General features: G+C 38.5%; 2 protein-coding genes and 1 pseudogene across 3 annotated transcripts; 2 read left to right on the forward strand and 1 right to left on the reverse strand.

Annotated features, from left to right (window-relative positions):
* Positions 1 to 48004: 48004 nt before the first annotated feature.
* Positions 48005 to 63322, forward strand: LOC110213552 (proliferation marker protein Ki-67-like). The gene is given in 14 exon segments (XM_078155668.1): positions 48005 to 48096; positions 50024 to 50108; positions 50188 to 50303; positions 51716 to 51785; positions 52325 to 52367; positions 53343 to 54284; positions 54899 to 55077; positions 56330 to 56651; positions 57349 to 57395; positions 57398 to 57469; positions 57670 to 57841; positions 58575 to 58691; positions 59297 to 59355; positions 59615 to 63322. Coding segments are annotated over 14 exon segments (3828 nt in total). The 3' UTR covers positions 61127 to 63322.
* A 17763-nt stretch (positions 63323 to 81085) lies between these two features.
* On the forward strand, positions 81086 to 205311 carry CYP39A1 (cytochrome P450 family 39 subfamily A member 1). 2 transcript variants are annotated; one of them, XM_020993943.2, is made up of 12 exons: positions 81088 to 81527; positions 92743 to 92878; positions 98414 to 98588; positions 104508 to 104657; positions 109082 to 109169; positions 119705 to 119812; positions 127276 to 127366; positions 164372 to 164505; positions 180379 to 180474; positions 181440 to 181528; positions 200902 to 200989; positions 204941 to 205311. In XM_020993943.2, exons 1-12 carry the CDS (start codon positions 81351 to 81353, stop codon positions 205010 to 205012), a joined length of 1404 nt encoding a protein of 467 aa, XP_020849602.1. In that variant the 5' UTR covers positions 81088 to 81350; the 3' UTR covers positions 205013 to 205311. The 2 variants fall into 2 exon arrangements, with proteins under 2 accessions (XP_078011458.1, XP_020849602.1); XM_078155332.1 differs by lacking the exon at positions 119705 to 119812 and having other exon boundaries at positions 81086 to 81527.
* A 25026-nt stretch (positions 205312 to 230337) lies between these two features.
* On the reverse strand, positions 230338 to 230637 carry LOC110213553 (thioredoxin pseudogene; annotated as a pseudogene).
* Between the last annotated feature and the right edge of the window lie 650 nt (positions 230638 to 231287).

Genomic DNA, 231287 nt, shown 5'->3' on the forward strand with positions numbered 1-231287 from the left:
CCCCCCCCTCCCCAATACTTATTTTACTTCTAGAAGTATGATCAAGTGAGGATTTTTAATGGATAATGTAAATTGCAAAAGAGGAGAGATTGTAGAGAGATGAGCGCAGAACATGAGTCTGAAGTGGCAGTGGGGAGTGACAAATACGTTGATCCCTCAGCCTGGACCTGTAAGTTGGGAGAAGTGGGAAGAAGAGACTTCTACTAGAGGGAGTTTCAAAGGTAGTCTTAGGAGTTGAGAAACAGTGGCAAGCAGGTACAAGGAGCTCTCATGAGAAAGGTGAAGGACGTAAGGGAGTTTGTTCACAATGGAAAGTAGAGGAGTGAGGGGGAAATGGAATGAGTCTGGGGAGAGTTAGCTGATCTGGACAGGGATGAGGTGGAAGCACTTAGAGGGATCTAGTGAATGAGAGATTTGTGCCTAGATGGCTGTTTGTGAATAACAACTTAATGTTTGATGGATAGATGGGTGGATGGACGGATGATGGATGGATGGATGGATGGATGGATGGATGGATGAACTGAATGAATGACAAGAGGCAAGATATTGAGAAATACACTTGAGGAAAAGGGGTGGGTAATGGATAAGTGGGATGGGATAAAAGAAAGTAAAAGAATTATTGAATGCATTTAATTTTATCATTGGAAGAGTTTGCAGAACTAACAAATCTTATAGTTCCAACTGGAACGTTGGTTTAATTCCTCTTTATGTTTCGTACTCAGAACAAAGAGGTAGAGAGAAATACACACATATACACACAGTTGCTCCTAAAATATATTATTGCTGTTAATAATAGAATGAACTAACACTTTGTAGTTGTTTCGTAATAATTAGGAGGTACAGTAGATTGAGTGCTGGGCTTCAGCAATTAGTACAGTGCTTGGCACATAGTAGATAGTAGGTGCTTAATAAATTTTTATTGAATTGAATCAGGAAGACCTGAGTTCAAATTATGCCTAAGATTGGTTGTTGTCTTTCTTACTCAAAGAAGAGACCAAAATGATATCATTCTGTGGGGATCAAGGTGCAGCGTTCCGACTGTAGCTGACCAGACGAGCTTGGAAGGCTCTACCACACGTTGGGCACAAATAGTCCACATGAATATTTGGAGTAGAGATGTCTCTAAATTTATGCATCTCACATTTCTTTTGAGCTACTGAAATTCTACTTTGCTCAAAGAGCACAAGGCCTTCTTTTATGCAGGTAGGTCATGCTGGGTGGTCCTGTATCAGTGTCTCCCATGTCTCACAATCAATTCCAAAGTTCTTCAGAGAGACCTTGAGAGTGTCCTTGTATTGCTTCTTCTGACCTCAATGTGAGCAGCTGCCTCGTATGAGTTCTCCATAAAACAGTGTTTTAGGCAAACATACTTTTGGCATTCGAACAAAGAGACTGGAAGGGACCTCAAAGGCCATTTGAGTCATTTTACAGATGAGGAAACTGAGTCTGAGAAGAGTTGTTACATGACACCCAGGGCCAACAACTAGCAAGTGTCTAAGGCAGGATTTGAGCCTAGGTTTTCCTGACTCCAAGTCCAGTGCCCTATCCACTATGTCACACTGCTCTCACCCTCCATTTCCATATCTGTAATACAAGACTGAGGCTGGATTTGAGCTCAAACCTTCTGACTCCAGGCCTAACATTGGGCCATTTAGCTGCCCACACTTACTAGCTGTGTGACCTTGGGCAAGTCACTTAGCCTGTTTGCCTAGGAGGTAGCAGGGGTTCAGTGGATAGAGCACTGGGTCTGAAGCCAGGAAGATGAGTTCATATCCGGCCTCAGACACTTACTAGCTGTATGACCCTGAGCAAATCACTTAACCTCTTTTCACCTTAATCCATTGGAGAAGGAAATAGCAAACCACTTCAGTATCTTTGCCAAGAAAACACCATGGACAGTATGGTCCAAAGGGTCACAAAGAGTCAGACATGACTAAACAGAGCAAATACAGAACTAATACTTCACCCTTACCTCTCAAGGTTGTTGTGAGGATCAAATAAGACTGTATATCAAGTGAGATGTTTGCCTTGCAAATCCTAAAAGTCTTTGAAAATGCCAGCTATAATTGTTTCATATCTTCCATAGCTAACAAGTTCATCAGTTAGTTTCCAGCTTTCTAGAGATGACTTCCTATACTTAACTGGGTTAATCCTCAGGTAAACCCACATCATATCATAGTGTTGTGGTTTCAAGGTGTGTGTTGTAGGGTCATCTTGAAAGAATTCACAGACTCAAGCCATCTCCAACCCAAGCAAAGACATTTATTGAAAATTACACTCCCAACAAGAGAGCTAGGTTCCTTAAAGGAACCAGAAGCTTAGCAAAGCAAGACAGGATTTTTATAGAGCAAAAGATGCAATAATATCATTACAGAATATATGGATATTAAGATATAGAAGGGGTTCATTGATGGGGGGGGTCCTAGTCTTGGTCCTAGCCTTGGTAGAGCTGAGCATGCAGTTACTCTGAATGCATACAGAAAAGCCCACTTTGGGGGTATTAATGTATGATAATGATATTGTAATAAGCCTCTCTATATCATAAGTTCACTTTAGGACAGTTCCTTGCTATTACTGTGCAGGTGTCCACTTAGGCTGTGATTTAATGGTCAAGCATCCTGCTTAGTATCCTGTTGGTGCTGCTTTCTGATTGGCTGGCTATTGTGGCCCTATCTGAGACTGGATGGATGTGGTCAGGTCATGCCTGCTGCTCAGTGGGGCATATGAGGAAGTTGAAATATCGAGTCTAGGAGCAGTGGCTAGGATTCCATCCACAGGAGCATAGTTTTAAAAATGGAAGGGAACTTCAAGGTCATCTAATCCAGCCCCTTCATTTTATTATTGAAAAAACAGAGAAGAAAAAGGACTTGCTTAAGGTCGCCCAGGAAGAAAGTAAAGAGAGCCATATTTTGAACCCAGGTCCTCTGACTCCAAATGCAGTACTCTGTGTACAACAACACAGTCTCTGGACTCAGAAGTGTGTAATTTAAGACTCTACTAGAGCTTGGCCATTGATAGCATAGCTTTAAAATGCCACCATAAGGCATCATGGTAGAATGAATGAAAGAGCAAGCTGCTATATAATGTATGTTATTTTTACTATATAGTGTTAGTCTAAAAAAAGAAAGCAGAGGACATTGATTTTTCACACTGAACATCAAAAAAACCTGAGTTTTACGTAAGTAGAACAGAAAAAACAAGAACAGTATAGAGGTAGATAAAAGATGTAGAATAGGTAAACGAGAAGAATAAGTTACAGGTAAATCCTGAAGTTTAAATCTTGGCCCTACAAGTCACTTTAGATGACATTGGATAACATTGTCTCTTATCCCATTCTTGGAGAGGGATTGCTGATGATGCCATATGGATGAAATAAAAGGTCAAGGTATCTTCTTGAATCTGATGAGGCTTTTGCTATTGGACAACACTTCCCCTATCAGGTCCTCTGCACACCTTCCCAAGGGAACTTCTAAAAAAGTCTTGATTGATAAGAACAGTTGAACCAGTATTTCCTTTTCCTATCGCTCAACAATGTACTGTAAAACCAAGCCTTTACAGTGACCCTTACTGTTGATCTGCTGATCTGCTAATGTGTATGTATAAAGTAATAATGAGAGTGAGAGCCTGACAGAGAGAGAGGCTCATTGTTTAAAACTGGGGGAGGAAAGGAAAGACAGAAAGGAAAACAGGCAATAAGTACTGAATTTATTATAACCACAAAGTATGGAGACACTTTTCATACAAAATCTGAAGGGCAAAACCTTTCAGGCATATAATTACTATATGATTCTCAAGTATATAATTACTAATTAGGTTAAATATATCAAACATTACACATTTTAATTTAGTTATTATTTAAAACAAGCAGAAAAATAAAAGTATCAATCTCGGAGCATGGGTATGTTAACTGCTAAACTCCAGGCTCCATTAAAATAACACACTGTGTCATTGATTAACATCATAAAAGCATGATTAAAATCATAAAAACCATTATACTTAAAGAGAGAAAATGAACCTTGAACACAAAAGAAAAACATCCAGCATTCTAATTGTATACATAAGGCACCTTAACCAATTGAAACATTTGATCTGTGTATACACATACACACACACACACACATATAATATATGCATATATATACATACATAATGTGTATAATATCTTTATCAGCTGATCACTTTCCTCATATCATGAAATGAATCAGAAAAAATTAATCTTAAGTCCCAAGAAAGGAAAAAAGAAGAAATAGCCAATATCTATTATGTCACTATGAAGTGCCTTTCAGTTGTAACAAATCCAGATTCCTAAAGGAGCATAAAAGATTGAAAATTCAGCTTTCTAATATCTCCCTACAAGCAAATAATGGCAATACCTGATGAATTTATGATAAATTTGAATTATGCCACAGTTTTCTAAAGTTTTTTTTTTCAATCTCAGATCCATGAAGTAACTAGGCGACTTGTTTAGGAAGAGTTCCTAGGGATTGGATACATGTTAAGAGTTGGTAATTTGCCTCTTAGCTATAAATGGATGCATCTTGAAAGTGTTTGAAAATTTTAATATTTTTTCAGTAGTTGAAACATTTCCTTTGTATCTTATTTTGGATTTGCTTAGCTATTTTTATTCTTCACAAGTTCTACACAATTTGACTGCTCTACTTTTCAGCCCAGTTAGAATTGTCACAAATTCTTGAATTAGGAAACATTAATTAAATGAATTTTAACTAATTAGTCAATAATATCTGCTGAATACTTCCAACTGCAGAACTATTTGGAAGTTATGATGAGGGTAAGATGCAGATATTAAAAACAAAAACAAATAACAGAGGGCCAGTTCCCAACCTCAAGGAGCTTATAATTAACTGGAGGGACAGAGTACAAGCATATCAAATACCTAAAGAAGGTAAAAACTTTATCTTACCAATAGGAAGATTTAAGAAATCTAATTAGTTTATTTGACTGTTGGGAGCTGCAAAAGTGAATACATGTTAAAAGAGAACTGTATTTAAGAGAAAATTCATTAAAATTTGCCAAGGTGGAGAAGAAATTACAATAGATTAAAAAAATAAAAATATAAAGGATAGTAACTATGATGAACATTCACTATTGTATAATACAGTAGTAAAAATGTGTAAGGAATAAGGGAACCTGAACTTGGTTATGTTTAAATGAATGTGAGCAAGACAATAAAAAGAATGGACATTTTGATTTACTATTAATCATCTATATGTTAGAGATAGACACTAACCATCACTGTTAATTCTTGATAATAACCAAAGAATAAAGCTGACTAAAATTTTCAGTCCTCATTCAGTAATGCTTGGGATTAAACTAGCAAAATTTCTGTGGTTTTGACTTAAAAAGTCACAACAAGTTAAAATGCCCCAACTATTCAAGCTCAGACACTAAGGAATTTACATGCCCATTCTGTTAAATGTTTTAACCTAATTTGTTTGAACCAATTGTGACAAAAGCCATGTAAATTTAGGTCATCTAAAAGTCTGAAGAAAGAAAAGTGCCCATCCTGCAACTGATGAACTAAGCTGGTGAGAAAAGTATCTTTGACTATATACTTCTATGCTCATATACTTTTATGCCCAAGGGGCATAAATTTGGAGACCATAGACAATAGGAAGGACTCCCATTAAAAAGCAATGATCACTTATAAATGCTATCATTACAATATTGGTAAATTTTTTAGTGTTTAACTGATCCTATGATCCTAAATGTGGTCAGTTCATACAAGCTTATCATCATTATAGCTGGTTAGCTCAGCTGTTTACAAAGCCATCATAACAAGGGCAGAGTTGTGACTTGGGTCTTGTTTTAGGCTTTTTTTTTTTGGTTCCATGGTTAAGGCATTATTACATAAGGCACAATGGGTAAAAGAGCATTATGTAGGTTGGCACAAATCCACTGAAAAAGCGTGTGCCGTTGTGGATTGTTAGCCATCTATAAAGGCATTTGCAAAATAGGGATGATAATAGTGCTTATCCAACAGGGTTGTTGTGAGGATCAAATGAGATAATATTTCTAAAGCACTATGTCAATACTAGCTATCCATAATCTAATCTGTCTCTCCAGCAGATAGGTGCAGCTTCATAAAACACAGTTCTGCCATTATCACTTTCACCCCTGTCATCTATCAAAGATTAAATAAGTTCTTAGTCTGGCATTCAGGATTTTCCATAATGTAGCTACAACCTGTTTTCCACTATGATAAAAGAAAATTACAGATCCTAACCCCAGCTACATGTTTCCTCCAACATCCCACCACATTTGTCTCCTCTCCAATCACATGGCTATTACTCTAGGTCTGTCCCTCATCAGTGCTCAGCCAAAGGACAGGAATATTATCATTTTCCAGTCTCTCCTCTCTGTAATCCATCCATCTTCCACAGAATTCCAAAATAATTGTTCAGGTATGACCATGTGACTAATCTATTCAAATATCTGCAGTGGTTCCCTAAGCACTTCTAGGATAAAATGCAAATTCTTAAGCTTTGCTATTGGAGCTTTTCACAATGTGGCTCCAACCACCTTTCCAGAGTGACATTACTTCTCTTCTAGACAAATGGAGCCTATTAGATACTCTCTGTATCTACTATTCCATATTACTTTCCTATGCTTTCATACAGGCTGTCTTCTATGCCAGCTGGTAACTCCTTTGGGAAGCTTTCCTTGATACACCAGCTCCCCAGTTGCTAGTGTACCTTCACACTTCAAATTACCTTCTTTTAACTTATCTATGTTCATAGTTGATCTTGCCCCATCCCTACCTCCTCATGGAATAGAAGCTGTTGGAAGGCAAGGACTGTTTGACTTTTGTCTTTGTATCTCTAGCACTTAGCATGGGGCTTTTTCATTAGTAATATTTTTATTATTTATTTATTTGTTTGTTTTTCATTTTCAACATTCACTTCTATAAGGTTTTGAGTTCTAAATTTCCTCCCCTTCTCTTCACTCTCCCCTCTCCAAGATGGTGTGCAATCTGATATAGGCTATACATGTATAATCATATTAAACATATTTCTACATTAGTCATGTTGTAAAGAAGAATTAGAACCAAAGGGAAAAACCATGAGAAAGAAGAAACAAAAAAGGAGAAAATATTATACTTCAATCTGCATTCAGACTCCATAGTTCTTTCTCTGGATGTGGATAGCATTTTCCATCATGAGTCTTTTGGAATTGTCTTAGATCATTGCATTGCTGAGAAGAGCTAAATTGATCAAAGTTGGTCATTACACAAAGTTGCTGTTACTGTATACATGTTCTCCTGGTTCTGCTCACTTCACTCAGCATCAGTGCATTTAGGTCTTTCCAGGTTTTCTGAAGTGTACCTGTTCTTCATTTCTTATGGAACAATAGTTTTCCATTATATTCATATACCACAACTTGTTCAGCCATTCCTCAAGTGACGGGCGTCCTCTCAATTTCCAATTCTTAGGCACTACAAAAAGAGCTGCTATAAATATTTTTTTTACATGTGGGTCCTTTTCCCATTTTTATTATCTCTTTGGGATACAGACCTAGAAGTGGTATTGCTGGGTCAGAGGATATGCACAATTTTATAGCCCTTTGGGCATAGTCATGAGGAAATATTTGATAAATGTTTGTTGAACTAAATTGAATTCTAAAATCCTGGTTATTTATTCACTGATTGATTTATTAAGTACATGCTAGGCCATGGAGATACAAATACAAAAACAAGTCCCTGAGGCCCATGACACATGAAGGCTGTGCTACCCTAGGTAAGTCACTTATCTTCTCAGTGTCCCAAACAATTCTCACAGAAAATATTGCTAATCTAGGAGTATTTCATTAAGAGCTTCCCAAAACAATGAAACTGAAAGTCTGCTTTTTAAAACATGGAAGAAAAGTTAATAGGAAGTAGTATGAGAATCAGACTTAAATAATTACCTTCCTACACCTTGAGGCAGAATATTGCCTTCAAGTGATGCGTTCAGTGGTAACAAGTATTGCACTGTATCATATGTGGCTAAATCTGGAAGCGCATCAAGATAAAAAGTAAAAATGAGACTTAAGAAATTAGGAAAACTTTTACATTTGTGTTTTTAAGCCATAAGGTTTTGACAACGAGCTTATTTTCTCCCAAGCCAAGATAACAAAAATTTAATAAGCGCCATTTTTGTTACAGTATGCCAGGCATTGTGCTAAGCACTGGGGATATAAAAAAAGACAGAAGACCCTCCCTGCCCGCAAGGACCTCACACTCTAATGGACAGAAAGAAAAAAAAAAACAGCCTCCACTCTCAGTTTAATAGGGGAGACACCACACAAACAACTAACATAAACAAGAAATGTACAGGATAAACTGCAGATTATCAATAAAAAGGAAGGCACTTAAATTAAAGGAGAAAGAGAAAGGTTTTGTGTAGAAGGTATGATTTTAGCTGGGATAGCCAGAGAAAATGAAATCAATTTCTCCATGACTCCACTTACCATTGCTAGACACTTCTTAACTGGACAGGCTTCTCTTATATGTGATGCCTTCTCCTACTAGAAGGTAATCTTCTTGAGGGAAGGGATGGTTTTTGCTTTGCTGTGTTTGTATCTGAAGCTGTTAGCACAATGCCTAGCCCAAAGTAATAACTTCACAAATGTTTTATCATTTATTTTATTTATTTGTGTACCCATCCATCCACTAAAAAAAGCAAGTAATAGCACTTGCTTAAAAATCTTTTAAATAAAATTATTTTGAAGCAGCTATGCCATGAAGGTGGGCAAATAATACCTTGAAGAATACTCCTAAGTAGAGTAACAAGAGATCTGAGAAAAATGAGGGACTCCTGTATTCCCTTTATTCAATATCAAGAAACAACCATCACTGAGCTCCAAAACTCTAGAAAATAGCCACTGTGACTATAATCCTTTAGAAACTTAAGGTTTTTAATAAATTTCTTCAGAAAGCAAAGAGTATATAACATTTTGGGATTTGAGGGGTCAGTTTTATTCTTTTTCAAAATGGCTACAGGCCCATCAATTCAATGACCAATCATGATTCAAAGAACCAATGATGAATCAGGCTACCCATCACTTCACTGAGAGGCACAGAATGAGACATACTTCCAGATATAGTCAATATGAGATTTTTGCTTGCTTGACAATATATCTGTAATAAAGGTTGAGTTTTTTTTTAACTTTCTTTTTTTGTCAGTGAGGGCAGGGGTAAGAGAAAGAGAAGGGAGCTAGAAATAGGGAAGCCCAAAAAAGGATCATTGGAATAAGTTTTTGAAATGGCCAAAAAAGAACAGAAGGAAGACCAAGAATAAAGCAAGATAGCTTTGAAAGTTATGTGTTGAATTTATTATGTACTTAAAAAGAAATGCAAGCTGTACATGTAGGGATTTACAGTTTAATGTGCAAGCCTATCTTTCTGTTCTACTGGTATAGATGGGGTTACTTAATTTAATTGACGTTTATGTTCAAAATTGAAAAAAATAAAAATAAATTGCTAAAGAAAAAAGAAAATTTGTCTTATAAACTCATCTTTTTTTCCCTCTCAAATGGGGTCATTCCATCCTAAACTCTCTTCACATTCCACCTCATATTTTTCCAGGTTATTTATGCAAACATCTTACTTTCTAAGAAGGGTGTGACCACAACGAGCCTAATGAAGACTGATGAAGTTTAGAGAAGAGGTCAATGTTGAAGACATCTTCCCTGCACAAAATGTAACCATCACTATTTATACAACATTGAATATAGCCATATAGATTATAGAGAGTACAGAACAGGACAGGATGAGATGAGTTGCCCAGCTAGAACTGGCCAGCTAAGTTCCCATTCAGGCAGCTCAGACTACTCACAGATTGTGGTTTGTCCTTCATTCTTAAAGAGGACCATGACATCAGGGACACCATTCACCCAATTTCCCACACTCAAAACTTTGGTGATATTTCTCATTCTTTCCTCTTACTCACCACTCATAACCAGCCCTTAAATTTTATCAATCTTCCTGCTTTTATCCATCTCTTCATTTTTATTCCCACTCAACCACTTTAGTATGAGCTCTCATTGCCACTCGGCAGTAGCCTTCCAACTCTGTTAGTGGGCATCATAGTTGACCTCACTGACATTTAAATTGTAATGACGCTTATGGTGAGTTCCTCCATACATGTTCATAAAGCGCTGCAACTTAGTTTACCCGCTTTACAGGGTACGGTAAGTCAGTTTATGCTGTGTTAGGGGAAAAACAGTAAAAGTTCCTTGTATTGTCTTGTTCTAGCTGTTCTATGCAAGGGTCTCAGTTCTCTTATAAGTTTATAGTACAGTAAGATTTAGAACACGAAAGGATCATGGGAGATTCCTTAGTCCCAAAGGCTTCTTTTACAGCTGAGGACCATAGAGGGCCATAGACTAATAGAGCTAGAAGTGATTATAGTAACTGCCTCATTTAATCTCATTTTAACATGAGGAAACTGAAGTCTAGAGGAATCAAGTCAATTGCCCAGGGTAACACAACTTCAAAGAGGTAGTGACTCAATCCCACAACTTCAGACTTCAGAGTTAATGTTCTTTCCACTAATCCATTTTTCCTCTTTCCTGATACTTAGTGTTCAGAATGATAATCCTGAGCCACTGCAAAAATGTGAATTAAATACTTCCATAAAATCCTTATGCTAATGCCTTATCTTGGTTTAGAAGTGACTCCATGGTTCCTGAAGACCGTGCCAGTGAGATCCAAGCTCTGGCAGTGTACTGCCATGTTGAAAAGCTTTGTATACAAGCCTAGCAGAAGGCTGTGTCTGCTTTTCCTGGGCCCAGTCTAGGTGAAGCACAGAAAGTCTCAACACCACTAGACCAACTCTACTGGTCACTAGATGAGGAATTAGTTGGTCATGGTAACTTATACAAAGTGGCTGTCTATCCTGTGTTGACCCTTTTCACAATTCTAGTGGCACTGGCAAGGTGACAAAAAGGGAAAGGAGAGGGAAGATGATGCTAAGAATCACAGTAATTTTCATACTACCTATAAATATTATTTTATGTGTGTTTGCACTCTAAAAGTGAGATCTTTGTCTAATAACCAATAGGTTAATCTACTATTGGAGAAAACGAATCAGGATTCATACTTGAACTACAACTCAAACCAGAAGACAAAAGGAAGTTGGAGCTGAATTGAAAGGATGGCTTGAAAGGTCTGCTTAGTGTGACAAATAAAGGAGTTGGAAGAGTTGGTTATGTTGTGCATCTAAAGGCAACAAGAAACATTATTCCACAGGTTATTCAGTTGTCTGGCATTTCACTATATATGCTATGCATAAGCAAAAATGCCACCATGAAGATAACTTTATCTTATGTGCCAACATCCCCTGGAAGGAAATGAGGAGACAGAAAAATTCTAACAACTTGATAAAGACATCCAAATGAAATCAATATGTATTGTAATACTCAGTGACTTGTATGTAGAAGTGGAAAACAGAGAAAGATGGTGAGAAATAAGTTGGAAACTATGATTCAGAATGAAGAAACAAGAGCTCAAAGGCTTATAGATTACAGAGAATAATAGAATTTGAAGGTTGGAGGAACCTCCCTGGTCATCTAGTCTAAGCCATAACACAAAAGAATTTCTACTCTAACATTTGTTAGTGATTATCCAGCCTTCCCCTAGAGGGGGCACTCATCAACTTTCTGGATAGGTAGACTCCCAGTCTGTGACAGAATTGTTATCTAGGATTGCCAGGCATCATTGCCAGCATTGTCCCCCACTTCAAGCTTCTTCGTCTTGTCAAAGGGTTGAGACAGTTAACGTTTCCATATTTGAACCTGGTCAGAGATGGCTCATTATAATTGGTAATGCCTGACATGTGTCTGCTCCTCCCCTCTGGCTCAACCAGACACTAACATGTCCTGTGGTTGTTTTGTTTCATTTTTCCTTTCTAAAGAAATGAGTTTTTGTTTAAAACTTAGCCATCAACAAAAAATAAAGAGAAAATTACACGTAAAATCATAAACTCCTAAGTGTTCATTTTTTTTCTCCTAGAATAAAAGCATCAGCATTAACAAAACAATATATATTATCTTGTTTGCTTCCCTGTTCCCTTAAAATATGTTTATTCTGTATTAGTTCATATCTTCCCATTCCCCCAGATGAAAGTTGTCCCAATAGTTCCAACTACTCCTCTCTTAAGGTAGGACAAAAAGTATTTTCAAGAACCAAATTTCCCAGAGCAAGGTATCCTTCTCACTATACAGAACATCTCTCTTTACTCATAAAAGCATTCATCAGTGGAGCTCCTCCTGCCACCAAAACAAGCCTCCCCTCTTTCTATCCCTGTTTTCAAACTTTTCTCCCTATTCCTCACTCACTGCCCTGAAGGCTCTTCCCTTCTTCAGAACACAGGGGTCACCTTCCTTTCATCGCTAGCTGTTGATTTAACCTAGGCACATCCCCTCTATCTCCTTGCCCCTCTCTCCCTTTTCATGTTCCTTCTCATTTTGTAATGTAGTCTCCCCCAAAAAAAAACCAACCTTGATTCACCTGTTGCCAGATTTTGTCCCTAATGCCCCAGGTCCACCTCTTCCATGTCACCTCCATTGGACTTCTGCCTTTACCACTGTGTCTTTGTATACATTCAGAAAGAAATCTCTTCCTAGTTTCTCTGCTCTTGCTCTGGTTTTCATTAGTTGTTGCATATATTCAATCCTCCTATATTTCTGTTGTCTAGAGTGTTCAAGAAGTAAATAATCTCTTCAGGTTTGGCTTTCTTTCTAAGAAGTTTTTAAGCATCTCTTTATTGTTGAATGTCCATCATTTTTCTTTTCTAATTAAGCTCAGAATTTCAGGGTAGGTCACCCTGGGCTGCATATTGAACTGAACTACACTTCAGAACAGATTATTCCATTCCTTCCTCTGTTTTCTGGTGACTTCAGAAGGGTTTTATGCTATCTGGATTTCCTTTCTTTTATATCTGAAGGTCTTTTTCTTGATTGCTTGCAGAACTAGCTGTTTCTTGTTTGAATTGTTAAATTTTACCACTATGTGTCTTGGAGTTTGTACCCTTGAGCTTTTTTCTGGAGGCAATCTGAATTCTTTCAATTGAAATTTTTATTTTCTGTATTCAAAAATTCTGGACAATTCTCTTGTGCCATTTCATGCATTATGGTATTCATAGTTTTTGTTCTGTCATGTTCATCTGGGAGACTTATGGTCCTTAGGTTGTTTCTCAGCATCCTATCTTGGATTTCAGTATGTTTTCTTCTAATGTTACTGTTTTTTCTGCTTCTCATGTAGATTGTCTTTCACTTCTGCATATTTACCTTCCTATTCTATTGCTCCCTCTTTTGTTTCTTTGGGAAGAGTTTCCCTTGCAAATTTAAGTTTTTATATTCTACCCCTCCCCCTTTTTTTGCCCTGTTGCCCATAAAGTCTGTTTGCATAATTCTCATTTCACTTTTCAACTACTCAGGAACAGAATTTTGTGGTTCCATGTCTTCTTCACATTCCACAAGGCCTTTGTCTCACCAAGAGTTGGTTTTCCTTTGTTTGTTTTTATTCATACCAACATGAACTTGTTTACTAGATCTGGAGGCTATATGTTCTTTTATTGTTAATGTTTTCCCTGTTGATGTATTTGCTTCTTATGTTCAAGGTATTTATATTTTCTTCCTGAAATTTTTGGTAATTTCAGTTTTTCCCCTATAGTTTTCCACTATTGCTAACTTTCTGACTCCCTTCCTTCTGATGAATGGTGGTTTCCTTGGGGGTTGGACCTCAAAGCATCTTAGCCCCTTTCCATGCTGGGCACTTCATGGTCTACCAACCTCAGACTCTTCCCTGATGACTTTTGAGGGGATAAAATTAGCCCCAGGTAGAGCCTGAGCTTTTTCCTTCAGGTTTAGTGGAGTGGACTCTCCCATCCCGTGTCTTGTCCTGGTAACTTGTCCCATTCCCTGTGTTCCTCAGTTCTTGGCCAAGTACCAGTAATTTAGAGAGCTACCACATTGGTGTTATGTGTTTGATTTCTGTAGTTTGAGTCTCTGAAGCTCTGGGAGGAGGGAGAAGATATAGGGTTGAGCTTTACTTCAAGCCCCCTTCCTTCCTTTCTTCTATTATCTTGCAGAGATCTTCTGCAGGACAGACCATTGCCTATTATAGCATTGGCTATCTATTGCAGCCATAGCAAACTTCTGTCTCTGAAGCACTGTCACAGCACTAGCTGATTGTCAGGGCCTGAGCAAATTTCCACAGCCTGGAGCCAGCATCTATAAGGCAATGGAAAGGGGTGGGGTTGGATTTTGTTGAAAGCCCATGGGTTGGTTCACAAATCTTCTACTACAGCCTTGTTATATGGTAGGGGAAAGGGTGCTGAGTGAGCTCCAGATGGGTGTCAGTTCATGGTTTTTTTCTCCTATATTCTTCTGGATTCTGGGTGTCCTAGACTGTAGAGAAAGCTGAAGTTCCTTTATCTTTGGTGCATAATTTCTGTTTCAGAGAGTTCTGAGAAGCTGTAGCAATCAGAGAATATATCTAGTCCTCCACCTTCTTGGTTTCATGATCCAGAAATCTTTTGACAGCTTCTTAATTGCCTTTTTTGTTAGCAAAAACATGCATGATTTCCTCCAATGATTCAGTATCTTCCCTTTTCATGTTTCTTGAGAATTTACTCCTCCATGTCCTTAAAATTATGTTGCTTCTAGTATGGACTTCTTATTACATGTGCATATACAGAATGACTGGGAAAGAAACATGCATGTAGGAGCAGCTAGGTGGCACAGTGGGTAGAGCAGCGACCCTGGAGTCAGGAGGACTTGAGTTCAAATCTGGCCTCAGACACAGAACACTCACTAGCTGTGTGACTCTGGGCAAGTCACTTAACCCCAATTGCCTTACCAAAAAAACAACAACATGCATCTCATTGCTAAATAAAGAAAAAAGGCAGTGAAGAGGATAGAGAACCTTCTTGCTACAAATTAGAAGTGAATAGGAACCTTGTATAGTAAACCACTTCTCCATAATCTCACAGTTGTCTGAAAGCTGGAGAGAATCTAAAATCCCAGTGTGCCTGTTGTATGTGGCCTACAAAAAGTACCTAATTTGGTAGAACAAAATGCAACTTCAGAAGAATTCATGACCAAACAAGAGATAGAGAACATTTGATATGCAAAATGGATGATTTTGATTACATTAACTTAAAAAGTTTTTGCACAAATGAAACCAATGCAATCAAGATTAGAAAAAAATCAGAAAGCTGGGAAACAATTTTTATAGCCAATGTTTCTGATAAAGGCCTCATCTCTCAAATATATAGAGAACTGAGTTGAATTTATAAGAATATAAGTCATTCCCTAATTGATAAATGGTCAAATGATATGAACAGGCAGTTTTCAAGTGAAGAAATTAAAGCTCTCTATAGCCATATGAAAACATGCTCTAGATCACTATTGATTAGAGAAATGCAAATTAAAACAACTCTAAGGTACCACGTTACAGATTGGCTAATATGACAGAAAAGGAAAATGATAAATGTTGGAGAAGATGTGGAAAAGTAGGAACACTAATGCATTATTGCTAGAGTTGTGAACTAATCTAACCATTCTAGAGAGCAATTTGGAACTATGCTTAAAGTTTATAAAACCAGGTATACCCTTTGGTCCAGCAATACTACTACTAGGTCTGTATCCCAAAGAGATCATAAAAAAGGGAAAAGGACTCATGTGTATACAATATTTATAGCAATCCTTTTTGTGGTAGCAAAATAGTGGAAAACTGAGGGGATGCCCATCAATTGGGAAATGGCTTGAACAAGTTGTGGTATATGAATGTAATGGAATACTACTGTGCTATGAGAAATGATGAGTAGGCAGATTTCAGAAAAACCTGGAAAGACTTATATACACTGATGCTGACTGATGTTGAAGGCTGGCTCTAAAGAGTCCGATCTGGGTTTAAGATCCAGGACAGAGTTTGACTCTTGCCCAGGCTTAACCCACAGGGCTCAATCGTTTAGGAAGCAGGGCTCTCCAAATGTCCCCCTGCAAGGGAGGCTCCTGAGACATTCCTTCTCACCCTTTGAACCTTAGATTTACACATTCACTCCTCTATGCAGGTGGCTCCAAGGTGCCTGGGAAAGCCTTGGAAAATACAACCCAATCTAGGAACCCTGATAACGAGGAAATGTATGTTGTCACATCCTCAGCAAATGTTTTAGGGAGTATCTCACAGGGACGACTCTTTGAAGTTAGGCTAGATTTTTTCTATATATCCTGTACCCTCAGATGAATACACTGAGGCAGTCTTTACTGCTCCGCCTGGCTCATGTCTCACGTTTATTTCGCACCTTCCCGTTCGGTGCACTATCTGATTGCTGGCGACAGACTGAAGTGAGCAGAACCAGGAGAACGTTGTTCCCACTGACAGCAACACTGTACAATGATCACCTATGATAGACTTGGCTCTTCTCAGTAATACAATCCAAGATAATTCCAAAAGACTTGTGATGGAAAATGCTGTCCTCATCCAGAGAAAGAACTATGGCATCTGCATGCAGATCAAAGCATACTATTTTCACTTGTTTTTTCCTTTTTTTTCTTCCATTTTTTTCCCTTTCATTCTGGTTCTTCTTTCACAACATGACTAACATGATTGTACATGTATAACCTATATCAGATTACTTGCTTTCTTGGGGATGGGGTAGAGAAGGGAAGGAGGGAGAAAAAATTGGAACTCAAAATCTTACAAAAAAGAATGTTGAAAACTATTTTACATGTACTTGAAAAAAATATTAAGTATAAAATGTAACTTTAAAGACTGTCTCCTCCAACAAGGCAAAAGATGTTTTAATTGACATAACAGAATATCTTTGTTCAACAATTCTCTGATTATTAATATTAAGTTAGGTACAGACAGGGAGAAACATACTCACCAAAGGTATCTACCACTGTAATGGAAGATAAACAGAACAGAATCCAAATGGAGAGGGAATCCCTATAGATGGTAAGATTTCCCTTGGGAGTTCTTGTGATCCTGTTTATGGATAACTCTGTGCTAATTGCATCAAGCCTGGCACAATGCAGAGCCTCCTAAATGAGATCCATAAAATCTCATAAGTGTTTCACCTAGCTATCCATATAGGAAAAGCCAAGTGGATAAAGAATGCCTATTGCCCAAACTGTGACATGTAAATTGGCTGCATAGCTAATGAAGCTGTACATACTTTGGAACAACATTGCATATAGATAAGAAACTGAGTCCAGAATTGAATCAGACATACACAGTAGACTGGATTTCAATTGTTAAACTGTCCTTTCAATGACACCAAGCTTCTCCCTGAAACAAAGGCCTATCTTTTTAATAGCGATATTCTTCCATTTTTGCTATACAGCTATGAGTAATGGAAAACCAGCTTCTCAAGAGTTAATGGTGGAGGTCATCCAAACGGCAATGGAGAAGTATATGGTAAGCATGAGAAGGCTACAACATATTACCAACAAGAAACTGTACAGTGGCATAAATGAGTTCATCTGAGAGAGGTGATAAGAAAAAAGAGGTGGACAGGTCACATAGGGAGAGTGAGAGGTAAAAGATGATCACCCATGGTGCTGTACTTGTACCCACTCATGTTAAGACACCAAGAGGAGGACCCTCAGAATGTTAGATGGACCACCTGTGGCAATTTTATGGGAGGAAATGCATTTCTGTGGATGGGCTGCACTTTGATGAACTCAAAGGTTTATTGAAGGACTAAGATTATTAAGGCTAGAAAGAAAGATGTTTTTGAAACATTTCCCACAAAGGGTTAAAATGATTAAAACCTTTTCTGAACATTCCGGTTAATGGCAGAATTATAGGTTTTACTATATGTATAAAAAGAGAATAGCATTTCCTTTTCTACTTCTCCATTTTGTCTAGTGGATAGGGTTCTTTGAAAATATTTCACTATGTGGCGTTCTAATAACATTGACTACAGCAAATGATTTGTAACTATGGCATTCCCAAAGGAATGAATTTTACATATTCTAATTATATGATGTTGGACTTTTGGTCTACATTGCTGTCTCAGACAAATAGTTTGTGGTTGTCTTTTTTGTTGTTTTTGGCTAAAGTCTTTATAGACTTCCAAAACAGATAAAAATCTCCTTATAACAAATTCAAAAATATATTTAATTTTACATTTTAAACTGTGCTCAGGGCATGAGATACTGGCATTAGCTGTAACTGTGGACAAGTCATTTATTTTTCAGTGTCCTAGACAACTCTCCAAGACTATATCAATTGTAGATCTGCATTAAAGAGGGAATTTGCTTACCAGGAGATCCCTACCCTGATGAATCAGAGATCCAGACATTCACCCTTTTTCATCTTCTAAAAATCACTTCTTTTAAACTTGTACTAGGAGATGCTTTTATCTCAAAACACCATTTTATATCAATCTAATAGATAAACAAACTTTAAAGGTTTTACAGTGACAAGATTATTCTATACTTACCAAGGAGCAAATTGGTTATTTTCAGGTTTCCCAAAAACAGTCATGATGACATTCATAGGAGACCTTTCAGAACCCAGAATACACTATGAAAAATAGACCATTAAAGATAATCAACTACATAACTTGTACTATATACTATTAATTCATACATTCAGCCTCCTAAACCTTAATAACATCTAATATGCAAGTGCATTGGATAAGTCAGTAAATTAATACATTATCCCATGAATTAATTCATTGTCACCTATATGAAGACAATCAAGTCTACATAGAGTAAATGAGAATCAATACAATAAAATTGTATGTCTCTTTAGAAGGGTATAAAGCTTAGCAAATTGTCAAAAATTGTTCATTCTTATGCTTGAAGATAACCTCTCTCACATTGAACAAATGCTTTGGAGACACTGTATTTCTCGGATTAAAATATTTTTCTGCTTGATGTTCTCGTTTACACCAGAGAAAATATATTCATTAGTCACAGAGAAGACAGGTGCCTTACCCTGTGTGTATGTGTTTGTATGTGTATGCATACATATATGTATGTATATATACATATATACACACATATATTGTGTGTGCGTATGTGTGTGTTTGTGTGTGTGTGTGTGTGTGTGTGTGTGTGTGTGTGTGTAAAAACTTCTTTTTTTTCTTCTGGAGCTAAGTTATCATCTTCCTGCAAGTGGCAACTTCCATAATCAGCAATTCTTTTTTCTTTTCTTTTTTCATTTGTTTGTTCCTTCCTTCCTTCCTTCCTTCCTTCCTTCCTTCCTTCCTTCCTTCCTTCCTCCCTTCCTTCCTTCCTGTGTCTAGGTGGATAGGGACAGTGGATAGTATTGGACTTGGAGTCAGGAAGACCTGAGTTCAAATCCTATCTCAGTCACTTGCTAGCTGAGTGTTCATAGACAACTCACAACCTTTCAACATTGTAGTCCTCATCTATTAATAATACCACCTACTTCACAGAGCTGTTTGTGAGAATCATATGAAATAAGATTTGTAAAGTGCTTGGCAAACCTTAGAGCCTATATAAATGATAGCTAGCTCTTTTAGCTCCTTTGTGTTGCAGAGACTAGAGTGAATCCCATTATATTCCTGGAAAGACCAGAAGCACACACAGCACAGAGCCCAAGGATAGTATATTTGGTCATAGTATTATTCTCTTTCTAGAAAGAAGCACCAGATACTCTTCCTTTAGCACAGGAGAATTTCAGAGAATCATAGTAATTAGTAATTTATTCATAAATATTTACATTTCAAAGAAGCTAGCCAGTGGAAAGAAACTTGGACTTATAGTTCAGAGACTTGGGTTTGAAGCCCAGCTCTAAGCTTCTATGGTTATGTCATTTAATCTTGTTCCCTTACCTATGAAATGAAGATAACAAAAGCTTGTACTATCTACCCATGTAGTTCTTGAGAGGAAAGTTTTTGGGATTGTAAAAGAATTATGTAAACATGAACTAGTGTTATTGTTGTTATAATTATTATTATTATTAATTTTCAGAGAAAATTTAAACCAGGAATTACTTGATTTGTCCATTTCTGAAATAAGAGGAAAATATTACCAATCGCAAGTTGAATGTCAAATGGTTATTCAATTTCTTTTAAGTTACAAAGTATACTTACAAATTAATCATATTGTTAGACAAATTGATTCTATTCAATAGAAATGCACCAGAGAAAAAATATGGAGTATGTGACTAGCAAGAATCAAGATAAATTCCCAGATTCCTGAAGAAGCAGAATTTTTGATACTCAAACTTTTAAATAAGTACAAACTACAAAGCCTTAATACTGTAGATGAAATAACTAGGTCAATAACTTAAGCCACTAGCTAGTAATCACAACATTATTGCTTACATAACAAATGACTAGAACATACTAGAATATCATAATAATAGCATAATATAGCAGATAGCTGTTCTTTTTTTTAATATAAATTTATTTTTAGTTCTCAATATTTACTTCCACAAGTTTTTGAGTTCCAAATTTTCACCCCATCTGACCCCTCCCCTCACCCCAAGATGGCATGCATTCTGAATATCCCTTCCCCTAGTCTGTCCTCTCTTCTATTTCTCCCCCCGACCCTTCTCTTATCCCCTTCCCCTCCTATTTTCCTGTTGGGCAGGTTAGATTTCTGCACCCCATTTCCTGTATTTCTTATTTCCCAGTAGCATGTGAAAACATTTTTTTACACATATGTTTTTAAAACTTTAAGTTTCAGATTTTCTCTCTTCCTCCTTCCCCACCCACCCTCATTGAAAAGGCAAGCAACTCAATATAGGTTGTACATGTGCAGTTATGCAAAACACTTCCATAGTAGATATCTTGTGAAAAACTAACTCTATTTCCCTTAATCCTATCCTGCCCACCCATTTATTCTATTCTTTCTTTTGACCCTGTCCCTCCTCAGAAGTATTGACTTCTGATTACACCCTTTCCCAATCTGCCCTCCTGTCTATCATCCCCCTGCTCTCTTGTCCCCTTCTCCCCCTATTTTCCTGTAGGGTAAGACAGATTTCCATACCCAATTGAATGTGTATGTTATTCCCTCCTTAAGCCAAATCCTATGAGAATAAGATTCACTCATTCCCTCTTACCTTCCCCCCGTTTCCCCTCCACTGTAAGAGCCTTTTCTTTTCTGTTCTTTTTTTTGTGAGATAATTTACCCCATTCTACCTCTCCCTATCTTCTTCTCCGAATATAATCCTCCCTCATCCCTCAATTTTATTCTCCAGATATGACCCCTTAATCTTCAACTCACCCTGTGCCCTCTATCTATCTATCTATCTATCTATCTATCTATACATACATGTAATTTCTTCCCTCCAACTACCCTAATACTGACAAAGATCTCATGAGTTATAAATATCATCTTTCCATGCAGGAATGCAAACAGTTCAATCTTAATAAGTCTTTTATGATTTCTCTTTCCTGTTTACCTCTTCATGTTCCACTTGAGTCCTGTATCTGAAAGTCAAATTTTCTATTCAGCTCTGGTCTTTTCATCAGGAATGCTTCAAAGTCCTCTATTTCAGTGAATAACCATTTTTCCCCCTGAAGGATTATACTCAGTTTTGCTGGGTAGGTGATTCTTGGTTGTAATCCTATCTCCTTTGCCCTCCGGAATATTATATTCCATGCCCTGTGGTCCTTTAATGTAGAAGCTGCTAAATCTTGTGTTATCCTGTGTTTCCACAGTACTTGAATTGTTGCCTTCTGGCAGCTTGTAATATTTTCTCCTTGACCTGGGAACTCTGGACTTTGGCTATAATATTCCTAGGAGTTTTCCTTTGGGGATCTCTTTCAGGAGGACATCTGTAGATTCTTTCCATTTCTATTTTGCACCCCCCCCACACGGTTCTCATATATCAGGGCAGTTTTCCTTGATAATTTCTTGAAAGATGATGTCTACGCTCTTTTTTTGATCATGGCTTTCAGATAGTCCAATAATTTTTAAGTTCTCTCTCCTGGATTTGTTTGCCAGGTCAGTTGTTTTTCCAATGAGCTATTTCACATTGTTTTCTAATTTTTCATTCTTTTGGATTCGTTTTAGAGTCTCTTGATTTCTTATGAAGTCACTAGCTTCCAATTGCTCTATTCTATTTTTTAAGGAAGTATTTTCTTCAGTAATCTTTTGGACTCCCTTTTACATTTGGCCAATTTCTCTTTTTAGGGCATTTTTCTCCTCATTGGCTTTTTGGACCTCTTTTGCCATTTGGGTTAAGCTATTTATTAAGGTGTTATTTTCTTCAGTATTTTTTGGGGTCTCCTTTAGCAAGCTGTTGACTTGTTTTTCATGATTTTCTTGCATCATTCTCATTTCTCTTCCCAGTTTTTCCTCTACTTCCCTTACTTGCTTCTCAAAATCCCTTTTGAGCTCTTCCAAGGCCTGGGACTGATTCATATTTTTCTTGGAGGCTTTGGATGTAGGAGCTTTGACTTTGTTGTCTTCTTCTGGTTGTATATTTTGATCTTTTTCACCAAAGTAAGATAATATAGTCTGACTCTTTTTGCGCTGCTTGCTCATGATCCTGGCGAATTACTTGAGTTTTAAACTCTTTGTTAAGGTATGAATCTGCTTCCAGTGTGGAGAATGTACTGTCCCAAGCTTCAGGGGTATGTACAGCTGTTTTCAGAGATCCTTGTAGGGACCTGTAAATTTTCAGTTCTTCCAAGGTGGCCTGTGACCACAAGTATCCTTTCTGTCCTGTAACTATGAGGAGATGTTCCTCTCAACAGCCACTACAAGCTCCACCACGCCAGTGTTCCTCCTCACCCCAGCACTGCCGCCCAGAACTGTGACCCAGATGCAAACAGGGGCAAAGCAAGAGATTCCTGCCTCAGCACTGGCAAAGAGATCCCTGCAGTCCCTCTCTGATCAGCCACTGGATTCCCCCTCAGTCTGTGGGCCAGAAGCTCGGGAAGCAGCTGCCCCCCCCCAGGGCCATGCTCTTGGGGAATGGAGCTGGGACCCTGCCTTCCTCTCTCAGCACTGACAGAAACAGACTTTTCCCACTGACCTTCTAAGTTGTCTTTGGCATTAGTGGGTTGAGGAGTCTGGAAACCTCCACAGCTTCCTGAGATTCAGTCCTCTGAGGCCTGCTCCAGGTTTGCTGCGGCCTGCGTGCCCATGCCACACTGCGCTGTGCTGCGCTACCAGCCCAGCGCAATGCACCTTTCTGATCAATCATCCAGGTTGTCTTGGGCTGGAAATTTGTTTCACTCTGTCTTTTCGTGGGTTCTGCTGCTTCAGAATTTCTTTAGAGCCATTTTTTATGAGTATTTGGAGGGGTTTGGGGGAGAGCTCAAGCAAGTCACTCCTTGCATTCCACCATCTTGGCTCAGTTCCCCCCGTTGGATATCTGTTCTTAAAGATACATCCTGGCTGTGTGATCCTGGCAAATCATTTAAACCTGTCAGTGTTCTGGGCAACACTCTAAGACTATAAGTTGCAGAGGAGGTGCTGGCTTGAACTGGTAGAGGGATTGCTTTACCTGGGAGCTTCATATAGTAATGAAAATACACATCCCCATTTCTATTACAGCTACGATGACTTTGTTGTAATAATTTTATAATTCTTAGGACTTCTATAATTTGTAGCACATTTATGTCATCCTGAAGTCCTTAAAGGCTGTATTTTACTCATTTTTCATGATTTACCCCTTCAAACATATTTTTAACTTACTTCTGTTTTGGTTAGATAAGTACTGTTCTTGATTTTTACAGTGTAAAATTCCTTTGAATATTCTAGAAGCATTTTGGAAAGATAAAAAGCCCTCAGAACTTTCCTCATTAATTGGGATTTTTGGCTGATAAAGGATAATCTATGCCAACCACTACTCCAAATGATTACACAATAGATGAATAATTATTAAGGAATAATTATTAATCTGTACTAATAAATAGACTTATGTTAGATTTGATCACCAAATACAAAACAAATGTATCTGCTTCCACATGCCTACATGTCTATAAACTGCAGGTATTTCTTGCCAAAACTTTAGAAAGCCTTCCTCCCATATGATGCCAATGGTTGTCTTTAGCATGCCCAGGTAGGGGGCACTTTCTTTTACATAGGGGATAAGTGCAGCTTTTTCTTGCATCTGGAGTCAAGTTTTTGTGACATGAAAAGGAAAGGTTGCTAAAGAAAAATAAAACAAAAGAGAAAGAAATACAGAAGACATTCTGAAATACAAACATAGAAAAGCTAAACTTAAGGGATTTGCATGTTCATACTACATTATCATGCCAGATAATCAGAAAATAAGCAAGTTTTGAATATAGGTGAATCAATCTTGGCATATTTGGAACACCTACATTGAATTATGTAGTTTTTTTTTTATAAGGATGGATCCCAAGCTATTCTCTGGGATCATTACTTGCATAGTAAGTGGTCAGTTGCTGCATAGGAAGTAGGAAGCTCCAAACTGGAGACAGTCTCAGAATCTAGAGGTAAAGTCAGAAAATATCAGCCTTTTGAAACTGTAGCTAAGACAATATAACATAAAATGGATGAAATGAATCAGCTATAGAAACAACACTAAGAAACCTTGTGAATGTGTTGCTGATTAGACTAAGGTATGTCCCAATTCTCCCTCAAGGAAACAAGAATGTTTCCTAAATCTCACTCATTGAAATATCACTAATATAAGAAATTATAATCTTCCATATGGTAACATTTAATAACAAAATGCAAAGACAAGAATAGTAGTCTTTGTGGAGCTGAAGAGGGGAAAAATGGATGAAAAAGTAAGACTTTGTAAGGGACACGATATAATGCCCCCACAATTTAAGATGAAGTTTGACATCTTACAACATCAGCAAAGAATTTGGTATTAGCAAGTTACATTGTTTTAACAAGCTTGCAAAGCCTTGAAAGGGCAAGCCAATGAGAAGGGCCCTAGTCTTTTAATAGACCTCAAAGTTCTAGACAGCAAAACTGGTTTGAATTAGCCCTAAGTAGCACAAAGGGCACGAGCTTTTGTATGATGAGGGATTGGGGGGGGGCGCATATTAAGGGGACATGGCTTGAGGGCTTGGGTAAGATTGTAACCTGGAGTGGAACGACCAATCCAGGCCTGGAAGGGAGGAGTCGCAGGGTGTTCTAATAGTATAAAGCTTTTTCTTGCTTCTGTATTTGGCTCAATCTCTTTTGACAGGTTTGCTGTATTCTCCCAGGCACTGTAAAATAAATGCTAGCACTGTTCAGGGGAAAGGAGGGGTTGATATAGTTCTAATGATGAGTATTAATGAAGATTATCTTAAGCACAGAAGAGCAATTTTTAATGAAAATAAAAATATTCAACTTTCTTTGCTCTAATTTTAGGTTATTAGATAATCCTTATCTTAGTTTTGGCCCTCAATGTGTTAAAATTTTAATTCTCTGAAAAAGAAAATAATTCCAAAGTTTAAATAATGATTTAATAGTAACAATCAACAGGTTAGCATTAAATCGGGTCAACTAATCCCTCAGTAATTAGTGACAAAGGAGTGATTTAAAGAGTTTATTTTTGTAACAGATATGAGGAATAAAAAAATATAGGGAGAAGATTCTGGAAAGATAGAGTAAGATGAGACAGAGCAGACTCTCTAATATTCTCCAACAAACATGATAAAAATATTGCCTTGTAGGGAATTTTGAGCAGCAGAAATAATGACAAGTCAGGTTAAAGCAGTTGTCCTCCTAAGACAGCTTGAGAGGACCTGAGGAAAATCTGACCTCCAGGTGTAGAGAGTTGGCCTGAATGAAATGCAAATACCTCCAGGCAGACTGCTAAATCAACAAACAACCAGCCCAGGGAGCAGGCAGCAGAACTCACCTATCAAGGGACAGCAGAATGGATTAAAACCCAGGATCCAACAATATGTTGTTTACGAGAAACACAATTAGAAATCAAAGATACACACAGAGTTAAAATAAAGGGCTGCAGTAGAATTTATTATGCTTTAGCTGATGGGGGGGGGGGAAGCAGGGGCAGCAATCATGATTTCAGATGAAGTTAAAGCAGATTTAATTAAAAGAGATAAACCGGGAAACTACACATGCATTACCAATATTATTGAATATTATTTTAGAAATGCTAGCAACAGCAGTAAGAGAAGAAAAAGCAAATGATAATCAGAATGGGAAAGGAGGTAATAAACTATCTTTTTTCAGATGATACAATATAGTTAGAAAATCCTAAATTCAAATAAAAATTAGTTAAAACAGTAATTTTAGTAAAGTAGTAGGATGTAAAATAAACCCACATAAATCATCAGCATTTTTATATATTATCGACAAACCCCTGCAAGTAAGATAGGTTGCACAGTGGTTAGAGTATCAGCCCTGGAGTCAGGAGGACCTGAGTTAAAATTTAGTCTCAGACACTTACTAACTGTATGACTCTGGGAAAGTCACTTAACCCTGATGATCATTTAAACTCAATGAGCCCCAATAAGGCCAAAACCCTGAATTAATCTTTTCTTTCTGAGTGAACTAAGAATGCCCCTTCCTGTGTCAACACTAAAGCTGATCAAGAGCATTCTTATGTTTATGACCACTCAGGCACCTTTAACCCAGACACTACCTTGCTGGTGTAAAGGAAACACAGATATCCTGGATCTGACATTTGCCTATCTTATTTAAATTTCCTTTCCCATACTCTGGTGAAACAAATGGAGATCATAAACTGAGTAACACAGACATCCTGAGTCAGGGTTTAAATGTCCTCCAAAAATTGCTGATTCAGTCAGAGTTCAAGCTCTGCCTCCATGTAACATGTTACATGATGCTAATTTAAGGGAATAAAACAATATGAATTTACTTATCACCTAGCTTGTTGTCTCTAACCAACTTTCAGGTCGACAGTAATGGTGCTGTGATTGGGATGGAACCGAGGGAATGGGAGAAAACATCCCATCCCGGCAAAGCTTTAGTGGCTCAGGCGCCTCAGGATCTGTTTTTTCCTGGAGTCCTAACCTTGATGGGGTCGGGTAAGTTTCCCCTATTCCAAGCTTCCATGGACCTCCCACTAATTTGGTTGAAGTCCGAAAGAAAATTCCCTTTAAGCTAGCTCTGGGGTTATTTGGGAAATCAAGTTGAAGTTCAGAAACGCCGCCTACTGTATCAGGTCCCTTCTGGTAAAGATCCATCTAGAGAATTTGGCTATGGGTCAGTCAGAAACTAAAACTAGAAATCTGGCCAATAACACTGCTGCCTCTTCTATGCCAAGCCATTGCCAATCTGGTGATCACAAGCTGTGATGTCAGTTAAGTGAAGATAGCTCCAAATTATGTGGGTCACAATAGGGGTTCTTTGGACCAGTCAAAGTTACTTTATCTTAAAGCCAAATTTAAGTTTAAAGGCCAACAAAACATCTAGCTAGGAGTGGGAATGTTTTCATCACTGGGTTGCTGAGATGGCTGAGGGAGAAGAAAAGGCAGAAGCCTCTTTCCTTAAGGTTCACAAAGCTGCTTCAGCACTTTTTCTCAGGCTCCAAATAATCCCCTTTCCTCTCCCCTTTTCCCTTAAAGGCTATGATGGGGACTCAGATTCTCAAACTTAACTTCATTGGGATTTGCGCCTTTCAGTCTGCAACCTCAGGGGCACTCTAAGGAAGGCTCAAAAGATTCAGTTGCACTATCAGGTCTTGGATCTTTACAAATTTTCCAACCCCCCTTCCTCAGAATAATAATAATAGCCAATTTGTGTTGGGAGTTTTCTAACAAGCCTCTAATTCCCTCTCTCTGTATTAATGGTGCACTCTGTCACTATGTTTGTATTGTATTTGTCCTATCAGTTTGTCTGTGTTTGTACCTCGTAAGATTTAAAATGCAGGTAGCTAGCCAGAGACTTCTAAGGGCTGCAGCTAGGAAAACAACACTTACAGTGAAAAGTTAGATACAACTAAAGACATCTTAGCAGATTTTGGAGGTTTTGAGATTAATCATTAAGAAATTGGGAAACTGATCATTTTGGGACTGTTGGAGAAAACTTCTGAGACTGGGGGTAATTCCAGGAGCTCACCCTCTGCTAAAACACCTCCTCCCAATCCTGATTGCTCAGCATTCCCCACTCCCTCCTCAGAGATAATTATCTAGTATGGGGATTGTAAAAGAAAAGAAAGTGCTGAAGAATCTTGGGGAAAATTTAGATCAGCTTTCCCTATGTGGCAAAAGGAGGGGAGGGGCAGCTATCACGGACTAGCAGTGATAGTCTCCTATCAGCCCTTTGCCCCTGGGCACCTTGCAGCCCATCCTTCTTAGCAAGGCCTGGGAGTAACCAGGTTCAATACATTCTGCCCACCCTGCCCCAGCAGCTGCAAACAGCAAAATTCTGCAGCTGTGGGGAGGGGAGAAGTGGACAGGTCAGACCTACGATGAGATTCCCTAAGCCTTGCCACCAAGAATTATCACCACTGGGAAGGCCCTGGCATCAGCCATCCGAACCCCTGGAAGGCCTGGCAATAGCATTATCAGGTGAGAAGCCAACTTCTGCTCTTGGTAAGCCCCATATTTCTCTGTTCCAGTTGCAGAAATGTGTCAACTTTGCAATTTGTAAGCTATTTTATCTCTATATACCCTGTTTCCAGATTTTAAAGGGAAAAGTAATGATTGTTGTTGTGGGATCAAAATGATATAATGGTTGTAAAGTGCTTAACACAATGGCATATGTTAGACAACATTATTATTACCTCTAATTCAATGTAATTGTTCCAGACCTGACAACTTTGAAGTAGTTTTTAAATACCAAAAGTAATAAGATGAATAATTTCTATATGTGATAATCTGGAAATGCAACTGATGTCATCTGAAGTTTATTGTTTGTGTTGTTACTATGTTTCTAAATTGTATTGTATTTCTAAAACTCTCATTGTAAAATTTGAGAGACCATTGTGAGGTAGAAATGGTGCATATGGATTGGTCTTTTAAAAATATGATAAAAATGAGAATTTGAAAACTGTTAATATTTGATGAGGTATATTTGGTTATAAGCAGGTACTTAATTGGTTCTGTTTCAAGTTTAAAATACATAATAATTGCTTATGGTATGGTTCTATTTCTGAATTTTTATGTTGTGTAATCTGGTAAACAAATTGTAGTCGCTATGTTGTTAAAAAAGCATTTTCTCTTATAATCTAGAGATGTTAGATCAAGAATTGTACCACCCCCCCAAAAAAATTGGAAAGAATGAATGGGTTAGAATAAACTTCCAAGTCTCATTTACATTTAAGAGGAAGTTTTCACCTAAAATTCTTATCAAGTCTGTAAAAGTTTCCTGTGTTGTGGAATTCCTGAGTAAATGAGAATACTGGGGATATGTTAATCTGGAGATACTATGGACTACCATATTCACATCTGTGTGAGATTCCAGGATGTAATCATTTTTCCTAATTTCTAGAGATATACTTAAAGACAAAGTAAAAAAATACTGAATAAATTTTTAAAGGCTTGATAATATATGTTGTTGTGATAAGGCTAATTTAATTGGGTATGTATTTCATGGCTTCTAAAAACTGAATTTCTTCTCCATTACAAACACCTTTTGACTAAGGAACTTTATGATATCTAGGAATTCTGTACTAACTGGGAATTTCATTTGTTATAATACTTTGGGAATTTATTTATGTGACTTAAGGATATTTTATACCAACTTAGTTTTCATGCATTCCAATTTTAAAGGTTTATTTTTGCTTAAATAAAGGTAGAAAAGAGATAAGTTTAGTGATTATACTTCTTAACAACAGGATAAATTTTAATCTGTTTTTAAAGAAGGGAAATACTTTTAGAAGAAATGTCTTGTTGATTTTTTTTGAAGGCCTACTAAATTTTCATTTGCAAGATAATTTCCTGCTAAATTATTGTAATGAGCTGTAAAACATAAGAGATCTTGCTGTTTTGATCTGAATCTGTATTCCTTCCATGGCCTAAGCAAGAGTTAAATTAATGTTTGAACTTATATGTATAAGATTCAAATCCTGAAGTGTCTTATTCTTCCAGAATGAGTATAATTAGAGAAGTCCCCCACCTCTCCCCTGGCAGGGTCGTGATCCCACAGTGGAGCTGAGCCTTGTTCTACAGGCCAGGAGCTGAGGGGAGGGAGGGCAGGGCCTTTGGTCCAAATCCATCAGTCACACAGCATTTTCATTAACATCACCGGAGTTGTTTTATGGGACTGAATGGCCCATACGTGAGTGTATGGACTCAGTCTGCAAGATGGATCACAATGAAAAGTTCTGCAGATGAAGTCTCTCACTTACATCAGTTTGAACCATTTGAGGCCGTTGGTTATGGATTCTGGAAACAAACTCAAAGACGTCAACCTTTTGCTCAGCATGCATCATATCTGTGATGGCATCGATGACAATGAAGGTGCCCATCTGGCCCACAGAGGGAGAGAGGAGAGGGGGAGAAGGAGAGAGGGAGAAATGATGGACATGGAGGAGAAGAGATGAGAGGGGAAGAAGGAGGGAGGGAGAAGGGATGGACATGGAGAAGGAGAGGGAGAAGAGAGGAGAGGGGGAGAAGGGATGGACATGGAGAGGGAGAGGGAGAAAGGGAGAAGTGATGGACATGGAGAAGGAGAGGGAGAAGAGAGGAGAGGGGGAGTAGGAGGGAGGGAGAAGGGATGGACATGGAGGGAGAGAAGGAGAGAGGGAGAAGAGATGGACATGGACAGGGAGAGGGAGAAGAGAGGAGAGGGGGAGAAGGGGGGGAGAAGGGATGGACATGGAGAGGGGGAGAAGGAGAGAGGGAGAAGGGATGGACATGGACAAGGAGAGGGAGAGGAAAGGAGAGGGGGAGAAAAACGGGGAGAAGGAGATGGTTGTAGAAGGGGAGGGGGAGGAGGAGGGAGATGAAGTGGTGGAGAGAGGGGGAAGGACAGGGACGGGGAGGGAGAGGAGAGGAAGAGGGAAATGGGGAAAGGGAGGAAGGAGAGAGAGAAAGAGAGCCATTACATGTCATACTTGTTGGCAGATAAACAGTCTCGGGGGATACGTCAGGAAGCTTCAGCACTTTCTTCCAGGGCTCAGACTCCATGCAGAGATTCCAGTCAAGAATCACTGACTTTAAACTTTGGGCCTGTCCGTGCCAATAAAGGCCTTGGTGTCGATCTGCGGCAATGCCACTAGAGGGAGACCGGCCCTCAAAAATGATCTGCCATGTCTGCAGCCCGAGTTTTCAGGAGAAAGTTTGGGGGACACCTTGGGTTAGTCACCTCAGCTGACCTGGCTCTGGCATGTGGGATAAATTCACTGCAGCCCACTAGGCTGGATTCTGAGCCCCTGGATGAGGACGCCCCCACCCATGACAGAGAAAAAGAGATCCCATTTCTCTCCCTTGTGAGGTTGAACTAATGAAAAGTTACAAGCATTATTATCTCATTTCATCTTCCCAACAACCCTGGGTGCTATTATTATCTCCATTTTACAGATGAGGAAACTGAGTCAGACAAAGGTGACATCACTTGTCCAGAGTCACAGAGCTAGGAAGTGTCTGAGGCACTAATGATGATGATGATAGTAGTATTTGTTGTTGCTGTTGTTACTGTCTTTATGGTTAAAGTGCTCTCCCCACCAAAATTCTAGGAGTCAGATAGTACAAGTTTTATGATACCCATTTTACAGATGAGGAAACTGAGGCTCACAGAACCTACAGTCTCACAGCTGGTAAAGGCTGAAGGCTAGACTCAGAGCCACTACATTGGGCTCCTCTCCAAATCGAGGACCTTTGATCCCCAGAGCAGATTTAGAACAGGAAGGGACCTAAAAAGCCCCATGCAATCCAATGCCTTCCTTATTTTACAGATGAGGAATCTGAAACCCAGGGAGGTTAGCTCACTCACTCAAAGTCACAGAGATAGTAAGTGTCAGGGACATTACTTGAACCCAGGCCCTCTGCCTATAGACCTGTGCTCTTTCCTCAGGGCAGCCATGGCATGGTAAAAACTCAATACATACCTGGTTGGCACCAGGCCTGGCCTGTCTGCTGATTGCATTGATAAAAGCCGCCCCCCACCCTGCAGAATTTCCCCTGCCAAATAGGGAAATATGTAATTTTTTTTCCTTATCATCTCTACCACCTGGTCTGCTTTTGTGAAGGCTGCAAACAGTGTCAAGAGGTCCAGAGGAAGGGTCTGAGGATGGACTGCCTGCAGCGCATTATGGGAGCAGACAAGAACCATGCTCCTGCATGGGCAGGCATGGAGGGGTGGCTCTTGATCAGTGGAGGGCACAGCCATCCCTAACTATGCAAGTATCTAAGCAGACGTTTCAACGCAGAGATGGGCTAGTCCTTAAAAAGAGAGCTCTTCCCATCTTGCCCAACACACCAAACCCCTTGTCCCCTCCGTGGGCTAAAACTGGATCCTTCCTTTTCTAGCTGAATCAGGATCCTGGCTGAGCAGAGGCAGGAGAGGTAGGCTTCCTTAGCGGTGGGTTCATGGTATGAAGGCCCTTCCAGCCTAGACTAGACGGGCTTCGGAGCTCCCAGGGTCCCTGCACCCCATGTGGCACTGACAAACAGAATACTGATGATAAAAAGTTCACAACAGAGGCTCCTGCCCCAAGGCTTCCTGGTGATGGGGAGGGGAGGTGGGGTCCTTGAATGAAGGCTACTGCTAAGGCACACGGCTCTGGAAGGTCCTGCTGCAAGCTCTGACCCTAGGCCAGGTGATGGAGGGTATGGCTGCTGTTTGGGGCCTGGCCTGAGTGTGGAGGGCTCCCCAGAAGAGTGGCCATGCAGGGAGAGTGAGCTGTGGGAAGGGGAGGCTGTGTGAATGAATGTTTTGGCCATGGATACTTTCCAAGGCCATCCCTTAAAGTCTAAGGGGAGGGGGAAGTTAAACTTCAAGTGAAAATATCACAAAAAATACTTATAGAACCTTTGGAGATCTTCGGTTGGAGGATGATACCAAAGTGCTACTAACAACCCCAGGACATGAATTTGGAGAATGAGAGCCACCCTCCAGAATTAGAGACTCTTCTCCTAAGGCCAGTACAGTGTGATCTGCCTTCCAGCTGCATTAACTGGCAAGAGCTGCCTGTTGGGTGTTAGAGGGGCTGCAATCTGCATTACTGGAGGGAGTGGTCCCATGGAAGACATCCCAGGTCCTTGGACTGGACTGGATTGGAAAAATGTCACGCTTTCTTTAGAGAAGGGATTGGAATCAATGCTGATTCCCTCCCCATCAGGAAGAAAGAGAAGATTTAGATCAGGTGCCAAGGTGCTTCCTGGCACACCCGCAGCTCTCCTCCCCATGAACCCAACTCTGGAGCTCAGCTGCTATCGTGGCCTTCTGGAGGAGGTGAGGAGAGCGGACTAGACAGTGCCTCTGTAGCCCTGCCCCTTCTCTGGGTGTTCAGGGGTGGATGAATAATGATAGGCCGGCATTAACGTGGCGCCCAAAGGAGTTCATAGCACATCACAGACACAAGCTGTGATGTAGCTCCTGTGGGTACGACTATACCCATTTTATAGAAGAGGAAATGGAGGCTAAGGAACTTGCCCAGGGTCACATGGCCAGAGTCGAGCCCTGCCCTGGCCTTCATCCTGACACCAAGACCAGCGTTCTTTCCCTGCCAGCCACCTGCACCCCACCTACTATTCTATGGGGAACAAGGAGCAGTAACTGAGCACAGATAAACAAGAGCGTGTGGCCTGGGGGAGCCCAGAATGACCTGGATTGGTTGGAAATAGCAACAACAATCACGAAAGGGTGGGGTTTTTAAGCTCTTTTGGGGGGCAGGAGAACCCAACGTGGATAGGACCCTTGCCTGCATGGATGGTGGGATGACAGCAGACAGCTCGAAGAAGACGAGGCTATTTACCAGCAATATTTGTACGGCGCCATGTATATATGTGCTAGCAAATATAATATTGTAGCTCGTATTTATGTAGCGCTATGTGCTGGGCACTGTGCTAAGCACTTCTTCATTCTTATCTCATCTGCTCCTCACAACCACCCTGGGAGGAAGGGCTATTATTACCCCCATTTTACAGATGAGGAAACTGAGGCAGACAGAGGTGAAGTGACTTGCCCAGGTTCACACAGCTAGTAAGCACCTGAGGCTGAATTTGAACTCATGTCTTCCTGACTCCACAGCATCACCCCGCTGCCTCTTAATGAGAAACAAAAGGCATTGATATTTCCTCAACAGGGAAGACAACAAGCATACCCACATCCATGTGATGCTAAACAAAAACAAAATAAATAGAAGGAGAGATGGCAAGGAAGACCCACAAAGAGGCTGACAATATAGGTGTAGGCCAAGTGGCAGAAGGCTTTGAAGGGCTGTTCCAAGAGGCAACAGATGTTGTGTGTGTGCATCTGTGTCTGCACGCACGTGCATGTGTGTAGTATATCTGTGTATGTGCATTGTGTGATTGTGTGTATATGTGTGTGAGTCTATGCATATGTATATGCATGTGTATATATGCGCACACATGTATGTACATGCATGTATGCGAGCATTTGAGTGAATGTGTATGTGTGTGAGTCTGTATATGTATATGCATGCGCATGTATGCGGACACATGTGTCTGTGTGCGTGTGCACATATGTGCACACATGTACATGCATGTATGTGAGCATTTGAGTGTGTGCTTGTATATATGTGCATGTTGTACATTGTGTGATTATGAGTCTTGTATGTATATGCATGTGTATGTATGCACACACATGTGTGTGCATGTATGTCCCCATGTGTACACCCGTGTATGTGAGCATGTGAGTGCGTGTGTGTATGTGTATATGTGCATGTGCATTCGTGTGTATATGTGTGTATGTATATTGCATGAGTGTATATATGTATGTTTCTGTGTGTATGTGTATATATGTGCACGTGTGTGCAAGTGTGAATGTTTATGTGCACATATGTACATGTGTGTATGCGAGTATGTGAGTGCGTGTGTGTGTGTAAGTGTGTGTGTGTGTGTGTGTGTGTGTGTGTGTGTGTGTGTGTGTGGCAGAGGGAGAGACAGAGAGACACCTGCATTCATCCCCACAGCTAGGAGAGGCTCCCCTGCACTCTCCTCCAGGCTCATCTGAAAGATACCCTAGATACTAACCCAGTCCAACCTCCTTATTTTACAAATGAGGAAACTGAGGCTGAGGGATGTCATGTGACTTGTCCAAGGACACACGTGTAGTATGTGACCTAGCTGGGTGCTCTGACTTTCGTGGTTTGGCCAACAGAGAATCACCCAGCCTCCCCTACCCTCCTATGGCTCTGTGGGCACCTCAGGACAGACTGGGGGAAGAGGCCTTGTTCCTCCTACCTGGGAGGCATTTTGGATTAAGGAAATAAAGATCATTGGACAGTCATGATTTTTCAGGAAATGCAACTTGGCCAGTGAAGGGGTGTCTCGGGGAGCGCTAAGCCCAGGTGCCAAAGAATCTTATTTCACCAAGGTGCCTCCTTTTTTTTGACTGAAGGGACAGGATTTCACAACCTTGGTCCTGGTGGGTGGAGAGCTGAGAGCCCAAAAAAAGCCTCTTCAAATCAGGAAACAGGAACTGCATTGAGGAAGGACTTGGTTAGAAATGATTAATCTCAGTAACAGAGAGAGGGCAGGGAAGGGTGAGTCAGGGCGTGGGCTGGAACAGAGCACTTTGGGAGGAGGGAAGGTCTCCAAAGCCCCCTGGACCCCTTCCTTCTCCCCCAAGGATGGGATGAAAGTGCCCCTGGTCCCATCAGAGTCTACTAGGAAGCTCCAAATCATAAGCTTCTTTCTCTGTAGCGGTAAGGGGGCATGATGGAAGCACAAAGGAGTTAATCAGTGTTTGAGGTCACCTGGGAGTTCTCAGGTGCAGCTCATTGAGGAGGGACCTTAGAAAAGCCCGCTTATGAAATGAGGTGGTCAAGTAAGTGGCCTTGGGTGCTTCGAGCTCTAACTCTGGGTTCTTTTCTAAGCCTCCTTTCTGGCGGGTGCAGCTGGGAATGGCCAGATCCCCTTGGCTCTGAGGCCTTCCCCTCTGCTCATCCCAGGGATCCTTCCTATGCCTTGCTTGGGCCTAGCTGCTAGCCTGTTGTCTTCCCCACTGGACTGGCAGCTCCTCTTTGTATGCCGAATTGCCTAGCACATAGTTAGGCACTTAGTATATGTTAATGACTGACTATGCGCTTCACAAGTGTATTGAGATGTAAGCTTCTTGAGGGCAGCACTGAATGACCAACTGAAGAAACATTTATCAAGGGCTGGGGACTGGGGATATAAGAAGAAAAGAAAAGACTGCCCCAACCTCCAGAAGTTTGTGATAGGGGCGGGGCCCAAGCCAAGATCTTTGCCCTTTGCCCCAAAGGGAATCTGACTCACAGGCCCCAGACCCTCATCTCCCTTGAAAGCCCTAGCTTACCTTTAGATCTTATTCAGATGCACCTTCAACCCTTGCCCTGAATAGAATCTGGCTCCTGTTTGTCTACAGGACTCAGAAAACCCTTAAACCTTCAAATTTCCTAATCAACTACCCTCATCTCCCTTTGAAAGCCTTAGCCTCCCTCTTGTCTATAGGCCCCAGAAAGGCCTTCCTTTATCTCCTTTTGAAAGTCCTAGCCCCACCTTGATTTTGTGCAGATGCCTTTCAAACTTCTGCCTTCCTGTTCCCTCCATTATCTATTCCCATTGTCTATTCAATCTCTCTGACCTCCCCAATTAGAATTCTTACTTAGACCCTTTCCCCAACCCCCTTCTCTGGCCACCCAATGTTAACTTTAGTATTTAAGATCCACCTTGGCCCTCATTCAGATGCTGAGAATCTCAGGCCCACAAGGCTGAGAACCTCTCATGCCCGCTCGTCTTTACGGGCGTCACCTGGTCAATGTGATTTATCACTAATAAACTTTTCCTCTGGCTGAAGATTTGAGTTGAATTCATTCAGCAGGGCCCGGTACCGTGATCTTGGGGTCCCAGCACCCCAGAACCCCTAGACCTCTTCATTTAGAGTCTAACAGGGGGAGACCTCACCCACAAATGGGGGGTGTAGGGAGACATCCTTACAGAAAATCTCTAAGTCCTTATAGACTTAAGGGGTCAGTACATATAGAGGCTTGCCTCGGGATAAATGCTCCCATGACTCTTGCTCCAATTCCACTTGTTACAGTTTGTTGATTCTAAGTTCTCATTCATGACCAGCCTTGAGGCCAGGTGGCTGACTTGGGCAGATAATTGTAAGAACTGGGAAGGGAAACAATAGATATGAATTTTGGCATTAAAACTACTTTCTCATGAGAAAATGAGGATCTTTAGCGGCTTAGCTTGTTTATGTTATTAATTAGCACTTGCAGATCATTTCTCATGGTACAAAGCTGTTTTCTATGGGTATGTAATCATGAAACACCTGAAATAAACTAGTCTTGGGCATTAATCTCAGACTCACCTAGCCCGACTTTTCTTTCTCCATTTCCCCTTCCCCGTTTTTCTTTCACCGCTCTGTCTTGCACCACACCAGCTGCCAGCAGTTGGCGCCCGAGCAGGGACGGCTAGATCCTTAGATGGGAAAACTTTTTACCACGGGGGGATCGAAGAGGTGAATGTGACATAGTGGCACCTTACCGAATCGGAGCTCCACTACAACAAAAGATAGAGGGTAAGGGGATTTTATTCGTGTTGAAAGAAACATGACACTAGGCTTATTCGGGGATTTCTCTGCTCTCCTTTAAAATGGGTCAGACTCAATTTAAACATCGAGAGCAATACCTTCAAGTTTTCTTTCCTCTCATTTGGTTAAAATGTGTTCTTCCTGGAGAAAACTCATTCTCCAAGACCTTAAGGAAAATTTTGCCCGGTTTCCATAACGTCTGGAAAACCATGAAAAGAAAAAATTATTTGATTTGTGCAAGGAATTTCTAACGAACCCCTCTGAGCTTTTCGATTTTCCCTGTCATATTTTGTCTGTATCTGTTCTGGGTTTGTTTCAATGGGTAGAAGGAAAGGCAAGAAAGTTTAAGCATGTAGGAATGAGAGAAGAAGTATGGGTAGAAAGAAAAGCATAATCTGTTTGCATGAACAGTGTGAACAGAGGGTTTGAGAGTAAAAGATCTGGAAACTTTTGGAGAATTGTTAGGAAAAAATTCTCTTTCTCTTTGCATTCTGGACTCTGGCCAAGTTTTGAATGTAGATGGAAAGATAAGAAAGAAAGGTTGTTGGAAAATTTTCTCTTCCTCTCTTCCACATTCAGCTTTGGCTGGGTTGTAGCACCCAACTTGGTCAGGGCTGGGGTTCGGGAGAGAGGAAGAGAAAGAGGAAAGGAGGGTGAATTTTTTCCCCTCAGATGAAAAAGAAAAGTTTTAATGTATTGGAACACAATGAAAAAATAATTTAGTTCATTCTAATTGATAATGTGTTTCTTTCAAGTTTTTAAAATGTAGTATTGTTTGCAATTGGTAAACTTTTGTATTGTTATGTCAAGGAGTTTTTCATAATTTGGATGTTATTAAAATGTGAACTACAAGAAACTAAAGGACAGTGGGAAAATGGTGTAAAACCAGTTAAATTACTTTATCAAGCCCTGCTAATCTTGTCTCATAATGTTTTATAACTGTCAATTAGAAAATCAGGTATTTCCATCTTTACCTGTAATTAAAGAACAGCTTATAGCTAAAACAATTTGACTATCACTTATGAAAATTAGCAGATTGTTAATTAAGTTATTTGGAGTTGCTGTTTTAATGTTAAAACCTAGAATTGTTAATTAATTACTTATGAGTGAAAAGGAAGAGCACAAGGCAATTAATTCCCTTTACTTTGTAAACTTGGGAAGGTTCCTGGAAACCCATCTGTGTGGGCAAGGTCATCTGCCCTGAGAAAAGAACTTGTTTGTGTTATAGAGTTCCTAAACAAGTAATTTGGCTTACTGAGAAGTTGCAACTTTACATACAGTAGATGGAAATGATTTCTAATAATTGGCTTTTACACCAGGACAAGTTTAAATTTGAGAAAAAAGGATGTTAAGTGAAATCTCTTATGTATGTGAATCCTACTAAATCTTTATTGCTTATTGCAACTCCATGAGAATAAAATTAACTGTAGCTGGCTTTAAGCTGTGATTAGTGAAACTTGCTGTTTGAGGTAAAAGACTCTTAGGACTATGACTAATTTTGTTTTGAGTTTGAATTTGGGTATAGTTGTCTCCATTAAATCAGTATCTGAAGTTTCCCTATTGTGTTCCTTTAAGAAGGAATATTTCCCACCATGTGCCAGAATTTTGTTCATAACACTATCAAACTTATTAGACAGAGCTATTCCCACACAAAAATAATTCATTATATGGATGATATACTTCACAGTTGTTCTACTTCTACTGAACTTTCCTTATTAATGCCTGAGCTTTAACAAGTCCTTCAGTCTCATAGACTTATAACTCCCCCTGAAAAGGTACAAAAGAAATCATCCTATTGGCACATTGTTTCACAGTCTCCAATTAGACCAAAAAAAATTACAAATTAGGCAAGATTCCTTAAAAACTCTTAATGATTTTCAAAAACTTCTTAAAGGTATTAATTAGCTTCAGCCTGCCTTGCAGATCACCACTAATCAATTATTTAATCTTTTTACCACCCTCACCAAGAATATTTACACCTTAGACAAAAGAGGAATTTAAAGTAGGAGAATAAAAGATAGCTGAAGGCCCAATCAATCTGTATGAATCCTCACTTTGAAAAGTATCAACGCCTATATTAATCACACCTGTCTCTCCTATTAGGTTCTTATTTCAAACTGCTAGTGTAATTGAGTGGATTTATTTCCCTCACCAATTCCCTAGTTCACTTACTTCCTATACTACCATAGTAGCATCATTAGTTCAATGGCTGTCAAAAAGATATTTACGATTGTCAGGACATTTTCTTCCCGTTATTCAGCCAGCCTTACAATAAACAACAGCTTGATTCCCTAGTAGCCTCCTCTGAAGATTGCCAAGTTGCTCTCTCTCTGTCTATAAGTAAACTTGATAATCATCTTCCTTCACTTAATATATTATCTTTTTTCACTAATTATTTTTAAATTTTCCCAAACGTCATACAATACACCCCGATACCCCAAGTGCTCACTGCTTTTACTGACAGCTCAAGTAGTGGAAAAGCTGGTTATTATATTTCTCAACACCAGCACAAAAAGTAATTCAAACTTGCTTTTCCTCTGCCCAGAAGACAGAACTTTTTGCTTTGATTCTCCTTTTTCAAAAATTTTTCGGAACCTCTTAATGTAATGTCAGACTGTAAATATTCTATGAATGTTTGTCAACATATACAGACAGCAAAATTAAGCCACATATTGTCCCCTGATTTCTATTCTCTTTTTCAACAATTACAAACTCTTATTCAGTCTCATACCAATTCTCTTTATATTACTCACATACAAGCACATTCTAATTTGCCCAGACCTCTTACTAAAGTAATGCCATTATTGATTCTTAACTACAATTCTATCCAACACTTTTTTGTTGTTGTTTTTCTGGTGAGGCAATCAGGGTCACACAGCTAGTAAGTGTCAAGTGTGTGAGGCCGGATTTGAATTCAGATCCTCCTGACTCCAAGGCTGGAGCTTTTATCCACTGCACCATCTAGCTGCCCCTCTATCTAACACTACCATACAACAAGCTATTAATTCTCATTCCCAGTTTCACCAAAATGCTGCCACTTAACTTTTTATTAAGCTTTTATTAGGCCTTTTCTTAACTATATTCTACCAATGCAACAACCTTAATTGTAGAGAGGATAACATTTTGTGCCTATTTTTTAATAAATTCACCCCTACAGTATTAGAAACATAGTATAAAGAATTTTTTTTAAAAGCCTGTTCCAAATGTATCACTTTTATTAACCTTCCTTCTTTTGCTATTAACCCCAGAGGCTTTTCTCCCAAACATATTTAGCAAATGAAGGTAACTTATATGCCTTCTTTTGAAAAGCTTTCTTATGTTCATGTTATAATCGATACCTTTTCTTCTTTCACTTTTACCACTTTACAAACAAGTGAAGCAATTCAACATGTAATCAATCATATTTTACAAGCCTTCGCAGTTATGGGTATACCTTAACAAATTAAAACAGATAATGCTCCTGCTTATGTTACCAAAGCATTTTCTTCCTTTTATGCTTTTTATGACATTTCTCTGATCACAGGCATTCTATATAATCAAAAACAAAGATATTAAAACTATTCTTCTCAAACACAAAAGGGGGTACCTGGGCTATTGGCTATTGCATTATATACCCTTAATTTTTTAAATATTAACAAAGATGGGTACATTCCAGCCGAAAAACGTCTTGAGAAAAATAAACATCCAGAGGCCTGGATGCATTACTAACGTGGGGATGAGGGTATGCTTGTGTTTTTTCAGAAAACTTTGATAACCCTGTCTGGACCACAACTCACAGCTCAAATGCAGGGTATGAGGATTCGGGGAAAGAGAAGAAGGAGTCGATCTGCAGTGCTGAGTCACCTTCCCACATGGGGTCAAGTGAAAGCTCCCTCTCATTGAGCGATGGAAGTATCCTGAACTTGTACTTTTAGCAGTGGTAGCTTTACTTTCTGCTCAAGTGTGTAATGTACAGAGTGCTCAGCGCTGGACTTATTTTCCTTTTCCACCCTGGTTGTGACCCCTCACATATATGGACAAATTGGGAACTATGTATACTAATAACACCTGTATATTCGGAGGCCAAGAATACCCCTTCCTCCAGGACAGAACTAACTTTACAATTACCCTCAGATCTCTAGCATCCAGGACACCTATATGTTTTTCAAAATTTAGCAACAATACTGAACCTTGTCTTTTTCTTGTTGTATCATCTTTTAATACCAGTTCGTCTAATGGATATGTAAATCTTACTCAATCTAATACTACTTTTGAATAGAATGTTATTTGTGTCCGTTGTACTCTCAAACAATGTATTGATAATAATGACCATATTGTACTTTTGTTAGAATAACCATCATTTGCTATTTTCCCTACTAACATCTCACATGCATAGTTCCAGAAATCTGGTGAACATGCTCTTCAGATTATTACTTCCTCCCTAAGTCAATCAGAATGATTTATTAGCCTCATTATTACTGGTTTAATCACTGTTGCTTCTCTTATTGTATCCACTACTGTTTCATCTATTGTGCTACAATCTGAAGTTTAAACTGCACACTTAGTAAATGACTTAGCAAAAAATATAAGTTTAGCACTTTTAAAGCACAAGAAGTTATTGATAGAGATATTACGTATAAGGTTGATCTGCTAGAGCAATCAGTATTGTATTTAGGAGGTGAGTTAGAAACCTTGAAAACAAGGTTGCTTTTGCAATGTGATTACAGATATTCATATATTTGCATTACTCTGCTACCCTATGATGCTTCAGATCCTGATGTCTCATGAGACAAGATACATGCCCGCCTACTGGGGGCCTGGCACGATTCTAACATTACCCTCAATATTAATACCCTCATCAGTGATATTACTTCCAGCTATGAAATCATGACAATGGTCGCTGACTTCTGCTCCTAGACCATTCTCTAGAAGTCATTGACTGTCTCCTGTGTGGGGCCTGCAGATGAGAGAGAGGGCCACACTCAAATAGCCAGCTGCAGGACCTGGCCCCCAGGCAGCCTGAGGCCGTCCACCAGTTGTGTGCTCACCACCAGATCTGAGGAGCAGAGGGAGAGAGCTCTCTTCTGCCAAGCTGGACAACGCGGACCTAACATGTCAAGTTAGGCGGGGTACTAGCATTTATTAAGCCATGAGTATATGGTGGGCACTGTGTTCACGGATTTCAGCCCATTCGTTGACTGAAGCACTCTGCTGGTTAGTTGGACAAATGGACCCTGGGAAAGGACAGAGCCTTGGCTCTGACAGAGCCTTGGTTATCTGGGAGTAAGGTCAGGGAGAAAGGGTCCTAGCCAAGGAAGGGGTGCTGGCTACACATGCTGAACCCACCTGTGCAGAGGGTGGCCCAGGCTGCCATGGAGGACAGAGTTTCCCTGCAGGTTAACAAAACCCTGCTGCTGCCTTCAGTCATCTCCCACACAAATGAGAAGGAAGCAAAGGGGCAGAAATGAGCTGGGTAAAACACTTTACCTTGAGCAGTGATGAACTTATTCTTCTCTTTGTAACCCTGCAGAAGGAAGATGGTATTCGTGATTTCCTGCAGTGGTTTCAGTGACAGTCAGGAAGGGCTTAAGATTGGCCCCGCCTGGTGATTTCATTAGTCCTACAGAGCTCCCAGGTGAAAACAATCCCCTCTCCCAGAGCAGGCCCCAATCATCTCTGCTGTTTATTATTATCCCAGAGACCTGCTTGGGGCCCCTGAGAGACTAAATGATTTGACCCGTGAGTAACCATTTGAACCCAGGTGTCTTCCTGACTCTGAGGCTAAGTCTCTACCCAGTAAGGCACACTGCCAGTCATGATTTACCTAAAAACAGGTATTTTAGTAGCATTGGTTGAGGAGAAAACCCTTGGCTTACGTCTATGTACGAAGCATTGATGTAGTCTGAGCAGGAATTCCATCCACTTGGCTGAGAATCACCCTGGAGTGGTCATCTGGAAGGAAAGAAAGGGGGTGTCAGCAGAAAGGTGTCCCCAAAGGCGTATGGAGCTGGTGTCTGCCCTGCTGCCTCAAGGAACAGCCTGCAGCCCCATTGGAAGACCCATTTGACAGGGCTGGGCCTACCCAGTCATCTCCCTAAAGACGCTTCTCTGTTTCTAGGTGCTGGGCTGGGGTGTCCTGAATCAGAGATTGCTCTGTACTCTTAAAGTCCAGAAAATGATACATTCCCTGGGGGCCACAGGACACTGAAAGGTTCAGGAGATCTAAGAGAAATGGTTTTTTCTCCAAATTAACCCTGAGCCAGTGAGCGCCTCTCACCCCCAACTCTACAAGACGTGGTTTCTGGGTGGACAAAACTTTGGATCTCTCCTTTCTCCCTATTACATTCCACTTTTATTATACTGACAGGTGAACGAATTCGTGCAGGTCTCCCCTCGGACTTTAAACTCCATGAGGGCAGCCCTTTGTTGGGCCCAGAGCCCAAGGCCTTTCACATAGTATATACTCAGTGAGGGTTGGCTTGAAATGCATGAGGCAGCTTATGAGGCCTGAAGGAAGTAGGAAAGGCCAACACATTCATACTCAAAGATTTCTCTTGTTGGTCCAGTGATTTGAACGTGGCAGGCCTTCCCAAGTCCATCCAGGTCAGCCTGTGCTTAAGCACAGATGCCTCAGTGAGCCTCTGGCTGAAGCGTTGAAGACTTCTAGGATGAGAGCTTTGCAACCTGAACTTGCAAATGCCCCAGGGGGGCACATGGGCTCTGGAAGTAGGGGGAGGTGGCTGGGATAGCAGATTCAGCTCCAGCCTTTGACCCAGAGGCCTACAGCTAGCCTCGATCCCCAGGGGAAGCTCTTCCTAGAAGCCCCCCCTTCCCTCCCTCCTGCCCCCATGCTCTGAAAGGAACTGCAGGCACTTGGAAGCTAGAGGGAGGGCAGGACCAGGGGAGGAGAGGCATGTGGCTGGACCCAAGGTGTTGGTGATAGTTCCTTTTTCCTTTCTCCACAGTCCTGGAGACTGTGGATGGCAAGGGCTCGGCTGAGGGGAGGTGCTGCCTTCCCAGATGCCTGGGAAGGGCACCTTTTTGTCCCCAATGATATTTGGTATCTGTCCCAGGACATTTGTGCCATGCCTAGGCTGTGGCAGACACTCGGAATGGGAGAGGAGACCTTGTTGGCCAATTGCAACACTGCCTCCAATGGCAGCCAAAGGGTATGTCTACACCATGATGCCAAGCAGCCAGAAGGCAAATGGAAAAGCTTAGATAGGCATCAAAGCGGCCCTTGAACCCAAGACCTTGAGAATGGCCATCTGTCTCACTGGAAGACAGGGAAGGAGCAGGCTGCCCACAGCCAAGACCCCCCAGGAGATGAACCTGGGGTGACCCTGGAGAATTCTCTGGGATGGGCCTTGGCTTTTACTTCCAAATATCTGGATGTTTGAGTCCAAATAAACAAACCATCCAGATGTTTCCCATAGAAAGCTGTGAGCACATCACAGAGGCTCTGGGGCTTTGGTCAAACTGCACACAGATATAGGATGTCTGCAGTATTCACGGCTGCCCTCTGAAGGCAGCAGCGTGGCCCTGGGCAAATCACTTTCTTCCTGAGCCTTTCTGAGACTCAGTTTCTTCATCTGTAAAGGAGATAATAGTCCTCCCAAAGGTTTTTGTTAGGACCAGAGGAGATAATGTATGTGAAGTATTTTGCCAGCCTCGAAATACTACAGGAATGTTGGTGATCACTGCCTTCATTACTAAAGGTGAATGTACTCCCAGACAGCCTAGTACTCTGGCAGCTCACACAGCATCTGTCCATCCCTGAAACCCTCCCTGGTCTTCCTGAGCCCATTTGAAGTCATTCCCTAAGGGATAAGCCGTCCCTTCCTTCCCTGCCTTGGTGGGGATTCCCGCAGGTGAGGGCTCCTAAGCTGGGGTCCAAGGGCTGGGGACAGATTTCAGGCAGGTCTATCGACTTGGATGGAAAAAAAAAACTGCATGTTGATTTCAACATAATTGCTTTCCTTTGAAATTCTTTGGATTTTGATTTGGGCATTTGAAAAACATCCTCTGGCATGCCCGAGGGTTCCCATCTCTCCTTTGCTGTCCATAACTCTAGGTCAAGAGAGGGCAGAGGCCTTCCTGGCAGGGCTGAGGGCACCCCTGGTCCTCCAGAGGTGCCCTCCTGAAGCTGCCCATGACAAGCTTCCTGGTGTGGATGGCCAGCTGGGTCACCAGGCCAGCAGCAGGGCAGGGGCAGCCCAGAGACCCCCCCCAGCCACAAATGCCTGGAAGACAAGCACCCTCACTGTGGTAACTGTTATCTGTACAGCTCTGTAAAAAGGCAATGTGAGGGCTTTTGTTTTATTTTGGTTTTTGGTTTTTGGTTTTGTTTTTTGCAGTGTGAATTTTTTTTTTCACAAAGAAGAATAGAACTTTTTGTAGAACTGTTTGTAAATTGTTTCTTGTGAAGTCGTGCCCAAAATTAAAATTCTTTTTTATTCTAGTGCGGAAAGTGAATACTTTTGGATATATTATTGTTATTGAAAGGACAGGGACAGATAGTTTTGCGGTATTCCCAGCCCCCGTTGTGATCACTAGGTGGGTCCCCCATTCTGGCGTGTCGCAGCCCCCTTGTGTAACGTCACAGCGCCCCTCCTTAAAACCGGCTCCGGGTCCCGCCCCTGCCATTTCTGCCCGACAGCAGAGTGAGGTAGGGGGAATAAAATGGGGGTGTGGTCAGCAGCAGGGGGGCCCGAGCGTCCTTCGCTTTTGAATTGAGGGAGAGTCTGTGTGTGGTGCGCTGGTCAAGGGTCGGTCTGTCACTCCTCCTGGGAAGGTGTCACTAGGGGAAGTACTCCCGAAGTACCTGAGTCACAGACCCCCACCCACCTCCCTGAAACTGACCAGAGCTACGGAACCCCCCAATCTGATTACTGATCCATCTACCCCGGGCTTGAGGGGGGCTGCCTGCCCAGCTGTCAGGTGTCATGGTGGAGCTGCGGGCTTTGGACGGCACCTCATCACCCGTCCTTTTCGGTGGTGACCAGTGAACGTTTCTTGAGCTTTTTTGCGAATTTCTTGGCAGAGATACTGGGTGGAGAGTGGTTTGCCATTCCCTTCTACATCTTACAGATGAGGAAACTGAGGCAAACAGGTGTATCTGAGGCTGGATTTGAACTCAGGGAGATGAGTTTCATGAGCTCAGGCCTGGCTCTGTCCACTGAGCTGTCTAGCCTGGCTGCCCCCTTGTTCTTCCTATTCTGACATCTAACCTGGGCTAGAGGGTGGGGATAGTCCACTACCACTTTGTCACTCCAGGTGGCTTGGTGACTACTACATCTCTGTATAAAGGCCATTTGAGGTATTTTGTTTTTATTTCCAGTGTGAATCTTTTCCTTTTCCAACAAAAAAGGATAGAAATGTTTGTAGAACTGTTTCTAAATTGTTTCTTCTGAAGTGATGGGTAAAACTAAAATTCTTTTTTTCAGGTTTTTGTTCTATTGCGGAAAGCGAATCCTTTTGGATATATTGTTTTTGTTCCAAGTACAAGGACTGATAACTTCCTGTGTCCCCCACTGCCCCAAATTGTGATCTCGGTGGTCTGCCCCCTGCCAGAGGCCCCTTGTGAGACTTCACAGGGCCTCTCCTTGAGCCCAGTCCTAGTTTGGCCTCATCATCTCCGGCTGACAGGCCCTGGAGCAGTTCCATCTTACTGGCAGAGTAAGGTTCGGGGACTGAAATGGGGGGGAGGTGCTGAGCAGCAGGAGGGCCCCAGGGTCCGCCATTTTGAATTGTGGAAGAGGCAGTGTGTTGAGTATGCTGGCTAAACGTCAGTCTGACACTCTTTCTGGGAAGGTGTCAGTGGGGGAGGTCTCCCCAGGCTGTGCCCTTAATTAGGGAAGGGCCTGGATCACAGGACCCCACCCACCTCCCTGAAACTGACCAGGGCTCCTGACCCCTCCCTTCAATCTGCTAACTGATACACCTGACCCCTGGTCTTGGGGGGCCCTGCCTGCCCAGCTGTCAGGTATTGTGGTGGGGGTGGAGGGCTTTGGACAGCTCCTCCTCATCTGTCCTCTTGTTTGGGGTTCGGTGGTGACCAATGCACTGTTCCTGAGCTTTTTTGGGGTCTTATTGGCAGAGATACTGGGTGGAGAGTGGTTTGCCATTCCCTTCTACATCTTACAGATGAGGAAACTGAGGCAAACAGGTGTATCTGAGGCTGGATTTGAACTCAGGGAGATGATCTTCATGAGCTCAGGCCCAGCTCTGTCCACTGAGACATCTACCTAGCTGCCCCCTTGTTCTTCCTATTCTGACTTCTAACCTGGGGTGGGGTTGCAGACAGCCCACTTGGTCCACCTCGTCACTCCAGGTAGCTTGGTGACTATTACACCTCTGTACAAAGGCAATTTGAGGGCTTTTGGGTTTTTTTTCCAGTGTGAATCTTTGTAGAACTGTTTATAAATTGTTTCTTGTGAAGTAATGGGTAAAATTAATTTTTTTTCCAGGTTTAATTCTAGTGCAGGAAATGAATATTTTTGGATATATTATTTGTATTAAAAAATCTGGTGTTGACGGTTTCTAGTATCCATTAAAGAAAACTACTTGTTATTTTGGAAGGTGAGAGCTACAAATCCTTATTCTTACTTTGATAACTAAGGAGATGTCATAGCAAAACAGGAATGTTGCTGAGGGGCCAGCACTTAGCTTTGCCCCTTCTTTGAAATTTCCTTTTTTATTTCTGCCTTGTTCTTTTTTAGTTCATTCTCTGCCCCCCACCCCCATGGTTGATCCTCTCTTACACTGTAAAGAAGTTTTGACATTAAAAATCTTGACAAAACTATAATTTTTTTTAAACTGAGAAATTAAGCCTAAACTTTCCCTCCTTTGTTGGAAATGTGCCAAACATACACTGGTGTTGGCAGAGACTGAAATATTTGATGCATTTTCTAAACCTTAGTATAATATCCCTAAAGGGAATTAAAAGTGTTTGCATGTGTTCATTAGAATCATGTCCTAAATCTTGAATATGTGCAACTGCCCAGCCTAACTAAGCAACCCTGCGCTTTATTCAATTGAATTCAAGGCCCAGAGAACACTTGTCTGGTGAAAGGAAACCAGAGGACCTGCTTGTCACAAATCCCTCTGCTGTGTGGGAGAGAGGAAGCCCTTCACTGTTTTTTAGTGGAATTTAGTTGGATCAAAATTATTCCCACTTTCAACTAAGGTGACACAATTCTCCATGCAGCCCCCTGGCTTTGGAAAAGACAGGCTAGGGCACCCACGAAGCAATAGGAGTGTGCTTTCTAGTTGGCTATGGAATTTAAAATCAAGAGTAATCATTTTTTGCTAGCTCATCCTTTATTCACAGAATACCACCCTGGTTGCTTTTGCTTTTAATTTTAAGATAGATCAAACTAAGATAATTTCCTGATGTAAGGGAGAAATTTTGTTGCTCAGGGAAGTACTTTGTTTACCCCATGATGACAGGTGGTGGGAATAGCAAACTATGATTTTTTTTTTACTCCATTGACAGAACTTTGATGATAGCTAGCATTTTTATATTACCTATTACAAATCAGGCACCACACAAGATATCTTGCTTGACAGATGTATCATGTATGCCCATTTTATAATTGAGGAAATTTGGAGGCAGAGACAGAAGGGTTAAAGTGACTTAGTGTTTTGAGTCCCTATTAAATTTTGAAGGGTCTTCCTGGCTCCAGGCTAACACTGTTCCACCTAGAGAACCCTAATTCTGAAATCACATTTATGAGATAATTTTGAAAGTACTAGGGAAAGAATTGAACCAATCTTTGACACTGATAGTGATAAAAGTAACTTTATAGCAATCCCTTAAAAGTTGATATTTTATAACCAACTTTATAACATTATAACATATTAGCTTAGACACACACATAAACCCTCTGCCAAGTTTGAGTGAAAAAAACGGGAAGAAACTAGGTTCCCTAAATAAAGGCACTCTGTGGCCTCAAGTTTTCCTAGGCAACTTTGGGGGGAGGACTCCCCTTTAGTAGCAGAGTGTGCCAATATATTAGTGTTTTTTTTTTATTTTGGTGTAGTACTAGTCCCTTGTTTGCCTTAGATATTGCCAGTTTCTTAGCCAACATTTTTATAGCTTTGTAAAAAAAACAAAAATTCTAGTCCTACTTAACTAACCAGTCCATTCTCAAGATCAACAGGGAGTGAGTGTTAAGGAGGCAGAATTCTAATTTCCTGGAATGACAATGAAGGTTGTTTCTCCCAATTTTTAACTGCTTCTGCTTTGAAAGCTTGCTTTGGGGTGCCCAATAGCATTTAGCACAGAGCCTGGCACACAGTAGGTGATAGGCATTTGATAAATAAATGGTGGTTATTTAAATACTACTCACATAAAAGAATGAACGGCTTTTTCATTTTTAAAAGATATTTTCATTCTACCATTTAGTGTGAAGGGATATCAAATAGTAATATCAAAACTTGTGTCAAAATTAGCTTTTTTTCTGAAATTCTTATAAGTAAAACATTCTTTTAAAATTGAATTAAGAGATACTGAATGTGATATTCAGCTTCAGCTTCCAATAGTACCCAAGCAGCAATGCAAGATTGAATTTGATCTACAACTTAAGGAGGCAAGTATGGTTTGACCGGAGTTTCATTTTGCTTCTTATATACATTTTAGCTTTATTTACTAAAATTGTCTCATTTTAGGCCATACTGACTAATTTAAATTCTACAATTCCAATTATGTTAAATGGATCTACCTTTTGTCATCCGATAAATCTTGAACACGGAGATTTAATTACTATAATTGATCGGTCATTCAGGTAGGTGAAATTGGCAAGATCTTTCTCTCTCTCCCTTCTCCCTCTCTTTCTCTCTATCACACACACACACACACACACACACACTACACACAGAGCATCTATCATAGCAGTTATAGTGTTAATTTCATAATTACCTGTTTCAGACATTTTTATTAACTTTGTTACTAAGATAAGGAGAATTATCTATCTAGATGAACATATATTTATTAAATTTTTTAAAGAGACAATAAATAAAGAGTACATTGGAGGGCAAACCAAGCCCCTCATTGACAAGGAGAAACTTTTCTTGAATAGGACCTCAAAGAGAAGAATGTATTCAGATTTGAATCAGAACCTTTTTCAAGGTGGCATGTGTTCATAATGGGTCAGCGAAACTGGTCTCCAATTAATTGGCTTGTGGTTAATCAAAGTTGTATTTCATTTGGCGTCAGTGTTTGTTCTGTAGTTGGTCCAGACTTATGATTTAGCATCATGTTTAGAAACTTCCCTCTTCCAATGCTGGGTGTGCTGCTGCTGTGCAGATCATCTGGTGCAATTACAGTCTAAAGAGATGTACTGATGACACTGAGAAGGAAAGGAATGGGACACACTTAAGTGGGCAAGTAGGGCCCACTCTCAAAACCAGTTTTCCTCCTCTCTTGTCTTAGCTATAGTGACCTATTTTCGCTATCTGTCATGCAAAAGATTTTTAAAGCAGTAATTATTTAATTTACCAATTTGGATTGTGATTTGTTGTGTTACTGACCTGACCTACAAAGAGATCTCTCCTTTCCATTCTTACAAACTAGTTTAAACCTTACATCTTATAAGTTGAAGACCTTTCCTGTCTTTAAATTGCACCATTCCTACCAAACATCCCTCCAAACACACACACACACACACACACACCCCCTGCCATCAAATGATTGTTCTCCTTACTTTGCTGTTCCTTAAACAAGACATACACTTGACTTTTTAAGCATTTATCTTAGCTGTCCTTCTCTCCCTCTGGGCCCCCTCAAATGCCTGGAACACTCCCACTCCCTCCTTCTCATCTTCACCTCCTGGCTTTTCCTCGGCTTTCTTCAGGTCTCAGTTAACATCCCATCTTTGGCAAAGAAGCCTGGCTGCCTCCTTTCTTCACAAAATCAGGGCCATAATCATGAATTCCTTTATTAAATAGGAAATCAAATATATGCCTTTGAATTCTAGAAGGAAAGAAAAAGCCAAGTATAATTAATTATTCTTTTAGTATGAAAACCGGGTGCTAATTTTTAAGCTAATAATTTTATATGCATGTGCCAATATTGGTATAATTATTTTATATTATATATGTACATCATTAGGTAATTAGCTTGGTTGCCAGATATTGAATACAACATTTTAAAATCATTATTTTAAAACCATCTTACCTTACCTTTAACCCTCTTCAGATTTGAATATAAATACGACTTTCAAAGCGAAAGACAGCTAAGAAGGCCTTCAGAAACAAAAAACAAAGAGGTAAGAGTTATGAAAGTATAATATTTTTCTATTTTGACATTGTAGAGGTCTTCCAATAATTCTTCTGGGCTTTTTATGTCTAATTTTGCTCAGTCAGTGATGGGCTTGATAGTTTTAATTCTGTTGCTAACACTTAGAATCAATTCATGATTTTAACACTGACATTTGTAAAAAGATTTAGACATTAATCAGATATTTTCTTGGCCATCTTTTTGAAGCCTTAGGTTGTTTCTTATAAGGTGGACCCTACTTGATCGATGCAAAAATAAGTTGAATAAAAACTCATGTAGACTATGATGCATGTTGTAAGCAATCAGAACAATGTATATGTACCTTGAGATTCAAAGAATTTTACAACAAAGTTGTAACAGTTTACTTATTCATTAAAATAATGGGTGTTTAGCTTTATCATGGGAATTAACTTGATAAGGGGCATGGGTAGGGAGGGGCATGGTATCTTTATAATAATCGTATTCTCCTTATAGTCTACAAAGTACATGTAAACATTAATAAACACCTGTACCTCTACCGATTCATAGGTGATACCAACTCCATCCCGAAGTACCTCAGTTTTGGGCTCTGGTCAGTAACTGTTTCCTTGTTTATGTTTTTTTTTTTTTGGAGGGGGCAACAACAGTAGAACCTTGTTCAGCAGGTTAGAACTGAAAGTAAATGAAGGAAAAAAACAGATTAAATTCCAAATAATACTTAACATTTTGGCCTGGAGCCAGATAATAGGGTTAGGATAGGGGAGGGGATGGGGGTGGTTAGAGGTTAGAGAGAAGAGGTTAGAGAGAGGCTTAGCTAATCTTGTTAGGATCATTTTGTACAAGGATATGAGCTAACATACTTTAGCATATAGAGTATATAGGGAAAGGGGTCGGGGGAGGGACAAGATTTGGTTTGGGAGAGAGGCAATAATTAGGATTTTATAATGGGTTTTGTTTGTTGGTTTTTTAGTGAAGCTGCTTCATTTGCAGCTAGCCTAGTTGTGAAACTATACAGGGTCCTCAACAGTGTTTACATGTTTTTCTCTTGGAAAATGAAACATTTACTGAGAATTCATACTATTTATATAAATGTTGTATGTGCAATTGTGCTAAGAAGTGTATAAGAAGGACCTCCAATATAAACAGAAAATTAATTCTTAACTTAGGCTATTGTTATATAATACAGTCTACATGTTATATATGAACCTGTTTGGGGGAAACAAGACTAAATTTATAGGGGATAGAGAGAGGGAGGGTTTTTTGATTGTTGTTTTTAAAAATTCATTTATAGACAGACTTAAAAAAACAATAATTTGAGGGAGGTTTTTCATTTTACTTTCAAGTATTCAATTACTAATTAATTGTTAATACAATTGACTAATTACTAGTAGTAATATATTTCAAGAAGATATTTTCAAGCCTTCTCGTATGTGTTGTTTTGTTTTTTTTGAATACAGATATAGACCAGGTGTCTTTCAGAAACATTGCTATTAAATGTACTGAAGAAAATAGTGTAAGACCAAATACATCTAAAAAACATGCTGATGTTGGTTTTGATAATCCACAGGGATAATGCTAACTTTAGAAACCAAAGAATTGACAGAAGGTGCCACAGACCTCCTTGAAAAAACTGTCTCCACCCATGTAGCAGCTGAAGGTGGTAGAGGAGATCAGAGTCTTTTTTCGACTCCCAAACATCCCGGGACGAATGAAGACATTTTACCTCCTTTTAGTGAACTTTTGGGCCTGATGCAAGATGCCTCGGATGCCCAGAGCCAACCAACTGTCGATCTGCATGACAGCCATAGAAAACCAGGGCCCTCAAGTAGGAATGATGCAGAGTGGGAAGTACAGCTTTTTCAATTGCCCCACTCCAGCACCTTGTGGGGCAGCACCATAAGGTGTGTCACCGTCTCCAATGGGTCCGACGATAACAGCAGTGATGGTGAAAAAGAAACTGAGGACCCCTTCTGGAGCATCCCTTTGTTACAGTGGGATGAAAATTTCCTTCATAAAGAAGACCAGCAATCACAGCAACTGAACACGCCCTCAAAATGGAAGAAGAGCGAAGAATGACCCACTGAGAATTCAGGGAAATATAGTAAGGGCTGCAGGAAAGAGGACAAAAGGAGGAGGCCAGCCCCTGGGTGGCCCCTGGTGGATGCCCAAAGTCAACCCTCTTTTCACACACTTCGGTCCCAAACCAAGAGGCCCGACATGTGCTTCTTGGGGAGTGGTGGCCATGGCCTACTGCTGCCCAAACTCAAGAGAGAGGATTCACTTGTTGAGAAGCCTGTTCTCAAAGACAGCAGCATTAACTCCTCTACAGATACCACAAAGCAGCCATCAACATTTCTTCCAAAAGTAGCTGATGATGATGAAACCTCTAACAAATCGTTAGATGAGGATGACATTGACGAGATACCTCATTGTGTATCACCTGATATCAGTGAGTTTGATATCAGCGATTTTGTGGATTCTTCTTCTGATTCAGGTACTCACAAACTGGGTAAATCTTCATTTCTAAAGAGATTTTACATTTCTGCCATTTGTGTGTAGTAGTCTGTGTAATCTACATTTAAACATGTTTATAAGATACATTTAGTTTGGGCTCTTATTTTGTAGCCAAAGGGAGTTTTTCTGATGCAAGTTGATCAGCTCACTTCCTTCCCTCTCAAAATTATTGATTGCCTATCTCCTCAACAGATCCAGATAATGAAAAGTTAAATTTTTAGGGTCACTGATAACTGATAACCCATCCAAAGACGCCATCAGGAGGAGGATATTGGAAAGGCAACACTTAATTGTTTTGCTCCCAAAGCCCCCTCGACATATTTTAACAGTGCTTTCCAGGAGTGATTGAGAGTTGGATTCTAGGCAACTCAGAACATCCTCTTGAGAAGTCTTTGTAAAGCTCCTTCACATTCCAATTTGTTTCGAGCTATAATGTGTGTGTATTCATATCTTTTTGTTGTATTCAGCATGTGGAGCTAAGTACATTAAACAAACCTATATATACATACATATATATATACATATATATATATATATACATATATATGTATGTATATATATATATATATATATATATATAGTGTATACAAATATACATATACTTTTTTTTTAAAGATAATGTTACTGAAAATAATGAACCATGTGAAAAAAGGAGGAGAGTTTCTTTTGGAGCCCTTCTGAGACGTGAAATATTTGATGAAAATTTACCTCCCAATGCACCTCTTGAAAAAGGAGGAAGCCCAGAGACGAGAAAAAGCTCATCTGGAACCTGTGTCCGAGAAAGTCAATAATGAAGGTACAATATTTTAGACAAGCATTTAATCTGTCTATAGTTTAAATTATGCATTTCTCTATGATCCATACCCTTACTGCATTTTTAACAAGTAGTGATATATATATATATTATTCTATCTTCAAAAATGATTTCCTATTGAATATCTTTTTAAATGGAGAGAGTTCAGTTATTTATTGTTATATTGGCTTCTCACACACTCGTGACTCAAGGTATTCCAGCATATAAAGGGAGCATCAGGTCTTGATATATAGAACATATGTGAACAGGCCTGAGTGGCCTGAGCTTCTCTAGGTCTGCTACGGTTATTGCAGTGTTTAAAAAAAGGCTGAGTCATAAAATCTCATTTCACATTTGCCATCATACATAGTATGTGATTCACAAAATAAGCAAAACCTTTTTTTGCCCATTATACACTCTGACTTAATCAGACCCTAAACTTGCAAGACCTCGGAGCATCAAAGGGAGGTGACGTGTACCTTGTAGGGCCCTCAGACTCTAAACATATTCAGCTTCTGCTTTGTGCTGCTGCTATTAGTTTTATACTTAAGGGCAAGTAATATAGTCCCTATTTCCTAGGGTCATTGGGAAAAGAGAAAGTTCTTTGCTAACCTGACAAGCGCTGCTAGGTAAATAAATGAATCCTTTGCCAAGCAACGCTCCCAATGGTATGCCCCTGTAATTATGGTTGCTGCCACTGGGTGGTGGTAGACAGTTAATCTGAAGCACTGAGCTCTGGTAATGATGGAAAACTCCATTCCAGCTTTTTCAGCTGACAGCAGGGGTCCCATCTACAGCAAACCAGTGAACTTGCCAGCATTCCTAACAAGTGGCCAGACAGGCTTTGTTCGAGGACCTCGTCTTCCTCCAATTGCCTTGGGGAAGCAATCCTTTCCAACTTTGGGGTATCATAGCTCTCATTGCTAGGAAGGCAAGGCCTAAACTAATGTGCTCCGGACCGATGGTGGCTGCCATCGTTGTGATAAAGAGACATACGTGTGGTTATATACATCTCACTGCTAACTGGCAGCTGGCGGAGACTTTTGTCCCCAAAGCTCACCTGAGCCTCAAGGGGTACCTTTGCAGAGATAGTCTCTGTAGGATTAGCCCTCAAAGGGTTGTTGTCAGACTCCAGTGAAATGTCTGTCACAGGCTTTTGATGCACCTTGGGAAAATTCAGTTATTTATTTAGGGAACCGTATAGCAGATCTTGTCATTTATAAATTGTATAAAAATGTCCATTTCAGCAGACACATTCTAAACCACCAGAAAAAGAGCCTTCTAACAGTTTACTGGAAGGCATACCATGTACAAAAGACCCATCACAAGAGCTTCCAGCCACTCATCATCTTCAGAAGAAGTCTGCTCTGGGCAGGGATAATACAACCCTTTCAAAATTACTCAATGAGAGAGTAACATCTATTCCCGAAATCCAGACCATCCAGCCCCACAAAATCGTGAGCACACCATCGCGCCTGAGGAGATCCTCCTCTGGAAGAAGCCAGTTTGAAATGCTACAGATGATTTACGCCAAGAAGAGAAGCGGTGCATCAAAAGCCAATCTCATGGGTATTTGAGCAAGGAATAATTTTAAGATGGTTTTTACAGGCAGGGGGCAGGCAGTCCCCTGGCTTCAAAGAGCTTAAGAGGTACAGTCTACCAACACAGGGAACAGATGTAGGAGGAACAGTAAGAAGGCCAGTATATGGCTGGATCAGACAGTGCAGAGCTGTTATGCTGGGCTAGAGTTAAAAGGTGTAAATACAACAAGGCTGGAAAAGTTAGTAATCTCATGGGAGTGACAGAAAGCTACTTAGAGTTTGTCAAGAATAGCATGAAGGAGTTGAGACATGATGGGGAAGACTCGTGTGCTGGGTTTAGCAAAAATCACTTTGGCAACTGCTGTAGGAAAGAGAAATTAAAATGAGGGAAAACAGAAATTAGGCACCTGTTACAAATCAGTTTGCAGTGAGAGTGTGGGGCAGGGGGAGCTTTTAGATACAGTCAGTACCTGGAGGTATTTGCGAGTCAAGAGAAAAGAGGAGTTGACTGGATAGATGTGGAGAGAAGAGATAAATGGCAAGATTTGGCTGGATGTATCCAGGTAGAAAGTAGGGGAGAGAATGCCCTGAAGTTAGTTGGGTGACTAGAAATAGGGAAGATATCAGTGTTTAGGGAGGTTTGGTTTTCTCTTTGTTCCAAAACATGTTCATTTATCTTCTGTTTGAATGAATTTTATTTTTATTAATTGTTTGTTACTTAACAGTTGTACACTCTTGGGCAGATGTGGTGAGATTAGGTACTAAAAAAACCCACAAGCACACATTGTTATAAAACATGGTCTTGAGAGAATAATAATAAAACAGCAGAAGAGATTAACCCACAAGGTCAAGGTACATTACAGAAATGTGGAGATCATTTTTACATGTGTGTGTGCGTTATACATATACATAATATATGTGTGTGTATATACATATATATCATATGTATTACACATTTACACTTGTGTACTTATGAATGTCATCTGAGCAAACATTAAGAAATACTGAAATTATTTTTGGAAATGTTTCTTTTTACTTTACAGAAGAAGCCTGCAAACCATGCACAGAATCACTTTAGCACAGGCCACGCCAACTCTTCCTGCACCATAGTGACTGGGAGAGCTCATACTGAAAAAGTGACCGTACCTATATGGCCCTGTAGGATGCTGAACAACTTTGTTAAAAAACCTAAGATAGATGTGAATGAGGATTTAACAGGTGAAAAAGTGTGCACAGAAGGCCATGAGAATGTCATGTAGGCAGGCATATTGAGACTGCCTGCCAAAATGTGTTTGTAAAAGCACAATTTTAAAAGAGCTGATAGAAATGCTCCCCAACTCCTGCAGAAGGGGGAGCACACATTCTTTGGAGGTCCTGGCCAATTGTTGTAATCGGGTCTGGTGGGATAGCTTATCTTTTCAGCTACAAACAAACTAGCCCCATGATAACTCTCAGTTGGCATAGTTACGCCTCTGGGCAGGGCTAGGCTCTATCTTGTGGTTTGTGGTCAGGGGAAGAATAAAGGTGGTTGTGACTCAGTAGAACAAGAGAAGCAGACAGACTGGCCTAAATGCCAGTCAAGAAGAACTGAAAGCCAGTGGAAGGAAGCAGGAAAGGAGAGTTGAGTTTGCAGCCTAGGTTTGGGGCCTTGGACTTTGAAAAGAAATCATTATGCATAATGAGCAGAGGGAGTCTGTTGCATTGTTTGAAGTAGGTATGAGAGTCAAGAGTTTGCATCTAGACTGATTGGGTGCCCTGGACTTTGAGAAGAGATCTCTTTATGAATAGAATGGAAACTCCGTCACATTATTTTCTTGTTGGAAGAGGGTGGAATATGACTTTTTTACATTTTTAAAAAATATATATCTGTAATATATACAGTACATACACATATATTATATTCTATGTGTTTAATATATACATTAATGTTCCTTATTTTCTTCATTAATAGAATTAGTAGACATGTTTGAAACCCCTATCAAACACAAAACTGCAAACATGTCTCCTGAGATTGGTACAACTTCATATAACTCTTCAGGAGATGAAGACTCTTTAGAACATAGATCAGGTAATGACTTTAGTGGTTAGTTTTCCTTTTTTTCTTCTTCTGTGAAACTTTGGAATGGCAAGTTAGGATTTGTATTTGTAGCCCCATGTCAAATATAAGCCCTTGCCACACCAGTAGAGGTTTCATGAGTTGCAAAACTAACCTTCAACCGAAGGGCTGGGCCCTCACTGAATCACAATGACATGACCCATCCCTGTAGGATTTTTACTTTTTGATGAATAAGGAGAGCTAACATCTAAACGTAGTTTAGACATTCTTGTGATACAACAATTTGAAAATTTCTTATAAGTTATATTTAGCAACTATACAAAGAATCTTCGACTCTTCAATCTCACCTCAGTCCTATCTAATCAATTGCAAGTCTTGTCAGTTCTCTCTCCAAGAATAAAAGGGATTTATCCCTCTTTTCCTACTAACATGGCCAACACTCTACTTTCAGGCCCTAGTTGCCTCTAGCCCTTAACTGTTAAAACAGCTTCCTAATTGGCCTCCTCTCCACAATCCTTCCCTTCACACAGTTTTCAAAGTTATTTTCCTAAAGTGCAGATCTAACCCATAGTAATTAGTATGCCCCAGAATCTTTAGTTGGCTTCCTCCTCCTTTAGGATTAAACGCAAACTCCCAAAACCCACTTTATTTCATATTGCTCTCCTTCATGTACTCTGTATTCCAACCAAACTAGCTATACTTAAAGTTACGTATGTCTATGTATTATATTTACATGTAATGCAACAATATATAGATAGATAGATAGATATCTATACCTACATATATTATATATACATACACATATATATATATTTAACCTGGATAGGCATAGATTTGCATCATCTAACTAAATATTATCATTGGCCAGGAAAACACAAGACTACAAAACATAATTGGGGTAGACCTTTAATTCATAAAGAAGAATTAGTCCCTAGATTGGTGAGCGGAGGCATAGTCTTTGTTTCGTAATTATCTTTATTCTGTCATTTATTACAGCAGAGAGATTGATACCTCCTATTCCCAACACAACGAAACAGCTATATGGCCAGAGCATTATATGCAGCCATTCCCCAAGAAATCGGCGGCAATGGGTAGACAGTGATGAAATAATTAAAACCCTAAAGGAGATCTCTGAAATAAGAAGTGATGAAATAACAAAGATTGCACTTCGAGGAGTCAATGTAGACCCCAAAATATTAACACCGAATTCAAAAAAGGTAAAGACCTGTACATCAAAGGAAAATGTATCAACACCATATCTCAGCAGAATTAAAACACCACAAATAGATCAAAATTTTACATATATGGAAGAAAAATTTGAAAGTGGAAATGTAAACGGGGCTAAACCAAAAATAGCTAGGGAATTTGTGAAGCCCAGCACGACAAGTACAGCAGAACATCATCCAGTAATAACATCAGCTACAGCTACACATATAACACCAAATTCACGGGCCAGCACTGTTAACATCAAAGGAGGGGAAAGAGAAAAAGGAAACGCAATAGATATAGACCTAAGGAATCAAAAAACAAAATTGTCAGGTCAGTTAGTCACCAAATCAAATAAAGAGCCACCTGTCACTGACCAGCCAACAAGAATCATAAAGCAATCAAGAATTTCATCAGAAAATGAAGAGTACTCTCCGACAGGAGCCTATAAAAGAAGTCTAAAGCCAAGTATTGTGTCTCTAGATGTGCAGGCTGCCCTAGGAACTGTAACACCAGGAGGCATAAAGAAAGTAATAAGAACCCCGAAGGGAAAAACAAAAACAAAAGACCTAATTGTCATCAGAGTGCCTACGGCAACTACAACAGAACTAAAAGAAGACCAAGAAAACAAAGTGGCAGAGTCTGCTGTGGATGATGCAAATTCAGTTCAGGAAAATCTTGGGACAACCTGAGCTGAAGTCCAAAAGAAGCTGATGAGGACAGTAGAGCAGCAAACTGAGGCAGAGGATCTCCCCGAGCAGGTGATGAAGACTCCTAAACGAAAATATGGCTCCGTCAAGCATCTGACAACAGTGGTCAAGAGACTGATGAGAACTCCTAAGGACAAGGTAGAAGCAGGGGAGGAGGAGGTGGGCGGCAATGAAAGACTGATGACTCCTCCAGAGGAAAAAAGCAACCGAAATATGAAGCCTCTTAAGGAGAAAGGGCCAGAAAGGACGACTATTCCAAAGCAAATTCAATCCAAAAACATGAACAAGTCCCTCCTAATAAAAATAGATGAGAAATATGGATCAGTAGAAGATCTGACTTTGACCAGGAGACTGGACGGCCTAGGCAAACTTAGAAGAAAACCGAAGGAAGCAGAAAAACTTACAGATCTTCCTAAGGAAACATCAAAACTAGTGCAAAACTTAACAAATTTTAGAAGAGTTTTGAAAATGTCAAAAGTAAAACCAGCAGAAGATCTAATGGGAAGCAAACCAACCGATGGAGAGGGCTAGACCGAAAATTGATACTGATGAAAAAACAAAAGTTAGTGGTTCGGTTAGTGAAATAAGATCTGACACAGAACAAAATGAACAAAAGCCCCTGAAGGTCTTAAATGGGTTAAAATTGAAACAAAGAATTGTGAATAAAGGAATGATGGTGTTGTGTTCTAGGAATAAAAATAAAATATTTCCTACTGAATCGGACAAAATATTCCCCAATAGTGAAAAAGTACCTTGGAAAAATTTCCCATGGATTTTAAAAGGTCAAAAGAAAATATTGCATCCTAGAAATAGAAATAAAAGTATTGAGGAATAGCATTTGGGTTTATCCAGTAAAATAGAGGAGTTACACACAGAAAATGACAAAAAATATATCAAGAGTTTTCAGGGGAAGATGACTGTGACTGAAGATGGACTGGCTTCAAGAACAAGAAGCAAAACCAAAATTTTTAAGGAAAGCCAAATTTGAGAAAGAAGTTATGCATAGAGAGTAAGGAAAAGACACCACCTGAGTGTCCACAGTTCATGAAAAGATAGCAGTACAATTAAGTCTGCCAAGGAATCACAAGAGCCTAATTTAGGTTTATCAACTGAATTATGTAAGACAGGGAATGAGGAGAAACTGGAAGATGCAAGTCCCAATACAGGGATGATACTTTCAAAAACTAGAGGCAAAAATAAAATAGATACAGAAAGAAACAGACTGCACAAGAGCTTCCAGAGAAGTTTATGTCATCAAGATCTCCAAGTCAAAACAAAATGGAAACACAAGAGAGTATATGTATGGAGTGTCAAGGGAGGAGTCTCCCAGAGAAGAAAGCAAACCAAAAAGCAGTGAGTCCATGTCACGGGTCTTCATGATCTAGAAGTAGGGGCATAGATTACTCTATGCTGCCAGGGTTGCACCTGAGATAAACCTCAAAAAAGGAAAAAAGCCTGCAATGTCCAGAAGATTGGATTAAGGGCTAGCAGTAAAAATAAAAAGGATACAGGACTGAAAGATCTAATCCTCTATCACCACCCACAAATGATATAGAAAAAGATGACACATGCATGGGTCTTTGCCCGGATATCTTTAAAAGTTCATTGGTACCTGAAGGAATTTTATGTTTAACTAGAAAGAGAAAAAAAGAACCACAAGACATTTATCGGATACCTAGTCCAACAAAGATTGTTGAAAAGCAGCTTCCAAGCCTGGAAAATAAAGCTGAGGATAGAGTGGAAGAATCCTTTAGAATTGGAAGCCTAAATGAAACTGAGGAAAGAACTCTATATTTCTCTTTTGCTTAGGGCGATGGAGATAGCTTGCGCTGAGAACAAAGATGGAGATATGACTGAAGACTGGGTACATTGAAGGTCTAAAGCGAGAAGCAGCAGCAATACAGAATGGATAGGATTTAATCTTTTGTCAAAGGACATCTTAGCTTTGGGTAAGATTAGAAAAGAAAATATTCTTCAGATTTTTCCTGACAAGAAACACAAGACATGAGAAAGGGGGCGATACAGATCTGCAAAGATCTGCTAATCTTAGCAAACATGACCAGTCCACCACAGCAAGAGAATCAACCCCAGAAAAAGTCTCAAATTTGAAGAAAACTTTTTACAGCACTCTTTTGAGAAAGAGAAGAAAATCAAAGACACCTAGTAGCAAACTGTCAGAGCCAACTGATGTTGAAAAGTATAGCCCAGAGAGTCTTCTAAAATCTGTCCCACAGGCAAGTGACAATTTAAAAGTGGTTTTATCTCCTCAAGAAACCCAGTCAGAGCCTTCTTTGCTTAGAGAAGGAAGCAGCAGTGCGATGTTAGAAAATAACAAAAACCAGACTCAAGAAAATAATGCTGCGGAATCCACAAAATTAAGTAATGACCAGGAATTTTGGAACTCAGGGAAAAGAGGAAAACACAACTTAAGGAGAGCAAACCAGCTAACCACAAGTTCAAAATAGGTATGATGTCATATTTTATGATGTTTCTTTTTAATGGGCATATCACATTTTTTGCTAAATTTCTCAAAGGTTTAGGTTCAACTCTCAGTATTATATAAGATAAGCTAAAAACCATTTACATGACTTTGGAATGAGGTAATGTGTGTTTGCTATCTAAGGCAATTTAAATAAAATATCAAGTGAAACCCTTTCTTCTATACCAATCTTTACCTTATTCTGTGCTGGTAACACATATATGGTCCACTTTTCCAGAACAGATGAAACAGGTCTTGTCTGTCTTGGGGCAGAGGAGTGCCTAAGTGTTTGGAATATGTTGAGCTTCCTCCCTAACAAAGCAAAAATTGTAAATGAGCACTGTAGGGCAGGGAAGGTGATAACCAAGTTTGCTTTTAGTTTTGTGATTCTGAAACAAAAGTGAAAAGCAACCATTTGTTATGAATGGTAAAACATCGATTCTTTTAGGTACAGTATAATGCCTTGTTTATCCAAGTAGTATCAGATTTGGATAAATATGAAGCTTGGATAGTGTAAGCTAATTTTATGAATAATTGAACCCTCACTCTGCCCTTTAAGCACTAGCCTTTTTTTTAAAATTTTAACGGCTTTAGATAGAAACCTTCCTAAAATCTATTACACAGTTCTCTGCTTTCTAAAGCCGAGTATTCAAAATGTAATTTAACCTTTTCTTGATGAGTAGTAGTCATCACTATGGACATCAATTACTATGCTGTAATATAATGATATTTGCAGACCCACAATCATCCCAGACTCTTCATTGTCAGCTATACATTTTTCTTACTGTCATTTGCTTTCCTTCTCCCCTTTTCACCCTTCCCCAACCTCCTTGACAGCTATAGAAAACTATATAACTAACCTATTACAATTGTGTGTAAAGTAAGCAAACTATCTGGTCTCTCTCTCTTTAAGGTTGTCACACCTGTTGGAAATAGTTGAACGCCCCAGGTCAATGAGATTTTTTTTTGCCCTAACCTATTTACATTTTAAAGCACCTATCCTGAAAGCCTTAATAAGCATCAATTAACTTTAATTTATATTTACAATTCCCCAGGTATTCAAAAGGAGCTTCCTTACCTTATTATTTAAATATCCCAAGAATCTGTTGTTGTTTTAAGAATAGTTAGGAATTTTCTTGTACTATTCCATAATCTTTCTGTGTGGGTATTTCTTCTACCGATTATATCACAGACACATCAGAACTTAATTGATGGCCTTTGGGCCCTTACTTACCTATAGAGGGAGGGCAGCTTATCTTGTGGTACGATCTTGGCACTTTGTTTGGCTGGTCCACAGGCCACCTCCACACACTGTTAAGTCCTTCACTAGGTCTAGATCCAGAACCTTTGAATTGGGTGAAACCTGGCCCAGTTTTTGGCACGGAGATGACTTTCCAGAGCCCTCTGGTCACTGTAGTAGGATTAAAGCAGAGGGAAACCAGACTCTTCAATTGGCCTAATACTAGCATATAGCACATTTCTCAGAAATAAGAATTCAAATGAATGTTGCATTATCTTGAATTTCATGATGAAAAGTGCAACTTAGGCCTCTCATAATATGAATTTTAACATTCTGTGCATCTTAATTCGTTTCTATATTTTATCCATTTTGACCCAGTGTAGGACTCTTCAGTTGAAAGCCAATGTGTTTTGAATTTAGCATTTCCTTCAGCCATTTCAAAAATGATATGAAGTTATATAAGTCCATATTATCAACAGACTGAGAAGTTTACTCCAGTGTAGCTTGTGATCGATTATGTTAAATAAAATGTTTAAGTTAACTTGTGATTTGTCTTGCAGATCTTTCCTTTTTTATTCATTGATCTGAAAAAGAAAAAAATTAAACCTAAACTGAACAAGTTCTCTTGTAGAATTTTTGCAGAAAAGAAGACTAGCATATGGGATCTAATAGGAAATTGGGTTTCAGGTACTGTGGTTAGATAACGGGATATTGCTCTCATGTTTCTCAATAACTGTGTAACTGGAAATGCCGTTACATGTATCTGCTGTTAATACATATGTATACAAGATAAAATATTTATATATGTCTATCTTGTGTTTTTTGTTCTAAATCCAGGCAACAAAGAAGAAAGTGAAGACGATGGTCATCTTACAAATAGTAAAACATAATTTTAAGGCAATAAGGACAGAACAGATATTTAGTTAAGTGAATATAATATAGTTTGACAGATTGTCACAAAATTTCAAGTTATTTTGTAAATGGGGCAGTGAATGACAATGTTCAAGGCAATGAAGTTTCGTTTTTTGTTTTGGGGTTTTTTTTTTAGCAAATGTAAACTTTTTTTCATTAAATGTTTTTCTTCATAACCTAAAAACTTTTTGCGTGAATTCATTGAATTTACTTGCTCATGGTTTTGTGGTAAATAAATTATACACTGAATGTATAGACATGTATTTTTATGGCAGTCCCAACTTTTCTCCACCCCTTGCAATGATTATTTTATGAAGTGTAATCTCTCTACCACAACTGCAAAAATTGTTGGGGGAAAAAAGAGTTTTTTTCAAACACAGGTTTTTTCTGATTTCACTGTAGTAAGTTTTGTTTAGACAATGTCCAATTTTGAAAATTCTAGAATGGACAACACGTGGGCCTGCCATTTGAAACTCAGAGATTTGAACTTGTTCCAACTCTTTCAAGGCCTAACTTGAAGCCATGATAATTTACAGAGCGATTCATTTGGCTGTTGGATATTTGAAGGCTTAATGTAACAGTATTCATAAGCAAAAACTGCTTTGGGAGGGGAGAAGGGAAGGAGTTTTCATTTGCACAGAAGCCAGACTCTGGCAAGATTCTTATGGTTATAGAGGATTGTATAGGATATGAAATTAAAGGCTTGAATGAAAAAAAGTAGATTACTGGTATCTTGAGCCATCCCAAAGACTGTAACAGGGTTCTTGTGGACGTTGACTGACTGACTGCATTTTTCCAGTGAAAGGTGGGAGTAATAGTGGCTTCTTTCCCTGGAATCAGAATGCTCAATCCTTCATTTTATCATAGAAGTGTATCTTCTTCTCATCAGGCCTTTTGGAACCACAGAGTAACAGAAGAACCCAGATTTATCTTGAGTGTATTATTGAGCATATATAACTAGGGTCAATCAATACACTTGTGCCAGGGATTGCTTAGCCCTGGGAACATAAAATTTGGAGGCCCTGCCTACAAGGAGTTCCCAATCTAAATGACTGGAATTTAGTTGAAGCCTAGGAGGCCAGTAGTGAGAGAGAACATTCCAGGCATGTGGGAGGAGAGGGGAGGAGACAGCAGGCACCCAGAGCTGAGACGGGCATTCAGATAGGAAGGAAGGGTGTCCCCAAAACCCAGAAGAGAATGATCTCTATAGAGTCAACAGCTCCTAAGAAGTCAAGGAGAATGAGGGTTGTGAAAGGTCCAGTTATTCCCCTATCTCTGCATACATACAGAAATATCTTCTCTCTAAAATCGGCAACTTTTCCCCTCCTATGACATTCACAGATGCCTCATCCCTTCCCACATCATTTGAGCAGCGGTCCCAAGATCTATGTTCTAGGGCACTGCCCTATAGGGCACTTGGGATACAAGAAATAATCCCAATATTTGAGGAGCTTACATACTAGTGGGGTATGAGTATGTAAAACTGCACATAGCGTAAATATAAAACTGATGATCACATGGAAATGCATCCAAGGTCGTTTTAGAGGTACCAGCAGCTGGGGACTATCAGGAAAGGCTTCATGCCAAGATGGGAGGAATGAGGATAAGGGAGGTGGTGGGCAGTAAGACACAAGGCACTCTTGTTTGGCTGAATTACCACATGCTGGAGGGTCAGTAATGGCCAATGAGGTGGTGAAGGGTTTTAAAACCTTAAAGAGTTTGTCTTTAATTCTAGATGTTAATAGGTGACCACTGTAGCAGGGGATGTAAAGGAGTCACATCAGATCTGTGCATAAAGAAAAATACTTTTGGAGAAATTTATGCAATGATAACAGAGGAAAACCACTTGAAAAGTCTTTATAACCAGTGATGAACTGAGAGAACAAAGGTAAAACTTGCCACTCACCTGACAGGTGATGAACTTACGGGGTACTAGAGGGCACCATAGTGCACAGTGCAGGGCTTGGAATCAGGAAAACTCCCCTTCCTGAGGTCCAAATCTGGCCTCAGACACCAGCTGTGTGACCCTGGGCACTTAAGTCACTTGACCCTGTTTGCCTCAGTTTCCTCATCTGTAAAATGAACTGGAGAAAGAAATGGCAAACCACTCCAAATGGAATCATGAAGGAGTCAGACACGACTGAACATAATGGGAGGATTTGTTTTGCTTCTGAACTATGTAGCTATGTGACGAGTTTAAGTGGGAAGGGTAGAGGACGGAACAGATTAGTTTTTAAAACACCTGTTGCTTGAAAAATTAAAAAGAAAATTACTTTGGCAGCTGTGTGTAGGATAGGCTGTAGGGGAAAGAGATGAGGCAGGGACACCAAATAGGTGGTAATTATGTAGGAGAATCCAAATGAAAAGAATTGCTTGTGTGAGTGAGTACCAAGGCCATAAGAGGAGAGAGGAGAGGAAGAGAGAGAGGGAGCAGGGAGTACAGAGAGAGAGAGGAGAGAGATAGGAGGAGGGATGAGAAAGATAGAGGAAGAGGGAGGGGGAGAGGATGAGAGAGAGGTGAAGGTAGAAACAGCAAGATTTGCCAACAGCATGTAGGTCCAGAGGGAAAGGCCAGGGTAGTGCTGAGGTTGCAAACCTGGGACATTGGAAGCATGGGGTGCTTCTGACAGAAAAGAAAAGGTCATTGGGAAAAGAAGGTTTAGAGAGACGAGTAATTCAGTTTTAAACATGTTGCGTGTAAGTCTATGTGCTCTAATGTCCAATAGGCAACTGGTGATGTGGGACTGAAGCCCAGCAGTAGAGAGATGATAAATACATGAGAGCTGTTACCCCTCTCACTAAGAGAGGGTAGAGAAGGAGGGCCCAGGAAAGGGCCTTCTGGAATGTTTATCATTCCAAGGCATGAGGTGAATAATGAGGCAGAGAAGGAAAGTCAGAAAGGAGAGGTCAGTTGGGCCAGCCAGCAGAGGGCCGGGTGACAAAAACCCAGAAAGGAGAAAGACTCCAGACACGTGTGGGCACCAATGTCAAATGCAGCAAATAGGGGAAGGCTGAGCACCAAGAAAAAATCGTCAGATTTAGCAATTAAATCATCAGTCACTTTCAAAGAAACCGCTTGACTCAATAGAGGGATGAGGTCAGAAGACAGTGCTAAGGTTTGAGCAGCAAGTGAGACTAAGAAGTAGAGGCAGGGAATGTAAACTTTTCCAGTTTTGCTGAGAAAGGGAAACATATAGGACAAAAGCTTGAGGAGATAGATGATAGGATCTAATGAAGGTTTGGTATTTTGTTTTTTTGTTTTTCCCAAACAGAGGAGATGTGGGCATATTTGGATGTGGTAGGGAAGGAACCGATTGATAATGGCTTTTGACCAGGGGGAATAACTGAAGACACGATCTGCTGGAGAAGACAGGAGGCAGTGGGAGGAAAGAGCAGGAGATTTGAAGGGTTCTTTTTAATTAATTTAGTTTTAGTTTTCAACATTCACTTCCACATGGTTTTGAGTTCCAAATTTTCTCCCCTTCTCGCCCCTCCCCCCACCCCAACATGGCATGCATTCTGAATACCCTTTCCCCTGATCTGCCCTCCCTTCTCTCTGTCTCTGCTTCTCTTATCCCCTTCCCCCTCAATTTTCCTGTAGGGCAGGATAGATTTCTATACCCCATTGCATGTATATCTTACTTCCCAGTTGTATGTGAAAATATGTATTTTTTTAACATTTGTTTTTAAAACTTTAGGTTCCAAATTTTCTCCCTTTCTCCCTCCCCACTCACCCTCATTGAGAAGGCAAGCAACTCGATACAGGTTATACATGTGTAGTCACGCAAAACACTTCCATAGTAGTCATGTTGTGGAAAACTAAGTATGTTTCCCTTCATCCTATCCCCCCCCCATTTATTCTAGTCTCTCTTTTGGACCTGTCCCTCCTTAGAAGTGTTTGCTTCTGATTACCCCCTCCCCCAATCTGCCCTCCCTTCTATCATCCTCCTGCTCTCTTGTCCCCTTCCCCTCCTATTTTCCTATAGGGTAAGATAGATTTCCATACCCAACTGAGTATGTATGTTATTCCCTCTTTAGCCAAATCCTATGACAGTAAGATTCACTCATTCCTTCTCACCTTCTCCCACTTCCCCTCCACTGTAAAAGCCTCCTCTTGTCTGTTTTATGTGAGATAATTTACCCCACTCTACCTCTGCCTTTCTCCTTCTCCCCATATGATCCTCTCTCACCTCTTAATTTTATTCTCCAGATATCACCCCTTTATCTTCAACTCACCCTGTGCTCGCTTTGTGTGTGTGTGTGTGTGTGTGTGTGTGTGTGTGTGTGTGTACATACATATAATTTTTTTCCTCCAACTAGTCTAATACTGACAAAGGATCCATGAGTTACAAATATCATCTTTCTATGCAGAATGTAAACAGTTCAACCTTAATAAGTCTCTTATGATTTCTCTTTCCTGTTCACCTCTTCATGTTTCACTTGAGTCTTTTATCTGAAACTCAAATTTTCTATTTAGCTCTGCTCTTTTCATCAAGAATGCTTGAAATTCCTCTATTTCACTGAATATCCAGTGAAGGATTATACTCACTTTTGCTGGGTAGGTGATTCTTGGTTGTAATCCTATCTCCTTTGCCCTCTGGAACATTCTGTTTCAAGCCTTGAGGTCCCTTAATGTAGAAGCTGTTAATGTTGTGTTATCCTGATTGTGTTTTCACAATGCTTGAATTGTTTCTTTCTGGCTGTTTGTAATATTTTCTCCTTGACCTGGGGACTCTGGAATTTGGCTACAATATTCCTAGTTTTCTTTTGGGATCTCTTTCAGGAGGTGATTGGTGGATTCTTCTTTTTTTTTATTAATTGATTTTGATTTATCAACAATCACTTCCATATGCTTTTGAGTTTAAATTTTTTCTCCCCCTTTATCCCCACCGCCCTTCCCAAGACGGCGCACAATCTGATATAGGCTACAGATATACATTCCTATTAAACATTTTGATATTAGTGATGTTGTAAGTAAGAATTAGAACCAATAGAAGGAACGACCAAAAAGAGGAAACAAAACTCAACAGAGGAGGGAAAAAAATAGCAATTCATATTCCATAGTTCTTTCTGTGGATCTGGCTACCATTTTGCATCATGAGACCTTTGGATCTTAGATCCTTGTATTGCTGGGAAGGGTTAAGTTTATCAATATTAGTCATCGCACAATGTGGCTGTTATTGTATGGAACGTTCTCTTGGTTCTGCTTACTTCACTCAGTATGAGACCAGACAAGTCTTTCCAGATTTTTCTGAAGTCAGCCTCTTCATCATTTCTTACAGGACAATAGTATTCCATTACATTCATATACCACAACTTGCTCAGCCATTCCCCAATTGATGGGCATCCTCTCAATTTCCAATTCTTTGCCACCACAAAAAGAGCTGCTATGAATATTTTTGTACATGTGGGTTTTTCTTTTTCCCTTTGATCTTGCTTTGGGATAAAAAGGGTATGCACATTTTTATAGCCCTTTGGGCATAGTTCCAAATTGCTCTCCAAAATGGATGGATCATTTCACAACTCCACCAACAATGTATTAGTGTTCCAATTTTCCCACATCTTCTCCAACATTTATCATTTTCCTGTTTTGTCATGTTGGCCAATCTGATAGGTGTGCTTGTGGTACCTCCAAGTTGTTTTGATTTGCATTTCTCTAATCAATAATGATTTAGAGCACTTTTTTCATATGACTACAGATGGCTTTAATTTCTTCATCTGAGAACTGTCTGTTCATATCTTTTGACCATTTATCAATTGGGGAATGGCTTGTGTTCTTATAAATTTGTCTTAATTCTCTATATATTTTAGAAATGAGGCCTTTATCAGAGAGACTGGTTGTAAAAATTCTTTCCCAATTTTCTACCTTCCTTCTAATCTTAGTTGCATTGGCTTTGTGCAAAAACTTTTCAATTTAATGTAATCAAAATTATCCATTTTGCTTTTCATAATGTTCTCTATCTCCTGTTTGGTCATGAATTCTTCTGTTCTCCATAGATCTGATAGGTAAACTATTCCTTGTTCTCCCAGGTTACTTATGGTATCAGCCTTTATATCTAAGTCATGAACCCATTTTGACTTTATTTTGGTATATGGTGTGAGATTTGGGTCTATGCCTAGTTTCTGCCATACTCTTTTCCAGTTTTCCCAGCAGTTTTTTTCAAAGAGTGGGTTCTTATCCCAGAAGCTGGGGTCTTTGGGTTTATCAAATAATAGATTACTATAGTCATTGACTACTGTGTCTTGCATATTTAACCTATTCCACTGATCCACCTCCCTATTTCTTAGCCAGTACCAAGCAGTTTTGATGATTGCTGCTTTATAATACAATTTAAGATCTGGAATTGCTAGGCCACCTTCCCCTGCATTTCTTTTCATTAGTTCCTTTGATATTCTGGACCTTTTGTTTTCCAAATGAATCTTGTTATTATTTTTTCTAACTCTATAAAATAATTTTTGGTAGTTTGATTGGTATGGCACTGAATAAGTAAATTAGCTTAGGTAGGATTGTCATTTTTATTATATTAGCTGGCCTACCCATGAGCAACTGATGTTTTTCCAATTATTTAGATCTGATTTTATTTGTGTGAAAAGTGTTTTGTAATTGTGTTCATAGAGTTCCTGGGTTTGTTTGGAGGTAGACTCCTAAATATTTTATAATGTCTACAGTAAGTTTAAATGGGATTTCTCTTTCTATCTCTTGCTGTTGGGCTTTGTTGGTAATATATAGAAATGCTGATGATTTATGTGGGTTTATTTTATAGCCTGCAACTTTGCTAAAGATGTTTATTATTTCAAGTAGTTTTTTACTCACTTCTCTAGGATTCTCTGAGTGTATCATCATGTCATCTGCAAAGAGTGATAGCTTTGTTTCTTCTTTGCCTATTCTAATGCCTTCAATTTCTTTTTCTTCTCTTATTGCTAAAGCTAACGTTTCCAGTACAATATTGAATAACAGTGGTGATAATGGACATCCTTGTTTCACCCCGATCTTATTGGAAATGCTTCTAGCCTGTCCCCATTACATATAATGCTTGCTGAAGGTTTTAGATATATGCTATTTATTATTTTAAGGAAGACTCCATTTATACCTATGCTTTCTAGTGTTTTTAATAGGAATGGGTGTTGTATTTTATCAAAAGCTTTTTCTGCATCTATTGAGATGATCATGTGGTTTCTGTTGGTTTTGGTGTTGATATGCTCAATGATGCTGATAGTTTTCCTAATATTGAACCAACCCTGCATTCCTGGTATAAATCCTACCTGGTCATAGTGTATTATTCTTGTGATAAGTTGCTGTAATCTATTTGCTATATTTTGTTTAAAATTTTGCATCTATATTCATTAGAGAAATTGGTCTATAATTTTCTTTCTCTATTTTGACTCTTCCTGGTTTAGGTATCAACACCATATTTGTATCATAAAAAGAATTTGGTAAGACTCCTTCTTCACCTATTTTCCCAAATAGTCTATATAGTATTGGAATTAATTGTTCTTTAAATGTTTGATAGAATTTGCATGTAATCCATCTGGCCCTGGAGATTTTTTCCTAGGGAGTTCATCAATGGCTTGTTCAATTTCTTTTTCTGAGATGGGGTTATTTAAGTATTTTACTTCCTCTTCGTTAATCTGGGCAATTTATATTTTTGTAAATATGTATCCATTTCACTAAGATTGTCAAATTTGTTGGCATATAGTTGGGCAAAATAATTCCTAATTATTGTTTTAATTTCCTCTTCCTTGGTGGTAGCTTCACCCTTTTCATTCTTGATACTAGTAATTTGGTTTTCTTCTTTCTTTTTTTAATTAAATTAACCAAAGGCTTATCTATTTTATTGTTTTTTCATAAAACCAGCTCTTAGTTTTATTTATTAGTTCAATAGTTTTCTTAATTTCAATTTTTTAATTTTTCCTTTGGTTTTCAATATTTCTAATTTGGTGTTTAGTTGAGGATTTTTAATTTGTTCTTTTTCTAGTTTTTTTAGTTGTATGCCCAATTCATTAATCTCCTCTTTTTCTATTTTATTTATGTAAACATTTAGAGATATAAAACTTCCCCTAAGAACTGCTTTCCTGCATCCCATAGGTTTTGGTATGTTGTCTCATTATTGTCATTCTCTTGAATGAAATTATTGATTGTTTCTATGATTTGTTGTTTGACCCAATCATTTTTTAGGATTAGATTATTTAGTTTCCAATTATTTTTTAGTCTATCTTTCCATGGCCCTTTATTACATATAATTTTTATTGCATCATGATCTGAAAAGGATGCATTTAATATTTCTGCCTTTCTGCATTGGATTGTGAGGTTTTTATGCCCTAGTACATGGTCAATTTTTGTGTATGTGCCATGTACTGTGGAGAAAAAAGTATATTCCTTTCTATCCCCATTCAGTTTTCTCCAGAGGTCTATCATACCTAACTTTTCTAATGTTCTATTCACCTCCTTAACTTCTTTCTTGTTTATTTTGTGGTTAGACTTATCTAGTGCGAGAGGGGGAGGTTCAGGTCCCCACTAGTATAGTTTTGCTGTCTATTTCTTCCTGTAACTCCCTGAACTTCTCCTGTAAGAATTTGGATGCTATACCATTTGGTGCATATATATTTAGTAATGATATTACTTCATTGTCTATGGTGCCTTTTAGCAGGATGTAGTTTCCTTCCTTATCTCTTTTGATTAGATCTATTTTTGCTTTTGCTTTGTCTGAGATCAGGATTGCTACCCCTGCTTTTTTTACTTCAGCTGACATAATATATTCTGCTCCAGCCTTTTACCTTTACCCTGTATGTGTCACTCTTTTTCAAATGTGTTTCCTGTAAACAATATATTGTAGGATTATTGTTTTTAATCCATTCTGCAATCCGTTTCCGTTTTATGGGAGAGTTCATCCCATTCACATTCACAGTTATGATTACTATCTGTGTCTTTTTCTCCATCCTTTTTTCCCCCATTTATGCTTTTCTTTCTCCTTTTTCCTTTCTCCCCTTCACTAGTGTTTTGCTTTTGACCACGCCTCCTTCAGTCCCTTCCCCCTTTTATTATCCCTTTCCCTTTTCTTCCCCTTTAGTCTTACTGCTGCTTCCCTCCCTTCTTCCCCCCTCTTTTTCTTTCCCCCCTCCATTTTCTTTCTCCTTTTCCCTTCTACTGCTGATAGGGCAAGTTAGATTTCTATACCTAACTGATTATATTATGCCCTTCTTGAGCCAAATCTGATGAGAGTAAGGTTCAAACAATGCTCCCCCCCTTCTTTCCCTCTGCTGTAATAGGATTTTGTGTCTTTTCCTGTAATGTAATTTACCCTTGTCTGCCTCCTCCTTTCTCAGTACATTTTCTAAGATCAGATTGATCCACTTATTTGGATCCATTTAACCCACTTGATTAGATTTTTTTTATCATTACATCAAAGTCAACTAATATCCACCCTCTTTATGTATACTCCTTTAACATGTAATAACAATACAGTTCTCAAGGGTTGCAAGTCTCATATTCCCTTGTAGGGGTTTAAACAGCCCCCCCCTTATTAACAACATATTGTATCCTTCTGTCCCATTTACCTTTTTAAGTCCTTCTTGAGTCCTGTACTTGAAGATCAAATTTTTTGTTGAGCTCTGGTCTTTTTATCAGGAAAGTTTGGAAGTCTCCTATTTCATTGAATATCCACCTTCCCTTGAAAAATGATGCTCATTTTTGCTGGGTAATTGATCCTTGGCTGCATTCCAAGCTCCTTTGCCTTAGGAATATCATGTTCCATGCCCTGCGGTCTTTTAATGTAGAAGCTGCAAGGTCCTGTGTAATCCTGACTGTGGTTCCATGATATTTAAATTGTTTCTTTCTGGCTGCTTGCAGCACCTTCTCTTTCATCTGGTAATTTTGGAATTTTGCTATTATATTCTTGGCATTGTCAATTTGGGATCTCTTTCAGGTGGTGATCGGTGGATTCTTTCTATGGTTATTTTCCCTTCTGGTTCTAGGACTTCTGGGCAGTTTTCCTTTATGATTTCCTGAAAGATACTGTCCAGGCTCTTTTTTTCATCATGATTTTCAGGTAGTCCAATAATTTTTAAATTGTCTCTCCTGAGTCGATTTTCCAGGTCGGTTGTTTTACTGATGAGGTATTTTACATTTTCATCTATTTTTTCACTTTTTTGTTTCTGTTTGACTGATTCTTGCTCTCTCATAGAGACATTAGTTTCCATTTGTCCAATTCTAGTTTTTAACAGATTGTTTTCTTCTGTTAGTTTTTGTACTTCCTTCTTCAACTGGCCAATTGTGTTTTTTAGGGACTTGTTTCCTTCAGCATACTCTTCTGTTAGTTTTGTACTTCCTTCTTCAATGGCCAATTGTGTTTTTTAGGGACTTGTTTTCTTCAGTGTACTCTTCTGTTAGTTTTTGTCCTTCCTTCTTCAATTGGCCAATTGTGTTTTTAGGGACTTGTTTTCTTCAGTGTATTTTTTTTCCAATGGCCAATTGTATTTTTGAAGGACTCTTTACCTCTCTCATTTGACTATTAAAATCCTTCTTGAGCTCTTCTAAGAAGGCTTTTTGACCAGTTCATATTCCCTTTTGTTGTTGCAGATGTGGGTTTGTTGACAATGTTGTCCTCTTCAGAATTTCTGTCTTGATCTTCACTCTTCTCATAATATGAATCTATGGTATGTTTCTTTTTACTCATGGTGTTTCTTTATTCCCTGGCCTTTAAAGAGATTGAGCTCTCCTGCTGGGGAACAGAGGGTACTGACCCAAGCTTCTTGTGTTGGGAGCCTAGGTCTTGGTCACTGGCTTTGTGTGCTGGGGCCTCTTATGCTGGCAATTGGAGGCTGTAGGTTTCTGGCAGCTTACCTTGTTGGGCTGGAATCAGCAAGGCTGGAACTTTCAGGCAATTCTAGGTTGCCTGCTTTTCCTTTCCTTTAGCTTTCTTCAGCTCCTTTTAGATGGCTGCTGCAGGATGTTTATCTGCCTGGGGCCCCCTGCAGTGTTGTCTCCCTCGTTTCTGCTAATGCACCGGGAGATTCCTTTGCGTGGATTGCCAGACTCCTGGTGGTTTTCTGAGCTGGTTTCCACCGGTTCCCCGCCCTCACTGAGGCACTGGAGGTCCAGGTGTTGGTGTTTGCCTGCTCTACCACCTGGGCTTCAGGATTCTTCACAATTGGGGCTTCAGGGCTCCTACAGCTCACCTGGTGTTGGGTTGGAATCAGCAAGGTCGGGGCTTTAGGAAGCTTTAGGTTGTTTTCTTCACCTCCTTTCAGATAAATGCCGCAGGGTACTTATCTGCCTGGAGCCCCTTGTTTTTGCTGAGGCACTGGGTGACCTGTTTGCTGGGCTACTGCACTGCTGCTCCTTGTCTTTCTTCTAGTTCAGGTGTTCCAGGGTTTTTTTTTCCTGGGGTGATATTTTCTGGGTTTTCAGAGGTTGATAGGGGAGAGTGAGAGCAACTACCTTTTCACTCTGACATCTTGGCTCCCAGAAGCAGAAGTGGCACATAATGTATGTTAAGGGTGGGGCATATAAGGAAGATTGTAACCAAGAAGGATTAGGACCAATCCTGACCCAGAAGGGAGGAGTTAGACAATTAGTAACTATAAAGCTTGCTCTGGTTTCTTTTATGCACACATTTCTCCCCTTCCAAGGAGGTGTACCCACTTCTCACAAGGATCTAAGGGATGCACTTCAACCTCTTTAATAAAAAGTCTTTGAGACACCAGTCTTTGGAACTGAGTCTGGGGTAATCTTTATAACATATGGTTCTGCACTAGACACATAATAAATGTCTACTCTTATATGGAAGCCAGTCAAGGGAGAGGAAATGTCACTAAAGCTAGCCATAGAATTAGCTCTCAATAAATATTTATTATGGTCTCTCTCAGACAGTCAACAATCTTTTTGTAACTTCTACCCTTACCTGGGGGATTGGTAGGCCAAGTGATGGCCAATTTCACAGTGCTAATATATGCCTGAAGAGAAACTTGAACCCAGGTCTTCCTGATTCTAAAGCCAGCCCTATATCCATTAGACCATGCTACCTCTATTAATAATAAGCTTACATTTAAATAGCATTCTGCATAACAATTCACATTTATATGTCTCATAAAAGTTTACTGAGCTCTTTACTCACAAGGCTATGAGATAGGAGGTACAAGGATTATTATCCTCATTTAACAGATGTGGAAACTGAAACTCACTGTGGAGAAGTTCCTTGCCCAGGAACAGAGCTAGTATTTGAACCTAGATTTTCTGATTCTCAGATTCTCTTTGCGTTTATTAAAGAGGGGCCACAATGAGTATAGCAGGGTCATGTTGTAACAAATTTCAAACTGTAATGATATAAGAAGAGAAAAAGAAGTCTCCTTCCACTACTGACCTCTCTGGCTTCCTTAAATGCCAGCTAAACTCTCACCTTCTACTGGAAGCCTTCTCCAACTCTTCTCAAGTCCCGTGCCTTTCCTTTGTTAATCATTTTCTATTTAACCTGTATATACTTGCTTTGTATGTATTTGTTTGCATGTTATTTCCCCCATTTAAGTTTCTTTTGGGCAGGGACTGTCTTTGCCCCTTTTTTTTGGTATTTAGTGTTTAGCATAGTGCCTGGCACATAGTAGGTGCTTAATACAGGTTTTCCAATTTTTTAAAAAGTACCCACTATGTGCCAGGCACTTTTCAATATTGTCTCATTATTATCTTATATTTGGAGTAGTGCATGAGACTTGGAGTCAAGAAGACCTGAGTTTAATCAAGCCTCAGACACTTCCTAGCTGTGTGATTGTGGGCAAGTTCTATCTGCCTCAGTTTCCTCATCTGTAAAATAGGATTAATAGCAGTTACCTCCTGAGTTGTTATGTTCTGAGGATCAAATGAAAATAATGTTTGCAAAGCTCTTTCTAAATCTTAGAATGCTTTATAAATGCTGGCCACTATTATTATAGTACTGAGAATACTTCCTGGCACATAATAAGTACTCGGCAAATGATTATTAATTGATTGATTGAGATCCCTAATGAATATCAGAACAAAAATATTCTAAAATATACTGCCAAAGTGTCTACAACAATATATTATCATATACTATGGCCAGGAAGGGTTCATAGCAGGAACGCAGGTTGAGTTCAATATTTGGAAAAGTATAAATATAATCAACCATATTAATAACAAGACAATAAAAATCAGATGATTATATCAAAGGTATAAAACACTTTTGATGAAATACCAATTTCTATTTTAAAAGAAACTTGAGGAAGCATAAGAATAAAAGTGTTGTTCCTTAATATGTAAGTAGTATCTATCTAAAACTAAGAGGCAGTATTATTTGTAGGGAAGAAACATTTGGAAATTTTGTAATGAGATTAGTGGTAAGGCAAGGATGATGTCTATTACTGACATAATTATTTGATAGAATACTACAAATTCTAGCTATAGCAATCAGACAAGAAAAAGAAATTGAGAGAATAAGCAAAGGTAAAGCGGAAGTAAAATTATTGTTTTTTCAGATAATATGATGGTTTCCTTAGAGAACCTTAGCAGTTCAACTAGAAATTGACACAACTTCAGCAACATAACATGATGTAAAACAAATCCACAGAAATCATCACCCTCTCTACAGACAAACAGCAAGACCCCACAGAAAAAGATAGAGAAATTCCATTCAAGATATCTTCAGAATATATTAAATACTTGGGAGAAAAACACAAGACATATGTGAATACAACTAAAAACATTATTTACAAAAATAACAATGTACCTAAGTAATTAGAAAGTTATTAAATAGTTATGATTGGCCTATGCCAATATAATACCAATGATTAATATCACCTAAATTTATTTATTTAGTGGTATACCTAACTCTCAAACAAATACTTTATAGAACTAGAAAAAATAATAACAATTCATTTGGAGGAACAAAAGGTGAAGAATATTTTTTTTTTAAGCTAGGCAATGGGGTCAAGTGACTTGCCCAGGATCACACAACTAGTAAGGGGTATGTGTGTGAGGTCGCATTTGAACTCAGGTCCTCCTGAATACAGGGCTGGTGCTCTATCTACTGCACCACCTAGCTGCCCCAAAGGTCAAGAATCTAAAATGAAATAATGGGGTGGGGAGGAAGAATGGGAAAGAAGGAGGCATAGAAATATCAGATCTTAAACTATCCTCCTGAGTAGTAATCCTAGAACTAATTAGTACTGGCAAAAAACAGAAAAGCTGATCAGTGGGGCAGATTAAGAACACATATTTCCAAAGCAAATGAATATAGTAACAGTATTTGATTAACCTCAAAATTTGTCTTTATCGTTTCCACCTTTATTCTTATTTTCTTACCCATTTGTTATTTGATCTAGCCTTTGTAAAGCAGTCAATAAAAACGAATTCACACTAACATGTGTGTGGTTTATTATAAAAATTATTTCTAGTGGATCTAACTTTTAAAGGAAATCATTACCAAAATGGCTATATTGGAATATGGAGATTTTAGGGCTGAAAGGAACCTTAAAGATCAAGTCTGACCCAAGGCCCTCATTGTCATAGGATTCTAGAATCACAGATTTAGAGTTGGAAGGCACTTTAGGATTCATCTTATCTAACCCCCCCCCCTTGACAGATAAGGCAAATGACCTGGGGGGCTAAGTTGTCCAGGGACACACAAATAGTATGCAGAAGACCTGGGTTTTGAACTCAAGTCCTGACTCCAAATCAATGCTCATAAAACGGGTTATGTGCCCACCAGCACATAACTAGTTAGTGACAGAAGCCAAATTCAAACTCAGATCTGACTTCAACCTTAGGGCTCTTTTCCTCTGCCACTACTTGATAACAAAGTGAAATAGAAGTCCCTGACTTCAACACCATCAATTACTAAGGCAACTGAAGACTACAGAGGTGAAGTGATTTGCCCAAAGTGACAGGATAGTATGTAATAGAGTCAATTTCAGAAACAAAGTCCCCTAATTCAAACTCCAATTCTCTTTCCACAGTAAGCAGCTGGGATTTAAAATACAGTCTTCTGATTCCTGGTCTCCCAATCCGAGAGCCAGCAGCCTAGGAAGACTCCTAAGATTTACAGCTGGAAGGGCCCTTCCAAGTCCGGTTAAGAAAAGCCAAGAAAGGTTAACTGATTGGGTCCAGTGCACACCCATGCTGTAGATAAGTGGCTGAGCTGGGATTTGAACTCAAGTCTTTTCTGGCTCCAAAGTCAGAGCTCTTTGTGGCCACACCATGAAGGAGAAATGGTAATGCATCAGGTGGGTGTAGATCTTTTAATCAAGCCCTGCATCCTTTCCCCACAAGACTGGCTGTGCATTCTCTGACCAGCGCCTCCCACCTCTCCCCTCTCTCTCTCTCCAGGGCAGTTCCCACCCCCCAACCCCCTCACCATCCCTGCGCTAGGGATGCCGAGAGAGGAATGGACTTGGAAACTATCTCGGCCACGACAGCTGAGAAGGAGAGTATGAATGTACTCGTTTGGGACACCTCTGAGCGAAGGCCAAAATTCTCTCTTCGTCCACCTGGCGGGACATTCAGACAAGCTTAAACCCTCCCCCCCCACTCCCCGCGCTCCAAGTCCTTCCACCCCCTCCCCCTCCCCTTTCCCCACACCCCGCTCGCTTCCTGCCCTGGGCAGTCCTAAATCAACCAATTCTCGGCCCAGTTGGAACTATCTCCCGCTGAGTTGCACCCAACGACTTCCCCGGGGCAGCCTGCCTACTTGCCTGCCGACCCGCCCACCCCGCCTGCCCTCTCCTCTGGACCAAAGAGCCAGCCCTGGCCCTCCCAGCCCGCAGCGTGACTTAACAAAGCGGAACCAGCAGTGAAAGCGAGGCAAATACAGAAAAGAACACGCGCGGACACTTCTGGGAAATGCAGTCTTCTCAACTCTGCCCGCTAGCCTATCCTTTTCACGTGCCTTTCAAGTCCAGCCTTCTGATTGGTTCGAAAGACAATCGTTTCCCTCCCACTGCGCCCGCCCCTTCCCCTGAGGCTCCCTCAAGCTCCAACTAGCCCGATTTGTGAGTCAATAAGGCAACGTGCTGGGAGAGTGCAGTCAGCAAGTTGGGAGGTGCAAACTCTCTTCCCACCTCCTGTACAACGATCAAGACAGACACGACGACGACAATCCTGCTGGTGGCCGGACAGAAAAATGGAGATACTTTTAATGTCCTTGGCCATAATCCTGGGGTGCACTGTCTTTTATTTATTTCATCAGCAAAGGAATCTGCACAGACCCCCTTGCATAAGTGGCTGGATTCCTTGGATTGGAGCTGGGTTCAGGTTTGGAAAAGCTCCTCTGGAATTTATAGAGCAAGCAAGAATCAAGGTAATGGGGGTGGGGGGGGGAGAAGAAAAACAAGTTTTACTGCCCGAGTTTCTTTTTGTTCTTTTGCATTTTTATCTTCGTAGATGTTTTCCCATCTACCCAGTGACAATGGAAAGTTTGTTGAAAGCAGGAACTTCCATTTTAATGTTTATATCACTGCTCCCTAGCACTAGTTCTTGGCATATAGCAGATTCTCAATAAATGTTTCTAGAGTGGAATTAAATTTATTTTTTCTTCTTTGAGTCCAGGTTAGATGTATGTGCATGTGGCATACTTCATGCCATGCAAGCTATATCTATATATCTATGTATGTATGTATGTATATGTGCATATGTATATCTATGTATGTGTGTATGTGTGTGTGAGTTTGCAGGTGATTTGAGCCATGGCTTGGACTAGAAAAACTAAAAATTCGATGAAGTTGTTCTTGGGAAACTTATCAGTTGTGTGATTATTACTGGTAACAGAATATACTGTTATTATTTCTTAAGCTTAGCTAAAATTGAGATTTCTTTTTTAAGTGTTTGGCTGGGGGTGCTGGTAAATGTTCAACAGCCTGGCTTTCAAAAAAAAACGAGTTTAAAGGACACGCTTTTATGTTTAATTTTAAACTGCATTATTAACATTTTCTTTATCAGTTTCTTAAGGCTACACAATCAACAAAACAAAAAAACAAACAAAAAAGCCCAGATTTGTAGCTTTGCTGCTTAAAGGTGTAAATGCCCACACTGAAATTTTAGCAGTTGGTTCTGAACTATTTCAAGCTGGTTCCAGCACATCATTGTATGATTGTAGAAGATCAGGGAGGAAAAAATATTGTCAAATAGAAGATTTTGTAAGTTTTCAAAGTTTATTATTGCTGCAAAACTTGCTAATTATTTAATCTTTCCAACTTGATCAAATACTTGAGCCATTTTTTTTGTTCTCAAACTAAAATTGCACAAATGAGTCAGTGAATTTCACAAATTTAGTGAATGTTAGACCTCTGAGAACAGAGCTTAGAGAACATTTTACCCAGCCTCCTCTTTAATCTACATATGCTCCAGGTGTCAGAGGTCCCTTCCTGTAATGAAGAGCTAGGGTACACTTAGTGGAATTTCTCTTAAATCACTGTGACTCTTTTGCAAATCGCTCCCCACCATCCCCCACCCAGCTGAAATATGTCTGGCTTATTCCAAAGGTGGCTGTCAGCTGTATCTTTTTAAAACTTGTCCTAATTTTTTTTTTTCAAATTGAAAAAGCTAATGTCCTTCAGTTCTAGTATTCTGGAATTTAGTGAACCTGAAATATATATTCACCCTCTCTATAGGCTCATATTGTCCTTCCATCTTTGCTTTTCTGAGCTTAAACCTTGTTTTCAAAGATTTTTTAATATAAATTTGTTAATTTTTAGTTTTCAACATTCACTTCCACAAGTTTTTGAGTTCCAAATTTTCACCCCATCGCCCCCCTCCCCTCACCCCAAGATGGCATACATTCTGAATATCTCTTCCCCTAGTCTGCCCTCTCTTCTATCTCTCTCCCCTTCTCTTATCCCCTTCCCCTTCTATTTTCCTGTAGGGCAAGACAGACTTCTGTACCGCATTTCCTATATTTCTTATTTCCCAGTAGCATGTGAAAACATTTTTTTTTTTAAAACATATGTTTTTAAAACTTTAGGTTTCAAATTTTCTGTATTCCTCCCTCCCCACCCACCCTCATTGAAAAGGCAAGCAACTCAATATAGGTTGTACATGCAGTTATGCAAACCACTTCCTTAGTAGACATGTTGTGAAAAACTAACTCTATCCTGCCCTCCCATTTATTCTATTCTTTCTTTTGACCCTGTCCGTCCTCAGAAGTTACTTCTGATTACTCCCTTTCCCAGTCTGCCCTCCTCTCTATCATCCCCCTGTTCTCTTGTCCCTTTCTCCCCCTATTTTCCTGTAGGGTAAGACAGATTTCCATACCCAATCGAATGTGTATGTTATTCCCTCCTTAAGCCAAATCCTACCAAGAATAAGATTCACTCATTCCCTCTCACCTTACCCCGTTTCCCCTTCCACTGTAAGAGGCTTTTCTGGTTTTTTTTTGTGAGATAATTTACCCCATTCTACCTCTCCCTTTCTTCTTCTCCGAGTATAATCCTCTCTCATCCATTAATTTTGTTCTCCAGATATGACCCCTTAATCTTCAGCTCACCCTGTGCCCTCTATCTATCTATCATCTACATATACATACATATAATTTTTTTCCTCTAACTACCATGATACTGACAAAGGTCTCATGAGTTATAAATATTATCTTTCCATGCAGGAATGTAAACAGTTCAATCTTAATAAGTCTTTTATGATTTCTCTTTCCTGTTTACCTCTTCGTGTTCCACTTGAGTCCTGTATTTGAAAGTCAAATTTTCTATTCAGCTCTGGTCTTTTCATCAAGAATGCTTGAAAGTCCTCTATTTCACTGAATGACCATTTTTTGCCCTGAAGGATTATACTCAGTTTTGCTGGGTAGGTGATTCTTGTTTGTAATCCTATCTCCTTTGCCCTCCGGAATATTATATTACATGCCCTGTGGTCCTTTAATGTAGAAGCTGCTAAATCTTGTGTTAGCCTGATTGTGTTTCCGCAGTGCTTGAACTGTTTCTTTCTGGCAGTTTGTAATATTTTCTCTTTGACCTGGGAACTCTGGAATTTGGCTGTAATATTCCTAGGAGTTTTTCTTTGGTGATCTCTTTCAGGAGGAGATCTGTGGATTCTTTCAATTTCTCTTTTGCCCTCTGGTTCTAATATATCAGGGCAGTTTTCCTTGATAATGTTTTGAAAGATGATGTCTAGGCTCTTTTTGATCTTGGCTTTCAGATAGTCCAATAATTTTTAAAATCTCTCTCCTGGATCTATTTTCCAGGTCAGTTGTTTTTCCAATGAGATTTCTCACATTGTTTTCTAATTTTTCAGTCTTTTGGATTTGTTCTTCTGTGTCGTGATTTCTCATAAAGTCAGTGTCTTCCAATTGCTATATTCTAATTTTTCAGGAAGTATTTTCTTCAGTAATCTTTTGGATTTCCTTTTCCATTTGGCCAATTTTTCTTTTTAGGGCATTTTTCTCCTCATTAGCTTTTTGGACCTCTTTTGCCATTTGGGTTAGGCTATTTATTAAGGTGTTATTTTCTTCAGTATTATTTTGGGTCTCCTTTAGCAAGCTGTTGACTTGTTTTTCATGATTTTCTTGCGTCACTCTCATTTCTCTTCCCAGTTTTTCCTCTACTTCCCTTACTTGCTTCTTAAAATCCCTTTTGAGCTCTTCCAAGGCCTGGGACTGATTCATATTTTTCCTGGAGGCTTTGGATGTAGGAGCTTTGACTTTGTTATCTTCTTCTGGTTGTATATTTTGGTCTTCTTTTTCTCCAAAGTAAGATAATATAGTCTGACTCTTTTTGCACTGCTTGCTCATGATCCTGGCGAATTACTTGAGTTTTAAACTCTTTGTTAAGGTATGAATCTGCTTCCAGTGTGGAGAATGTACTGTCCCAAGCTTCAGAGGGTTTGTACAGCTCTTTTCAGAGATCCTTGTAGGGACCTGTAAATTTTCAGTTCTTCCAAGCTGAGGCGAGGTGTTTACTCCTTTCCTGGCCTTGGCCTGTGACTACAGGTACTCCCTTCTGTCCTGTAACTGTGAGGAGGGTTTCCTCTCCACAATCACTACAAGCTCCACCAATGGCCGCCCAGAACTGTGGCCCAGATCCAAACATGGGCAAAGCAAGGATTCCTGCCTCAGCACTGGCAAAGAGATCCCTGCAGTCCCTCTCTGATCAGCCACTGGATTCCCCCTCAGTCTGTGGGCTGGGAGCTTGGGAAGCAGCTGCCCCCCCAGGGCCACGCTCTTGGGGAATGGAGCTGAAACCCCGTGTTCCTCTCACAGCACTGAGAGAAACAGACTTTTCCCACTGACCTTCTAAGTTGTCTTTGGCATTCGTGGATTGAGGAGTCTGGAAACCTCTACAGCTGCCCGAGATTCAGTCCTCTGAGGCCTGCTCCAGGTTTGCTGTGGCCTGCGCACCCATGCCGCGCTGAGCTTCCAGCCCAGTGCAATATACCTTTCTGATGAATCATCCAGGTTGTCTTGGGCTGGAAATTTGTTTCACTCTATCTTTTTATGGGTTCTGCTGCTTCAGAATTTGTTTAGAGCCATTTTTTTATGAGTATTTGGAGGAGTTTGGAGGAGAGCTGAAGCAAGTCACTGCTTTCACTCTGCCCTCTTGGCTCCGCCTCAAGCTTAAGCCTTCTTAATTTTATTTAGCCTGTTCTCATCTCTAAATATTTCTTTGCTAATTTAGTGACTCTTATTTGGACTTCTCCCAGCTCCATTGTTTCTTTCTTTAAGGTATGGTGTTCAGAACTAAACTCAGTGCCTACTTAGGTACAGACTCTACTCCCTCAACCCCAATTTTCTGGGTAAAATAACATTTTCTGTTTTGTTTCTGATGTGCTTCATGATGGCTCCAGTTTTTCTTTGGGCTTTTGAGGTATTAGATTCAATAATTTATTCAGGGCTTATATTATTCTAGATATGGGGGTGGGGGGGTTAGAAGGTGATATAAGACACTGATCCTGTCCTCATAGAGACCCCGGTGAGGGAAGTAGTATGAAATGAGTCTGAGATGAGAGGTAGGTAAGTTGCAGGATATAAAGGGTTATAAATTCCAGACTAAAGCGTGGACATTATTGACTAGGTATGAGTGTTGTTGGTTGTTAAAAATCAAATAATTTACAAAAAGAAAAAAAACTAATGGAAAGGAAGTTTGTTTTTTAAATTCAACTACTGTAATTTCTGCATCAAAAAAGAATAGGAACAAATTAGCAACATTTCTTACATATTCCAAATAGTTTATCAAAACTGGTTCACAACTCGCAAAATATAACATTCTGTCAGTGAAGACTTTGACCTTATTTAAGCAGAAAAATAAATATGTATATGTATGTATATATGTGTACATATATATATACACACACACACATATATACATACACTGACATATGTATGCATACACACGTATAGGTACACACACACGTATATAGATCTTTTAAATTATAGAATTGATAGCTAGAAAACATTTTAGAAATAATCTAGTCAGGCCCTCATTTTGCCAGTAAGAAAACTCAAGCCTATTTAAATAACTTTCTAACCAAGATATAATACAGTAGGATGCTAACTCCTTGTTTTTCATCACTATGCCTCCCTTTAATATACCTGAGGTCATATAAGGATTTTTAATGGGTTTTCTTTTTTTGCTGCTCTGTTATACTGGTGAGTCTTATCAACCTTTTAATCTATCACAGTTCCTTAAGCTTTTAAGATGACTTACTATCCAGCCTTAGTTTCTGTCTTCATAAATCAAGAAATGAACAAGTATTTATTAAAACAGCAACTATATGTCAAGCACTGTGCTAGTCAGTGGGGATACAAATATAGCTAATGAAATAATACCTAAGGATATCCAGAATAGGTACAGAGAGAATAAATGCAAATAAACACAAGATGATTAAATATAAAGTAGTTTGAGAGGGGGAGAGATCAGAAAAGGCTTCGTATAGGATTTAGTGAGGAGCACCTACATGGTGCAGTGGATAGACTGCTGGGCCTGGAGTCAGAAAGACCCCTGTTGGTGAGTTCAAATCTGGCCTTAGACACTTCTTAGCTGTGTGACCCTGGGCAAGTCACTTAATCTTATTTGCCTCAGTTTCCTCATCTGTAAAATGAACTGGAGAAGGAAATGGGAAACCACTCCAGTATCTTTGCCAAGAGAACCCCAAATGGAGTCATAGAGAGTTGGACACAGCTGAAAAACAACACAAGCTTGTAGTGATCAAGGTGCATCTTGAAAGAAGAGAGGAGGGGGCGCAGTGGATAGAGCACTGGCCCTGAATTCAGGAGGACCTGAGTTCAAATTGGGCCTCAGACCAAACACTTGACACTTACTAGCTGTGTGACCCTGTGCAAGTCACTTAACCTTTTTTGCCTTAAAAAAAAAAAAGAAGAGAGGGATTCTATGAGGCAGTGGTGAAGTGGGAATACATTCCAGGCCAGTGCTAAGACATAGGGACAGGACATGGATTGTCCTGTGTGAGGAAGAGAGAGAAGGCTAATTTTACTGGACTTCTGAGTAAGGGGATACCAATGAGGCTGGAAAGAGAGGTCGTGAAGGTACGTTAAAAGTAAAACAGAGGAGTCATTTTATTTTAGCGGCAATAGGGAGCCGTGGGAATTTATGTGGGGCTGGCGGAGGGGGGAGGGTAGTGAGATTTGGCAACATCACTTCTGCACTCAAGGAAAATCAGCAGTATGAGCATCATTGTAGAGGATGGTTTGAAGTGGGGAGAGACTTGAGTCAGGGACAGCAATTATGAGGCCCCTGTTTCATTAATCTAGGCAAACAATGATGAAGTCCTGAACTAAAGTGGTCAATGTGAAAATGCACAAGGTATCAGACTGAGGAAATATTGTAAATGTAGCTATAGCAAGTTTTGGCAACTAATTGGATGTGTGGGATAGAGGAGAGTGAGGAGAAGGGTAGTGCAGTGCTAATGTTATGAATCTGAGAGACAGGAAGAATGAAATACTTGTTTACAAATGTCCTTTAGAAAATGTGCCTGGAACTCTTCTTCTTCCCTCCCCCCATCCCAGACACTAGGCTTTTCATTGTAGTCTTGGATCCATGGTCCCTTCAAATTCTAGGTCTAAGGTCCTGTGATTCTGGGTTCACTTTCACTTCCTTAGCTGCCACATCAAAAGTTAACAGACCTTTTTCAGAGAAATTTTGTCTGGCTCCCTAACTGCCAGCTTTTGTTAAGTGTTTTTTTTAACTTATATATAATATTTAATATTTATCCAAATTGCATTTCATTATGTGAGATCCAGCTCTGTGTTCCAGACTGTCAATATCTTTCTGAATCCTAACTGTGTTAGCTAGTGTCTTAATTATTTGTTATAGCTTTGTGTCATCTTTAGATTTGGTAAAGCATGCCATCATTTCTTTATTCAAGTCATTAAGAAAAGTTTAATTTAAGAAAACGTTTAATAAATTACATAGGTCTAGGCACAGATTTGGCAGGTAGGTCGCATGTTGTATGGAGTGCTGAGCCTGGCTTCAGGAAGACTCATTTTTGTGGGTTCAAATCCAGCCTCAGACACTTCCTAGCCTTTTTTCCCTGGGCAAGTCACTTAACCCTGTTTGCCTCAGTTTTCTTGTTTGTAAAGTGAGCCGGAGAAGGAAATGGGAAACCACTCTAGTATCTCTGCCAAGAAGACCCCAAATGGGGTCATGAAGAATCAGATACAAATGAAACAAGTGAAAAAAGGCATAGATTTGTAAGGGACTCTATTGAAGACCTTCCAAGTTGACATTGAATCATTAACTATTTTTTGTATCTAACCATTCAACTGCATTTGATTCTACCTAACTGTACTGTTACCTAGCTCACCATCTCTCTTTCTTTCTACAAGTATAGTATAAGTAACTTTACGAAAGGTAAAGTAATGTATAAATGCTAGGTATTATTATTATTATTATTACTATTACTGTTATTTCTTTCCTGAATTCGAACCCTACATTAAGAACTGCCTATTGGACATGTCTACCTGAATGTCCACTAGCTTTTGCAAAGAGATATTTCTTTCAATGATATAGCAAGAACCAACATACAATTATTTTCCCCAGCACTTTGAGGGAATGATTATATTCTCCTGAGTAAGCTCTGCTCATTTCTTATATAGTATTGCTCCACTAAGTGTACAGGCAGTGGTGGCATCTCTTATCAGATCAGTCAGGTTTCATTAGGCTCCCTTGTCCTCATGGCATAGAGACTGCCCTGGCTGTACTTTAGAGTATTGATCTGCTCATAAGATCAGAGGTTCCAGGCTCTTTCACCTAAAAGGGAAAACAAGAAGTACAGAGGGCAGGGACCAAAACCCTTTCACAGGACTACATGGTTTTAGAGGAGAAGAGGCACCGCAGCTCACTCCTTCATAATATTGCCTCCTCCCAGATGCTGTGGTCAGAGGAGTCATAAACGAGGCAAAAAGCTGGTATCTCAAACTTGTCCACAGTGGAACACAATCTCTCCCTGTCTTTCCTATTTCTGATAAGTTAGCCAGCCAGTCAGTAAATATTTATTAAATGCTTACTGACTGCCTAGCAATGTGCTAAGCACTTAGAGTTAAAAAGAAGGCAAAAACTTCCTAGCTGGTTTAACTGATGTGAATTTTTATGGTGAACTAAAAAAATAGGTGTTTTTTGATGGAAACCCTTAACTATATAGTAGTGCTAAGGGGCACTGCTGTATTATAGCCACCATTGTTAATTTTAAGAGCATCTGGATGAATAAAACAGAAGGCTATTGTGAGGGCATTATTTGAACATCTATTTTGAGGCGATGTTTAAAAAAAGAAATTAACATCAAATCAAATTGTAAATTAATTTAAATATGTTGCCTTAAGGACCTACTAAAGAATGTGCCACCAAATTTTAAGTGACAGTTGCAATATCCTTGTCTAAAAAAAAAATCAATGTCGACTTAAACATTTTCTTTAACAAAAGTTCTCTTGATTTAAAAAGAAACCAGATCTCTTTCCTTCTTTCTCTCTCTTTCTTTTTTTTAAAATATCCTCTGTCCAGTTTTTCATTGAGGAGAACTTTTCCCTACTCAGTGAGAAGTATTGACTTCTGTGGTACACATTCTAAAGCATTTCTGATTTGAATATTTTTGTGCATTTTTATCAATTATTAAACTTCTCTTCTAGCATGAAAAAAAAAAAGGCAAAAGATAGTCCTTACCCTTCAGAACCTGATAATCCATTGGAGGAAAGTAACACATTAAAAGAAACTGAAAAGGGAGCAGCGGGGAGAAAGGATATCACAAGGCTACTAAATTGCTGTTTCTGACTCGTGGGTCTGCCATATCTCTCCATTTTTTCTTAAACTCCTTTAGAAATATTTAAATATTTCACAATCTAGCCCATGTTATCTTTCTAGACTCATTTCAGGTTAGTGTTTGTCACGAACTCTATATTCCAACCAAAATGACATTTTAATTTTTTCCTTGTGTGGTATGTTTCATCTCCTTACTCCTTGTCTTTTCACTGGCCTGGAATGCTTTATTTCCTCTCCTGTTGTTATTCCTACCTCCATTCAGGTTCTGCCTAAATTTATATTTGATAGGAGACATGTCTTGATCCCCGTAATTATTAGTGTTCATTTGCAATTTAATATGTACTTGATTTTAATAACTTACCTAACTCTACATATTGTGTTATTCCCCAGCCCTGCACTAGAATATGAGCTGCTTGTTGACAAGAACTCTTTGCTTTTGTTTTTGTATCCCTTGGTACACAGTAGGCACTTAATAAGTTCTCTTTGCATTAATTTAAAGTTACAGTTTTCTTTATCATAAGATCCTAGACTTAGAAGAGGAAGGAACCTTGGATACTATGTATTTCCTTCCTCTCCTGCCAAATTACAGATGAAAACAAGTGAGGCTCAGAGAGAAGTTAGTGATTTACGTACGTGTCTACTGGTAGCAAATAATAAAGCTTGGTGTTCAACCCAGACCTTCCAGTACCCTTTTCATTACATCTTGCTGGGCTGTTTTTCTGGGTCAGTTCATTCTTTATGTGAAGTGTGTGTGTATGGGTGTATTACTTTTTTGTTTGGTTTTTTTCCATGTTTTACTACAAGAAGGCGTGAGTTGTTTTGCCAGAATGTTTTAATGAGCCCTCGTAGGACTCTCTGTTACAAGGCCCTTGTAAGTATGTTTTTGATAGAGTTGTTAGAAATTATAGGCAGTTTGAGGGTGAAGTATTAGGATTTGGGATTTATAATATAAATATATTTTTCTTTGCTTGAGAATATTGAGTAAAGAAATGGTCAAAAGGAAAGCTATTAATAATCAACCTGAGAATATTAAGCAAATATTATTGAACTCTTACTATTTGGTGACTGGTGAGGAGGTAGATGGCCATATAAAGATGAATATAACACGTCCAGGCCTTCAAAGCAATTATAATCAGTGTATTGAGATAATATATGTATGTGTATGCATAATCTTGTCTGCATGTATATGTATACACGCATATACATAATACATGTATATTCACAATACTGGTTATGTAAACGCATTATATGTAATATATAATACTATAATAATATATCATGTCATTATAGATTATGTATGTGTCGTCCCCCCCCACATACATACATACCTATATATGTTTTGGAATTGATTGTGTTACATGGGAGACACTGGTGAAGGACTACCAAGTATGGCATGCCTGCATCGAAGAAGGCGTTGTGCTCTGCTAGCGAAGCAGAATTACAGTAGTTCAAAAGAAATATGAGATGTGCAAATTTAAAGACATCTCTACTCCACATGTTTATGTGGACTATTTGTGCCTGACCAGTGGTAAAGCTTCTTGAGCTCAAATTAGCCAGATCAGCCACAGTTGGACACACTTACTTGACTCCAACATAATCATGTCATCTTGGTTCTCTTCAAGAATGAAGGACACCAACCAATATGTTAATATATAAGTATATGCACAAATAACTATAATACAAATTAATATTTGATAAATACATAGAAGAAGTTAAAGTAGAGGTGGGAAACCTGTGGCTTTGAGGCCACATGTGGCCTTCTAGGTCCTTAAGTGCAGCCTTTGACTCCCCCAACACACTGGAGCATGCAGGAGCCCTGAACAAGGGGAAAGACCACCCTGAGCTGAAATAATTTGTTGTTTGTACCCCAAGCTGGACTCTGTCTGTACCAGATTGAGAAACTATTTCTGCAACTGGGACCCTTGTAGATAAGCAGACCGTCATCAAAATGCATGATCTAAGAAAGAAGAGGAAAACAGTTCCTTGTGTAATCTGGAGTTGATTATATCTTAATAATGATTAATGGAGACTTAATTTGTTAATTAACTCATACCAAAGTAATTGCCATGCATTAATAAAGTGATTGATGTTTTATAATAAAATTATTACTTGATAAGATCTGCATAATCAGTTTTAAAATTTATTATGAAATGTAAAATAAGCCAGAATTATTATTTTTGTGGAATTGTGCTTTAACATTTAAAGTCTTATGGGACATTTAAAAAAAATGCTTTGCAGAGTAGTTATACTGATAGTAATTTGTCTTTAATAAACTATGTTTATGATACAATTTATTTCTTTCAGCATGGACCAGTATTTACAGTTTTTGCTCTGGGTAAGCGGCTTACATTTGTAACTGAGGAAGAGGGTTTTGATGTATTTTTCAAGTCAAAAGAAATAAATTTTGAACATGCAGTGGAAGACCATATCTATCGAACAGGTAAAGAGTATTTTTTTTTCCTGCATTTTGCTTGAAATAACTATTATATTGTTGGCTGAGTAATGAGTAATAGAGTGATTTAGAGCTACTTTTTTCCTGTGGCTTAATTGAAAGGGACAATAATGAGAATATGTAATAACCTGAATTTAAATAGCATTTAAGGTCTACAAAGTACTTCTCTCGTAATAATCCTGTGAGATAGATAGTACCTTATTTTATAGTTGAGGAAACTCAGATTCAAAGAAATTGCCTAGTACCAAATCTAGTAAGTGTCAGAATCAGAGCTGGGACTTAAACTCAGGTCAGTCAGTCAGTAAACATTGAGTAAGCACTGTCTATGTTGCAAGCGTTTATTAAGTGCCTATGTGCCAAGAACTATGTTAAGTACTGGTAATACAAAGAAAGATCTTTACAAAGACAGTCTTTGTTCTCAAGAAGCTCACAGTCTAATGGAGAGATGATGTGAAAAAACAACTATGTACAAGCAAGTTACATATAGGTGTTGAATTTCTATTTAAAATAGAAAATTTCTGAGATGTATTACTTTGGAGAGAAAATTATTTAATAGCAATGTCATCAAGTTTTCATTAAATCAGGTCAACTAATTCCTCAGTGATTAGTGACAATTTGACAGGTTTACAGAGCTTATCTTTATAACAGAAAAAACGGAACTATTTTCACAAGGCTGATTCATAGGATTTATAGAGAAATAGGTAGATTTGCAATATTCAAATTCTGGGTATATTGAAGTCATAATGGGAAGTTTCAAGAGTGCGATAACTGCTAGGTTCAGTATTTCATTGGTTTAGAACTCATGTCTATCATTTCTGTAAATCTTTTTGAGAAATGTCTTTCAGTGGTGTCTTAAGGATTTCTGCTGTGAGTCTATGTAGCTCCCTGAAAAAAAAGAAGGAGGAACTTATTAAAAGGAGTAAGGTGGTGCACTGAGAGGCAACATCCACCCTTTAGCTGTCTGAAAATGGCAGTTTGACCTTTAGTAAAGAGTCTTGTGGTATCTAAGCTTAATCCTATGATTATTTGATTTTATTTCTATAAAGATATATTTAGGCTGATTCTAACTTATCTACCATTAACTCTTGTTAAAATATTCATTCACTAAATCTATAGGTTATTTAGGCTTAAAGGAATATTTATACTGGCCTAGCTCTTCTTAAGAAAAGGACAGTTAATCCTAAAACAAATCAAAGTAATTACTATTAACTGATTTAGAGACCTCGTTTTTCATAGGATACATTTTTAGATAATAGAGAGAATGTACTGGCATAAGGGGGATCAGGAAAGGCTTCCTTTAGAAGGGGGCATTTTAGCTGGGATTTGAAGGAAACCAGGCAAGCCAGGTCATGGAGATAAGGAAGGAGAGAATGCCAGGCATGGGAAGAGGCACCCAGTGAAAATGCTCAGTCAGGAGATGGAGTATCTTGTTTCAGGAACAACAAGGAAGCCGCTGTCACTAGGTCACAGAATATGTTGGGAGTAAGGAGGTTGGAAAGGTAGCAGGGGACCAGGTTTTGCAGGGTTTTGTGTACCAAACAGAGAATTTTATATTTGATCTTGGAGCTTATATGAAGGGTCTGGTATTCATTGAGTAGGAAGGTTTTCTGATATTGCCCTTGTTGGTAACACCACGTTCCCTTTCAAATGATTCCAGAATTATTTTGAATATAATATTAGTTGATGTAAGGAGGCTATACTGCCAACTAGGCCTAATGTAAGGGGCGTATCTGTTCTACCCTAATTATGCCAATTGTAGGGTGGCATACCCTCTGAGAGACTACTGAGATACCATAGAAAGAGGAGCTCATACCAGCTTGGTTATTAACAGGCTTTATAATATTATATATTTATATACTATATTTATATATATAATTATATATAATATATAATATATATTATATTAGAAACAGAACAAAGAATGCTTAGTGCCAAGGATGGCCCATGGTCATGTGCAAATTTTTCCATGGAATAGTTGGAACTTTTTTTGCTGTTTACATTTACTCAAGGTAGTTCAATTTTCTGTGGGGTCATAGGTCACTTTCCCATTCCATCTGACCCCCGTATATTGGTTTTGTATGTAGTATTTTAGCTTTGCCAGCATTGGACACTGTGTATCTTTAAGCCAGTTGATACAGTGATTGTAGAGCTTTTATTAAATCTGAAAACCAAGGCATAGAAATTGAAAGAGACTTAGAAAATGTATTGTTTGTTTCTCTTAAATCACCATATTTGTTTTGTTTTACAGATGTATACTGTGGAGTTTTTCCTTATAGACCAGCACCAGGAATTATATTTTTAAAAACATTACTCCTATCTCCTTTACATTTTTGTCATTTATCTTTTGAAAAAAAAATGATCAATACAGGCATATCTCAGAGATATTGTGGGTTTGGTTTTAGACCGCCAGAATAAAGCAAATATTATAAAGCAAGTCACATGAATTATTTGGTTTCATGGTACATGTAAAAGTTATGTTTATACTATACTGTAGTCTGTTAAGTGTGTAATAGTATTATGTCTAAAAAACCCTATATACATAACTTTATTGCTAAAAAATGCTAACCATTATCTGAGCCTTCAACGAACCATAATCTTTTTGCTGGTGGGGGGCCGTGCCTTGATGTTGATGGCTGGTGACTGATCAGGGTGGTGGCTGCTGAAGGCTGGGGTGGCTGTGGCAGTTTCTTAAACTAAGACAGCAACGAAGTTGGCTGCGTCAATTAACTCTTCCTTTCATTTAAACACTTAGAGGCCAGTGTAGGGTTATTAATTGGCCTAATTTCAGTATTGTTGGGTCTCAGGGAATAGGAGGCTTGAGGAGAGGGAGAGAGATGGGAGAATGCCTAATAGGTGGAAGAGCCAGAACACACATTTATCAATTAAGTTTGTCACCTTATGTGGATGCAGTTTGCAGCACCCCAAAACAATTACAATTGTAACCTCAATAATCACTGATCACAGATCACCGTGACAGATAGAGTAATGAAAAAAAGTTTGAAATATTGAGAGAATTACCAAAATATGACATAGAGACATTATGTAAGCACTTTCTGTTGGAAAAAATGGTGCTGGTAGACTTGCTTGACGCAGGGTTGCCAGAAATGATCAATTTACAAAAAATACAATATTGATGAAACACAGTAAAAAGTGAAGCTTTTTTTAAAAAACAAAACAAAACGAAACAAGGTATGGCTCTACCTTTTATTTTTTCATCACTCATTTACTCCTTTGTGACATGAAAAAACAATTAGGCAAAACCAACTAATACAGTGATTGTTTCAGTATATGCAACCTTCTTCCTCAGCAGTACCATGTCTCTCTGCCAAGGGGAAGAAAGCACGTTTCATGCTCTCTTCTTCAGGGCTAATAATTAGTCTGAGTTTTACTGCCTTTTAGTGTTATCGTACTATTATATTCATTATCTATATTTTTCTGGTTCTGATTACTTCGTTCTGTATTAATTCCTCTTGTTAAACTTTTCTTGCAGTGCAATAATATTTAATTATATTCACATACTACAGTTTATTCAGCCATTCTCCAAATAAAGGACACTTCCATTTTTCTTTTTTTTTAAATCTATCAGTATATTGGTATATGTAAAGACTTTCTATCTTTTGACCTCTTTGAGATATCTACGCAGTAGTCATCTTGATGTTTTTTTATATCATCCAAAAAAGATAGTTCCAATTTCTGGCCCTCTTCTTTCCTTTCCTCCCCCTAAGAAGGACCAGATGAGAAAATGAGCCCTACCTTTGAAATTAGAGAGCGTGGGTTCATAAACTAGCTTTACTACTTACTATCACATATGACCTTAAATTACTTTTTTTAGGTCTCATTTTTCTCGTCTGTAAACTGAAGGGGTTGGCAAAATCAAAGAATAAGGGATAACTTCTAATGGTCTTTCCACCTCTAAGCTACTCATTGAAAAAAATCAATGACCTTTAGGACAAACTTTAGAATTTAAGTAACTATCCTTATTATTCATTAATAAGTAACTTAAAGCATCAATTATAAAAATTCTTCTCACTCAGTTCAAAGAAGAAAAACCTTATCATATTTCCTTTGCTGATACTCCTTTCAGATCAGAATTATGAAATACTTAAAATTTTATTCTTGTGACTTTACCTCTGCCATCCAGATCATTGCCAATTATATACTCTAATCACCTAAAAGTGTATACTCAAGTAATGTGAACTATATTTTAAAAAATATTTATTTTTATAAGCATTTATCTTCTCTCTCTCCCCTTCAACAGAATAATAATAATAAAGATGATGATGATAATGATGATGAAAAATGAAAAACAAACCCTCATGACAAAGATGTGTTGTCCAGCAAAACAAATTATCACTTTGGCCACGTCCAAAATAGATGTCTCATTTTGCATTTTAGGTCCATTACCTCTCTGGCAGGAGGTAGATAATATGGTTAATACTGTAGACCAGCGCTATACAACCTGCGGCACACCGAAGGATTTGAAGCGACCCGCAAAAAATGTAGAGATAATTTTTCGTGGGCTGCCTGAAATCCTTTGGCAACAAGGGCCGTAAGTGGCCTGTGAGCCACGAATTGTGCAGGCCTACTCTAGACTCATAATTTATCACTTCATTAATTAGTTTCAAAGTTATATTTTTCTATAATGTTATTGACATTGTATAAATTGTTCTGGATCTGCTCACTTCATTTTCTATCAGTTCATAGATCTTCCCAGTTTTCTCTAAAACTGTCCATTTCTTCATTTATTATGGCACAGTAATATTCCATCACATTCATATACCACAATTTATTTAGCCATTCTCCAATAGGTGTGGCACCCCCTTAACGTTTGTAGTTTAGTGCTACTAAGAACTGTTATGAGTATTTTTGTATGTATAGGTCCTTTCCCTCTCTCTTGATCTCTTTGGGTGCATAGGATAGTGGTATCATTAACTCAAAGGGTATGCAGGCTTTAGTTTAATTTTTTTTAGCATAGTTCCATATTACTTTCTAGAACAAAAGGACGAATTCACAGTTTCACCAACAGCACATAAAATGTGCTTGTTTCAACCCCTCCAATATTTGTTATTTTCATCTTTTGTCATCTATGTTTCTCAGATATAGATGCAGTAAAATCTCAGATTTCCTTTAATTTCTCTAATTGTTAGTGATTTGGAGTAGTTTTTTTTCACATGGTTGTTGATAACTTGGGTTTCTTTCTTTGGAAGCTACCTGTTCATATCTTTTGGGGAATACTTTTTAGTGTTATAAATTTGAATATTTAAGTTACTTATGTATTTTGGATAAGATAATTTTATCAGATGCCTACTATATTTAATATTGTCCTAAACAAAGCATGGTTAGGAAGGTAAATCTGATGTAAAAAAGACTATATAATAAATTTCAAACATTTCTTCATTGTTTTGGGGTATCTAAAATACTGCTTTCTTCCTTGCCACGGAAAATCAAATTCTAGCTATAAATCATATATATTTTTATGTTTAAAACAGACATTTGTAATTTAAAATAATTTTCTGTTTATAGTATCAGTTCCAAAGAGCATCTTTTTAACATCCCATGGTCTATTATATGGCGTGATGAAAAACAAAATGAAGATTTCCAATCTATGTCAGTTTAGTGAAAAGCTGGTAGAAGGATTACATGAACAACTGGAAAGTTTGGGCACTGATGGAAGCAAAGATCTCTACAACTTAGTAAGGTAAATAAAGTGTTTAATTTCCAAATTTTCTAGCTAAAAAATAGGCATGTGAGTTTGACATTAAACAAAAACCTTCCTGATTGTAAGAGTTTACATACAGTTATCCCTTCCACATTGCGACTTTCTTTATTGTGGTTTTGATATATTGTGGGTTGGCATAAGAAATTAAATGGGGATTTTGGGGGAATTTAGATGACACAGAAAAAGTTTAGAAACTCAGAAATGCATAAAATATATGTATAGTATTGTATAATATCAACCCAAATTTTATAATAAGATGCTATAAACACCCCATAGTAGAAAAAGAAAAAAAATCAGACTACTTCTCTGTTATGAAGGGAAGGTCAAAAAACTTTACACAGATTTTCCAGATTGTGGGGGCATTGTGCCCCTAACTCCCACAGTGTGGAAGGGATAAAACTATTCTTTTTACACTTCAACAATGTTCTCACCTTATAATATAGTTTAAGGTCTGATACTGCTGAATCTACTGCTTTTATATTTTTTTCCCCTGGTTCCTTTGAAGTTCCTGACCTTTCATTCTTCAAATGAACTGTTATTACTATTTTTCTAATTCAGTAAAGAAGTTTTTAGTATTTCAGTTGGGATGACTGAACAAACAGATTAGTTAGGTAAAACTATCATTTAAAAAATTATATTGATTTTACCTACCCATGAACAATAAGCATTACTTCAGTTATTTCAATCTGAGTTTATCCGTATAAAAAGTGTTTTATGTTTATGTTCATATAGTTCCTATATCTGTTTTGGAAGGTATACGCTTAGGTATTTTATACTATCTAGGGATTTTAAATGGTCTTGTGTTGTTTTTTTTTTTTGTTTTGTTCTTTTGTTTTTGGTGAGGCAGTCAGGGTTAAGTGACTTGCCCAGGGTTACCCAGCTAGTAAGTGTCAAGTGCCTGAGGCCAAATTTGAACTCGGGTCCCCCTGACTCCAAGGCTGGAGCTTTATGCACTGTACCATCTAGCTGCCCCTGGGTTATAGTCTTAATCACCCAGAGGGGAAACGGAAGTAGAAGAGGTTAGGAGTAATAACTCCCCAAATTGTAATTGGAGAAGGGAGATGTGTTTATATCAACTATCTGGCAGCACAAAGACCTGTTAGAAACTCAGCTCCACCTCTAGCACATATAATGTCCTGATGGCTGGAGCTGTGAATTGGTCCAGTCATTCTGTAGGACAATATGACCCCAAAACTTACTAGATGGTATTATGAATGTAATGGAATATTTGTCGTTGTTTGGTCATTTCGATCATGTCCGATTCTTTGTGACCCCACTTTGGGGTGTTCTTGGCAAAGATACTGGAGTGGTTTGCCATTTCCTTCTTCCACTTACCCTACAGATGATGAACTGAGGGCAGATGGAGTTAAATGTCTTGCCTAGGGTCACACAGTAAGCATCTGAGGCTGGATTTGAACTCATGCAGATGAGTTTTCCTGATGCCAAGCCCAGTGCTCCATCCATTGCACCACCTAGCTGTCCAATGGAATGTTATTTTGCCATAGCTCTTCTTGTTGTTTTTGTCCTTTGTTATTGAAAAGGACCATGACATCAAGAAGGTGATGCCATGACTTGCAAGTGAATTGGATTTAAGCGAGGGAGGGTTGTGCAAAGATACCAGCCTCACTTTCTCCTCCAGATACATCTGGGTCCAGTGGCCAGATAGAGATCAGGACAACTGGAGATGCGCCTTAACTAATGTCAGAAGGGATGGTTTTAGATAAACCTGAGGAAACTTAAATGAAGTGATGCAGAATGAAATGAGCAGAACCAGTAGAACAATTTATAGAATAACAACATTGTAAAGGCAAACAGCTTTGAAAGACTTAAGAATCTGATCAATATAATAACCAACCAAAATTACAAGGAATTGATCATGATTCATGTTACTCAACTCTTGACAGAAAGAAGATGGACTCAGGGTACAGAATGAGACATAACTTTTTAAACTCAATTTTGTTTTATTTTCATCTCCAAATTCTCTCCTTCCTACCTTTTCTTTCCTGACATTGAGAAAGTAAGAAAAACAAAATCTATTGTAAACATGTATAGTCAAGCAAAACAGATTGCCACAGTGGCTGAAAACATAATTTTTAGACTTGGCCAATTGTAGAATTTGTTTGCTTTACTATATATATTTATCGCAAGGTTTTTGTTTTTCTTTTTTTCAAAGAATTAATTTTTGTACATTGAGAAATTTAGATTTGAATAAAAAAGGCTCCCTACCCAAGATGGCTTGCAACTTTTCCTTTTATATACTAAAAGACTTCTTTCTCTGACAAATATTAGAAATGTTTCCGTTTTTCAAGTTCCCAAGGATCCCAGGGCAATAATCAGTTGAATTGTATGGTGAGAGTAGGATGGGGGCTTAGCCTTTATGTTTATGCATAGTATATGGAAATCTATCATTTTAAAGAACAGAATGCTACCAAAAAAAAAAACCCAAAACAAAAACTGCTACACTTGTACTGATCTGAGCATTATCACAATTTTGGAGACAGGAAGAGATATTTTCAACCCTTGATTAGGCAAGATAGTGAAATTACATAAGTATGAAGAAAACAAAAATTATAATTTCTATTCTCCATATGAATGGTGATATAGCTAGAGATGGGGATGGTGGGTGGGTGAAGGGGGGAGATAACCTTTCACAAAGATTATAATAAGGAGAAAAAAGGCCTCTATTTAACAATATAGATGTTATATGTTTGTGTGTGTATGTATGTGTTTGTGTGTTCTAGTAAGGGATATCTCTATTTACAACTATGGAAGAAGTTTGGTACTTAAAATGGTAGAAATCTTAAATAGGAAACATTGTATTTAATGTTTACATTATAACATATAATATAGTATATATGTATAGTATATAATATATACTATAGTATATAATGTATACATTATTAACAGGGATATAGAACCACTAAGCCTAGGGGTTATGAAAGGCGTTATAGCAAGTTAAAGTTCCAAACCAGTGATGGAAAGTGACTTGCCCAGTGTCATATAGGTAGTCCTTTTCAGAATCAGGATTTGAATACATATCGTATGACTTTAAAACCAATGCTTTCCCCACTAAATCATATTAAAATATATTTCACTTTACTGTTCTTCAGCTAGAGGTTTCCTGTCATTGAAAGGAGTTGTACCTCTGTCTTTCTTTGTACTGGCATTGAGACTTTTCTCATCATTCACTAAACTCTTAGTATGTATTAGGTGATGTAATCTTATGCCAAGAACTCCAGTCCCCAATGTATTCCTTTGGTTTACTCCCTTCTACCTCTCTCACCCTCCCTTCCTCCTCCCCTCCAAAAAATTATGGGCATCACCATAAAGCTGGGAATCCAACGGATAGCACAGGAATCAAGAAAACACTTCTCATATTCATAGCTAGCTTACTCTGTCCTTTGACTCTCAAGTAGCTGTTAACTATGCAATGCATCAGTTTTAAGGCCTTGAAGCAATGGAACTACCCTAAATTGAATTTATTTGCCTTGATCTTTCCTTTAAAGGAAAGCTGTGTCATTGAATCGTGAACATCTGCAAAATATGGATCAGGCTTATTTATAGGATTCAGCGATTCACTGAGTTATCAGGTAGGGAAGTCAAAAGTTTGTCTTCAGATGTGGTCATTAAGGGATTAGTTGAGTCATTTTAAGTTTATTGAATAATACCATTTTCTAAACCTATATGTGTATATATGTATGTGTATGTATATATGTATGGTTATATATATAATGTATGTATGTGTGTGTGTGTGTCTATATATATATATGTATATATATATATATATATAAAAATAATTCATGACTCTTATTTTGATAGGTGGGAAAAGCCAAATAACCATCTTAGCAATTAAACTTGTTCTCTAGGTAGACCTGACCACATTTTGAAAGTCACATTATTAAGGGGTATAAATGGGAGCTCTCTGAATTGTGAAATTCTGATTGAAAGTGCAAACCAGTTCAAATTAACTAAAATAATATATAAAGACACTGGGGAAAAAAAGAAATAAAAGTAGGTGGTTCATTAAGGAAAATTGTTGTTAGTTAATATACTTCACAAATTTTTTTATTGAAAATAATGAAGTTATCACAAAAGCTAAAGGTGAAGAGTTTCAAGGTTTGGTTTTGTTTGTTTGTTTGTTTGTTTTTACCATATCTGGAGTTGGGATAAAAGGTTAGAACTTAATTGCTTCTTCCCCATTCCCCATCCTCACAGATCAATCAGTCACCAACTCCACCAAGTCAATATTTTGGTTATGGTTTTTTATCCTTGAAAATGTCACTTGCATCTACTCACTCCTTTTTCTTTCTGCTGCCATCACCCTAGTTCAAGCCCCCGTTAACTCAAGAGTATAGGTAGAAGGGATTATCCTTACCAAGGAAAATGTTAGACATACTTTCTCCTTTGGCACAAATGAGAGAGAGAGAAAGAGAACAGATGGTTGATGGTAATGATATTGGATTTTAAAGACTGGGGAGAAGAATATATAGGGATGGCCTAAGTAAGAGTCTAAATCATCTGCTCTAGGATAGCATTGGGGAGCTTGATTAGAAAGAAGAGTTTGAGATGGGAAGCCAAAAATAAGGATTGTGAAGCAGAAATCAGGATAGGGAAGGCAGCATAGTATAATGGTATGAGTTCTGGGTTTAGCGTCAAATTCCTCCCTCTGCCACTTAGTTTGTGTGTTACCATAGGGAATTTGCACAATCTGTCTGGCCCTGGTTTTCTCTATTAAATGAAGGAGTTGGATAAGGTGATTGCTACGATCTCTTCTAGTTTTCCATTTGTGATCCTCAGGGATATATTGTTCAGTTATTTCAGCTGTGTCTGACTCTTCATAACCTCATTTCAGGTTTTCTTGGCAGAGATACTAGAGTGGTTTGCCATTTTGTTCTCCAGCTCATTTTACAGGTGAGGAAACTGAGGCAAAAAAGGGTGAAGTGACTTACCCAGGGACACACAGCTAGTTAGTGTCTGAGGACAGATTTGAACTCGGGAGAATGAGTCTTCCTGACTCTAAGCCTGGCACTCTATCCATTGTGGCATCTAGTTGCCCTAGAAACGTTGTAGATGTAATTCTAGTGTGACACCCATCTTGGAAGCTGGTGAGTGAAGGAGAGATGGAGCAATTTCCCTACATTGATGGGGCACACCTTTTTCCTACTCTTTACAAAGGCAGAAGTCATAGCCTCTCTTAGAGATTGAGTAGACCCTACCTAAGATCACAGATTTTGTTCTTCAGTCATTTGCCAGTTATGTCTGACTCTCCATAAGCCCATTTTGGGGTTTTCTTGGCAAAGATACTGGAGTGATTTGCCATTTCAAAATCTTCTCCAGCTCATTTTACAGATGAGGCACTGGGCAAGTCACTTGCCCAGGGTCACACAGCTACTAAATGTCTGAGAGAGGATTTGAACTCAGGAAAATTAAGTCTTCCTCACTCCAGGCCTGGCACTCTATCCACTGTGCCACCTAGCCACCATTAAAGCCCCTTTTACTTGAGCAACGAAGTGTTAAAGCAACTTGAGGGTGCTTTTCTCTCTCAGTGCAATTTGTTCTAGATTTATCATTATTTAATATAAAGATGAAATTATTATAGCATGCATTCCTTTATACAGAGGTGTGAATATTTTTTTCCTTTGGGCCTAGAATAGCATTTTGTTCTAATAAGGAGCATTTTGCTCCTTCAGAGTAGGGGCCATTCTTTTGTGCCTTCCGCAGTAGCATAATGCCTAGCATATAGGAAGTGCTAAGAGAATAATAAATGCTTATTCAGAAGAAATACTTGTTCATTGACTGCTTTGTTATTTGGCCTTAGAGGTCCCTTCCAATTCTACAACCATGAAACTATGATCCTATGATTGATTTTGTTGTTGTTGTTGTTGTTTTTTCCCCTAGGCATGCCCTGTATCCTGTCACGGTGAATACTATTTTTGGCAAAGGCTTATATCCAACAACCCAGGAGAATATTCAAGAATTCCTCAAACATTTTCAGATTTATGATGATGGTTTTCAAAATGGCGGTCAGATACCAGAATGTTTTTTAAGGTAGAGAGTCATATTATTGAATTCATTGATGGACACAATTCTATTCATTTGGCCATAATAAGGAAGGGATGAATTCAGTGAAGAAAAACTTAGAGGCCATATACTATTTCAGGCAAGATTTTAAGTACGTTGAGAACGAAGATATTTCTCTGTGATTTTTAACTTTAATGTGCAAAGAGGTGGTAAGGGAAGAAAGGAAATGGTATGTTAATATTTTGTTCCCTTTTTCTCCTTCATTCACAGTTCATTATCAGCTTTAGGGATAAAAATTCCTTTATGCCTTAGTTACAGAGACCAACTGTTGAAACAATGAGAACCAGACATTGTTGTCCTTACTATTTTTTGAGAAATAAAGTAAGCTGGCTTAGGTCAGTGGTTCATTTTTCACAAAATAAAATGGATAAAAGAGAAACTAATTTAATATTAATGTTTTGACAGTTTCTGAATTCAGGACTTTCCTCTACCTCTCCTGTTCTCTCCCCCTAAAGAAAGTAAATATATGTTTTCTTCTCCGTTAATTTATACAGTATTCTCTTCCATTCACCTCTACTTAGCAGTAATTGTCTTCTGTGTAATGACACTTATTCTCATATATTTTGCCAAATTATTTTGTGATCTTTCATAAAATCACAGAATTTGAAAGTTGGAAAGCACCTTATTCATCATTAATTTCAACTTCTAATAGAAGTATAGCCAATATACTATATTAGACAAGTGGTTATCCACTCATCAGTGGAAGCTTGAAAACCTCTAAGGAGAAGGAACTTACCACCTCTTGAGGTAGCCCACCTCTTTGAGGTAGAACTCAAAATTATTAGGAAGTCTTTCTTGACATCAAGTCTAAATTGCCTTCTTGGCAAATTCCATCCATTGCTTCTGGTGCCTCCCATATTCTCCTATCACCAGAGCTCACCTGGAGTATTGTATTTGTTCTGGTTACATAATTCAGGGAGACTGACAGGCTGGAGAATGTCCAGAATGGGGCAACCAGAGTGGTAAAGAGTCTTGACTCCCAGTCATTTGAAGATTGGTTGAAGGAACTGGACATGTTTAGCCTGGAGAAGAGAAGACTCAGTGGGGACATAATACCTCTCCAATGATTTGAAGGGATGTCATGTTAAGGAGGAATTAGTCTAGTTTGGTTTGACTTCAGAAGAACAGAACCAGAAGTAGTGGGTCAGGTTTGCAAAGAGGGTAATTTAGGCTTGGTCTAGATCATTTTGGGATCTTTCAGAGGATCACAGAAATTGAAAGTTGGAACAGACTTCATTGGCCATTAATTTCAACCCACGTATCAAAGCTGTCCATAACATGCCACACCCAAAAAGAAGTTATCTGGTTTCTTATTGGTGATTTTCACCTCTCTTTTTCTGGAAACTTTGCCTTTCTTCATGCAGTTCGTTTTCATCAGCTTTTTTTTCTTTCTCTTTCCACACCACTGACTTATATTGAGCTTGCAGGCCACTGAAATAATCATATATTTTTGAGAGCATTATCTATCCATCCATATCTCACCATCTTATACTCATGATGTTGACTTTTGTGCCCAATCCAAAACAGATGGTCAGACTTACAGCCGGGGGGCCAGATAGATTCCTTAAAACGCCTGAATACAGCCTGAACCACCTTACAATGTAATTGAAAAATGTTTAACAAAGTAAATAAAACTACAGTAAAATATAGATGGGCAGCTAGGTGGTATGGTGGGCTAAAGTCAGAAAGACTTAGCTTCTGAGTTCAAATCTAGCTTCAGAGACTTACTAACTGTGTGACCTTGGGCAAATCACTTAACCCTCTTGCCTCAGTTCTTCATCTGTAAAATGAACTGGAAAAGGAAATGGCAAACCATTCTAGTATCTTTCCCAAGAAGACTCCAGATGAGGTCAGAAAGGGTCAGACACGACTGAAACAACCACAAAATGTAGATAGTGCTAATTGGCAGTTTTTTAAAGTCATGTGGCTTCCAGATATCTCTTTTTGCTTGAGTTTAATACAACTGTTTTAGAATATCAAAATCTTTTTAGATCCTGACTCTGTCATGTGGTATATTATCTTATCCTCCCAGATTTATGTCATCTGCAAATTTGATGAATGTGCTTTATACTACATGATTTTATCCAAGTATTTGATAAAAGTGTCAAACAGTACAAGGCCCAAGCACAGATCCCTGGGGTACTCTATTGGAAAACTCTTTCTGTAGTGATATGGCACCGTTAACAACACTGTCCTTTGAGTTTGCACATCCCACCAGGTCTGAATCCATCCAGTTGTATTATCACCTAATCCGTATCTATCCACACAAATAATAAAAGCTATTTTATCAAAAGCTTCAGTAAAATTTATGTAAACTATACAACATTCCTCTCTAGTGGTTTAGTGATTCTTTTGGGGGGAAAAAAAACAAGTGGAGTTAATCTGGCATGATCTGTTCTTGATGAAGTCATTTTGACTCTTTTGTAATCCCTAGGTCCCTTTCTGGATGTCTGCCAGCTATCTCTTTAATGGTCTGTTCTAGCATTTCCCCAGGAATGGAAGTCAAGTTCGTTGACCTACAGATTAAAGACTCAATTATCTTCTCTTTCAAAAAAACATAAGGCAAACCTTTCCCCTTCTCTAATCTCATGGAGCTACTCATGTTTCCCATGATCTTTCAGACATCGCTGCTTGGGGCCCAGCAATCACATTTGCCAGTTCTCTTAAGATCTGAAAGTGTTGTTCATCTGGGCCAGGGAATTTGAATCATCCATGGAAGCAGGTTTTCCTTCCTTATCTGTCATGTCAACTCCCTGTATATCCTTTTTCATTCTGCCATTATCAGTACATGGTTCATTTCTCATTTGCGGAGAAGCGAAGAAAGTAAAAATGGATGTGCTCCTCCTTTTCCCCTCTGTTTTAAGTTATAATTCTATCTACCTAGAGCAAAGGGCTAACCTTTTTTTTGCATCTTCCTTTTTCCTACATAGGTAAAACACCTCTCTCCTTTCACTTGGTCTTAGGTTTCTTCTCTAGCCTCAGTTCATTCTGAATTTTAGTGTTTCTGACATTTTTACAAGATTCCTATTTATCTTGTTACCTATGAGATTCATCTCCATCCTTTTGTTTCCATCTACTGTCCTTTCTTTTAAAAATCTACATTGATTGGTGAGTTCCCTGTGTATCTACTTGAGACTCTTCAGGCAGATCTTATTTTTCCTCCTCATTAAAATTATTTGCTCTTTGTTCTTTCACAATTTAATTCTTTTTTTTTTTTTTGGCAATTGGGGTTAAGTGACTTGCCCAGGGTCACATAGCTAGTAAGTGTCAAGTGTTTGGTCTGAGGCTGGATTTGAACTCAGGTCCTCCTGATTGCTTTATCCACTGAGCCACCTAGCTGCCCCCCCAATTTAATTCTTAAGAATCTGTTATATGTTCTGGGCTGCTTTTCCTTGAAACATTTTAGTCCATGGGATCCTAGCTATCTTTTCTATGAATCCTTTGGAATCTGCTTTCCCCAAGTCTAGGATGTATTCATATTGTTGATTGAATCATTTTCCTTTCTTATCTGCAAATTCCAGGACAGAGTGGTCCCTTTCTTGTAGGGTTCCCATCATTTCCACCCTCATCACCAGTTCTTCCCTGGTATTGAGAATCGGTTCCAAAATGAAATTTCCCTTTGTTGATTCCTCCACCTTTTGAAGGATGAAATTTTTGATAAGGCAAGTCAAGAAGTTATTAACTGTTTTAACTTCAAGAAGTTATTAACTGCTGAAAACTCCAGCAGATGTCTAGATAATTGAAGTTTACCATGACTGTCACATCATGCCTCTGTCCCAGGCTTGTGATTTGTTTTCCAAAATCCTTATCTGTGTTTTCTTTCTGTCCTGATGGTGTACCAGGTGTACTCCATTGACAAAAGTAATGTATTTCTTCCTCCTTCATCCACTCAAATATTTTTATTATACTTTTCCATTCTGGTTCCTGGATTTTCTCATATATGTATACCTTATTAACATACCTGCCTTTTTACCTATCCTGTTTCTTTTGAAAAAGGTCTGCCCATCCATTGTCTAGTCATGGGTTTGTTTCATCTCATCAAGTTTCAGTGGTACTTAGTAGATATAATATAGATTATTTCCCAAAAGTCAATGAATGAACTTGGACAGGACACTTTGTAACAACCTGTTTCCTTCATCAAAGTTAATATTACAAGGATCTAAGTGTTAATTTGCAAAACATGCTAAGACAACATCCTCCCTCCCCCCTTTCCCTTTTTATTTATGAATATTTGTTCAAGTGTATGGAATTCTAGCTTGATCTGAAAAAGGGAGCTCATGGAAGTAACTTTCACAGCAATACAGCACCCTAGTTTATGTTTTTTGATCGTAGTGCTAGCTACGTCAAAAATGCCTTTCAAATGAATTTCTAACTGTTCTTATTACCCATAGAAACTGGTCAAAATCCAAAATGTGGCTTCTAAATCTATTAGAAAAAAGCATTCCTGATCTGGAGAAGAATGAAACTTTAGATGATCTGGTAAGTGTTTTCAGATCTTTGCTAAATATTAAATTGAATTGAAATATGGAATTATTTTGGATTTTTCAATGCAGTATAACAAACAAACACTTCTATGTGCAAAGCATTGTACTAAGAACAATAAATTGTGAAACATAATCACTATGGGAGGGCAGGGAAGAAATATTTACCAATAAGTATGATATAAGACAGAATGTGATAATTCTAAAGGAGATGCCAAAAGAAATTGCTTTGAGAAATTTGTGGAGTAAGAGATCTCTTCAATGTAATGAACTCAGCTAAGATTTCAAGGGAGGGGTTGTCTCACTCTTAAGGATTTCAAGAAATGTTGGGTAAGAATACTGGGCAGGAAAAGAAAGTTCATCCCAGAGAGAAGGAATAATGTGTGAGACAAGGAGATGGGAGAGGGTAAGATGGATGGAGAAGACAATGAGGAGCCCATTTTGGCCTGATCATAGAAGGGAGCAGGGTGAGATAAGGCTAGAACTCTATTATAAAATCACAGTCTCAGAGATAAAAGAGGAACCTTGGACCTATACCTGAAAAGCATCCAGCTATGGCATATCCAAAAACTGATCATCCAGACTTTGCCTGAAGACCAGTAGTAATTGGGAAGCTACCACCTCCCAGGCCAGCCCACTGCCCTTTTCCAGCTGTTAGGAACCTTCTACCTAATTCAAGTCCAGATTTCCTCTTTATGATGTCTACCCTTTTGCCCTACTTCTGCCTTCTGGAGACAAGAAGACCAGGACACACTGGAGCCAGATTATGGAGAGCCTTAAATACACAGCTAATGTCAGGGTAATTTTTTATAGGGAGTCCAAGACCTTTGGAGGTTTTTTGAGCAGGGCAGTGATATGATCAGAACAGCGAATTTGACTGAATTATAAAGGAAAAAGAATAGGTAGATGAAGAAAAGAGAAAAAAAAGTTCTATAAAAGCCAATGTATCACGTCTAGGCTATCATGGTTTTTTCTTCAAACAGAGGATGGCCTCATGGTGTAATGCAAATAACAGTGGAGTGGGAGTGAAGCTGCCTTGGTTCTAGGTTCTAACCAGTGGTATTGCTATGGGAAGTCTTTCCAATTCTCTGGGCTTCATTTTCCTCACATATTTTTATGTGCCGATTAAGTCCTGCAGCTTTCTAAGTTCCACTTTGTAACTATATCCAATCCGGATACCGAAGTATTGAGCATGTGCACAGAGCATGTTGAGATTGTATGTAGGGTTATGGATAGAATCAGGGGAGTAAAAATGGTAAGGAATGGCCTTAATGATTAATTTTATACTTATGTATTATTTTCCCACAGCTCCTCAAAACATACCTGAATGACAAATGCCAATAAACAGATTATTCTTTTCTTATTCAGATTGGAAGAAATCTGCAGAAGTATCATTTTTTTTTAAATGGAAATAAGTCTCCAAATCAAGAAAAGCTACCAGAGTGAAATATAAACATTCTAATTTGACTTTGGCTAATTTTCCTACTTAATTCTCTTAAATAGAAGGCAGTTTGGGTCATCATAACACCTCACATTTAGATAAAATGTTAAGGTTTTCAGAATGTGACATATTATTTCATTCATTCTGAGGCAGGTACTGTTATTATCACAAGATAGCTAGGTGGCACAGTGGATAAAGTGCCAGGCCTAAAGTCAGGAAGACTCTTGTCCTGAGTTCAAATCTATCCTGTGTGACCCTGGACAAGGCACTTAACCCTGTTTGCCTCAGTTTCCTCATCTGTAAGAGGAGCAGGAGAAGGAAATGGCAAACCACTTCAGTATCTTTGCCAAAAAAAACCCAAGTGAGATCTCAAAGAGTTGGACATGACTAAAAAATGGCTGAACAACAATATTCTTGTTATTTCTATTGTTCAGATGGGGTAACTGAGGCTCAGAGAGGTTAAATGACTTACTGAAAAGTACACTTTGAGTACATATGACACTAAATTCAAACCCAAGTCTTTTCTGATTCCCTAGTCCTGTGATCTGTCCACCATTCCACTGTTTCTCATACAGTGTTCTCATTACATTATTATATAAGAAACCTGACCAATCATCACTCTTTATTCCTATGTGAAAACATTCCCTTTGTAACCCATTTGTCTTGAAAGAATGCCGTAAGAACACAGTAAATTGGAAGTATTCAGGCTCCTTTCCCTCTGCTGCCCTTTGTCCCCAAGTTGACTACTTCCTTTCTAGTCATGTAGCATTACACATTCTAAAACTTTTATTTTTTTCTTCATAGTATTACATTTTCTATATACAATTAGTTTAGAGTAGGGATTCTTTTTCAAATAGCTTGTAAGTGATATATCATCAATCAGATTCAAGAAATGATCAGTTGGTTATTAAGTGCCTATTACGTGCCAGGCTCTGTGCTGGATGCTGGTGATAGACAAAATTGAAATAACCCCTGCCCTCAAGAAATTTTTATTCTAATAGAAAGAACATATGCATTTGTATAGGTATATTGAAAATCCATAGAAAGCAGATACAAAATAATCTTGGAGAAAAAGACGCTGTTATTTGAGGAGAACAAGAAAGGCCTCATTTAGAAAGAGACTAGGGCTGGATGTATAGATAATCTCCATGGAGATGTTAATTGAATTCATGGGAGGAGATTAAATTACCAAGTGAAATAGTGTAGAGAGAAGAGACAAAGGGCTCAGGATAGAATCTTAGGGGCCATGGTAACAGGGGACATGAGATGAGTGATGATCCAGCAAAGAGGAGGATAACCAGAAGAGAGCCGTGTCATGTCACAAAAACCTAGAGAGTATCCAGTATGAGAGTATGACTAATAATGTCAAATGCTACAGAGAGGAGAAGCAGGATAAGGATTGAGAAACAATCATTAGATTTAATAATTAAGGAGTTCCTTGATAGCTTTGAAGAAGCCAGTTTCGGTTGAGTGATTAGGTCAGAAGTCATATTGCTGCAAGTTTACAAGAGAGTATGAAAAAAGGAAGTGAAAGCAAAACAGACAGTTTTTTTTCCCCCCAAGGAGTTTGAGAAAGGGATGTAGGATGATAGCTAGGAGGGAACCATAGAATCTAGTGATTTCTTTTTAAATGATGAGATGTCTTGGGTACATTGATAGGCAACAGGGAAAGAGCAAATAGATATAAATAAAATGATTATGAGGCAGAGGAACAAGACAGAGATCCAAAGACAAAAAGAATGAAGATGATGATGATTGTGGGCTGAATTTGCTGGAGAACATGGTTGGGAATGTGATGGAGGTCATGTTGGAAGGATTGTTCTTGATGAGGAACAAGGCCATCTTTTCATCAGAAACTGGAGTAAAAGGGAGAGAATGGGGTTGATGTCAAGGAGTATAGAGATGAGAAAAAGGAGTTAAGTATTTCTAACAAAGTTGTAAGGAATTTGGAATTTTAAATTTGTAGGCTTTATGTACAAGCTCATTTTCTTTTCTGAGGTTTTACTAAAATGTGATAATAGATTTTAGACTGTTAAAACAGACCATAGTTTAAACTCTTATGAGAAACTTACTATTTTTCATCTGGTATTTCTGTTCTTTCTCAATGGGATTTACCAATGGCCTTATTTTGTAGTACCCACTTTTAATGAAGGGATCTATTGTCTTATAAAATGTAGAAGTTAATACTAGCTGATAAATCATCACTGCACATATATAAGGAGCCAGATCTGTTCTGTACTGATTATACCAATTGTAGGGTGGCATATACCCTCTGAGAGAATACTGAGATACCAAAGAAAGAGGGCCCCATACCAGTTTGGTTATTAAATAGGTTTTATTGGGGTTAATAGGGTTAATTGAGGGAGCTTACTCATAAGAAACCAGTTGCCCTGGGTGGCAGCAGGACCAAGTAAAATGGATCCCCGCATCAACCCCAGATCAGTACAGTATTATATAGAAACAGAAGCAGGAAGGTATAGTGCCAGGGATGGCCCAGGGTTACGTAAGTTCTCCCTTGTGATAGTTGGAGCTTCATTTGCTGTTTACATTTACTCAAGGTAGTTTACATTCTCTGTGGAGTGATAGGTCACATTCCCAGGCTCTGGCTGCCATTATGCAACATAGGCTTCATCAAACTAGCTAAGGAGAAATCTGAGAGTGATTTTTAAAGCGGGTTATAGTTATTCTTATTTTTTTGTCTATACATTTGTCATGTATAGATGACAGTGTGGATATGTTAACTGAATAACATTAAAATGCAAATAATCAGTATGAAAACTTTTAAACTTCTGCCTCGACCACTAGGTCAGGGGGTTAGGGCGAGCACTGCCACCTCCAAGAGAGTTGGTTGGGTCTGCATGGGACTGGCTTCAGCAATGGGAGAAGGAAAGAGGAAAGTGGGAAGCATGTTCTAGCACCTACTCAGAAGTCAGGAAGACATTAAACGAAAAAGTAGAGAGCTTTACATCCAGTCAATTTAAATCCTGGCGGAGGGTGTTGATTTAATTATTCCTTGCAGCACTTAAGAGTCTAAAATAGATATGTTCAGATTATGGAATGATCTAGAAAAAAAATGGAAGACATACTGATCATTGAGCTCAACATGATGAGCTCTGAAGAAGAGCCAGTCCCTGGTGTTAGTCATCAGATTTAATCTATTAGTGAATTTTCTTACCACTGCTGTTGCAACATCCTGATGAATCCTACCACCTTGAACTGTGGATATAGTTTCTGTTGACATTGTCTGGCCTTAAGATGGGTATCCTCAAAGAAAACAGAATGCTCTGAGTGCTAGGAGAAGTAGGAAGGTTTGCCTAAGTATTCTGCTCAGAGATGTCACTGAAAAGTTATTTCCTGATGCCATCAAACGGAGATTAGGAGACATTCAGCAAGAACAGCCTTTCAGGGTCATTTTTCCAAGAAAAGAAAGTAATTGTTACACCAGCGTTTAATACTACTGTGGCCTTCCTCTGTTGTCCCTGCATGGGGTTTGGGCAGTTTGTAATACCAGGTCACCAGGTAGTTTTTAGGCATGTCTACATTATTAGTCCATCAGCACAATGTGAAATAATTGTGGTTCCTATTTTTCCTCTATGGGTACTCAAAGATCATCTAATCCAATTCTTTCACTTTACGCATGAGGAAATTGAGGCACATAAAAATTAAGTGACATGTCCAAGATCATTATAATTAGCTGGTAGCAGAGGTGGAGTCAAGATTCTCGACTCCCAAAACCAATAAGTTCCCCTTGATATCATATACTCTGTATGTGTACATTTTTTTCATTTTATACTGTGATATTTTTTAATAAATATGAAGTTCTTTATCCACAAAATCAAAGCAGTTAATGCTTGTACAGTTCTCTGGCACTTTTATTTTTCAAACAACTTAGGTTGTAGGTATGACAGAAATAGTAGGTAAATTTCATTTAAAAGCAGTTTAATTTTTTTTGCCATTTGATATAGACTTCAGTTATACCAGCCATAGGATTCAATTTATATCCTTGTCTCCTGTAGCAAGTTTTATGCTGGTCACGGGATCTGAAATGAATATTCCTAAATGAATATATTTTATTTTTTCATACATGATTTTTGATTTGTGTTTTCATTGGTATGTGAAATTCCTAATGAGAAAAATCATCCTCTTACTGCAAGTTGGCACTTTTCTGCAACTTCCTTTCTTGGAGTATTGCCTGGGGCACTGAAAGTTTGGATGAATTATACAAGGTCACCCCATCAGTATCTCTCAAAGGCAAGACTTGAACCCATGTCTTAATGACTCTAAGACTGGCTCTCTATTGACTGTACCATATTGACTTTCTAAATTTGACTTTAAATAAAGATTAGATATTAGAGATATGTTACAAACAACTTAAGTTATTGAAAGTTTTAAAATCCTGTAGACTCAATGAAGACCTTGCATATAGCTTACCTAAGATCAAAGACTTTAGGACTAAAAGCAACATTTTGAGATCATTTCATCCAGCTCCTTCATTTTTATAGGAGAATAGTTAGAGGCCAAGAGAGATATTGCTCAAGGTCACTCATGTAGTAAGTATTAGCACAGTCAGAATTTGCAACCAGGTCTACATATCTTGTGTTCTTTCCTTTAAATCAGCAGTTCTCAAACTTTTTGGCCTCAGGACCACTTTAAACTCTTAAATATTTTTGAAAAACCCTGAAGATTTTTTCTACATATGGGTTATAGCTATTGATAAATTTTAAAATATCAGTTTATTAATTCATTTAAAATTAGTAGTAATAAACCCATTTTATATTAAGATAAATATTTTTATGAAAAGTAACTATTTTCCAAAACCAAAAAATATTGGAGAGTAGTGACCTTTGTTTTAAAATGTTTTTGCAAAGTTCTTTGATGTCTGGCTTAATAGTAGGCAATTGGTTTTTCGTCTCTACTTCTTCAGTTCAGTCTGTTGTCGTTCAGTCATTTCAATTGTGTCCAACTCTTCATGACCCCATTTGGGGTTTCCTTGGCAAAGATACTGGGGTGGTTTGCCTTTTCTTTCTCGAGCTCATTTTACAGATGAGGAAACTGAGGCAAACAGGGTTAAATAACTGGTCCAGAGTCACATAGCTAGTAAGTGTCTGAGGCCAGATTTGAACTTAGGAAGATGAGTCGTCTTGACTCCAGGCCCAGCATTCTATCTACCGGACCACCTAGCTGCCTCTCAGCTTACTGTGATATGTTGTTTTGGTTGAAGTATGTAAAAAAAAAAAAGGAAAAAAAAACAGCCTTACTGAGATAGTTGGAAGAGGGAAGAGAATCTTAATAGCCTTTGCAGATAATTATTGATCATTTCTTAAAGGTTAGCTGTAATGTGGACTCTGAAGCCACATCAATGAATTTTTCATTCTCTGCTATAACGAAATCCATTGATCTATTCTGTACCCCAAATGGGTCTTTAACCCATGCCTGATTTTCTAACATCATTGGTAATTGGGAAAATATTTGTTCACTGAGTTATGGAGATCTTGCAAATATTGACACATTTCATTAAACAGTCTAAAGAATTTCATTTGTTAGTGTGATTTTGTTTCAGTGTTAAGATCAGAAAAAAAAAATTAGTATTGGAAAGTTGTCAAGCTCACAGTGGCAGACGTAAGTTTTCCAAAATTCTAATTTTCACTTGAAGCTCAGATTTTATGATTGGTAACAAATGTTGTCATTTGTTTTCCTTTATAAGACAGGCTTACTTTGTTCATTTTAGAAAAAAAATGTCTGCCAAATACCCGTCTGAATAACCATCATTTGTTTCTCAGTTGTTCTTTCAAGTAAAAATGGTGTTCCATGAGCAAACTGGCCAGTTCGGCTTGCAGCTCAGCCCCACAAATGCTTTTCCTTAAGATAACCATAGGCAACTAAGTGGCACCATGGTGCACAGAGTGCTTGGCCTGGAGTCAGGAAAACTCAGGATGTTCCTGAGTTCAAAATCTGGCTTCTGGTACTTACTATTTGTGTGACCCTGGGCAAATTATTTTAAACTCTGTTTGCCTCAGTTCTCATCTATAAAATGAGCCGGAGAAGGAAATGGCAAACCGCTCCAATATCTTTGCCAAGAAAATCCCAGATGGGGTCAGGAGAAGTCGGATACAACTAAAAAATGACTGAACAGCTAGACAACCCTTCTATTTCAGCATGTAGCATAAGGCTTTGTAGATTTGGCACACAGCATATTAAAAAGACATGTACTTAAGATTTAATAAAATGAATAATTTTTATTGTTTCACAAGGACATTATTAAGTGAAACTGGATTTTTTAACAGCAAGTGGTGGTGAAGAATACAGTGATTATTAATAGTCACTTTTTTGAGGCAGCTAGATGGCATAGTGAATAGAGTACTGGGCCTGGGGTCGGGAAGACATGAGTTCAAGTCTGGCTTTAGACACTAGCTGTGTGACAAGTCACTTAATCCTGTTTGCCTCAGTTTCCTCGAGAAGGAAATGACAAACCACTCTAGTATCTATGTTAAGAAAACCTCACGTGTGGTCATGGAGAGTCAGGCTTGATAGAAAGCACATCATTTGCTTGGTGCCACTGCCCTGATTAATGCTAAGACACCAGCAGTTGTAGCTACCATTGCTTTTGTTCCATCAGTGCAAACATCAATACAGTTGTTCTGGGATAAGCCATGAGATTTTTTAAAAAGTTATTCAACACTTTGAATATTTCAGTACCACTTGTATGTATTGTCAAGCATTTCATATAAAAGAAGATCTTCTTTGGTGATGAGATAGTGTTGATACTGGATGGATACAAAAAAAAAAACACCGAGTCTAACCACATCTATAAATTCATCCATTTGTGAGACAAGAATGCAATTCTACAGATGAGATAGTAACACATTCTCCATGTTTGTACTTAAGTTTTTAATTTACAGGTCATGTAGCCTCTGGAAAATTCCACTGTACACTCATGAAAGACAGTGAAAAAAGGCAAATAGTATCTTAGTATTATTATGGAAATAGTTTTGACTTCACAGAACCCCTGTTGAAAGGGTCTTGGGAACCCCAAAGTGTCTATGCACCACACTTTGAGAAGGACTGCTTTAAACCATGAAGCTGTTACGCTTTGTGTGGAACACGTATTCCACGTTGTGTATGTGTATGTGTCTGTGTGCATATTAATAATAGAATCGTCAATGATCACATTCAGGTATGCAAATGCAATTTTAAAAAATAAATAAAAGATCTTTGGATTTGGAGGCAGAGAGATATGGGTTGACCTACCTCTATACATTTTAAAACTTAATCTGTAAAGTGAGATGATTTGATCAGATGAACTTTGTGTTCCTTTCCAGTTCTTATTGTATGATCCTGCACGAAATTGTAAACTTTCATTATTTGTACTTTGTCAAAAAAAATTAAGTGCTTTAGCAAAATAGTAACACAGTCATCCAGTCTCTTTGTTTTTTTCTGCTTTTTTCCTTCTATTAATTTACCCCAGACTTTTTTAATATGTTAAATACATACTTGCTACGTACTCAGTGTATGTATTGTTTTGTTCCTGCTTTCATGCTTCTGCACCTCTTCAAAGATGTCATTCCATATTTCTTTATGTCCATCATAGTTGCCATTTCTTACGACACAGTAATAATCCATGGCATTAATACATCACAATTATTTAGCTATTTCTCAATTGTTAAAATACACACGAGCTGTTTTTCAGGGTCTTTTCTGTTGTTGCTTTGATGAATCATGTTACTAGGAATTTTCCTGTATAAATATGCTCTTTTTTCTTGGTAGTTACATACATAGGATATAGTCCTAGCACTGAATAGGATGACTGGATCTAAAGACATGAATGGTTTCGTAAATAATTCACATTTTCATAATATGTTGTGAAAAGAGTACAGAGTCAGGAAATATCTGGACTGAACTCTGACTCTAATATTTATTGACTGTGTGATCATAGCTGATGCCTTTCCTTTGAAGGCTACCTTCCACCTACTCTTGTCTTTATGTAAGCGTTCTCTCCCCCATTAGAATGTAAAGTATGTTTTTTCTTTTTTGTTTGTGTATTCAACTTTTAGCATCTGTGCTTAATAAATTTAGTACATTTAGTATAGTGCTTAATAAATGCTTATTGATTGATTGGCCATGGACAAGTCACATCCTCTTTGAATCTTGATTCTTCATACATCTTTTTTTTTGGTGAGGCAGTTGGGGTTAAGTGACTTGCCCAGAGTCACACAGCCATGTGTCTGAGGCCGGATTTGAACTCAGGTCCTGCTAACTCCAGGGCCGATATTCTATCCACTCTACCACCTAGCTGCCCCAAAAATAGGATAAGATTTTTTTGTTTTGTTTTTTGGTGAAGCAATCTGGGTTAAGTGACTTCCCCAGGGTCACACAGCTAGTAAGTGTCAACTGTCTGAGGCCAGATTTGAACTAAGGTCCTCCTGACTCCAAGGCCAGAGCTTCATCCACTGCTGCACTTAGCTTCTCCTTTCATGTATCTTATCATGGCCTGCCTCACAGCATTGTTGCATTAAATGAGATATTATATGCAGAATACTTTGGAAACTTAAAGTATGACATAAGTGTGAACTGTTTCAGTTATTGTTGGTAATAATAATGTATTTGAAACCAAATGGTTACCTACATGTAGTGCATGGATCTCTCAATCTTTATTATGAAGAGTTCTAATTGTTCTGTCTATGGTGGGCTATCTTCTAGACCTAGGGAGAGGACGCTTTCACTTTTTGCTCTTGTAATCTACTTCAGTACAGCAACCTTAATGTATTATCTTGGAAAGAAACATTCTGCTGAGCAGAGCAGGCAGCATTCAGAGCCAGCACAGCTTTTTGGGCATTATTGGAAATAGAGACACTGACATAATGTCCAAATAGAGAGCCTGGGATGTTGGTAGGGACTAGGATTTCTTTTGTGTGTTCAACAATTTGTTGCATGTCTTTTCCTGTCTACAAAGGAAAGAACTGGCCTAATCATGCTTCGTTATAGTTCGTAAAATCTGCTTTGTTGTGTGTTTTGAATGCTGAGAAAACATGTACAGTTTTTCTGTTCCCAGCAGTCTTTGATATCTGAAGTTTTTATCTGTTTGTTTTGAACAGACAGTGATGCAGCTGATTGCCAACACCTTAAGGCCCAGAGCAAAGCAAGATAAGGTTCCCAATTATGCTGTATTAATGCTTTGGGCTTCTCTGTCTAATGCTACTCCTGTAAGTATGTATGTTTGTATGTATGTATGTATGTGTGTGTGTGTATATGTGTGTATATATATGTGTGTGTGTGTGTGTGTGTATATATGTATATATATATATATACATATATACACACACACACGCACACACATATCCACGTACATGTATTAAATAATCGTCTGTTGAATAAATGAATGAATATTTGTTGTTGAAGTAAGACAAATGTTTGTCCTCTGCCTGGTCCATCTTGACTTTTTATTATCATCTAGCTTTACTTTTCTTGTTACCAACATTTTTGGTTTATGGCAAAGTCGCCAACAATAAAACCGTCTTTTAGTTGCATAAGTAACAACAAACTATAGGGAAGGAGGGAGAAGGGCATGTGAGTTAGGGGCTGGTGGGAGAGGGGAAACAGAGTATTCTCCTGTGTTTACCATGTAAATAGTACTTGCAAAATGCAAGGAACTGATGCTTCTTGCCAGAGAAGTAGCAATGATAGCAAGAACAACAATAATTAATAATAACAACTAACATTTAAATATGACTTACTATGTGCCAGGCGCTGCGTTGAACACTTTATAATTAGTATTTCATTTAATCTTTGCAACAATCCTAGAAGGTAGATGCTGTTATTATCCCATTTTACAGATGAGGAAAGTGAGGCTAACAGAGGTTAAATGATTTGCTCAGGGTCACAAAGCTAGTAAGGGAGGCTGGATTTGAACCCAGGTTTTCCTAACTCCAGGCCCAACGCTTTATCCACTGCACCACCTAGCCAAAAAAGAGGTGTATTGACTAGGTTAGTATACAAAGAATAGTGCCACAGAGTAGTTAGGAAGCCATTTCTTTAGGATTTCAGCAAAAACCGATCAGTAAAATAAAACAAGGCATCACAGCGCTGGACGAGAGTTTAGAGGTCGCTTGGTTTGTTCAGTTGTTCAGTCATATCCAACTCTTTAAAAAAATTTTTTAAAATTTTTAAGCAGTTGGGGTTAAGTGACTTGCCCAGGGTCACACAGCTAGTAAGTGTGAAGTATGTGATCTGAGGTCAGATTTGAACTCAGGTCCTCCTGACTTCAGGGATGGTGCTCTATCTACTGCACCACCTAGCTGCCCCAGTTATATCCAACTCTTCGTGACCCCATGGACCACTGCACATCAGTCCCTTTCATCCTCCATTATCTCTCAAAGTCTGTCCAATTTCATGTTCCTTGTTTCTATGATACTGTCTGTCAATCTCATCTTCTGCTATCCCCTTTTCTTTATGCCTTCAATATTTCCCAACATCAGGGTCTTTTCTAATGAGTCTTGTCTTCTCATATGGCCAAAGTATTTAAGCTTCAGCTTCAGTATTTGACCTTCCAGTGAATGGACTGAATCAACTAGCTTAGCCCTCTCATTTACAGATGAGAAAACAGGTCTGCACAGGTGCCCAAAGTCACAGAATCACAGAAATGGAGAGTTAGCAGGGACCCAAGCAGCTCTCTACTCCAACCCACATACATAAGAAAGTCTCAGTAGAACTTAACCAGCCACTGCCGTCATGACCTCTAAGAAGGGGAAACACACCACCTCTTGAGGCAGCCTCTTTCACTTTTGAGGAATTCAATTGTTAGGAAGTGTTTCCTGATGTCAAACTCAAATTGGAATTGTGAATTGTTCCATCTAGTTTGGAGAGAAATCTGAAATTATGCCCAAAGAGTTATTAAAATGCCCTTTGACCCAGCAAACCACTGCTAGGTTTATTTCCAAAGATGATTATGGAAAAAAGAAAAGAACCTATATGTTCTGAAATGTTTGTAGCAGCTCTTCTTTATGATGACAAAGAACTGGAAATTGCAGGAATGCTAGTCAATTGGGGAATGGCTGAACAAGTTGTGGTATATGATTGTGATGGAATACTACTTTGCTGTAAAAAATGATGAGCTCAGTGATCTTAGAAAAACATGGAAAAGACTTGCATGAAATAAGGTGGAAGTGAGCAAACATTTTATACAGTAACAGCAATATTGTTTTAAGAATGACTTTGAGCAAATAAGTCATTTTGCCTGTTAAAAATATCCAAATTAATTATAAAAGACATGAAGAAACTATCTGCATCTAGAGAAGGAACTGATAAATAGAAGTATATATAGAATAAATTTACATATATATTTTATATATATATTCATATTTGTGTCTAATGGTAGCCATCTCCAAGGTACGGGGAGGGAAAAAAAGGAAAAAAAGAAAAATAAATTTACATGATAACTCTATTATATATTTAAAAGAAACAATAATTTGTAAGCAATAGATTTGCAGTCTTAAGTACAGTTATCTTTTTTTATTATACTGTTATGGAAATATTACTTTTATTCCATAAATTAAAAATAAAATAGATAAATGTGAAAAAACGTTGGTCCCTTTGTAATTTACACCTATTGCTCCTGGTTCTGTCTTCTGGGGTCAACCAGAACTAGTCTAATCTTTCCTCCATGTAACAAATAGCCTATCCAATAATTGAAGACACCTAGTAAGTCCCTCCCAAGTCTTTCTTTTTCTACACTTAAACATGCCCAATTCTTTAACCAGTCTTCATATGACATGGATTCAAGACCCTTTACCATTCTGCTTGTCCTCTAGACACTCTCTAGTTTATCAGTGCCTTTCTTATATTTATGGTGCCAAGAACTAAAAAAAAAAAATCTTGTAGATGAAGAAGTGTGTTGAGGGATTATTATTTGTCTTTCATTCTCAAAGAGTACCAATGGCATCAGGAGAGTGATATCTTGACTTGGAAGTGAATTGGATATAAGTGAGGCAGGGCTGTGCAAAGTCATCAGCATTGTTCTCTACTCCCCAGTCAAATGGTACAGGGAGACTATCATCTTTCTTTTCCTAGAAGCTTAATACAGCTTCAGGTTGCTTTAGTGTTTTGAACTTCCACATTGTGTTAAGCTAGTAGTCCACCATGACCCCCAGATAGTTTTCGCCACAACTGATGTCTAATCATGTCTCCAATTCCTGTTTTATACTTGTGAAGTTTATCTTTTGTTCCATAATCAAAGCTTTACATTTGTTCATTTTGAATTTCATTTTATGAAATTTCACTTAATGGTGTAGCACAGGGGTTCTTAACCTAGAGTGTACAGATCTCCAAAAGGTAGGTGGATAAATTTCAAGGTGTCTTTGAACTCAGATAGCAAAACAAAAAAAAATTGTACTTTCACTAATGTCTCACTGAAACTTACAGTGTAATAATATTCCATTATACTCATATACCATAATTTGTTCGGCCATTTCCCCATTGATGTGCTCCTTAGTTTCTAGTCCTTTGTTATAATAAAGAGAGCTAATGTAAATATTTTTGTACACATGTGTCCTTTCCTGCTGTCTGTTGTCTCTTTGGTTATAAGCCTAATAGTGAGATTGCTGGGTCAATGGGTCTACACAGTTTAGCAGCTTTTTGAATATAGATCCCCAAATTGCTTTCTGAAGTAGCTGGAGCAGTTCATAACTCTGTCAACAGTTTTCCTGTAGCCCCTCCAACACTTACCCTTTTCCTTTTTTTTTTTTTTTGTCAGCTAGTCCAATGGATGTGAGATAGAAGCTGAGTTGTTTCAATGTTCATTTCTCCAATTATTAGTGACTTGGAACATTTTTTCATGTCCTTGTGAACTGCCTATTCACATCCTTGGTCCATTCCAGATGTTCATGTGGGCTATTTGTGCCTGACCCATGGCTGAGCCTTTGGAGCTTCTGTTGGTCTGATCAGCCACAGCTGGACACAGTGCACCTTGACCCCAACATAGTGATGTCATTTTAGCCCTCTTCAAGAAGGAAGGACAGCAACCAATTCACGTTCTTTAACTATGGGGAATTGCTTTTGTCCTTTAACAAAGACAATGACAACTATCATCCGTGTAGCACTTTAAGGTTTGCAAAGGGGTTTGCAATTTGTTGCCTCATTTGATCCCTACAACAACCCTGTCAGGTCAATACTGTTATTATCCGCATTTTACATATGAGGGAACTGAGACTGAGACATGCTAAGTGACTTGCCCGGGGTCACGCAGCTAAGCATTTATGTTGAGCTTAGATATTTCTATTTCAATAATCAGTTCTCTATGCCACCTAACTGCCTCAAGTCCTTCAGCCTCCATGGGTCTTAGTTTCCTCATTTGTGAAATAAACATGGTGCTTTCCAAATCCTCTGCCAACTCTATAATTCTTATCTTTTTCTAATCTATAAAATGCATGTAAAAGAAAACCATTAAATATGTTTTTAGTAGTTGCCTATAAAATTGCTTCTGGGAGTTTTTGTCACTTTGTATAAAAAGGACCAACTATTCCCCTTCTTGGAATTCTAAAGAAAAAGAATGGGGAAGAATATTCAGATGTGAGTAATGCAAAACTCTACAATGAACGTGAAATGAACATAGTAATAATAACAGTTCTTCCTCTTTTGACCACAGAGGGGAGTACTTGGCTCAGTTAAAACTGTTTATTTTATCCCTCTATAAAATAAAAAAGAGCAACTCACAATATCGTCGTCTGAGCTTTTTCCAGAGTGATTTCTCATGGAAATGAAAACCACTTCTGCTTTCCTAAATTACCCTTTCATTCTTCCTTTCTTGAGGAATTGACAAAACAAAACATCATTTTTGTTTTATAGCTGATAAGGTTTTCAGAAGGTAGTTTTTTTTTAACATATAGCAAAAAGAGCACTGGACTTAACAGTTAGAAAGGCTGGATTTGAGCCTTGCTCTCTGATTCTTAGGCTATACAGTTGTAGGCTTAACCTAAACTCATAGATTTACAGTTATCTTATACCTTAAGGGACATCTAGTTCAGTTCACACCTGAATAGGAATCTTGACAATATGCCTGACAAGTGGTCATCTGCTCCCTACCTGAAGACCTCCCAATGAGTGGAACTCACTAACTTCTGAGAAATTTCTAGGCAGTTCTGTTGGTAGGATGTATTTCCTTATGTAGAACCAAAATTTGACCCTCTGTATTTTTTACACGATAGTCATCGTTCGACCTTCTGTGGCCAAGGAAAACAAGGAAAATCCCTCTTTTGTGTAACCCTTTAACTACTTGAATACAGCAGTCCTGTTCTCCACTCTCAAGGTTTCTTTTCTCCAAACTAAGCACCCCCAGTTGTTTTAACCAGTTCTTTATTACTGTAATTTAGTGTCTCCCTATATATAATTCTGCTTGTCAATGGCCTTTCTAAAATATGGTACCTAAAACTGAAAACACTTCAGATATCTTATGATCAGGGGTCAGTTCAGCGAGACTATAATCTCCCCCCTGTTCTAGATTTTTAGGGGGTAAGAAGAGGGGTAAAAGGATGGTCCAGACTTGTGATTTTATTGGTACAAGAAAATCCCAGATGAGACAACTCTTGGTTCCTGTTCTGCAACTTGTGGTCTTAAAGAAGTGACTTGCCCAGATATTATTGTTGTTTGTCCATTTTTTTCCTTTTTTCTTTCTCTTTTCTTTTTTTCTTTTTTTTGGCTAGGCAATGGGGTTAAGTGACTTGCCCAGGGTCATACAGTTAGTAAGTGTTATGTGTCTGAGGCCGGATTTGAAATCAAGTCCTATTAACTCCAGGGCCGGTGTTCTACCCACTGCCCCACCTAGCTGCCCCTGTCCTTCATTTTCAAGAGGACCAATGACGTCATGGGGTAGTGTCTTGACTCTTGTGTGAACTGGATTTAAGTGAGGCAGAGTTGCACAAAGTCTTTAGCCTCATTCTCCCTTCCATAGTTATCAAAGTCCAGTGGCAGGACAAAAGTCAAGATGACTGGAGATGGCCCTAGATGTAGTAGATGACCTTGGAGTCTTTGATGTCTGACCAAGCTCTAAGCGTTCCACAGGGCCTGCTTCATCTGCCTTCGTGGTCATTGGAACAAATTGTTCTCATCCACCCATTCTGCCAGGGGAAGTCTTCACATGCTTGGAATAGAGACCACCCTAACTCACCAATGGGTTTGAGACCTGTCAGTTACCCTCAACCTCATTTAGCCCTTCTTCTGAGACTGTTTTACCAGGGTGTGGCTGCTATGCATGCTACAGCTTTTTGGAGCCATTGCTAAGAATTGGGTGACTTAGACATCTGAGTACGTAGCCATTATGTTTCAGAGGAAAGACTTAGTCACAGATTTTCTCTGTCTCTGAGATCTGCCCTCTATCTGCTGTGCCAAGCTGGCTGTCTCATTCTAGATCCTCCAGTTCTGTTAATATAACCTCTGAGCCCCAAGCTTCCATGCCTCTTCCTGGTGTGGGGGTGACCTTGGTTCTTGAAGGCCCTGCCAGGAGAACACATATTTTGTCAGATCCTACTAAGCTGGAAAGACTTTGTGTCTGGGTCCAGTGACAAATCATATTTCTCTTATCTGAGGATCAGCTTAGCTACATTCAAATATGTTTTTAACTTTTCTGAGTTTCAGTTTCTTCACCTGTGAAATGGGGATAATAGTTGTACTGTGTCTATCACAACAGAAAACCATAAGTAAATGTGAGCTATATCTAAATACTATAACAAAGTATATCAATATAAATTAGAACAAAGTATTATGTAATGTTATAATTTATATAAATTATATTAAATATAAGAAAGTATATCAACATAAAATGCTAATATTTTATCAAGGAAGAAGTTATAGTTGACATTAAATTCAAGACAGGTAATCTTTCCGATTGCAACGGTTTCCTGCTCTGATGGTCATATTTTTGGACAAATATTTAGAAATTCCATTTTCAGGTCTTAAAAATTAGTATAATTTCTACAGTATCATATTAAAATGTGTTTATGGTATCTGAAATATATATGATTTGCTAATTGTGTCTATATATTGCATTTAAGCCTTGAAAAATAAGGGTTTTTTTTTTCCCTTTCAGAGTATGTGGTAGATAACATATGTCTTATGATTTTATATTTTTGAATGTGTAAGTTGTGGCTATACTGTTAGGAGACTGATCACAGCTCATAGGATTTAAAGATGAAAGGGACCTTAGATACCATCTGGTTTAACTTTCTTACTTTACAGAAGAGGAAATAGATATAGAGGGTCAAGTGACTTGGCAAAGGTCACACAGGGAGTAAGTAAGTAGAAGAGCTCAGAATTTGAATCCATGTTCTGTGACCCTAAATCTCCTGCTTTTGCCTTTATACCATTATATGAATTTCTTTCATGTCTTGTGGAAGCCAGTCTTATTCTTTCATAGCTGTCCACTGTATTGATACAGTGGTACAATGGATAAAAAGCTGGGCCTGAAGTCAGGAAGATCTGAGTTCAAATGTGAATTTATACATTCACTACCTTTGTGACCCTAGGCAAGTCACATAACCTCTATTTGCCACAATTTTTCTCAACTGTAAAATGTTTATAATGATAATAGCAGTTTCCATGCTGCATATTAAATCCTCCCCACCCCACCCTGGAGCCATTACAATTTGAGTTTTTAATCTACTTTTTTTTTCTTTTGAAGGTGGCATATTGGACAATTGTTTATGTTCTTTATAATCCTTCTGTTTACGAGAATATTATGGAAGGCATATCTTCTGTGTTTGGTGAAGCAGGTACAAAACCATAACTAAATAACAATCGAAGACTTGGTGGTGGAGGTGGTGATGGTGGTGTCGTTTTCTTATTTTTAAGTTTCATGTGCCCTTTTGTTTTGTCACAAGAGGCACAACCCAGAAAACCCCTGAACAACTGGGGGCAGTATGGTATAGCCGAAAGAGGTCTGGACCTGAGAGGGTAGATGTTTAAGGGCTACCTCTGAAGCTTTCTGCTTGTGTAACTTGGGGGAAGTCACTCTTTTCTGGGCCTCCATGTCTTCATTTATAAAGTGAAGGCATTAGATGGCCTTTGAGGTTCCTTCCAGTTCCAGCTGTATCATCCCATGACTGTTATTCCCAGAATATTAGCTAAGAGCTTATTACAACTGATAGAACTTGTCACTCTACTTTTCAGTCCGTTGACGATTAACAAAAGGGAAAGATAGAGGGTTTAGCTTTTCTAATATGATATAATCTATCATCCTTTATGTGAGTTTTGTTGCCTCTTAGTATGTAATCTTTATTTACAATTTACATTGTTGTAGCCATCATGGGTAAATTGTTTCTTTATCTCTGCTTTTTACCCTCTGCCTTCCTGTAAGCAGGTCTTCCGTGTTTCTCTGAATTCTTCATATTTTTTACTCCATGTGACACAATGATATCCCATCATTGAAGACCCATTTTTATAAACTATTTATACAATCAAATGAGATGTATTTGTAAAGCACTTAGCAGGCACTGTCTATATACTTATTCCCTTCCCTTTCCCCTTTTCCAATAAGAGTGCCTTTCACTTTTGGTAAATCTGCATACTGAAAGTGTTACTTAAAATTCCTTATGCCTTTTTCCACAAATTTCTTGGAAAAAAAATTGTTTTCAGTACTTAAGACATAAAATAATATCTATTTTGGATTGCAAATTGACCCAGTTGAGTTCTTGTTCTATATTCTCTTGCCTGAAATAGGGGCCTGAGAAAATCTCGTTTCTTTACATGGCCATGGTATGTGAGACGGGTCCAGGGTTGGGCACAGTTGCCATTATAGTAGTTTAAGAAAAGATATTTTAAGTTTAAAAGATGAATTTCTATGCTCACGTATGTAGTAAATGACAATTGTTCAGTTCACATTTGAGTTAAGAAAATAACTTATGCTTTGAAAAAGATATACTGCAAAGAGAAAAGTTATGGCCCCAATTAATCCTGAAAGAATTTCATTTGGATTATCTTTTTAAGATTTTTTTTCCTCATTTCTATTCATTAACCATAAGAATTTATTAATATTGATTGAACTGGCTTTCTTGTTCCTCATGCACAAAGCTACGTATGCTGGGTGTAGGAAATTCCCTTGGCGGTTCCCCATGTAGGGAATATGCTCCCTCCCCCCTCCCCTGCACCTCCCAGAATTCCTTGTTTCCTTCAAAACTCTTTTGGTGACACAGTTGACCTGAAGCCTTTGCTGCTTCCCCCTCTTATTTACCTTGTATTTATTTTTATGTATTTTTTTGTTTTATGTATTTTGTGTATGTTTATTTCTGCATATGCTGTGTTCTCCAATAGAATGTAAGCTCCTTGACAGCGAGGGCATTTTCCCTTCTGTATTCCTATTCCCAATACATCTGTGCCTGACACAGAACCTATACTTAACAAGGGCCTGCTGATTAAGTATGTGTTACTTTGCCAGATAACACTTCATCAGCGCCTGGAGATTCAAAGATAGCAAGGAAGCAGTCCCTGACCTAAACAGTCTTACATTCCGTTGTGGGAAACAACATGTATGTACCCCTGTAACTGTACACAAAATAGATACAGAGAACAAGGTAACTTGGAGGGGAGGATTAGAGGTAGCATTTGAGCTAAGCTTTGAAGGGAGCCAGAAATTCTAAAGAGGTGAAAGAAGGGCGTTCCAGGCATGGGGAACAGCCTGTACAAAGGCATGGAGATGGGAGATGGAAGAGGATCATGATTTATCAGGATCAACTGAAAAGGGAAGTGATGAGATGGTCTCTAGGGTCCATTCTTATAGTCTAGAATTGACCTAAGGACTTAGGACTAAGGATCTTATGGATCAAGTTGTGCCCCCTTGTTTGATGTAAGAGGAAATTGATGCCTAGAAAACAGAAGTGATTTGCCCAAGATCATACTGGAAGTAATTAATAGTCATAATTCAAATACAGGTCTTCTATATTATCAAGTCGAGCTTGCTTTCCATTACACCACAGACTAGAGGTTGAAACAAGTGTTCAGTCATTGGAATAGAGGATATGCACTTTTTAGGTTGAATTAGATCATGATATTCCTTCTGAATGAATGAAAAAAAAAATTTAAAGCATTTATTAAGTGCCTATTGTATGCCCAGCGCTATGCTAAGCCCTGGTAGTAAAAATACAGTGGTGAGTCAGTTAAATCTCCCAGTCCCCACTGGGCCAGGGGAAAAAAAAATTTGGTCTGGGAGTTACAGTGATAGTGAAGGGAACTGTAGGACAATCAATTGACTTACTTCTACAGTGATAATACTCATTTGATAGTTGTCCCCAGAGCAAGAAGTAGAAAGATGCAGTGGGGTGAAATGTTCATAATGAACTGATTGGGATTTGAAGCTGGGTCTGAGATCATACAGATTTAGTAGGTTTAGATGAGTTTTTAGTTGCTAATCCAGCAATATAGAGTGCTTTAAGGTTACAAAGTATGTCATGTATATTATCTCATTTTTCTCATAAAAATCGTGGTTGAGTTCAGGAGGTGGCTGAAGTCCCATTTTCATAAGATAAGAGTGAGAAGGACTGCCAGGAATTCTTGAACCTATCACATACTGCACAACTACAGGAGAACTGCAAGAACTTTATTCTTTTTTAAATTTTTTTATTGCAAAATTAATAGTCATTAACAAACACAGATACTCCGAAACACAAATAACAAAGCATAAGAAGATGTGAATTTCTGTTGCTTAGTTTTTAAAATCTGACATCTTCGTATTTTATTTTTTCAACTTTATTTTTAATAATATTTTATTTTTCCCAATTGTATATCAAGACAATTTTTAGCATTCACTTTTACAAGATTTTATTTTGAGTTCCAGATTTTTCTCCCTCCCTCCCTCCTCTCTTCAGGAAATGGTAGGCAATTTGATATAGGTTATATATGTGCAATTATGTAAAACATATTTCCATATTAGTCACAGTTGTGAAAGAAGAAACAGATCAAAAGGAAAAAAAATCCCACAAAAAAGTAAGTGCAAAAAGTATGCTTCAGTCTGCATTCAGAGTCTATCAGTTCTTTATCTGGATGTCGATAGCATTTTCCGTCATGGATCCTTTAAGTACTTGTCTTGATCATTGTGTTGCTGAGAAGAGCTAAGTCATTCATAGTTGATCATCATACAGTGTTGCCAGTATTGTGTTCAATGTTCTCCTGGTTCTACTCATTTCACTTTCACTTCTTATTGCAAAATAGCATTCCATCAAAGTCATGTGCCACAACTTGTTCAGCCGTTCCCCAATTGATGGGCATCCCCTCAATTTCCAATATTTTGCCATCACAAAATGGGCAGTACAAGAACCTTAAAGAGACTTCTGCAGCCCTAACCCATGGGGGGAAATTCTGGTTCTTTCTTATATGTTGTAGAGCTCTAAGGGAAAAAAAACAAAACAAAACCAGAAATTTGAGAAATACTTCTCTCTCTTCTGGTTGGTTTTCTGGGTCTCATTCCCATCATGAAAAGAGGGGAAATAGAAAATAATGCTACCTCTAAAAGCCAGTGCGAATATAAGAACTTTATTATTGTCTTTTAGTCAGTACATCTCCAACTGTGGAACTGAAGATCAATTTCAAATAAGTTCTAAGACTTTTGTCTCTTCAATATTTTGGTCATAGGATTGTAAGATTGATAAAAAAGTTCAGATAAATTCCTAGATGATAGAGATGTACCAGATTTTTAAGGGAAATTAAAATGGTAATGGTTATACTCCTGCCTTCTTGAGAATACCAAACAATGTGAACAATAAGTGAAGTGCCATTATCAGAGGCAGAATATGAGATTGGACAGACTGTATGATTGAGTGAATATGTTCTTCATTTCTTAGGCTATGACTGTCAAAATAACTAATTTATCAAATTCTTAGCTGTCATCTTGGATGGAAAAATTCTTGTTGAATGTATAATATATTATACCATTGTATTGTGTAATATTAATATATACTTATCTATGTATGTGTAGACATGCATATCTACATATATGTATAAACCAACACATGTGTTAGTTTGTGTGTATACACACACACACATCACTCCTGAAATTTACTGTGGTTAGAAATTGGTTGGTATGCAGTTGGCTTTGTTATAAGATATTAAACATCCAATTTGGATTTAATGGGTTCTCCTCTTTGAATTCTACTATCCACTTTTTGGTAGATTAAGGAATAAGATTATTAAAAAATTATTTCTTTACTAAGATATTAAAGCAAAAATGTACTTTACCTTCCTGATGGAGATATGTTCCTACTAATCTGAGCAGTGAATATTGGTAAATTATTTTTAAGGCTGATATTTACATTTACTGGAGCCATGAATGTACAACTTTTTTTAAAAAAGATAGCAGGATTAAAAGTATTCAGCAGATGTTAAATAAACAAAATCAATTCACTTTTCATGGCCCTTCCTTGGAAAGATACTCTAGTTAGTGAATTATGTGGATATTTGTATATAGGCTTGTATGCCATAGCAGATGGACCTAAGGTAGTGAATATAGGGAAGATCCCTTGGGGCTGCAGAAGCCATGACAATACTTCTCCTTCAGAGCTGTTGACAGGACAGTTAGGGCAAATATTAGTCTTGGCTGAATGTATATCTTCTATAAAATCCTCTTCTAGTTTGAGATTTATGGAAGCTACAATGGTTCAGAACCACAAGAGTTGTCAAGATAGTGCCCAGTCCACAAATGAGAGGTTTTTTTTTTAAGAAAAAGACTTGTTCAAAATCAAAATACCAAGAACATAGCTTTCAAAAATGGTCGCAGAGTTAACAGTAACCAATGAACAATGAATTTTAGAAATGTAGATTTATGATGAAAGCTTTGGAAATTGTGACACTTTTTTTTCAAACTCACTTGCAGTTTTAAAGTGACTGGGGACATCTTGTAATCTGCAAATATAAAAGGAGGGAAGCTTTAGTTATTTGCGTCATAAACCACAGTTTGAGAGTTCGTTTATTAAATACCTGTGTGCAGAGCACTATGCTAGTACCTTCTAGGGAAGATACAAGATGTAGACTAAATGCAAACTATCCCCTCGTGCAACTTACAGTCTAAAGGGGGTTGACATTAGGCAGCTAGATGGTGCAATGCATAGAGTGCTGGGCCTGGCATCTGGAATATGAGTTCAAATTTGGCCCCAAACATTAATGGCTATGTGACCCTGGGCAAATCCATTAAGTTCTGTCTGCCTCAGTTTCCTCATCTGTAAAATGGGGATAATAATAGCATTTACCTCCCAGGGTTGTGGGAAGAAGAGAGAGGGGGAGAGAGAGAGACACTGAGAGAGAGCTGAGACTCAGCTACTCTACACTTTATGATCTCTAGAAATTCATCATTCTGTAAATTGAAATCAACTCTGAAACTCATAACCTCCTCAGCACTTTCTGCATCTGTTTGGAGAGGGTGGGGGTGGAAATGTGTGAGCTTCTCCCAGATCCTTCATTTGAGGAGGGTACCCAGGGCATTCATCTCATCATCCTCCACCTGACTTCTCTCCTAGATCTCCAGAATCCCTTCTAGAATCTAGATCCCTTCATAATCTCTAGAAACTCATCATCCTGCAGGATAAAATCCACTCTGGAACTCACACTTCCTCAATTTCCTACTCTACTTCATCATTTCATCATATCCCCAGACCAATGTCTTTCCTCCAACCTTTCTGGGGCACCCCACAACTTTCAGTTTTTTAATGACATGTCTTCCCACATTATAATTGTAAGCTTCTTAAGTGCAGAGACTGCCTTATGCCTTTCTTTGAATCCCCAGCACTTAACACAGTACCTTGTACATAGCAGGCACTCAGCAGATAATTTCTGACTCTGACTCTAATTTTGTAAGGCATTTTGCAAACCTTAAGGTGCCGTATAAGTATTGGGTATTATTAATTATTATCACAAATGACTGAAACACTCATGTACTCACGTGTATATGATCTCATCCGTGTGAGTTTTCCTTCTTGTGCTCCAGATCAGAATCCATCCACGCCTACCCATCCCGTGGTACCATTCTCCATTTCCTCAAACAAATTCACTCATGTGGGGCTCACTGAATGTTTTCCACAGGCTAGTGGCCTTTCCCGCTCTCATCATTGATGACAGCAGTGGCACACGTGTCTTCCATCAGTTACCTCTTGCTCTGTGTATGGCACCAGGCCATCTTTTTCACTCATAGATTTCTTTGATGTTTCATTTTACACAGAGGAGGAGGAAGCAAGATGTAGTGGAAAGAAAAGTGGCTTAGAAGTTGAGAGGATTTGGATTCTGCCACTTAGACCAAGTCACTTCACCTCCTTTGCTAGAGACTCCTCATCTGTGAAATGAGAGAGTGGGACGACCTACCTCTAAGGTCCCTTCCAGCTCTAAACCTATAATCATACACTTTGCCCTTAGAATGATTCCCTTTTATAACTTCTTCTTTGTAGTGTTGCAGCTAAATCATGGCCACTGTGAACTTCTCTATTGCCTTTTATGTGAGCTTCAATTTCAGTTCTTTGGAGACCATTGATTTCTGTGATTCATAGCTAAGAATGTGCTGCTAAATGTTTAACAACCAACTCTGAAAAATATATGCACGACACACTTTTAAGTTGAACCTTCGTTATTCACATTTCCTTCATCGATTTCTTAAGTCTAGACAATCAATAAAACAGTAGGTCAAGCCCCAGTTTGTAGTGTTTGCCCATTTCTGAGGTGTAAGCGCTTATACTGAAACTTTAACACTTGGTTCTTATAAGCCAAGCTGGCTCCAGTACTCACCACGTATAGCCATGTAACAGAACTGGTAGAATGTTGTAATAAAAAGATGGGTTTTTGTTTCATTGAGATGCCTGTGGTCATTAAAAGAGCTTCACAATTCCCTAAAGACAATCCAGCCCACTCACGTGTTTGATTTTTGAAATGTGGAAAACAATGAGTAGTGATGCCAGTGAAAAAGGAATAGGTCAAAGGTAAGAGTTGAACTAATTTTCAGACATACTGAGTTTAAGTGTCCAGTAGGACAAGATAGAACTATCCTTTAGGCGATTTGAGATACAGATCTATTGTCAGTAATTAAGGTGTTTCTAACACTTCTCTAGGAAGTCAGAAATGGCCCTGTTCTTGACAACACCTTTTGAGTCCTTGTTTTCTTGGCTATGTCTCTGTTAGGTGCTAAGATCATGGTAGTTAGTGGTTGCTAGACCCTGAACATTATATTTCTGAATAATTGTGATCAGTATGGTTTAAAAAAGTATATGCTTTGAGACCATATTGGCCCTTTCCCTACCTGTACCTTACCCACTCCCCTTTCATGTTCCACAAGTTAGATTTTTTAGTTTGAAGCAGTATTATATGTATAAAAGTCTCTAAAATTTTTCTGCAGTTACCATTTGTTGAGTTAGCAAAACCATAGCGTATAACTCCTGATTAGTGCCTAGGGATCTTAAGCATTTCAGGTGTTGCTTGTCCTTGCAATTTAGAGCTGGTAAATCTAACTAATTGATGATGATTCCTTAAAGAAATATAGTACTTTTACCTATGAAAAATTAACTTGGATTAGGGTAGGAAAGACGTTTTCAAGGTCACTGAGCATAAAGGATGATCAGTCCTTTGGAATGATGGTTGGTGATTGCATTGATCAGCATTCTTAAGTCTTTCAAAGCTTCTTGCCTTTATAGTGTTATTATTGTATAAATTGTTCTTGGTCTACTTTTGCTCCTCTCACTCTCTTCTTAACCCCTTACAATCCAGCTTCCAACCCCATTATTCCACCAAAATTTCTCTCTCTAAATAAAGTTACCAGTGATCTCTTAATTGCCAGATCCCATGACCTTTTGTCAGTCCTCATTCTTCTTGACCTGCCTTTAGCCTTTGACACTATTAATGATTCTCTCCTCCTTGCTGCTATCTAGCGTCTCGCGAGGTTTTTGGGACGCTGATCTCTCCTGCTTCTCTTCCTAACTATCTGACAGTTCTTTCTTAGTCTGCTTTTCTAGATCCTCATCTGGATCACACCTTTTAACCATAGGTGCTCCACAGGGCTGTCCTGGGCCCTCTTCTCTTCTCTCTGTGTTCACTCAGTGATCTCACCAGCTTCCATGGACTTATTTACATCTATGTTTATGATTCTCTATGCTGTAACTTCTCTGCTGACCTCCATCTTGTGTCTCCAACTGCCTTTCAGACATCTTGAACTAGATATTCCATAAACACCTTAAACTCAAGGTGGCCCAAAACTGAACTCATTATCTTTCCCCCTAGACCTCCTCACCTCCTAATTTCCCTATTACTGTTAAGGACAACACCATCCTCCCAGTCCCACTGTCTTGCACCTTAAGTGTAGTAATCTTTGATTCCAGATTATCTCTCACCCCCATATCCAATCTGTTGCCAAGGCCTGTTGATTTCACCTTCACAACATCTTTCAAATATGTCTCCTCTTCTGTGATAGTCACCCTTCTCATGCAGGCCCTTATCACCTCTTGCCCAGATCATTACAATAGGCTGCTCACCGGTCTGACTGCCTCAAGCTTCTCTCCACTCCAATCCATCTTCCATTTAGCAACCAAAATGATTTTTCATTTTCATTCAAAGTACAGGTCTGATCATATAATGCCACACTATTTATTAAACTCTATTAGCTCCCTATCATCTCCAGGATCAAATGCAAAATCCTCTCGTTAGCATTCAAAGCCCTTCATAATCTAGACCCCTTTTGCATCTCCAGTCTTCTCACGCTTTACTCCCTACCACATGACCCTGGCCTCCTGGCTGTTCCATAAACAAGACACTCTGTTTCCAAGCTCTGGCATTTTCTCTGGTTGTCCCACTATGTCTGGAACACTCTCCCTCCTCATCTCTACTTCTTAGCTTCCCTGGCTTCCTTCAAGTCTCAGATAAAATCCCAGCTTTTACAGGAAGCCTTTCTATTCTAGTGCCTTCCTTCTTTTAGTTATTTTCTATTTATCCTTGTTTGTTAATATTTGTTTGCTTGTTCTCTCTCCCATCAGATTCCTTGAGAACAGGGACTGCCTTTCTTTTTCTTTTCTTTTTTCTTTTTTTCCCCTTTAAGTGATTTCCCCAGCATCACACAGCTAGTAAGTGTCAAGTGTCTGAGGCCAGATTTGAACTCGGCTCCTCCTGACTCCAGGGCTGGTACTTTATCCGCTGTGCCACCTAGCTGCCCCTTGACTTTTTTTTCTTATCTATATCTCTAGCACTTAGCACAGTGCCTGGTACATAGTCAGCACTTAATAAATGTTTATTGATGAACTGACCGTCTGTCACTTCACCTCGGCTCAATTTGTAAAAGTCTTCCCAGGTTTGTCAGATATCATTCCTTTCATGATTTCTTATGGTTCAGTAATATTCCTTTACATTCAAATGTTATAATTTGCTCAGTCATTCCCCAATTGACGTGTACTCCTTTAGCTATAACATGGGGAGCTACTGTAACTATTTTTATACATGCAAGTCTTTGATCTCTCTGAGGTATAGGCTTACAATGACTAGGTCAAAGCTTATGCCCAGGTTACTGACTTTTGGGGCTTATTTCCAAATTGTTTTCCAGAATGACTGAAATAATTTACAGCTCCAACAACAGAGCATTAGTGCACTTGGTTTTTGTTTTGTTTTGTTTTGTTTTGTTTTTTTCCCACAGCTTTTCTTACCATTTTCTTTTTTACCAATCAGATGGGTATGATGTCAAACCTTAGAGTTATTTTAATTTTTCATTTCTCTAAATCTTAGTGATTTGGAGCATCTTTTCTAAAGCATCTTGATAGCTTAGATTTGTTCCTTTAAAAACTGCCTGCCCATACCCTTTGACTTTTTATTTATTGCACATTAGCTCTTACTCTTATAAATATGAATCTGTTTCTAGCTAGACCGTGATCAGAGAAACTTACTGCAAACATTTTTGAACAGTTAGCCATTTCTTTTCTGATTTTAGCTACATTTATTTTATTTATATAGTAGCTGTAAAATTTTTCACAAACATTTCTATTTTAAATCCTAAAATCTCAGTACCTTGTTTGATAAAGAATCTTTCCTTATTCATATGTTCCCTTTTCATAATTGCAAAAGGTATCTCTTTCCCCACTTCTCTAATTTGTAAATGATGTAACCTTTAATATCAAAATCTTGTGTTCATTCAGATCTTATTTTTGGTATATAGTATGAGATGTTGGTCTAAATCTAGTTTGTGGCTGACTGTTTTCCAGTTCTCTAAGCAATTAATTTTTTTTCAAATAGTGAATCCTTTTCCCAGGAGTTGGTGTCTGTGGATTTATTAAACATTTTATTCATATGTTTGTTTGCATCTGCATTCCGTGTACTTAATCATCTTACCAATTTTTAAAAAACAATTGATTATTACTACTTTTTTTGTATAGTTTGAGATCATTGCTACTAGGTTTCCTTCCCACTTCTTTTCGCCATTTCTCTAAAGATTCTTGACCTTTTGTTGCTCCAGATTCATTTCTTTTCTTTTTTAAGTTAGCCAGTCAGTCAGCAAGCACTTAGTAATGATTTACTATGTTTAGATATGGGAGTATAAAGGAAAGCAAAATATAGTCTGCCTCAAGGCCCACTTTAATGGAGGAAACAACATATAATTATAACTACACATACAAGATATAGAGAGCATAGAGGAAGGCAATCTGAAAAAAAAAAAGGCAGTGGCATGTTGGGGGTTGGGGACATGACCAGGAGAGAGCTCCTGCAAAAGTTGAAAATTGAGCTGAATCTTGAAGAAAGCCAGAGAAACTAAGACATGGAAGTGAGAGTGAAAGCATCCGGGATATGTGGGACAGCCTGGACAAAGGCACAGAAAAAGATGAGTGTTTTGTTGGAGGAATTGTGAGTAGGCCAGTGTAGCTGGACTGTGGAGTGAGTGGAGTGAGATATGAGAAAGTTAGAGAGATAAAAGGTGGTCAGGTTATTATGAGTCTTAAATTCCAAATAATATTTTATATGTTAGGTTAATAGGGGGGTCTCTAGAGCTTATTGAACAGTGAAATGACAGGGTCAGGCCTATGCTTTAGAAGAATCATCTTTGCAGCTGAGTGGAAGATGAATTAGAGTGAAGAAAGACTTGAGGCAGGAACCCCTGTTAGAGGGCTGTTGTGGCAGTCTAATAAAGAAGGGGATAGCTGAGAGAGATGTAGACATATACACAGAATTTAGCAGCAGATTTGATGTGTGGGATGAGTGAGAATGAGGAGTCATGGATAACTGCACGACAGTGACTCTTGGTAACTGAGAGGAGAGTGGTATCTGCTCCAGGAATAGTGAAGTCTGGAAAAGGGGAGAGGTATTTTTTGGGGAAAGATAATGAATTCTGATTTGGACATGTTGAGTTTGAGATACAGTAGATGTTCAAGAGGCAGTTGGAAAGGCATGACTATAGCTCAACAAAGAGAATAGGACTGAATGGATAGAATTGGGAATTATCTAAATAGGAACACTTTTTTATATTTTTTAATTTTATTTTTGTTTTTTTAGTTAATTTTTTTGTTTAGTATTTTATTTTCCCCCAGTTACATGTAAAAACAATTTTTTAACATTCATTTTTGATTTCCGGACTTCTGCTTCCTGGAGCCGAGATGGCGGAGTGAAAAGGTAGTTGCTCTCACTCTCCCCTATCAACCTCTGAAAACCCAGAAAATATCACCCCAGAAAAAAGCCCTGGAACAGCAGAACTAGAAGAAAGACTGGGAGCAGCAGTGCAGCAGCCCAGCAAATGGGTCTCCCAGTGCCCCAGCAAACATAAGGGAGGCAGAACTACAAGGGGCCCCAGGCAGATAAGTACCCTGCGGCATTCATCTGAAAGGAGGTAAAGAAAACAACCTAGAGGCTTCCTAAAGCCCCGGGCCTTGCTGGTTCAAGCCCAACACCAGGTGAGCTGTCAGAGCCCTGCAGTCTCCAATTGTGAAGAAATCCTGAAGCCCAGGTGGTAGAGCAGGCAAGCACCAACACCTGGACCTCCAAGTGCCTCAGTGAGGGCAGGGGGGAGCAGGTGGAAACCAGCTCAGAAAACCACCAGGTGCTTAGGCACTCTACTGCAAAGGAATCTCCCAGGGCATTATCAGAAAGGAGGGAGACAACACTGCAGGGGACCCCAGGCAGATAAACACCCTGCTGCACCCATCTGAAAGGAGCTGAAGAAAGCTAAAGGAAAGGAAAAGCAGGCAACCTAGAATTGCCTGAAAGTTCCAGCCTTGCTGATTCCAGCCCAACATGAGGTAAGCTGCCAGAAACCTACAGCCTCCAATTGCCAGCATAAGAGGCCCCAGCACACAAAGCCAGTGACCAAGACCTAGGCTCCCAACACAAGAAGCTTGGGTCAGTACCCTCTGTTCCCCAGCAGGAGAGCTCAATCTCTTTAAAGGCCAGGGAATAAAGAAACACCATGAGTAAAAAGAAAAGTACCATAGATTCATATTATGAGAAGAGTGAAGATCAAGACAGAAATTCTGAAGAGGACAACATTGTCAACAAACCCACATCTGCAACAACAAAAGGGAATATGAACTGGTCTGAAGCCCAAAAAGCCTTCTTAGAAGAGCTCAAGAAGGATTTTAATAGTCAAATGAGAGAGGTAAAAGAGTCCTTCAAAAATACAATTGGCCAGTTGGAAAAAAAATACACTGAAGAAAACAAGTCCCTAAAAAACACAATTGGCCAATTGAAGAAGGAAGGACAAAAACTAACAGAAGAGTACACTGAAGAAAACAAGTCCCTAAAAAACACAATTGGCCAGTTGAAGAAGGAAGTACAAAATCTAACAGAAGAGTATGCTGAAGGAAACAAGTCCCTAAAAAACACAATTGGCCAGTTGAAGAAGGAAGTACAAAAACTAACAGAAGAAAACAATCTGTTAAAAACTAGAATTGGACAAATGGAAACTAATGTCTCTATGAGAGAGCAAGAATCAGTCAAACAGAAACAAAAAAAATGAAAAAATCGATGAAAATGTAAAATACCTCATCAGTAAAACAACCGACCTGGAAAATCGACTCAGGAGAGACAATTTAAAAATTATTGGACTACCTGAAAATCATGATGAAAAAAAGAGCCTGGACAGTATCTTTCAGGAAATCATAAAGGAAAACTGCCCGGAAGTCCTAGAACCAGAAGGGAAAATAACCATAGAAAGAATCCACCATCACCACCTGAAAGAGATCCCAAATTGACAACGCCAAGAAATATAATAGCAAAATTCCAAAATTACCAGATGAAAGAGAAGGTGCTGCAAGCAGCCAGAAAGAAAGAATTTAAATATCATGGAACCACAGTCAGGATTACACAGGACCTTGCAGCTTCTACATTAAAAGACGCAGGGCATGGAACATGATATTCCATAAGGCAAAGGAGCTTGGAATGCAGCCAAGGATCAATTACCCAGCAAAAATGAGCATCATTTTTCAAGGGAGGAGGTGGATATTCAACGAAATAGGAGACTTCCAAACTTTCCTGATAAAAAGACCAGAGCTCAACAAAAAATTTGATCTTCAAGTACAGGACTCAAGAAGGACTTAAAAAGGTAAATGGGACAGAAGGATACAATATGTTGTTAATAAGGGGGGGCTGTTTAAACCCCTACAAGGGAATATGAGACTTGCAACCCTTGAGAACTGTATTGTTATTACACCTTGTTAAAGGAGTATACATAAAGAGGGTGGATATTAGTTGACTTTGATGTAATGATAAAAAAAATCTAATCAAGTGGGTTAAATGGATCCAAATAAGTGGATCAATCTGATCTTAGAAAATGTACTGAGAAAGGAGGAGGCAGACAAGGGTAAATTACATTACAGGAAAAGACACAAAATCCTATTACAGCAGAGGGAAAGAAGGGGGGGGAGCATTGTTTGAACCTTACTCTCACCAGATTTGGCTCAAGAAGGGCATAATAAATATAGTTAGGTATAGAAATCTAACTTGCCCTATAGGCAGTAGGAGGGAAAAGGGGAAAGAAAAGGGAGGGGGAAAAGGGAGGGAAGCAGTAAGAAAGGGGAAGAAAAGGGAAAGGGATAATAAAAGGGGAAGGGACTGAAGGAGGCGGTGGTCAAAAGCAAAATAGTGAAGGGGAAAAGGAAAAAGGAGAAAGAAAAGCATAAATGGGGGAAAAAGATGGAGAAAAAGACACAGATAGTAATCATAACTGTGAATGTGAATGGGATGAACTCTCCCATAAAACGGAAATGGATTGCAGAATGGATTAAAAACCATAATCCTACAATATGTTGTTTACAGGAAACACATTTGAAAAAGAGTGACACATACAGGGTAAAGGTAAAAGGCTGGAGCAGAATATATTATGCAGCTGAAGTAAAAAAAGCAGGGGTAGTAATCCTGATCTCAGACAAAGCAAAAGCAAAAATAAATCTAATCAAAAGAGATAAGGAAGGAAACTACATCCTGCTAAAAGGCACCATAGACAATGAAGTAATATCATTACTAAACATATATGCACCAAATGATATAGCATCCAAATTCTTAGAGGAGAAGTTCAGGGAGTTACAGGAAGAAGTAGACAGCAAAACAATACTAGTGGGGGACCTGAACCTCCCTCTCGCACTAGATAAGTCTAACCACAAAAAACAAGAAAGAAGTTAAGGAGGTGAATAGAACATTAGAAAAGTTAGGTATGATAGACCTCTGGAGAAAACTGAATGGGGATAGAAAGGAATATACTTTTTTCTGCAGTACATGGCACATACACAAAAATTGGCCATGTACTAGGGCATAAAAACCTCACAATCCAATGCAGAAAGGCAGAAATATTAAATGCATCCTTTTCAGATCATGATGCAATAAAAATTATATGTAATAAAGGGCCATGGAAAGATAGACTAAAAAATAATTGGAAACTAAATAATCTAATCCTAAAAAATGATTGGGTCAAACAACAAATCATAGAAACAATCAATAATTTCATTCAAGAGAATGACAATAATGAGAAAACATACCAAAACCTATGGGATGCAACAAAAGCAGTTCTTAGGGGAAGTTTTATATCTCTAAATGCTTACATAAATAAAATAGAAAAAGAGGAGATTAATGAATTGGGCATACAACTAAAAAAACTAGAAAAAGAACAAATTAAAAATCCTCAACTAAACACCAAATTAGAAATATTGAAAACCAAAGGAAAAATTAAGAAAATTGAAATTAAGAAAACTATTGAACTAATAAATAAAACTAAGAGCTGGTTGTATGAAAAAACCAATAAAATAGATAAGCCTTTGGTTAATTTAATTAAAAAAAGAAAGAAAAAAAATTACTAGTATCAAGAATGAAAAGAAGCTACCACCAAGGAAGAGGAAATTAAAACAATAATTAGGAATTATTTTGCCCAACAAATTTGACAATCTTAGTGAAATGGATACATATTTACAAAAATATAAATTGCCCAGATTAACCGAAGAGGAAGTAAAATACTTAAATAACCCCATCTCAGAAAAAGAAATTGAACAAGCCATTGATGAACTACCTAGGAAAAAATCTCCAGGGCCAGATGGATTTACATGTGAATTCTATCAAACATTTAAAGAACAATTAATTCCAATACTATATAGACTATTTGGGAAAATAGGTGAAGAAGGAGTCTTACCAAATTCTTTTTATGATACAAATATGGTGTTGATACCTAAACCAGGAAGAGTCAAAATAGAGAAAGAAAATTATAGACCAATTTCTCTAATGAATATAGATGCAATAAAAATATTAGCAAAGATTACAGCAACTTATCACAAGAATAATACATGACATGAGAGGTAGGATTTATACCAGGAATTCAAGGCTGGTTCAATATTAGGAAAACTATCAGCATAATTGAGCATATCAACACCAAATCTAACAGAAACCACATGATCATCTCAATAGATACAGAAAAAGCTTTTGATAAAAAACAAACCCATTCTATTAAAAACACTAGAAAGCATAGGTATAAATGGAGTCTTCCTTAAAATAATAAATAGCATCTATCTAAAACCTTCAGCAAGCATTATATGTAATGGGGACAGGCTAGAAGCATTTCCAATAAGATCGGGGGTGAAACAAGGATGTCCATTATCACCACTGTTATTCAATATTGTACTGGAAATTAGCTTTAGCAATAAGAGAAGAAAAAGAAGTTGAAGGTATTAGAATAGGCAAAGAAGAAACAAAGCTATCACTCTTTGCAGATGACATGTTGATATACTTAGAGAATCCTAGAGAATCAAGTAAAAAACTACTTGAAATAATAAACAACTTTAGCAAAGTTGCAGGCTATAAAATAAACCCACATAAATCATCAGCATTTCTATATATTACCAACAAAGCCCAACAGCAAGAGATAGAAAGAGAAATCCCATTTAAACTTACTGTAGACATTATAAAATATTTAGGAGTCTACCTCCTGAAACAAACCCAGGAACTCTATGAACACAATTACAAAACACTTTTCACACAAATAAAATCAGATCTAAATAATTGGAAAAACATCAGTTGCTCATGGGTAGGCCGAGCTAATATAATAAAAATGACAATCCTACCTAAGCTAATTTACTTATTCAGTGCCATACCAAAAACTACCAAAAATTATTTTATAGAGTTAGAAAAAATAATAACAAGATTCATTTGGAAAAACAAAAGGTCCAGAATATCAAAGGAACTAATGAAAAGAAATGCAGGGGAAGGTGGCCTAGCAATTCCAGATCTTAAATTGTATTATAAAGCAGCAATCATCAAAACTGCTTGGTACTGGCTAAGAAATAGGTGGATCAGTGGAATAGGTTAAATATGCAAGACACAGTAGTCAATGACTATAGTAATCTATTATTTGATAAACCCAAAGACCCCAGCTTCTGGGATAAGAACCCACTCTTTGAAAAAAACTGCTGGGAAAACTGGAAAAGAGTATGGCAGAAACTAGGCATAGACCCAAATCTCACACCATATACCAAAATAAAGTCAAAATGGGTTCAGACTTAGATATAAAGGCTGATACCATAAGTAAACTGGGAGAACAAGGAATAGTTTACCTATCAGATCTATGGAGAACAGAAGAATTCATGACCAAACAGGAAATAGAAAACATTATGAAATACAAAATGGATAACTTTGATTACATTTAATTGAAAAGTTTTTGCACAAACAAAGCCAATGCAACCAAGATTAGAAGGAAGGTAGAAAATTGGGAAAGAATTTTTACAACCAGTCTCTCTGATAAAGGCCTCATTTCTAAAATATATAGAGAATTAAGACAAATTTATAAGAACACAAGCCATTCCCCAATTGATAAATGGTCAAAGGATATGAACAGACAGTTCTCAGATGAAGAAATTAAAGCCATCTATAGTCATATGAAAAAATGCTCTAAATCGTTATTGATTAGAGAAATGCAAATCAAAACAACTCTGAGGTACCACATCACACCTATCAGATTGGCCAACATGACAAAACAGGAAAATGATAAATGTTGGAGAGATGTGGGAAAATTGGAAACTAATACATTGTTGGTGGAGTTGTGAAATGATCCAACCATTTTGGAGAACAATTTGGAACTATGCCCAAAGGGCTACAAAAATGTGCATACCCTTTGATCCAGCAATAGCACTTCTAGGGCTATATCCCAAAGAGATCAAACAAATGGGAAAAGGACCCACATGTACAAAAATATTCATAGCAGCTCTTTTTGTGGTGGCAAAGAATTGGAAATTGAGAGGATGCCCATCAATTGGGGAATGGCTGAGCAAGTTGTGGTATATGAATGTAATGGAATACTATTGTGCTATAAGAAATGATGAAGAGGCTGACTTCAGAAAAACCTGCAAAGACTTATATGGTCTGATGCTGAGTGAAGTGAGCAGAACCAAGAGAACTATGTACACAACAGAGCCACGTTATGCAATGACTAATATTGTTAAACTGAACCCTTCTCAGCATTACAGGGATCTAAGACATATCCAGAGGCCTTGGGATGGAAAATGCTGTCCCCATCCAAAGAAAGAACTATGGATGTTGAATCGCTATCACTTATTTTTACCTTCTGTTGAGTTTTGTTTCATCTTTCTGATGGTTCCTCCTATTGTTTTTAATTTTTACTTACAACTTCACTAATGTGAAAATATGTTTAATGGAAAATGTAAAGCCTATATCAGATTGTGCCTCTTGGGGGGGGGGGGAGGAGGGGGAGAAAATTTTTCAACTCAAAAGCATATGGAAGTGATTGTTGATAAATCAAAATAAATTAGTGAAATTAAAAAAAATAATAAAACTTTGATTTCCAAATTCTCTTCCTTCCTTCCACCCCCCTGATTGAGAAGGCAAGCAATTCCATGTAGGTCATACATGTGTATTTCCATAACAGTCATGGTGTAGAAGAAAACATAGACCAAAAAAAAAAACCTTCAAGAAAAATAAAGAAATCAAAAAAAAGTATACTTCAATCTGTATTCAGACACCATCAGTTCATTCTCTGGGGATGGATAGCATTTTTCATCATAAGTCCTTCAGAGTTGTCCTGGATCATTGTATTGTTGAAAATAGCAAAATCATTCACAGGTAATCATCTTACAATATTGCTGTTACTTTGTACACAGTACATTTTAGTTTGAATGAGCTCATGTAAGCCTTTCCAAGTTTTTCTGAGATGAGTTTTATTCCAAGTTTTCCTGAATGAGTATTATTAAGGTAGCACTGCATAATGGTTAGCATTATAGTATTTCTGCATAAACTGTCTCCATTTGGACTTGGAGCCAGGAAGACCTGAATTCAGATCATGAAATGACACTTATTGTTACCATTTGACCTCTATGAACCTCATGTATAAAATGAGGGAAATGGACTAGAAAACCTCTATAGCCCCTCCCAGCTCTAAATTTGGAATTCTGTGATTTTATTTTCTCATGCATCTCTTCCCCCCCCCAATTTTTATTGTTACCACTCATATTAAGACCCTTATTATCTCATATCAAGACTTCCCCAGTAACTTTCTTACAGGCCTCTCTAAATTCAGTCTGTCCTCCCTCCAATCCATTTTTCACATCATTGACTGATGAGTGTTCTTTATGTACAAACTAGTTCATATAATATGAAAATAGGAACACTATTGATCAATGTCAAATGCTGCATCAAGATCAAGGAGGATTAATATGAAGAAAAAGCCATTAGATTTGGTAGTTAAAATATTATTGTGAACTTTGGAGAGGGTGATTTCAGTTGAACAATGAAGTCAGAAGCCGAATTGCACAGGGTTTAGAACTGAGTAAGAGGAAGAGAATTAGAGGCATTTATTGTAACTGCTTTCTCAAAGAATTTAGCCATGAAGGAGAGTAAAGATACAGGAAGATAGCTAGTGGGAACAGGAACCAAATGAAGTTTTTAAGGATGAGGGTGACATGGGCATGTTTGTAGCCATCAAAGCAAGGACCAGTAGATAGAGACTGAAGGAGAGAGACTGAGGGAAGAGAAGAGATAATAGATGGTAGTTTTAGGCAATTTGCTGGGAAAGTAAGGAGGGAAAAGATCAAGGCTGAACATAATGGGGTTTACTTTGGCGAGGAGATGGGACTCTTCTTCATTTGAGCTTAGAGTGAAGGAAGAGATAGTGGAGAGATCTGAGTGATGTGAGATGATGACGTGGGAAGAATGGGGAACTTTTGGTGAATGGTCTCAGTTTTTTCAGTAAAGCATGAAGCGAATGCCTCTGCTGAGGGGGGGAGATGAGGGTGGTACTGTGGAAAGTTTGAAGAGAAATGAGAAAGTTTGGAACCTCAGCTGAGAGTGGAATAATTAACTAATTAAGAAGAAATAGAATGTTAGCTTTGTTTCAGCAAGGTGTCAGTTGAGATTAAATAACAAATTTTTAGTGAATCCAAGTAACGTGGTTTTGTGATTTCCTCCAGACCTTTTCAGCAGTATATGAACAGTAGTGAAGGAGGGGGTTGCTGAGAGCAATCCAGAATTTGGCAAAGTGGCAACAGTAGGACAAGGGGAGGGAACTGATAGTGGAGGATAGTATAGAGTTGACTTGCTTCACCAAAGGGAGGAAAATGTAGCTACTGCAGGGGTGATGAGGGGTGGAGAGAATGGAGGTCATAGTGAAGACAACAGGGTTAGGATTTGTAGGGTATAGGGAAAGTTGGAATAATAAGAGGTTAGGGTCAGAAAGGAATTGTGGAGTTCATGAAAATGGAAGTGGAACACTTGTGGGTGATACCACACCGTCCTGTGTGTGGCTGAGGAGGAGTAAAGAAGTAGGTTATAGAAATAAACTGAGGAACTTGGACATTAGCATATTTGAGGGACTATCAGTGTGTATTGATGTATGTATGTTGAAGTCTTCTAACATGATGGCAAGAGATAGAGAGGACAGAAAGATTGTGAGTTAAGACACTGACCTTATCGAGGGAGGAAAGATAATGTCCTGAGGGAGGGATGAGTGTCTGTATGTAACAGTGGCCAGATCTGTATCAGCTCATAAATTTCAAAAGCATGGACCTTAAAGGAGAAGTTGCTTATATAAGGTATATGCAAGAGGGTCTGGAAGTAGAAGTGAGGAGCCAGGAATATTTGGACTCAGTATGACTCTAAACTCTTACAGGTCCTCATTCAAACCTCATTCCACATCCCCAATCACCAGATTCCTCATCCCCATCCCCCTTTCACTCCAAAGTTTCAACCTGACTCCACCCATCCCTTCCACTGTGCCCTCTGGAATGCTTGTTCCATGACCACAAACTTCCCTTCATCTTATATAGTTTCCCCTTCCACTCCTCCTATCTACTAGCTCTTACTGAAATCTGGTTTCCCCTTTATAACACAGCCTCCCTGGCCACTCTCCACTACTGGTTGCACCTTCAGTCATTCTCTTCAGCTCACTGGTTGAGGTGGGGGAGCTGGAATACTCCTTGCTCCCTGTTGTCACTACCATGTTCTCCCCCTCCTCCATCACTCAGTAATCCCTCTGTGAGGTCTATGCTATTCATATCACCCAGTCAAATTCCTAGTAAGTGCTGCTGCAGACCCCCAGGACACCCATGTTCCTTCTTCAATGAGTTCCATACTTGGCTCACAATTTTTCTCTCTTCCCAACTCCTGCCGTCATACTAGGGACTTCAACAAACATATTGATTTTCCTTCAAATACCACTGAGTTCCCCAACCTACTCACCTCCCATCAGCCACCTCAGCCACACACAAAGATGGTCATGGCTTTGATCTTGTCATCACTCACAAATATACCATCTCTTTGTTCAAGAATTCTGAAATCCCCATATCAGACCATGATTTTCATCTCTTCCTCTGCCTCTCCTTATAAAACCCTATTCTTCACCTATACCATGGCCTCCAATTCCTTGACCCCTCAACTCTCTCACAGACCATCTCTTCTACTCTAGCCATTTTCTTCTCTTCTCTCCTTCTTGACCCTTTGATGAACCAATTCAACTTTATACAGTCCTCATCTCATGAATCCCAGCCCCCTTATTTTATTGCCAGTTACCCCTAATCAATCCTCTGCTTTGAATGACTCTCACAATTTGCCATTTTCGTTCCTACACGCATGCTGTTGAATGAAGATGGAGAAAATCATGCAACCATTCTGACTAGATCCACAATACATTTCTGCAAATTTTAGTAAAATTAAAATTAATTTGAAAACCTTTGAGCTTCTGCCTCAACCACGGGATCATGGGGTTAGGGTAGGCACTGGCACCTCCAGGAAGGATGCTTGGGTCTGTGTGGGGCTGACTTTCAGCATGGGGAGATTCTGGGATGAAGGAAAGAGGAGAGTGGGAAGCATGTTCTAGCACCTCTACTTCCTTTATCAGCTCACTATACCACTTTCCACAGCAGCCCTTCCAAATCTTTTATCCCTCCTCAGATCTTCTTTGAGTCCCCTTCCTCTCACCTTTTCAGCTGAGGACCTTGTGTCATACTTTACAGAAAAAATCGAAGCCACTACTCTCTGTGAGCTCTTTTTTCTTCCCTCTTCCTCTTCTCCTATCTCAGGTGCCTTCTGCCACTCCCTCCTCCTTCACCACTGTGTCACATGATGAAGTGGCCTTATTCCTTAGCAGGGCTAACCCCCCTACTTGATTAATTGATCCTATTCCATCCTGTCTCCTCCAACAGATTGCCCTCCTCTGTCATTGCCCCTCTTTCACTTATTTTCAATCTCTCTGTCTTATGGCTAATTTCTTACTCCCTGTAAACATGTCCATATCTCCCTCATCCTGAAAATAACTTTTACTTGATTGTTCATAACCACTCTCATCCTATATCTCTTCCACCCTTTGTAGCTAAATTCCTCCAAAACCATTTCTCATTTTGATTTGGGGTTTCACCCATAGGTGTTTTGACATTGTTGTCCTCTTCTGAGTTAATGTCTTGATCTTCACTGTCGCCATAATAACTTTCTATGGTCAGATTCTTTTTTGTGGTGGTTTTTTACTCATTTTTTTGGTCCTTTTTCCTTTATTTTAAATTTGAGGTCTGCTTCTGGGATGGAAGGGGCACTATCTCAGGCTTCCTGTGCCAGGGGATGCAGGCCCTGGCTATTTACCTGGTGTTGCACTGATGTTTCCCCAAGGCTCAGGGAGGACCCTGGTGTCTGATGCTGCCCTGAGGGGGTTAGGGGGTTAGGGGGTGGGTGGCTGGTGCTGCTGGAAGGCTGTGGGTATCTGGCAGCTTACCTGATGCTGAGCCGGGGTGCTGATGCTGGTGTCTAGTATGTGTTGAGGCAGGTCGGTTTTTCTGTGTTTCCCCTGGGGATAAACCAAAGCACGTGGTGGTCTTGCCAGTGGCAGCTGCCTGTTTGCCCAGGGCTACTTTGAAGCATGTGATCGTTCTCAGAACTTGAGTCTGCCATTCCCTTGGCTCTGCTTAGGCACATAGGGAGTCCTGGTGTCGGCATTTGCCTGCTCCACCATACTGGGGTTTAGGAACTCATTCTGGTTTGTGAAGGTGGGGCTTGCTGGGATGCTTCCTGTCCTGGAGTGTGTTCTCCTTTTACCCAAATGAGACAGTCCTTTTCTGCTGATCTTCCAAGTTCCTTGGGCTAAAAGATTGCTTCACCCCATCTTTTTCCAGAATTTGTTTTGGGGTGCTATTTGATGGTTGTTTGGAGGTGAATGTGGGAGAGCTATGGTGATTTACTGCTTATTCTTTCATCTTGGCTCCTGGAAGTCCCAGTTCTAATTTTTAGAGAAATTATTTTTTTCAGTGAGGTTTTGTAAACCGTTTTCTCCCCATTTAGGTTATTCTGCTTTTTAGAGAGTTGTTTTCTTCAGTAAATTTTTGTGCCATTTTTATCATTAGGCTGGTTCTATTTTAGGGTATTATTTTCTTCAGTATTTTTGTACCTCTTTTATTAAGCTGTTAATTCTCTTTTCATAATTTTCTTGCATGACTCTCATTTCTTTTTCCAGTTTTCCCTCTATCACTCTTATTGCCTTCTTCATTGTTTCTAGGAAATCTTGTTTGGCTTGTGTCCCATTAGCATTTTTCTTTGAGACTTTGCTAGTAGCCTTTTCACATTATTATTTCCCTCTGAATTTACTTTGTAGTCTTCCCTGCCACCATTGTAGTTTTTGTGGTCATTTTTTTTGTTGGTGATCTTTGCTCATTTTTCCAGCCTGTGAGATGGGAGGCACTGTCCCAAGCTTCAGGCTTTTTTGTCCTGCTTTTTTTTTCAGAGTTAATTCTGGGAATCAGCAAATTTTCAGTGCTTCCACGGTGATGTGATCCAAGGAGAGGTGTGGTCACTACTGTCATGGTCTTTATTGTGTTCTCTTGCAGTTGCAAATATTAGCGCTCCTCGTGGCCCTGGAACTGTGATCAGGTCTCCTGCCCTCTTGCAGCTACAAGCACTAGTGTTCCTCTCTATCTTGGAACTGGGATTAGTGCCTTGTAAGCAATCGCAGGGGCTCCACTCTGTCCTGGAATTGGGACTCAGAACTGCATATGGGCAGTAAAGTTGCCAATCAGTGCCAGCTGCACCCAGCAAATGGTCCCTTGTAAGATGTTTCTTACCAGTTGTCCAACTCTCTTACCTTTGTCACAGCCACCTCCAAGGCCCATGGCTGGTGCAGCTGTTGCACTCTGGGCTGACTTCCACCCTATTGTTACGGAACCCTCCTGCCAACCTCTTCACTTGTTTTAGGCTGGGAAAAATATCTCACTCTGACCTTTTGTTGGCTTTGCTGCAAAATTTTATTTGAGGGGTTATTTTAAAGTTTTTGGAGGGGAATGTTGGAAGAATTCAGCTAGGTGGCTGCAATTAATCCACCATCTTGTCTTTGCAGCCAAATCCTCTTCCAAATCATGCCCTTTAATTGTAGATGGCCTTCACGGTTTTGTATTAGGTCCTCTTCTCTTCTATTTCTATACTACTTCGTCTGGTGATCTCATTAGTTCCTTTGTATTTAATTATCATCGCTTTGTAAATGTTTCTCAGATCTACCTATACTGCCCCAGACTCTCAACTATCTCCAATCTCATATCTCCAGCTACCTTTCAGACATCCAGAATTAGATATCCAGTAGACACCTTAAACTGTATGTCCAAAACAGAACTCATTATCTTTCTCTCTAAGCCCTCCCCACCTCCTACCTTCCCCATTACTAGTAGAGGGCAACGTTATCCTCCCAGTTCCTCAGGCTCACAATCTAGGAGTCATGTTGGATTCCTCACTATCCCTCACTCCTCCACATCAAATCTGTTACCAACACCTGCTGATTTCACCCTTGCAATTTCTTTTGTCTATGTCCCCTTCTCTCCTCTAATAACGTTTTCACTCTAGTACAAGCCCTCATCATCTCTCTCCGGGATTATTGCAGTAGCCTGCTGTGAGGTATGCCTACCTTAAGCTTCTTCCCATTCCAGTCCTCCTCCATTCAGCCCTTAAAATGATTTTCCTAAAATGCAGGTCTGTTCATGTCACTTTCCTACTCAATAAACTCCTGTGATGACTTCTTATTGCCTCTAGGAAAAAGTACATAAAGCTCTGTTTGGTATTCAAAACCCTTCATAGCCTAGCTTAGCCCTCTCCTACCTTTTTGGCCTTCTTACACCTTCCTCTCTGACAACTGCTCTTGCATCCAGTGACACTGTCCCCCTGGCTGTTCCACAAACAAGACAGTCCATCTCTCAGACCTGGGCATTTTCTTTGACTGTCTGTCCCCCATGCCTGGTAAGTTCTTCCTCCTGCACTCCAATTACTGACCTCCCTGGCTTCCTTTAAGTTCCAGTTAAAATTTCACCTTCTACAGAAAGCCTCTTCCAGTGCCTTCTCTGTTAATTGTCTCCTATTTATCCTGTATATAGCTTGCTTTGTCTACATTATTTGCATGTTGTCTCTTCCATAAGGTTGTAAGCTCCTTGAAGGCAGGGACTATCTTTTGCTTCTTTTTGTATCCCTAGCACTTAGTACAGCGCCTGGCACACAGTAGTACTTAATAAATGTTTGTTGATTGATTGATTCCCCCACCATCACCAGACAGTCTAGACTCTAGACTGCCCCTTTAATAAAAGGATCTGTTGTATGAAGTTTGGATTCAAAAGGATGTACTTGAGGACCTACAGGGCCACATGTGGCCTCAAGGTCACAGGCCACCTCTGGTCTAGAGGTATAAGAAAAATTATAACTAGTACTATAAAGGAAAGGGAGTGAGGGAAGCACTGTATTCGAGAGGGAACCATGTTTCAGTGAGCTCTAGAAGATGGAAGGAATGAGAAAGGAAGAGGAACATATAAGGTAAATTATAAAAATAGGCATTTCAAACAGAAAAGGACAGGTGGAGCAGGGGCATTTGATGCTGGAGTAGGGTTGAGGTAAGTGGTGAGTCAGTTATAAGTATTGGGTTTTGTATAGCCATGGATTCAGGGTCATTGGAACACATAAGTATGAAGGGATGTGTGTGTATCCTAACCATAAAGTGATGAGACTAGGCAGAGTATCACAGTTGGGGAGAACTTCACTGAAGGAGGCATGAGATTCAGCTGTTCAAAGTCCATCATAGCTCTGGAAAAGAATTCTTTGGTAGTTTGAATGGTATGACAACAAAAAAGTCAAGTAATTTAGGCAGTATTGTCATTTTCATTATATTGGTATGGCATTCCCAGTAGCAGTAAATACTCATCCAATTATTTCTTTAAAGGCTGTTTTCTAGGTGTATTTATATATTTCTTGTATGTCTAGTTAGATAGAGTCCTTTTCAGGGGTGGTGCAGTGGATAGAGCAGTGGCCCTGGAGTTAGGAGGACCTGAGTTCAAATCTGGCCTCAGACACATAATGCTGCCTAGCTGTGTGACTGTGGGCAAGTCACTTAACCTCAGTTGCCTCACTTAAAAAAAAAAAGAGTTGCTGCCCTCAAGGAGCTGGCATTCTAACAGGGGAGAAAACATACGTGTGTGTGTGTATGTATACACACACATACACACATATATACACACACATATATAAAACACATACAAAGGCAATACAATACAAAGTAATCTTGATGGGAACAGCATTAGTGGCTAAGAGGACCAGGGAAGGCCAATGTAAAAAGTGGTACCTGAGCTGAATCTTGAAGGAAGCCCGGGATTCTAAGAGACAGAGATGAGGAAGAATAGTATTCCAGGAATGAGGCAAAGCCATTGCAAAGGTACAGAAATCAGAGATGGAGCTTCCACTTATCTGAGATGGAGAGACCTTGGATTTTAGTGTGGGCTCCACCCCTTACTGTGTGATTTTAAGAAAGTCACAACATCACTAAGTTTCATTCTCCCCATTTGTAAAATGAATGATATTACCTGTCCTCTCTATAAGCATTATTAAAAGGATGAAATGAGATGATATATATAAAAAAAGCTTTGAAAAGCTGTTAAGTGTTATACAAAGGTAAGGTGTTATTTTTATATGCTCTGATTATGAAAACTGTTTGTAATATTCTAGGTGTGATTTTTTTCTTATTCCTAATGCCGCAGTCTCATTTTGTCTTCTACTGTGTGCCTTGTCCAGCATAAGGCTTGGAGCTTTATTGTATTTCTGCCAGGAGTTAAACAGATGGTTGCTTTACCCATACTCATCATCCACAGTTTCTTTCCTGGTCTGTATTCCATCCTGGGCCTGATCTCCTTTAGGCCATAGCCCTTTTCATGATTACCTTGGCACTCTTTCAAGCTGAGTGTTCTAATTTTAGACACAAAACATTAGAGGTCCAGACCACAGATGTGCATTGAAATATGTGCCGCGTAGTCACCAAGCCATTTCTAAAAGTCGTATTAAAAAGAAGCATTCACTCAAAGATATTTGGAAAATCCACCATAGTTTCATTTCAGTTTTTTCCCCACCTTTTTATTCTGTAATAAAATTTCACCCTATCCCTTAGAATTAGATTTTGAGGAGACAAAATGCATTTTATTTTCAATATGTTCAGTCTTTAATTTATGCAGTTTTCTACATAGCTTTTGATTACATAGTATCTTGAACACAATACTTATTTTAATTGCTATACAGTACACAATATTGATTATTTTTTATTCACATGATTCTATTAGTCAACAAGAGACCTTGAAAAATCCTCCAAAGGGAGACCAGATTGTTTAAAAAATATATGTTTTTATCTAAGCTTTTTCTCTGCACAGAAATACCATTTTTGTGCCCCAAGACTTCATCAGCAGGGGCAAGATTTAGTGAAGACTGAGTAATTATTTTGTGAGTCTAACTAATGTACAGATGTGCCCTACAGAAGATCACTCAAACAGTATTGTTTCACAATAATATCAATAGTATGTTGTATGTACTTTCCTTTACCCATTTTATCTTTTCATTTCATCTCCTTTCTCTTGTTTCTGCTGCCTTTCAACCACATAGTGAATTCTTTCCCGATACTCATCTGTTGCACTAGTTTCTTCCTTCCTTTGAGGATTAACTAGGGCAGCTAGGTGGTACAGTGGATAGAGTACCAGCCCTAGAGTCAGGAGGACCTCAGTTCAAATCCAGCCTCAGACACATAACACTCACTAGCTGTGTGACTCTGGGGCAAGTTACTTAACCCAAATTGCCTCACATAAAAAAGAAGCCTTTGAGGCTTAACTGGGGTACCATCTTCTTATTGAAACCTCCTCTAACTGTCCTTGCCTACTTCAAAACAGGGAGTGATATCTGCCTGAAACTTCTCAGAGTACTATAGTACATTGTAACTTGGTGTGCCTGTCTTCCCCATTCTACTACCCCCCTTCCCTGTAGATTGTAAGCTTTTTGAGAGCAGCCTGTGTTAATCTGTTTTTGCATCCCTAAGCAACTAACTCCATGCCTTATACAAAGTAAGTGCCCATTAAATGTTTGTAAAAAAAAAAAAGATTAATACTGTCTAGGTCCTGGTGAGTGCCTAAGAACATATCTTGTTATTCATCATATTGTAGCTACATTAGAATGTCGTGAAACGTACCTGGGGATTTTGAGGTGCTTAGTGAGTCCCTAAGCTTCCTTCAGAGCAGAACAAAGTTCTCACATCCTCCACGAAGCTTTTTCTGGTGCCACCAGTTTTTAGAGTCCTCCTTCAAGCTATTTTGTATTTTGTTTATGTATGTTTTATCTTTCCCTATCTGTGTGCATGTTATTCCCTACCCTCAGTGGAATAGGGGCCCCTTAAAAGGCAGGAGAGTTCCATTTTTGTCTTTTTAGTTGGCATTCATTAAATAGAATTAAATTCTACTTAATAGTAGTTAGCCTTCAGTTAATTTCTGTTAATGCATTAACCACCTAGAATCACAAGAAAACTATGATTTTTCTTGTCTATTTCTATAAAAAAAGTGGTGAATGTAGAAGAAATATGAACCAAACTGATTATTAATGCCAACTGCTAGTAGGTACTGTCACCTAGAAAGAGAAACCAGCAGTAGGAGGACCTGAGTTCAAATCCATCCTCAAGACACTTACTAGTTATGTGATTATGGGCAAGTCACTTAGCCTCTCCTTGCCTCAGTTTCCTTACATGTAAAATGAGGATTACAGTTGTCAACAGGCAGTCACAATGTCACAAAACTTATATGAAAACCAGGTTTATTACAAGAGAAATGAACATGCATGTGGAACCCAAAGAATTACCAATCCATGCACAAGTTTGCATTTTTATAACAATAGGACAGAGGAGGAGGAGATACCAGAAAGGGGCATGGCATAGGAAGGGGAAAGATATAGTAAAGGTGGGAAAAGAAGAAAACTCCTCCGGAAGAGAAGGAGCAAGACAATGGTAAAAGCCGCATTGTTTTCCCTTGAGAACTGTTAGACTGTGAAGATAGGATGGTCTATATATCTGCAGGGTCCCAGCTGTACAAGCAAATTTTCCAATCTGGCACATACTGGCTGGTGCCTGTCTTGACTCCCAAAGACACACAGGGAGTCCAGTTTCGGATGCAAACAATAAATTATGTCAGAGGTGGGGGGTGGGTGTTCATCCTTGACATATTCAGAGCCTTCTGCATCCTCTGGGTTCAGTGTTTCTGGAAGATATGGCAACTCAAAAAGACAAGTTCAGGGGAACCCTTAACAGCCCTTAACACAATAGAAGCTACCTCATCTCGTTGTTACGTGGACCCAATGAGTTAACATATATGAAGTCCTTTGTAAATCTTAAAATGCTATATTTTCCAAAGAATATAGGAATGAAATAGAAATTTCATTTCTTTTGTTCTTTTAAACAAAAAATAATCATCAAATACACTTTTGTCAAGTCAGGAACTAGAAGAAAAATCATCTTGGCATTTTGCAATATATTGCATGTAACACTGATTTTTATGTTCTTTTCCTCTGTGTTTCATTCAAGCACTAAATCCCATTATCTTTTGGATACAGTTTTTAGTTGTCTCTCAGACACATCCTCTTTCAAACATGATACCTGGCTGATTTTATTTTATTTTTTTTTTCTGACCGATTTTAAGAGGTGAATAAAGAAGTGTTATTCTCAGATTAAATAATATTGAAAGATTGGCGGATTTTATAAGTCTTTTTTGTTTTGGGCCATAAGTGAGATGAACCCCCCCCAAAAAAAATGATTTGGAAAGCCATGATATGAGAAAGTATTCAGATTAGGTTGTGATTCATGAGTTCAAAAGCAGTAACAGTTCAGGGAGGATGACAGTAGAAAAATGTCCTTTGAATTAGGCGGCAGAGAAGTTTGCAGTGCAGTCTCTAATGACAACGTCTGAAATCTTGCTTCAGAAGTACATCATTTGAGAAGGCAGAAGGGTGCATGGAACTGGAATTCACAGAAGCACAGAGGAATTAGTTACTTCGTTGCCCTGAGCCTCAGTTTCCTCATCTGTAAAATGAGAGGCTAGCACTCATGATATATTGTGCATGTTTGCTCAGTTCACATTATAGGTAACGTTCATAGACTGCTCTGGGAGCTCTTCCCAAGCATCATATTAATTTAATCAGAATTTCTGTGGCTTGAACATTGGGGATAGAGACATGCAAAATAATAGAGTCCTTGCCAATCACAGATGAACTTACAGGAGAGATACATAAATAATTCTGATGCAAATTAGAATTGGGAAAAGGCACATGAAGGGTCAAACAATGTTGTTGTTCATTCTTCGTTTTTGAAGAGAACCAATGACATCCCAGGTGATGTCTTGACTTGCAAAATTCAGCAAGGAAGAGATCACTTCTTACACAGGGAAATCAAGGAAAATTTCCTGGGCCCCTGAGCTGAACCTTGAAAGAAAGGGAAGGATTTCAAAATGCAGAGACTCAGAATCAGAGGGATGGCAGGAGGGCAGACTGTTCCAGGCAAGGGAGCTAGCTTGCAAAAAATGCAGGGAAACGGGAGGGAAAAGACTGAGACTTGGGAGTTATCTAAAAGTGCAGAATGTTTGGAACATGGGTTACATGAGGGACAGGAATGGGAAATGACACTGGAAGAAAATTGGTTGGAGCCAGATTGTAGAAAGCCTTAACTGTCAGGCTAAGAAATTTTATTCTCTAGCTTAGTAGTCTCTAAAGTGGGGTCCATGTACTCATAGGGTACATTACCCCAAAGAGAGTGGTGTAGAGAGTGTGTTCAGGGAAGACTAGTACCTCTGGTGTGATGGCTGCTGAGTTTTTAGGGCTGCTTTCTACCTGTGAACTCACGTCTTCCAAGTTCAGTACTCCATCCACTGAGCTACCTATTTGCCCCAGATTAGTTTACATCATCTAACTCTTAATCCACCATGCTTTCCAGTGTACCTGTCTACTGTATATTCATTTTGTCTTTGCAAAAGCACAGTGGCTGGCACACAGCGGTTACTTAATAAATGTTTATTGAATTGACTTTTGCTGATCTAATTTTGATTTAGTTTAGTACTTATCTTCTAGAGTGCTGGAACAATGTACATTATATACAAATCTGCCTGCCCAAAAAAGTACTCATCAGTTTTTAAAAATTCATTGCTGTGGATTTACTTGGAAGATATTTGAATGGTTCGGGACATTTGTAGAGTAACATGAAGTTTTGGCACCACCTCATTCCCAGAGAGGCTAGTTGGAAATAGCAAAACTTTCTTGGTTTTTCTAAACCTGGTGTAGGTTTTCCTAACAGTTGAACAAATATGAGGCCATACAGTGTGAACTAACAATGTTGAGACATCCTATGTCCAGAATGTAAAAAGAGACCAGGCCAAGCAATACTGCACAATTATAGTCCTTCAAAGAATAAGCTGTTTTTTTTTTCAATGCAGTAGTTAAAGGAAGGGAACGTTCAGAAAGGCTACATTTTATCAGTGATATAGATTGTATTGAGATAGAAAGGGGGAAAATGTAGTGCCTTCACTTAATTAATTAAAAACCATTGGTGGTTGTGGTGATGGTGGGGGGGTGTCCTGTTCCAAGTTAAGGATATGTGAAGTTGTTTAGATGGGAGAGAGTAGAAAGGAAAGAAATAAAAAAAAATGATCCCAAATCTCTGCCCCAGGGAAAACAGAGTGTCAGTTTTTGTTATGTAATGTCCACAAATAAAAATGATTCCTGGATAGCTAGGTGGTGTAGTAGATAGAGTGCTAGGCCTGGAGTCAAGTGTGTGAGGCCAGATTTGAACTCAGGAAGATGAGCCTCTATCCACTGCACCACCTAGCCACCGTATATGACCGTGTGACTATGGCTAGTTTTGATTTCTTCTGAAAACTGCCTGTTCATGTCCTTTCACCATTTGTCAGTTGAGGAATGGCTCAAATTTGTGAATTTTACTCAGTTCCATATATATTTGAGAAATGAGACTTTTGTCAGAGAAATGTGCAAAAATTTTTAATGTCACTTCATCGTCTATGTTATCTTCTAACAAAATATGTTTCCCCAATTATCTTGTTTAATTAGGTCTATTTTTGCTCTTGCTTTGTCTGAGATGATGAATTCAAATCCTCCCTTTTTTACTTCAGCTGAAGCATAATAGATTCTGCTCCGGCACTTTGTATGAACTCTGTGTGTGTCTTTCTGTTTCAAGTGTGTTTCTTGTAAGCAACATATTGTTGGATTCTAGTTTCTAACCCATGCTCCTACCTGAATCTGTTTTTTGGGTGAGTTCATCCCATTCACATTCATAGTTATGATTACTAACTGTATGGTTTTTTTTTCCTATTTATCCTTCTCTCTCTGTTTTTGTCCTGTCCCTCCTCAAAAGTCTGTTTTTTTCTAACCACTGCCTCTCCTAACCTACCTTCCATTTTATTGTCCCCCAAGGCTATTTCTTATCCCTTTCCCACCCTATTTCCCTGTAGACTAAGATATATATCTTTACCCAATTGAGTGTGTTTATATATTCTTCCTTCTTTGAACCAGTTAACATGAGAATGAGGGTCAGGCTTTACCCATGACCCTTTCTTTTCCCCTTTCACTATAAAAGCTTTCTTATGTACTTTTTTTATGTGAGGAAATTTTTCTCATTCTACCTCTTCCTTCCCCCTTTCCCTAGTACGTCCCTCTTTCTCCTTCACTTTTTTTTTTGAGATCATCCCAACGTAATTAACTCACACTCATGCCCTTTGTCTATTGTAGACTGCTTCTAAGTGCCATTATAATGACAAAGTTCTTAGGAGTTACATGTATCATCTTCCCATATAGGAATATAAACAGTTTAACTTTATTGAGTCTCTTATGATTACTCTTTCGTGTTTATATATATATGCACACACACACATACATACATATATATACACACACATATATAAAACACACACATATGTATGTATATAATGTATATGTGTGTGTGTGTATGTATATATATGTATGTGTGTATGTATGTACGTACCTATGGGCAGTTAGGTGACACAGTGGATGGGGTCAGAAAGGACCTGGAATCAGAAAGACTCCTCTTTTCTTGAGTTCAAATCTGGCCTCAGACACTTATTAGCTATGTGACTCTGGGTAAGTCCATTTATCTCAGTTTCCGCATCTGTAAAATGAGCTGGAAAAAGAAATGACAAACCACCCCAGAGTCTTTGCCAAGAAAACCCCAAATGGGGTCACAGAGATTCAGACATGACTAAAAAACGATTGACAACAACAAAAAATACATACACAATACACAGTAGTAAATGAGCACACATCCAAGCTTTTTGGGTTAACAACTCAACATTTGACAAGAATTGATGGGAAAACTGGAGAGCAGTTTGGCAGAAACTAGGCATAGACCAACATCTCACATTGTATACCAAAATGGATAAATGATTTAGGCATACTTGTCGGATCTAAAGATAAAGAAAGAATGTATGACCGAATAAGAGATAGAGAGGATCACGGGAAATAAAATGATAATTTAGATTACCCAAAATTAAAAGGCTTTTATACAAATAAATTTAATGCAGCCAAAATTAGAAGAATGACTGGAAACTGGGAAAAATGTTTACCAGCAAGTTACTTTGATAGAAGACTCATTTCTCAAATATATAGGGAACTGAACCAAATTTATAAAAAATAAGAGCCATTCTCCAGTTGATAAATGGTCAAAGGATATAAACAAGCAGTTTTCAGAAGAAGAAATCAAAGATATCAATAGTCACATTAAAATGCTCTAAATCATTATTGATTAGAGAAATACAAATTAAAACAACTGATTTGCTACATCACACCTATCAAATTGGCCAATATGACAGAAGAGGCCAAGGACAAGTGCTAGAAGAGATTTGGAAAAATTGGGACACCAGTGTACTGTTGGTGGAATTATGAATGAGTCCAGACATTCTGGAGAACAATTTGGAACTATAGCCAAAAGGCTATAGAACTATTCATGCCCTTTGACCCAGCAATACCACTATTAGGTCTGTGTATCAAAGACATAAAAAAAATGGGGAAAGACCCATTGGTACAAAAATATGTATGGCAGCTCTTTTTGTAGTGGCAAAGAATAGGAAATTAGGGAATGGCTGAACAAATTGTGGTACATGATAGTGATGGAATATTATTGTGTTCTAAGAGACGCTGAACAGGATGGTTTCAGAAGATTCTGGGAAGTCTTATATGAATTGATGTAAAGTGAAGTGACCAGAACTAGGAAAATATTTTACACAGAAGTAGCAATATTGAAGGATGATCACCTACGAAAGACTTAGTTGCTCTCAGGAAAAGGAGCCAAGACAATTCCAAAAGTCCCATGATGAAAAATGCTGTCCAACTCCAGAAAGAGAACTGATGAACTGTGAATGCAGATTGAAGTATACTTTTTTTTAACTTTATTTTTCTTGTTTTATTTTTTTGTTAAAATTTTCTTTTGCAACATGGCTAATATGGAGCTGTATTTTGCTTGACTTCACTTGTATAATTGATTTATTGTTTGCCTTTCCAAGGAGGGGAAGGAGGTAGGAGGAAGAGTTTGGAACTCAAAATTTTTAAAAATGATTGTTGAAAAAATTTACATGTAATTGGGAAATATTTAACAAAATAAATTAAAAATATATATTTTTTAAAAAACCCTGGTATAAAACAAACAAGGTAGAGGCTAAAGCATTAGGAAAGGGATCTATGTCTGCAGCTTCAGAAACCAGTGGTATCAGGATTTTGATAATGGACAAGGTATCCTGTGATATTGAGACCACTGTGTATCCCTCAGTGGAGATGGACAGGTGCCTCTGGGATTATTCTTATAGGAACATAAACCCCCCATGCTTAGGCTTACCAAGTGATCAGACCTGTTCTGGACCTGTAGCAACTGTGTGCCTGTTGTCAGACGGGGACTCTCAGGAAATATTCTCCCACCCTACTCCACCCCCTTGGTGGTGAGGAGAAGTGCAGCTTGGTGTCACAGTGGATAGAGTACCAGACTTGGAGTCAGGAAGACCTGAGTTTGAATCCTCCCTCAGACACTAGTTGTGTGACCCTGAACAAATTATTTAACCTCTCCGTGCCTCAGTTTCCACATTTGTGAAGTGAGAAGGCTGGACTCCATATCCTCTCAAATCCCTTCTCTCTCCAAATCTTTGATCCTGTGACTCTACCCACTTAAACAGAGTGAGGTTGTAGAGCCCTACACATGGGCACATGCCTTCTCTTTAAGCTAAAATTAAAAGATCCTTGTCTCCCACTCCCCATTTGTAACCAGTAACTCCCAGAATTGTTGACTAGTGAGTGTAAAAGTAAAATTGGTCATTCTTATTTAGCAAATACTGTTATCTAACTTTTGTTGAACTTCGTTGACCAAAATAAGATTGAAAGCTGAAGCAGCTCTCCAAATAATTCAGGTCAGAATCCCAGCATTTCTGCCTGTTACCTGCATCATTGCCCCAAATTTCCACTTTATTTTGACTGAAGGGACCTGAGGGTTTTAGGAGGCTTGATCCTCATCCTTCTTTCAAGTAGCTGACATTATACGTATTAAATAATACATAGGCCCCAGTCAAGAAAGCATCGAAGCACCTTCCTTCCAAGGTGACATTCCAGATGGAATGAATGTGTCACTTAATGATTTCTTGGTGCTATTTTTGGACCTTCTGAAAGGAATGATAGAGTGTTCAGAGACAAGGCGGGGTGAAGTGGTGACGAGAGAGGCAGGAGTCTTCTCACCCTCCTTGGGCTGCTGTTGCCAGTCTGTTAACCCTTATGAGGATGGTGTAGGAAGCCAAAATAAGGAGAAGAAATGATTTACCACCCAACACTTTTCTAACTGGCTTCATTCTAGTGACCTTATAGCCAGGAGACTGAGGCATACTAAAGATGACCTAGATAGCTCATAGTTTGATTTCACAGAGTAGGTCTAGTATTTGTTTCATTTCCATTATGGCCAGCCACCTCTTTTGTACCTTGTTTAGAATAATTACATTATTCTGTCTGACTGGCTTATTGGATAGAAGGCTGGTCTTGAAATCAGGAAGACCTGGATTCAAATTCTAACTTAGCGCTTATGACCTGTGTAACTCTTGGCAATTTCCTTAAATTCTCCAAGCCCCACTTTCCTCAGCTGTAAAATTAGGGACATTAATAGCCCTTGCCTCCTTGTGCTATTGTCAGGATCAAATGAGATAATATATGTAAATTGCTTTCCAAATCTTTAGGCAATTTTTGATTGTGAGCTACTTGAGGAAATGAATAAAGAAAAGGGTGGAATTTTATTTAATTTGGCATATAGCCATTATTAAAATCTGGAGAAGGAAATGGCAAACCACTGCAGTATCTTTTCTCAGAAAACCTCAAATGGGATCGCAAAGAGTTGGACATGACAGAAAATGACTGAACAACAACAGTATTAAAATATGTTTATTGGAAGTAGGCTTTACCCTTAGATGTTGTTAAACTTATACAAATTTGCTTTCCTAAGGCTTTTTTATTCCACTATGATCTTTTTACTTTTGCCACAGGTAAAAAGAAAATTGAAATTTCTGAAAATGACCTGAAAAAAGTCCCACTAATTAAACGGTGTGTTTTAGAAACTATTCGCTTGGTTGCCCCTGGTATGATCACAAGAAAAGTGATTGAGCCCGTGAAGATTTTGGTGAGTTTTTATTTGATTTTATACTAATGACTGTTCTAGAAGAAAACATTTCAGATTTTATACTTGCTGCTATGTTTTGTGACGTATAAAAAGTCTGAGATACAATTTCTGGGTAACTAGTCATTTTATTAATTATGGCTAGTGAGTAATTAATAAAGGATGATCATTTGGCTGTTTCTCAAACCAGAAGACTCCTCCTGGAACTCACTCAACATTTATATCCCCTTGGAAGATTGAGTGTTCCTGAGGGTGGAAATCAACTCTGATTGGTTAATGAGAGAATGAATATTATCATGAGAGGTGGGCTTATTCCAGTGAGAGTCTGGAGGACTGATCACTTAGCCTTGGAAAAAGAGACTAATCTGTATCAGACTAACCCATATCTAGAGCAATCTAGACAAAAGGAGGAATCCACTTCCACCCAGACCTGTCTGAATGAAACACAATGGATTGTAATTCACCACTTCCTTTACACTAGAATTGCTTTACCTTTTGACAAGATCTGAGTTTCCTAGTTGCATGCTTGTAGCCCATATTTCATCTTATTATCAGCGTTGCCCTTCAGAAACTGGCTGGATAACTTACAGGGGCTGATTTCGGAATAAGGAAATAGGAAGGGGAAAAACCTTAGTCTTAATTCAATAATTGGTCATTAACATAAGAGGGAAATAATATTTCTGAAATGGAGAGACAGACAGACATGCTGAAATTAGTTAATAAAAATAATTGATTGTAGAATACTTTGCGTGTATTATCTAATTTGATCCTTACAACAATCTCTGCAATAAGGTAGTATTATCTCTATTTTACAGATGAGTAAAATGAGAGTGGTCATTGACTCCCAGTCCTGACTGAGAATCCAGAGTTTTATTCATTATGCTACACTGAGGAGCTATGCACTTTCTTTCTAGAGGTAGATATTTGTCTCTATGGAATGTTTTTGGAACATGGCTCCTTAAGGTCCTTTGTCAGTATATTACAACAATACCATCTCAGTGTCAGAAGGAAAGAACTGGAGAGATGATTTAGTCCAAAATCCTTCTTGCAGTAGCAATTCCTTCTTGGCCATTTCCCTTTAGTAGTGGGCGACTTCTAATGTTATGTGATTAGGTTTGTTATAATGTTGACATTTTGATTTAAATCAAGGATGTAAAGTGGGTCACTTTAATCAGTCCATGAAAAGCAGTGTGTTATAATGAAAAGGACACCTGAAGTTAAATGATTTATATGTCAGACCTGGCTGTGTCATATATTAGCAGTGTGACCTTGGTCAAGTTGATTAGCTTCTTTTTTTTCAATCTGAGCTTCAAGAGAAAACTCTCCTGACAATACCATTGTGAGGATCAAACCATAATACGTATAAAACACTTGGTAACTAAAACCTCTGTGAGTTATCACTAAAAGTCTTTTCAGTTACCTGGAATGCATATATAGGAACAGATATCAGGAATCCCTTAAGGAAGCTAGGTGGCATGGTGGACAGAACGTCTGGGTCTGGAGTCAGGAAGGCTCTTCTTCCTGAGTTCAAATCTAGCCTTTGATACTTGATAGCTGTATGACTTTGGGCAAGTCTCTTCACCATGTTTGCCTCAGTTTCCTCATCTCTAAAATGAGCTAGAGAAGGAAATGGCAGGCTCCTTCAATATCTTTGCAAAGAAAACTCCAAATTGGGTTACAAAGAGTTGGACATGACTGAACAATAATATCAGGAATACTTTAGCTAAAAACAAAAGCAAAAAACCTAGCTTAAGGAGGCAACAGAGATGATGATGTACTCTTTGCTGGCAAAGAGACGTAAACAGTTCAGATTCACAGGACTGACATGTGCTTAGATATTTAAGTGTCTTCACAAATATCATTACTTTTAAAAAAGCTTTATATATGCCTTTTTAATTCAATTCATCAAGCATTTATTGAGCATTTGTGTACTTTTACAGTTTTTTGATTACAAGATTTTTTTTTTATATCAGAATGGGAATATAATCACTTATTGTATTCCCAGTGATTAGCACCAGTGCCTGGCATAGTTAAGCAGAACCATCCAATGAAATGGCTGCCTCTGGCAGCATAGGCAGAATTCCAGAGCTGAAATTGCCTACACCTGCAGAGAGGAGGGAATGGTGTTTCTTCATCTTTCCTCTGGGACCAAGATTGATTATTGTATTTAATCTGACAGCCTTTCAAATTTTATTTTCTCTTGCATCATTGTGGTCATTGAGTAAGTTGTCCTGGTTCTGCTTGCTTCATTGTGCATCAATTCATATACATCCTCCCAGGTTTTTCTGAATTCTTCATATTTATCATTTTTAGGTCACAACAATATTCTGTTACATCTATATATCACAGTTTTTCAGCCGTTCCTTCATTTACACATTACATATACATTAATATACATTAACTGGTATTTATATAATGTTTCAATGTTTACAATCCACTTTACACATATCATCTCACAATAACTCCATGAGTCAGACAGGCGTGGTCTTACAGAACAACAGCATATGAGTTGAGAGAGATGTGAGACACCACCTTATCCAACCTCTTGTTGTTGTTGTTTCAGTTATTTCCTACTTTTTGTGACCCCATTTGGGGATTTTTTGGCAAAGATGCTGGCATGCTCTGTCCACTATGCCACTTAGCTGCCTCCATCTAACTCACACGTGACCAAAAATCACTTCTACAGCATACCAAACAAATGATTGACTAGCCTCTACTTGAAAGGTCTCCAGTGCTTGGGAACCACCACCTCTCCAGAAGCTTCTACATTTTTGGACATGTTTGATTGTTAGGAAGTTTTCCCATGACATCATACTTCAGGCTTAAATTTGTCACTTTCCAGTTGCACCTGCTACTTTTTACTAATGAAGGAATAGAAGCTCTGAGCAATGAAATGACATGTCCAAAGTCACCTAGAAAATGACAGAGCTAGATGCTGTCTTTTAACTCCAAATTCTGTCCTTTCTCCCTGCTCCCTCCCCCAAACTCCTCTCCCATTATACCACTGTAGTGCATTAAAAAGTGGTTGAATCAATATCTGAATGAAATTGCCATTAAGAATTTCTTCTGGGGACAGCTAGATGGCGCATATAGATAGAGCTCTGGCCTTGGAGTTAGGACGACCTGAGTTCAAATCTGGCCTCAGACACTTAACACTTACTAGCTGTGTGACCCTGGGCAAGTCACTTAACCCCGATTGCCTCACAAAAACAAAACAAACAAACAAAAAAACCCAAAGAATTTCTTTTGGCTATGAGGCTTATCCATATGCCCTGAATTTAGTGAAGTCTTGACTTTTTTTTTTTAAGCATAGCCTAAGAGAAGTAGAATTTCAAGCAGGAAAATTTTGTAGTAGCAAAAAAAGAATGCAGATGGAAAATAGAAATTAGTAAAAGTTCACTACTTAATAAATCTGAAGGGCAAGGATAAAACACCGTACAGTTTTGTGCCAATCTGTGCATGTCATTTGATGGACGAGAAAGAGCATTGGATTCGAGTTAGAAGACCTGGATCTGAGTTCCAATTTCACCATTTACTAGCAATGTGTTCCTAGAGAAATCATTTAACTTCTTAGAGTTTAATTTTCTCACCTGTAAAATGAAGAGAATAATATTGACACTACCTAGTTTAGGTTTTCCTAAATTTAAGCAACTTTATGTTGGTAGGATGAAGGCATTTGAAAAACTGTGAAGTACTATATTAATGGGAATTATTATTATTAATATTTATCATTGTTAATTATTAGACAAGATACCTAATCTCTGTTACTTTTTAAAACATTTTTATTTAAAATTTTGAATTCCCAAATCTATCACTCCCTCTGTTCCCTGTCCCCTCTCTCCCTGAGAAGGTAAGCAATCAGATGTAGGTTATACATGTGCGATTATGTAAAACATTTTCGTATTAGCCATTTTATATGAGAAGACTCTAATAAGAGAGAAAAAATGAAAAAAGTGAAAAATAGCTTGCTTCTGTATTCAAACAATGTCAGTTCTTTCTCTGGAGGTAGGTAGTTTGCTTCATTATTAGTCCTTTGGGATTGTCTTGGATCATTGTATTGTATTGCTGAGAATAGCTAAGTCATTCACAGTTCTTCATCAAACAATATTACTTTTATTGTGTACAACATTCTCCTGGCTCAGTTTACTTCACTATGTATCAGTTCATGTAAGTCTTTCCAGGTTTTTCTGATTTTCTGAAATCATCCTGCTTGTCATTTCTTATAGCACAATAATATTTCATTGCATTCATATAGCACAGCTTGTTTAGCCGTTCTCCAATTGATGAGCATCCCTTCACTAATCTCTATTATTAAGAGTAACTGAAATATAAATATATATATATATATATATATATATATATATATATACACACACACATGTGTATGTATGTATGTATATGACTAATAAATGTTTAGGGCAGAATTTTCCAGCTGAGCGTACATAAATGCTAGTGCTTATTTTTTATGTAATTTTTAAACAATTGGTTTTCTCTTGTTATTATTGACTAAAGGAAACTATTTGAATATAAAGAAGCTATCTTGAAAAAAATTGGGGGGGAACAAGGCTCTGTACAAGTAGCAGAACATTATTACTGAGAATTATTATACTGCAAAACATTCATTATTGTATTTTTATGGATAAGATATGCATAAAAATAGATGTCATAGCAGATTGCTGTCACTTTATGCCCCAGTAGATAGTGTTGTAAGTTGCCAAAACAAACACATAAACAAACAAACCTTCTATCCTGTGGTGACCAGCTTTGAGGAGGTTGCATTCTTACCTACCCCTTTCAGTACTGGCAACGTTGGCACTGTCAACTGAGACATCATCACCTTCTGTATGTTGGTGGGTGGCAGGGGGGAGAAAGGGGAGAAAGATGATAATGTCTCCTTATCACTCAGTTCTAATGAGATCTTGGGAAAGGGATAAGCAATGTTATATAACATTAGATTGAGGTGATATCTTTTTATAAGCAGTAGTGCAGATTTCTGTTAAAAATGGCTTGCGTTTTGTAGCTACCTGCTGGGCCCACTTTCCAACTCTTAACTCACACTGGCAGGCCAGGGCCCTTGAGAGTAGTTAAATACTTCTCCCCTCAAATTTCTAAGGAGTCACCGAGTGGCTGGTGCATTTTCTTTGCTGTCACTCAAAAACCCCAACTTCTGTGTTCCTCATTGATTATCAGTTTGATATCAGTTTCTCAGCCAGAGTTAACTAGCTTTTTTAGAAACTGATTTTTATTAAAGTAATGTACTAAGAACAATTAGTTAAAAAAATTTCCAAAAAGTCTGGGACATAACTTTCTCACAGTTACATCCAGTGTTCAGGGGAAAGTGGGCTCAAGCTTAAAGAGCCAATGCAGATACCCAGAGAGATATCTGACAGTTCTTGGCTGGATGGAAGTCTTTTTCTCCTTTTGTATAATATCATGAGATTCCCTTGAGGTGTATGTGTAGCTCCTGGTAGGGATTCAAGCCATGGAGTCCTTTTAACATCTTGAATCTGAACCTTCTCTCTGTCTAGTTTGTTCTTTCTCAGCTTCAGACTAGATGCATTATTTAACAGATGATGATAATAATGACAATTACTAGCATTTATATAGCACTTTAAGGTTTGTAAATTACAGACATTGTATCATTTTATCCTCCAAACAACCTTGGAAGGTAGGTGCTTTTATTATACCCATTTTGCGGGTGAGGAAACTGAGGCACAGAGAGGTTAAACAACTTTCTCAAGATCATTCAGCTGGTAAGTGTCTGAGGCAGAATTTGAACTCAAGGCTTACTAACTCAAGGTCCAGCTCTCTATCCGTTTAGCCACCTAGCTAACTGGGTATTTGTTACTTTATTACTAGTCCATTTTCTCCAGTGACATGGTCAGTGGTGGGGAGAAGGTGGTTTAGGGGAGTGTTACACTCTCTTTGGGTTCATTCTCCTCACTCTTGCTTCCTCTGATATCTGGTCTGCCTTCTCAAAGCGCTCCGAAGGCTTTTACTATCAAAGCAGCTGCCGGAATGGTTCTAATGAGTATCTAATTCTTTCAACCAGTCTCAATACATTTTATCATTGGCTTTAATCCAATGATTGAAGCATTTAATTCCTTCCCAGCTTGATTAACTAGGTTATTCACATCTAGTTTATACCTTTGATTGATTTAGTATAGATGTCTGGGAATTGTTCACAACAATTTTATGCATTTTATTCTATAACTCAGTCAGAGGGACTTTCTCACCTAAAAAAGGTTTTATTGTTCAGTCATTTTTTCAGTCATGTACTACTCTTTGTGACCCCATTTGGGGTGTTCTTTCCTTCTCCAGCTCATTTTACAATGATAAAACTGAGGCAAAAAGGGTTAAGTGACTTGCCCAAGGTCATGCAGCTAGTATGTGTCTGAGGCCAGATTTAAACTCAGGAAGATGAGTCTTCCTGACTCTAGGCCTGGAACTCTGTGCACTGCTCCACCTCCTCCTATCCACTATCTCCAAAAAAGGCATCAGGTCTTAGAGTATCTTGTTAGTTACATTTTTGGGGGTTAAAATATGGGACATGCCTGTCTTAAACTTTAAAAAAGGGGGTAGCATACCCCAAATAGAATATATGTAATAAAACTGCAAATATGTATATGATGAAATTTTTCATCTAAACCCCAGAGGGAGCTGAGGAGTCATCTTAACATCTTGAATCTGAACCTCCTCTCTGTCTAGTTTGTTCTTTCTCAGCTTCAGACTAGATGCGTTATTTAATAGATGATGATAATAATGACAATTACTAGCATTTATATAGCACTTTAAGGTTTGTAAGTTATAGACATTGTATCATTTTATCCTCAAAACAACCTTGGAAAGTAGGTGCTTTTATTATTCAGACTAGATGCATTATTTAATAATGCAATGGCGACCATTCATTCATTCATTCATTCATATTGCCCGTGTATGGTTTTTTTTTGGGGGGGGGGTTTAGATTAGGTCTCCCTGTCTCTTTCAGAGTGGCAGTACGGTGGCCATTCACAGGCCAGATCCCTCTGCAGATTGGCAAAAATCTTTGATCTGCTCAGTTTCCCACCTGGACTTGTTTGTCTCTCCTTAGGCAGCATGATTGCTCCCCACTTGCCAGGCCACCATATTGACGCTGAACTTAGTGGGCATGTCTGATCAGCATTAGGCCTGTGCAGCTCAGAATTTCTGAGATCAAGAGATTCATCAGCCTCAGCCTTTGTAGCAACAGGGATTACAGAGCCATGTCACCATGTCTGGCCAGCCTTATTGTTAAAAATCATACTTTCAAAATATACATGTGTAGATAAATAGGTAGACAGATATATATATATATATATATATATATATATATATATATATATATATATTATGGATATATATATATATGGATATATATATATATATATGGATATATATATATGCACACACACATACATGTAGATAGATATACATATATGCAAGAGGAAGATATATATCTGTATATATATGTGTGTACATATATATGTATACATACATATATATATATATATAAATTTGGACAGATTTGCACATTTATCTTGATCTAGAAGATTTTCTGCAGGTTATGAGCTGGCTAGTCCTTATTAAATACCTCTCCTACTCTAAGAAAAAATAGATCTGTTTGAGTGAGATTCAGCTCATCTCACTACTCTGTTTGTCAGATACTCAAGAAACTGGTTGTTATCAGCTAGGAAGGGCCTCCTGAAGTAGGTTGTGCCTGAGCTGGAGTTCCCTTTCTGAAGAATGTCTATAACCCAATTTTTTAGGAAATTAACACTTTCAAACCTAGCTAGATTATTCTTTGATGACAGTTGGTAGCTGGGCTCATAATTAAAGCTTCCCTTGGTTGGAAAGGACTGTGAGAGCTTTTATTTCATGGGCATAACCTCTAGTGGTTCTTAATCTGGAGTTCCCAGTGGGCCATGGATATATTTCAAGGAGTCTCTGAATTTGGATGGGGAAAAATACACCTTTATTTTCACTATTCTCTTCATTGTAATGGAGCACTTCCTTTTATGTATGAAGGCAAGGAACATTATTCTGAGAAGAGGTCCATAGGCTCCACCAGGACTGCCAGTGGGGTCCATGGCAGAAAGAAGGTCGAGGACACCCAACTCTAGGGTCACTTTCAATAAGGCATTAGAGTAGAACTTTAGTGGAGAATTAAGAATTATAACTGTAATTTACCATATTTTTAAACCCCTTGCATGTTCTTTTGATTTGTTATAATTTTGCTTAAGCTGGAAGAAACTTACAAACTGATAAAAATTATGATTGTGATGCTCTGAAATTAATTATTTTGAGAAATTGTGTCATCTTCAACTTGAGGTGCTGTGAAGTCAGTGAATGCTATATGATGTCTTTACCAAATTTATGTGGGGCAAGTTTTCTAAGCCTGGCACCACACTAAAGCTGTGAGCATTTTGTCATTTCAACCAAAGTGAAATCATAACAAGGATAAACCCTGAGACTTTTATATCATGTAGCAATTATCCTGCCTTTCACTCATAAAGTGCTTTTAGCTTTTTTGTAGGTTATACATTTATCTCCTTTCATACTCATACGTGTAAAATAAATGCATTTATATGTAATAGATTTTAAAAATTCTTTCTCACACACCAAGCAAAAACTCTCTACAAACTCCATATACAAATTTGTTACAAGTTCAAGGGGAAAATGGTGTGGTGTAATAGATGAAGGCCAAGATGGGGAATCAAGAGATATGAGTCCTAGCTTCTGGCTACTAGGCAGTAATAATAATAAGTATAACTTGAATTTGCATGAATCATTTTCCCTTCCTTTTACAGATGAGGAAACTGTGGCTTAGAAGTTAAGTATCCAGCATCCATCAGAAACAGCAATATTTAAATTTAAGTCTGGGGCAGCTAGTGGTAGAGTGGATGAAGTAGTAGGCCTGTGGTAAGGAAGACTCATCTTCCTGGATTCAAATCTAGCCTCAGACACTTACTAGCTGTGTGACTGTGGGCAAGTCACTTAACCCTGTTTGCCTTAGTTTCCTCATCTGTAAAATGAGTTATAGAAGGAAACGGCAAATCACTCCATTATCTTTGTCAAGAAGACCCTGAATGGGGTCACAAAGAGTCAGATGTGACTGAAAAAAGACTGACTGAACTTCCTGATTCCAATGCCTTCTCGTCAGTCTTCCCTAGAAAGATTTCTTTCTACTACTTTTCCCTCATAGAACTATTCTTCCTTCTGTCATATCCTTCTATAGGATACCTCCTTCCCCACCTCACTTTTTAAAAATTTTTCTCCACTTCTGTGATTTCATGAATATAGGGAGATCCACAGTGGGGAAATGTCCTCTACCAATTTCGCTAGGCAATTTATGCAGTTTATGGCCTTGAGACTTGCCTAAATGCATTAAGAAAGGAAATGACTTCCTTAGAGTCACAAAGCCTGTATGTGTCAAAGATAAGACTTGAACTCAAATGATCTTGACCCAGAGGCCGGCCAGATAGATCCATTAAGCTATACTGCCTCTAATACTGTAGTCTTTAGGGAAGGCAGAGTAGACATGTTGATACCATCTAATTTCTTTCCTTTTCCTTATCCCTTTTTCACCTTATTTTTGCTATTATGCCCCACTTGTGATTTTTTTTCAACATCATCTGACACTCCCTTTGTGACTTTGGCCAAATCACTTTCTCTGAGCCTCAGTTTACTCACCTGTAAAATGAAAGGTTTAGACTCATTGACCTCATGGGTCCCTTCAAGCCCAGATCTGTGATCTCTTTATTTCATAGTTCTCGTTTGCAACTGATAGCTGTGCCTCAGGTAGAAACAGCGGCAGAATTCTTCTGCACAGCCACACTGTCATAGGACTGCTGTTACTAGTGTCCTTGTAGGTATTCTCCTTGTATCTCCAGCTTCCACATGGCTTTTGCTGACAGCATGCTTTCACTGCTGTCCACTACCTGACCTTGGGAGTTTCTGCAACAGGGCCCAGAGCTAACTTCACCCCTGCCTTTGACATTCATAGCATTCCTATGAAGTAAATAGTGCATGTATTACGTTACTCATTTGACAGAGGAGAAAACCGAGGCACGTATTAAGTGATTTCTTTACAATTAACATATTATGTTTCTCTGATTGTTCTCTCCCTTCTTTGGCCCTTTGTTTGTGCAACTAGTCATCCATCCAAGGTTATGAGGACAAGCGCTGTTTAAGTTTGAGACCAATTGGCTGAGAAAATGAGGAGTCTTTTTTCTTTTCTTTTGCTTTTTTTCCCCTTTATTAAGGAATTTTTTTTATTAAACAAAGAAAAGAAATAAGTAATCCGTATTATTATCCACAAAAGTTTTCTTTTTAATTAAATGCTTTATTTAAAACTAGGTAAACTAGCTCTTTAGCACCTCCCTGATGGTCTAATGTGTAACCGTGCATAACTATTACAAAAAAAAGAAATTATATTAGTCTGGCATGACTGCTTCTTGATGAAGCCTTACTGATTCTATGTGATCATTGCTAGATATTTATATGAGGAGCCTTTCACTGAAGCAGTTCCAACATTTCATTCTTCTGTTCATTAACACCTACCTAGATTTGGCTGTTGACATAAGCACTCAGGCTCACCTCCATACTCTCCTTACTGTGTGTATGCTCCATAGTGGCTAAGCCTAACTATTACCTTCCGTTGTTAACCTGGCCTAGAGAAAAGAAGATGGCAGTGGAGGGAATGTGATCAAGTATTTCAAAGTCCATAGTGTAGAAGGCCTTTTCTGGGTATGGCCAAGGACATCAGGATGCTGGATGTAGATCCTGATCTCCCAGAATTCTCCTCTTCATTTCTTCCCCTTCCCATTTCCCACACTCTCCCTGGAGGCTGAAGTACCTGAATGCAAATCTTTTGCTTCCCCACACTATAAAAGGTGTAATCTGATTGTCTTAAAAAGTTTGGTTACCCTTTTTGAGTTAGTTTAATTCATTTTCTTGACCTGGTAAATGGCATAAAGCTGTTTATCAACAAATTGCAATTTATATACGTACTATTGCTGGAATGTGCTTGAGTTGGGTGATTGGAAGCAGCCAGGGAAGGAAAAGAGATAGATGTAGACTTGTGATATTTGTCAAAGTATGATTCCTAGAGCTAAAAAAGTTATTGATTTTTAAATAACTTCCTAGGGCGGAAAGAATACATTCTCTAGGGGCATCCCTGGGCAAGTTAGTAAGCAGTAGTAGCTGAGCAGCCAACTGATTTGACTGGCATAGAAAGGCATCTGCCATGATTATAACTTCCTTGTTCGAACCAAGGGAGTGATTAGAAAGTTATGTCTCAAGGGAGAAGTTGTCCAGTCTGCAGAAAGGTAGTAGGGGACTAAGAGGGCTGGGGAGGAAAGAGGAGGAAGAGTCGTTACTCACCAACCCTATGTGATTGCTTACCACAAGGAATACCACTTCTACAGGAAGAAGAGCTTGATTTTCTCTGAATATGTCAGTCAGTCAGTCAGTCAGCTGTCAACATGCATTTGTTAAGTGCCTACTACATGCCAAGCACTGTGCTCGGCTCTGGGGACACAAAGAGCAGCCAATAAACAGACAGTCCCTAGTCTCAAGGAGCTAATAGTCTATGACAGGATAAAAAGTGTCTAGGTATTTTAAATAATCTTATAATTGTTACTGTCCAAAAAAAAATGTAATGGGCTACCTTGTGAGCTTTTAAGGCCCCTCCCTTCCAACTCTAAGATAGTAGTATTTGATTTTGTGTTTACCCAGCAGCTCCTCATAGCAACAGAAGAAGATTGCAGTGAAACTGATGCTTACAGCTGGATTGGTGGCTGTGGCTACCACCAAGGCCAATCTGCTAGCCTCATGACTTACTATCTGTGAAGATGAAGTAGGCAGCTACCTTCACAATATAATTTCAAGACTTTAATAAGGCTTACTCTCCTCCAGATAATCTTGTGTTATAGTGCTGTCTTTCAACCCTTTCCCATAAATACATTAACATGGAATAGTTTATTGAACTGGCTAGGTATCACGTTGTCATCCTGGCCCTGAGAGAATAAGTTACAGAGCCCATTTGGGGTTGGGGAGGGAGACTCTGTTAACTGCCACTGTGGGAACATGATATAAAGAGAACTGGGCAAGGAAGAGCAGTTACATGGAAATAGTATACTGTGCTATGGGAGACCTGTTGTAATGCAGGAGTTATTAGCCTTTTATTGTGTTATAGACTCCTCAATGAATAAAACAAGTGATATAAGATTACAAAGGAAACTGATTTTATTGAAATGAAGATGTATTTTTTTTCTTATTTGAGTTCACAGACCCTTTGAAATCTATTCCCCAGCGTCTTTAGAGGTCAGTGATCTCAGGGTAAGAATTCCTGTGCATAGAGCGCTGAACTTGGCAGTCAAGAAGACCTGGGTTTGATACCACCTCAGTCAGATACTACTAGCTGTATAGCCCTTGAAAAGTCCACCTTTGTTTCATCTCTTAAAAAAATAGGGTTGGAGGCACAGCTAGGTGGCACAGTGGATAGAGCACCAGCCCTGAAGTCAGGAGGACCTGAATTCAAATCCAGCCTCAGACCAAACACTTGACACTTACTAGCTATGTGACCCTGGGCAAAACACTTAACCCCAATTGCCAAAAAAAAAAAATGGGATTGGAATGAGTTCATGATTTAGATATAAAGTCTATATACTATAAGCAAACTGAGAGAGCAAGGAATAGTTTACCTGTCAGATTTATGGAGAACAGAAGAATTCATGACCAAACAGGAGAGAGAGAACATTATGAAGTGCAAAATGGATAATTTTGATTACATTACATTGAAACGTTTTTGCACAAACAAAGCCAATGCAACCAAGATTAGAAGGAAGGTAGAAAATTGGGAAAGAATTTTTACAACCAGTCTCTCTGATAAGGGCCTCATTTCTCAAATATATAGAGAATTAAGTCAAATTTGTAAGAATACAATCCATTCTCCAATTGATAAGTGGTCGAAGGATATGAACAAGCAGTTCTCCGATGAAGAAATTAAAGCCATCTATAGTCACATGAAAAATGCTCTAAATCATTCTTGATTAGAGAAATGCAAATCAAAACAACTCTGAGGTACCACATGACACAATAGCAAAATGATAAATATTGGAGAAGATGTGGGAAAATTGGAACACTAATGCATTGTTGGTGGAGTAGTGAACTGATCTAACCATTCTGGAGAACAATTTGGAACTATGCCCAAAGGGCTATAAAAATGTGGCCCAGCAATAGCACTTCTAGGGTTATATCCCAAAGAGATCATACAAATGGGAAAAGGGCCCACATGTACAAAAATATTCATAGCAGCTCTTTTTGTGGTGGCAAAGAATTGGAAATTGAGGGGATGCTTATAAATTAGGCAGGGGCCGAACAAGTTGTGGTATGTGACTGTAATGGAATACTATTGTGCTATAAGCAATGATGAACAGGCGAACTTCAGAAAAACCTGTAAAGACTTGTATGGACTGATGCTGAGTGAAGTGAGCAGAACCAGGAAAACACTGTACACAGTAACAGCAACATTGTGCAATGACTAATTTTGTGAGAAGGTGACCAAACTTCTCAGCAATGGAAGCATCTAAGACATCTCCAGAGGCCTCGTGATGGAAAATGCTATCCACATCCAAAGGAAGAACTATGGAGTTTGAATACAGATCGAAGCATACTAGATGCCATTTTTTTCTTCTGTTTTGTTTTGTTTCTTCTTTCTGAGGGTTCCTCCTATTGGTTCTAATTCTTCCTTACAACATCACTAATGTGAAAATATGCTTAATAGAAATGTATATGTAGAGCCTATATCAGAGTACGAGCCGTCTTGGGGAGGGAGGTGGGGAGGGAGAGGGAGAAAAATTTACAACTCAAAAGCTTATGGAAGTGATTGCTGAGAAATCAAAATAAATTAATAAAAATAAGGTTGGAATGAATGACCTCTTAGGTTCCTTCCAGGTCTATGACCTGTGATCCTAAGATACCAGTGAGTAAAAGACACTAATGTAAACTTGATCTTTGTTAAAATTTCCCTAGGAGCATCCCTGGATATCCCACTTCTGAAATTGCCAAGCATGATATAACAAGTGTCAAGTATTTCATTCTGTAGAAGGAAAAGTGACCTCTAGCTGGGGTTACCAGGACCTTTCTAGGGGCTAGAAATGGTGATCTTCCCTTTAAAAATAGGAACATTTGCAGCCATAAGCTGCTGGTACTGCTGGTGCATTGATGAATTGCAAGCAATGTTATATAACACTAGTAAATTTTTTTGTGTGAGATATGCTTAAGGTCAACCCCTTCATGGAGGGCATTTATAGATTGTACAGGGTTGAATGAATATGCCATTTGATGACTTGACTAATCATGATAGTTGTGTAATTAATATCTTAGTGAGGTTAGTAATTTTCTCATGATTTTTTTATTTAATCAGGGTCAAACAGAAGGCATAACAACTTAAGGGCTCTAATGTCCTTTGGTTCTAGAAAAGTCTTTTGTGAAACGTATTTAGTTAAAAGCTCTTTCTGATGTCACATGTGATGGCACACCTGCAACTCCTGCTGTTGGTGAGGCTGAAGCTGGTGGATCTGTTGAATTCAGGAATTCTGAGCTGCAGTGGGATTAAGCAACTCAGGTGTCTGTACTAAGTCCAACACCAACACCATCTTGGTGAGCACCCCGGATTTAGGGGCTGCCACACTCTACAATACATAAGGAGGAGCAGGCTGATCCCGGTCAAGTATTGTTGTTCAGTTGTTTCAATCTTGTCCAACATTTCATGACCCCATTTGGTGTTTTCTTGGCAAAGACACTGGAGTGGTTTGCCATTTCCTTCTCCAGTTAATTTTACAGATGAGGAAACTGAGGATTAAATGACTTTCCCAGGGTCACACAGCTAGTAAATGTCTGAGGTGAGATTTGAACTCAGGAAGATGAGCCTTCTTGACTCCAAGCCCAGCACTCTATCCACTGCATCACCTAGCTGTCCAGTGTCAAATATGAAGCAGATCAAAGCTCCCATGCCAATTAGGAGCGGAATCAAGCCTGTGAGTAGGCACTTCACTTCTAATCTGGGTGAGGTTGGAAGATCTAGTCTCAGAAAAGCAACATAAAAGCCCTTTGTAATGTCAGTGTTGAACAAGGAAAAATCCCTGCAATCTAGGTAGGCTTCCTGAATTAGGAAGCTTTGTATAGGAAAGCTTAGCTTCATTCCTACTTCTGGAGGAGACACTCTTTCTGTCCGTCTTTCATAGCTCTGCAATGAAAAAAATAATAACAATCCTCTACCATCTCATTTAAACTCTTGTTTGTCCTTTTTGCATGGCTCCTTTCATCCTGTCTAACTGCTTCTGTTTCAGTACAGGGGGAATTTGCTGCTGCTTCCCGCTGTTATTACCTAGAGATCACATGTGTCCTCCCACCCCACCAGTGACAGGGAAGCTGTTGTCCCCACCTCTGGGAGTAACCGCTACCCTACAACTTCTGTATCTATTGCAAATGACTTTATTACTTTTAGAGCAGACCAAAAATCATTTATAATGCCTTTAACTTTGACTTTTGGATCTATCTACACAGTTCTTCATATACATTGATAGGGAAGTTTTAGATAATAAATACTTTTGATAGATGTTAGACACTTGTATGTGTTTGTATGGTCTGCTGTTATTTTGATGGCATAATTGTGAAAAGGTGGATGCAATGTCCAGAAAAAATTAATATCTTCTTGGTGTTCTAATAAAATGATTAACTTGTCATCACCCACAATAGAATTGTCATTTTATAATTAACCAAGATCTATATAAAATGAAAGCTTTCATCACAATTAGTCTATAATTTGTAATTGGGTTTTTTTTTCTATTTTAGAATTATACCGTTCCTTCTGGTGACATGTTAATGATGTCTCCTTTTTGGATCCATAGAAATCCAAAATATTTTCCAGAACCTGAATTGTTCAAACCTGTAAGTCGTCTTCTTTCTTTATGTCCTGTTGCTTTGGTCATAGTTTCTGTTCTGCATTATTCACATATGTGATTGGTCGACGAATTATGTTATGGTTTTACGCTCTAATTTCAGCTCATCCCACAAAAGTATTTTTGAGAAATGGTATCATGCCAGTCAAATAATAGAGATTGGCCATAAAATTCAGAATGGGCAGTATGTGCAAATTGGAGAGGAGCTTTTCCCTAACTCAAAAATGAATATTTACCTGTGTTTGGGAGCAGATAAGAAAACAGATAGGCCTGGTTCTGTGTTCTCCTACCTATGTCCTTCAGTCTGTTTCATAGTGCTGAAATTGAGTATCAGCATACATAGGTGTACACACACACACACACACACACACACACACACACACACACAACACACACACACATAAACACACACACACACACACACACATTCTTTTAGGGAAAATTGTAGTCAACTTTAAAATTCTGCCCTCTCCCTTTCAGAATTTTGTAATTTTAGGCCAGAAGGGAACCTCAAAGAGTCATATAGTCCATCTCCTGCCTCTCAAGACAACTGTCAGAAATGACATCCAGATGTATTGACTCAAATTCCTTTGCTTTGACCACCTCCAGTGTCTTATTACCAAGCTTACAATGGAGGAAGATTTTATTTTGGGGCCTGAAACTTTGCTATAAATACTCCTGCTCTTATGAGGTTAATTCTTTAGTTGATTTACATTATCATTTACAATTACCACTTAACAGGATTCTTTTTTAAAATCTTTTTTTATTTATGCATTTATTCTTTAGAAACATAATTATGTCTGATATTAATAACAGGTTGGAAAAAATTACTAGCAACACTGCAACTTTATATGCAAGGATTAGCTGTACAAGGTCATTTTTAGCCTGGAGAAATAAAGTTAAGCTTATTTATACAAGGCTGACTTAGAAAAAAAAAATGTTTTCTTCCCACAGGAACGTTGGGAAAAGGCAAATTTAGAGAAGAATGCTTTCTTGGACGGGTTTGTGGCATTTGGAGGAGGGAAGTACCCATGTCCAGGAAGGTCAGTGAGACAGCTGGATTGGATTTATTCAGAAATTATGTTGACAATAACTCAGCTGAGGAGAGCATTTTCTTAATCTTCCTTTACTTTAAGTCTAAATAGATTGTGATTACTTCATTTCTTGTGAAAGTGGTTAATAACAACACTTTTGTCTTCTGGCACTGGCCAAAGTTTATTCTGATAAAAAAGATCTCATAACTTAGAGTCACAATTGATGTACAAGATTCATATACCAGGCTTTCATTCAAAAAGAATTCATTCATTTATCCATTCATTCATCAAACACTTATTAAGTTCTTATTATGTGTAGTGCACTGTGCTAGGTGTTGAGGAAATGCAAAAGTAAATTAGATTTGGTCTCTGCCTTCAGTGACCTTACAATTCATAAATAAGTTTAGCTGCACTCTTAAAAAAGTATGTAAAACGTTTCCATATTGGTCATTTTGTACAAGAAGACTCAAATAAAAGGAAAAAAATTTTAAAAAAGAAAGTAAAAAATAGCATGCCTCAGTCTGTATTCAGTCAATATCAGTTCTTTGTCTGGAGGCAGATAGTATGCATCATCATTGGTCCTTTAGGATTGTCTTCGATCATTGCATTGCTGAGAATAGCTAAGTCATTCACAGTTCTTCATTAAGCGATATTGCCATTAGTGTATACAGTGTTCCCCTGGTTCACCATGCATCAGTTTATGTAAGTCTTCCCAGGTTTTTCTGAAATCATCCTGCTTGTCATTTCTTATAGCACAGTAATATTCCATTACAGTCATATACTACAGCTTGTTTAGCCATTCCCCAATTGATGAGTATCCCTCTGATTTCCAATTCTTAGACACCACAAAAAGAACTGCTATAAATATTTTTGTCCAGATAGGTCCTTTTCACTTTTTTTGGATGTCTTTTGAATATAGCCATTTAAGCATAGTTCCAAATTCCTCTCCAGAAATGTTGGATCAGTTCACAACTTTACAAACAGTACATTAGTTTTCCAGTTTTCTCAAGTATTCTCCAACATCCAGCATTTTCCTTTTTAGTCATATTAGCCACTCTGATATGTATGAGGTGGTACTTGAGTTAATGTTTATTTCTCCTATCAATACTGATTTAGAGCATTTTTTCACATAACTATAAGTAGCTTTGATTTTTTTGTCTTAGAACTGCTTGTTCATATGCTTTGACCATTTATCAGTTGGAGAATGACTTGTATGTTTATACATCTGACTCAGTTCTCTGTATATTTGAGAAATTAGGCCTTTATCAGAGATACTTGTAAAATTTTCCCCCAGTTTTCTGCTTTCCTTATAATTTTGGTTTCATTGGTTTTGTTTGTGCAAAAACTTTTAAATTTTATATCATTGAAATTACCCTTTATGTGTAAATTGTTTTGTCCTTGTCTTGGTATAAGGTTTGAGATGTTGATCTATACCTAGTTTCTGCCATACAGTTTTCCAATTTTCTTAGCAGTTCTTGTCAAATAATGAGTTTTTGTTCCAAAAGCTTGGATCTTTGGGTTTATCATGTACTAGATTACTATGGTCATTTACTATAATGTAATTTGTAATTACTCTGTTCCACTGATCCACCACTCTATTTTTTAGCTGGTACTAGATTGTTTTGATAATTACCACTTTATAACACAGTTTGAGATCTGCTGTGACTAGACCATCTTCTTCCATATTTTTTTTTCATTGATTCCCTTGATATCTTTGAGCTTTTGTTCTTCTGGATGAATTTTGTTATTATTTTGTCTAGCTTTATAAAATAATTTTTTGATAGTTTGGTATGGCACCAAATAAATAGATTAATTTAGGTAGAACTGTCATTTTTGTTATATTGGCTCAACCTGCCCATGAACACTTAATATTCTTTTTGTTGTTTAGATCTGACTTTATTTGTGTGAAAAGTGTTTTATAGTTGTGTTCATATAGTTCCTGGGTCTATCTTGGTAGGTAGACTCCCAAGTATTTTATATTGTCTAAAGTTATTTTAAATGGAATTTCTTTTCCTATCCCTTGCTGCTGGACTTTGTTGGTAATATTTGTAAGTGCCGATGATTTATGTGAGTATGTTTTGTATCCTGCAACTTTGTTAAAGTTGTTAATAATTTCAAGTAGTTTTTTTTAGCTTATTTTCTAGGATTTTCTAAATGTAACATCATATCATCAGAGACAGTGATAGTTTTGTTTCCTGATTGCCTATTCTAATTCCTTTAATTCCTTTTTCTTGTCTTATTACTATAGCTAACATTTTTAGTACAATATTAAATAATAGAGGTGATAATGGTCGTCCTTGTTTCACCCCTAATTGTATTGTGAAGGCTTCTGGCTTATCTCCTTTATAAATAATGATTGCTGATGGTTTAAGATAAATATTACTTATCATTTTAAAGTAAGCTCCATTTATTCCTATGATCTATCTGCATTTTCTCTATTTTACTGATGTAAGCAATTAGAGATATAAATTTTCCCCTAAATACTACTTTGGCTGCATCCCATAAATTTTGGCATGTTGTCTCATTGTTATCATTTTCTTTAATGAAATTATCAATTGTTTCTATAATTTGTTCTTTGCCTCATGTGTTTTTTTAGGATGATGTTGTTTATGTTGTCTCATTGTTATCATTTTCTTTAATGAAATTATCAATTGTTTCTATAATTTGTTCTTTGACCCATATTTTTTTTAAAGATTAGATTGTTTAATTTCCAGTTGATTTTTCATCTGTCTTTCCATTATCCATTATTGAATATAATTTTTTTGTGCATTCTGTTCTAAAAAGGATACATTTACCATTTCTTGTTTTCTGCATTTGGTTATGAGGTTTCATATAGTTTTTGTGTTGGTGCCATGGACTGCTGAGGAAAGGTATATTTCTTTCTATTCCCATTCAGTTTTCTCCAAGGAGCTATTATATCTAACTTTTACAGAATTTTTTTCACTTCCTTAACTTCTTCCTTGTTTATTTTTTGTTAGATGTATCTAGTTCTGAGAGGGGAAAGTTGAAGTCCCCACTAGTATAGTTTTATTATCTATTGCCTCATGTAACTCATTCAACTTCTTCAAAAATTTGGATGGTATACCATTTGGTGCATAAATATTTAATATTGATATGACTTCATTGTTCGTGGTACTTTTCAGCAAGATATAGTTTCCTTCTTTATCTCCTTAATTAGAACTATTTTTGCTTTTGCTGTTTTTGAGGTCATGATTGCTATCCCTGCTTTCTTTGCCACAGCTGAAGCATAATAGATTCTTCTCCAGCCCCTTACCTTTACTCTATGTGTACCTCTCTGCTTCAGATGTGTTTCTTGTAAACAACATATTGTAGGATTCTGGTTTTTAATCCATTTTACTCTCCATTTCCATTTTATGGGTGAGTTCATCCTATTCACATTTATAGGTATGATAACTAACTGTGTATTTCCTTCTATGCTATTTTTTACTTGTTTATCCCTCTCTTTCTCTCTCTTGTCTTTCACCCTTTGCCTCCTCACAAGTATCTGAATACCACCTTCCCCAATATACCCTTCCTTTTATCAATCCCTCTTCTCCGTTATATTATCCCTGTCTCTATTTACTTCCTTGTAGGGTAAGATAGATTTCTGTATCCAACTGAGTGTCTATGTTATTCTCTCTTTGAGCCAGTTTTGATGAGAGTAAAATTTAAGTTTTGCTCACCACCCCCCTATCTTTCCCTCCGTTTTATTCATGCCTCTTTTATGTGGGATAATTTACCCTATTCAATCTCCCCCCTCCTTCCAGTGCAGTTTTCTTTCTCACCCCTTTATTTTGTTTTTGGGGATATCATCCCGTAAAAGTTACCCTATGTCTGTACACTCTGTCTGCATAATTGTTAAGAGTTATAAATATTATCTTGCAACATAGAAATATAAAGTTTAAATTTATTGAATCTCTTATGTTTTCTCTTTCTTGTTTCTTTTTCACCTTTTTGTTTTTCCCTTGAGTCTTGTATTTGGAGGTCAAATTTTTTATTCAGCTCTGGTCTTTTAATTAGGAATGCTTGAAAGTTCTCTATTTTGTTAAATATCCTTTTTCCCCCTGAAAGACTATAGTCAGTTTTGCTGGGTAGGTGATTCTTGGTTGTAATCCTAACTCCTTTGCCTTCCGGCATATGATATTTCAAGCCCTCTAGCTCTTTAATGTGGAAGCTGCCAAATCCTGTGTAATCCTAACTGTAGCTCCACGATCTTTGAATTGTTTCCTTTTTGGCTGCTTGCACTACGTTCTCCTTGATCTGTGAGCTCTGGAATTTGGCTGTGATGTCCCTGGGAGTTTTCATTTTGGGATCTCTTTGAGACAGTGATCAGTGGATTCTTTCAATTTCTATTTTGCCCTCTGGTTCTAATTTATTTGGGCAGAGATCCTAAGTTGTATTTTAAAGCAGCAACCATTAAAACTACATGGCACTGGCTAAGAAATAGAGTGGTGGATCAGTGGAATAGGTTAGGTATGTAAGACCCAATAGTCAATGACTATAATAATCTACTGTTTGATAAACACAAAGACTCCAGCTTCTGGGATAAGAACTCACTATTTAACAAAAACTGCTGGGAAAACTGGAGAATGGTATGGCAGAAACTGGCATAGACTGACATCTTACACCGTATACCAAGATAAAGTCAAAATGGGTACCTAATTTAGATAAAAAAGCTGATACGATAAGCAAATTAGGAGAGCAAGGAATAGTTTACTTGTCAGATTTATGGAGAACAGAAGACTTTATGACCAAACAAGAGATAGAGAATATTATGAAATACAAAATTGATAATCTTGATTTCATTAAATTGAAAAGTTTTTACACAAACAAAGCCAATATAACCAAAATTAGGAAGCAGAAAAGCTGGGAAAGAATTTTTACAACCAGTGTCTCTGGTTGTAAAGGGCCTCATTTCTCAAATCTGTAGAGAACTGAGTCAAATTTGTAAGAATACAAGTCATTCCCCAATTGATAAATGGTCAAAGTATATAAACAGGCAGTTTTCAGATGAAGAAATTAAAGCTTCTATAGTCATATGAAAAAATGCTCTAAATCACTATTGATCAGAGAAATGCAAATCAAAACAACTCTGAGGTACCACATCGCACCTATCAGATTGGCTAACATGACAAAACAGGAAAATGATACATGTTGGAGATGTGGGAAAATTAGAACACTAATGCATTGTTGGTGGAGTTGTGAGCTGATCTAACCATTCTAGAGAACAATTTGGAACTATGCCCAAAGGGCTATAAAAGTGTGCATACCTTTTGACCCAGCAATAGCACTTCTAGGCTTGTATCCCAGAGAGATCATCCAAATGGGAAAAGGGCCCACATGTACAAAAATATTTATAGCAGCTCTTTTTGTGGTGGCCATGAATTGGAATTTGAGAGAATGCTCATTAATTGGGGAATGGCTGAACAAATTGTGGTATATGACTGTAATGAAATACTACTGTGCTATAAGCAATGATGAGCAGGCAGACTTCAGAAAAACATGGAAAGATTTGTATGGAATGATGCTGAGGGAAGAGAGCATAACCAGGAGAACATTGTTCACAGTAACAGCAACATTGTGCAATGACCAACTTTGATAGACTTACCTCTTCTTAGCAATGCAAGGATCTAAGACAACTCCAAAAGACTAATGATGGAAAATGCTGTCCACATCCAGAAAATGAACTATGGAATCTGAATGCAGATGGAAGCATACTGTTTGCTCTTTTTTTTTTTGTTTCTTCTTTCTTGTGGTTCCTCTCGTTCATTCTAATTCTTATTTACAACATGACTATGAAAATACGTTCAACATGAATGTATATGTAGGGCCTGTATCAGATTGCATGCTCTGTCTTGGGGAGATAAGGAGAGAAAATTTAGAACTCAAAATCTTATGGAAGTGAATATTGAAACCTAAAATAAATTAATTTATTTATCTGGGCAGGTTTCTTTGATAATTTATTGAAAGTTGTTGTCCAGGGTTTTTTTGTTGTTGTTGTTGTTTTTTAATCATAGCTTTCAGGTAGTCCAATAATTCTTATATTATCTCTCCTGGATCTCTTTTCTAGGTCACTTGTTTTTTCAATGAGAAATTTCACATTTTTTTTACTTTTTGTTTTTGTTTTATCATATCTTTATGTCCCATAGAGACATTAGCTTCCACTCGTTCAATTCTGATTTTTAAGTCATTATTTTCTTCAGTGAGCTTTTGTTCTTCCTTTTCCATTTGGCCAATTCTATTTTTTAGGGAGTTATTTTCCTTGATAAATTTTTGTATACTTTTTTCCCATGCTGTTGACTCTTTTTCGTGATTCTGTTGCATTAATCTTATTTCTTTTCCCAATTTTTCTTTTACCTTTCTAATTTGCCTTTTAAAATCCTTTTTAAGCTCTTCCAGGACTTGTTTTGGGGCCTGAGACCAAATTACATTTTTCTTTGAGGATTCACAAGTAACCATTTTGACACTATTGCCCTCTTCTAAGTTTATGCCTTGATCCTCCCTCTCACCATAGTAACTTTCTATAGTTAAGGTTTTCTTTTGTTTGTTGGGGTTTTTTTGCTTATTTTTTCTGCCTCTTTTGTGACTTGGTGTTTTTATGTGAGAGTTGGACTGTAGTCCTACACTGTCCCAAGCTTTTTGTGCTGGGGCTCTGGGTCTTACTCTGGCTTTCACTGAGCTTCAGAGCTTAGGCACTTGCTTTCACTGGAGGGTGGGCTTTCCTCCTGACTTGTACTGGGGTGGGGGAGCTCCCTGTTGGCCTCACCTGGGTGTGGGGCTTAGCTGCTGCCCTGCTGCAGGAGTGGGGCCTTGCTACTGGGTTGATATAGCCATGGAAGAGTGATCCTGTTGCTGATTTGCCCAAGGAATGGGGTCCTACTTCTGTGTTACCACAGAAACAAAGTCCTTCACCTGTGCAGCTCCCGTGCGGGGCCCCAACACTGGTTAGCAAGGGGGTCAAGGCCTAGCTGGTGGCCTGTGCTGGGGAGGGTGGTCCCTGGGGTGAGGCTTTGCTGTACTGCACAGACTGTTCACTTGTGTTGGGGGCTGCTGGTTTGCAGGAGTGCAGAGCCTCACAGGTGGACTACCTCTGGCCTGGAGCCCTGAGCAGGCCCCCTTGTGTGAGGCCATTTGCTGCTACTTTTCTTGGACTTCACTCCTCTCCCACCCCAGTGAGACAGACCTCTCCTGCTCCTCCATCAATTCTGAGGCAGTTTTCTAGGTGTTTGGAGGGGAATTTGGGAGGGCTTCAGAGGGTTCCTTCCTCACTCTGCCATCTTGACACCAGAAGGTGTACTTTTTTTTTTAAAGGAAAAATAATCTTTCCTTAAACATGAGAGTATCTCAAAGATTTTCCAAGCTCACTAAACATCTTTAGCTTGGTGAATTGCCTTTGACTCCTTTTTTTGTAGCTAAATTAGTCCAGTCTCTAGAGCTCCTCTTTATTAAAGTACATTATTGATATTCTAGGACCTCACTTAATGATCTCAAAATAGTACATCAAACTTACCAAAGATTTTCAAATCACGTCTAAATCAAATGTTCTATTTTTTAAAGGAACAATGTTATGCAAAGAATTGACAATAATACTAGGTTTTGCTCAAAATAAGTAGCCTCTTGGTCTCCCCTCCTTTCATTATTCTCAGTGCCCAATATTGAGTGTGAAAATAGTGTATGAAAACAGAAACTTTGGTCATTTGGTACCTGCTTCTTTGGGTACCTCATGTTATCCCCTTGGCAATCTTTGAAGTTTTTACAATTTGGTTAAGATTTTCTATAAACCTCAAAGTAGCATATCATGTATTAGTTTTTTTTCTCATTGCTTAACTCAATCTCCCCTTTTCAGATATTTTTAATTAATAACAACTGAAAACTTTCTGACAGTATCTTTGGTTGGGAAATAGCACATTAGACTGAAGATTGAAATGCCCAATCCTCGCTTGTAAATTGTACATGAAATATGGTCGTGTCCAATAGCTATCAATAAATAAGTAGACCATTCATATTTATTATTTATTATAAGGATCTGATTGAATACTGGTAGCACATCAAAATAACATATTTTTGGAGATTGACAAAGCGCTAATTATTGTCAGATTGCCTGAATTTGTCAATGTATCATAATATAGAAGGAGCTGAGACACTTGAGTCAGTAGCAGTAGGAACAAGGTAAAGGAACCCTAGACTCTGCAAGATCAAGAGTGGCTCTTCTTTTGAGTAAATTGGTGACAATTTACAAATTTCTCAAGTTCACAATTTCACTAAGTGAATTTCTGCTAAACAAGGGATAACTACAATATTGCCATCCGCTTAAACTTTAAATAACCAACCCATGGGACTTTCCATTCTTGGAGACAGGCAAAGAAAATGAAGATTGTTTAGGAAAGAAAGTGACCTCACTTGGAGTAAGTATGGGAAGACAAATCTTTCCACTAAACATGCAGAACCAACTACCCCTTGTTCTAATCCCCAGAAAATTGCATCCATTTGTCTTCTGTCCATTAAAAGCTGATTGATTATCTCATGCACAAAATACTTAGTGAGTCAGAAGATATTGCCTATGGTATATCCAGCAAGCACATTTTGTTCTGAAAAGTACTGTTATGAACTTGCAGCTGTTGAAGCCTGGGCACCAAGGCACAGTGGGAGTAACTTGCATAAGCTTGCTCAGAAATGTGTTTGTTAGATAAAAACCTTGCATTTTTTCCAGTGTGCTAAGAACCAAGGACTTGAATTTAAGTCCTAACAGAGCTTTGAAGACAAATTTTGATGGTGAGATATCTCTCTTCCTCATTCTCTTCAAAGAAGAGTACCCAGGCACACTCTGGAAGTGTTATAGCCTTTAATCATTGATCAGCTGTGGAATGACTCTTGTACTTAATAAATTTCAGTCTTTTCCATATCATGGAAATAAAGCCCCTACATTAAGACCCATTTGTACAGGCTTTGAACTCCTCACAGCTATCAAAAATTGTATAACGTTTATTTTTCCTTTTATCCTTAATACAGAGGCTGTGCCACTGAAGGAAGGAGGGTGAGGGGAAGGGAACAACCATTTTATTAAGCATCTGCCGCATGCCAGGCACTGTGCTAAATGCTTTCTAAATATCATCTCATTTGATCTTCATAACAACCCAGTGGTGGGTACTATTATGATTCTTGTTTTTGCAACTGAGGAAACTGAGACAGATTGAAGTTAAATGACTTGTCCAGGGTCATATATCTAGTAAGTACCTGAAGACAGATTTGAACTCACATCTTCCTTAGTCCAGACCCAGGGCTTCATCCACTGAACTGTTTAGTTGCCATGCTTCTATGTTGTAATCATTCTTAGTTACTTGGCCTTATTTCCATAGTCTTATGTACTTTAAAAAAAAAATCTATTTGGGTCATTATGATCCCTGACAAGCTACATCAGTCTCTCTGTATAGTTCTATCTTTATCTTTTTATCAGAACAATGTATGCTTGTGTCTTCACAATTTCATTCTTGAGAGCTTTTCATAATTTTTAAAATGTTATATGGTTATACCCTATCCATCCTTTCTCTGAACCCTTTGGAATCTACTTTTTCCAAATCTAGGGTACCAGTCAAGCTTTCCACTCCTCTGTATGGAGTTCCATTCTGAAGTTGTCCTGTCAAGATTGCCACTATTTGGAGCAGCTAGGTGGTGCAGTGGATAGAGCACCGGCCCTGGAGTCAGGGGTACCAGAGTTCAAATCCAGCCTCAGACACTCAACAGTTACTAGCTGTGTGACCCTGGGCAAGTCACTTAACCCCAATTGCCTCAAAACCAAAAAAATTATAGGGGCAGCTAGGTGGCGCAGTGGATAGAGCACTAGCCCTGAATTCAGAATGACCTGAGTTCAAATCTGGCCTCAGACACGTAACACTTAACTAGCTGTGTGACCTTGGGCAAGTCACTTAACCCCATTGCCTAGCCAAAAAAAAAAAAAGATTGCCACTATTTTCACTTCTAGATGAGTAAACTGAGGCATATAGAGTTTAATTGGTTTGTCTAAGGCCACCTAGATAATTAGTGGCAGTGCCAGAATTAGAACCCAGGGATCTTGACTTCCAGTCCAGTCTTCTGTCCACCACCCCATGCTATCTCAATATATCCTGATCATTTCTATCTTCAGACTTTTACTCATACCATTTCTTATGACTTAAATGTCCTTCCTCTCATCTCTACCTGTTGCCATCCCATCCATCATTCAGGGTCTAGCTTAAATGTCACTCCTTCCATGAAGCTATGAACCATCTCATCTCCCATCAAAAAAATCTGGAAATTATTTTTCTACCTTTATATTACCATAGCACTTTGTGCTTTCTCTAGAATCTTAGAATTTTAAAGATTTTGGAAATAGTCTATTCCAATCTCTTTACTTTATAGAAAATCAAACTAAGACCAAAGGAGATTAATTCACATTCCTTAGCTGACATAGCTAGATAGTGACAAGGCCAAGACTAGAATCTGGGTCGCCTTCCTTATGGAGAAAAAAGATACATAGCATTTCTGTTATAACTATTTGTGTATACATGTTATATCTTATATTAAAGTAAAAACTCTTTAGAGACAGGTGCTTACTTTATTTGTCTTTATATCCATTACAGCATCTAGTATAGTGCCTTGTATATAGTAGGAATGCAGTAAGTATTTGTTGAATTGAATTCACTAAAGGTCAGTGATTCAGTCATACCCATTAAAGAATCACACAGAATGCCAAAGACCCTGTAATTCATCCTATGCCTGAACAGGCATCTCCTTTAAATTATCCCAGAAAGTAGTCCTCCATCCTCTGCTTGTGGACTTCTAATAAGGGGAAACCCACGACCTCAAGAGTTAGGCCATTCTGCTTTGGGATATCTCAGTTAGTTGGAAATGTTTCTTTGCAGCTGCCTAAATTGACTTCTCTTCAACATCTGCCCATTGTGCCATGGACCCAATCAGAACAAATATATTCCTTTTTCATTGTCAGTCTTTCCTATACTTAAAGAAAGCTATTATATTCTACATATGGCTTTGGTCCCATAGGTTAAATATCTGTTTCCTTTAGCCATTATTCATGTGGCACATTCCCTCATCATCTTGGTCACCCTCTTCTGGATGCATTCTAGCTTATAAATATTCTTTCTGAAATGTGGGGCCCATATCTCAACATAATACTCCAGATACTGTCTGGCCAGAGTAGAGTATATCATATCATCTCCCTTGTTCTGGACACTCTTATAATAGTTCTCTTAATACTGTTGTTGTTAAGCCATTTTAGCTGTGTCTGACTCTTTGTGACCCCATTTGGAATTTTCTTGGCAAAGATATATTTCCTTCTCCAGATCATTTTATACATGAGGAAACTGAGGCACACAGGGTTAAGTGACTTGCCCAGAATCACACAGCTAATAAGTGTCTGAGACCAGATTTGAACTCAAGAAGATGAGTCCTCCAGATTCCACTATGCCACCTACGTGCCCATCTCTTAACATCTCCTAAGAACAATTTAGCTTTTTGCCTGCCATATCACATTGCTGACTTATATTTAACTTAGAATTTATTAAAATTGCCACATCTTTTTCACATAAATTGCTATCTGACCATGTCTCCTCCACCCTATTTTTTCTGAAATCAACTCGTTAAATCCAGCTGTATCCTTGTCAAATTTTATTTTATTAGATTCCCCACTACAACCACCACCACCATCACGGCCAGTTCAGTGTTTTAGCATATAGCAGTCAGTGACAAAGTTAATTAGATAATCCAGTTAGATAATTAATCAGATAAATAAATAATTCTTTATTATTAGATGTTAGATTATACATTACTGAATTTCATTTAGTCCAGCTCTCCACTGAAAAGTACATATCAATTTTGTAGCATTTCTAGCAGATGGTTTTCCACTAATCTTTTGAATGCTTGAACATCATGATATAAATACCTGATAAGGCAACCTGTTTCATTCTTCTTTTCTTTCAATTTCTTTCTTCCTTTCCATGATCATAGTTAAGCATATAACTGTCAAAATCCTATATTACATGTAGACATAACTTTTAATGGACCATCCCTTCCTTTGACCTTTTGACCAAAATATAAACTCCTACTTTGCAAAGCAGCATATTTTCTAGGTGACAGCTTTTAGCTAGCCCATGGCATTTTATGGAAAACGGAGACAGTTTTCATGTGTGTCAGAATCCCAAAGGTTGAGAAAAATCAGTCTTTCAACACACTTCTGGATGGGCAGCACAGAGTAGATGAAAGTGTGCTGAGACCAGAGCAGAGTCCTGGCTCTTGACATTGAATAGCTGTTTGACCTTGTGCAAGCCATTCTCTGAGTCTCTCATCAGTGCAGTGGGGTTAAATAATATATTGCCTACTTCACTGTGTTGTTGTGAAAAATATCACACAATGTAAACATGAGCTGTAATTCTTCTTCCTTTCTTCCAGTCAAACACTCTTACTACCTAGCCCACTCTGCTTGCAGCCATGAAACTGATTTATTTTCTTAAATGATTTGTGGAGGAGGGGAAAAGGTGTCACTTCCCCTCCAACTATAATAGTTATGTCCCAATATATAATATAATGTTTGTGATAAATATGCATGTACGCTGCCTCCTCTGAACTCCAGGAAGAGATGATTCTATTTTCATAAGCTGCAGCTGTTGGCAACTAGGAATTTGCCTCAGGGCCTCTGCTCTTGGCAGCTCTGGAAGCTTTCCAAAGGATGTCATGTTTGCCAGCAGTAGTTTCAAAGCAGAAAAAAAAGGATCATGGGATCACACAGGGGTAAGAAGTGAATGATGGTGGGGAAAGTATTTGAGAGAAACATTTTTTTCTTTATTTTCTTTTCAAAAGGGAGAGCTGGGATTCAATCTCAAATTAAACTTATTGAAAACTGGAATTACCTTTCTAGGCTTACATTCCGCTCCCATCCCATGTGAACATCCTTAAGCCATACTGTCCAACTCAGTATTCCTTTCCTTTGCTCATGAAAAAAATCAAGGACATCTATTTGAGTTCCATCTCCTCCCCAATTCCGTACTTCAGACCATCTTAGTTTTATCCCTTAGAATTTCCTCCTTTGCCCCAGAGCCAGAAGATGAGATGGATCTTTTTGCCAATACCAATGGCTATACTGTGCCCTTGATTCTGTCCCTTCTTGTCCCATTTGGGAGCTTTCCCTTTTGATCATCCCCTTTTCTCTCTAATTTTCTATTTCTAATTTCTTTTCCATTGATACCTTTTCTGCTGCTTTCAAGCATGGCTAGATCTCTCTATCCTTAAAAATCATACAAAAACCTTTACTTGACATATTCCCTCAAATATATAAGTCCTCACTTGCACAGTCAGACTTCTAGCTACTTCCTTACCTCCTACTTCAGCCATCATCTCTTTATAGTATGTGCATGTTTAGTCATTTTCAATTGTGTTCAACTCTTTGTGACTCCATTTAGGTTTTGGGAGGTTTTTTGGCAAAGATATTGAAGTGGTTTGCCATTTCCTTCTCCAGCTCATTTTAGAGATGAGGAAACTGAGGCAAACAGAGTTAAGTGACTCGCCCAGGGTCACACAGCTATTAACTGAGACCAGGTTTGAACTCTGGAAGATGAGTCTTCCCAACTCCAGGCCTGGTGCTCTATCCACTGTGCTACCTAGCTACATCTCTATAGATGACTCTCAAATCTGCATATTCACCCTAAATCTCTAAGTTCAAGTTCCACGTATCCAACTGATAGCTGGATATCTCCACCTTGACATTATGTAGACATCTAAAACTCAGTGGATTAAAAACAGTACTCATGATCTCTTCCTTTAAACCAACCCCATAACTGGGATGCTCTCCTTCATTACCTCTCCGTGTGCAAGCCCTCGCTCTTCCCAGGATCAGCTCATGTGCCCCCTCTTTCAAGAAGCCTGGTTGTTAGTGTCTCCTGAAATACTATATTCTTATTTTGTATACATCTTATGTTCTGAGTAGTTGTTGGTCTTCATTTGTTACAGGAGATTTTCTGAAAGAAGGTTCCCTACACTTATAAAGTGACAAGTCTGGACAAAAACATACCCTATTTTTCATTCATGTGTGGACATAAAAATTTGTAATGTAAGCTCTTTTGAGAGAGGGAACTGTTTCATATTTGGGTGTATTTATATGTATGTATCTTCAGTGCAGTAGATAGAATATACAGGCTTAATAAATGCTTATTAGTTATGTCAGTGCTACTTTTTCTTCAAGGGACAGCCCAAGTCCCATGCTTCAGGTAAAACCTTATCTGACTGCTATAGTCTTCAAGTAACCTCTCCCTTCTCTAAACTTCATCATTTATTGTCTCTACCACTCATTTCACATTTATCACATGCTGTCTTGATTTTCAAAGAATGTGAGGTAGTATTCAGTCACTAAGAAAACACTTATTAGGTGCCTACAAAGTGTGCAAGACACTTTGCTAGATGCTAATACTGCAAAGAGGAAGAATGGCAAAGTCCCTGCATTCAAGGTTTTTGCATTCTTCTGTGGAGATAGAACAAATGTATACACAGATAAATAAATTCACATTCGCATGTGTTGGGGCAAAAGAGAAAGCTACACTACCTATTTAGGAAAAGGTAAGGAGGGAGAGAACATTTTCCTCAGAAGGGAAATGAGGGAAGGCTTCAGGAGGAGATGCTGTCTAAGCTTAGCCTTGCAGGAGAAGAATTCTGAAATGCAGAGACAATGTGTGAGAGCAATCCAAGCATGGGGGAAGACCCCGCCTAAAAGCATGGAGGCAAGAAATGGTGTATGTATTTTAAGGAACAGCTAGTAGTCTAATTCATAACATAGAAGACACGAAGGGGAGTGATGTGAAATAAGTATGAATGGGGAGGTTAGAGTCATATTGTGAAGGTGCTTAAGTGCCAAGCTACTGAGCTTGTATTTTATCCTAATGGGAATAAAGAATAACTGAAGGTTTGTTTGTTTTGTGTTTTTTTAAAGAGTGATAGGGTTTGATCCATGTCTTAATAAGATTTACTTTTATGGAGGATGGATTGGAGAAAAGGAGAAATGTTAGATAGTGAGATCAATTAGAGTATACTGTAATAGTCTAGCTGAGAGGTAAGAAGGTCCTGAACCAGGCTGGTGGCAATTTCAGTGACTGTTCTTATAGTCTATCACCTTTAGTCTGGCTTCATTCCCTTCCCTTCATATTCTTGACCCCAAAGTTAACCAGTTCATCAAAACGCTGTCCTTCACCCTTGAGTGCTTTATCTTCTTATGCTTCTTTTGTTCATATCTTGCTAATCAGCTCTGCACCACCCCTACCTGAAATCCCTGAAAGGGGTGGATGTGAGAGATAATTGTGAGGGTAGAATCAACAGGACTTGGCACCCAATTGGATGTGCAGGGTTGAAGAAGAGGAAAGACCCAAAGATGACTTCAAGATTTCATGTTAGGATGACCAGAATGCTTACATCAACAGAAAAAGCGAAATTAGGGGAAGGGGCTAGGTTCAATTCATTTCTGGTTATATTGAATTTGAGGTACAGGCAAGAAATCCAGGTGGAGATTAGCAGAAGATAGAGATGTGGGACTGAAGTTCTGTGATGAAATTTGGGTCAGATGTGTAGACGTGAAAGTCATTTGTGTAGAAGATAATGGAATCCATGGAATGATAGATTTCTGTGATTTCTACTTTTACCTGGTAGAAAGAATGAATGAATGAATGAAAGAATGAGATGAAAAAATATTGTTTACTATGTACAAAGTACCATGCTAAGTCCTAGGATTAGAAATAAAAAATCAAGACTGAAATGACTTTCATGGAGCTCATATCTTAAGAAGGGAAGACTATACATTTAGCAGCTTTTTTCTCTGAGTCAGATGAAGGGAATACAGTAGCAAAAAAGATGATCATGTACATATTTTCATTAATGTCATTCCCAGTAAGAGAACCATACTGATTTCTGATATTGAACCTTTGACAGTGACAAGGCCTTTAGTAGTGAGAACTTTCTTTTCCAAGTCTTCAGTAACTGTGGCTGTTGATGAAGTTGGAAAGAGGGGGACTAGTACCTGCAGATGAATTTGCTAGGTCACGTTTCCACAAGAGATACCCCCTTAGAGAAAGATGATGAATCAGTGAAGGAGACTGAGAAGGAATACTCATTGGAGCGGAAATAAAGAGAGTAGTGTTACCTGAAGCTAAGTCACTAACCAAGAGAAGAGTAGTGGTCAACAGTGTTGACAATTCCAAAAAGGTCAAGAAGAACACGGACTGAGAAGACCATTGAATTTATTACATTTCTCTTTGTATCCCCAGAGCTTAGAATAGTTTAACCCATATCTGACACTTAATAAATGTTCATTTATTTATTGATTACAGGATAATCAACAAAAATATATAAGGATAAAGGCAGGGCTTTGGTAGAATGGAAGACTGAACCAAGTGCTGAACTCATTAAGGGAGCAAAGAGGTCAGTAGGTGATAGCAGCAAGATCTGGATTGAGTGATATAATCAGATAAAATGAACTTCAAAGGAAGAGAGGTGGTTGCAAGTGAGATTAGCAGAAAGAATTTCTAGAAAAATCTTCTGGCTCTGTAAGAGTGTAGGAGGAGTATGACATTTGGAGAAGCTCATAGATTTAACAAACTCACATTCCAATGTAGTATAATGATCTGGGTCCTTGTCCCAGATCTATGTTGACTATGAAAAGGTGACTTTATCTCTCTGGGAGTCAGTTTCCTTATTTGGAAAATGGGCAGGCTGGACCATCAGCTATAAATTTTTTCACCTACTCCTAGTTCAGTGAATGTCTTGTATATAGCAGGTGCTCACAAAATATTTGATAGTGAATTCAGTAAGTATTTATTATGCACTTTCATAGGAAAAGCAAACAATTAAATGTTATTTACAAAATGTTAACACATTTATATTTTCATTAGCTTTGTAATTATGTAATGTTATTATGAGTATGATAAATCTGTTATGAAAAATAACTTTTTTTATTATTTTTAACTTTTCTGACAGAAATAATTGGAAAAAAATCCAAAAATAATTATACTTTATTGTGCTTTTGAATAGTGAATATCTCTCTCCTTTTCTTCCTTCCTTCTTTTTTCCCTTCCTTCTTCACCTCCTCCCTTCCCTTCTTACCTTCCCTCTCTTCTTTCTCTCCTTCTCTTTCCCTCCCTAACCCTTTCCTTCAATGTAGGAAAACAGAATATTGTTGTCTATTAGAGGTCCTTAGGGGACTTACTTTAATGAATGGATGGAAATGAATTTAAATTAGCATATCAATTTGTATATAAATAAGTGCTTCTAAAAGTCTTTAAAGATGCCCATAAATGCCCATAAATAGTGTATACATCTCTCCTTTCAATCTTGGTTACATTATCAATTGCTCAACAAAATATCTTTTTCATAGCTACAAATAGAACCCTATATTCAGGAATAATATAACACTAAAATCTCCAGATCTTCCGACAGAACACTAAATGCCTCCATTGTCCTGTGTTTGTGAAATTTTTTTGTTCTTTTATTTCTTTGGGATCCTTTTTTTTTTTGTAACTCAAGGGTAAAACTTTATATTAATCCTTTCAGATTTCATCTTGTTAGATTTCATTACGATGTTCTACCTTGTTGAGATTCTATCACTCTAGCTTTACATAATCTTCAAGAATAATAGAATTTCAGATTCAGAAGGGCACTTCGAGATGAAGTCAGTCAACACCGTCATTTTGCATTTGAGGAAATCAAAGCCCAGAGACTCACAGAGGATGGTGTTTTAGAACTGAAGTCCTCCTCCTGGTTCCTCTGTTTCCAAATCCAATGATTCTTCTACATTGCCAGTTGAAGCTGAAAGAGGTTTGCTGTATGATTGTCGGTTGATACATTGGTATCACCGTGGGATCTAAAAACTGTTTGATGTTTAGAGATGACTTAATGCTAAAAAAAAAAAAACAATAAATATATACATAAATGAATAAATAAAATTGGTCATTTAGGTGACTGAGAATCATAATTATGGCTCTGTTGTCACATTTACTAGCTGTGTGATTCTGGGCAAGTCACTTAACCCTGTTTACCTCGATTTTCTTATCTGAGAAGGAAATGGCAAACCACTCCAGTATCTTTGCCAAGAAAACCCCAAATGGGGTCGCAGAGAGTTGGACTCAACTGAAATAGTTGAACAACAAGGAGGTGCTAAAGACATACTTGTCTTAGTCTAGTCACTAAGGACCTCAGTGTCCTATAAAATGGGAGGGTTGAACTGTGTTATTTTGTGGTGAAATTTACCTGATTCTGTGATTGTTGCAGTTGAAATGAGCTGCTTCTTCTCTAGATAAAGCTCTGCTAGGGGCCAACTCCAAGGAAAATGAAGAATTATCTCACAAGAAGTGAAATACATAAAAGCCTCCAAGGATCTCTGTCATCTTCCTGTGAAATTGGACATAGCATGCTTTATGGCAAATTGTTAGTAAGAATAATTTTGACACTCTGTAATCAGGAGAAATTCTGAGAGTTAAGAGGAATAAGTAAGAATTCTTTGTCCTGGAGCTGCTTAATTTAGATCTCATCATTAACTAGACTGGAAAGGTCTCATTTTCTAGGATTTGGGAAACAATAGTAATGTAGTAGAAAGAACATGGGTTTCGGAGGAAAAGGATTTGGGTTCAAATCCTACCTTGCACTTTCTGGCTCTTCCCTTCTCATCTGTAAAACAAGTCGGTTAGACTAGATGATATCCAAATGTCTTTTCCAGCTGCAAATTTTATGATTGACAGAATACATTGTCTTCAGTGTTTGTTATTATATAGGACTACATTTGCAACATGAAGATAATGGAAAATTGAAATAGTATCCATCTGGATCATAATAATAGATTTCTCAAGCTTCTGAATTTTTTTTGCATGTTAAAGGGGAACTCTCAGTTCATGATTTCATTAGGGTGTGGAATTCCCAGTGTGGAAACTCCTTCCACAGATGCAGACCAGCAATGTCTAAATTTAGACGTTTGCCTTTGAACACTAATTAGTTGTGACTTGCTCACAGTCATATAAGTAATACTGTACTAGAACCAGGACCTGAACACAGGTCTACTGATTCCAAAGCCAGCCCTCTGTCCACTATGCCCTGCCCTCTCTCAGATCCTGATTAACCTAGAATATTTGCAGATGGTTTTAGGGGACAAATAAGAAAATCTAATTCTCTGACCTCAGACCAGGTCATTCATGTATTTAATGGAGCATGTAAATATTAAATTGTTTACTGCTTTTCCCTCACTGATGCAAGTTTAAGAGGAAGATAGAAGAAAAAATGTAACACATATTTATGTTTTCTACATACTCTCTTTTTGTGAATTATATGCCTCACATTGTCCTGACGATATTGCTGTCTTTTCCTTTTAGGTGGTTTGCTCTACTGGAGATAGAAATCTGTGTTGCCTTAGTATTTTATAAGTATCAATTTAATCTGCTAGATCCTTTTCCAAAACAGGTAAAAAAAATCCAGTTTTTAATTTTTTAATTATTTTAAAATGTTTTATTACTACCATAAATGCAATATTTATAACAAATATTAATTAACCAACTTTCAAACTGTGGAATAAATCTCTAACCAAACCCCCCCAAATCTAGATTATTTACATGTTAATCAGATGGAAAGGGGAAAAATATTACTAGCACAATTTAAGCAAATAAAATAATAAAAATTAATTAAATGGCAAACAAAACATAACACATTTTATCTGTGTCTCCTTCCAGTATGTGGGCACGTCTTAATATTGCTGTTCACCTTTGCTTTCTTTTTGCAATAAGGGGGCAGAGTAGATAGTGTTCACTTGGAATCATGAAAGCTTGCCTCAGACAGTAGCTGTGTGGCTCTAGGCAAGATAACTTAATCTCTCTTAACCTCAATTTCTTTATTTATAGAATGCAGATAAAACTAGCACCTACTTTACAGTGTTAAGATCAAATGAGATAATATTTGTCAAATGTTTTACAAACTTTGAAATGCAATAGATGTTAACAATTATTATTATCATCAACTATTGTCATGAGGGTAGAGATTGGATATTATTAGTAAAGGGAGCTCCTGGGTAAGGGAATTTCCTCTACTGTTTCCTCTACTATTGCAAGTCTTCACTTTCTCTCCAGTTTGGAGTCTTAGAGAGTCACTGAATCCAAGCTTCACAGAACAAATCCCCTTAATAAAAGGATTTGTTCTATAAAACTTGAACTCAGTCAAAGGGCCACACTTTAGGACCCAGAGGCCACATATGGCCTCAAGGCTGCAGGTTTCCCACCCCTGATAGAGTCTAAGAGACTTGCCCAGGGTCACAAAGCCTATGTGTGTCAGAGATAAGACTTGAACCCCAGGCCTTCTTGGCTGTAAAGGCACCTCTGATGGTATGGTGGATAAAATGCTGAACCAGGAGTCAGGAAGACCTGAGTTCAAATCTGGCTTCAGATACTAGCTACGTGACTACTAGACAAGTCATTTAACCTCTATTTGTCTGAGTTTTCTCAATTATAAAATGAGGCTTCTAATTAATAGCTTCTACCTCCCTAGATTGTTGTGAGGATAAAATAAGATAATAATTGTAAAGTGTGTAGCATAATCCCTGGTACATAATAGGTGTTTAATAAATGTTTATTTCCTTCCTTCCCTCTAAAGCCAGTTCCCTAACCAGTACACCACACAGCCTGTCTTGTTATTAGAATTAATGTGTGTGCTGTTATAGTTCAGCTGAGCTAAAGGCCAAGCTGTCTTATTCAATAGTGGGGGCCAAAGTCATGGCCATGAGTGAGGGCAGGGTTGCACCCATAAACTCAGGGAGGAATGACCAAAAACAAGGAGTAGATTCCTCTTACCAAGCTATGCTGTCTAGTCAGAGACAAAGATCAAGCCTTGAAAGAGGGCTTTTCTCTCTTCCCATCAAGGATTCTGAGATCATAAACTTCTTTCTAGGGCCCTCCCTAAATAATGAGGTCCTGAATATCATTCCTGTTCAGAAATAGACTAGAGCTGATTAGCATACCAGGTACAAGTCTTTTCTGGTCATCAGCAATTACAATGACCATGTCAGTGTCAGTGTTCCAAGGAAGTGGCTACCGCTGTCTGTGGTCACATCCTCCAGGCCAACCTGTCCTCCATTCCCGTGAGGTATGGCTCCTGGGGGAATATGTGGCAAGCTCTGTGCAGTGACCTCAAAGGCCATAGGCCATAATCCAAAGTGGCATAATCTAATCTTTGAGCATTGGTGTGAGTCCTGGTGGACCTGATCTCTCTTTACCCCTAGGGATATTGACATTGTCTCAGATTCTGTGTCTTGGAAGTTACCAGGGATGGCCATAATTGATGAGTGCTCATTTATTCCGGGGGGTGCTCTGTCACTCTGGGAAACTTTGTTAAAACTACCTTTGATGCCATCTCCAAAACCATTTGCGACCTAACCCCACACCTGTGTGTACTAAGTATCCCTATCATGAACTCACAGACCGATTTGCAAAGGCTCATACTTGAGTCTGTCCAGAGAACCCAGGCAAATGCTCTGGCTCCCCCGAAAGTGTATGTGTGTGAACACAAAATACAGTAGAAAAAAAGGGGGTGGTGGATCCTTACCTCCCAGGCTCAGCTCCAGTACCACTTCCCAAAAGAGATCGTGTGAGCTTTCCTCATTCTCTCTCCTCTTCCTCAGTTATTAGTGGTCTTCCATCCCATCCCCAATGTTATTTTTACTTATCTGTGTATAGAGACAGGAGGGTGTAGAGAGCCAGTTTCGAAACGAAAAAAATCCAGGTTCTAGTCCTGCTTCTGGCCCATGTGAATGTATATAATCCTGGACAAATCACTTAAGCTCTCAGCTCCCTAGGCAATTCTCTAAGACTAAATATAGAATCGTTACTGATCTCTTTGGTGGAGTAAGTTTCCTCACCCAAGGAATCACTGTACCAATGAAATCACGTGGTTGGTCCTAATGTTATCTGTGTAAATGTTGTTTTTCTTCAGTAACATAGAAATTACTTGAGGAAAGTAGCAGTTTCATTTTTTTCTTTGTGTTTCTTTAATCCTTTACAATGCTTTACACATAGCTAGTACTTCATAACTACTTGTTGAGTGTCATTAGAAGGTACCTAGCAATTGAAAATAACCCTACTAGCCTTAAAATAACATTGCCTTCCAAGTACACTGATGGGTTTTCAGCTACATACAGTTTTATTAGAGCATTAGGGGCAGAGCCAACTTTTACATAGGCAAGCTACCCATTTGACATAAGGGGCACTAAGAAAGCCCCTGTTGCCAAAACAAGTCTCCTTCCTTGTCTAATAGGATCTGAAATTCCAACCTTTGGAATTATCAACGAGTCAAACATAAAAGGCAGGATCATTGTCCTTTGAAGGCCACATTTAAAATGTACATGTATATGTTACCAGGAAAACCTCTAATTGTTTCTTCTTAGCACAGTTTAGTTTATTAGATTGTCTGTTTCCTAGCTTATAAAGAGGTACAGTACATGCCTGTGCAAACTTAGGCTCTCCTATACCAAAGGTGATACCTGATGGGTTGATAATAGCATAGGGAAATGTCATTTGAGGGAAGGGAAAAGGATAGAAAATACATGATATAATTATCTAGGGCAAAAAAAAGCATATGAGTGGTGGATCAGAGAAGTCAGACTCATGATAATAGAATATGTGAGGTGAACCAAAGGTCATTGATGTTAATTATAAAGATTGTAAAGTCTTTGTCAAAAAAACTGAGTACCCATGGGGCATAGGTGGTATTTTCCCCTCTACTTCCAACCAAAGGTAAAAGCTTCACTTATTAAAGTGAATATAGCTGCTTAAGAAGAAGGGATTTGGATATCTGGACCGAGGCTCAATATTTAGGAATGATAGACTCTTGGCCAGGAAGGGAGTATATCTAGTAAGAGGTGGTTTTTAAAAAAAAAAATGCATTTTCCTGAAGTCTTCATATAAATCTTACCAAAAGAGAAGAGTGAGGGAGAAAACTGCCTATTATCTATCTGTAGACCTATCTACCTGTGGATCCCTGAATCAGAGCAAAAGAACAAGAACAAGAGAGAAAAAGATTGGGAGGGCAGGGAGAGAGAAAGAGAAAGAGAAGACCGTATGTCTTTCTTATAAGAGTCAGACAACTTAACTTAAGAGGCCCATAAACCAGAGGACTGGCCCCAGCCATACATTAAATTGTCCACCAGGGCCCAAAGAGGTGCATCTAAATCATGACTCATCCTGCCCCACACCTTTGCCAGAATCCGCCTAACATTGATGCTGGAATTAAAAAAAAAAAAAGAGACAAGCCAAAAGCTGTAGGATCTAAATGTATACCTTCTAAGAAAATAGAAAGCGAATAAAGTTAGACTTAATTGAATTACTTGTTTCCTGAGTTGTTTAAATAATTCCTCTCAATTTCTGTTTTCAGAATTTCAACCAGTTACTGGGTGTCCAGAGGCCATCGACACCATGCCGGGTGGAATATAAATGTAGAAAGTAAAAACTAATTTATCTAAAAACTGGATCAGTACCTAAGCAGCCAGATTCCTGAGGTGTCCTAAAGCCTATGTTGCTGTACTCACTAAGCTAATGTACTACATATCAGGGTATTTTAATTAACTATGTGTAACAAGGTGAATTTTTTGTTTTTATCAATAATTAAATCTAATTAATTATTCACCAAATTATTATTAGTTGAATTGTATCTTAGCAATGGACGAAGTCAATATAAATGTAGTACTAGTTTGACAGAACTGGAAGTGTTTTAGTGAAAATATTAAAAAACAACTTCTAAAAGCAGCTTTTTTATGTATAACATGGTGTGGTATTGATTTACATTGGAATTTTTTTACTTAAATTCTCTGGGATACTTGAAAAAAGCCCACAAAGTATTGTTAAGAAAGAAACTTATCTCAAGTTGTCTTCTGAATAACTGTCAAGTAATGAGAAAGTATTAGAGGCTGCATGGTATAATATGGAGGCCTGACCTTGGATTCAGCAAAACCTGGGTTTAAATCTTGCCTCTGACACATATTAGCTGTATGACCATGGCCCAGTGCCTTATCCTTTCAGTGCCCCAGACAGTTTTCTTAGACTACAAGTCAGTCTGCGTCAGTGAAGGTAATTTCCATTCTAGAAGTTTCCTGTACAATTGAAATCCTAGATCTGAACCAATCCCTGCTTCTCTCTCTCTCTCTCTCTCCTCTTGACCCCCCCCCAGGAGGAACCCTTAATCCTGCATATAGAGCTGGAAGGGAACTTAGTGGTCACCTAGTCCAACCTCATCTTTTACAGATGAGAAGACTGAGGCTCAGAAAGGCTTCACTTAAGTGACTTCTCAAGGTCATGCAGATTAGACGAACAAGAGTTGGAATTTGAAACCAGGTTCTCCAACTCCAAATCTAGCCCTCATTCTGTTGTAGGCAAGTAAGTATCATGGTGCCTAGAGCACTAGATTTAGAGTCAGAAAGACCTGAATTGAGATCTCACCTTACATAATTACCAGCTTTATGATCCTTGGCAAAATCATTAACCAGTGTCTCAGTTTCCCTAACTGCAAAATGGAAATAATATTAGCACCTACTTCGCAGGATTGTGGTGGATTAAGATGAGATAACATACAGAGCTTTGCAAAGCTTAAAGCACTATGTTAATGTTAGCTATTGTTATTATACGTTGTTATCTACTTGGGGAAGCTAGGTGTATAGCAGATAGAGGGCTGGGCCTGGAGTCAGGAAGACTCTTCCTGAATTCAGTTCTGGCCTCAGACAAACTAGTTGTGTGACCCTGGGCAAGTCACTTGACCTTGTTTGCTCCAGTTTCCTCATCTGTAAAAGGAGTTGGAGAAAGAAATGGGAAATCATTCCAATAACTTCGCCAAGAAAACCCCAAATGGGGTCATAAAGAGTTGGACACAACTGAACAACAGCTGTTTACGTGAGTTCAGAGACCTCATCTAACTGCATCTTGTTCCCTTCCTCTTCAGCCAACCTGGAAGTCAGAGCAACCTTTGAGGTGATAGACTTTACCTGTCAGGTTGTGCCAGCTAAAGAAAGAATATTTATGAGTGTTCTCAGCAACCTTTTAAAATTCTAGCAAAACACTTCATTTGCATATGATGGATACCCACTTCAACTAAACTTAAACGAGTTAACCACTTACTGATAATCACACAGTTCATGTGACTAGTTAAAGTGAGAGAAAATTAAAAGTCCATTGAGGGTCATAAGGGAAATGGCCTATCTAGTATTCTTTTTTTTTTTTGTAAGAATAGACATTGGGTAGTCTGCATTTTAGTGAAAGAAAAGGACAGCTTAGGAAACCTGTTCCTTTTGTATTTGACAAACAGTAAGGGAACTCTTTCTGAAATTGGTTCCATTGGCCAGGAGCCATGATTTTTGTTTATAAGGCTACATATGCTTTAAAATAGTTTTTTTTTAAAATTCCTAACTTAATATGGTTTTACTGGAATCTTTTTTGGAAATAGTATGACAATTTCCTCTGATGTTTAAATTAAACCTTTTGACCTGACATCAGAATTAATTCTTCAAGATATGGAAACAATTTCACAAGCTATGAGTTTGCCTCTGCTGGGCAGCTTATTTCCAAATGATAGCTTGATGGCTAAATACCATGTTGTAGGAGTATTGGCCTGAATATAAATTGTACTTTCTCTCCACATAAGGCTTTTGTAAAACTTCAGTGTGGCCTATAGTGACTCCTCTTTTTTCTAGCATGTACCCGAACAAAGGAAAAGCAGAGTAGCACAGTGGATATTGGTCTGGTCTTAGAGTCCAGAAGACATGAGGCAATACCTGCCTCTGACAGCATTCTCTGGGGGATCACAGGCAAGTCACCTGAGCTGGGCAACTCCCTAAGATTCTAAGCTATAGGTGAGTTTCTGATCTGAGTTGGCAAAAGAGCTTTCTGCCTTAGGATTTCTTCACACAGAGGAAAATCAGAGGTTTGGACCAAATAACAACCACCAAAAAAACCCTGTGTGTATGAATGTGTCTATAACATATAGAAATATAATATGTATATGTTATGAATATTGTTCATTGTTATTTAGTAGTTTTCAGTCATGTCTGATTCTTTGTGACCCCATTTGGGTTTTTTTTTTTTTGGCAAAGATATTGGCCATTTCCTTCTCCAGCTCATTTTACAGATGAGGAAATTGAGGCAAATAGTTGAGTGACTTGCCAAGGTCACATAACTGGTAAGTGTCTGAGGCCAGATTTGAATTTAGGTTTTCCTGACTCCAGGCGTGGCATTATATCCATTGCCTTACCTAGCTGCCCCCAAAAGGAGACTAAATGATGTCCCAGGTCCCTTCTAGCTCTGAGTCCAAGAGCCTGTAAGTGCTAGATTTGGAGTTACAAGGCCTGCATTCAAATGTTTCCAGTACATGGATACTAGTTGTATGACCATGGTTCAATCACTTAACCTCTTTGAAATTCAGTTTCTTCATCTCTCAGTTGGGGATGATGATACTTGCACTGATCCCCACTGGGTCATTGTGAGGAAATCCTCATATCTCAAATGATGTTGCCTGATGATGGTTTATGGACACAAAAGACCACAGGGTAAAGAAGGTATGTTTACAGTGGATTCTCACTTTTGAAGGGAAAGGGGTTTCCTGTGCGCTACAAAGATTTATTTCTCAACTCCATGTCTATGAAAAAAGGTATTTAACTGAGTTAGTGATAAGGTTCCCTAAGGGAAATATTGTAATATTTGCACTGAGAGTAGATTCTTCTCTAGGAATCTTACAGATAGCAGAGACATAGTATAAGGGTTGATTGAATGAGATGCCCCTTTGGGTGGCATGGTTTAGGAAGAGACTGTTCTGGAAAAAGGAAAGTACTAATCTCAAATAGTCTCATTTATTTCTTTCTTCCCATTCTGATTTTAATTGAGGTTTTGCACTGGGTTCATGGTTCTGAATATAGACTGAAATATTTGAGTCTGCAAATAGAAACTAAATATTTGAGGGGTGCCTGTGCATGAGTTTGGACAAAAATGAGATCCATACAAAAGTTCAGGATGGAAAGGGAGGCAGGTCTTTGGGTGGTTCAGTGCCTGCAAAGGGTAAGGATTTAAGGAATGGTTGATCTGACCCCTGTGAAGGTCATTAGAGAAAGATTAATAAATCATAGGAAATTTTGTTGATATTTAGAATCATGGAATCACAGAATTTTAGAGTTGGAAAAGACCTATGTCCAACCCATTCTTGAAAAAGAATTCCTTCTATAGCATAACCCAACTATCTTCGCTCAAGTGACAGAAAACTCAGTGACTCTTGATGCAACTCATTTAACTTTTGAATGACTCTAATTGTTGCAGACCTGTTTCTGCTGTTAAGCCTAAATTTACCTTGTTATATCTTAAACCTATTCCCAAGCTGCCCCTCCAACCTTCACCAAACAGAACAAATCTCTTCCATATTAATTTACTTCTATTGTAATTCTTCATGTGTGGTAAGAGTTCAGTAGTCACTTAGATTTGTGTGGGCATGACAAAGCAAGCTTTTATCCCACCAAGCACCAAAAGTGGTAGTGTCTATATGCTTCAATACAGTTAGGGTGATTCTGGTCAAATCATACAGCAGTTACAGAGCATAGTCTAGAGTAGACATATCAAAATGGTACAAGAATGCAATGTGGTTTTAACATTTTATCACTTATGCCTACTAAGAATTGACATCTGAGCAGATAATGGATGTGCTAAATGAAAAAAAATAATTTCTCATATCAGAATTTTATTTTCAGATAATTAGGTAAAATTGCTAAAATATACAACATACTATTTTAGCCAACTGTTTTATCAAAGTTGCTGTTTTTGTTTATTCATGAACAAGATATCTCTTGTAATCATATTGTTGATTAATTTCTGCAGAGGACCAAGGAGTGTCTTAGATGAAGATATAGAAGATCATTTAAAAGTACAATATAATGCAACAAATGCAAATTAAATTCATTTGAACAAGTGAATTCATGTGAATATCATTGCCTAAAATCCAATGAGTCCAACTGGGTTTGATTGACCTGTTTGTCACTAAATCTCTTAATGGGACATTATGAGCAGAGTAGAAGGAAGAGTAATGAAGGAGGAATAAGGAAACCTAGATTCTACTCTTGGCTCTACCATTTACTAATTGTGTTACTTTGGGTAAACCACCTCTCTTCTCTCCGTCTCATTTTCCTCCTCTGTAAAGTGAATAGGTTGGACTAAATCATTCCAATGGTACCTCTTTTCTTTGACCTTCCGATTCTATCATTCACTTACTCTACAAAAGGCATGGAACATTTTTTTTTCATCAGGCCTAATGTTATATTCCTGTTCTGTTCATTAACAACGAAGACAAGTCCTGGCAGAACTCTTTTCCTAGGGCTTGTTTTCTCTGTTTCTAAAAGTAAAGAAAACAAAGGCCCAAAATAATATTCTCAAAAAAAAAAAAAACCAAAAAAAACCACAGTGATTTCCAAAGAAGCTCTGTTGAAGAAAGAGGATATGAATGGCATACAAGAACCTTGCTCTATAAATAAATATGAATTACAGTTCACATTTTCGAGAAAGGGGAGAGGGGAATGAGGACACATAGTCGAGAATACTGGTTTCTTGGCCTGCTGCTAATGTAATTTATTGTACAGCCTAAGGCAAGAAACAAACATTGACTTTATGGTTGCCTGCCTGCTGGTAATCAGCAAGTGGGGTTTTCTTCCATTTCTGACTGTGTGCATCAGGAAAAGAGGGGCAAAGTCCAACTGGAAGATTAACCTCAGGCATAGCTCTTTCTTCTGCAACAGGCAATTGGAATAGTATAGTTAGCTCAGCTGGAGGGGAAAAAAAAATCTTATTTTTTCATTCCCATTTCATTTCTTAGTAATGTCTACTACTTACAAAATCATCTTTCCCATCTGGCTTGTGCACTAACTAGGAAAGATAACAATGATGGAGGTGGCCTGTTTTGTTTTGTTTTGTAAATAGTATTTTATTTTTCCCCAGTTACATGTCAAGAAAATTTTTAGCAATCATTTTACAAGATTTTGAATTCCAGATTTTTCTCCCTCCCTTCCTCCCCTCCCCTCTTCTGAAAATGATAGGCAATTTGATATAGGTTATACTTGTGCTATCATGTAAAACATATTTCTATATTAGTCACAGTTGTGAAAAAAAACAGATCAAAAGAAAAAAGAAAAAAACACAAGAAAAAATAAAATAACTAAGAAAAAATATGCTTCAGACTTCAGAGTCTGTCAATTCTTTATGTGGATGTGGATAGCATTTTCCTTCATGAGTCCTTTGTACTTGTCTTGGATCATTGTGTTGCTGAGAAGAGCTGAGTCACAGTTGATTTTGATTATCACACAGTGTTGCTGATACTGTGTACAATGTTTTCCTGGTTCTGCTCATTTTACTTTGCATCAGTTTATGTAAGTCTTTCCAGCATTTTCTGAAATCTGCTGTTCATCATTTCTTATTGCACAATAGTATTTCGTTACAGTCATATACCTCAGCTTATTCAGCTATTCCCCAGTTGATGGGCAACCCCTCAGTTTTCACTATTTTGCCACCACAAAAAGGACTGCTATAAATATTTTTGTACATGTAGGTCCTTTTCCCTTTTTTATAATCTCCTTGGGATACAGACCTAGTAGTAGTATTGCTGGATCAAAGAGTATGCACAGTTTCATTGCACTTTTGGGCATAGTTCCAAATCAGTTCACAATTCCACCAACAGTGCATTAGTGTCCCAATTTTCCCATATCCTCTCCAACATTTATCATTTTCTTTTTTTTTGTCGTATTAGCCAATCTGATAGGTGTGAAGTAGTACCTGAAAGTTGTTTTAATTTGCATTTCTCTGATTAAAAGTGATTTAGAGAACCTCTTCATACGCCTATAGATAGCTTTGATTTCTTCACTTGAAAACTGCCTGTTCATATCCTTTGGCCATTTAGCAGTTGGGGAGTGGTTTGTATTTTTATAAATTTGACTATATATTTCTCTGTATATTAGAGAAATGAAGCGTTTATCAGTCACTTTCTGTAAAGATTGTTTCACAGCTTTCAGCTTTCCTTCTGATCTTGGTTGCAGTGGTTTTATTTGTGCAAAAGCTTTTTAATTTAATATAATCAAAATTATCTATTTTACATTTTGTAATGCTCTCTATCTCTTGTTTGATCATGAATTCTTCCCTTCCCCATGTATCTGACAGGTCAGCTACTCCTTGCTCTTCTAATTTGCTTATAGTGTCATCCTTTATGTCTAAATCATGCACCAATTTTGACCTTATCTTGGTATATGGTGTGAAATGTTAGTCTACACCTAGTTTGTGTCCTATTGTTTTCTGGTTTTCCCAGCAGTTTTTGTCAAATAGGGAGCTCATGACCCAAATGCTGGGGTCTTTGGGTTAACCAAACACTAGGTTATCAACTCTGCTGCTTCCATTTTAGGAGACGGTTCATCCCAATCACATTCACAGTCATGATTACTACCTGTGTATTTCCCTCCATCCTATTCTTCCTCCTCTTTGTCCTCCCTCTCCTTTCACCCATTCCCTCCTCACCAGTGTTTTGCCTCTGTCTGTCATCTCCCCTAAGCTGCCCTCCCCTCGTCAGTCACCCCACCTTTATTTGATCTCCTCCCCTCCTACTTTTCCCTGTTAGGTAAAATCAATTTCTATACTCAACTAATTGTGTATGTTATTCCCTCCTTAAGCCAATACCGATGAAAGTAAAGTTCAAACGATGCCCATCACCCATCCTCTCATCTTCCCCTCCATGTAACAGGTTTTTATCACCTCTTCTTGTGAAATAATTTACCCCATTATACCTCTCCCTTCCTTCTGTACCCAGTGTACTTCTCTTTTGAATCCCTTAATTTTTTTATGTCAATCCCTTAAATTCACCTTATACCCATACCCTCTGTCTATGTATATTCCTTCTACATGTACTATTAGTGATACAATTTTTTTAGAATTACAAGTCTCATTTTCCTATAATCAGTTTAGCTCTATTGAATCCTTATGTTTTCTTTTATTTTTTTTAACCTGTTTATGTTTCTTTCGGGTCTTGATATTGGTGGTCAAATTTTTGGTTTAGTTCTGGTCTTCTTATGAAGGCTTGAAATCCTTCTATTTCATTGAATGACCATTTCTTCCTTGATGTATTATGCTTAATTTTGTCAGATAAGTGATTCTTAGTTGTAGTCCTAGCTCCTTAGCCTTGTGGAATATCATGTTCCATGACTTCTGATCCTTTAATGTTGTGGTTGCCAAGTACTGTGTAATCCTGATTGTGGCTCCCCGATATTTATATTGTTTCGTTCTGGCCACTTACAGTATTTTTCCTTAACCTGATAGTTCTGAATTTTGGCTATGATGTTCCTAGGAGTATTTATTTCAGAATCTCTTTTCTGGGATGATTGGTGGATTCTTTCAATGTCTATTTTGCCCTCTGGTTCCAGGACATCAGGGCAGTTTTCCTTGATAATTTCATGAAAGGTGTTGTCCAGGTCCTTCTTTTGATTATGGCTTTCAGTAGTCCAGTGATTCTGACATTGTCTCTCCTGGATCTATTTTCCAGGTCACTTGTTTTTTCCATAACATTTTTTTCCATCATTTCATTCTTTTAAATTTGATTCATTGTGTCTCATAGAGTCATTAGCTTCCACTTGCCCAATTCTAACTTTTAAGGTGTTATCTTCCTCAATTAACTTTTGTACTTTTTTTTTCCATTTGGCCATTTGTACTCTTTAAAGAATCATTTTCTTCCGTAGATTTTTGTATTTCCTTTTCCATTTGGCCAGTTCCACTTTTTGAGCTGTTTTCCAAGCTGTTGATTCTTTTTTTCATAATTCTCTTGCATCACTCTCATTTCTTTTTCCCATTTTTCTTCCACCCCTCTTATATGATTTTTAAGCTCCTTTTTGAGCTCTTGTATAACTTCTTTCTGGGCTTTAGACCAGTTCTCATTTTTCTTTGGAGTCTTGCCCATAGGCGTTTTGACATTGTTGTCCTATTCTGAGTTTGTGTCTTCCCTGTCATGATAACAACTTTCTATGGTCAGATTCTTTTTTTGTTGTTTTTTGCTCATTTTTTGGCCTTTTTCCTTTCTTTTAAATTTGAGGTGTGCTCCCAGGGTGGATGGGACACTGTCTTAGGTTTCTCATGCCAGTGGCTACAGGCCCTGGCTGTTTACCTGGTGTTGCACTTATGTTTACTTGAGGCCCACAGAGGACTGTCATGTCTGGTGTTGGGCTGAGGGCATGGGTTGAGGGGTGGCTGGCACTGTTGGAGGCCATAGGTGTCTGCAGCTTACCTGGTTCTGAGCTAGAGTCCTACTGGTATTGTCTGGCATGTACTGAGCCCTGGTGGAGTGTTTCTGCATTTCCCTGAGGCTATACTGTAGCATGTGATGGTCTGAGTCCTAGAAGCAGCCTGTTTGCCCAGAGCTAAGGTGGCCTGGTTTTAAAGCCAAAAGCCTATGTAGTAAAGAAGGCCCCAGGGTACGGACTTATCTGAAATGGAAAAATAATAATGAACGTAGATGACTACCAGATCTATTCATCTGGCCTAGATCTCTCTCCTGAGCTCCAATGGTCTATCTCTAACTGCTTATTGGGAATGATGATTATACTTGTAATGATAGCTTGCACTTATTTAGATCTTTAAGGTTTCTAAAACACTTATCCTTGTTTATCTCATTTGATCTTCACAGCAACCCTGGGAGAGAGGTGCTGACATTATCTCCATTTTACAGATGGAGAAACAGATACTAGTTAAGTGATTTGCCAAAGATTCCATAGCTAGTTATTATCTAAGGTGGGATTTGAACTCAGGCTTTGCTGAGAAGACTCCAAGTCCAGCACTCTATGCACTGGCTAATGTCAAACAGTATATCCCATAACCATCTCAAACTCAACATTTATAAAATTGAACTCATTATCTTTTCCGCAAAACCCATAGTATCTCTTGCATTTGTCCCCTTCTCTCTACTCACATGGCCAATGCTGGCTTCATCCCTCAGCCAGGATTATCGCCATAGCAATCCTAAGTGGTCTCCCTGCCCCGGAGAAGTTTACATTCTATTGAGAGAGACAGCATGCACACATATATTTTATATACATTTATATGTATGTATGGTGTCTCCCATTATAGGATATAAGTTCCCTGAGGGCTGGAACTATTTCATGTTGCCTTTGTATATCTAATACTTAGTGCCTGACATATATTCAGTTCATTCCAGTCATTTTTCAGTTATATCTGACTTTCTGTGACCCCATTTGGGTTTTGGGTTTTTTGGGCAAAGATAATGGAGTAATTTGCCATTTCCTTCTCCAGATAACTTTACAGATGAGGAAACTGAGGCAAACAGGGGTTAAATGACTTATCCAGGGGCACACAGCTACTAAGTATCTGAGGCCAGATTTGAATTCAGGGAGATGAGTCTTCTTGTCTCCAGGCCCAGCACTCTATCCACTGTGCCATTTAGCTGCCCCCGATATATATTAGGCACTTAATAAATGTTTAGCAATTGATCAACTGATAGAACAATCTGTAGATAAACTACACCCCAAAGTGTTGAGATTTTCAACACAATTTTCAGTACCTATTAGAATCAACTCTTAGGGTGAATGCCCAGGAATCACTTTTTCTGAAATCCAACTATCAAGCTATTAGAACTTTTTTCATTTGAGATGATGAAGGCATAGAGGATACCCACAAAGAATCCAGTGGTGTTGAAAGAGGCATCAGTCCATCCTTCAGAGAGTCTAGTCTTGCCCTTTGGGGAACTTGGGGAAAGGAAGCCAGGCCTTGGGGAAGTGTTGCTCTGTTGATGGCACCATGAGGATGGGTGTCATTTGGGGTCAGGTGAGGAAAAAGTGGTCACAATGAGGAAGGCCACAATGTAGAAAGTTCAAGTACTGCAATGTCACATGTGGCCCTCTAAATCCTCAAGTGAAGCCCTTTGACTGAATCCAAACTTCACAGAACAAATCCTTTTATCAAGGGGATTTATTCTGTGAAGTTTGGATTCAGTCAGAGGGCTGCACTTGAGGGCCTAGAGGGCCATATGTGGCCTCAAAGCAACAGATTCCCCACCCTGGTCTAGACTGCCATGAGAAAGTGTGACCCCCCACTGGGTGCTGGTACTCTAAGAAATTGCCTTGTAGGGTCATTCCTTTTTAAAGTCCTGCACAGCTCTATTTCCCAACAGGTTACTCTAAGCCCTGAAACTATTTCTTTTACAACGTTTCAGACATAGACAGAAGTCATGATTCTCATTCAACAACTCCGATGACTTACCTTTTTGAGTATTTTCCTTTTCTGACTCAATTGTTATTTCTGATTCCACTACTTATTGCTATGGAAGCCAAAGGAGAGGCTGATGTTTTTCATTTCAGGAAGGAGTTTTTGAAGGGTAAAAATCAACGACAAATGTTGCTTGGGTGCCAGGTTGCATTTTCAACATTCTTTTCCCACACTGTGTACATTTGACATATGGCCAAAAAAAAAAATCCTACCTCTTAGACAGGGAACAGAGGCTCACAGAAAATGGAACTAGATTAGAAAAATGTAATAAGGAAAAAAGGTAGCACAATACCAATATCACATGGGAACACTTGGAATATTTGATCACATTAATTTGGTAAAAAGAGAGACAATAAAATCTAAACAGTCATAATAAGAAAGCTGCCCATACAGTCTCTACTGCTTGGAATTTTGGTTCTTACTGGAAATAACAGAGAAAGAGAGATCCTATAATGAGATCATCTGGAAAAAATGCTTTCAATAGACCAGAGTCCCTCTATATCTCCCCAGGGAGCTTAATGGAAAAGAATCTTAGTTTTAAAAACCTAAGTGATATCTCTATTTGAAAGGCTGCATTTAAAAAAAAACCCATCATTTATGTTGTTGTCCTTTCTCTTTTTTTTTTCCTGAGTACGCAGGCAGTGCTCAGGGGACGCCAAAAGAATGTTCTCCTTTTACATGAAAAACGTATATTGAGTTGCTTAGTAATGTCAAGTTTTCAAAATCGTTTAGATCCAGTTGCTGAATAAAGATGTGCCTTTTTGTTTCACTATCCTGTCTGCAATATCAAATGAAAGCACTCTTTCAGACATAAAGAACTTAGATGGTCCAGTTTCTACACAGGTCAATTCACTTCAGTAGTTAAAAACCTGAAAGCTTTTTTAAAATCCTGTGATTTTGAAATAGAAGAATAATTTGCCCTCAATCTAAAAATAATTAGATTTGCATTCAAAATAAACAAGATTGCTCAGACTGAGACTTTAGAGGTCTTCTGTCTTATTTTATAAAAGTTTACTTGAGTGATGAGTTGGTATCAAAGCTAAGGATTTAACCTATATCTTTTAACCCCAGGACCAGCATTATTCCCACTGCACCACGCCTTGAGCCCTTGGTTCCTATGCCTGGGCTGCCAAATGGTACTGAGTGTCTACTGTGCATTTTTCTTTTTTACTATTAACTGGGCCTTCGCTCTTGCGAGGAGATCCTTTATCCATCATTTTCCTTTGTTCAGTTATTTTTCAGTTGTGTTCTACTCTTTATGACCTCATTTGGGGGTTTCTTAGCAATGATACTAGAGTGGTTTGCCATTCCCTTCTCCAGCCCATTTTACAGATGAGGAAACTGAGGCAAACAGGGTTAAGTGACTTGCCCATGGTCACATAGCTAGTAAATATCTGAGGCTGAATTTGAACTCATGAAGATGAGTCTTGCTAGCTCAGTGCTCTATCTACTGCATCACTTAGCTGCCCTTTTCCTTATATTATTTTCTTATGTTTCCATTATATTTCCTATAATGACTTTTCCAAACCTCTTCTTTTTTCTTCAAGCTCCCAACTTATCTGCTTCCTCCTCCTTCCTAACAGATAATCTTTATTCCTACTTTACTGAGATTGAGCTCATCCCACGTGAACTCCCTCTACATCTAAACTTCTCAACATCCTCCCCCACAAAGAATACTGCAATATTATTTATCATAATTTATAATTATAACTTAATATTATTCTTAGAGCCATAGAATTTTATACCTGGAAAAGACTTTAGAAATCATCTAATCCAGCCCTCTCATTCGACATTTGAGCAACTTGAAGCTAACAGAGGTAAAAATGATTTGTACAGTCACCAGGTCCCTTTCATATCCCCAAATTCATCCTCCACTTGCAGCTATAATATTTTCCCCCCTGAAATTAGAGTGAGTGAGGAGGAGGATGGGGATGATTCAGCAATGTGGCTGCCTGTTCACTAGCCTCCTTTCCCAAGGCAGCTTCGATAACTATCCTAACTTTTGTGAGACACTTAGCCCAATTTACTAGCCTTAAAAAAATGGAAACTTTTACAGAGCAACACAGAAGTAATAAAATGAGTTCAGAAGACTGTAGATGTTATAACCCTTAGTTAAGTTCTTTTCCAGGGTTGTTCTGTCGTGAGCGAAAGGGACAAGGCTCTGTGTAGCTCATACTGACAGCCCTGTTTGCTAACATCCCAGAGCCAGAAAAAAAAGTTATAGAAATTATGTGGGAAACTTTTTACTGAAATTTTTCTTAAAGTTATATGAGAGAGGTGTTAGGCAAAGGAGAAGGGAAAGTGTGAAATGGAGGGGAAAGGAATACATGTAAACACGTGCTGCTAAATGTTTAACAACTGGCTCTCAAAGGAAAAAATGTAGACAGGATACACTGTTAAGTTTAGTCTGCATTGTTAATGTTTTATCTATCACTTTCTTAAGGCTAAAAAATCAACAAAATAATAAACTATTGATTTGTAATTTCATCCAAAGCTTACACTGAAAATTTAATAATCGACTTCAAAACAAAACTGCAATTTGAAATAGTTGAGAAGGGGGTGGGAGGAGATACGTGAGTAAATATGGTATCCATAGTTTGCAAATTGCAATGAAACATAATTCTGATGCACAGGGAAGATTAAAGTATCATAGCACTTACTTTAAAAAAAAGTACTTTAAGGTTTTTGTTGTTGTTGTTGTTGCTATTATTAGTGGCATCTTTTGTTTTGATCTCACAAGAAGGTAGGTCATACAGTGGAAAAAGTATCGAATTTGGATTTATGGGACCTGAGTTTGAATCTCAGATCTGTCACTTATTACCTGTGTGACCTTGGGCAGGTCACTTCACATCTCTTGGCCTCAGTTTCCTTAATTTATAAGAGGAGATTGAACTAGATGACCTTTGAAGTCTCTTCCAGCTTTAAAGCCAATGAGCCAATGACCTTTCTTTCTGAACAGATCCCTCCTCCCTTCCCTTCCCAGCCAGATGTCCCTTGTAGCAAAGAATAAAAAAGAAAGAAAAGTCCAACACAACTAAGTAACATTAAGCGAATATAACGGTATGTGTAGTGTTCCACACCCATAGTTCCCCACTCCCAGTGCCCTACAAAGAACGGAGAAGTTGCATTTTCTCATACCTTATCCAGGGCCAAGTTTGGTCATTGTAATTAGTGTACAGTTTCATTCTCTCCTTCCCTGGCTCCCTCAGCACTAACTCAGGGAAAATATTTTATTCTTTAGTCATGTATCAGTGTCTCTATTTGTTTGTGTGTGGCTCCTACATGTATGTGTTTATCTTATACTGTCAGCTCCCGGGGGCAGGGACAAGACTCTTGGTGGTTATTGTTAAAACAATAACTGTGCATTGTGATAGGACAAGTTACCCCCTAAGACCTTATTGGCCTAAACTTTCCTGAAGCAGCCTCCTTCCCCCACCCACATTCCCCAGCCAACACAGGGTAGGACAGAATAAAGCTGCCCCTGGCTCCTGATTGTCCCAGACTTCCTGAATTAACTTTCTGGTCATCTAGGGACATAAAAAGTCACAGCCACAAGGAATTTATGTCTCTCAGGTTTGGTTGGTGTCTAAGACCAATGGGTCCCTCAACTGAGCAGACAAGTTTCCCAATGGAGATTAGGGGGATTATGTACAGAAAAGCTAGATGCCACTGTATCCTTGTTGCAAATTCTGGCTGTGTTAGGACAAAGTAAATCTTCTTTGTAAAATATTTAATGACTATCTAGTGTCTCATTTCATCCTAAGTTTGAACCTGAACTAATAGGGTTTTGGCATTAAGCACCTAAACTCGTCTCATTTGAAATTAGGTTGTGACAAATGCTACTTGTTGCATGATGAAGACAACAGTGGTGATGGTATCCTATGTGATCATTGCTTTAGAGCTGGAAAGAATTTCTGAGGTCATCTAGAATCCCCCTCCGCCCTTTTCCTTTTACAGATGAAGAAACTCAGACCCAGAGATGTTAAGCGACTTACCCAGGATTTTACAGCTGGTTAAGTAGCAGAGCCTGTATTTTGAATACGTGTTCCTTTTTTCTCTAAATTCAACCCTTATTCCAGTGCATCACTTTGTTCAGGACTGATGAAGTAGCAAACTCATTGTGTTCTATCCTGGTCAGACCATACTTGGCAATACTATGTTCAGTTATGAGTGCCACATTTTAGGAAAATCACTGATAAACTCCAGCTTACTCCAAGTATAGGGTGAATTACTAAAGGAAAGTCACTAAAATGGGAAACCATGTCCCAGGAGGATCTGATGAAAAAGATGGCATGACTACTTGGAAAGAAGAAGAGTCAGGGAAGGCATGATAGCTCTCTCCAATATTTGAAGAGTTGATATGTGGAAGAGATTAAGATGATGATGGTGATGAGAGAAATAGTGCTAATGAAAGAAGTGCTAATCAATGTGATGGTGGAGATCTCAATTTAATTGAATTCAGTTAAACCAAAATTTATTAAGTACTAACTATGTACAAGGCACTATACTAATATGAGCTCCTACTCTAGGCATACACATGTAGGGAATTGAACTTTGACCATCTGTCTCCTTCTTCCCCAGCCCATAAAGCCCAGAGATTTCACAAGAGTTAATTAACCAAGTATCAAATAGTAAAAATGCTTTTAAGCCCTCATCCCTTTATGGGGCATAAATATATTTTTCTTAATGAATCAAAGGGGAGAACCTCATTATCTCACAGAAAATGAGTGTAACCAAGTGACCTTTAAAAGACAGTTCAAGAAACTATAGATTTACTTTGAGGAGGAAACCATTGCAGGGTATGAAATGGGACTTCTTCTTTTCTTCCAACATGGCTCTGGCATCTAGTAGCAATTTGCCCAAAGGGAGACACCCCAGCTGGCAATTCATCAGTTCATAAGAGTTCCAGACACAGTTGAGGAAGAAGAGAAACATGCTCTAGAGAGATTATCAGTACTTCAAAAAGAGAGCATTGTCAAAGAATGGACTTCTGGAAGTAGAGAAGAGAGTTAGCTATGTATTCAAGAGAGCCAACCTTGGCTATGGAGAGTTGAACTGTGAAGAGGGGCAGATCTCTGGGACACATTTAAGCTAAATATCCAAAAGAGAACCTATGCTTAAGGAGGAGGCTTCATGAGATTTTATAAAGAGATAAAGGACTTCCAGGCCCTTGAGTATTAGCAGTTGTAAGTTTCATTGGAGGGCAGCTAGGGGGCATGATGGATAGAGGACATGACCTAGAGTCAAGAAGATTCATCTTTAGTTCAAATCTGGTCTTACCAGCTAGGTGACCCCGGGTAAGTCACTTAATCCTGTTTGCCTTAGTTTCGTCGTGTGTAACATGAGCTGGAGAAGAAAATGGCAAACCACTCCAATATCTTTGTCAAGAAAACCCCAAATGGGGTCATAAAGAGTCATACACAGCTGAAAAACAACTGAACAACAACAAAAATTTCATTGGCTATATATGAATATACATTCATGCCCTGTTACTATTGTATTTTAAAATTGTGCTCACTCTCTTCCCATCAATTCTGCATGTTTCTGTGGGAGAGTGCACTCCAGGTTTATGTTGAAGAATGTTTTGTAGCTACTTACCGTGTTAGTAAATGTCTTTGTTAAGAGCCAGCTCAGACTTAACCCTTCCCGGGAATACAATAAGACATCTCCAAAGGCCTCGTGATGGAAAATGCTATGCACATCCAAAGAAAGAACTATGGAAGTTGAATTGCTGTTTTTTTCTCTTCTGTTGAGTTTTGTTTCCTCTTTCTGGTGGTTCCCCCTATTGGTTCTGATTTTTACTTACAACATCATTAATGTGAAAATATGTTTAATAGGAATGTATATGTATAACCTATATCAGATTGTGCACCATCTTGGGAATGGTGGTGGGGAGGAAGGGGGAAAATTTTTAACTCAAAAGCATGTGGAAGTTATTGATGATAAATCAAAATTAATTAATAAAAAAAATTTTTTAAAAGAGCCGGTTCAGTCTACTGGTGAACTATTAACAGAAAGCACAATGATGGAAGCTTGTGAGCTATATGTTGTTAGGATACCTACAATTTACCCCCTTGAACCTCAAGATAGTAAGCAACCTTTAGGGGAATATCCCAAAGGAGGCACTACATAAACACAAAATAAAGAGACCTTATCTTTAAGAAGTTTACAATGTACTCTTTATAAACAACATGTACACAAATAAGGATGACAAAAGGAAAACCAAAAACAGAATACCCAAAAAACTGGGCGGTGGGGGCAAGGGAGACAAGATTGTGAAGGTTTCCTGAAGAGAGTGGCATTTGAGCTGAGACCTAAAGGAAAACAAGGAGCCTGAGAGGCAGAAGTGAAGAAAGAGCACATTGAATATGAGTGTGATATTAGAATTTAGAGATGCAAAGGAATTTTGACACAACTCAGTCTAAATCTCATTTTATAGCTGAAGAAATGGGGGCCCAGAGAGGTTAAGTAACTTGCCCGATGTAATACAGCTGGTGTTTGGGGAGCTGGGGTTTGAAACCAGTTCCTCTGACTCCAGAACAAGTGTCCTTTCCATTATTACCATGTTCATTGCCTTTGTTGTTGGTCTCTTCCCCTCTGGAGGCTACATTTCCAAGAAGGTAAACAAATGCAAGAAAGGAACTGGAAGCCGAGTGAGGTTAGATTCCTTGCCTGAGGCTACATTACTAGTTAGCCAGAAGATGGGGACTACAATCCAAATCTCCTGATGGGTCCATGCTTTTTCTACCACACCATCTAGGAATTTCCAGGTTATAGAAAAGTCAGGTGTGTGTGTAACTGTACCCCTTTACCCCACTCTTCACTCCCTCCCTCTCCTAGTTGCCGTCACTGGGAGAGGACGGACATTGCTTTTGATTTCAGTCTTTGTAACCATTTGTTGAGTAGAACTGAATTGATCTGACAGTAAGATTCATATTAACACATGTACCTTAAGGTATGTTATCTATCTTAGGCTATGTATACCAGTGATTTAAAGAGCAATAGTATTTTAGGCTTGTGTAGAAATATTTTCAGGACACTATAATCAGTTTAACTCTTTACTGTGAATAAGGGGAAACCCTGTTCAGAATAAGCGAGATCATACTGTATAAGGGCTCTAGGTTAGTCCCCTTAAGGCTTGCCCTAGAGCTCAGACACAGTCTAGTAGTGATGGGGTTGTTGTTGTTGCTCTTCATGCTTTGTTCTTGAAGAGGACAAATGACATTATGAGGATGATGGCTTGACGTGAGTGTGAATCAGATTTAAGTGAGGCAGAGCTATGCAAAGCTCTTGGCCACACTCTCTCCTACAGGATCATGGAAGTGCAGTGGCAAGATGAAAGTCAAAAGTCAAGACTGAAGTGATGGAGTTAACTGATGGGGAGGAGGGGAATGAGCATAGCATGTGAAGTCCAGGTCTCAATCCAACCGGGAAACTGCTGGAAAGGAAATGAGGGTGAGGGTTTGTAAGTCCTAAGTGAGAGCAGAATTGGGTTTTATTCAGTCAGTCAGTCATTATTTATGAAGCAGCTTCCATGTGCCAGATACTGTGCTAAGTGTTGGGGATGCAAAGAAAGGCAAAAATACAGTCCCTACACTCTGGGGACTCATAGTCTAATGGAGGAGACAATCTGTAAATACAGGTTGCTGTTGTTTGTCCTTTGTTCTTGAAGAGGATGTACAGAGTAAATGGGGAGGTAGCCTCAGAGGGAAGGCGCTAAACACTGGGGCGGGGGAGAGGTATTCTACAGAAGGTGGGGTTTGAGTTGAATTTTGAAGGAAACCGGGAAAGCCAGGAGGTAGAAATGAAGAGAGAGAGAGCGTTCTATGAATGGAGGACAGCCATTCAAAAAAGGCATTGATTCAGGAAATAGAGCGTATGAGGGAGAGCAAGAAGGCAAAGTATGCAGAAGAGAATAGAGTTTAAGGAGACTGGAAAAGGTAGGAAGGAGCCAAGTTATGAAGAGCTTTAAATGTCAAACAACATTTTAAATTTGACCCTGGAGGTAAGAGGGAGCTATTGGAGTTTATTGAGTAGGAGAATGGAGTATCATCAAGGGTCTGCTTTAGGAACATCACTCTAGTGGATCAGTGGAGAATAGACTGGAGTGGAGAGAGACTTCGGGCAGGGAGATAAACCAAAAGGCTAAGGTAATAGTTCAAGCATAAAGCAATGAGAGCATGCACTGGGGTGGGGGCAGTATAAGAACACAGTGTTCAGACTTGTTCTTTTTTCCATTTATTTTGCTGTGGTTGTGTATTATATTTATACCCCTGGTGGCGGTGGGTCTTCCTGTGTCCTGACCACCCAGGATGGGTTCTGGGTGGACCAGATGAGGGAAAGCAGAAAAAGGGGAAGGGAGGGAGGGAAGGGCACTCCTGGTGGTGGAGGGTGTTATCTAGGACTGAGCAGAACAAGATTCCTTCAGATACTTGAAAGATAGTTTCCATCTCAACCCCTCCCATCCCTGACAAAGATCCTATTTTTCCAAGCTTTAAAAACTGCCTAGTTTCTGTAACGAATCCTGTTATAGCATGGTCTCAAGGTTCATTATCCAGGCTTCCCTCTTCCGGGTTCTCTTCAGTTTATGAATGTCCTCTCAAAAATGTGGTGGCCAGAGCCTAACCAAAAACACTCAGATGTGGTATGACTAAGGTGTATTCACTTCCCTCCTTCTGGATGCTCCATCTCTCTTAATGCAGCCCCAAGAGCTCTGGTTTTGTCGCCTGTGTCCATTATTGCTGCGCCCACTAAAAGCCCAAGATCTATTTCAGATCTTCTTTCATGTTGTACTTTGTGAAGCTGACTTTTTTGAAGGCAACTAGAAGACTTTACATTTCTTCTTACAAATGTTGTCTTAATTGATCGTAGTCTGTCGAGGTCTTTTTTTTGGACCTTGACTCAGTCATATGGTCTGTTAATTATTCTTCCTCGCTTTGTGTCATTTGAAAATTTGATACGCATGTAATCTATGCCTTAATTCAGGACCTGGACGAGCATGTTAAATAGCATGGGACCAACAACATACATACGCCAGGGGCACTCTGCCTGTGTTGGGCTTCCGGGATGACATGGAACTATTCATGATTATTCTGTCCAGTCAACCACTTCTGAATCCATTTGCTTGTGTTACTGTCTCATCTACATGTCTCTATCTTTTCCAAGAGAATAACAAGAGGAGCATCAGATGCTTATCTGAAAAGTAGGAGAAACGAGGGCTTCTCTAACAGACCAGCCTGACCTATCAGAAAAGGAAATATGGTTAACTTGCTCTGGTGCAGTAGAAAGAACATTAGAGTTATAGTCAGAGAATCTGGGTTCAAGTACTGGCTCTGCCACTAACTACCCATTTGACTTTGGGCAAGTAACTTCTATGGGCTTCACTGTGTAAAATAGGGTTGGACTAAGAAATACTTCTAAGGTCCTTTCAACTCTTGAGTCCATGTTCCTAAGACAGATTCTTGAAGCCATGGTCACTCTGTGTCCTTACCACTTCCGTTTCTAGATGGTCACTAATCCAAAATAAATCCAGGAATTTTGACAAGAACTGAAGTCAAGTTTGCTGACTTACAGTTGGCAGGTTACATTTTTTCCCTTTTGAGAACATCAAGAGAGCATTTACTTGTCTCCAGAGCTGTGGTACCTTTACTGTTCTCCTTAATTTTTCAAGTATCATAGAAAAATGCCTCAATTACAGCATCTGCTAGTTATTTCATTCCTTTAGGATGTGGTTATCTGGGCCTAGTAACTTGAACTCATCAACAACTTGTTCAGTCATTTTTCAGTTGTCTGACTTTTTGTGACCCCATTTGGGATTTTCTTGGCAAGGATACTGGAGTGGTTTGCCATTGCCTTCTCCAGCTCATTTTATAAATGACAAAATTGAGGCAAATAGGGTGAAGTGACTTGCCCAGGGTCACACAGCTAGGAAGGGGTTGAGGCCAGATTTGAACTCATGAAGATGAGCTTTCCTGACTTCACGTCTGGTGTTCTATCCATTGTGCCACATAGCTACCCCTCATCAACAGCCCCTAGATGCTTGCTTGTAATTTCTGACTTACCTTGGGTGTTAACTTCCTATTTATTAGCCATTATTATTTTTTCTTTTCCATTACAAAAGACTATTCTCTTTGGCAGAAAAAAAAAAGAAGAAAAATAAGAGGTGGATAGTTTTTATTTCTCTCATCTGTAAGTTATCATCCCATCCCATCTCCCCCATACAGAAATGACCTTGTCCTTTTCTTGATTCTCCTCTTCCCCCTGTTTAAAACAACACACCCCAAACCTTTTTGTTGCTCTTAGCTTTCTCACCACCTTCAGTTCATTCTGAATTTATTATTTCTGATACTATTCTTAGAGTACCATGACACACTTTTATATTCATCCACTGTTAACCTGGCCTTGCTTCTATCTTCTGTACACGTCTTATATGGATCTCCTTAAACAATTTTCCCATCACCTCCTGCTTAGAATTGTTTCTCTTTGTGTCTTCAGAATATCATTCTTGAGAGATTCCCATACCACCAGGGCTGACTTACCTTATAGAATGTTAAGTAATTTCTCCCTAGCTATCCTTTCTCTGAACTTTTTGAAATATATTCTTCAAAAATCCAGGGTACATGTGTGACTTTTCTCTCCTCTAGAACAAATTAAAATGGAATCGTCAGTCCTCACCCTCTGGAACTTGTTTCTCTTTTTTTAGTGAGAGTTCTTTCTAGAATAGAAGTGCCCTTTTTTGGTTCCACTGCATTTTGAAGGATGAAATTTTCATTAAGCCAAGCAAAGAAATGAACTTACTTGATTTTGACAAAGAGAAAGGTCCAGCACATATCTAGGTCATTTACCTCTGCCACTACTATGTGATGTCTCTGGTATTGGCCTGTGATCTGTTTATCTGATCTCCCATTTCCTTTTTCCACACAGGTGCTCTGTAACATACTCAGATGATAATGTCACTTTTGCTCATCTTTACCCAAATACTCTCCACCCTGCTTCTCCCTTTAGTTCCTAGATTTCCTATAAGTATGATTATGTGAGTATATCTTTTTAACACAATGGTGTCCCTCTGTAGACCCTGCCTTCCCTGCCTTCTCACTTAACTTGTTTCTGTTGCATAAGGTATACCCTACCAGGGCCATACACCTGTCATGCATTTCCTTTCTCCTTCCATGACACCTGAGGTTAAACTTTCCTTTCTGCATTAGGATGTATCATTCTCCTTGCTTATTAGCCATACTTTCTGTGTTCATGTATAGACATCTGAGGCATATACATATACATAGTTATTCCTTCCATGTCAAAATTTTCCCCACCCCAGTTTCAATATATCACAGGTCAGCAAAAGAAATTAAATGGGAATTATTGAGGAGTTTTGCAGAAGCTGCAGATGACACACAAAGGCCAGAAGATGACACAGAAAAAATTTAGAAATTGAGAAAGTAATAAATATATGTATGGTATTATATAATGTAGTCTATGACCAGATACTTAACCCAAATTTTACAGTACGGTACTGTAAACACCCCATAAAAGAAAAAAAATCCAGTCTTCTTCTCTGGTAAGAAAGAAGGACTGAAGTATTTTATATAGATTTTCCAGATCACAGGGGGCACCATCCCCCTAATCCCTGCGATGTGGAAGAGGTAAGTGTATGTGTGTGCGCACATATATATTCATATATATACACACATACACATGCACATACATATATACATATACGTATATGTGTATGTATGTATTATACACATACATATGCATTCACACAGAAGTATGTATGTCTTTTTTAGCTATATGATTATACATATATACACCTATATGTATATATAGATATGTGTATATGTATGTGTATATATCATATATATCACATATATGCTGACAGTTGTTCACATTGTTAACAGGATCCACAATTACTTAAATTCATATATATGTATGTATACATACATACATACCCGCACACACACACACAGGTGTGATTTGTCCTTCATTCTCAAAGAGGACCATGACATCAGGAAAGTGATGCCATGACTTGCAATTGAATTGGATTTGGGGAAGGGAGGGCTGTGCAAAGTCACCAGCCTCACTTTCTCCTCCAGAGCCATCTGGGTCCAGTGGTCAGATATAGATCAGAATGAGTGGAGATGGCCCACGATGCAGTGGGAGACAATGGCTTTTTTAAACTAAGGTCTTTCCGAGTTCTCACTTTGACTGAAACAACACCCATTCAGTAATTAGGCCTGTTTAAGAAGTGAGTCAAGGAATGGCCCCTTTAATAAAAAAAAAAAATCAAACTGGGAGGGGAAGACCCTCAGGGTTGCTGGCCTAAGGAGAAACAATTACTATTTGCATTCACTCTGAGCCAGCAGGGCCCCCAAAATAAGCAGTAAGTGGTGCTTGGGCAGGGACCAATTGTTGGCCAATCAGTGAGCGTGCACGCACACACACATACACGCGCACACACACACACACACACACACACACACACACACACACACACACACACATATATATGAATATACATACATATACACATATACACAACGCACATGTAGACATTTTTTCTCTATCCCCTTTCATTTTTCATTTAAAGCCATTTTGATTAGATTTGTAAGACTTTAGGCAATTCTTTAAAGCGATAAGCACATGAGGATTTTGTTGTAGCGCTCAGAATCTGGCTGGATACGCTGACCTACATTGCTGAAACTATAAGTACATGGATTTGTATTCCTGCTGTTCCCCCTCCTCCACTTTATACATTTTTATTTATGTTTTCCTTTTCTTTTTTTTAACATCAGAATCATTTCCCAATATGTTCCCTTTCCTCATTCAATTCTCTCTTGTAACAAAGAAAATTCAAACTCCAACCAACAGTAGAGTCGTACTGTCTCTTGCTAATGTACACCCTGGACAGGAGCCTGATCCTCCTTGAATTTTACGTTTTGGTCAAGAAATCCAAATCCCCTTCTCACACATCATCTTCTAGAACACATTTTCACTTCCTCAATATGCCTTTCTCTTCAGGATACTTTGCCTTCACCTGTAAGAAATGATTAAATTGCCCCCTGTGTCTTTAAGGTCTTCAGTTTATTGTCCAAGATTTTATAATATTTATCTTTGCTTTCTAGATCCCTCTTTACAATATTATTTGTACCTATGTGAACCCAAATACCATCAGCACACTTTTGAAAAATGGTAACACATCAAGACTCATCCTCCTGAGTTCAAATGTGGCCTCAGACACTTACTAGCTGTGTGACCTTGGGCAAGTCATTTAACCCTTGTTTGCCTCAGTTTCCTCATCTAAAAAATGAGTGGGAAAAGGAAATGGTCAACCACTCCAGTATCTTTGCCAAGAAAACCCCAAATGGGGTCATAGCGAGTTGGATATGACTGAATGACAACTAAATAATACATAAATGTACAAGACAACATATTTAGTCCATAGAAGAATTTACACATTCACATACAGATTCATGCACCCCCTAGCAATAACTTTACAGCACCAGCCCCATCCCTCAACCTTGATCTAAAGGTTGGGTGGGGAACCACTGATCTAGTTAAGTGCTCTCATTGTATTGTTGAGGAAAATGAGGCTCAGAGAGGCTATATGACGTGTCCAAGGTCAAACATGTAGCTATGCACTGCAGTGAATAGAGTGATAGGTCTAGACTCAAGAAGACCTGATTTCAAATTCTGCCTCAGATACTTACTAATTATGTGACCCTGGACAAGTTATTTAACCTCTCTCAGCCTTGGTTTTCTTGTCTGCAAAATGGGGATGATAATAATATTACCTATCTTCGAAGGTTGTTGTGAGAGTAAAATGATTTATCTGCAAATTATTTATTTATTTGTTTGTAATATTTGTAAAGTGCTTTGTAAACCTTAAAAAAGCACTATATAAATGCTACTGGTGGTGGTGATGATGATGATGCAGAACACGAATCATCTGAATCCAGATCTGGTTTTTTGCTCAGATTAAGGGCGGGTGGCATCTTTGTGTGACATTTCAAGAGGAACAAAAGGGGAATCTCAAGAAATTAGTGAGAACTAAGGTCATGGAATTATAGGAGGTACAATAATTTGGGGGTTTTTTTGATGAGGGGAGTGCAATCCTGTGCAATAGCACCATTACAGAAGATTGTCCAACGGTTGCCAGAAACTATCTGCCTTATTAGCTCACCTTGCCCAAATAGGACTGATGGGTCTCCACTGGCACTGATAGCCTGCCTGCTATTTAGAATAAGTATCTTGGCTGCTGAGGGAAAAATAAAACAAAACAAAACAAAACAAAACAAAAGACAGCTACTTCTATGCAGTGACTTGCCCCAATCTCAGATGCTTTTCTTTTCTTTCTAAAATGTAGGACTTACATTTTATTGTCTTTGGGATTGGTTGCCATTTGGATACATACTTTTGTTACCCTTGATCTTTTTCTCAGAATTAAACAAGATGATAAGCTATATAATGTAGACATCTGACAGTCATTCGCGTTGTTTACAGGATTCATGATTATTTCAGTTCATTAATGGGTTCTAGCTTTTCCTTATTGGTTCCAGAAAAATCATGCACTTTGTGTCCATTTTTCTAGAGCTGTTCACTTTGTACTGTACAGCAATATCCTGACAGACATCTACATCACCTTCCATGAAGATCACGTCTGGGTACTTTTCACAAAGTAAATAAAAGAAAGGCTTGATTGTTTTTCATGGTCCATACCATGTGACAAAAAAAGTCAACTACTACTAATTTTTCTCCAGCTTCTTTCAATTCTGAGTCAAAGTTCTCTTTGTTCTCAATCTGTTTTACCATTTTTGCAGGAGGGCAAGAGGCACCTGTCTGGGAGGTCAGGAGGGACCAGATGATCTGAGTGATCTGGGAGCTGGAGCCTTTCCAGAAGGTGCTTAGGTCTGTGGGAGATGCAAGAACCCCCAAATGCTTTTCAAGGTGTTTTCTAAATACTGTTCCAAGTGCCTTGGGGAATTAAGAGGCTTAAGCATACTCAAGAGAGCTGCTTAAAACTCTCTCTCTGCATATATACATATATGTATACATATATATATGTATATGTATATATGTAATACACACACACACACACACACACATACACACCATGTGGCATCTAGAGGTAGTCCTTTGCCAACTCATTCAAGGGTCTAACATTAAACAATGAATATTCATCTTGTGTTACTGGAGACCTCTGAAGAAAGAAGGGTATTATGGCATAGTGTCATGAGCATTGGCTCTAATGGTAGAAGACCTGACTTCAAGTTCTATCTATGATACTTTCTATATGACAGGGGTAAGTCATTTAATGTCCTTTGGCCAAAGTTCTGTCATCTGTAAAATGAAGGAGTTGGACTTGATAACCTCTAGAGCCCTACAATTCTAGATCCCTGATCTATAAAATACTGTCTTTCCATGTAATAAATGCCCAATTTACCTAAATCCTTTAAACTTGC

Source organism: Phascolarctos cinereus, unplaced genomic scaffold (genome assembly GCF_003287225.1).
Source record: "Phascolarctos cinereus isolate Bilbo 61053 unplaced genomic scaffold, phaCin_HiC Scaffold_5;HRSCAF=322, whole genome shotgun sequence".
Taxonomy (NCBI): domain Eukaryota; kingdom Metazoa; phylum Chordata; class Mammalia; order Diprotodontia; family Phascolarctidae; genus Phascolarctos; species Phascolarctos cinereus.

Excerpts from the sequence above, each read along its gene's own strand:
- CYP39A1 (XM_020993943.2), top strand. The coding sequence starts at position 81,351 with ATGGAGATACTTTTAATGTCCTTGGCCATAATCCTGGGGTGCACTGTC. Across the intron at positions 98,589-104,507 it reads GATCTCTACAACTTAGTAAG|GCATGCCCTGTATCCTGTCA; the intron begins GTAAATAAAGTG and ends TTTTTCCCCTAG. Across the intron at positions 164,506-180,378 it reads TTGAGCCCGTGAAGATTTTG|AATTATACCGTTCCTTCTGG; the intron begins GTGAGTTTTTAT and ends TTTCTATTTTAG.